The 286,970-nt window shown below is 38.0% G+C and overlaps 22 protein-coding genes and 2 long non-coding RNA genes across 37 annotated transcripts; 11 read left to right on the top strand and 13 right to left on the bottom strand.

The window, feature by feature from the left end:
* Positions 1–4,829: 4,829 nt before the first annotated feature.
* On the top strand, positions 4,830–6,657 carry LOC147866459 (putative fucosyltransferase 8). Its single transcript, XM_087316903.1, has one exon. It carries the CDS (start codon positions 4,962–4,964, stop codon positions 6,597–6,599), a length of 1,638 nt encoding a protein of 545 aa, XP_087173029.1. The 5' UTR covers positions 4,830–4,961; the 3' UTR covers positions 6,600–6,657.
* Positions 6,658–9,834: 3,177 nt separating this feature from the next.
* On the top strand, positions 9,835–16,354 carry FOLT1 (folate transporter 1). 2 transcript variants are annotated; one of them, XM_087316902.1, is made up of 12 exons: positions 9,835–9,995; positions 11,324–11,400; positions 11,486–11,562; positions 11,673–11,766; positions 13,236–13,332; positions 13,887–13,960; positions 14,368–14,423; positions 14,584–14,689; positions 14,768–14,788; positions 15,618–15,685; positions 15,796–16,168; positions 16,222–16,354. In XM_087316902.1, exons 1-11 carry the CDS (start codon positions 9,896–9,898, stop codon positions 15,911–15,913), a joined length of 888 nt encoding a protein of 295 aa, XP_087173028.1. In that variant the 5' UTR covers positions 9,835–9,895; the 3' UTR covers positions 15,914–16,168; positions 16,222–16,354. The 2 variants fall into 2 exon arrangements, with proteins under 2 accessions (XP_087173028.1, XP_087173027.1); XM_087316901.1 differs by lacking the exon at positions 14,368–14,423 and adding an exon at positions 14,424–14,534 and having other exon boundaries at positions 9,836–9,995; positions 14,618–14,689.
* Positions 16,355–17,293: 939 nt separating this feature from the next.
* On the bottom strand, positions 17,294–19,271 carry EDA35 (temperature sensing protein-like protein). Of its 2 annotated transcripts, none has more exons than XM_087316906.1 (2): positions 17,522–19,271; positions 17,294–17,357 (listed from the first exon to the last, which is right to left on the bottom strand). In XM_087316906.1, the coding sequence occupies exon 1, from the start codon at positions 19,162–19,164 to the stop codon at positions 17,773–17,775; it is 1,392 nt and encodes a 463-aa protein (XP_087173032.1). In that variant the 5' UTR covers positions 19,165–19,271; the 3' UTR covers positions 17,294–17,357; positions 17,522–17,772. The 2 variants fall into 2 exon arrangements, with proteins under 2 accessions (XP_087173032.1, XP_087173031.1); XM_087316905.1 differs by having other exon boundaries at positions 17,294–17,439.
* A 1,103-nt stretch (positions 19,272–20,374) lies between these two features.
* LOC147866462 (DHBP synthase RibB-like alpha/beta domain-containing protein) lies at positions 20,375–24,795 on the bottom strand. The gene is made up of 4 exons (XM_087316907.1): positions 24,413–24,795; positions 23,494–23,669; positions 20,767–21,058; positions 20,375–20,653 (listed from the first exon to the last, which is right to left on the bottom strand). The coding sequence occupies exons 1-4, from the start codon at positions 24,745–24,747 to the stop codon at positions 20,596–20,598; spliced, it is 861 nt and encodes a 286-aa protein (XP_087173033.1). The 5' UTR covers positions 24,748–24,795; the 3' UTR covers positions 20,375–20,595.
* Positions 24,796–42,169: 17,374 nt separating this feature from the next.
* On the top strand, positions 42,170–48,018 carry LOC147866463 (protein MEI2-like 5). Its single transcript, XM_087316908.1, has 13 exons — positions 42,170–42,319; positions 43,379–43,685; positions 43,773–44,191; positions 44,286–44,444; positions 44,525–44,641; positions 44,726–44,877; positions 45,098–45,189; positions 45,283–45,699; positions 45,805–46,450; positions 46,533–46,617; positions 46,699–46,767; positions 46,977–47,156; positions 47,233–48,018. Exons 2-13 carry the CDS (start codon positions 43,412–43,414, stop codon positions 47,353–47,355), a joined length of 2,733 nt encoding a protein of 910 aa, XP_087173034.1. The 5' UTR covers positions 42,170–42,319; positions 43,379–43,411; the 3' UTR covers positions 47,356–48,018.
* A 1,471-nt stretch (positions 48,019–49,489) lies between these two features.
* Positions 49,490–59,020, top strand: LOC147866464 (uncharacterized). Of its 2 annotated transcripts, XM_087316910.1 has the most exons (6): positions 49,490–50,256; positions 53,582–53,785; positions 55,493–55,678; positions 57,028–57,324; positions 57,415–58,066; positions 58,103–59,020. In XM_087316910.1, exons 1-6 carry the CDS (start codon positions 49,501–49,503, stop codon positions 58,270–58,272), a joined length of 2,265 nt encoding a protein of 754 aa, XP_087173036.1. In that variant the 5' UTR covers positions 49,490–49,500; the 3' UTR covers positions 58,273–59,020. The 2 variants fall into 2 exon arrangements, with proteins under 2 accessions (XP_087173036.1, XP_087173035.1); XM_087316909.1 differs by having other exon boundaries at positions 57,415–59,020.
* A 1,317-nt stretch (positions 59,021–60,337) lies between these two features.
* LOC147866465 (uncharacterized) lies at positions 60,338–69,764 on the top strand. Its single transcript, XM_087316911.1, has 7 exons — positions 60,338–61,818; positions 64,920–65,041; positions 66,892–66,951; positions 67,033–67,083; positions 67,716–67,786; positions 67,895–68,046; positions 68,116–69,764. Exons 1-7 carry the CDS (start codon positions 60,660–60,662, stop codon positions 69,687–69,689), a joined length of 3,189 nt encoding a protein of 1,062 aa, XP_087173037.1. The 5' UTR covers positions 60,338–60,659; the 3' UTR covers positions 69,690–69,764.
* A 1,886-nt stretch (positions 69,765–71,650) lies between these two features.
* Positions 71,651–79,833, bottom strand: LOC147866466 (uncharacterized). 3 transcript variants are annotated; one of them, XM_087316914.1, is made up of 14 exons: positions 79,709–79,833; positions 78,900–79,093; positions 77,873–78,080; positions 76,621–76,704; positions 75,370–75,495; positions 75,133–75,195; positions 74,566–74,676; positions 74,346–74,465; positions 74,056–74,157; positions 73,430–73,549; positions 73,221–73,310; positions 72,649–72,752; positions 72,374–72,530; positions 71,651–71,997 (listed from the first exon to the last, which is right to left on the bottom strand). In XM_087316914.1, exons 2-14 carry the CDS (start codon positions 79,070–79,072, stop codon positions 71,794–71,796), a joined length of 1,662 nt encoding a protein of 553 aa, XP_087173040.1. In that variant the 5' UTR covers positions 79,073–79,093; positions 79,709–79,833; the 3' UTR covers positions 71,651–71,793. The 3 variants fall into 3 exon arrangements, with proteins under 3 accessions (XP_087173040.1, XP_087173038.1, XP_087173039.1); XM_087316912.1 differs by having other exon boundaries at positions 78,888–79,093; positions 79,709–79,832; XM_087316913.1 differs by lacking the exon at positions 79,709–79,833 and adding an exon at positions 79,266–79,598 and having other exon boundaries at positions 78,888–79,093.
* A 16,378-nt stretch (positions 79,834–96,211) lies between these two features.
* Positions 96,212–97,651, bottom strand: LOC147866467 (uncharacterized). Its single transcript, XM_087316757.1, has 2 exons — positions 97,173–97,651; positions 96,212–96,472 (listed from the first exon to the last, which is right to left on the bottom strand). The coding sequence occupies exons 1-2, from the start codon at positions 97,470–97,472 to the stop codon at positions 96,212–96,214; spliced, it is 561 nt and encodes a 186-aa protein (XP_087172883.1). The 5' UTR covers positions 97,473–97,651.
* Positions 97,652–97,756: 105 nt separating this feature from the next.
* LOC147866468 (uncharacterized) lies at positions 97,757–98,737 on the bottom strand. Its single transcript, XR_015529581.1, has 3 exons — positions 98,523–98,737; positions 97,955–98,025; positions 97,757–97,871 (listed from the first exon to the last, which is right to left on the bottom strand). It is a non-coding gene; the product is annotated as an uncharacterized LOC147866468 (long non-coding RNA).
* Positions 98,738–99,315: 578 nt separating this feature from the next.
* On the top strand, positions 99,316–102,288 carry LOC147866469 (uncharacterized). Its single transcript, XM_087316915.1, has 7 exons — positions 99,316–100,138; positions 100,242–100,325; positions 100,647–100,745; positions 100,960–101,058; positions 101,315–101,413; positions 101,501–101,599; positions 101,699–102,288. The coding sequence occupies exons 1-7, from the start codon at positions 99,677–99,679 to the stop codon at positions 101,792–101,794; spliced, it is 1,038 nt and encodes a 345-aa protein (XP_087173041.1). The 5' UTR covers positions 99,316–99,676; the 3' UTR covers positions 101,795–102,288.
* Positions 102,289–104,922: 2,634 nt separating this feature from the next.
* On the top strand, positions 104,923–112,523 carry LOC147866470 (uncharacterized). The gene is made up of 3 exons (XM_087316758.1): positions 104,923–107,883; positions 109,227–109,271; positions 109,603–112,523. The coding sequence occupies exons 1-3, from the start codon at positions 104,923–104,925 to the stop codon at positions 112,189–112,191; spliced, it is 5,595 nt and encodes a 1,864-aa protein (XP_087172884.1). The 3' UTR covers positions 112,192–112,523.
* Positions 112,524–113,295: 772 nt separating this feature from the next.
* Positions 113,296–116,750, bottom strand: LOC147866471 (uncharacterized). 5 transcript variants are annotated; one of them, XM_087316918.1, is made up of 7 exons: positions 116,449–116,750; positions 116,157–116,257; positions 115,429–115,982; positions 114,719–114,812; positions 114,295–114,487; positions 114,104–114,198; positions 113,296–113,760 (listed from the first exon to the last, which is right to left on the bottom strand). In XM_087316918.1, the coding sequence occupies exons 1-7, from the start codon at positions 116,543–116,545 to the stop codon at positions 113,725–113,727; spliced, it is 1,170 nt and encodes a 389-aa protein (XP_087173044.1). In that variant the 5' UTR covers positions 116,546–116,750; the 3' UTR covers positions 113,296–113,724. The 5 variants fall into 5 exon arrangements, with proteins under 5 accessions (XP_087173044.1, XP_087173042.1, XP_087173043.1 ...); XM_087316916.1 differs by having other exon boundaries at positions 116,115–116,257; XM_087316917.1 differs by having other exon boundaries at positions 115,429–115,979; positions 116,115–116,257; positions 116,449–116,749.
* Positions 116,751–124,423: 7,673 nt separating this feature from the next.
* NHD1 (sodium:hydrogen antiporter 1) lies at positions 124,424–130,064 on the bottom strand. Its single transcript, XM_087316921.1, has 9 exons — positions 129,894–130,064; positions 129,694–129,822; positions 128,990–129,166; positions 128,323–128,429; positions 127,332–127,452; positions 127,193–127,254; positions 126,542–126,838; positions 126,163–126,457; positions 124,424–125,008 (listed from the first exon to the last, which is right to left on the bottom strand). Exons 1-9 carry the CDS (start codon positions 130,017–130,019, stop codon positions 124,916–124,918), a joined length of 1,407 nt encoding a protein of 468 aa, XP_087173047.1. The 5' UTR covers positions 130,020–130,064; the 3' UTR covers positions 124,424–124,915.
* Positions 130,065–136,604: 6,540 nt separating this feature from the next.
* LOC147866473 (zinc finger protein BRUTUS-like) lies at positions 136,605–147,399 on the bottom strand. Its single transcript, XM_087316922.1, has 13 exons — positions 146,667–147,399; positions 144,480–144,701; positions 142,588–142,782; positions 142,096–142,499; positions 141,580–141,814; positions 141,166–141,334; positions 139,102–140,698; positions 138,575–138,787; positions 138,359–138,496; positions 138,030–138,264; positions 137,884–137,943; positions 137,724–137,795; positions 136,605–137,641 (listed from the first exon to the last, which is right to left on the bottom strand). The coding sequence occupies exons 1-13, from the start codon at positions 146,952–146,954 to the stop codon at positions 137,540–137,542; spliced, it is 3,930 nt and encodes a 1,309-aa protein (XP_087173048.1). The 5' UTR covers positions 146,955–147,399; the 3' UTR covers positions 136,605–137,539.
* Positions 147,400–151,546: 4,147 nt separating this feature from the next.
* Positions 151,547–203,348, top strand: LOC147866474 (uncharacterized). The gene is made up of 3 exons (XR_015529495.1): positions 151,547–151,561; positions 202,606–202,746; positions 203,093–203,348. It is a non-coding gene; the product is annotated as an uncharacterized LOC147866474 (long non-coding RNA).
* Positions 156,593–162,899, bottom strand: LOC147866475 (tlg2p-like protein a). 2 transcript variants are annotated; one of them, XM_087316924.1, is made up of 8 exons: positions 162,009–162,899; positions 159,288–159,567; positions 159,113–159,202; positions 158,949–159,023; positions 158,209–158,289; positions 157,928–157,993; positions 157,770–157,850; positions 156,593–157,398 (listed from the first exon to the last, which is right to left on the bottom strand). In XM_087316924.1, the coding sequence occupies exons 1-8, from the start codon at positions 162,209–162,211 to the stop codon at positions 157,291–157,293; spliced, it is 984 nt and encodes a 327-aa protein (XP_087173050.1). In that variant the 5' UTR covers positions 162,212–162,899; the 3' UTR covers positions 156,593–157,290. The 2 variants fall into 2 exon arrangements, with proteins under 2 accessions (XP_087173050.1, XP_087173049.1); XM_087316923.1 differs by having other exon boundaries at positions 158,209–158,295; positions 162,009–162,898.
* Positions 181,497–188,880, top strand: LOC147866476 (cyclin-T1-3-like). Its single transcript, XM_087316926.1, has 6 exons — positions 181,497–181,741; positions 185,632–185,713; positions 186,891–187,025; positions 187,091–187,266; positions 187,348–187,499; positions 187,591–188,880. The coding sequence occupies exons 1-6, from the start codon at positions 181,524–181,526 to the stop codon at positions 188,268–188,270; spliced, it is 1,443 nt and encodes a 480-aa protein (XP_087173052.1). The 5' UTR covers positions 181,497–181,523; the 3' UTR covers positions 188,271–188,880.
* LOC147866477 (delta(3,5)-Delta(2,4)-dienoyl-CoA isomerase, peroxisomal-like) lies at positions 191,380–192,673 on the bottom strand. Its single transcript, XM_087316927.1, has 2 exons — positions 192,198–192,673; positions 191,380–191,856 (listed from the first exon to the last, which is right to left on the bottom strand). Exons 1-2 carry the CDS (start codon positions 192,635–192,637, stop codon positions 191,436–191,438), a joined length of 861 nt encoding a protein of 286 aa, XP_087173053.1. The 5' UTR covers positions 192,638–192,673; the 3' UTR covers positions 191,380–191,435.
* LOC147866478 (VAMP-like protein YKT61) lies at positions 195,161–198,209 on the top strand. Its single transcript, XM_087316928.1, has 6 exons — positions 195,161–195,607; positions 197,006–197,103; positions 197,414–197,518; positions 197,608–197,673; positions 197,758–197,844; positions 197,972–198,209. Exons 1-6 carry the CDS (start codon positions 195,409–195,411, stop codon positions 198,020–198,022), a joined length of 606 nt encoding a protein of 201 aa, XP_087173054.1. The 5' UTR covers positions 195,161–195,408; the 3' UTR covers positions 198,023–198,209.
* A 20,612-nt stretch (positions 203,349–223,960) lies between the features above and the next one.
* Positions 223,961–227,227, bottom strand: LOC147866479 (Sec14p-like phosphatidylinositol transfer family protein). Of its 2 annotated transcripts, XM_087316930.1 has the most exons (5): positions 226,907–227,227; positions 225,977–226,858; positions 225,053–225,177; positions 224,562–224,706; positions 223,961–224,362 (listed from the first exon to the last, which is right to left on the bottom strand). In XM_087316930.1, exons 1-5 carry the CDS (start codon positions 227,198–227,200, stop codon positions 224,105–224,107), a joined length of 1,704 nt encoding a protein of 567 aa, XP_087173056.1. In that variant the 5' UTR covers positions 227,201–227,227; the 3' UTR covers positions 223,961–224,104. The 2 variants fall into 2 exon arrangements, with proteins under 2 accessions (XP_087173056.1, XP_087173055.1); XM_087316929.1 differs by having other exon boundaries at positions 225,977–227,227.
* A 17,899-nt stretch (positions 227,228–245,126) lies between these two features.
* On the bottom strand, positions 245,127–248,643 carry LOC147866480 (pentatricopeptide repeat-containing protein At3g09650, chloroplastic-like). Its single transcript, XM_087316931.1, has one exon. It carries the CDS (start codon positions 248,571–248,573, stop codon positions 246,453–246,455), a length of 2,121 nt encoding a protein of 706 aa, XP_087173057.1. The 5' UTR covers positions 248,574–248,643; the 3' UTR covers positions 245,127–246,452.
* Positions 248,644–253,412: 4,769 nt separating this feature from the next.
* LOC147866481 (putative protein phosphatase 2C BIPP2C1) lies at positions 253,413–261,175 on the top strand. Its single transcript, XM_087316932.1, has 9 exons — positions 253,413–253,803; positions 254,058–254,347; positions 254,684–254,739; positions 259,714–259,783; positions 259,929–260,013; positions 260,257–260,420; positions 260,505–260,648; positions 260,724–260,852; positions 260,927–261,175. The coding sequence occupies exons 1-9, from the start codon at positions 253,428–253,430 to the stop codon at positions 261,077–261,079; spliced, it is 1,467 nt and encodes a 488-aa protein (XP_087173058.1). The 5' UTR covers positions 253,413–253,427; the 3' UTR covers positions 261,080–261,175.
* A 910-nt stretch (positions 261,176–262,085) lies between these two features.
* On the bottom strand, positions 262,086–276,358 carry LOC147866482 (putative protein phosphatase 2C 45). Of its 3 annotated transcripts, none has more exons than XM_087316933.1 (9): positions 276,256–276,358; positions 274,914–274,999; positions 264,722–264,849; positions 264,544–264,642; positions 264,275–264,433; positions 264,101–264,187; positions 263,929–264,020; positions 262,812–262,886; positions 262,086–262,708 (listed from the first exon to the last, which is right to left on the bottom strand). In XM_087316933.1, exons 1-9 carry the CDS (start codon positions 276,325–276,327, stop codon positions 262,565–262,567), a joined length of 942 nt encoding a protein of 313 aa, XP_087173059.1. In that variant the 5' UTR covers positions 276,328–276,358; the 3' UTR covers positions 262,086–262,564. The 3 variants fall into 3 exon arrangements, 2 of the variants coding, with proteins under 2 accessions (XP_087173059.1, XP_087173060.1); XM_087316934.1 differs by having other exon boundaries at positions 274,914–274,996; positions 276,256–276,353; XR_015529496.1 differs by having other exon boundaries at positions 262,634–262,708; positions 262,812–262,901.
* Between the last annotated feature and the right edge of the window lie 10,612 nt (positions 276,359–286,970).

Consider the following 286,970-nt stretch of genomic DNA (forward strand, 5'->3'; position numbering starts at 1 on the left):
TGCAACTTGTATTGCTTCTTTTGTCGTACTATGATTTTTCATGATCACTCCAACATGCATGCTATCCTCAAAAGTTGCGTCATGTATTAAAACCGTAGGTCCAATCGAAGCTTCAACCATTGCTTCATAACGTCTTGTATCTCCTGAGTAAACAAGCTTCCAACATGGTTCTACATTCCCTCCATTCTCATGGTTGGGTTGTGATTCTAAAACTACCCCATATGCATTAAGACAATGAACCACTTGTATGCTCAAACAACTTCAGAGACCTATAGCATTCCTTATGTAAGACTTTAGAGACATGCTAGCAAAATCCACATTGCTTCCATCGAAAAACTAGAATCAAGAAACATTTATTAAAGAAACATAATATTAAGGCAACAATTCCAAGAGGGATGATGAGGAGTAGTTTACAAAAGGGAATGATAGTTTGACCTCCACATTCAGCAAGTATGAACGGGAGAGGGCAATAGCACGTTTTCTTTATGCAAACCTAGAATATAATAAGCTCATATTTGAGAGAGGACTACAAAAGAAAGTGTCACATTCATACAATGTGGTCTTGCATCACATCCAAACCACAACAAAGGATCAACTCATTCAAGTGCAAAGAGGGGAAGAAGGTAACATCAAACCACTATAGGTAACTTCTAATCTCCAATCATGTATCCATCTCATTTGTAGAAGATGGGAATAATTCAAGCTACATTCAAAAGGTTGCACCGCCATAAATAAGAACTAAGTAGATAGAGGTAGATCACGATTCACAACCAATGTGTGGAGGTTCCCTCTAACATACACAATGATTTAGGAAGTGTTGAGATCAATTATGAAACACATCGGGATGTGGAACAAGCTACACAATTTACACTAGAGTATTTCTCATATATCTTGAGATTATTGTTTCATTATTTTTGAGGTTAATTGACCAATTTGTTGTTTCAACTTGCATGTAGAAGGTTGCATCTTTCTTGCTACTGTTGCGAATCTTCATTACTTTATGCATGTTGAGAGAGAGGCGATTACATGGACAATGAACCTTCTTTACATTTTATTGGAACACATATATGTTTCCTAGTACCTACAACCATATATAGATAAGTTTTGGATTGTAGACCCATTATGGATCCAATTGTATGTGCACAACATACTATTTTTCACATTCATTATCCATGCAATAATTTCAAGTGTTCCAATGTAAGAAGAAAAAATAAACGATGTCATTGAAGAATACGAATGACCGGGGTGCTTAGAAAGGCTAATGGTCTTCAAAGAGGTCTCATATCTCTACATCAAACATATGGGACATTATTTTCTAGATCCATACAATAAAGTTTTTGTTGTGTTAAATCTCACGCTCTCATCTTCTAACCTTTGTTGCGTTTTTGCTCATTGCTACGTTTACTCCTCCCTTATTGGCCAAATTCATACCTTTCTTATCACTCCTATGTCTACAATGTGTTTATTCTTAGACAAAACATTAAGAGGTTAGTTAGCGGTTTGCAAGTGTTACATTGGATAAATGCAATGCACAAACAAACAAAGGTGGGCCCAATGTGTTAAATTATATATTGTGCTAGCTTCATATTAATAAATTGTCATAACCTTTAAATTCACCAAAAATGGCATTATCATTGCTAGAATATAGGTTACTTTATCAATTCAAGAGATACAATTTTGTGTGAGCTTATTGCATTGTAGAAGAACACCCTAGATCAACCTCTCACACAAAGATTGAAGGCAATGATTGCATGCTAGGATCACAAGTGAGGGAGCAAATGACAACGAAGATAAGAATGTGGTGGTTGTATGCATTAGACTTCATCCATTGCTAATTGTCTTTTCTCTCCCTCTATGCTTAGTTAAAAGTGAGTATCGTCATCATCAATAATGTGGCTTTGACAACTTATCAGTTCACACAATCCGTATTTCTCAAGGCATGCTTCAAAGCACAAGGTTCATCCTTGTCAGAAATAAATAATGTGCTTCGTTGTCCATATCAATAGTGTCATCTTTTACTACGAAGGCCCTTGAGATTGGAAGACGCGATGACCAACATCCAATGTGCTCTCCTTCTTCCCCCATGAAAGTATGCTTCAGGCCCTACACCATCAAAAAAACCGATTGAATCACTCTCCTCAGACACTCATAAAAAACTGCTTCACCCTCCAACACCATCTTTATGAAAATTTGCTTCATTTTCAACATCAACCATCTGTCCATTTTCAGATTCCATCAAGCATCCTGACATATAGACAACAAACAATAAATATAATAAAGTATAATATTATATACACCCTCAAAAAATCGAATGAATCACTCTCCTCAAACACTCATAAAAAACTGCTTCACCCTCCAACACCATCTTTATAGAAAATCTACTTCATTTTCAATATCAACCATTTGTCCATTTTCAGATTCCATCGAGCATCCTGACATATAAACAACACACATATTAGTGTAAAAAAGTCCCTCGCCAACTCATGATACTATGCTTCAAACCCCACACCATCTACACTCATCCTTATCGCTCAAAAAGAATTTGCTTCTTACGTCCACGACAACCATCTCGCCATTTCGCTAATCGGCACCAAAATTTGGCTTGCCATGTCTTTGATTTCCGCCAACAGCATCACTTATCATGTCCAACTACACTGCTTCATAGTCCATTAAGTAAGTAACAAAACCTGCCGAAAAATATCAAACAATACATATTACTTTGAATAGAAATCTATAAATATCTCCCTATCACACCATAGGAACACTTCTTCCTCCCATAGCAACATCCTTTTCCAACAAAGAAAAGAATTATTATGTTTATCAACAAGTTTTGACGATGGTGTCGGGTAAAGAACCATAATTTCATGAGGGGATCCGGAGAGTAGTGTCATGTTTTTTGTATGTATAGGGCTTTGGTGGTCTATGACGAGAGATGGTTGAGGTGGACTTTGGTGGTAATCGGCTAGATGTTGGATGGGGAAAATAAAACAGATTCTTTGTTTGATAAGGATGTCATGAGGTTGGCGGGGGTTGAAGCATACTTCGCGATGGGAGAGTAGACGCATTTTCTTTTTTTTGTTTTATGAGTGTTGATGGTGTGGACTTGGAAGCTTTTTCTTGAGGGTCGACGACAATACATGTTTTGAAGCTTGGAGATTTTGAATGTTTTTAAGACACAACAACTCAGGCCAAATGTGTTGTTGTCATCAGAAGACATTGCTTGACTTCATACATTGGAATTAGTTGATAAAGTGATCACATTACAAGATTTATGAAGCTGGTTGATTTTGTTGGCAGTTTTGTTGTCCAAGGTTGAGGGCTAATGTGGAAAAAAGAAGTTCTAAAAAACTGGATACTCTGAGATGTTGTTTATATGTTGACTATGGTCTTCAATACTTTTGTCTGCAACATGAGTTTTTTAAAACCATGACAAGGGGCAAAGGAAGATGGTTCAGACGCTTCTAACTACAAATGTGGCCATTTGGAATGCAATCATGATAAAATGGACTTGTTTTTACATGTTGGAGATTGTTTTTTCCTTTACAGGTGGTCTCCTAGCTTGCCGTAACAAAGGCTTGTGGAAGTGTAGAAGCTATTGACAAGGGAAAAGCGGATATGGCTCTTGTGGACAGTGATATAATGGTATTGGGCAATGCTTCGATGGACATGTATGACAAATGTGGTGGGTTTGGAACAACCAAGGAAGTGTTGGAAAAGTTTGGTTTTCAAGATGTGAATAGCTTGGAATGCACTCATTATAACATATGTCCAGCATGGACAAGGCCACAAAGTACTCGATTCATTTGAACAAATGCAAAGCATGGGCATTTCTCTGATTTGGATAATGGTATGGCATCATTGTAATTTCTTTGCCTATAAAGATTGGCGAGGGGTTTTTTTCTTACTTATCTTACCTAGAAAGACCGCCTAGAGTCATTCGGCATGGCTTTACAATATTCGAAGTAATATTAGCCTATTTTGTACATGGCCTCTGGCCACTTTCATTTTAATACCAATGGAGGATATTTTTTTAGGAAAAAGAAAAAAGAAGAAGCACAAGGTTCATCTTTGGATTTGTATTTGTAACATCCCCTCAAACCTGACTTGGTTTGAGAGACAAAGAAACGAGGTTTTGCTTCTAGGAAAGTTCGTTCCGTAGAGGTTGGTGCATGAATACTATACATTATTGTATGCCTCTTGTCATACAATAAAAGACTAGTGAAGAACTAAAAGACTCTCGTCAGTGCTTAGGGTCCATGGGCCGAGCTATGATGATATGCTATTATTCACATCAACAATGATGTTTTTTACATACATGGAGGGGGGGGTAAGTTTTTATAGAGAACAAAAGAGTGTTTTGAGTTGTGGTGACATGTGAACCTTGTGCTAAAGCCTTTTCAATCTCCTTCCTCCTTTAAACTTTTTTTTTTTCTCTTCTTTATTAAACGTATGGAAAAGAAGATAGAGAGACAAGAGGCTTCTGGTTCTGAACTCACAGTCTCTCTCATAATTTGCCCATCTCCTCTCCATCCATCTATCTATTCAATCCTTCTCTGCTGCAAATTCCACAGAGAATCAGAAACCCCCAGGTAGAGGAGCTAGCTACTACAGTCCACAGTACAATGAGGAAGCACACCATAGCTAAGCCTAACTCCTCCTCGTCCAACCTCCTCCTCATGGCCTCCACCTGCTCTGTCTCTTTCCTCCTCTTGTTAGTTATGTTCGCCATTACCTTCTCATCTTTCCTCTCCATTGCCATCCTCCAACAACCCCACCTCGCTTTTATCCATCCTTCTTCTTCTTCTTCTTCTTCTTCTTCTTCTTCTTCATTTGAATATGAATCTGAATCGACACCCTCTCCTTTTCATGTCCTCCCCTCCTTCTTCCCTACCCTAACATTGGACTACCTCCATAGCATTCTCCGCACTAACATCGGCATCCCCCGGACCGATGCTCCTCCCATGGGTAATGCCAATGCCGCGGCCGCGGCCGCGGACCCTCGCTGCCTCAGTAGGTCTGAGCATGCCCAGTTCTTCCCTCCCCATCGCAGGGAAGCCACCATCACACGCGAATTCACTGCCGCTTTGCACAGGTACCAGAACTTGCACAAGGCATGCACTGTGGGCAAGAACCTCAGCTCCCTCTTCCTCTCTTCTTCTCCTTCCTCCTCCAACGAATCATCGGAGATGGGGAAGACTCCCGATCCTGGCGATGGTGGATCATGCCAATACCTGGTCTATCTAGAGAGCCGTATTCACCTGCCTGGTCTCGGCAACAGACTACTGTCCCTCGTGTCCGCATTCACCTACGCGCTTCTCACAGACCGAGTGCTCCTCATCGACACTAGGAAGAATCTGAACGATCACCTGTGCGAGCCTTTCGGGGAGTCTAGCTGGGCCCTACCGGAGACCTTCCCGTATGCAGAGATGGATGGGAGCCCCAGCTTAGCAGAGACGGACATCGATCTGTGGGATGATGCTGCGGCCGCCGGAGGCAATGCGTCGTGGCCACGGGCTCTGAACCTGAACCTGAATCACGTGAGGAGGCGGAAGGACGAGAGCTTCTTCTGCGAGGAGACGCAGAGAGCGATGGCGAGGGGGGCGAGGTGGGTGGGGTGGACCAGCAACCAGTACCACGTGACGGAGCTATTCTTCATGCCCATGTTCTTCCCGAAGCTCAATTCCATGTTCCCCATGGCGTCTGATGGAGGCGACAGGTCTTCGTCTTCGTCTTCTTCTTCGTCGCCTCCTGCAGATGGAGATGCAGATGCAGAGACGTCCGTCTTCACTGCGCTGGGCCGGACATTGCTTCTCCCGTCCAACCCCATATGGGCCATCGTGAAGCGCCATTACGTTGCTTACCTGGCCGATGCCCGTGCCCGCGTGGGCGTCCAGGTGAGGCTCCACGGCAACAAGAACCCCGCGATCTACGAGCCCTCGGCCTACGCACAGCTCGAGAAGTGCCTCGTCACCCACAATCTACTCCCCGACCTCCTCCCTACCTCACCCCAAGGAACCCCTACCAGTAGTCACAACGACAACGACACCACCGATGCCTATGCCTATGCCCCTGCGCCCGTCCACGTGGCCGTCCTCGTCGCCTCCCTTCAGGGCGCCTACTCCCGGGAGCTCGGATGGAGGTACGCCCAACACACCCCCTCGGACGGACGCTTCGTCCGCGTCCACACCGCGTCCGAGATGGTCCGCCAGTCCAACACCGACTCCGAGATCCGCATGGCCCTCGCCGAGATGTGGCTCCTCGGCTTCAGCGACGCGCTCGTGACGAGCTCCCACTCCACGTTCGGCTACGTGGCGCACGGCCTCGGAGCCGTGCGCCCGTACATTCTCGACTTCAAGAAGAATGCCTCCGCATCGGACTTGCATGCATGCCCCCCCGGCCAGTCCGTCGAGCCGTGTACACACTATCCCATGCGCCTTTGGTGCGTGAAGCCTAGCACCCTCACCACCGAACACACCACGTGGCTCGTTGCTCATGTTCGAACTTGCCAGGATCAACTCAATGGCTTGCAACTTGTCCACAAACATGACCCTTCGATGTCTCCGATGCTCTCGCTCTCGCCTTTATTTGGTCATCCGTGAATGTTGTCCATGTCAAAGTTGTGCAATTTGCTTTTTTAAAGGGACCTACCATTTTTTGTTAGATATTTCTATAGCATTTTTTACATACCCCTTTAGATATACAATACACAAGCTTGTGATCTACGACTTTTGAGTCGCGCATTTCTTGATGGTTGTGACACGAGCATTTTGGCCGACTCTCACACAATACACTCTCCTAACCAATTATTTATAAGGTACACAATTAGGGTGTAACACATCAAAAAATTGCGTATATTTCATCAAGTCACGATGGATATGAACCCGAAATAGTTTGGAAATGCATATATAGGTCCAACACATTCATTTGAAGTTATGTTCAAAATATAAGCGAAACTAATAGAATTTAATCTTATAACGATTAAAGTGATCATATCACTTCTTGCCCATGAAGGCAATTTACATGGTATTTATAGTTACAACTTAACAAGAATGGGGAAATAAGCAAGAGCGTTTATTTTCTATCTCACTTACTTGGACATCTATTTCTCGAACCTTCCTAAACAAGGTCACTTTCTAACCTAACTTGTGATGCTCAAATAAAGTAGCATATATATCAATTGTTTTACATATGTATTTGAGAGCATTATTGAAGCTTTGTGCAAAAGAAACAAAGTACTCGCAAAGGGCGAAAAATGGAAGAAAATACACATATCATTTTGTTGTTCTCCTAACATTTGAAATTTGAGTCAAACAAATGCAACATGTTACAAAACACAAAGTGATGCCTTTAACACAATTAGAATCTATGTTCAACCATGCCAAACGAAGCCTATGATTCTACAAAGATCACAAATAAATATCCCAAAAGTTTATTTTGAGATATCAAACGCATTACTTTAATATAGGCTTTCATGGGAAAGCCTTGACTTGGGCTTCAAATCAAAGCCATGAATGAGTGACCCCTTGATCTAGAAAAGACTTAAGAAGTTACAACCCCATTTTGAGAAGTACTAATTACGAGAATATGACGAGCCTATTGATTTACATACAATTCATTATGTTCACGGCCTATTTATGCAAGTCATTTCATCCTTTAGACTTTGATAAATGTATGTACTTCAATGCATGGTTCTATCTTATTGAAGAACGTTGCTACTTGGCACGACCATGAATTTATAGTTAAGAAATCACTTTAAGAGGTTAGTTTTGCGACTGGAATGACTAAGAAGTTACAATTCCACTACATAAACATGCCATTGATAAATGCAATTCAATGCACGAGCATTGACATGTTGTGCCCGTGACAAACCTTTAAATACGTTAAAAGGTAGTGTGGTTACTTGAAATCACCATTCCATATGAATTAATCCCATGAACTCTTCTTCGTGTTCATACTACATAGATATTCTTTTGTACAAACAACACATTTGAGATTATTGCATGATAGAAAAAGACAATTGGACATCAATATCTCACATGAAGATCGAAGCTAATGGCTACATGCGATGGAACAAATGACACGGAAGATAAGAATGTGGTGATTGTTCATTAGGCCCCAATCATCACTAGTTGTCTTTAGTGTGAGCTTCTCTCCCTCTATGTTTAAGGTGAGTATCCTAGTCATCAATAATGTGGTTTTCACAACTTATGGGTTCACATTGTTCCAAAGCAAAAGGTTCCTCTTGGGTTCTATATTCTAGAACACACCCCCTCAAAATTTACTAGAACATAAATGCTCTCCTCTTTCCGACTCTGCTATGAAGGCTTTAGACCAAGGCATCCAAAAAACAATAAACCTTGTAGGATCAAAGTTCTGAATGTAGCTTGCTTAGCTTTGATGTTAGGAACCCCCCACATTGTTGCACTCATTAAGTTAAAACATCGATTCTGTCTTATTATTGGGCTTGGGGAGTGCATGGAACACGTTCTTTCAACGTCCTTAATGATGGAGGATGAAATCCCCATCGAGTTATATTTCTCAATGGAGGATATTCAATGAATTCTCCATTTCCCTTGGAACGGAGTTGCTTTCAACCCCGATCTTATTCCTAATGTAGCCTCATTAGTATTAAGTAAATAAAATGGCAATGAAAGGTGATATCTTAAAGAGATTTTGGAGCATTTACATGAGACATGTTGTATTATTGCTCAAATTAGCAAGACAATTATGACTGAAATGCCCCATGATTTAATCATCAGAGCGCAATACCCCAAAGAACTTGATTGGGCAAACATGATCTATTCTCGAGTGTGCAAGTGGAAGGAATGACCACGCTCCTATTTGAACTTAACTTGGTTTTTGGCACGATATTTGTGGGCCAAGTTCCATGTAATACATCCCCTCAACCTTATGAATGTTATGAATAGTGTTTATTCAATGTTAATCAAGAATTACATTCAATAGACACTTTCCAAATTACTTGCTTCCTTGAGTGCAAATTCTTCCACTTAGTCCTTCCCTAACAACTTGAACAACCCACCAATAAAATGCCCTTTTCTAGGCATCCATATTGGCTTTAAAGACATGTTATAAGATTGTGAGCCCCATTTTCAAGCTCAATGTGTGTTAACACGTGAAGTCACATGAGAGCTCCAAGAACGAGAGTTCATACTCGATGAGCCCATATGCCTTACAAATTTTAAATGCGAAACATTCAAAACATGCACCCATCCATTAATCTTGCACAACTAAATCCACCCTACAAGTAGACCTAGCTCTCGTCCAAGCAACAAAATGATCCTTGACATGACAACCCAAAGACATAAACCATTGCGTATCGATGGAAATAATGTCATATTCTTTAGTTCAAACAACCCGATATGATTTAATATTTCCAATCTAAAATGTTGCTCATAAGCGCAAATGTAAATAAGAAACATGATCATGTTTGTAATTTGTGGATAACCACACTTTATTAGGTACTAATGGCTAATAGCCAAATGGACATGAATCCAACTTGCATAAAAGTTGCCCCAACATATGTGCTACCTTTTTTTTGGTTCTCATTCTCTCCCTATTACAAGGCACTATAGCCATTTTCCTATGTGTAGCTTTTTGTACTAATAAATCAAGATATACATGTTTTTGATTTAGAAATGATCTATTTACTTAAGGCTAACATATTTCTTCCTTTCATCTTTGGACTTGGTAGTGGCCCTTGAAAATGCGCAACCATAGTACGTATATATACCCGAATGCATTGGAAAACATTCGTTTCCATACGAATGCGTATGTTATCAAAACGTTATTACGTTTCTTTTTTTAACACAGAGACGATCAAAATGGCATAAGCCCCGACGAGACAGTGAAAAACAGAGAGAGAGCGAGGCCTCCTATGGCATGGCCTGTGGAGAATGCAGTCGCAGGAGCCATCGCTGGCCTTACAACTGTCGCGATCCTTCATCCTTTAGATGTTGTCAGAACTCGTTTTCAAGGTATTCCTCTTCTTCTTTCTTTCTGTCTCTGTCTCTGGCTCTTTCTCTCATCTAATCTTAGTCGTTTCGTTGTTTCTTCATTCCTTTGGTTCTCTCTCTCTCTCTCTCTCTTGTTTCGTTATTTTTCTTTTCACTCCAATTTTTTCTTTATTTATCTCTCTTAGTCCTTTTGTTTCTTTCTCTCAGTTTCTCTTTTCTTTCCTCTGCTGGTTTCAGTTTTTTTCTTTGCTAATTTTTCTCCCAGTTTTTTCTTTGGCTCTTTGTTTCTTGATCTGTGATTGTGCACCTTTTTCCTCTTAGCTGCAGACATTTTTTTTTTGGTATGCTAAGAAACGAATGGACAATTTTGAGATATCATCATCTCCACAGACGCTGATAAATTTGTAAGAGAATAAGTAGGTGCATCTTCGTTATTTTCAAGCAAAAATGACATCATTCACATCGAGTGCTAGAGTGGCACTACCTCTTACATAGGTGGACCATGTAATATTTCATGCTGAGATTCAGTTTTAATGAAAAATTTGACCTGATCTATACAAAGATCAAATCTTGTAAGCAACAGTGGAGATATATGCTGAAGAATTATCCAAAAAATCTCTCTGTTATTTTTAGACTTTCTCATGTAGACGAACTATTGTAGCCATCAAGTGTTCAGACACCCCTATTTGTTCAATCCTTTTCCAAATATTTATGAGAAACCATGCCAAAGCCCTCTTTAAATTTACAAAGCTACAATAAAGTGCATGGACTCGAAGCTGACTTTGTTTCGTGAGTACTGTGAGTGTGGCAAAACGATCTATGGTATTATGTTTTGGCCCAGAGCTCAAAAATATCTTATTTTTGTGTAATTTGCACTTTTCAATTGTCAACCTGAAGATAGAAAAGCCTGCTATTTCTGCAAAAGGTTTGTTGCACTCCCAAGCTCAATTGGGAGACAATGGTGCATTCCACGTATGCCCTCTCATAATGAATTGAGCTCAAGTTTTTTGATTTGATCCTCTTCCCTTCATAACAGATGCAAATATACTGACAACCATGAACAGGCTGATTGAACCAATCCTATTATCTATGCCATACGACTCGAATATGTTCGATCCTCATACAAACAGAAAATATAAGAATAAGAATTTGAATGCTATGATCATTGAAAGGCTTAAATGCCTCCACAATAATTGGCATGCCTCTTTAGAAAGAGTCTTTGGGAACTATAACAATGACAGCAGCAAAATCATTTTTGAGTTTGATGATTTTCATTCTCCGTGGTTTGGTAAAAAGAAAAAGTTGGAACTTCGATATTTTCTGAGTTCATGGATCTTTGATATATGTAGTGCATGATGGACGTGAATCTGTGGTGCCCAAATACCGGAGTACTGCAAATGCTCTGCTTTCTATTACAAGAACAGAGGTATCAGACTGCATAACTCATGGAAATAATATTGGTTTGTTTTGATCTACTTGTAATAAGTACAGCTCTTATAAAACCGTTTCAGGGTATAAGAGGACTCTATGCTGGTCTTTTTCCGGCTGTACTTGGTTCAAGCTTATCCTGGGGAATGTATTTCTTCATGTGAGTATTATTGTTCAGATGGGTTTAAAATCATCAAGAATTTCTAAACTAAAATACTGAAAAGTAGATTTATGAATTGATGGTACACTGAATGACAATTTTTTGGCCAGCTACAATGATGTAAAATTGCGAAATCAACAATGGAGTGGAAAAGAACTTGGGGCAGGATTACATTTGATATCGGCAGCAGAAGCTGGTGGCATTGTATGGGACCACCTCATATTTTATGCAATATTTTCATAAGTTTGTGGTGAGAACAGCCGTTAAAGGAATATGAAGTTAGTTTCTTTGAACTGGCCGTTTTGCTCATACTCCTTTTCGTGTTTATGCTTCTTTGTGGATTGTATTATTTTCTGATTGCATGTTTATTCTGAAATTAAAGTGTTTCAATTCAAACCATTTCTGGGTTCCTGACTTATGCCCAGGGTATTTTTCTTAAAAATGCAACCTGCACACAATACTTATAGTAAGGCTGTACTATGTTTCATACAAATTGCACGTGGTACTTATCGAGGATATATCCTCAGGAATATTTGACAAAGCAAATATAGTAATTTCTCATGGGATGCTCTATGGTATGGTTGCAAGTGATAACTTTGTAATTGAGGTAAATAAGAAAATTTAAAGGGATAGCATGGCTTTGCATGTAAAGCATCTATTTTGGCTTTGCATGTAAAACATCTACTTGATACAGAGTCGGCATTGCTTTGACCTTGAATGCAGCTTTTGGGACACCCCCCAAAAAGATATGAACACCGTAGGTAAAGGTAATGCCTCAAAAACATAACTAGGTCCATGAAGCCAGTCTTCTGTACTTCCAAAAAGAAAAATATTTATATAAATTAACACGAAAATCCGAAAATTCTGACTAGAGAACTAAAGTGCTCCTGGATTCAACCAATCAATGAATGATCACACTCATTGGCTCCACATGTTTGATATTTCTTAAATTTATTGTTCAAGATGCTCAAATGCAATCAACTATTCATTGTGGTTGATAGGTGTTTGATTTTCTTTTGAAGATTCTACAAACATTATCAGTCTTGGGGAACCTTCAGATATTCTCACAAAAGCACAAAAACATGGAAACCCTAATTTTGACCACTATGAGCATTGAGTAAGTCCCATAATATCCATGAATCCTCTGAGCATCACATTCAAAATAATATAAAGGAAACATGAAGATGTTTTTCCTATCTCCAGACTCTAGAGTTCTAGGTCAAGGATGTGTTCTATTAAAGGATCTTTAATTTAAAACTACATTTCTAAGTTTAAAAGGGCAAGGTGCTTCCGTGCATTTTAGTTGTCTCCAAAGGCTACTTGTTGAGAGGACAACAATTAGTTCTCTAGAGTTTTAGCTCTATTCTCAAAAACATTGCATGTAGTCATGTCTCTGGCATCTACAGAGGCAGTGTTACACCATCAATATTTGTGTTAAGAATTTTTTAAACATCGTGTAAAGTTTCATTTTTTTCATAACAACGAATTTTTTTATCTGATAACACTAGGAAGGCAGGCTTGTTGTAGGGTATTATAGAAAATTTGTGATTATTGTCACACTCTGTATTTGCGTACATGCAATGAGGGTTAATTTTTGCTACATGGCATAGATTTGTAAGTCTACATGATATTATTATATCACGTAGCTCTCAATTCATATTATTATCTTACAGGTTTGTCTTGTTTCAAATCCTGTGTGGCTGGTAAAAACTCGTTTGCAGCTTCAAAGTCCAGGCCATGGTTCACAAAAGCCATATACAGGATTTACAGGTATTCCATCTTACCTTTGATACAAGGATGTTAAAAAAAGGGGTGCTTCTTATGTGTTACTTCCTCTTGAATAGGTGATAGTCCACATTCATTTGAAAAGGTTACAGTACTATAGGCTATAGCTTGCTGTTCTAGAATTTTTACTTCTGTCCAAATCAAGGATGTCCATCCTTAGTCTAGACTGTAGATACAGAATGAATAAAAATGTAGACTTTGGTTTCGTTGTATTCCTATTAGGCACAAGAACATGTTGTAACAAGGATGTTTGTAAATTATGTCCTTTTATGTACAAGTCTATATGATAAGGCAGTAGGTATTGCCTGTTAAATGTTAGAGAAAATGGGCATTGTGAAATACAATAAACTTTGATGTGTGTTTGCATGTTTCTATGTTGCTGCTTGTTTTTTTAATTTCATAAATTTGCAATACAAAGAATTTCACCACTCTTTAGGAGTTCCATTATGGTGATAGTATGTTTAAGATGTGTCAAATGCAATGCGCATATTGTAATCTGACCATGATTGTATCTGAATAACACTGTTCGTTTTCCATAGATGCAGTGTTGAGAATTGTGAAAGATGAGGGTTGGCGGGCATTATATAAAGGACTTGGACCAAGCCTTTTACTTGTCAGTATGAGGCTTCTTGATATTTTTTTCTGTAACAATGGCATTTGATATCTATCGATAACAGTTTGCAAGATGCTAGAAAGGCTTGCTCCACTACAGCATTCCTTGTGTTAGCATTGTATTGAATTTATTTTCAGTTAATGGATTTAAATTCTATTCATTTCCAAAGGTTAGTGCAAAACCGCCATTGTCATTATGATTGTATGCACAAGCACAGGGTCATGGGGATTGCTGTGGAAAATAGAAAACCACTGCATGGATAGGTCATGTAGATGTGTCCTGAATGGATGGGTTGTCTGGGTCAAGGTAAGTGTGCATGGGTTTAATGTGATAGTGATGTTGGTGATCTGGAAATTTATGAGTAATTTCCTCAGATGAATGTTCATAAGTTTATATTTTGCTTGTAGATGCTGAATGTCTGTGTTTCTACAAGGTGGTGTATTAAAGGCTTTCAATATCTCAGGTATCTCATGGATCTCTTCAATTCATGGCTTACGAAGAGGGTCGAAAGTTTCTGAGCAAGCGTCGTTCTCCAAAGAACTTGAATATTAAAGATCATAATGACACTTACTTGGTAACTGAAAGTATACTCTTTCATAATGAGTATCTTTATATCCTTTTAGCAAAAATTTCACTGGCTGTAATTTTGCTCTCCAGCAACCAGTGGACTTTGCAGTCCTGGGCGGTCTCTCAAAAATTTTTGCCACTTCTATTACGTATCCTTATCAGGTTAAATGATATTCTTTGCCTGAACTTTTATTTTTTATTCGTTAGGTTAAGTTATGCTGAATCTGATACTTATTTCAGGTTATTCGAGCCCGAATTCAGGTATGCAGTGGTTCTTGTCAAGTGGTGGTTTATCTAGACTCATTTGATGGATTAGTCATGTAGAATAAATATGCATGCCAAATAATTTTTAAGGGCTATCTTGTTCAAATTAGTGCATGGACAATATCCATGATAATTACCCCAGTGCTAAAGAGGGTACTAAGGATACTTTAGCTTATTGGTGCCATGGTGCCCCAGGACTTGTATATAAATTAAGCGGATGAATTTAATCATTGGCTGAAACTTACAGAGATCCTTCTTCTTGATTTGGTGAGTGGGATAAACTTTCAAGCAAAAAACGGTAGCCTGGATCCACTTGTAATGTCAGTGATAGAAGGGAAGGAAGCTATTGGAGTTCGTGATTTTTATTTTGTTGTGGAAGTTTTGTTTTTTATTTAGATTTAGCTGCTTCTTTTGGGGGGGATTGATTATTGTCAAAATTGAGTTGGGAAGCAATCGAGGCTTTAGTGTTGAGAAGTGGGAGCATATAGCAACTGAGTAGTTTCTTGAGAAAGCATATGGCTCAAATATATTGTTTTTACGAATTGCTGCATGATAATCGTCCCCATTAGGTTCTTCAGATAATAAAGTTTGCCTTTTGTGTAGGAGTGGATCTTTTATTCTTTATGAAGGAAGAACTGTAATATTTTCTTTTTCTAGATGGAGTTTCATGATCTCAACCCTGACTCTCCTCTGACAAAAGTTTACAAATGTTATGAGTGCTGTCTGATTACATGATTTAAATGTTATACTTATATGCCAATGTCATGGTTTCTGTAATGCAACATCTATGTTTAAACAGAGATATGGTATTTGAATTTCTTTGCAGCAACGACCAGATTGCAAAGGCAGGTCAAAATATACAAACAGCTGGCATGCATTGAGAGAGACTTTGAGGTTGGCGTTTTAACCTAGTTTCTTCACTGATACTCACAAATTGTAACTTTACTTAGCTCGTCTTACAGCAGTGGATGTGAGATACTGTGTAAATTTGATGAATTGTGTAGGTTCGAGGGAATGCCTGGACTATACAAGGGTATTATCCCTAATTTCTTGAAGAATGTTCCAGCATCTTCCATAACATTTTTGGTGTACGAGGCGGTATTGAGAATATTGAGGTCATGAATGTTTGACATTTGATCTCGGCCCTTTCTTTGTAATCGAGGTTTACATGTATGCCAATACAAATGCCAGATGAAGTCCATGAAAGTTACTTGATAGGGTGGGTTCCGGTCATCAAAATTTATGCTAAGGTTTTATGGCCTCACTTCTGCCTATTTAAAGGTTCCTTTTGTAAATGATGGTGTGTTTACATTTATACAGAAAACTTACTCAGCTAACATAATGCAGAATTAGATTGTTTTGCCTTGTTGCTAAAAAGTTCTGTATAAATGTAAACACACCATCATTTACAAAAGGTTTCTGTATAAAAGTTAACTAGGTGGGATTTTCTCTACCGTCTAATGCAAGATCCAATGATGATTGGGGTTCTCTTCCTTTGAATGCCAGATCCCAACTATTGCAGTGCTCAATTTGTGAATTATAATTCATATTAATGTTTGTTTCCCAAGTTTTTTTTAAAGTTTGAATGTTTGCCTTACTATTCATTATTTTGAGCTCATGGTCAACTTTATTCAGTAGTGTTAATAAATGGAGGTCATTATGAAAGAATGTGTCAGAATCTCGTCAATATCAAATTAATGTGTCAATCGTGTTTATGCTCTTGTGATCTATATGTATCAAATCGTTTTTTTGCATCATCATATGTGTTATTACCTGTTGATGTGTACAAAGTAGACGTGAATTGAAACACAGCTCATTTTTTATTACATTAGACCAAGGTCCAAGTTGATGGGATAGATAGTGGTTGTAATGTCACTTAAGAACTCTTGTATTCATCCTTAACCATCTCTTGAAGCATAGATAAATTTTCTATAACCAAAATTTCTTTGCAAAACCTTTGCTCAATGGCGACGTTAATCCATTTCATATACTAATTATAACTCTATGGGATCACAAGGTTGATTCTTTGCATGAACTGATTGTAAAATGAACCTCCTTGAAGGTTTCTTCATTCTTTTGTCGGATGGAATTATGCTAAGCATTCTTTGTAAACTCTTAACCTTAAAGCATCTACAAAGAACATAAAAGTAGCAAAAGGTGATAAAGATATCAGATGATTTTCTTTTTTAACTTCTCCAGAAGGTGTCATGACAGGTTTCTGTTTCTTTGAAGTTGAACATATGAGCTAAGCATAAAGATGGAGTACTAGATGGTGTAATAAAAATTAAACAGGTGATGATTCTTTGCCAGTATGTTGAAAGACAGTATAAAAGTTCAAAGGCATGTAATACAATTGGAATTAAGAAACAAGAAAGTACACAGAGTTTTCCACTCGTCTTGGAGCTCCAAACAACCAAATTTCATGAAGTCTACAATTGACAAAAGGGAAAAAAAATAGGAGACATGAATCAATAAGAAAAACCCTTAATTCTGGGATCAACATGAAAAAGAATCTCTCTGTGCGTTGGAGCAAAATATACTACACAAGGGTTATGAATGGTCAGTACTTTAAATTACTCCAGATATTTGTGGAACTTTCTTCTCAAAGAACAAAAAATATACTGCACAAGGGTTAGGAATGGTCAGTACTTCAAATTACTCCAGATATTTGTGGAACTTTCTTCTCAAAGAGCACAAAATATACTACACAAGGGTTCGGAATGCTCTAACTCAAATTACTCCATATATTTGTGGAATTTCCTCTCAAAGAAAGCTTTGATAAGAAGTAATCGACTCAAATATAAGAGAAACTCATCGGAGTACATTTGTAGATGCCATCTTGGTGATTTCATAGACAATTCTATATGGGTCACATAGATTAGGAATGAAAAGTATTACATATGTAACCAAACCAAATTACATGGAACGTTTACTCATCACTCCCAACTCATGCAGAACATGTTTAAAAGAATGTAAACGATTCAGCCCCCTGCTGCAGAATCCCTATTCTGATGCTTAAGCTCTTCACCTGCTCTCTGTAAAAACTCATCCCATGCACTACCAGGTCCAGTCTCAACATAGTCATAAGGGACCCCACCACCCATCCTCAGATTGACTCGGACATGGCAATCACTTCTCACAATCCGAAAATCGGGTTTCAAGCCACAAGCATAAAGTTTGATATTTGATGATTTCTTTGAATGTGGGTCAGTATCAGAACCCACCAATTTCATGGTATGTGATCCGTTCTCAGAAGTAAATGATTTCTTCAATTTTGATTCGCTGCCAGAACACAATGATTTCATTGCATGTGATTCGACATTGGAACTTAACGATTTCCTCATCGTATCTGATGTGGTATCAGAACTCAACAAGTCCTTAATATCAGATTCAGTAGCAGGACTCGACACTTTCTTCATACGCAGTTTGGTATCAGAAGTCAATTCCTTCTTCATATTCAAGTCAGTATCAGAACTCGAGTTTACTTCTTCATAATCTCTGGACAAATCTGCTAACTCCAAAGATAATGTAGCATAGATCTCTTCAAGCTCATCCCATGTAAACAGCAAAGGAAGGGTAAACGCTCCCCACGGATTGAAATCTATGAGTTTCACATTTCCAGATCGAGTGATATAACAATCAAAAGTGTAATCTTCGAGCTCAAAGACCTCACTCAGATTCTCAACAAAAAACTCAAAAACTGACTTTTCAAGTTGCGTTTGAGACTCCACCAAAGAGGGATAAAATCCAGTAACTTCTCTCTGAGAGACGCCTACGAGAAGGCCATGGCGAACAAAGCCTCGGAACTCCATCTCTGGCCTCAAATCATACCATTTCCGAAGGGCAAGAAAGAACTGATAAGGTCTTTCTGAGGTCTTGTCATCACAAGAATCAAAAGCGTGGCAAAGATCATGAACAAGAGAATCTGAAGCTTTGAGAAGGAGACAAATCTCGCCAAAGTTCTTGCAGAGAAGAGAACCGGAAGAACCAATCCAGGCACTGTCTTTGGGGGCACTCCAATTGAGTTTAGGGAAGACTGATCCTCCGAGCTCAGCTATGGAAGCTTCGATCTTTGATTCGAGATCAGGGAAAGAAACTTCTTCTGGCTCTTCTGTTTCATCTTCTTCCTCACGCCATCTATGGTATCCTTCCTCTTCTTCTTCTTCTGAATCGAAATCAAGAGTCGGGCCTTTACTACTGCTGCTTCTTCGTGAAGGTAAAGCTTTGCTGTTTGCAGGGAGGAAGAATGTGTCTGCTTGAAGATAGGATACGAAGGTTTCCGGTAGAGGGTGAAGGGCTGTCTTCAGAGAAATGGAGGAGAAACGAGGATACCATTCCTGTATCTGGCAGAGCTCAAGCTCGCGAGATTTCATGGCTTCTTATTACTTCCTTCTTGACTCTGGTTTTCCTGAATAATCAAATTTGTGTTTCCATTTATTCATCTAAGAACCTCCTCCTCTTCTTCTTCTTCTTCTTCTTCTTCTTGGGGGCATGGATATAGAAACCCTAAACTTTTTCTTAAGGATGAAAGGAAACCCTAATGTCCTTAAGACTCTTATATAGACGGTGGGCAAGGCTATTCTTGTTCTCAGGTTTTATCCTAAAATAGATATACTCCGACCAGAAAGCTTGTTAACGAATTTTGTCGAGCATTCTCAATCCTCTCTCATTTTGTCGAGCATTCTCGGATCATCCTTCATTCCTTCATCATCATCATCTTCTTCTTCTTCTTCTTCATCTTAGTGAGATTAGTAGCATGTCACACAAAATTTCTTTGAGAAATAAGAGATGTACCATTTATAAAGCTTCTACGCCATCACCACACAAACTCAATGTTATAGCCATTTCGTGGTGTACAAATCTACATTTCCCACTTCAAGAGGTAGCAACTGACACTCTTACCATCCATAAGACCCGATTGCAGGTAAAATCGATAAGGATGCATAACCAAAAACTCGCTAGTAGAAGACTATGTTCATCTACCGAAATATGCATATGGGAAGATGATGCACACACAATAATACAGAACAAAACATGCATCAAATCAGGTGCCGCCCAACAAACCAAGAGTAATAATGTACCCACAATTGCACTCATCAAAGTTTGCAATGTAATTCCCAACTTGCTTAAAAGCCTCACAAACGGTAGTAGGTACATTAGATCCAAATCCCATCTAGTTTCAGATTGTATTTTATTAATGCATCAACACTGAATCAAGATTCCAAACATCCAATAGCTACATGTTGCATTCAAAAAAGTCCTGAATTCTCTTATGAGCTTAAAAATGACAAACCCATATGTGCGTATCTGGATATCCACATTAAAGTATCACACAACAGATCAAGTACAAGGCAACAAAAATACATTGTGAATTAGCTGATTACGAATTGTGCATTAGACGTTAATCATACATGTTCACACACTCTAAGCTTCTCATTCATAATTCATTAACCCAAAATCAACGAACAAATCATTCAACCACGAGTTGAGCTCAAGACCTCCAAATTAAGGTGGAAGAATCCAACCATTTCAACCAATCATATACCTTGACATAATTAATTAAGACAATCCATCACAGCCTGCTTGAAATGTTCATGAGAGACAGAACTCTTGAATGAGTAAAATCCCATATCATACGATAGATTTATGCTCAAAGATGTATTTTTTGCTACATGTTTTTTCATTGGAACACTTCCGCCTTTGAATTTGATACCATCTATTACTTCTCCTTTAGCTGGATATAGCTGAAGCAACTGAATTGGTTATAAGGGTTGAACAAGAATAATGATGACGCTGTTAAAGGTTCACTCCCGAGCAGAAAGACCATATTTCCCGAGGATTGCAAGAGTAGATTCCAACCCCCTGGGTCACAAAAAAGAAGATGAAAAGAACCAATGACCCCAATCTATATAAAAAGTTCATCATCAAAAGAGAAGATGCCTTTTTTCTATGAAACTATGCACATGCTAGTTTACCTTCCTGATCGAAGAACCTTAAAAGTTCCTGGAAGTGTAAGATCAACAACTGTTGAGCCTTCTCTTGTAGGGGGAAGTTCACCACCATCAAAAACAAAAGCACAATGTGGCCACAAAGCTGAAAATTCATCTATATGGATGGTACTCAATTGACCACTTAAATTTGCACTTGTTAAAGCAATAGCACCGCCAAACAATTCTACCACTTTGCGGATAAAAGAGCTGTCTGGAATGCGAATACCGATACTGCAAAGACCAGGATTTAGGCCTTTATTCAGAAGGCTATGTTCACCTACACAAGACAAATAAAGGTCATATATTGAAAGTTAAGAGATTAACTATTTAGTCTCTTTCTCTCTTTCATATTTGTATGGATAACTTGAATATGTGCATTTTTGTCATCATGATTTGGAGTCAAGACACTTTGTTGAACAAAAAACCTCATCAGCAGAACATCATCACAACTTTCTTCAGCACAATCACCCCTCCTTCCCAAGCTATTATTCAATCAAGGGCTACAAAGGCAAAGGTAGGATCTCAACCACGCATAGTTGTTAAAAACACGTATTCTACGTTTTAGAACTACCATTTTTTAAATTTTCATGTATTCTATGTATTCTAAAAATTTGACGCACTATACATATTCTACGTATTTCACAAGTATTTATCATTTCAAAACAGTTTAAATTTTTTTAAATTAAATTTATTTTTTTGAAAAGAAATAGTTTAAATTTAAGAAGTATTTAACGTATTTTACAAGTATTCTACACGTATTCTATGTATTTAACATATTTTATGTGTAAAATACGTATTCTAAGCATAGTTCTAGCCCTACTTCCCATTCGTGCCATACTCATACGTGAACATTTGTATCATACTCATACGTGAAATGGCTCCAAGTATGATTGAAATCCATTCATCTATATTTATTTTTATTATTCTTTTTATTTTTTAATATGAAAATTAAAAAATAAACAACATTTTTATAGACAAAGGTCAAGACCATAAATTCATTGAAAACTAAGAAAGTCGCATCCAAAGTTCCAAACATGAACTAAAATTTATCCAAACATAATTTGATGCTACAACTACAAGCAAATACAAGAGTTCATCATCATCATCATCACCATTAGAGTCTTTTATCCCTTCCATTACCATGAATTGACTTTTGAAAGAACAAAACCAAAAACTGAAGGTCTCCATTGCCAAGAAAGAAAGAAAAAACATGTTTACCCTCCCTCCGCATTTCCATGGTGGAATGAATACCCATGGAGACAATACAATTGCAACCAACATACGAAGTTGCAAAGTAGGTCCAAAATGGAGAACTAAAATCTATGCAGAATTGAAAGAAGAAGAAGAAGAGCAAATCAAAGACCTATGACAAAAGATTCTCAATGAAGAAGCTTTCTTCTGGCAGAGCTTCAATGGGGAACACAGACGACAGCAAGATGTCCTAAAACACACCCCAGGCTGAAAAAAAGACCAAAAATGGTGACGAACATCAACAAGAAGAACAAAAAAGAAACTGAGACATAATGTTCCATGAAGGTGGTGATCAATGCCAATTGCAATGGAGATTGTGAAGGTGACAACAGAGATAATAGTGAGAGGGACAACAAAAACTGGAATAGAAAACAAAGCTTAAATAGAGCAAACACGAGCAAGAAAAATGACACAGAGGGAGGAAACGAGAATCTGCAGAAAGGAAGATGGAGCAGAAGATGAACATGATGAAGAAGGAGACATGGTAGGTCCACGTGCAGAGATAGGAGGAGGAGGGCCGCAGGTGGGGATCGCACGCCCAGTTTGTTTCGTTGCTCGCGGGGCCTCCTTCTCAGTTTCTCAGTAGACTCTAAATAAATTTATTTATTTATTTAAAAGAAAGGAAAACGAATAGCGTATTATATGCAAACGTTCGTATACCTCTACCATATTGGACGTAGGCGAATATTAGGAACTATGATTCAAGTATTTTTAAAAAACGTTAGAATACTTAGCATATGTATTCTACACGTATTGTATGCTAAGTATTCTACGGCAATGCAACCACAGCACTTGCAAAGAGTTACAATGCATTTAGGCCCTGTCACCCTTGTTATCGATAAATCCACGTCATTATCACCTGACACTAAAGATGCTTTCCTTGCATCCGCGGCTTCTCCATCTTGAATTGACCCACATTGAAGATCTTTAGGACATAGATGTTTTCAATCCATCTAAGGTCACAACTGTTAAGTGCTTAGCTAAAAGGAATATCTGGTTCGTTAGGCAGTTTTAGTCATCTGATTGTATTTATTTTGGTTTATCTGTCTCCAAGATGGGACAATCAAGATGTAATCTTATGATCAGTCTCATGTCATAATTTCGTGCCTCCTAAAAGACATTAATACATACTGTTTTCTTTTTTTAAATCTTGGTGATATTATAACTCCCCATATTTATGTTTATACATTCTCTAAATATGGACCCAAATACTTGCTTCACAGCTCTAGAATTACTACTTTTCTTTTAGCCTTTAATATGACATTCATATCCTCAGCTTATATTGCCAGTTTGGTCTGATAGGTCATTTTGATGACACAGTAAATTTCTGATACAAAATAGAAATCAACTTCCTCCATAGAGTCAGAATACTAATTTCTTGAAGAATACTCACAACATACAAAAACGAAAATGGATGTTTTCTCGTATACACAGGAACCTACAGGATAGAATAGAACTGACCACGTTGTAAAACTGTGGTTACAGGACCTGGAAACAGAGCTTGCAGCAGACCTTCGGGAAGGTATGAAGTAACACTGTACTTCTCAAAATCCTCTGGATGTGCAAGGCAAACTGCTAATGGAACCTTGCTGTTTCTTCCTTTAATTGCATATATCTTTTCTACAGCTTGTGCAGAACTGTGGATAAAGAAACAAGAATGTTTTACACCCATTCCTTTCACAAAGTAGAGCAACAAATTGAGCTATGGATGTATATATATAGCAGTCAAGAATTTGGGTTTGCGAATTGAAGAAGAATATAAAGAGAACAAACTCAGATTGAAATGTATATACTTCTGTTCGAACTTTCTATTATGTCATGCATGTGTAACCCATTCCCAATTTTTTAAGGAAGTTTGCCCAGGTATTGCAGAGAAAACACATTCATGTAGGCAGAAAAGGTATATCAAGGCAACAAAACAAAAAAACTATCAAAACAACGAAAAACACAAAAGGTTTGTACCAAAATCAAGCAAAGCAAGACCACAAGGACATGCTCAATGTTTCTACTAAAATCGTGCTGAGAAAATTGAAAAAGAAATAGCTTAATCTTCGAAGTTGATCGAACTAAGATCAAGCCATGACCAAGAGCAAAATAATAGACAACAAAACATGGGTAGCAAAATCACGTCAACCACACAAAAAAAAAGATTTTGTACCAAAATCAAGCCGGCCAAACACATATACAGATAATCATTCGTTTACATCAATGAAAGCTTGAGACCTTAAATTGCGAAAAGAATTGGATGTTCAATAAGCAAACGAGTCCTGAGTAAGAATTCACCCTATAAAACTAAAGCACAAATAGTAAAATAAAATAAAATGGAAGATTCAGAGAGAGAGAGAGAGAGAGAGAGAGAGAGAGAGAGAGAGAAGTTTACCAAGCATCAGCTGCAAATCCATAGAGGGTATCAGTGGGTATGGCAATGACATGGCCTTCTCTCAGAGCACTTGCAGCGTAATGGGCATGTGTATCCAGAGAAGGTAGAACAATACCCATTGAGGAAGAAACACGTCTTTTTACCCCATCTTCTTCTTCTTCTTCACTTCTTGTGTATGTGAAAGACGGTGCACCCATCTTCTTCTTACTGCTGGTGTTATTACACTCCGCAGAAACCCTGTAGTAATTGGAGGAGAGGAGTGGAGATGGCAATCTGTTGAAGAAGAAGAAAGAAGGGTTGTGATGATTACATAGCCATGGCGGCCTCAGCAGCATTTGCTCTGCCCTTCCTCCTCTTCTTCTTCTTCTTCTTCTTCTTCTTCTTCTTTAGTGAAAAAAACTGAAGAAGTGGGGCTATCCAGAAATACCCCTCCCCCTGGCCTTGCGGGTTTAGGATAATATGAATTGTACCCCTACAAATTTGGGCACCGGCTCTAAGAGGAAGCTTCGAAAGTGTATATGTATATCAAAAACTGTACATTGTTTTCTGACAAAACTACATCAAATCAAATTGAACATATGTTTGAAACATTTAAAAAACAACAATATCATCAACAAAAATCGGATGATACCATCAAATAATACCACAATCCCCATTGCAAGGGATGTCTTAGAGTTATGTTGTAAAGTAAGCATGAGATAAGGATATAATAGATATTGAATAAGAAAGGAGAGAGAGAAGAAAGAAGGGTGTCAATCTACCCGACCACCCCCGATCGAAGGAATCGAGACGGACTCGAGCCTCGATCAACGTCCCATACCACCTTCGTGGCGTCGAGTCGTCCCAAATACTCGCTACGAGAGTTGACCCACCACAATGTCAGAGTCTCGACGTAGTCGATAATGTGTCAAATGAGGGTAGGTAAGCCTCATATTTATAGCCAGACCTAAGGCCCCCATGCAAGTTCACACTTGGCCTAAATGGACTATCTCAATCCCAATGATTAAAAGTAATCCTCCCCTTCTTTACACTCTCGTTTAAACCTCACACTTTATCCACGTGTATAGAATACTATGGTAAATTCTCACCACGGGATATTATATGGTCATGCTCGTAACAGGATGGGAGAGGTCGATTGGTGCGAGACATAGAGGGTATGACATTCGAGATATTACAATGTATAGCTTTCGCATATACGGATGTCGACCTTGTGGACACCCCAAGTGGTGATGAGATGATAAAGGATTGGGAGATTTCTCACTGGTCCTAACTTGACCCTTATGATTGTTGGGATTCGAGGATCCTTGATGACCCAAGTTTCGCAAAGTTAATTGGTATTAAGGTACAAATGGTTACAATGGACAACCTCATGATCGCAAAAGAATTTTAGAGCGAGCGGGATCCTTCAAGATGGGGATCTTGCTACCAAATGAAGTGAATTCTATAACTAATCGAATGAGGAAAGAAAGTGGTTGTTGGCCTTATGGCCTAAGCAAGGAGTGCGAGCGTATAGCCTTCAACGGTTGAATAGTTAGGTTAAATAGTATGGTACCTAAAGAATAGTATAAAAGAGAATAGTAGGGGAGGAGAAGAGAGAGAGAGAGAATTCAAATTTCAATTTATGTAAGAAAAGGTCTTTTGGCAAACATGTTTCACTCTATATGAGCTCATCAGTGCTAAAGACCATATACAAAAATGTGAGAGGCTTATATAAGGGAAGAGGAAAGAAGAGAGAAGGGGAGTGGTGGGGATGGATGAAAGGGAGAGAGGGGTTTTGAATGTGTATAAAGGAGGATGTAGGAGTTAGGGAGGTAGTGAATGTAGAAAGGGATAGCCTAATGAGTTTGATGGGAATGGATGATTTGGGGATCTAGTATATTTAGTTCTAATAGATAGATAGAAATAATAAGTGTGATGTTTTAATGGGGATTTGGGGATCTAATATATTTAGTTTTGACTAGATAATAATAGAGTGATTTAGACTTGGTCCAACATATAGAAGGCTTAGGGATGTCTCTTAGTTGGGGATCTAGGCTAAGGTCGGTGTGTAAGTGTTGTAAAAACGAGTGGATGCCTAATTTAGGGGTGTTTTTAGAGTACCTAAGCTTGAATATGGTAGGTGTAAGGGAAGATTTGTTTTTATGCTTATGGATGAGAGTATTCCTAAGGGAGAAATGATGTTTTTTAAAGACTTTAATGATGAAATGGGGCGGGTAACCTCGGCTAATGAGTCTAAGGAAGAAACGTTTTTTCATTTCTAGGTACCCTATAGGTGTGCTTTCTCTAACTAGGTAGCGTTCGAAATAAAATTTTGTTTATCATGTATGGGATGGTCTGAAGAGATGGGAAGATAGTGATAGAAATTTAATGTTTTTTGGAAACAATTGAAAGAGAACTTAGAGTTCTCTAGATTGATCCAAATATCCAAGAAAGGGAGCCTAGTGGGGAATGTATGGATCGTAAGTTTAATAGAGTTATTGATCATAAGGCTATAGAAACTGAGGTAGGCTAACATTTGGGGTTTCGTATCTGTCCAAACCCCGAAGGCATCATCTTTGTACCTAGTAAAATAGAAGAGATGGGGTGTGGTTTGTGAGTTTTCTAAGTGTGATAAGAAAATGCATACATAGACAACTGAGAAGTTGCTACCCATGGTTGTTCCTTTGATTTGTTGGTATACTTGATTATCGAAGGTCATGTAGTGATACTCTAGGGTTAGAGCGCTAAGGGTATAGATAAGATTAGTCTTTGCTAAGGAAAAATGGGGGGAGATGATATGGCGAAGTGCCTCGAGTCCTAACTTAGGGGGGATGCTAGGATAAAGAGATTCTACATCAAAAGGGATGATGAAACTATTAGGAGGGGGGGTTAGTTGTTCTAGTTTCTGAATGAGGGAGTGTGAATCTTTTAGGTATTGTTTTTGGAGTACTAGGATGGGTAAAAGTTGAAAATATAGCCATTTCGAGGTTTGCTCGAATATCGAGTTATTATAATAACAAATGGGTCTAAAGCCAATGGGTGTTTTATGGAGTTTTGGGAGAAAGTAAATATTAGATACTTTATATCCCTTTAGGGGTTTATGGGGTATGTAATTAGCTTCAATAAAGGTAAGTGTTCCTAGATTTTTTTGCACTATACTATTAAGGCGATACAAGAGTTCTTCTAATGGAAAATGAGTTACTTTTCTATAGGTGGTGGTATCCGAGAGGTGGTTTATAGCTTTTTCATAATATGTATCTTTGTCTAGAACACATACTCCCATGTTCTTATCAGCCAGAAGAATGATAATTTGCTTGTTATTCCTAAGGCTCTTAAGGGTTGTGCAAAGGTGAAGTGGTGTCCTAACGGGTTTGGGTTTAGGTTGTTGGAGTTTAGACAAAAGGAGGGTTTCATGTTTTTTAATAATATTTTCAAGAGGGGGATATTGAGATGGTGGATTCCAAACAGCGCGCCAGGTAGGGAGGGGGAAGGGTGCATGAGATGGCTGTCCAACACAGTCCCATACTCGTTACATACCCATCACAAAAGTTGCAACTGAGAGTTCAATGTCATGATTATGGATGACAATTTTGTGTCATTCATAAAAGTAGAAAAATTCATCTAATTGACAAAGGGGCCGATGGATTTATTGTAACATATAGAAATTCATACAATTCTAAGTGATTGTGAATGTCTCTACACTCTCCATAAACTTTGTGGCGATAGTATCATTAGAGGAGGTGCCATTGATTGTCGTTCAATTGTTGTGGGTGAATATGATGGATTTATTGCAACATTAAGGGAGGTGCCATTGATAGTGGGGCGGATGTATTTATTGCAACAATTGATTGTGAATGTCGCAGCACTCTCCATAAACAATGTGGTTGTTATATCATCAAATGAGGTGCAATTGACTCTCGTTGAGTTGTTGTGGGTGAATCTAATCATGGATACATTGGGAACAATGGTTCTTGCTACTATGCAACCCGCCTATAACCCATTTGACTTGCCCCCTAATCAGAAGAAAGAGTTCCTTATCTCCAATATCAACATTGCAATTAGTTAATAACTAAGGTAGCTTATCACTTTTTGTGATGAGAGAGAAACTTTTTCCCCAAGATGAAAGTGTGCATGTATACACTTGTGTAGGACAAAAAAAACTTTGTGTGTGGCTTAATTAAGTGTGCACGTTTTCCCCAAGATCAATGTGTTGATGTATATGTATATGTACATATATGTATATGCTCGCGTAGGACATAGGACCTCACGTTCTCGCCATGATTCAATGCATTGCTTTCACCTTCTCCATTGTGTACTTTGTGTCGAATATGTGCACACAATCTTTCTTTGGTTAATATGTGTGGCATTAAACATGGTAGTAGAGTTATATAACAATCATGCACTTATTATTTGATGATAATTGTGAAGAGTGAGACTAGAGTTGAGGCAACAACAATTGAACAAGGATTGTGAGTGCTCCACCAATGGTGAACCTCAATCGCTACGCTCATGATTAAACATTCAAACTTTGAAGATAGATAGTGGATACAACTTTGTTCTTGTTCAAAGCTAGACTACACCAAGTTCCTATATGACAAAACCATTTGATCCCAAATATGTTGTATCTTTGTGATAAGCAATAGTAACTTATTGTCCTCCACCATCCACTTAGAAGCGCTATTGAATCTCCAAGTTTTGGATTTTAGTTTCACTCTACAAAATTTTCTGGCCATTTTCCGCCTTTGTCATGTCATGAATAAATGTTAGTTTGGAATCAATTCTCCTTGTGGCAATTGCACATGAAATGTCTACGTCATGCCATTTTCATATTTCGAATTCCATTGTGGTTGAAGTAATCGTGACTATTAGGTTCTTCGGATTTGTTGCTCGAACTAACTCAATATTCATTCTAATCATGACCTTTAGGAGCTCATAGGTTTCCAATAATGGCATGTTTTTTGGTTATTCGCTTCATGGAGTATTCCTCCATATTTCCCCAACAATCACTTTTTCTTTGTTTTGTGATTGTCTTGATGTGATTAGCAAATGCTAGAGCATTGTTAACATTATTGTATATTTCCTTTGTTTTGTGTATTAGCAAGTGTTAGGTCGAGTTTCCTCATCTCAAGTTCAACCCATCATTTAGTCCTCAAATTACACATTGTTGACATTATTTATTGTGTATACGGTTATACCCTTTGTTTTGTGACCCATTGAAGTTGTTTGTTGCCCATGTTTCATATTGCTTCCCTTATTTTGTGATTCTCTCTTGATGACAACCAAACAAGCAATTGATTTCTTCATCAAATCAAAATAAATAATTGAAATATAAGCATGTGTAGTTAGATTGATTTCACAATTTCTCTTTGACTAAAATGTTGGACTCATATCCTCCCAAAGACATGCCTTCACATGTTTCCATTTCAAGCTTGTGTCCATTTATAGTATTGGAGAATGGATGTAGACTATCCACTTACATGTGAATCTTACTTATCCTACAAACATCTAGATGCATGCGCTCTTGCATTTTAGATGTTTATTGAGAGTTTCTTGCTCATCTAGTATTTCATTGACTTCTCACTTGTGTCCAATGTAAAGTGTTGAAATCCTTCAAAGAGCGCTTAGATTTTTTGGTAAGTTTTCTTTAGACCCTTGCTATCTCACTCAAGAACAAACCCTTAGCATTTTACTTTTTGGGTCTTGAAATGTCTTTAGCATACTTGGAATTAGACCAAGAATCGTCCAACTTTCCTGAAAGACCAAACTTTTGCTCATTGGGAGAGCTTTCTACTCCTAAAGCTTGTCATCGCAAAGACAATAAAATGCCTTCTAATTTATAGATTCGTTGGGATCAATCTTATATAAAAAACGTTGTTGTGCCTTCTCATCACTCACTTTTTGAATTCCCAACCAATAATTATTTTTCTTGATTTAGTTACATGAGCTTGGTTGTTATAAAATCTAGACCAAATAAAACACATGTTTTCTTCTATAATGCCATAGCTACTAGAAGACTTGGTAAGATTCCCTAAAAAATGAAAATTGGTTCAAATTGTCAATGTTGAAGTAAAAAACAATAATATTACCGAGGAATCTCTTTTATATACAAGCACAACATGAGTATGATAGTGGTTTCAAACATCTTCACTAAAAAGTCAATACTAGTGGTTTTTTTTTCCAAAAAAAAACTCCTTCCATTGGTTATAAAATTTTACATATGAGATTAATATATACAAATCCATGTAGGGACACGATAGGTCCATCTTATGTGGATGCCCACCGACTCAACAAAGGGGGAGGTTGACCATTGCTCGATGAAGGCTAGTCGTTGTCTTTCAACTCCATCGGAGTTGCCCTTGAGGCCATCATATTGGCTTTTTAGAGTGGCTACAACTTCACTCCATATCTCTTGCATTAACACTATTGGTTGCGCAGTTTGGTTGGAGAAGACCCATCTACACCGTTGTTTCCATAGAGTCAAAGAGTTATTGGGTTGACCAATTCCAACACAACTTGAGATTTGGCATTGATAGGAGTTGAGTGGACATTGTCGATGGTGGAGAAAAAAACCTCTTGTGATTTTATCACCAAAGCCATCCCCTCCTCCTGATGCCCGTATCTGTCAATTGGGACCTGCCATGATAGCCAACATATATTTCCCCACTTGATTAATCCTTGCACCTGGCATAATTGCAATCAGCGGCCAACCCCTTGCCATATTCGATGGGACTCTGGGCAGTTCCACAAAGCATGTCGGATTGATTCTATTGCATTTGGTCACGCTACACAATTAGGAGAGCTCGGGTTCCCACGCTGCCATGCCAACCGGTAGTGGCCTATGTATTAATAACCATTGGAAAGTGGTGATTCGTCGTGCATGTTGTTGTTTCCAGACTTTTTCCCAAAACTTGGTGATAATTGTGTGAGGAACATGATATGTGTGTCAGACCTTTGCCGCAACCGGCTCTCGGGCGGTTTGAGTAGCTAGAATATGGTGACCCAATGTAGTTGTGAATTGAAAGAAGGGGATGGTTTTGCTTCCTTGCCCCACGTAAGGATCATGCCATGTCCATTGCAAAGGGTCTCAACTAACCTTACGTAGCCATGTGTTGTGCCAATCTGGTTGTACTTTCATAGGATCAGGATCTACAATCCATTTATGCCCAGACTCGAATTGCCTTATTTTGTGTTGGTGTCTCATTGTCTTGCAATTTAGAGCTTGCGATCCTATCTAGTGTTTCCCTACCCCTTGGGATCAAAGAACCCTCCTCCTCGTAGCCTATCCATTTCTCTATTGTCGTCCTTTGATTAGCAGCTTCCCTAATCAGTAGAGCGTTAATGATTTCAAATCTCATAGCCCATCCGCCCCTAATTCCATGGAGTATGTTGGCTTGGTCTTGTATTGACAATGACATAAACCGTCTCCAACATTCTATACTTTTTCCTGGACCTTCTGCAATGTATCCCCATGACAACCCTTTACTTGATCCAATTAGTTGATTAGATTCATCTCTGATACATGGGTTCCATAGGATACGTTGACTGAGCCAAGCAGGTTCAAAGTTAGGTTGATTGCACTTGAGCCCTCGTCTAATGTCAAACCACACCTTCCACATGGATGCACTGAATCTATCCTCCAATTGGCGGGAGAAACTAGGTCTGAGCTCCATGTTTAGAATCCATCTAGTTTGGGGGTCCCAATTGACCCCTTTTTTTGGCTTTAAGTAAGGGAAACATAACCGCAACAACATTTTCCAGCAATCATTCCCTAGTTGGAGTCCTCGCACCACAATTTTGGCGAGTAGGGCTTTTGATTGTGAGAGGGAATCAATAAGACCCAATCCTCCTCTCAACTTAGGTGATGTGAGTATAGGCCACGCCACCTTGGCCCGAGTTGCCTAATCTTCCTTACCAAACCAAATGTAGTTGTGTACCAATCGTTGAATCCGATGTATACTTTCCTTGGAGATTGTCCAACATGATAGGTTGTACCACGTTGTTGCGAGTAATACCTGATATGCCACTATGATGCACCCCGCTAGCGAGAGTTTTTTCAAACTCCAATGTATCAAATTTTGTCAAATGGAGTGAATAACTAGTGCAATCATAGTCTCTGGGGGTATGTTGAACCCAATTTGGAAACCCAAATATTTGGTGCTCGCTCCTTGATTGTTCCACTTGAAAGCGGGATGGGGGTGCCACACAGGATGTGCTTCATGAGAAATCCGTATTGCATAGGATTTGTGTCAATTGATCATGGCATTGGATCTCTTGCAAAATATGTCTAAACCACTTTCTAGCTTTTGTAGATTTTCCAAGTTCCCTTGTAGGTAGACTGCAGTATCATCTGCAAATTCTATACCTAGGAGGCTTTGGTGAGAATGCGGCACACGAAGACCACGTAGATTTAGTTGTCGCGAGTCGAGAAAACTAGAGAGTGCTTCGGCATATAATAGAAATAAGGATGGAGCCAGTGGGCATCCCTGATATTTGGAAGAAGGGGCCCCTTTCACCTGCTAATGAAACACAACTGTTGGTGTTCCTATAAAGTCATGCAATGCCTTGGATCCATGATTCTTGAAAGCCAAGTTTCCCCATCACACTTTCTAGAAAGTTCTAGCATACCCTATCATATGCTTTCTCAAAATCTAGGAGCACCACAACTACCTTGTTGTTGGTACGCTTGGCAAGGGCTACTGCTTCCCAAAACGAGAAAAGGTTGTCTAGGATAATACCTTCTCGTGTGTCTTCCCCTGTGGCCAAATTATCTTCAGTAAGTAGTTGAAGTCACTACTAGCGTTGAGATACAATGTTTTGATGGTACTAAAATTTCTACTTATATAAAGTATTCCTAGTCTAAATATGCTCTCCACCTAGCCTTAATGCATGCCTTCCATTTGGCTTGTTGATACTTGACTTGCCAATAGCATGTATATTTACCAAATTACCACTAGGCTATCATGAAAAACGTGACATGTGGAAAGTTATAATAACTATTATGAATACAATTATAAGATGTTGATTAGAATAATATAAGGTGTGTATTGGGGAGGTGATTAACTTAAGTTCCTTACATGATATACTCTATTTTGCATGGGCATGATTGTTGATGATATTCATACACTAGGACATCGATCAGAAAAAAGGAACAATAGAATAGAGAAACTTGTTGTAGTATGAATTTGTGCAACATATGCAATGAAAAACGACCGAAGGATAAATATCACTTACTTCTTGCATCCTCATCATATAAGGTAATTTGTGAGAAGTACGATGAATTATTAGATGACATTATAATTTTGAAGTGTTAGAGTCAAATCACCACCAAGAAGGGACATTGTAAGAGTGTTTATTAATGTTGAGAAAATTAAAAGAGAAAATAATGGAGAAAGCGTACTACACCCGATCACCCCCTAGCAGATATCTAGTTCCCTCTTCAGCATCCTATACCACCAAGTTCAGACATGGATTGTAGTATTGTACCTTGGATTGGAAGAAGGAGGGGGAACACATGTATGACTCGAGAGCTTTGTGACATTTATAGAGTCTCTATGTAATATAATGACCCCCTTCATAAAGATAGTTAGCCTTCTTTTGTAGGCCCAAACCCTAGGCCTTACTGCTTTATTAGAAGTAGTCAAGTGATGAATTAACCCACACCTACTAACCTTAATGTCAGAGAATTATGGTTCATATGATTATGCTTGTAATAATGATCACATATATCCATGCATTATTTTTACATAGAGAGGGTTTTACTATAGAGTTGCAATCCCCTTATTAGAGAATCACTACAAGATGATCTTCTTATTTAGTTCCATAGTTCCAATTTGACCTCCTTATGGACAATTTCTTTTTTAATTTTGTATGATATCTCCCTATCTCTCTCTCCATTGTTAGACATACCCAACATATGATCTCCCTCACTCCCTATACATCCAGTATGATACAACAAAACTTCTTAAAGTCTACATTAGGTTGACATAGGATGCTCCCACTTAGGTTGACCTTTAACTTTCTTTCAATAAGTCTTGCTCTAAACTAGCACAATTTCAACTTCATTTTGTTGTTAGATCTCTCGGTGATGCGGCAATATGGAAACCCCCTACCACTCATTAGTGTGTAATCATCCTCTTTAGTGCCAACATCTTTGACTATTTCCATAGCCAAACCTTGATTTGTCTTCAACATGCCATTGTATAAGTGCATGCACAAATCCTCATGCATCCTTTCTTTTTCTCATTCATTGTGCTTATGCGAAGATAAGAAGGGAGACAAAGAGAGAGAGTAGTAAGAAACAAAACAATAATCATATAATTGATAAATATGTTATGCTTAATGGTGGAGTCATATTGTCAATTAATATTTATGAATCTATTTTGCAAGGATGCCCTTTGAGTCCTTTAATATTTGCTATATTATACATTCTCCTTTAATACATTTTAATCAATTGTTGTAGGATGGAGTATCAGCAAGACTTGCTTTACCACTAAAAATCATTGTGTTGGTCAAACATTAACAATGATCACATTATGTTCTTATGGACAAATTCAAATAATATTGGGAAAGCTATGGAAGTGTGGGATACATTTACTAATTTACTTTAGGGCTAAAATTAAATATGAGGAAGTCAATCATTATATCATGTATAAATAATAAATTAGAGGAGTTTAGATGGTTAGAGGCAATTGTAGTAGAGGTATGATTTGTCGTCATCTTGGTTATTTAATAATGATTAACGTGACTAACGGGAAACTTCTAAATTGGATTTGTTCCAAGATTGAAGATAAGCTCATGTATTGGAAGTCACAAATTTGGCCTTTTCATGCTAGATTGAAAGCAGTTCAATCGATAATGACTTTGATGGTTTCTTATTATTTATCTTTGTTGCCATGGTAAAGAATGCTACATATAAGATCACCACAATGATATGATGTGTGTTTTTGAAAATGAAGGATAAGTGGGAATTCCTAAGTTAGCATGGGACTCCAAATCAACTTAGTGGAATTTGCATGCTCATATGGTTCCATTCTTTCTCGATAAGTATGTTTGGAGAGGATCATCCATGAACAATAACAACAAATTTCTCTAAATGTACAATATCTAAAAGTATTGACCATTTGGTGGTTTTTTGGCAAAGCTCTTTGGAGTTTGGTTGATGAAATCTTCCTTAACAAAAAAAGAGTGTTTCAATTATTCAAAGAGAGAGGCATTAGCAACATCAAGATGGTTGGTGTGGAAGGCTAAGACTCCTTTGAGTTTGAAGTTAAACCATATGGCTATTTTAGATATAGTTATAGTGCAAGATGCCCAAATCCAAGCTTGGTGGAATCTTCACTTGAAAACCATTGGACATTTGAAGGAGTCTGTCAAAACAACATATATATTGGAAGATGATTGGTGGTTTACTTGTTGGAAATGCTTTGAGAAGGAGAATTTTTGTTGTTAGGATTTGTTTCTCTTGTACATTTGTGGTAGAACATATTTGGAATTGATTTATGTTGTGTCTAATGACAACATATTTTTGAAAGTTTATAAACGAAGTTGGTTTTCTTTGACTAGTGTTTCTAAGAGATATTTCCAATGGATCTCTATGGAAGTGTAGGAGTATTACCACTTCAATTTGAGTTTGAGTTTGATTATTTAAAATTTTGGGTTATGAGATAACGACTGGAATGAGTTTAAGTTTGGTGGACAATTTAGAATCTGTTAGCACATTTGAAGATTGAAAGGATGGTTATTTTGGCAGTTTTATTTGTTAGAAAAGTCAAGTATATTGAATGAAGAGGAATTGTGATTGCGTAACTTGGTTGGGCACCATATTTGTCATTTCTATTAACCCCTTGATAACAATGTTGGTAGGTATGATGAACTTTGGGGGTCATAATTTATGGTTCTCTATTTGTGTGGTAGTTTATTTCCATATTTAATACTTCTTTGAAAAAGAAAAAATTGTGACATTTGGTTTAGGCTTATTGTTACATAAATAAAATATTAAAACTATTGTTTTGTACGTGTAGTAAATCATCTAGCAAACAATTTCCAAAAACGATTGTAAAGTTGGTAAATTCTATATTTGTGTGTGTATCGAGAGAGGACTTGTGCGAGGTATAGAAGCCTCAAAGAGAGAGAAAGGTAGGCAAATGTTACTAGGGAAGGTGCTTAGGAGTCTTAAGTGTTATCATTCTCGTAATCTTTTGCACGCTGCATGTTCTCTAATGATAAAATAATTTGATGTGCTTTTTTATCCAAATGTGATGAATAAGAACTAATTGAAGGAACTACTTACAATGGGAAACACTACAAGAAATTTAGTATGAAGACAAACTAATGAAATTTCTTCAAACTTATTATTATTATTTTGGTTAATCTATGTTCGTTATTCAAAAAAAATGATTATCTCAACTACTTCATTAGTAGTGATAGGGCAAGGTAAACCCTTTCAAATGTCATAATACTAAATGATATAAACTTACCTCTCCTCGGGACAAATATTCCTATACATTCTAATACATATTTACGAAAATTGCCAAATCAATTTCCCTTTCGGCCTACCGAGTTGTTGTGATACCCCACGAAGTCCATCAAACGAGAACCCATTTCTCATGCTCCAGTTATACCACATCCCCTACGCCTAAGGTAGTGAAACACCACTTGATAGCATGGGGTGGTAGAATTGTCACACCATTATTGAGATCCTGTTAAAAAGGTGACAAATAACTCCATGTTAATGATGCCAATTTTGTGATTTAGCAATCCAAATGGCTTTAGAAATTGGGGATGTAATGAACTTACGTCTATCATCTTCCTTAACCAATGTACACAAAAAAACATTTTCCATTTGAAATATGTCTTCGTTTTAAAGCTATCACCAAAGGCAACCCATTGACTATCACAAGTCAAAGAAACACCTTTGCATGAAATGGAGAGATGAGAATGCCATCATGGATGTAAAACTCAACAACACCCTAGCATCTATTTCTCTCTCTGTCTCTCTGTCTCTATCTCTATATATTAACACACACACACACACACACACACACACACACACACACACGTATTATAATACATATTGCATGATAAAGTGATGATAAAGATTAAGCAAAAAAGGAGTATGATTGTATATTGTTCTCGTTTCATAGGCAAAGTCGTTAGGGATCAAATTTAATCTTACAGGCAACATAGTTCTCTCTTTCTTTCTCTCTCTCTCTCTAAAATGTAAACGTGAGAATTAAGCACGACACGTCAATGGATTTGAAGCACAACTCCTACTACTATATGCATAGAAAAATGGAAATTCAAACTTGGCTTGCTTGCTAGCATTATTTTGCTAAAAGAGGAATTGTATTATTTTCAGGGACATGATTTGTAAAGTGAGTTTAAAGCCTATATGTATTTCAAAGTAAAACTATAGTTATGGCTTTTTTTTAATAAATAAAAAAATAGGACATAGCCCTTTTACACATTGGCAATTGCCTTTGGAGGAAGAGTGTGTTGCCAAATGTCAGTTATGAGATAAGCATATCAAAGAATATGATGATGGGGTAGATCTACATCATTGTGAACAAGATGTTGACGAGAATGACTAGATGCTTTGCATAGGTGATTAGGCTATGCAACATCGAATATACTACTCTTGGCTCTGTTTCATATGAACATATTCTTTGAGCTTGTATATGAGATTCAATTTTGTTGTCACATTTCATCTCTCTTTAGTGCAATATGTAGTACAATCATCACCATGGTTTTGTAGTACATTATAAATGTTTTGCCTTCTTTAGCTCTAGGATCGGACAATGAATTAGGCTCCATCCAAATGGGAATATGTGAGAGCAAGATCTTTTTCCACATGGAATGCACAATTATTTGTATCAACAATCAATCACAAAAGCATCTCTCATAAGTAAATCAAATGAAAATAAAAAGGATCACGCTAATCGCGGAGTGAAAACTAAATGGCACGAGCAAGTGGGTACAATAATAGCATGCAAAAATGTTTATGAAATCGACTTACAATACCCATGTGTTGGAGTGACAATTACCCTAAGACATGGAAACTATGCTTGTCGCATCTCATCGAGCCCTTAGTCTCTTCATAGCAAGATGCAAGGCATGTAGAAAGCAATCAACATTTTGCTAGCCCTAATAATGTCTATGTTTGGCTTTCGGTCGCATGTGAAAAATGGAGAAATCGTGGGACATGTCAAGTCACTTTGCAAAGGTCAGACAAAAGAAACTCATCTTCTACAGATATGTAAAATGGACTTCTAGCCAAAAAAGCTCTTCTTCTACATGTAAAATGGCATTAGAAGTTAGAATGAGATCCTCGATAAGGCACTTTTGAAAATTTACCAGAATACCCCTACGATTAACATATGGCTAGAAAGAAGAAGAAGAAGAAAAAGAGCTCAATTAGTAGTAAAAGAAAAAACGAACAAAATTAATAACTGGATGGAGATTAATGGTATTCATATTTTCATACGTGGATTTTTTATTTTAAATTTTAGAAAAAAAAGCAAGTATGTATGTAATATTATAGTTGGCGGACGCGAGTGGAAATTAGAAAGCGATTTAATAAGGAATTCAAAATTAATAATTAATAAAAGAGTAAATAAAATAAAAAGATAAGGGGGAAAAAAAAGAAAAGAATTTTAAAAATTAGGCGACAACGACATCAAGGAACCAGAACAAGCAATAATAGTTGGAAAATGAATTAAATACGTAATTAATAAGCAAAAAACAATAATAAATAATGGGGATTTGAAAAAAAAAAACAATAAGAAAATCAAGGATAAGAAGATAAAGCAAAATAAAAACAAAAAACAGAAATTTACCTTTTCTTTTTCTTTTCTTTTTTCCTCCTAATTTTCGATTCTGTTTTTATTAAATAACAAATAAAATAAAATAAAATATCGAAGTCCTCCGGACGTGAAAGAGATAATTTAAATCGGGAAAAGAGATGGGGTGGGGGGATGACGTCCGGATTTTCTTTATTATTTGATTTTTCTCTCCATAATTTCCTCTCTCTAGAAAAAAGAAGAAAGGAAAAAGGAAAAAAGCGATCCAAAAAAGCTTCTCTTCATTTTTAATTTTTCTCTCTCCTTTCGGGATTGATGCGTTTTCCGTGGCGCCTTCACAGAAACAAGTCCCCTCTCTCTCTCTCTCTCTCTCTTCTTCTCTCTGTGTTTCTCTCTCTTCTTCTGTCTGTCTGTCTGTTCTTTTCGCCATAGCTGCTGCTCCTTCCTTCTTTCCTTCTTCTCCATCATCAGATCGCAGAGCCAGAAACTGCAGAATTCGAACTCCTCCTTCTGGAAATCGATCAGATTGCGGTCTCCTTCTTCTTGTTCAAGAAACTAGCAATACACCATGTAAGTTCCCCAATCCTCTCTCTCTCTCTCTCTCTATACTCTCTCTTCATTACATTGACCTTCTCCATTCCCCTTTATCTCTCTCTCTCTCTCTCTCTGTGATTTCCTGGCCATCCTTCCTCCTATCCATTCCACCCCCTCCCATCCATCCATTGATTGCCCTTCAATTCGTTCTTCTCTCTTTTCCCATTCCATTCCTGTTCGCCGCTGACATCGCCCCATCAATGGCATAGCTTTCTTGGATTTGAATCTCCTCCCCTTTAACTATGCTTTCTTTGTTCGCATCAATATATCTTCTGTTTATTTTGTCCGCTATACCGCCCGTTAATGCTTGATTAAAGATTTCTTGGATTCTACCTCCCCTTCCTTGCATCAAGGTTCTTCAATTTCATCTGTTTTGTCTGTTCGATCGCCATCTCATGCTTAATTTCTCGGAAAGTGACATTCTGATCCCAATATATATATTTTCTATCATTCTTTGTCTCTGTGATTGCTCAATCACGCTTAATAGCTATGATTGAATTCTTTATCTACTCACACCGTTTTCTTGAATTGCCGATCAATTTCCTTCCGTTTTTTGATCACCCATTAATGCGTATTTGCTTTTATTGAATTTACTTTGATATCCTTTTACTATTGTGTTTTAAGCTTCTCGCTCCGATGATTTTAATCATATCTCTTTAGTTAAAGTTTCTTGTTTCAACGATCAAAAAGGTAAAGTGCCTTTCTTAGTTCATCACATTGCCAGATTAGGCTTTTCTTAATCATTTACATCTCTTGACTAGGGGTTTCCAATCCATCGGATTGTCTGATTAGGATTCTTTTTAGTTCTTTACATTTGACTTGTGAGGACTTTCTTCATCCTTTGTATTCTTTTTGATCGTTTATGTTGAACCATTTAGGGTTCTCCGAATCCTCTACATTGCCTGGTTTGGGTTGCTAATACTGTAGATTGCCTCATTACGGTTCTTTTCAATTGTAGCTTCAACTAAATGCCTTTCTTCATAATTTAGATTGCCTGGTTAGGGTTTGTCAATCTTTTACATGGCTAAAAAGAGTGTTGTTTTAATCCTCTACATAGGCTGATTTTGGGGTTCTTTTCAATTGAATCTCGAGGTGCCTTTCTTTATTGTTTACATGGCCTGATTTTGGTTATTTTCAAGTGTAACCTAACTTTCCTGCTTTGGGATTCCTTTTTGTAATCTAACTTACCTGTTTTTTTTTTTAATAGTTACCTAAGCTATCAACATTTTCCCTTAAATATGATTACAAGGAAACCATAGGGATAGAGATAAAAATAGCGAAGGAAATTGACATCAGCAATGTGTCATATTATTATGCGCAAAAGCATTAGGAATCCTCAAAAAACTCAAATGTCATTACGAGCCGATGTAAGATCTTTAAATATTTCTTAACAACAATTAATCCCAACAGGACGTGACTTAAAACCTAGGATTCCTTCAACAAATGCAAAAATTGTTCCTTTATGTTGTTTCAATGGCCTGTTGAGGTTCTTTTTAATCCTTTGCATTCTCCAATTAGGATTTCTTAACTCTCTTCGTTGCTGACAGGGGTTTCTTTCCAAATTGTAACCCAACTTGCCTGTTTTGGGTAATTTATAACCTAATCTATCTGCTTTGGGTTATTTCAAATCGTAACCTAAATTTCGTGATTTTGGTTCTTTCGAAATGGTAATTTAACTTATCTGATTTGGGTTATCGTGGCATAACTTGCCCGATTTGGGTTCTTTTTAATCTTAACCTAACTGACCTGTTTTGGGTCATTTTCAATTCTAACTCGACTTGTCCGAGTGTCATTGTTTTCATTCCCAACTTAAATTCCTGAATTAGGTTTGTTTAATCACTTTTGTGGCCTGATTTAGGTTCTTTCTAATTGTAACTTAAAGTGCCTGATTTGGGCCCTTATCAATTTTATCTTAAATTGCATGGTTTGGTTTCTTCTTCTAGTGTAGCTTGAAGTGCCTGATTTTAGTTCTTTCTAATAGTAATTTAGATTGCCTGATTTTGGTTAGTTTCCATTGTAACTTATATTGCTTGACTGGATTCTTTCTAATTGTTGCTTTAATTGGTCGTAACTTAATTTTCCTGATTTGTTTTCTTTTCAACCGTAATTTAAAGTGTGTGATTTGGGCTATTTTCCAATTGTAACTTAAATCTCCTGATTTGGGTTCTTTCCAATTGTAATTTAAATGTAAGTGCCTTTCTTTACATTGGCAGTTTTTTTTCTATTTCAATTCTAACTTAAATCTAAGTGCCTTTCTCAATCCTTTATTTTTGGCCTGAAAAGGATTATTTTCAATCGAAACCCCTTGCTACAATCTTCTTGCCAGTTCAATGAAGCATTCATAGATTTCTATGTTTTTTGGTTGTGATTAACGGCAGAAATGTAAAGTATTTGGTTGATTTATTACTTCCTCAGGGGGTGAAAGACAGAAGATGTATATATGGAGAAAAATTATGTTTGGCAGAAGAAAGCACACAAACTCTATGATAGGGGGGTCGTCCTATATTTCTTCTGATATTGGCTATTTTCTTCTCAGGTTGGTTTTTCTCTTTCCTATGCAAGAAGTCCTAAAAATTCAGAGTATGTAATACATTCCCCATTAGCATATTGCCTTTTTATTTTTGTCTTTTTGATACCGATTTTATGTTAAATTTTAATGTTTTCAGATATCATTACGTTTATTTTTCACCACAAGAATAAACGCATAAAAATAAAAAACACTTGAATGATCATCATAGATTATGCACAATGATCGATTATGTCCACATTTTGCTGTTTTTGTGGTGTAGATTTGCATTAACTTGTAAGTTGAAGAGGCCATATTTTTAGCTCTAATAAAGAAGACCTGAAATAGTTTATCAGTTTCTTTATTGCCAGGTGATAGAATTTCTAAGTTCGTATGATACGGTGATTTTGAATCTTATCTTCTGATTGTACTTCTGGCAATGTGTTATCTGATCCGCAGCAGAGTATTGATGAGTACTTGATTTAGAGATCATGGATGAGGATTCTATCTCGCTGATTCAAATCTGAACATCCCCAAATGCCAATTTGTTTCTCTCTCTCTCTCTCTCTCTCTCTCTCTCTCTCTCTCTCTCTCTCCTCCCCCCTCTTAAATTTCATCCAGTAAGGTTCTCCTAGTTATAGCACACGAGTAATGGTCTTTTATTATGGATTATGAATGTTGAAAGAATTCCATTGGTACATTGTATAGCCACCAGAATGGGTTTGTGTGTTTCCAGGTTCTTCATTTTTGGAAAATTTGAGAATTATCAAAAGTTTCATTTTAATGTGCACACATCAATTTAATATATTTGCATAGATCATGGATTATGAATTGTGTTGAAAGAATTTTGTTAATGCTTCACAGAAATGGGTCGTGCCTAGAGTTTGTTGAGAAATTAAGAACTGTCAAAAGAACCATTCATTCTGACTATTTCTTTCTTTGGTTGTCTATGCTGGACCTTGAGCTTTATGCATAATATTGGGTGCCATTAACTAGGATAACTCCAACAAGCATGTTCAGTTTTGTTGTGTCTTGCTTCTTTGTGGAGTAGATATTCATTATTGTTACTTATGCTGTTTATGATTGCAGAAACTCGGATCTTCTTTACCCCTAGTGTCTACAATGTCAAATCCAGATCCCACTGTAGTAAAACCAGGTTTCCAAAATGGAAGCTCCAGTAGTGCAGCAACGTGGTTTGTTGGCCCAGAGAAGAAGTCAAGTCTCTCTTCCCTTGATTGGAGAAAACCAGGGGATACGATTCAAATGAATGGTGCTATTACAACCTTGCACGCAGGACAGCATGATTCATCTGCTGATGTGTTGAATTCTCTTCGCGAAAGACCTTGTGAATTGAATGGGTTTTCAAGCTCATTACCAGCACTTCTTCATGAAAAATGTGAGATTTAAATCTATAAAGGTACTTATTTGAGAATCTCATTTGTGTCTGTTGAATATTAACTATACGATGTCCAATCCGATGCAGTAAATCTTGCATCAAGGACTCACCAGTCAGATGATATACGAGTCAATCATGAGGCTGCAGAGGAGCCTCTTGATCAAAACATGGTGACAAGGGCCATTGGAGATATTTTGCCCAATGATGATGAGCTTCTGGCCGGGATTACAGCTGATTTCATGAATAATATGATAGAAGAGAATGAAGATGACTTATTCAGTAGTGGTGGTGGTCTCGAGATGGATGGTGAAACTCAAGAAGGATTTGGTATGTATATGTCTAGATTGGATGGATTTTATGGCGTAATGAACATTCATGGACCACCATCTAGTGGACCTGGTTCTGTAATCGGGGAACATCCTTATGGAGAACATCCATCAAGGACCCTTTTTGTCCGCAATATCAACAGTAATGTAGAGGATTCCGAGCTGCAAATCTTGTTCGAGGTATTGACCTTTCAACCTTTAACATTCTATATTATAGACAGTCCATTCACTGTTGAGTGTGAGAAATACAATGCTGATGAATTTGGTGACATAGCAATATGGCGACATTCGTACTCTTTATACGGCGTGTAAGCATCGTGGGTTTGTCATGATCTCTTACTATGACATCCGTGCTGCTCGTAGTGCCATGCGTGCACTGCAAAATAAACCATTGCGGCGTAGGAAACTTGATATTCATTTTTCTATCCCTAAGGTAAGAAGTGTTGAGTTTCCCTATACTGTGAGGTGAGCATTGGAGAAAGGGTAACCTTAGCAGGTTCTTGTCTGTGACAGGATAACCCATCCGATAAGGATGTCAATCAGGGGACCCTTGTGGTGTTTAATCTAGATGCATCTGTGTCGAATGATGACCTTCGCCAAATATTTGGTCAGTATGGAGAAGTAAAAGAGGTATGCTTATTTTTAGTTTTTCCTTTTGCATCTCCAATATAAGAGGGCAGTTTAAAGCTTACTTTGAGGTCTTGGAATCTACAGATCCGTGAAACTCCTCATAAGCGCCACCACAAGTTTATTGAATTTTATGATGTCAGAGCGGCAGAAGCAGCTTTAAGAGCATTGAACAAAAGTGATATTGCAGGGAAGAGAATAAAGTTAGAGCCAAGTCGTCCTGGTGGTGCAAGGAGAAGGTAGTTTCAGTTGAATTGAGTGAAGCATAGCATTGATATGTGTGATTTTGAAGGTCCTTCTATCTTACGGAACATTAAAAATCAATCAGTACAGTTGGATTTCAATCCTTACATGAACTTGTGATGAAAAACATCCTATCTAGCATCTTCATGTGCTGATTGTATAGACCCAGGATAATACCTATTTAGTGACATGCATTATTGAAATTCTTTTCCTCAGTTTGATGCAGCAACTTGGTCAGGACCCTGATCAAGAAGATATGAGGTTGTATCGACAGCAATCAAGTCCACCAGTTCCAAACTCTCCTCCAGGTCCATATAAAAAATATGATTACTCTGTGTAGGTTGAATTTATTCTCTCAGTTGAATTTAGTTTTTGAGAGTAATGGGCTGATATGTATACAGGCCATTTTTCTTCTTGGGGACATTTCGGAAGTCCTCTAGAGAGTGGCCCTGTCCGGTTTCCCCATCCTACACTTGGTTCGTCTGCACCCAATATAAACAAAAATTTGCCAAATCCTCGCGTTGGAACTATTGGGAGTCACTTGGGGCGCAATAGTCAGATTGATTCTGGCCTTGTTTCTCTTCAGTCAGATCTCAGGGTAAAAGGGGTACTGCCCCATCATCCTCACTCTTTGCCGGAATATAATAACGACATAACACCCTTTCACAATCCATCTTCATCTATTATGACTACTACAACAACAACTACTGCTACTACTAGCGTAAGAGGGGCACCTAGTGGACCTTCTGAGAATGAAAGCTCAACAAGGCTTCCGAGGACAAGCAGCAATCTTTCTTTATTTGAACATGCTCCTGGAGGTAATATTAGCGTTTCTTTATTGAAAATGAAGATACGTTATTGGTAGCCCATAGATTAGAAGAAGGCTATTAATGGGCTGGTTTTTTCCATTTATTCGAGGATAGGCCCGGGAATGTCAAGCAGCCAAGGAGTGATTTCTGGATCTATTGGAAGTGCTTCGTTGTCGGGACCACAATTTCTTTGGGGTAATTCTAGCTCTTTCCAGAACTCTTCACCAATGGTTTGGTCAAACTCTTCATCACTGGCAACCAATTTCAGTGGACAATCTCAACTTGGTGAATATTCAAGGATTAATCATCCAAATTATGTCAATAATTCTGGCTTGCATTCACAAAGGCATCATGTTGGATCGGCTCCCCCAGGAGATCCTTCATATCTTGAAAGGCAATTTTCTTATGTCCGTGAATCCCATGATGCCTCTTATTATGTTCCTGGTTCTGTAAGCTCTATGAATGTTCCAGGAATGATGAGCTTAGGGGGGTCTCACAATACAAATGGATTTTTTGAGGGTGGCAATTCTCCAAATATGGGAGCAATGTCACCTCATCATCGAAGTCCTATGTTTCCACCAACTGGTATGGTATTAAGCAGTCATTTTGATATGATTGGGGGTGATCGTGGACGCATTCGAAGGATTGAAAATGGCGTATCGCAAACTGACAATAAAAAACAATATCAGCTCGATATCGATCGCATTTTACGGGGTGACGACAATCGGACAACTCTTATGATAAAGAATATACCGAACAAGTAACTTGACCCATTTTATTGTATGTCTTGAGTGCATGTCTATAGAAGTAACTTGACAGATCTTTCTGACTGTCGAGACCAGGTACACTTCAAAGATGCTTTTATCTACCATTGACGAGAATCACAAAGGAATGTATGATTTTTTGTACCTACCTATTGATTTCAAGGTAAAACGTTATCCGGACACAACGATTATTTTGTAACATTTGTCTGTGCCAGCTAACACAAAGTTTTCTTTTATTCTTCAGAACAAGTGCAATGTGGGGTATGCCTTTATAAACATGACTTCACCTGAACACATTATTCCAATTTATCAGGTACAATAAATAGAAACAAATACTTGCCAAAGGAAAGTATCTATTACTGGGATTTATCTTTCCTTTATAGATTTTCAGCTGACAGATTTCTTAAAATTTCCGAAGATTTTCATTATGAGATGATACCAATAATACAGCTTTACTTATTTATCTTTATTTTTGTTGTTAATCTATCTGACTAATTTCTTTCTCATTTGTTGAATAAATAGTCTTTCAATGGGAAAAAATGGGAGAAGTTCAATAGTGAGAAGGTGGTGTCCTTAGCTTATGCACGCATACAAGGGAAAGCTGCATTGGTAGCACATTTTCAGAATTCAAGCCTGATGAATGAGGATAAACGATGCCGACCCATTCTTCTGAATTCAGATGGTCCAGAAACCAATGAGCAGGTAATTGTATGTATATATGCACTTCTTTGTATTTTGATCTCCCTTCCCAGGCATTGAAATATAAATTGCTTGATAGGAGGCAATGTATGAGGGAATCTGCATGCTGCCTTCGGTGGCTAGCAATCAATCTGAGGTCATGTCTAAGACTGATAGTCAAGATGGTGGTTCTAGCTCTACAACGAGTTCAAATTCTCCTTAGAGAAACTGGCTTTGGGTTTCTGGATCAGTAAATGTGCAAAAATGGCCTTTCTTTGTGTGAGACTTGGTATAATAAAAAAGAGAAGAAAATGACATCAATATGATACACAAAAAAGCCAGCCTTTTATTATGACAAGCATTTTGAGGTAACTATTCATCGAGAAAGATGAATGATTGAATGGTATATACAATCTACCCTTGTGTGTGTGGAGTGATATACTCGAGAAAGACGAAGAAAGTCGGCCTGTTTTTGACAAACCTTTTGATACTTTTAACACATTTTTTGATCGGCGTTGGAAGAGTTGGTCCAGTGGTTCAGGCTCTTGCCTTGTATGCCAACGGTTGGGAGCCTCATCAAATCCTACCCACGGTGATCGGGTTAAAGAAGAAGATAAATTGTGACCAAATATATATGGAAGGGATGCTGGTTTATGAGTGGAACAAACCAGCTTTTGTATGTAAAGAGGCTATCCATAGAGAGTTAAGCGTGGGAACTGATTTATTCATTTTATTGGTGTACAGTTGTGAGAAACTCTCTGTGACAGTTTTTGATGGTAACATTTTAAAGGAAAGCGTTATGTTGTATCATGTTTTTTGTCCGCTGGGAATTTGTTGTTTTTTTTATCAACTTATATTGTAATATTGTGAGCTCCTTTTAATTGCATTTTTTTTTTGTCTTTCAATTGTTCAATTAGAATCTTCAGCTAATTCTCATGTGATGATTACTTCCTTATGTATCAAGAAAATGATTGGAATGCACTTCTTTGATGACTGAATCGTACTATTGCTTTGCAAAGAGCTGACAATTGCTTTATCTCTATTATTCACTACTATTTTGCTGCCAAATGTGGACTTTTCTCAAAGTAATGATGGCAACCACCATATTTGAGGGTCCAGTTATTGTTATTATTTATAAATTGCAAGGTACAAGCTTGACCATCAAATCCTTTCCTTTGGATGAAATTACTTCATTATGCATATACTCAATCAATGGAAGCATAATATTCCTGCCCTTAATTCCATGCAGTTTTCTTTGTTCAACAACCATCATAGTGTTTGTGTATTGAAATCTAAGTATATTTCACTATAGATATTATCACCAAAAATCTAGTAGTAACCATGGTTTCATCTTGATTTCATGACATGTGCCATAAGAGACTATTGCTTTCCTTGAAGACGGAACCTTGAGTGACACTATCTATACATTGCCTTTATAGATTATGCATGAATGAGACTTCAAAAATCCTTGATAGGAGATGAATGATTGCATGTGGATTCACAAATGTACCTTTATTTGAACTTTTTTCATGTTGTTGACCATTGTTTTTCTTGAAAACAAAATTTCGACGATAAAACACATTGCCCTTGTACATCATGTATGAAACTTAAAAAATCCTTGCCTAGTATTCAAATATCACAAAAAGATTCACAAACATAACTTTATGTAAAATTTCTTCACATTGTCAATTCGAGAACATGCAACCATAGTTTCCTCTTGAAAATATTGCTTAACATATAATTTTCCATACTTCTAAAGTTCACATTAAATTTTTTTTTTTTTGAGATCAAGCACATCATAAAGGTATGGCTTTACAAATCATTTTCCACATTGCGAGGGCCTTAGAAGGGAATACTTAAAAAAACAAAAAGAAACATGTGGGAAACAACTCTCGAATGTCTTTATAATTTTCACATATTGGCGTTGCAATTTGAGGCTGATATCTCCGCGATACTTAAAAGGTAGGCCAAGGGCATATTAATCTATCTATGATCGTTTCTATGTGAAATGCTACCCCTACATGGTGCATCGTTCAGGAGATAGGACACAAACGTCTGTTTGCAAAACGCTACCTACTTGGAGTGATGCTGCAGGGTTGTAGGAGAACGCTCGGCTCAAACCTGAACTGACCCGTTAAACCGTTTTGAAATAGTTTGGGATCATCAAGCAGAACCGAACCGTTTTGGCGGTAAACCGGTCACCAAACCGGTTAAGGCTTAATCGGTTTGTCCAAACTGATTTCGGAGCCAGTTCGGTTCAAGTTCGAAAACTTGCAAACCGGTTTGGTTTGGACAAGAACAAACCGGTTAAGCCGAAACCGAACCTATACCGATTCCTAACTCTGTGTGTGTGTGTGTTTCTCTGTAAATGGTGATGGTGATGATGGCCGTGGTGGCGGCGACAAGCTCTGTGCCATCCCTCCACCACCAACTACTTCTGCACAGCTATGGCTTCTCCGGAAACCCTGCTTCACACCATCGATGCTCTCCTTCCCTGCTCAGCATTTCTTCCCAATATCACTCTGCGAGAACTGACGCCGCCATCACCACCACCAGCAGCAGCTCCAGCAGCTCCAGCACCACGGATCGTCTTCTTCTTCCCCCGAAGATCAAACGTTTCTCTCACTTATCTCCTCTTCTTCATCAGCTTATTTCAGTGAGTTCATTGTCATCATCATCTTCTTCTTCGTCAGATGAAGTCTATGTTTCTTCCATCTTGCAGCCGTTTCTTCACAGCTTGAGTGGTGAGGATTGGAACATTTTGGTGTCAGAAGTTGGACTGAAGAATTGGAGAAACTGCCTCGAAATTTTCCACATCTTTGTGGAAGAAGAGAGGAGGAAGAAGAAGAATCACAACAAAGAAGCAACCGATAAGGAAGGAAATGCGTCTATAATCTTGAAGATTTATACGTCTCTGATCAGAATTTTGTCCAAGAATGGAAGAAATGAGGAGATCAAGGCTATCTTGGAGACGATGAAGGAAGAAGAGATCACCATGGATGCTGCTTTTTATAATGCTTTGTTTAGGTCCTACTCCGAGAGAGGTCAAATGGCTGAAATATCACAGGGTTTTCTTCAGATGGAAGCATCAGGCATCAAACCTGATCGACATACCTATGAGATAGTATGCTGTATCACTCTTTTTTTGTCTGTATTTTTCACTATGGTTTTTTTAGCATCTTTTAAAGTTTTGTTTTCAGTGCTACAATATGGTGTAGTTGTTTTTCTTCCCAGTGAAAACCAGAGACTTATATTTCCCTTGAAAAAGTCTTGGATTGTGTATTACAAAAATATAGAGTTGTTTTCGAGGGAAAACTGGAATTTTGTGATTTTGCCCTAGGAAGATTTTGGATCATTTTATTAGAATATATAGACTACTGATATTGTGTAAACCATCTCATGGTTGTAACACTCTGTTGCTATTTTTTCTTGATAAAAACTAGAGATGTCTATTTTCTTATAAAGATTTCAAATTATATGGAAAAATACAAGGATATACAAACCATCTTAGTCTGTTAGGTGTTGCTCATTTTTTCTTAGTGAAATACATAGACTTATATATTTGTAGAAAGATTTCAAGCTATATGAGGAAAATGGTTATGGAGGACACAGATCACAAGATTACATTCCCTTTTGAAAATAATTGCTAACAAACAAACAACACAGCAAGTAGGAAATGAAAACATATCTCCAAAAACTCTTTTGAATCTCATAAGAAGGCTAAAACAAGTTTGAAATTCATGATGACAAAGGAACAAAGAATCCAATCATTATTCCAATCACATGAGAAAAAGCTTATATGAAGTCCATCTTCCTTGCAAACATTTGTTCGTAAGGCCTGATATAGATACTTAAGGTGAGCCTATTTCATCATCGTCATTGATGCATTTTCCTTACCCACTAATGACAAAGACAAGGAAGAAATAGATGAATGATTGAAAAGTTCTGCAATTAGATGAAGTGACTTCTTAAGGCTCATCGTCTCATTGATCTAGGTGATGGACAAGTTCAGCAATTAGATGAAGTGACTTCTTATGGCTCATTCTCTCATTGATCTAAGATACCCTGCTATCAAATCTCAATTATTAAACCATGAAGCGTAAGCATACCAATAAATAATAAAGTTAATTATTTCTTAATGAATAATAAAGCTAATATTATAGCATACGAAACTTTGGTCAGTTAAAGAATTAACTCCCCTAATATAAGACAAAGGTGTGGATTTTGTGAAGGTTGGCTGGACAAGCTGAACAAATGGTTCCATCCGTCACGTAGTGATAGAAGAGATACCTTAACTCTATCGCACTACAGAGTGCATGAGATTGATGTGATGCGAGGAGGTCTAGAGCTGCCCTATCACGCTGTGGAATGCACGAGATAGATGTGTATCCATATATGAAGGCCTGAGGAAAAATCCATCCTACAATGTGTTTAAAATGATTGCTTTATAGTGGGTCATTTTCGTACCAAGAGGTGTTGTGGGGCTGATACATTTTTTCCTTATCTAAATTTTAATGATATCAGTTCGGATAACTCTATTCTTTTCCACTTTGGACATGTTCAGGTTTAGAGAATCCATGCTATATTAGAATGGGAGTAGTGTGTTTATTTATGCCATGCAATTGGAACCATTTTTGCATTTCAGCATAGCAACAATGATTGCCTCCACTTTCAGCAAGCTGTTTTGATGACATAAGTGTGAGTCTTGAATACCGTTGCTTAGGGAGCCCCCAAATCTGTTGGTTACCAGTCACTGATCAGAATAATGTTTCATTCATTGTTGGGATTGCTACTATCATGGGGCATCAACGCTTTGCTTCTTATCATGCAGGCAACCATCGAGACTAAAGTTCTCTCCAAATCTGTCCAGTTATGTGCCCTATGAAGGCTTGGTTCTCAAATTAGAGAGGAAGATCATGTACAAATATAGTTATTAGACTTCTTCAACAGGTCATGTCAAAATATCTTAGAGCGAGCACAGCCAGCAACTTGTTAAGGAATATTTCTTGAAAAGTCAATTCATCTGGCGCATTCCAGATGCTGAAGATAAGTTATGTGTCATGAAGACATGTTACAATGTTGTGAAAAGAAAACATACAGAAGCTTGGAGAATGTACAATTGAGTGATTAAAATGTATTCTGTGCAGTCAAAGATATCTTACACCTGTAGCTTCCGAAGTTTTTTGAAAAGCTACAGGAAAAAGATGGCTTCAGCAACTTAAAATTGTCAAAAACAAAGAAGATCTTTGGACGGTAACACATAAATAAGAGGACAATGGTCTACAACAGCAAGAAATAGTTCATAGAGTGCACTGGTGGCATAGTCGCTACATAGGACAAAGACATTAAAATTGCAGTGAAAAAAGGATCAAGCTATTGCATGGCTTTGAAGAACACTGAATCACAGCATTATGCTATTCTAATGGTCCTTGACTTGATAAATAAGTTGTTGAGAGGAAAGTGTGAGAAAAGCTGTTAATAGCAGCAGCGGAAGAGTTAGAACAAAATAGACACAGCCAAGCTATGAGAAGGCTGTTAGACAGCAGTAGAAAAATGGTTACAAAGAGTAGAGACACAACCAAATAATAGAGCTTGTTTTTAAGTAGCAACCAAAGTAAAAAAAGGTTTACAAAAGAGGCTGGTATAGCCTATTTATACAAAATTGGGGAAAGTGGGTGAAATGGTTGTTTGGTAGTAAAGTGGCTCTTGTACTACCAAACAGGTACAAAAAACTAGGAATAAAAGAGAATATCTTGGAAAAAGTAGAAGAGAAAAAAAGGCATTTAAAGCATTACAAATTCTAGAGAGAGAAGGCATTAAAAGAGTTGCAGATTCTAGAGAGGGAAGAATCTGGGAAGGGAGAGAATATAGTACAAAGATAATAAAGATGAAAGAGAGTGCAGGGCTGGAGTTGCCACCCTCCAACAGAAAGAAGAGGATTGAAATATGACTCAAAACTGATTCATTTCCTGGGCAGAAATCAATGATTGGGCCTGAGATGTCTACCCATGCATCATATAATAAAATATTAGACTCTTTAATAGATAGATATGCTGCAAGGTTTCTTCATTAATGATGTTATTAGTTCCAAGAGGTTGATAGAATTGTTGTTCTTATCTATGTAGAAGACATATTGATAAGGATTGGACCTCTAGCTGTAACCAATAAGTCAAATACTGTTCTTCTAACAGAGTTGGTCAGTAGGGATCAAAATTTCAATCTAATTCAAAGTCTGCCTTCGAAAAAACAAAATTGTATGATGCAGGTGTTTACTACAAAACTGCCTGCTTATATTATGTATAATATAAAACTAGAGTATTACAAAAGGATGCTTCTATTATGAACTGAAAGTGACAATTGTAGAACAGAACATGTCATCAAATAACTTATTTGAACGTGTGTTTCTTTATCTGTTGGAATTTGTGCTCAAAGCTTTGTAGTTTTGACAGCTCATTTCAGCCTGCTTGCACGAAAAGTCTGTTGATATAGAGAAATCAGTCAAAATATTGGAGGACATGATCAGGAACGGTTTATCTGTTGGGGCAAACACTTTCAGAGACTTGATCAGTGGCTATTGGAAATTACAAAATCTTGAAGGAGCAGAAAATATTTTTGGGTTAATGCAAGCTGCAGGTCATCAACCAGAATTGAAGGTATGGTATCTTACACCTTTCAACACGAGCCTAATGTGATAATTGTTAAGTGCCAATTTTTTTCTCGGGTTACTGATGTTACATAGTTTATTACAGAAATTCAAACCAAACTGTATGCATAGAATTGACTATGAATTTCACAGAAATCTTGCATGGCAGGACACGATCATTTCACTTATGGATGCGACAGACCTCTTTGATTAAACTTCATTACTAATGCTAGGTTTGGCTGATTGTGACATTAGCAAAAATATATAATTCTTACTGAATCTGAGGCTTCATATGATTTTGCTCTTCTTGTATATCCACTTAGCAGTTGTTTGCATAGTTTAGTCGCAGGAGTCAAGATGAATAGAGATCCAGGGTTTTCCAATCAAACACTGGTACACCTATCAGCCAGCCACCATGGTCTAGAATATTCAAGTGCTAAGAATATTAACACAATAAACTTGGCCAATGGTACAGGGAAAACCATAGAACAATGTGAATTTCTGATCAGAAGTTGTCCAAGTCAAATTCTGTTGGACTTAATAGCAGAAATATCAAGATATCTTAGCCTCACATTAACAGAAGATTCTCAAAATGTAAGACCATACATTATTAAATTTCCAAGATTTATAAGACCATGTTGGGGGGAGGGGACCTACACTTACCCAGTTCTGGAAGGTTAAGGGACTGGGTGGTCGATACAAGCCAGCGTCTGAAGCTCTGGTTAACTGGCGTCAATAATTGAGTCGATGACCTAGTGGTGCATGAGTTGGTGATGGAAGCCCCACTAAACTGGTGTATGATCAAAAATATCTTTGCTTTCGTCTGGTCAGGTTACAATAACATTCATGGCATTCAATACTTGAATGGAAACAGCTTGTATATTGGAGTAACCTAGCTACTTAGTACACAAACTGGATTCACATCTCAATGACATGATAAAAATCCTCTTTTGTCTTGTTGACATTATCTTGGGAAAAAGTTAAATAAGGTAGGTTGAAAGAAAAAAAGAAAGAAAGAAAGAAATATATTAACATCTTTTAAGAGGCCAAATTCGCATGTAAGAGCAAACAAGAATTACATCTTAAGCACAACCCTGTAAAACAATAGAGAAAAGTAAAACAACGCTTGATCTCTCAGTTAGCCATATGAAAATACCTGTCCCCAACAACCTGTTGGGGCTTGATCCTCAAACACCAGAGTGAAGTTGTGGCTTTCAAAACATCAAATAAGGAAGGTGCACTATGACAAGAATTTCAGTCACAATGTTTATAATCAATAATAAAATAAAATCCAGCTCTATGATGATGTTTTTCACAGAAGGCAATAATCACCATGGTTTTTTATGACAAGGAACATAGACACTATAAATCATATGATCACAATGGCTTGTCACGTGCATGACAAGAAACATAACATTAAATCAATATTACTTAAACCACATATTTTTGGATAACAAGGTTTTGAAGGCTCGAATAGAAGTGAGGCTTTTAATATGATCTCTCCTTTACATATATATATATATATATATATATATCAAAGTTTGAAAACAAGGCAACCACCACCATGCTATAATGAAGCTTCCAAGAATGTCTCATGCAAGTTGCAGCACAATTCCTGATCAGTTTCCCTATCTTCCCCCTGAATCTAAAAGACAAAATAGATTATGGTGTAGAAGCTTAGTATTTTCTTTATTCTTAATTCTCATGACTCTTGCAGGTTGTAATTAAGTTGATGCAGCTCAATGGGCATAAAGGAAATCATAAACGGACTTCAGAACTTTTTAAATTGCTGAAAGAATCAGGTGTCAAGAAACTTGATGCAGCCTACATATATCTCCTTCATGCATATTGCAAAGCAGGTCTTCTAAAGCAGTCTCGCGAATCATTCAATAAGTATCAAACTGTATGAAACAATCTTCTATAATTCTACACACTTCTTTTATTTTGCACATGATTCAGTTGTCCAATAGAATGTGAATTATATTCATGACACCTTAATCGAACATGCTTTGACTGAACCACAACAGGTACCCTGCAATGTCCTGGGCATAACTATGAGGACACCCAAAATACTCTTTGTCCAATTTGAGAAAAGAACCATTATTAACATCGGCAAATTGACTAGACAGAGAATCACTGAAAAGTATTTGATGTCAGACATGGCCGCTATGTTATTTTTTTAAATTGAGCTCTTTGGTGATAAGAAGTGTCTGCCAGGGTTAGAATTAGCTAACGAGACAAGTGCTATGCAATGTTTTCCCTGTCCAATATGTTCCAGAAAAAAATTCTCTTTGCACATACTTTGAGTTTTTCTCCATAGCTCTTGAATCTCTTTAATCAGATTTGGTGGGGTCAATGTTTCTACATTTAAATAGTTTTGTTTACTAAATGATATTGAGATCCAAAAATCTCCATATTGTGAGTCACTCTTTTCATGTAATTTTGAATTGAAGTCACGTGGCTCGTAGTTGGCATGAAGGAGCTTGTAGTTAAGAGATATGTTGATGAAAGCATTTCCTCAGCCTCCGAAAAGGCACAATTGTAGATTAAGCAGTTGTCTCCTAGTTTGTTAGTGGGCCAAACTCTTCAGTTTTCTTGGTATAAGTTTGTTAGCCTATTGTGCTTGGTCAACCACCGGTATATGAGGAACCTACACATATTTTTCAGGTGTCCTTCACAGGTAACTGGAGGAGATTCTGCTTTCCACGGCATGTCTAGTTTATTAGACCCAACTATACATTTTGGAATCCCAATGTTTTGTGCTCATGAGGGGCGGAGGGCTCAAGAGTTTTTTCCAAAACATCGGTATAGTTTTGGAGACGTGAGACTGGAAGTCCTCCGATGAATTGCGCTAGCAAATAGGAAGGCTGGAAAATGATACATTATGATTTTTGTATTGTTTGTGATGAGTATAATCCCCAAGAATATTACACAATCGACATATATGACCAAAGGAGTGAAAACAATACAGATATGGTTGTTACTCTATTCATGATCTAGATGCTTGATAAAGTTAAAAGACTTCCATCCTGCATATTTTTCAAAAGGCCACTCTTTCTTTGTGTATATCTGAAAACGTGAACCAGAAACATTACACATATGGGTGGCTGCTACATGTCATCATATAGTAGTCTGCTACACGTCATCATATAGTAGTCCACCTAGATTCTACACATCAATCATGATGCCATCTCTGCTGAAAATATCGTTTGAATTTAAGCGGTAAAATAACTTAACAATTGTCTTCTTCAGGTAACAGGAAAAAAACCGTCGTTGGTAGCCTTCAACATGATAATTGATGCTTGTGGAAAACAAGGCTTACATGAAGAAGCTCTTCAGTATTATCTCCATCTATGTAATTGTGGCCTTCGTCCTAATGTGGTAAGTTACTGCTCCATCATTTCAACCATGGTAAAGGCAGGAAAATTCAAGAAAGCAGAAGAACTCTATAACAAGATGTTGGGAAAGTGTATAGAACCAAACCTCTATGTGTATGCAACTATGATTCATTGCTATACCAAATGCAAATCAATCGCACGTGGGCATGAGGTATCATTGCTTGTTTAAAATAAAATAATGCATGTATGCATTTTCGAATCCACATTATTCTGATAAATTTATTTCTCACTGCAATTACAGCTTTATCTCTTGATGAAAAAGTCTCAAATCCATATGACTGACACTGCTTATGGATCAATATTGGCTCTTTACATTGGATGTGAATGGTATGGACATGCAGCTGATGTTCTAAGAGAGCTAGAGACTCAAGGATTTAATCTAGATATTGCTTCCCATGGTCTCCTTATTCGCACTTTTGCGAAGGTAGACGATAAAATGAAACCTCTTCTACAAGCTGTTGAGGCCAGCAAATTTGCTGTCTGTAAAGTGCTTGCAAAACTTTCTCTTGGGGAAAGCCCTAATCATTCCCATCTAAGTCCCATACTATATGAAAAGGTCATTGGTTTCCTTGATGGGCGGAAAGATGAGGATGAAGCAAGAACTACTCTCATCCAACTCTACAATGCATTTTTAGACTACTTTTGGCAAAGAGGTCTTACAGGTACTTCCAAGATGCTGCTCGAGAAGGCAAGAAAAGTTTATGCATTAAACACTCGGCCTCGGAAACATTCCAAAGAATGGACCCTTGATGTGAGAGGCTTATCTGTGGGGGGTGCTATAGTGGCAGTAATTGACTGGTTGGTCAATGCAGAGGATAATGTAGCTGTGTCTATCAATAGTTCAGATCTAAGAGACTTGAATATGGTACTCATAACAGGAGGCACTGAGGAACCTCAATTTAGTACAAGTTTGAAGGCAACTGAGGAACCTCAATTTAGTACAAGTTTGAAGGCAACTTTGCTAGGTTTTCTGAAGAAACATGAATCTCCTTTCATTGAGTCTTCAGAGAATCCTAAGAAGATTCAAGCTGCTGCTGCAGATGTGGTGAAATGGGTTTCAAAAGGCACGTTTAAGGAAAAACTGGGCTTCATTGTCTAGTCACTAAACTTCATATGGCATGTTTTTTCCATTTTAGCCTTGAGCTTCTGAGGCAGAAGGGATCTTCAGTCTGCATAAGGATAGAAGTACTCCTGTTCTGACTTCTATTGCGGCATGAGTTCCCAGATCATAAGGCTGGTTCAATTGCAAGCATACAGGAATGGAGGCAAAGGAACCTTTTTGTATGAATTTGGAGTGCTAGGTTGATATTCAACTTTAGATGGTATGCCAATACCTAATCACTGTTGCTTCTACCATCCCTTTTGGTTTAAGCTTTGTTTACCTACTGGCATTGATCTCTAACAATCTGTAGTGTGATCTCTTATTTTTCATGCGTTTGAGAATAGAGTTCATTGATCTCCAACAATCATCATCGTGGCTTGGTTTCCTGCTGTGTTACTTCAGATACAAGGCAACTGGAGCTTCAATATGCGTAATCATAGGACTAATAATGTTCACTTCTATGGACTTCAGAGTTTCCATATTGAAGGTTGGTTCAAATGTGAAGCAGCTAGGAATGGAGAATAAACGCTTTTTATTACATGAATAAGCACAATGTTAAGTTCATTCAGAACATGATGTAAAATGAAGCAATCAAGCCGTATATCCTTTTACCATTCAAGCACACAAGATCTCATTGCACCATGAATGTTTAGAATGGTCTTCCAAAACATATAAAATATGTTGGTCCTTGTTGTTTTGATTGTACACTGATAATATGCCTTAAAGTTTTGCCTTTTCTAGGTTTGATATTTCTATTTTTGGTCAATGGTCTAATCCCTTTCTCTAATACAAGGTACTTTATTATAAACTCTAGCCCAATGACATATTACCAAAGGATGGTGGACATTTTGATGAGAGCCTTATAGAAGACCTTTTAAACATTATGCATAGGAATTCAGTTAAAAATGATCTAGAAATCAAAGGGAAATGTGGTTCCTCAATTTAGAGGTGGATATAGGGAATGGGTTCACTTGAGTCACAGAGATATATAGGGAAAATTTCCCGATATGTCTCTAAATGGTTTTAAAACCCCAATCCGTGTACGTAAATCTCATCAACGGCATTGCTTTATTAGATGACTCTACATGATATAGGGATTTAATGCATAGAGATTCATTTCCATGCATCAATTATCAAATCATTTGACCTACCCAAAGAAGTTTTCTTCTCCACCCAATGTCCTTTGAAACATTTTGTATTTAGTATGAAATGAGGTGAAACGCCCCAATAAAGGGCCACAAATCTATAGTGATTACCAAACATGGTTAAACACCCCTACAACATGATGTCCTATCACACCAAGTTGCCATCTCCCTCAACATTAACGAAAAACGATTCAAATGTCTACAACAATCTTGTATCACTAGATGAGCTCACCCCAAGCACTTTAAACATTGAGCAAAAAACTCAAGATGCATTAATTGTACATAGGGGTAAACAAGCGATCCTTTGAGAGTGCCAAAAGTTCATTCAAGAGTTTTCACTCATACAAACCTTTGACCACCAATCAAGTATTGTTGCCATGTTAGATCTACTTTCTATTCTTTTCATCCCCATGTTTTTGTGCTCGTACTTATCTTACGATAGTGTGGAACAACAATTTGCACATTTCTTTTGGGACTTTGCAAGGCCATATTTCTTGTATTTGAAGATCGTTTTTGTTGGCTCATATAGGCTCAATGGATGATGTCTCATTTTCCATGAGATAAACAAAGCGTGTCTAGCTCTCCAAGTTGCCAAGACGACAATTTACAAGTCATATTTTCTCAAGTCTCATGGATGAGTTTGGCCTCAAAAGAGATATTAATAGATATCATGGATATACAATCTCTAAGTTGGACGAGTTTGGCGTCATAAGAGACACCAATAGATGTTGTACAATCTCTTCCCCAGACACATGACTCTATCTATGTCTATCATGCATGTACATATGTCTATACATACATACATCCATTCAATCAATCTCAATGAATTCCATGTGAGAAAGCACAAATGAACAACACATAACATGCTGTTGTATCCCTAGTAGTATTGGTAACAAATCTATCAGAGACTGAAGAATGCAAAGCAAAGTTCGTTTCTCTCTCTCTCTCTGTCGCTTCCCAAAACCCTGATCGGATCGAACGAAATCGTGGCGTTCAAACAGAACCCGTTCCTCGCAAAACAGAGCTCTCGTCACAATACCTACAACTTCCATGGAAAACCCTAATTATCCTGACACAAAACGTCGTTCCGAAAAACCCTAACCCTAACCCCTCTGCCAGCATAGCAAATATATGAAAACCCCTAAAACAGCCACAAAACCTGGCTGAGAAAACCCTAACCCTACTCATTACAACCCATCTCTCAGAAAACGGAGGCCACCAGCACTAGCTACGAAATACATGGAAAACCCTAATATTGACCCGAAATCTGTCTCTCAAGACCTTAACCCCGATACAAGCAAAAAACCTGACCTTATTTCTAACCCTAACTCTGACCCTAACACAGAAGAAAATCTTTCCACAAGACATATGCCCCTTGATTCAGTCAAAACTGGGCAGATGCTTGCCATACCCTCAAAGAAGAAGAGTGAGTTTGAAAGAGAAATAGAGCTTTTTGAAGCTGCTGAAAGAGAACAAGAAGCACGGCTCCTTGCATCGCTTCAGAAACATCAAGAAGATAAAAAGACAAACAACCCTATTAACTCTTCTCAACCAGTTAATAATAATGTGGATAGAACAAAGGATTTAGAGGAAGGTTATGATTATTTTGGAGAACGCACCGATTCAGGTCGAATTCGAACACCAGTTACTAGACTCTCACAACAATCCAAGAGGAAGAGAGTAACTCGTGATGCTTTTTCAAATGAGACAAGTGGTAGTGATTATGAAGAAGAGGAAGAAGAAGACAATGATGATGACGACGACGACGACGATACACCAAGAAGAAGTAGTAAGAGAAAAGCTGGTGATTTTGTTGGATGGGCATCTAACGCGTTAGTTAACTTTCTACATGAAATTGGTGAGGATTCCAAAAAGAGATTATTGATAACAGCAGTCAACAAGATTGTATTGAACTATATACAAACCAATGAACTTGCCCATCCTCAACATCATGCTCAAGTAAGATGTGATGAGAAACTACATACCCTCTTTCAGAAGAAGAATGTTCGCAAATATGAGATTATGAAATTGTTAAGGGCCCATGTTGCTTCAAAGAAGAGGGTTGGTGCAAAGGTACCTAAGGCACCAAAGGCACCAAAGACAAGTGATGATGAAGATGAAGACGATGCAGAGCTGGATAATAGTGATGAAAGGCGACAAAAGCATAGGAAATCAAAGAAAAATATTGTCGATACTAGGGAATTGAAGCCAGATGCTAATGATTATGCCGCCATTGATGTCAAAAATATAAATTTGATATATCTGAAGAGGAGTTTACTAGACTATCTGCGTGAAGACCCCAATTTTGAGAGCAAAATTGTTGGGACATTTGTGAGAATACGGGTCCCAGCAATGACAAACAAGACTGAAGCGTGCTATCGGCTTGTTCAAGTTATAGGTAAGTCCTTATTGCATTTTCTAGTGTACTCAAACATCTAGTTGAGTCTCCAAAAGGATAGAGAGAATAAAATTTGTTAAGCTGTTATTCATCATTGTTGAGTTAAACTTTGCCAAAGTGCAATATTTAAGATTACAAACATTGCCAAAGTGCAATAGTTAGCAGACATACGATAATAGTGCCAACACATGATGTGAGACAGTAATAGATAAGCGAGGTTTGAAGAACACCTATGAAACCCTAGTTGATCAAGCCATTGTGGAAATTTTCATGATGAGCAGAAGTGTGCTATGAGAATTCTGCAATCTAAATATAGTATCAATCTGGATATTGAACACTTGAAACAATACTTCCTATATACTTTAAGCAGCTCTCTCCTATGTATGCAAAACTAAGGAATTGCATGTATTTGATGTTTCAACAGTTATTTTTTGACGCCAAGAGTTTTAGTCAGGCCTTATGTGTATTATTATTTGACCTTCATTTATTAATTCAAAAGTTTTGGAAAAAGAGTCAATCTCAGAAGAATCTACATTCTCTGCTACTAAATGAAAGTGTTCGCCTGCATTAGATTTGGAGATCTAAGTGCCACCATCTCTGATGTCAAAAAATGACTCTGAACTATTGGAAACATTGAAGCTGACTTTTTAAGTGTTTTTAAATGGTTTCTGAACGTTTTTATAAATTTTCTCATTGAGGGTAGTTTGCCTCCCATCATTCAATTTTCATGTGTCGATTCATTGCCACAAACAGCCTACTGGACTGTAAACTAAGTGTTTTTAAATAGTTTCTGCTCTTTTTATAGTTTTCTTCTCTCCTTGAGAGCTGTTTAGCTCCCATTATTCAATCTTTATGCATTGGTTCATTGCCACAAGCAGTTGAGTGGACTGGACAAATTTGAGACCATTTTATGCATGACGATAGCACTCTGTAAAAATTTGTTGGGAACTTCTGAAATGAAACGTAAACAGAACTGCATGCGTGCTGATAGATGCACAAGAAGCTTTTGAGGCGTGGTAGCGTATTTTCTATCACATGCCTATTATTTTGAAGAGGGTACATCTGCCCACTCTTTCTGTCAAGTAAGCATGATGATGAACCCAGGGTCCATGGGTAATGTGCACACTTTGGACAAAAGTCGAGAGAATGTACATATCACCATAGAATGATGCAGTTAGATTTTTTATGGTATGAAATCAAGTGGTAAATTTTATATACTGGACAAACAATATTATCAAGTGCATAAAAAGCTGCTATAATTTGAGAGCTCATGTTGTAAGGACTAGCTCATGCTAGAATTTTGGAGCCCTAACGTTTGGAAGATATTTGATGGCTCAATTTGGGAATTTTGCTAAGGACTCAAATGTCTCATGGAGATATCACAAACCTCTTGCTTGCTTCTTCTTCTTCTTCTAGGTCACAGAAATTACAGTTTTTTGTGTTTTTTGGTGGATCAGAAGTCAAGGTTTTTGATTTCTTTTAACAGAAAATACAGTTTTGGATTTGTTGTTTACAGATTCAAAAATTAGGGGATTTTGAAATATCCTAATAGTCTCTATGATTTTAAAATTAGAGTTTCAGCAGAAAGAAACTGGCCGGGTCACTTCTGGGTGTCTCCTTGAACTGTTGTTTTGTTGGTCTTGAGACCTTTTTGTGGTGATCTTTCATAATAATTGGAAGAATAAATACGTACCTACAGGGACACAAACTTTGGGGACAGTCATTCTATTGTGGTGTATCTCCTAGTTTCGTACTTCCTCTGAAGCATATATTCAATGATTATAGGTTGGATGAAAGCTAATTATTGGTAAAGATGTTAATCACCGCCCTCAATGTCTGTTCAGGCTGGTTCAAGTGGTTCCATCACCAGAATAATCATCTCCTCACATAAGGACGTAAGCCTTGACAAGTAATGCATGAATGTTTCCAAATTCAAGGATTTCATATCTACCTTTATATGCCATATGGAATGTAGTTTATTTTAAGACATGCAATGAAAAGCCAATGGTAACGTGTGCAATGTGCTGAAAAAAGGTAGCTTTTACAAGGGGTCTCAGAGAGAAGGCAACCTCTAAGAAGTAAAGGCAACAACTTCTGTTTGGACCAAATATTGGGTGCACAGAAAAGTATGTTCCTTTATGAAAAAGGGTTGATAGTTATTTCCATGCTCTTTCTCATTGGGAAGAGTATTAGTTTGGGACTGATTTTGCAGTGATTCTTGGAACTTGCGGATAATTTCAAGAATGCTGAAACTGTTGGCTATGATAAGTTGCCCAATGCGTTGATTTTGGATAGCTTGTGTCTATGCTTAAGTACAATTGGGTGGTAAATGGCCCATGAAATATGTACACATGCTTGTGACCTATATATATACTTATATATAGGATTTTCTACATATGCAGTGGTGTAACTCATGTTTGGCATCTAAAATGCATGCATAATGACATGTTAAAATTGTTGTAGATGAAGGAAGTGAGATGATTTTATGGAGTTAACTTGTTAAATGCATGCGTCTCAACCGACAGGGTAGTTTTCAAATTACATGCTATTATGCCATGGACTATGCTGTGATGGTTAGCTTTGGGGCATGCCAAGAAAAAGAAGGATGTGGCTTAATATGGATTTTTGAAAGTAATTAACTTGTTGCTCCATGTTCCTCCGTGGTCGACAATTAATTGTATTGGTATTGTGATTCATATGGAAAATGTATTGTGCTGTTCTATTAGAAGAGCTGAGCTTAACTTGAAATGTGTTTAGGAATGAGAACATCAACGTCAAGATGTTTCTTGTCTATTTTCAGTAAAACCCCAAATACTGCTGGGTCCTGCAGATAATTTTCCATGCTTTTGTATTTGAGCAACCCAATTTCAACATTCCTGAGCACGCACCTGTTCTAGCATATTTTTCTGCCATTCTCGTGGTTTCCTGCTTTTAGTTTCCTTGGCAAAGCCCTTCATGCTTAGGGTGTAAAACTATGTATCATACTCCTAAATTTGAGAATAGAGAGCTTTTATCAAAACTTTAGGTGGAAGTGGTTTTTATTGTTATGATGATCAGTTTGAAAACAATTATAATATCTTATGCTTTTTGCATGTTGTTAGGAATAAAGAATGTTCAAGGAACCCAGAATACTAAGGTGGGAGATATGATTTTAGAGATTCTAAATCTGCAAAAACGTGAAGAAGTCACTGTAGATGCTGTTTCAAGCCATGACTTCACCGAGGTAAGAACAGTATTCCACATGTTATTGTAAAGGTGCTTGCTAATGATAATTTACGTGGCCTTTGTTCTGCAACTCCAAAATGATGATTTAACTGTATTCTTGTTGATCATAGAAGGGATAAAATCTTGATAAGGTTCCCCATAGAAAACTTCAGAGCTTTTTGCTAGTTTCATTTGAGTAAAGAGGTTGTTGCATTGTATGCAACATTCTTGGTGACAATTCGGGAAGCTTGCGAGGTACCTTGGTAAAATCTGATCATCAGGGGTACAACGAATAAATGTGTGAATGGTTATTTGTTATGCTATTCCATTGCTATTGTTTGTAGAGAAACGCTGCTGCACATTCAGGAAATTAGATTGCTCTTTATCAAAGCATTTGACACCCTGTTGACCCCAACTATTGGTCACCCTTCCAGTATTTATTGTATTAGTAATTTATAGGAGACGATAAAATAAGATAGAGCTTCCAAAGCATTCTCCTTTAAGCACACAATCAAAGAGAGTAAATCAGCTAGGATTCCTTCAGATTTGAGCTGTCTATATCGATTTCTACATCAAAAGAGAGGTTTGTTGAATAAACACGTTTTTCTCACATTGCCTAGTGTCTGCACTTCAAAAGGATATCTTAGTCCTATTATCTAGCTGCTAACTTATAACTTTTAAGTGACTTTAATCGGGAACTAACTTAACTTTACTCTATAAGTCACAACATTACAATTTGTCACATGCTCTACACACATCCGAACTCCATGCCCACTAGATCGACCGCATGCTGATGTCGGGGCTTCCTAGCAAGGTTTTCTCAAGTCTATTAAAGATTGGCCCTCAACCTTCATACTGGCCATGCAACGTCATCTTGCGTGATTTCAACAGTTTGAAAATAAAGTCAAATAAATTAAAGAATTCTTAAATACTGCCATAAAAGAGAATGGATTAAAAATTGCTGAAACTAGGAGAGCTCATCCATACAAATCATGTCCTAATCAAGGGCGAGTAATATACAGGTGCAAAGTAGGAAAAATATGTGAATAAGCTTGCTATTACTAGTATTACTAGTAAATATGCTAGGCCAATAAAGAATGCATAGAGACACCAAAAGCCATCAACCTTGGTTAACTGTGATTCATTACTTAAGCTCCAAGTTTCTTGTCCTCTTGAAACTGTAGCATAAACCCTCTATACGTGCATCCGACTTCTTAGAATTTGAAGATAAAAAACACAACACCTCCATTATATCCCTTGACTGTGTTCATAGATGTAAGTGTAAGCGCCGACTTCTTAGAATTTGAAGATAAAAAACGCAACACCTCCATTATATCCCTTGACTGTGTTCATAGATGTAAGTGTAAGCATTTCCATAGTGATTACCCTTTGCATACTGGCTGTTCACTTTTCTGTGACTGGTTGGCTGCTTTAGAGCATAAAAGATTTTCTTGCAAGAAGATTAAGGCAAGGTGAAGTTATCTCAAAGCGGTAAAATAATCCTCCATGAAACAAAAGAAGCTATGAAGAACCAGAATTTTAACAAGGCATATTCAAATGTATTCTGTGGCATGGAAAAATATTTTGCATGTCTTTAGTGACATAGACCTATTTCGCTTTGACACATAGAACCTCTTATCTATTTGCATGGTCTATGCAGTTAATGTATATTAGAGGTATTATAGGACTCAATTGTTTTAGAGTATTATTGTGAATTTCATTTCAGGGATAATGAATTTTAGTAGGGATGTTTCCGAAGTTTTGAACAATCATTTCAGAGCTCTTTAGTTTAATGATAATTCTGTATTAGAAAATGTTTATGCATATGAAAACTGACATTTTCCTATTTTGATTAAATGAGTGAAACAGGAGGAGTGCCAGCGTTTACGGCAATGTGTAAAGTGTGGTCTTCTAAATGCAATGACAGTGGTCAGTTCCATTGTAGTTTCACTTGGAACATTCATTTGTACCAACATTTAAGGTTTGACCCACTGCATTTATGCATTTCAGGGTCAGCTCGAGGAAAAAGCTAGAGCTCTTCGAGAGGCCAAGGTGAAGGATGTAAGTAGCTCAAAAACTCTATTGTACAGGCACATCATGTGCCTTCCTTAAATGAGATTATGATGGAAAAATTACAAGTTTGTCATTATGAAATTTGACATTTAGTTTGCATCTCCCTTATCCACAAGTTTGAATTTTGTGATCCGACACTCAATTTGAATTTTTAAGCTACCCATCTGGATGGCAAGATTGACTAAATTCTGCACGTTGCTAAATTTCTATTTCCCTAGTATATCAAGAAATTATTATGAAATTAAATATAATTGGAAAGAGATCCAAGATTCCTTGCTCTATAACCTCTGCTCAATGAGCAAATTGTGCTATATCCTGTTTCTCTTGAATAGAATAAAACCTTTTAAACTATTATAATTTGAGCATATGTTAAAAAATTTGAATGGCTGGAAACAGATCCTATTATTAATTATGTTTTAAACATCTCATCTCACCCTGTGTCCCAGAACCTTGATTCAGTTGTATCTATCTATGTTCTTGTTATCATCATCATTCTATATGAATATGGAGATATTTTTCAAGTCTAGCTGTTCAACTGGTATTTTCATTTCAATGGCTATTCAAAACTAATTGGGGATATTTGCATTATATACCAAACTAATCATCTGTGTCATCAACAGTGGTTTGAAAACGAGCTTGTTAGGCTAAGTCATCTTCGAGACAGAGCAAGTGAGAAAGGTCGTAAAAAAGAATATCCTTTTATTTGGTGTCTTATAATTGGTAATTAGTATTGAATATCCTTTTATTAGAGGGTTCATCCCATCCAGCATAATTCTTAACTAATGTCTTCATCATGCACGCTTAGAGAGTGTGTTGAGAAGCTTCAAGTCTTGAGTAGCCCTGCACAAAGAGAAAGACAACTAAAGGCTCCTATCGATATCAATATAGATCCGCATATGGACCCTGAATATGAATCAGAAAATGCGGACGATTTATCAGCAAATAGCATAGGTATACAACTTCTTTTCCTTTCCTGTAAATTAATACAAGACATCTGTAACTCAACTTGTACTCGTGCAGGAAATCAAAGTGACTGGGATAACAGCATTATTCAAAAAGTAAGGGAAAAGACTGGCCCTGTGGAAACGTCTCAGAATGTTGGGAACAAGGGAAACTTGGCTGAAGCCAATCCTCTTTCAAGGATAAGTATAAGTGAGTGCAAATCAAATTCATTTAGAAATAGAGATAACTCTGGACAGCTCCAAAGATGGGTTCATGAGAGTAGTGTTGAGAGATGGGATAATGGTGCAATAAATACAGATCATTCAAGTACCAGTTGGAATCATCAGAAGAATTTCCCCAAAAAGGATGATATCTGGGGAGACAGTGTAGAGATTTACCACCAAAAGGACGAGAAATGGCAAGGCAATTCAGGGGGTTCTAAAAAGGTTGGCGTGGATGGTAACATAAATGAACAAAGTTATAGAATGGACATAAGAAATGATCACAAATTTGACGAGGATCAAGATGATGGCTGGAGAAAGAGAGGGAGATGTATAGAAGCTGAAGGACCTTCAGATACATACTATGTTGATAGCAAAAGCAACAATGAAGGAAACAAAAATTATGAAAGTTGGAGATGCAATTCAGATAGAATGGATGATGGATCCAATAATCTGGGCAAAAATGATTTTGAAAGAAACGGGTATGCTAGAAAAGATCACAAGTTTGATGAGTGGGGTGGAAACAGGGTAAGTGATGGCAGATGGGTCGGTAATTTCTCCCAAGAAACAAGTGACAATGGAGGTATAACTAGTAGAAATGACAATGTTCTGAGATCTAATTCAGGTGGAAATACTAATGGATGGCATAGTATGGGAGTTAGGAACAACATAGATGATATGGGAGGAAGGAACATAAATTATTTTGGCACAAAGCCAAACACTATCGGTTATATAGAGCAAAGTGATGGTTCAAATGGCCAGAATGGTGGTTTATCAAGAAGAGAATGGATTGATTCAAAATCTCCATATATCCATAGAGAAGCATATGATACGTTATCAGGGAGGGCAACACACTTGCAAGTTTATATGGGGGTTGATGAAAATGAAAAGATTTGGTATTATCATGATCCTACTAAAAAGGCCCAAGGCCCCTTTACAATGGTTCAGCTTCGACAATGGGAAAAGACAAAGCTTTTTCCTCAAGATTTACGTGTGTGGCGAACTACAGAGACCCCGCAGGATGGTATCTTATTGACAGATCTTCTACAATTGAAGCTGGGAAAAGAATTCCACCATGGATTTGTAGAGAACCATCGAGATTTCGGGAATGCTTCTAGTGGTTGGGATAGTGGCAAAATAGGTTCAAATTCACAAGGAAACTATTGGGCAGTTGAAAAACCCGACCGTGTACCACATGATGGCGGATCAAGGCAAGAAAGAGGTTGGGAATCAACACAAGGACTTCCTCGTTATGATGATGAGAGAGGAAACTTTGGTCGGGAAAGAGGTTCTATCGATTACCATCCTCATCGACCTGATCAGCAAGCTAATGGCTTCGGAAGGTTCCCAACTAGCAAGAAAGATTGCCCTTGTAGGTACTTTGAAAGGGGTATGTGTAGCAAAGGTCGAGATTGTGAATTCAAGCACTAATAGCAATGATGCTATGTATCAAAAGAAACTTGTAATGTTTGTGTTTCGTTAAAATCATTTTGTGTACACTGTCAATACATCTCATAATCACATCTTTCTTGTTGGGAATTTGATGACCAATATAGCTCCAAAGTAATCGTTTTATAGTACTGGATGTGGATTCAAATGTCAACCTTGTGCATATTTGATTAATTAGCAGCATTTAGCATAAAATTAAACCTACGTTAATATTTTGTCACTCCCTTAGGATTTTGTTTATGGAAAAGTTGGCCATACATCATTTGTATATGATATTAGATAAACTGAAATGTGAGTTGACCTGGTTTTAAGTGTTAGTTTGTAATTAGCCATACATTACTAGACGTGTTCCCCTCACAAACATGTCTCATGTACACATCTGATGAAGAGATAAGGGAAGAAGGTTTAGTGAGGAAAGAAAACAGTTAGATCTAACATTTGAATGGTAAAGAACACTATGACACCAGTGATTCCTGAATGGCTAACCAAATATTGACGTAAACTCATGCTAGAATTTAGGTCCGTGACACCATTCTTTCACTGGACAGTTGCTTCCATGGGATTTCATGGTGCTTGTGAATGAGCATTATTGCAGATAGAAGCTCCAGCATGTCTCAGGCTTCAATATGATGAATTTTTCATAGAAACTGTTATCCTCATTATGGTAAACTCATGATCGAGCCTTAAATGGTCATTTATCAGAGACTCGAAATAGTGCTGAAATGGTAGAATATTAGGTCCGCAATATAGACATTCTTGCAATAGACATTTGCTTTGATGGGATGTGTGGAGTGGTCATAGTGATTGAAGCTCCAACGTTTCTCGTGCTTTAATATAATGATCATTTCATAGAATCTCTTATCCTCATCTTTGAAATGATAATCTTTTTCACATAACCCTCATACTCATCAACATCATGATGTTTACATAGGAACTCTTATCCTGATAGAGTGGATGGTTTGATGGACTTTATTGACCTTGTTACTATTAGACTAACCACATGATCGCCCTTCACCAAAACAATTGCAAATCCTTTAATTTTGTAATATTAGAAATGTGTCATTATGAGTGGTGTGCTTAAATTGTTGTAGTAGCAATGAATCTCTTCAATACGTATTAGGAAACTTGTGTACTTCAAATTTTCATTGATGACGGTGATCAAAACCTCTCATAAGGTCCTTATTGTCTTCACAATATCTCACTAGAAACATTCAAGAATTAATGGTAGGTACATACATGAAGACGCTCAAAAAATATGGCAAATTCTAAATAAAAAGTCTAGGCATATGCATGATGATTGTCAAGCACGACCTAGTTACAAAGAGATGATATGGCAAATGCTTTAAAGATTCTTGGAAAATATGGCAAATTCTAATGATAAAAGTCTAGGCATATGCATGACAATTGTGAGACATGAATTAGATACAAAGAGAGAAGAGATGGTTTTTGAGAACATTGACTGCAATATAAGTAAAATAATAATTAAATCTCCAAGCAACAAGATATCGAAACATTCAAACATAAAGTATTCTAATGGTCAAGATGCTCCAATTGAAGGCAAGGCACCCTACATCATAAACTAATGATTTGGCAAGTTTTGACAACCTCCAAAGCATTCTATCATAATGGCGTCCCCTAAACTCATACATCTCTGGTCCGAGGACAAAGGCTTATTCTGAATTTTGTCAATGTAGGATTTGAGAACACCTAGGACACATTGCATGCAGTGCGACTAGTCACACATGCAATAATGGATTGGGTGTGATGGAACGAGCTAAAAGCAGCAGCAGGTCCAAATATGATAAGTTAGTCATAATCTCAGCCTAGCCATTTCTCACATTATTACTAATATAATTCCAATCTACAAATGGAGGAACATTCTTTTTCATCGAAATTAACATTAATGTAATAAGAATATTTCTCTCTCTACTTCATACAAGCAATTTGATAAACAACCTGGTTTTCTACTAATTTATAATCATGTATTACAGTATTAAAAATTTAAGAAAAACTAACAAAATAAATAAATGAAGAGAAATAATATATGTATATGGAATGAGGAAGTTTCCATCAAAAAGTATTTCTATTATTTCCCATTGTCATTGTACCATAACGAGCGTTTCACAGTACTCCTAGAAGCTTCTCCCAGCTTTGGTGCCCCAAATTCCAGAAACTCCCCAATTTCCTGGACAAGCCAGTCCAACTCCAGAATCTCTAATCCATAGCCAAATTTATGTTGTTTTTTACCCTCTGTTATTTGGCATGCACTAATAACTTGACCATTCCGCGACTGCAACCACAGTTTTCATGGTAGTAAGATTCACATTTCCTTCCTATAGTAAAATGAAAGCATGAAAACCATATGTCACAAGTTATAAAGAATGCATAACACATGCATGCTATGGCTTAGAAATCACAAAGAATGCATGGCACATGAAAATTATGGATTACAAAGAGTGCATAACATAATGCATACACATGAAAACTACGGGTTAGAAATTGCAAACGATCCATATGCATGAAATCAATGGGCTATAAATTACAATGGCACTACAGTTGGGATTGAAATGTTAAATAGACACTTTCAGTTTAATTGCAGAGAATATACACATAACCACACTGCAGTTGCAAAGAAACTCTGGATCTCTAAGAAAAAAGCAACTAACCCCCTCAACCGCTATCTTGATTGAATCAATATCTTCAGTTTTTCCCTCTATCCGTTGTTTAAAAAGATTTCCGAGTTCCCATTGGATAAAGAATTGAGACATGTTGATTTGAATGTCCACTGACACTGCAAAATTATAAAGAGACTCCTTGGCTAGCCTGGAAAACAACATCAACAATATACACAAAACATACTATGACATCAAAAGATATACACAATCTTGATTGTGAACATTTTAATCTAATTCCAATTTTGATACTCAGGATAAATCTATACCTTACTCCAACAACCCAGAAAGGAAGGGAGAATAAAGCAAAAAACAAAGGAGCTCCCCCAATAACAGCTGACCTTGTCCAAAACATCACAAATGCATTCCATGCCTGAAAAGCCATTGCTGTTATCATCTTCAAAAAAATAAAGTTTATATCACAACAAAACACGAAGTTTCATCTTATCATTTAAGTTATTTTGTCATGGACTAATGTAACACTAGAACCTTACGCAGCATTCATGCTGGCTTGCACAACAATTCTATTGAACTTCTAAAGACAGTTTTGTATATACCAACATTGAAATTTTTTATATGCATACTTCTTTCCCTGTGTGATTGACGGTTTGTACTTCCTACACTGAACTCCCAGATTTCGATAATTTGTGGTAGACAATGCATGTAAGGACAAACGATAATAATGCTGAAATCAAGATTTATTTTGAATGTAAACATAGATATTTTTTGACCTTGAAAATTACAGAAATTGCTTAAAACCAGCATGGAATGTAAATGCACCTAAGTTTTTCTTTAGTATCAGGAAGGCTAAAGTACTAGCTGGATATTTTTGAAGACATACCACTGCAAATGTTCCTGTCCCAAATGAGTCTGAAGTAAATCCAGGTGCAGGAATCTTGATGGTCAAGCTTAAATCAGTTCGGTTTAGAACCTATAAAAAGTGAAAACATAAAATGATCGTCAATGTTTTTCAAGCATATACTGAAGCTGAAAGTGTAAAACACAATAAGGCATATACATGAATAAGCTTTAGGGAAACATTCTCTTTACCACTCTTGTCCCTGATGGCTGCCTGATTCTTTGGTTTGGAGTTTTTCTTTCCATAACTTTCTTAGTTTTCATAGGATTAAGTAACCCATTTTTTAAAGCTTCGATCACTTCTGCTGCTGACTGCAAGATGTAGAATCTCACTTTCCAGAAAGTTTTTTATTTTCAATATGATCTAAGAGGGAACAAAAAGCTAAAACACAAGACCACTTGAAAATGCTACAAACAGACTACTAGGGCTCTTTTATATACAATTTCTCGTAGTAACACTTTGAAAAAGAATAAAATACGTTCATTCCATTCCAAATATGATCCATCGTATGTATTTAGTAGAACAAGCATAGTATAATTAAATTCCTTTGTCTATAACTCATACTAGCATTTTCATACAGCCTTTGGAATTGTGAATGCTCTTAATAATCACTAACTTTAGCCCTATTCATCATATCATCTCTTTAAAACTATGTTCTCTGATTACAAATTACAGAATGGATGTATGTGTGTCCATAGCTAATGTCTACATGTAGATAGTCCTATACGTACATTGCCATCATATGATGGAGAAAGAAATAAAAATATGTGCATATATACAGAAATACATCTTCTATAAAGAGTGAAAAAGAGTGTACTTGAAAGCGATCCTCCGGTGCAGGTTCTAGTAGCCTCTCTAGTACCGTCTTAAGTTTCTGACCAATTACTACAGAATCCTGAAAATCAATCTTCAAGCGTTTCTGCACATACAAGACAATATACAATTTCAGTATAAAACCTTGTGTGTCAGATGGAACCCTTTTGGCTGTTAGTATCAGTTTCAAAAATAGATTATATATCATTGCTTCACCGCCATAACTAGTTCAATTTGCAACCTTTTGCTACAGCTACAAATTTGCACATCTGTGTAGTGATAACATGTTTGGACCTGTGGAAATGATGAAGGCGGCCTCCCAGAAAGTAAAAATAAGATGGTGCATCCAAGTCCATATAAATCAGATTGTACAGTAGCTCGGTTCTGGAATTGTTCTGGAGCCATATAGCCATACTGCATTACCAAAGTGCAAATACACAAATTATATAACTAAGGCTCACAGACATGTTGTAATAAAGCTATGAAAAGTATTTTGCATGGAGAACATACATACTGTTCCAACAACTGTGCTTCCAATTAATGTGACAGCAGCAGCATCTTGAACTGCACCGAAGTCAACAAGCTTGACTTTTCCACTACTTTCATCCAAAATAATGTTCTCTGGCTGTATGTAATGTCTTTTTAGAACTGAATCAACAACTCAATTGCATATGTCATATTCAAATATATATAAATATATGCACGTGGCATAGCATATTCTTTACTCGCATGGAATATCAGAATAATAAATCTAAAGTTCCAAATATGCTGCGGTTTTTTAGTTGATTCATGGATAAGAATATTCTGTGGTTATCAATTTTAATGTGAATATTTAATTTAGAACACTGATCCGTGTATATTTTCTTGGCTATAAATTCATTCTCCACTAGCCTCTCTATACACTTCCATGCATCCTACAGCAGCTCCCATATAGCATTGCTCAGAACATGGAATTTTCTACTTAATTGACAGTGTTTAGCTTACATTAATAACATGTTTTTTGCTTTCTTTCATTTGGGCATTCATAGGCCCCTATCTTAAATTAAAATGTTCTTTATCAGCCAATAGTTATTTTATCAACCTTCACATCTCTGTGCACTACTGGTGGCCTCAAGCTTCCCAGATATTGCAAGATTCCCAAGATCTGTAACATAATAATAAGTTAATCGATTGAATATTGGCAATTCAAAATTTATTCAGATTTAAACTCTTCACATATTCATGTTTAGAACCAACCTAAACCTAATCATAAAGCAAATCATGAAGATGAGTAGGCTTCCTTTTCAGAAGTGAATAATCCTCTTTTAATAACACATACTTCAATTGCAATCCTTTCGATTTCTTTTTCAGTAGCTCGCCAACCACTTTCAATGAGCGATGCCAATGAACTTCCTTCTGCTACTTTTTGTGCAATGTAGAATGCTCGGTCTACATCACTATCAATCTGACAGAAAATAACGGTAAAATAATTATAATCAGCAATAGTAAATGAATTTAGAAACACAAAAACAGAGCTACCCTCCACCCAAAGACTAGACTAACGTATATATAACATAAACATTTTTAATACAGAAAAGTATAGCATATACACATGCATTTATACAACACACACATCTATCACTATTAGGAAATCAAACTCAATTTATAATGCAAAACCCATTCAGGGTTCAGCCAATTTTGCCTATATCTCCCAACTCGCTACAGATCCTTTATTAAGGGAGAAAAATACACAAGTGTTTATAACATTCACAACACACAACCCCAATAACACCCAAGAAATTGCTCTCAATTTTATCTCTAAAGCTTTGCTACGATTTTTCTTCTCTATGCTCACGCTCTATTTTTCTCTCTGCAAGTGAATATAATCGAATGGAGTTATATGGATGTGTGTGTGTGTGTGTGTGTGTGTGTGTGTGTATACTCCAAAATATCTGGTAAGTGGCCCAAAATTTTCACAGCCCATGTTTTTACATAGCCAAATTCAGAATGGTATTCTTTCCTTTTTCAAAACATATATAATATGAGAGACAGTTTTCTTTTGACCTTTGATGGTGCTTTTGGTATTTTGTGGCTGTGGCATTTCTATTCCCCACATAATATGAGAGAATTCCACATTCTCACTTCTCTCACTCTCCCTATATCTGTTTTATATAGCCCCTTTTGCTGCACTCACCCTCCTTGCTGATTGTTTGCCATGAAACCAGTGGATGTTGGTCTTTTGCACAATTAGTCTTTCACCTCATAATGAATCTTTCTCTCCATGATGTGGATAGCAATGGAGATTCATGAACCTGCTATACCTTGTCCTTATACTAACAATGTTTTTCACAATTATTCTTCTTCTTTTAAGATTCCCAATGTGTTATTCTACATAACTTCCAAGGTTTCTACCAGTTTTACTTCTTGTTTTGAGATTCCCATTGTGATATTCTACAGCCTTATGCCACACTTAGGCAACGTTTTACTGGAAAAAAGCCTGTATGAATAGCACTAAAACTGCCAATACATTCCAGGAATTATTAAGGAAGAATATGTGGTGTACATTGCAAGATGAGTATATATGTATCACCTCAAAACTATCAATATATTCAGGAATCCCAGGATGTTGTAATGATTTGAGAACACGGGCTTCTCTCTCAAAAAGATCGAGGTCCTGAAATCACACAATAGATGTTTGTGTTTATATTGATCACCAGAAGTCAATATAAATGAAATGCACTAAATTCCAGATAAATTGCTGGAGTTCTAGAGCTTTCTGCAAACCTGCAATAATTAAAGAGAGAGAGGATTTCTCCATGTTAATCATATAATCAGATATTTAATTTTTTTGAGATATTTTTTATATATGGTTTTTAACATTGTTGATTTTCTTACTCTCCACATGTATATTTGTATGAAGTAATATGTATTTTACATACAAAATCTACTTGCTTCAAGCCCTTTAAAGAAAACTCATCAAGAGATCATTTACTTTTCTTTAGGAGTACATGGATTTTTATGTTATCCACATCCAGACACGTGTGATTCCTGAGATAATTGATCACATGATGATGCAATATCATAGAAAATACATTGAAACAGCACACTAACAGGTATTCTGCAGCTTCAACATCTCACATTAATGGGTTTCTCCTTGCCTAATCAATCATATGTCCCTTACTGGGAATGTTGGATAGACAACTAAGTCTTTAATTTGGCTCCTGAAAATATCTCAACCATGTCCATGATATGACAATACACGCAGAAGTAGCAAGACTAGCATGGGGATAGCATGGTCAATTTGTGGTCACTAAAATAGACAGCCATGCTTCACATTGCAAAGAGAGTTGGAACTTCCTTTGTTTCATTAATAGTATGTCATCTTGATCTTTTAAAAAAACGTGTGTCAACAAATATGCAGCCAAAAACATGATGTGTTTTGTAACATCATGGTTTGACATCAGTCTGTCGTCTCGCTGACTGAACTGTCCTTAACAAGCTGCCCACAGATTCCAGCCATGATATTCTAATAATCTGCCATGACTTATGGATTTTGTCCATCTTATTCTATTTTTGTCCTGGGTAAATTAGCCCTTGCAAATAGTCATATCTCATGGTAAAATTTTATAATGACTGCTATGACGCTCCTAAAGTGGTTCATACAAAGTTTTGTAGGATTATGACTACTATGACGCTCCTAAAGTAGTTTAGCTAAATGATTAAAGAATGTCCCTTCCGCCAAAGAAAACCAAACAAATTTAAATAAAACATGTTTTACACACAATGTTTAGAGTTGGCAAAACTATTACTCAATAACTATGCTTAATTAATTACTTACCAACCTTCCAGCCTTTCATGCTCTGTAGTGACATAGCCTTCAATGCCACAACTTCTCCACCATTATTTATTGCTTTGTATGTTGTAGCAACACTACCTTGCCCAAGGATACCAATTATCTTGTAACTACCTGCAATAACATCTCCCTGGCTGTGGAAAACACCCAAAAGTGATTGTCGGTTACTGGGCAGCTTGGAACTTGTGCCTTCTTCCCTGTATGGAATCAAGCCAAGTAATAAAATTCAATTAAACACAAAAAACAAATGACTTATTCAATTTATTCACTTCGTCTACAATGTTTTGTCCATTGGTAAGCAATGAATAAGTTTAGGAAGGCAAACAAAAATTTAGAAATGAGTAAGAAGACAAATACAGTACATAAAGAAGATCATTGACTTGGCATCACACATTTTAAAACAAACTTTTTTCGCTCAATAATTATGTCAGTTGTTTAGACACAATTGAATTATTGGAATTAATTTTGAAAATTCCAAATCAATGTTGCATTAAAATATCTAAAAATTTCCCGAGGCTACAAGGCAAAGCCTGAAATAGTGCTCAAAATCAAGAAGTTTATCATGCCTATGATTTATTATCATCTGGCAGTGTTTGTTATTCTTTGATTCATGGCTGTCTGAAGAATAAGTAGTTTATTGTTTAGCTTTTTCTGCATAGCCCTTTACATTCTGTATTGATTTTGAAGTCATCAGACATTTTTGATCATCTACTTCAATAACATTCTGATCCTTATAGTACAAAAATCTAGTAAACCTTTCAAGTACCAGAATAAAAATCCTTACAACTTTCGCTATCCACCCTCTAACCAATGTAAAAAATCATAAAGTAATCCAATCAATCTCTTAATACTAGAAACTAATGGAATCAAATTGCAATATCACTACTTTCTCGATGTTTCCAAAAGAACTGGATCCACAAATGACAAACAGGAAATAAAAGGCTGCCTTGGTACTCATGTTATACCTTATTTGAGATATCTCAATAAAGGAAACGGAAACTTACATTTTCTTATACCTAATGATGACAAGAGATCTTAATCTTTGTTGTCGTTTGCAACACTGTTCATAATTTTGTGGGTGCCTGTATTCATTAGTAGATCTTGTATACGTAAAATACTCCATCATTTGCTGGTGACGCGTGTTCCATATTTTGTTATAGCCTTCGAGTTTCATTGGTGTCTGCAACATGCTTCTTACAAAGCTACAAAGCTGCATAACACAAATACAAATGCTTACAAATGTTCTTCTGTATACGTTAATAAGCCACAAGTAACATTCGCTAATCATCATCATTTTCAAACAATTTCAAATGCATTGCCTCTTAAACAGATAACATGAATAAAATAGCCACATGATGGGAATTGGAATTATTTTGTGATACCTTAGGTGAGGCATGCTTCAAATGATATTTTGTGATACTTCAGGGATTCGAGTGAGGCATTTTGTGGTAAACACTAGGGGTCACATTTTGATAATATTTTTGTATGAAATGTGTTTAAAGAACACGCTTGCATCTCTGTCTATAGATTGATTGCAAACCAAATCGAATAATCTAAAATAACTTTAAGAGCTAAAAAAACAATCAGAAGAATATATGTTCATGAAGATTGATTGGTACTCATCTACCCTACTCTTAGACACTTCCTTCTCTCTGAAGGAATATTAAAAAAAAAAAACCTAGTTTGCAAAACCTATATTTGGCATGCAGGGCAAGAAAACACTGTATTTGGTCTTGCTTAGCCTAAATTTAAAATAAATAATAAATTAGCAACAATTGTGATTAGAGTCCATTACTGAAATAAAATATAAATCGATCAAAAGTACCTTTAGAAGGCTTTGCAAAACCTTGTTATGGGTTCTACAGCAATAATCAAAAGTTATTTACAGACACAGAACTAAGAGAAACCGAGATAGATCAATCATTGGGCCATTGAAGAACTTTCCAAAATTATCACGTCTACCCCCTCGTTTATCTGTGGTTATAGGAAATTTACCCCCTCGTTTATCTGTGGTTATAGGAAATTTAGTAATACCCCTAGGATTTTTCAAGGTTCTATGTCCAATTTATCCCATGGGCATGCCAATAGTGTTAGTGCCTTGTGGGCATAGTACGTAAAATTCGTGTTCGTCTAGTATAACATTCGTACGTTGGAAAACGAATGCGAATGTTATCCCAACATTCTTATGTTTTTTTTTTTGTTTTTTCCCCATTTTTTAATGTTTTTTTTTTCCATTTTTAGGCTTATCTACCTCATAATAAATAGTTAATCCAAAAGTATGGTATTTATCATTCTTTGAGGGTGTTTTTCTTTTGTGAATGGTACGTATGGTTCGTAAAGTTGTGGGTAGATTATGTCTTATCCACGATATCAATATAGTGATTTCGTAAATGTCTGTTGATCATAACACCATGACACATTCATGACTAAGTGTAGTGTTCGGGACACATATCATGTATGCTTCATATAATTATAATTTATACTAACGTTTTTTCCAATATTTGTGAGGTAAACTATGGATATTAGTTTCATGCTTCTTGTGATTATATGATATATTAGCACCACAAGACCAAGGCTCGAAGAGGATGGACAAATTCAGGAAAGGTGTGAATGTAAGGGAGTAGAAGAGAAAGGTATGGATGTAAGTTTGTAGATGCACTTATGATATGAAGTGGCTAACAGTTTTTGGGTTTTACTTCACATCCAAGTTTCTCACTAGTAATGTAGAAACTAAAAAGTGGAGGAAGATGGATTGATGACATATCGTTCAATGGTCCTAATACCGAAGACGAGGCAAATAAACTTCTCAGTGGCAAAGGTATGGTCACCACCGCGTCATCATGGAGGACTAAACATAGAAACCCTATAAAAGGAGGGGCATTGGGATGGAAAGAAGAGGAAAGAACACATAGAGGATGAGGGCAACATAACCTAATGCAGTAAGGAAGTCATATTGTGGACCAATAGCTTGGCCCAAGGGCAAATATCTTATTTGTAGACATTGCCAACAAAAAGCATATGATGTTTCTCTAATGATTTATGGTATTTAGACAACCACTCACTAGCATTTTATCTCATATCGTGGTTCAATCAACCTAATTATGTATATGTGTGTATGATTCATCATCATAAGCGACATTATTTTTGCCAGTAAATACTACCATATTTTATTAGATAATGATCTTTGCACTTTTTATAAATTTGACACGACATAACACTAACAATTGATCGTCATCTACTTTGGTATGAAAAGTGGAAAACTCTTTACTTGAACATTATCTTTCTCCATATGGAAACAAGCCTTCATCATCCATACACAAGCACTTCATAAAAAGTGGGCCGATAATAACAAACATGTGTGGTTGCAAATGAAAGGTCATGGATCAATGCACTGTTTAACTATTCATGTAAATTAGGGATGGTTATTGACCTCCAATGCAACTAGTTTTGGAACTTGTTAACTTAGTTTAGTTGATGTTGCAATTTCATCAATAGTCTATAATCAAGGACTTCTCAATGTTTCCATCTCCAATTAGGCCTTGCCAAAAAAATATGGACAGGTTATGCCAAGTTATCGAGTACATAAGCATTTTGTGTTGTAATTTATGTCTTAGTTCCATCAAGAGCAACGTTGCAAGTGTGGTGTGTTGCAATTGTATGCCATGTATTGCAACTACATGCCAATCTTTTAACTACAATAGCAAAGAAAAATCCATTGTACACATGATTATTAGTCACAGACAATGCAATGCACTTTACTTTCTACCTCTACAAAGTTCACTTTCCTAGATCTCCCACATCGCAAAGAAACAACAAAAAAAAGTACATATTCCAATAATCAAGAAATTGTAGATAGGGTGTGGTTGCTAGCATGCCCTACCGCAACACATCAAAGCCTCAACAACAATGAACAAAACATCATGCATCCAACAACAATAGACACTCTCATATAACTTATGGTTAGGTAAGATACAAATATTTCCAATGAAGGAGATATCCAAAGATTTCGGACACACACATAAGACATGTGGAGGCTCCAAAATCTCCTTATCTCTTTGAGCAAAAATAGAGATTATCAACTTCATATAAGCCAGAGACAATGTGTTCCAAGTAACTTCCAACAATAGGAGATAGATGTGTCAGATCAAGACAACGTATTCCACAAACAATAACAAACCGTTACATAGAACGAGACATTATCGTGTTGCACCTCAATTCTCTAAATGACCAAGGGTAGATACAATACCAATGTTTGACATACCACATCCCAAACAAGACATTAAATGCGCCGAGAAGGCGGGCATATTGCAAGAATGATCTCTTCGATAATAAAAAGTTAATAAGAAGAGAAGGAACATAAGGGTGAACGAATACGAAGCAAGCAACGCAAAGTAAAACATTTGATAGCTGGCGAGAAAGCGGGTTTCATGAAGATGACAATTGTAAGAGTTCAGGTTTCATTAAGGTTGTTTTCCTGTGGACACCACCACGATGGTCATGCGCATGTCTGAACCCTCACCCATTATGTAGTGAATTAGGAGGCAAAGGTGAGGTTTTGTGACCCTCCCTATTCATTATGTAGTGAATTAGGAGGCGAAGTGAGATTTTTTTCATGACCCTCTCTCCATTATAAAGTGGATTAGCACACAAAGTGAGATTTTTTTGTGACCCTCTCCATTATCAAGTGCATTAGCACGCGAAGTGAGGTTTTGTGACTCTCTCCATTATCTAGTGAATTAGAACATGATGTGAGGTGTTGGGACCCTCTCCAAAAGTGTATGAAGTGAGGTTTTGTGTGTTCCCACCGGGTCGGTAAATTCGGGCGATCGATCGATCGATTTATTTCTACGCCATAATTTGTTCAAAGTCCCAATTGTTGAAGAGATCCCGGCGGACTGCGTGGCACCGGACGAGACGTGCCGGCGAGGAAGTAGCTCCACTCTCTGTGTTGCTTGAACTAGTTGAAGCAGAAACCCTAACCCTAGAAGTGGCGTAGGACGATGATGATGTTGATTTTGTTGTCGTTGTTGTTGTAGGGAGAGGAATTGTGGTAGTAGCAGAGGGTAGCGATGGTGATGGCGATGGCGATGGCGATGGTGACGGCTTAGATGGTGTCTGAGAAGGTTTCTTTGTATTCTTCCAACAACAGGAGATGGATGTTCCGGATTGATTCGAGAAGCTTCTGTTCAGCATCGCCATCTGAGCTGAAGAAGGAGAGGAGCACGGCATCTCACACGATACAAATCATAATATACACAGAGATCTTCCAGTTTCTATGGCGTGCTTACACAACACAGAAGCCTCTCTCTCTCTCTCTCTCTCTCTCTATCTCTCTCACGTAAAAGATTGTGAGCTCTGCTGCTGCACAAACACAAGAGAGAAGCAGAGTGAGAAGAAAAATCCTTCAATCAAAAGACAATAATTCTTCATCGGTCTTATTTCAAATGAATGCTTCTTCTTCTTCTTCTTCTTCTCCTTTTGCAGGAATTGTTTTGGTGTTGTTGAGACGGAAGTTTTGGGCCAAGTGCCCTCATCATCATCATGTCAACTCATGTTTCTTTAGAAAACACATATATTTCCTTTGTCCATAGCGGAAATGTCCGGAAAGCCCGTTTGGACGGCGGACGATTGTAAGGTTTTAGGGTTACGGTTTAGACATATATACATACATATATATACTATGAAGCATTTGGAAGAAGCAGTGTATATATATATATATATATATGTATATGTATATACTTCCAAATGCTTCATAGTTCCTCGTGTCTCACACTTTTCTATATCGAAACTTGGTAGAGAAGAACCCAATGTTTGATTGATCCTCACCATGGCCTATAGCCCCTCAATCGACAATAATAACAATAAAATGTCTACCTTTTCTTTCTATCGTACTAAAACTGTGATGGTCTCGTGGAATGGTATAAGACTAGCTTGACCGAAAGGCAACTCCTCCGACGACAATGTGCCCAAACAAAGCTTAATTGTGAAGCTCTTGGATCTATTTTCCTTTAAACCTATGCATACTTGATGGTACGCCATGGAGACCATCAAACACTAACCCATGGCTCATATTACAACTATACCATATAGCCCAATAAAGCAAACAAACATAACCTTACGTGACCGAGAGGGTAATGATATGGCTTGTGTGTTTGTCTTGGAAACGTAATATTACACAATACGCAAAACCTCAAGTGCGTTAAACTAGAACAAGTGATCGCTTCTATTTTGACTCGACCAAAATGCTATATATAAAGAGAATATATCCAAATATATAGTATTTGCATGGCCCAATAAGCAAAACTATGCATGTGATTGTTAAATCTATACTTAGTATGCAAACAACAAAGTTCTACAGTGACTTCTTGTTGTTGTCATTACATCTTAGTATAACTCTGCTACAATTGTAGTGTTTTTTGTTTCACTAGATGACGAAATGCATTGGAATTTTGCTGCAAGTGCCTGATTTTCATAGCCTTGCTAACACATATCCCAACCAACAATCGATGCAGCTTTTAGGTTTACCTAAGCAAATAAACTTTTCACGTGTCACTACACTATGCATGTTTATTAACAACTACCATTTTTTAATACATGAAGCATATAAGTGATAATTCAATAGCTTTAATAAGGTTACTCCCAATACATGGTTAGCCATAATATGTATATAAGCAATGTAACTACAATTCATCGAACAAGTCTAAAAGGCATATTAAGAGTATTCCAACATGTTGTTTAGTGATTGCACATGTCATGCATTTTGTGGAATTGAAGAGTAATGAACTTACCTTTCTCAACTCGAGGAAACTTGAATCCTTTCTAGGGCATGTGTAACACTTATATATCCAATCTCGATATCATTTGAAGTTTATCAAACAAGTCATGTTTCACCTCTAACACTCATGTATGTCCAAGATCCTTTTATGTCAGTGTTAAGCTTTATATTTTACCCCACCTACCATGATTTTGAACTTTTGAGAGAACATCGTGATGTATGATTATATGATGTTAATTTGGGTTTGATGTATGGTCACTTGTTTTTATTTTTGATGCTTTCAATAACAAGAATATGGCATTAAGAATCATAAACATATGCCACTATTAAACGTACCACCATAAATCTCAAGATACACTTGGCCTCATGGCTTTATTTGCTTTACCATGGTAAAATGATGTGTCAATGATATTATATGATGGCACATGTCTTTTTGATATTATGGTTTCAAAAAGTTCCCTTGCAATCTCAAGCCCCATTGTTGGTGAAGTATATATAGTCATTAGATCAAACAATTAGAAGTTTCAAAGAATGTTTATGCATGCATACATCTCTTCACGTACAACCACACTTAGTTATATTACAAATGACATGACTTCAATTTACATTTTTGTTTGCATGCACATTGATGTGTGTACATTCATCGCATATGTTAGGTTTACAATTAGTCTTCGACATTTCATCCTCTTGTGCTTCATCCTTTTATCACAACTATTGCACAAATCTCATTAGAGTATGGATTTAGCAATTTGTCGATGTTGCTCCTCTTACCAAGGATTACATCTCGTTATTTTATGCTTTCTTGAAGATGGTGTCCTACTCAACCATAGTTTTGATGGATGATATCACACATCCATTAGATCGTTAATTAGTTTATTGAGCATAATTGGATATGGCCTTCTATTTCATTTCACTAATCATCTTGAATTCTTAATTTCCATTTTTCTATCTACAATGTTTTTTTAACTCAACATATTGTTTGCGTGCTTACCCTTAATTTTTGTTAACATTATTACATTGCAATACATTCCACTAAATGTGGTGGAAATGGGTTGCATGATTCAAGAAGTGGTGTGATGTGTATTGGCATGTTCATGTCGATTCCTCGATGTTGATGAACAATCATTCTTGTTGCATTGATAGGGATTCAAATATAGAGAACTCTAGCCATAATCCTTCCTCCACTATACTCCACTTAATCAAGGCATGAGTCCCTCTCATATGCTCAATGCACATTGTGTGTTCATTTCAAAGAAATGAGATGAATATAATTACTAGGCCAACTAATTAGAAATTGTGCGAGACGGTGACATATTGACAAACACATTTATTTCCTTGGATAACTAGAAACAAGACCTCTCAAAGAGCTTGGCATTGTGTGACATTACAAAGCCCTTAATGTAGAATGAATAAAAGGTAGCCAAGTTGAAGCTCAAATAAGTGGTCATATGAATATATGTAGTTATGTTATAGGCATAACCTTACAGACCAATTATATAACTAATTTTAATGCATTAAGGGTAGGATGATTCGTAAACTGGTTGTCATAGGATTTGGGACAAACCCGTATGGACCTATGACATGTGAACACGTGATGGTTTGAGACATCTTGAGACACTATCAATACTTTATTGGTGAGGCTAAGGTCTCTTTTTTAGATCCATTATTCAATAACCAAGGTATACCATAAGATTATCTTTAGTGATATGGGACACCCATGGTGTTTTATGTTTGTCTCATGTCCATCGTTCAGGGTGGTCAATGTGGTTCCCTTAATCTCTTATTTTTGTCTCATTGTTAATTTGATCCGTTACATGGAATGTTTGGGGTGCTTCATATTAAGCTTCTCCTTTGTCCTAGTGGGAAGCCTTCATGTTTCCAACTTGACTTGTACTTTGTATAGGCTTGGCCCCTTGGGTCATGCATCCCTATGATGGGCTTTTGTTCATGTAGGCTTTGCATGCTTTTGACACTCCTCTTGGCAAAGCGTATTTTTCCTTTTTGCATAAAGGGCATACTATATAAAACTATGCAATGTTGAGGGTCTTGAGTTTTAGTGCTTCATAAACTTCATCTTATGTGTAGAGAAAATGCTTTCCAAAGTATATCATAAATTCGCTTGCTATTATAAAAGGGCTTTCCATGCCCTTTTTCAATATATGCCTCCAGTTAATATACTCTTAGATTGCCACTCTCTTTTATACATTCATTTGGCTCCTTGCTATATTGTCAAACATATATATTGTAGCGGGGTTTCAAAATCCCTTTTTCGCAACATTGATAATTTGGTTCACATTCTAATTCTGCCTCATACACCTTGATAACAAGTTCAATTGGTGGCATTATGTGTGACGCACATATGGAGGCAACATGTGCACATTAAGATTACATCATTTTCATAAACTTTGTCATATGAACGTTGTCGCGTTATTCCGTGCATGCGTGTAGAATAAGGCGGGACCACGGGGGTCTTGGACTAGGGAGTAGATGGGAAGACGGGCATGAGCAAAGTGGAAGAGATTAACACGGTAGAGAAAGAGACAAGATTTAAGAAGTTACGTATATTATGGCATGAAAGCCTCAATGCGATTACAACCACGGCCGCGTGGGCCGGACTCAAGACATAAGTAGAATGTAAACCCTAATAGGATAAGTAAAGAAAGAAATGAAGAAACCCTAAACCGAATAGATACTCTCGACCTAAGTGGTATACCTCATCTTACTCAAAATAGGCAACCCCTTTCAATGGTGCCCCTTCCTCTCCTTTTATAGCATAAGGAGAGGAAGCCGTTACAAAAGGGAGAGACTAAATATCCCCTTCATTCAATGGGGGATATTTTCTTGGATTCTTGGAGGAGGGATTGATGGGGCCCTAACTCCCACTCCTCACACATACTACTATGCCCCTTACTCACCTCATACTCCTATGTACCTCTCTCTCTCTCATGTGGATGTGCACACAAGTGCACATCACATTTATACTTTAGGAATCTTGTGGTGCATTTCTTACAATTTACATTTGTTCTTATTAATATTTTACAAAAAACATCATGTGTGTGTGCAACGTTGCACACCCCGGTTTTGCTCACTACGCTCGGTTTTCCCCCTATGGACAAAAATCTTCACAACAACGTATTATATAATCATTGTCATCGCATGTAAAGAGAATAACTTTAAGGACGTCATCTCTTTTCCCATCCACTTTCATTGTGACAAATAGTGAGCATGTAGTAAACCAACTTCCCCTCTCATATAAAGTGTTGATTATATAGTTGATAATAGATAGAGTGGCATTTAAATAAGAACTCTCTTATCGTTGCACCATCTTGCTTAACATAGTTTTATGGTATTTGGTGCATAATTCTCTATTTCTTTTCTGTAAATGTCTGTTTGTTATTCAAACAAGACGATAATACAACCCTTGCTATCTCCATTGCTTCATTAGTGGTGATATGGCAAGGTAAACCCTCTCAAGTGTTGTAATACTAAAGAACATAAATCTACCTCATCTTGGGACAACGTCCCCATACAAGAGAGTTGCAAAAATTGCCAAATCGACTTCTTTTTCATATTAATACAGAGTTGTTGTGGTACCCCACAAAGTCCATAAAACAAGAACCATTTCTCATGGTTCAGTTAAACCATATCCCCCAATACCTAAGGTAGTCAAACACGACATGATATGACGACATGGGTAGAGCTTTAGCACTATAAATAAAAACTCAAAAGGTGACAAAAAACTTCCTATTATTGGTGCCCAAATTTGTGATATAAACACCCAAATGACTTTAGCAACCCGGCATGTAAAGAACCTATGTCTGCCATCTCTTGTCAACCAATGTACAAAAAAAACATGTCCCATTCAAAATATGTCTTTGTTTTGAAGCCATCGCCAAATGCAACCCACCGATCATCGCATGCCAAAGAAACACCTTTGCACAAAATAGAATAGAAGACTACCATCTTGCATCTAAAACTCAACTCTACCACTTTACACGTTGAGTAATGTGCCATGTATCCAAAACCTGATTTGCTAATCAAGCTATATCTTCAACTAACTCATCATATACCACAAATATTAATATTCTAGTACAATTTGACCAATCTTTCCATGGTTTCTGAACCATCAACTCTAGATTTAATGTGCACCACAAATATCAATTTTCCAGTACAAAATGACAAATATTTCCATGGTTCCTCGAGCACCAACTTGGGAGTAGGCAATGCCAATATGGATTGACAAATATATCCATATTTGTTGGTTATATGAAACTTATTTCGGATTGTCCAAAAGGTCATCATTTTCCTACGTGAATCTAAGATAGCATGTTTCCCTGTTACCAAGCCCAACCTTATGATTCAATTGAAGTTTTGAACTGTGAGTTGAAACTTTCTTTTCCATCCCAATGTAATATCCTTGAGGCTACCAACACCTCTGCCAAAGAGTAATTATCTTTTCTCCACTCTTGGGGTTCCAATTAAACAATTTCAAACATCGCTCCCAAGAAAGTAGTAATTGTTTAACCAGAATAAATTCTAAACGCTTAAATGCACAAATACTATTAACAACATGCCACCACGGTCCATGAGGCTATAATTCTCATTTTTCCCATGGCATGTACCAACCTTTTCCACAAAATGACAATTTATTTCTGCCCAAGGTTGAGTACGTATGCATTGCACATAACTCTAACTCTCTCTCTCTCTCTCTCTCTCATACACTTAAGACACTCACAACTATCCATTTCCTTCACATCTATCCATTTCCAATGTTAAGGACTATCTATATCGTTCTCTAAATCTTTACATGGTATTAGAGCACGAGGGTTTTGCATTGACATAGCCTCTCCATTTACCTCGTGTGTTATTTATCCATTACCTTGTACTAGCTCATATGCATCAACTAGTCAACCATTGTTATAAGAGTGCAAGTATGTAGCCCATGCGTGAGAGCTCAACCATATTTGTGCATTGTGAATATCAACGGAAAATGAGGAGAGAAAAAACCATCACCAACAAGATTAATGATGTAATTGGGCTCTTTATGAGTGAGAAACTTGATCGAACCAACTTTGGACAAGAGAGAAGGGCGATTCTCCATTCTTCATGACAACATGGTGAAAATTGTAATTTTTGTCAAAGGGCAAAAAGACACACATGAAATATAACACAAATGGGTTAACCATAAAACTTCCAAAAGTTGAGTTTGTGAGTAGACTCATGAACTTCAAAGGAAATGCGGTGAGTTTGTGTGAAGCATGCCGCTTTGGGAAGAAACACTAACATTTGTTTCGTAAGGATCAAAATGTGAATACTCGAAGTACATGTTGTATATAGCACAAACCCATCACAACAAATTGCATTGATACTAAAGGCCAAGCATGGGACCATTTAAGGATCAAAATGTGAGCTATGAAAGTTACTCGTGAGTCTCTGTTGGCGTTTCTCTCTCTCTCATGTATCCAGAGGCATATGGGAAGTCGATGAGATACCATGCCATGCATCCATGGGTCGTCTTTCTTATATGGAGGTATATGGATGCCATGTCATGAATCCATGTGTTGTCTTACGTATCTGGAGGCATATGGGAAGTTGATGAGATGCCATGCCATGCATCCACAGGTTGTATTATGTATCCGGAGGCATATGAATGCCATGTCATGGATCCATGCGGTTGTCTTACGTATTTGGTGGCATATGGGAAGTTGTTGAGATGCCATGCCATGCCATGTATCCATGGGGTGTCTTACGTATCTGGAGAAGAGGCATATGGGAAGTGGATGACATGACATGTCATGCCATGCCATGCATGGGGTTGGGCCATGCTCGTGTTTATTCTGCATCAAATCATAAAGAGGGTTGGCGAGGGAATCGCGGCCATAGACGGTGCAAGTCGCTAGGCTGATGGTGCGTGCGACTGCACTGTCCGATTTGGATAAGAAAGAACGTGCAAAAAAAAAGTTGTTAGAGGTCGCTCAACTCTGACCATTGCAAGTCGCCCAACCTTGACCTTTGCAGGTCGCCCAACCATGTGGTCACCCAACTGTTGCGGGTCGCCCAACCAAATGTATCATTTCAACCAAAATCTTCAAATAAGCTTGATCACTACCCTTAAAACTTACAATAACATATCAAACAATCACAAAATCCAACCTTAAATTATTCAAAATCGACGATCTTCACCATACTTAACATAAAACAAATAATCATCTTAAAACATAAAAGTTAAAAGTTAAAAAACTTAAAACTTAAAACAGAGATCAATTTATAACATACTTGAAACATGAATCAAAATATGACATACTTGAAACATAAATCTACATACGACATATTTGAAACATAAAACATAAATCAGCATATGACATACTTGAAAAATAAATCAACATATGACATCCTTTGAACATAAATCCACTTTAAACATCGTAAACTCAAATCAAAATAATATGACATACTTGAAACAGGAAACTTAAAACATAAATCCACATATGACATATTGAAATGGGAAACTTAAAACATAAATCAACATACGACATACTCCCAAATGCACTCATAAATCAACATAAATCCACTTTAAACATTGTAAACCCAAATGCACCGGTCCACAAAACCACTCAACCTATGTTTATGGCTCATCCGGAGAAGATGGCAAGATGCGGCCACAATTCTTGCAACAATCAACATTTGAGTTCCTTGATCTAAAGGTCAAGGCATCGCAATGCAAGCATCGAATCTTCTCTGTCGCACATATTGGCAACCGCCTCCTAGTTCGACTTGCGCCTCTTTGCATTTTTCCGGTGTGTGCCTTGGAAGTGTTTGGGGAGCTGCGAATAAGATCTTGTGAAATGTTGACTGATCCTTCCCTTTTTGCACCAATTCCTTGCTTACGCCTTATAGATCCACGGTCTTCTTCATTGGTTGGTTTCGGTGAACCTGCACGATACACCACCGTCTGACTCATTTCTTCAATGGACTCCATACATGCCAAAATTGTTGCACGGTCGAGAGATCGTAACCCTTGCCTAAGACATTGAATAGCTCCCTCAACCGTTTGTAATTTCGACTCCCATTCCTCCATTTGTGATGTTATAGGGTTTGTCTCCTCGATTGGTTCTACCTTTGTCTCCACTTCCGTCTCTATGAAATGGTCATTGCGCATATGGGTTGCATGATCTATAAAAGGTAATGACCCACATAGATGTGGCATGTGCCTCTCAAGAATCATCCTGATGCCGAGTATATGCTTACATTTACGCGTAGGGTCTTGGCAATCACAATATGAGCATTGGAGTGATACATTATATGATACATTCGGTTTTGTCAAGCTGAATATTTTAAACCAATATCAGGGCTTGTCCACAATATGCATTGTCTCATCATTAGTTTCATGCCTCTCTAGTATCCTCTTGGCCTCTTTAAGTCTTGTTGTTTGATCCCTACAATTTGCACGGGGTGCAAATCTACCACTCTCACATATTTATTGTTGTTGCTTGTACCATTCAATAACAGTGCCCCCGTCGCAAGTGCCAATTTGACTGTCCCCGATTAAAACATGCACAAGATCGGTAATTGATCGGTTTATCCTCCCTCTCAAGGCAATATATTTGATAAACTACCAATGTCTCTCCACAATATTGGTAGTGTCAGCATGTTCGTAGTTGAACATTCTACCAAATTTGGGCCACAGTTTCTCCACACACATTTCAAGCCACACCATCCTCCTTCTATATATTGCCAAACACATGGCTTTTTTTGCATATTCTACCTTTAACTCCTCACATTGGGCACTGAATGTGGATTCCGTAATGCATTGCATGAGTTGGCAATTCCGATTATAAAGATGTTTTCTCTCAGTTGCACTTACCTTTGGCAACAAGTTGTCCAACCATGCTTTTTTTGCGTGGAACTAACACAACAAAAGTCGACAATGTGTTTGTGACCTTTGCCCATTTGTAACAATCCAAGATAATCGGTCTGTTGCAACCACATTACTTATGGCATTATATGATGTCCAACTTTTATCGATGACTATCGCATTTGGCCTCACATTGGGCATCTGTGCGAATATGACTCTCAAGCAAGTTTCTAAAGCTACTTGCTCATGGTTAGACCCCTTATCAGAACTACATATCATGTACCATAATGGGATACCAACTCCCATGGCATTTGGGGCCACAACTGCATATGATGGCAAGCCAAATTGGTTTGTTTTAAACGTGGAGTCAATTGCCCAAGAGTTGTTTATTGACAATCGCTCACACATCTCTAACATCCATTCATCTTGGAGCACTAAGATGAATGGTTGCCTTGCGGGAGATCCATATTCACCAAGCAAGTAAGGTTGGACATGAGCGACCTTCCCAAGATCTCGGAGGGCATAGGCATCTTGTATCATCAAAGACCGATCAACTGTTGACATGGGACTCCCAAATTTTAACTTGTTGGCCATGTTATGGACCTCCTTTGGTATCATAAAGAACCTATAACTCACAAGGTCTAATGGACTAGCCTTGGACTTATGATATGCTTCCTTATGCATGCTCATCCATGCCACATGTCGTGCGCATCCAACATCAAAAAGGTAATCTCTGCAACAACTTATAACATTTGGGTGTGCCGCAAATAGTACACATCTGGTCTACTTCCCGGTACATGACCCGTATGAGGTCCATATATTGAAAGGGTCATTGTCCCATGGTCAACCTCGTCATTCCTTCGAGCGTTCACATGAAAAGTACACCCACATCGGGATGAATGCTTTCTACATTGAGTGCACCGATATTGCTTCTTGGCCACACCGGATCGGTGACAATTATACCTAGTCACACGTGCACTCCTTGTGCCCCCTGTCCGGAAGCGTGCGTGATACCTTAATTGAACATCTATGAGTGTATCATCAACCTTATGGGCCTCTATCTTGATCACTTCTGTGGGTCTAGACTTTTTATATTTCACGACACTTGTCCCCTCCATGTCAGATGGAGTTAACCTCAACACAACTTGACAACCACATCGATCAACCACTGCTTTCACATACGCACTAGGGATCCCATGGTCACGAAGGTCATTGGACCAAAGTCTCTTTAACTCTGTTAGAGTACCTGTCAAAGAACGGTGCGATGCGCCACAATGTGACGCCATTACTATCTCCCTCCATTTCTCTACGTTCGTAACCTGAAGATGAGGTGATGCCTTAAGGTGTATTGCGTTCTCATTTCTAAGCATTAGACGAGTCTTCATGCGCCTCCATGCATGTAAATTAAGAGGTGCACCCCTTGCGATCGCGCTTAATGTTTCAAATGTTACCTTAACTTGACCCGATAAATCTTTAAGCATTAAATTGTACGTACCTCTTGTGAATGCAAAATACCTCGCCAATCAATACATGAAGGGATCAACCTCCTCCGCCTCTTCTTCAGATGAAGTCGACTCACAGTCTTCGGATGCAGACGAGTCCAAGTCTTCGTCGATGGTTGCGGAGTATGGTGATGCATAACCATCCTCAGAATCATACAAGGACGTGAAGAAATCTAGTTCCTTTGGATTCATCTTGACAACTTCTAATTCTTGTAGTGATTAATCAGAGGTAATTAAGACAGAGAATGTGATTAATTGAATCTGATTAAGACAGAGAATGTGATTATGGGGTGATTATAAGAATCTAATTAAGCTAGAGAATGTGATTAATTGAATTTGATGTTAAGAGGTAATTAATTGGAGATGGAATCAACTTTGATTAAAATGAAGGTTTAGGGATTTAATAGGTTGGGCGACTTGGCTTATGGTTGGGTGACTATATTAAAAGAGGTTGGGCGACCTGGATTATGATCGCGAGCTGTTTTTTAAAACGGTTGGGTGACCTGGTTTATAACAGAGAATGATTTTTAACAGGTTTGGGTGACCTTCTTTATTACCATCGATATGTTTTACGAGGGTTGGGTGACTTGTTAAATATAGGTTGGGTGACCTGCTTATAATGTTTTCCATATTTAAACAGGTTGGGCGACTTGGATTATGAGAGAATGATTTTTAAGATGTTTGGGTGACCTAGGTTATGAGAGAATTATTTTTAAGAGGTTTGGGCAACCAGGTTTATTACCATCGATGTTTTTTTACAATGGTTGGGTGACCTACTTATATTGTTTTCCATATTTAAACAGGTTGGGTGACCTGGTTTATTACCATCGATGTTTTTTACAAGGGTTGGGCGACCTGCTTATAATATTTTCCATATTTAAACAGGTTGGGCGACTTGGTTTATTACCATCGATGTTTTTTACAAGGGTTGGGCGACCTGAACACTTGAGATTGGAACGTGGATATATTTGAAAATAGCTTTTTCGAATCAACAGAGTCCACAATTCAAAGAAAATACACCATATCTTTGAAATCATTTGACTCAACTCACTAGACACAAATCAGAGAAAATACACCATACGCATGAAATCAACAAATCAACTTGAGATCACAACTTGAGATTGGTTTAAAACAACAAATCAACTTGAGATTACAACTTGAGATTGGTTTAAAACAACAAATCAACTTTAGATCACAACTTGAGATTGGTTTAAAATAGAAAATCAACTTGACATAAACTTGTAAACAACTTTTCCATTAATAAGTACTCGCGATATACAATGAGTCGATACTCACTGTACAAAATTTGTGTGTATTCCAAAATATAGTCACAACATCCGCTCTATAACAAAATCTGTGCTGAAAATAGCAGACACAAAATTTACAATATGGGGCCACCGGTTGCAGGTGCAAATCCTAGTACCCTTCGTGCCCACTCGTCCACATGAATCCGAAGTGAATCCACTTCGCGTTTAGTGAACCACATCTCTATGCCCTGTCACCAAATATGTATAAGAACACATCTATACACAATCCAAATGAATAAGGCATTGCAATTACACTTACAAAAGTCGGAGATATCCATCCTTGTAAGAACTCCTCCACCAGCATCTGGATAGTCTTCATCACGTAAAAGCCACAATCCCAATAATTTGGCTGAGTTGGGATGTGCAATACGTGATGTCGACCCTTGGACACAATGGTGTGGTCTAACAGTTCAAATGAAATGGTTCGAATCGCCAACCTTGCCAGTCACCGCGTTGTTTAATGGATCGCAGAAGACTACTTTGCTGGTAAGCTTAGAAACTTTTTGTTGCATCTTTGTCCACAACACCCAATGGCCGTCAAGCATGATCAGAATGAAGATAAAATCACATTTAGCCACCTTCCTAAGGATGGCTTGCCCCTTCGTCGTCTGCTGGTGTAGCTGCACCCATAGTGGGTCAACAATGGTGAAGCATTTTGTCACCTCGGGTGGAAATGAATACTCCATAAACAATGTGAATAAGTTCATCATCCAGGTCGATGCCATTTCTCTATCCTTGCACATGGTCTCAAGATCTAACTCAGTAACGTCAACGGCCATATCGAGATGTTGGCAGGTCAGCTGATACTTGAATGCATAGAAATATGTAGTTTGAGTAGGTATATCACACTCAATGTCAGTTAGTAGGATACTAATTTATATTTCACATAAAACTACCTGGAAAAGTGTTTGTTCGGTGTTTGGATCCACAATCTGATGCCCTTTCCGTGCTGAATTTGAACTGTGGCCACATCCGATGCAACGTCATTTGAATCTAATGTTAAGGGGAGAACATCAGTGTTTGATTCAATCTCCTTCCGTCGGACTGGCATCTTCCGCCGTCTCCGTCTTAGTGGAGTGGACACACCACCCTCAAATGGGTTTAGAGCCTCACCCACATCTATGGACACACCCTCTTCGGTGGATATCCCCGCCTTTTTACATTGTTTCACCACAATAAGGCAGATGTTATTATCTAAATTTTGTCAATAAACCCTCCAATACATATTGTCAAGATTCGAACTCTTGACATGACCATGTTATAATCGAGTGTTATGTGTTAACCACACACATCTAGCATATAATCATGTATATACTTCCTCATTGTAGGTTTTAGCTAGCATCATGTGCATAATTTCTCCCTTGTATTATTAACACTTGGCACATGCATGCGTACCTACTACCTACATGCTCTATTGTATCACATGCGTGCAACAGGTATGCATGCTACTTAGTATAAATAGTTGAGTTCACCTTGAAGGAATTCAAGGTGAACAACACCAGTCATTGACACATCAATACAATATTCTCGTTTCGCCTCATCTTGTAGACTCCTTGATCTACATCTTTGTCTTCATTCTCTTATGTTGTTCCTAGCTTCTTAAGTTCCTCGTAGCCTTATCATCCATGTTTCTGTCTGAGTCCGCAATTGGTGTTTCATTCCATCTTGTCTCCTTCTTCATCTCTATCTTCATGCTCTTGTGTCATTTCGTTGCTCCCAACTTCTTGAGTTTCTAGCCTCTTCACTTCTAGTTCGTAGTCCACACTCTTAGCCCGATCATCCATGCGTCATTCGAGTCCGCGGTTGGTATGTCCGTGACATATATCTCAAATGAAATCCGCGCTCATACTTACATAAGAATCCAAACCGGATGCAATCTTCGTCTTCAACATCTCCAAACGCACATCCTTTTTGGAGTCGTATATGGCCATCTCGTGGTCCATAAATCGCGCCACGAACTCTGCCTTTGTGTCAAGACGGAGTTCAACGGGAATAGAGTTGTACCTCGAAATAACCCTAACCTTCAACTTCCGGATGTATGGTTGCCGATTTCTATAGTACATGATTTCGGGGTCCATGAATCTTTTGAATGATCTCTGACGGTCATAGCTATTAAAGCATGCCCCCGGAGTACCCTCCTCCTCTATACGCATCCCTCGTGGTAGGACTATGTCAATTCCATGTTCCCTACGTAAATGTGATTCCAAGTCACATTTTTTGCGACACCACCTTGGCGAGAGGTGGCAATACTCAGTATAGATACAAGCACGGGCCTTGTTCCCATTTGCATCTCTTCCAACCTTATACAACAAGTCTAGGCTAGGAGCATCTGTTGTTTTTGTATGTGTTACATATTTAAGATTGACATAAAGATTGACATATTACAACGACACCAAATCCACATACCATTTGGAGGAGCATCTTTGTCGAATGTTGCCATGGCATGTATCGGCTCGATTTGAGGCAGATGAACCCCTAATGTCTCATCCCTTCTCTCCCCACCCTTAGACATGTTGGCTAACGAACTTCTCCAATGTCTTCTAACGAAAACCCTTTAACAAATCAAGAGTCAACATACATGCATGCAACATTACACCGCATTACTAGTATTAGGGGAGATTGGTTCGTGACATACCTTTCTTGAGTTGGATATATGTCACCGTTATCGGAATCCCACCAATCTTTGTACTTGGACCTAGAAGCCATCTACCACCATTCAAGTAATCAAACATTTTCTGAATTTAATACTCAAACACACACAATATTAAGATTAATCAAGCATATCATTAAACTGTAAACCATTCACATTCTAATATCAAGCATTGAAATCATAATTTCAACCGTAAACCAATATAGCTATTAAGGTCACATATCAATAAATTGTATACTTTAAGGTCACATATCACACAATATTAACTTTAATCTAGCAAAGCATTAAACCGATAAACATTCTAATAGCAAGCATTAAAATCATCAAAAACATGTTCTAAACAGTTTCTAAACCCTAAACATTGTCCCTATCATTCTAAAATCAAGTCATACTATCACATTAAAATCATAATATCAACCAAAACCTTCTCCCAAACCCTAATTCCTTAACATGAAAAAAAATTCCTCAACTATTCCAAACCCTAATCCCTCAACTATTCCTACCACATGTAAATAAAATCAGAAAATGTGATGTTATAGGGTTTAGTACATACCTGGGAATAGTAGGGGATGAGATTGATTGCCGAGTATGTCGATTGCAGGCCACCTGAAGATACTTTTCCTTCCCGGCAAAAAAACCCTGTCAATCTCGTTTGAAAAAATGAGAGATAAAGACAGGTTCCAGGGTTTTATAGTCATCGGTTGGGCGACCTGCTTCGATGAGGTCGATGGTTGGGCGACCAACATAATATAAACTTACCTGCGGTTGGACGACTTGCTTCACCGGTTGGGGACCTACTTAAACCGGTCACCCAACCGTTTTAAAAATATAACTTAGTTGGGTGACCACAATCAAATCAGTTGGGAGACCAAACTTAAAATGGCAGGTTGGGCGACCACATTAAACCGGTTGGGAGACCACATATGTTAAACAGGTTGGGCAACCACAATATCTAGGTTGGACGACCAGGATAGGTAGGTTGGGCCGATTGAGAACTCAGACACCTTTTTTTTTCACGCATTCTTTCTTATCCAAATCTGACAGTGCAGATCGCACACACCTTCCTTTGAGCGACCTGCACCGTCTGTGACCATGATTCCCTCGGCAGCCCTCTTTATGATTTGTGTCATAATAGACACATCGGGTTGGGCCATGGATTGGCATGCCAAACCCTTGCCATGGCAATCAACTTTTTGGCATGAATCTCAATCCAATTGGAATGGAATGATAAAAGAATGAGTGTGATGATTTTTTAAAACAAAAAAAAACACACCTAAACTGGAAGAAGAAGAAAAAGATAAGAGACTTAGAGTCTTTTCCCCTTCCCCTGCTGCTGCTGGTTATTTGCTCTTAATCTCTGTCTGATCTTTTTGCATCATCATCATCATCATCATCATGGTCATCTTCCTAAGTAAGCTCTCCTTCTCTTCCAAGAGAGAACAGAGAATACAAGAAATGCAGAGAGAAACATTGGGTTGAGCGCAGTATGGTTTCTTATTGAGAGCTTTACCGATTGATTCTTATCTAGGGATCATCGTATGTTTGTATATATATATGTATATATATATATATATGGATGGATGGATGGATGTAATTTATTTCATGCGAATACACTTGGAGAAACACTTATTCTCTGATTCCTAGACCCAGCTCTCCATTTTGGAGGAAAAGGGAAAAGAGAAAGTGGGTTTGCTTCTTTTGGGATTGATGTGGTCAGTATTGCTCCCATTCAGTTTGCAAGCCTCTACCCCTGCCAATATACGTCCTGGTGTCTCGGTTCGTGCTTTTAAGGATAAGACCCATGGGAAATGGGTGTTTGAAAAGGACATATTTGATAGCAATGTTCACAGAGGAGGAAGAAATGATGATGAAATCAACCTCTGTGAAGATAAGGATGAAGAGATTGGATTGATACCAAACGAATGGATTTCTTTACAAGTTGGTCTTCATAAGACAAAAGCAGAGAGAAAGAAAGAACTCCAGCTTCAACAGTTAGAGGAAACTAAGCGCAAGTCGCTAGAATTGCGTCAGAAAAAGGAACAGCTTGAAACAAAATTTGCTTCATATAATGCAAGTGATGAATATATACCTTCAGTAAACATTCCAAAAGTGCTACAAGAATCAACTGGTGGAAAGGAAAAATCTATACCTCTTGAGGGAAAAAGAAGGGTATATCATAACTACTGTTATTCTAATTACACAAGGGCTCTCTCTAAAGTTCAGTAATATGAGTGTTGTATGGAGTTCTCATTATATAATTTGATTTCTGTAGAAAGAATCGGACTTTCATCTGTTCAATGATGAGGAAAAAGTTCGTTTGAACCATACCGTGACTGATTGGACACAAATTCAATGTGTAAGTTACTCTTTTATAACTTTCTTGTCCTTTAGTTTGTAGTTTTCAACAATAATGTATGTATAAATTTTTTTTCTTCCAGTCTAGATTGTAAGTAAATATGTGTTATGCAATGCTATACATAGCATTTCTGAGTTCTGCTCTTTTTTTTATTTGCAAATTTTTGTGTGCGTATGTATCAAAGCTGATTAAAATGTATCACTGTACTAAGATTTTGAATCGTTAAAGTTGTTCATTGTAGATAAGAAATTTAGAATGAAGCAAGGTTTATAACACTTTTACTAGGACTTTGAGATGATTCTGATCTAAATAATTGAATAGGGGAAATGGCCTGTGCTGCATGTACTTGTTTCCTCAGGACAATTTCTTCTCTTGGACGAGTTCCTCAGATCAAAGATTGATGTGAATTCTACAGATGAGGTGATTTTTTGTCATTTGTTCTACTAATTTGATGGTAAATTCGTAATTCCTTGACTTTTTGGATATTTACCAAATGCCCCTTTGTAGTACATAAGTGACTACTACGGATGGGTATGGCTGGAAGCTTATGCATGTAATATCTAAAAGCCGTTAGGGGTATTTTGGTGTTTTTCCTTAAAAGTATTCCATTCGTGAAATGGATAAAAACGTGCAGGATGGATATACTGCCATACAAAGAGCAGTGCTCTCCAGGAAGGAGACTGCTGTGAGCCAACTACTTCGAGCAGGCGCAAATATAAATGTCTATGATAAGGTTTACTTTTTTATTTCTTAAAGTAGAATAACAAACAATGATTGATAGAATGATGTATGTATATTGTGCATCAAAAATGGAATTCACAATCTAACAATGTAATATATACATTATACATTCAAGGATAGAATGTACAATGCAACAAATTGATGTATGTTGGTAATTTGAAGATAAACTATCACTAAATAATGTGATATATTTTGTGAATTCAAAAATAGGAATTGAAAAAAAAAAAAAAACTTTGATTTGACAACAGGATGGTGCCAGCTTGTTGCATTTCAGTGCTCAGACAGGTTCTTTAAACTTAGTGAGATTATTTGTTAAACATGGGTTGGATGTTAATCACTGCGATGAGGTATTTTTGTCATTTGAATTCACGTTCTTTCAGGTGTGATGGCTACATTTGATGCATTTTTTTACCCTTAAGTTTGTTCATGTATAGTTTGGCTGGACCCCACTCCATATTGCAACACTGATTAGTAGGGAAGACATAGTTAGACATTTGCTTATCAGTGGAGCTGATAAAAATTTGAGAACAAAGGTATGTATATGCAACCACATAACCCGGAGCACTTTAACCCTAAATACTTAAACATGAAAACCTAATTGCTAAATCCCTAATCTGCATTTTTTGTTCCAGGATGGGCAGATGCCGCTCGACATTTGCCTTACATTAGGGAAGGGATTTCACACGTATGCTGTCGCTAAGAGCCTGAAGCTACTTCCGAAAGGTTGATGAAAAATGAGAACAGAGGAAGCTGTTGATTGAGTTTTAACTTTCCACCATACAGTTTTCTGATCATTGCGATGTTGAATCCAACCATTGAGATTCATATAAATAGCAGCCACGTACAAAATGAATGAAATGATGACATATTATGCCACAAATCATGCCAAAAGCAGTATAAGAAGAGATGCTAATATATACTGTTTCAAATTATCATTTGGGCAGTGTGAGATTCATATAAGTAACAAACAAATCAACCTGCAATAGAAACAGCCATTGATGGAGATATAGGTTATGGTTGCATGCTGTAAGAAGAGAGAACACATCTAGCAGAAAACCCTAGGATTTTATGTTCCATGAAATTTTGGGGAGAGTGAATAAGGTTGTGATTCTTGTATGTAATTGATGTCAACATATTTACTCCATTAGAAAGGAGAAGCAACTATGGATGGTTCCCTCTCTTTGAAATTGGCCAATATAGCGAATTCAATTAATTTCCCTCATATTTTGAACGGATAAGTATATTATTGTAAGGATGTTATCAGTTTGCAAAGTTTTGAAGGATTTTGCCATAATTCAAATAATGTTCAAAGGTTCTATTTCGTGGTAGTTTGCAAATGGGTGATACAATCCAATATTATAGCTAAACAGTCGGAGAGCTGTGTTAATTGCTTATAGCACTAAAGTGGAATTGTCATCCAATTTTACCTATAATTGTAATGTTGGGACCAATGTATTTCCTTAACAAATAGGGTCCAATTGACTAGTCTGCCAATCCTCTTTGAGCTTTGTCTATATGATTTTTGCATGTCCTATTTTATACTATGTGCTCTTTTGAATTGAAACATCTAGTAAATTGTTAAAGAAACCTTAACAATAGCGGGAAAGATAGGGCTTTTCAACCCTTGAGCATGGTTTATAAGTTGGAATGAGACCTGCATTGCAAACTTTTAGGTATCTTGGGTTTAGTGATGCATTGTAGACAAAGATTTCATATCCACACTAAGTATGATCACTAGAGGAAGATGGAAACAATGTAGTATTTACATATCTTGTTACATATAAGGTGATTAATTGTAGATCTATGTTGGCTCCATGATCATCATGAATGTGATCTAATAAAGCAAGACATGATAGTGGCCATATTTATACCATTAATATAAGGCCATGGATGGCTTGAGCTAATAGGCACATCTCTCATGCAATAATGTAAGGTGGTGCACATGTGAATCATAGTCGCATTCATTGTGGGCAATCATATGATTGTGCACACATGAATGAACAAGCCTATCTCAGCCCGATTTTATGATGGGTTTATGTCTAGACCATAGCCATTCACACATATTTAGATAACATAGGTAGATGGGCCCCATGAATGTAAGGTTACCTAGTATGAACCAAATACCTAGTTCGTTGTATACTAATTACCCCTAGATTTATATTCAAACCATAATCTCTCAAAAGTGGTCAACCAACAATCATATACTTGAGCTAATTTCAGCTTAATCCGCTTCAATAGCATGCAGAGAACAATTCACATTAGAGATTCATTAATGAGGAAAACACAAGAATACCACTAGCTTGTCCTGCATTTACTTGAATACTCCAAATTCTAAACAATTACTAGAGTTTTTTTTTTTTCGGGTAATTTACTAGAGTATCTCTATTTGAACACATCCAAAAAATCAGGGGGGGTATCGATAATGGTTTAATCCTCAGATTTTCAATTGTGGTGATTGGAACTCAAAATCACATCGGAACAACATATATAACACACACACAGGACAAATTGTTCACATCTAATACCGACACCGACAAAAGAAGAACAGAGGGCTCATTGATGAAAGGGGTAGCGTTTTAATGGTTGTGTGCTCAAATTCTATCACACCAGTATTGGGTTCCTTACTTCACAGGACAACTTATATGGACCCTTTCCTTCTCTCCAGTTCTGGCGTCTGATGGTGTTTCCAAGCTCGTTGATTCAAATCCTTCCATTCTTTAGAAATCATTATGTTTTCCAGAAGTGCCGATGGATTACCTCAATCTCAGTTCTTCTGCGATTCCTTACAGATATGGAACAACACCAAACACAAGGTAAGCATGTATACATCTATAGATCTATCTCTCTATATATTTTACGCACAAACATTATATGTATGTCTTTGTCCATGTGTGTGTATATGTATTTATGTGTATACGCACATATGCGTATATATATGTTTAAGATACTTATTCATATACACACATACATTTGTATATACGTAAATATAATGCATGATGATGATTGATCTAGAGTAAGATGAAACTTATAATGTCGAGTATGAACCTTAATATAAAAGCATTCTGTGCTATTTACTACATGGGTAAAGGAATATGTATTATCAAATTAATGCCTTGGAAAAAGCATTATGAAGAGGTCAATTCATCCCAGATATTAGAGAATATATCAAATTATTTTTCTCACAGGGAAATCATGAGTAACCTTTTGTGTGTTAAGTAAGAAATGCGTGGCAAAAGCATTACAATGATATATCATTTGAATTATGATAGATAACAAAACTAGGGAGAACAAAGCATCAAACAGATGATAAGTAACATGTATGTATCATCCATATATGTGTGTGTACAAATATGTGTATGTATTTGTATTTTATGTATATATAGATATAGATATGTACATCATAGCATATGACATCTCTTGTTTCTTGAAGCATTGAATCATCTGTTTAATACAGAGACGTAGGAATTTGGTGAAGTATCATGTAACATTCAGAATCAAACAGATTGAGGTTCCATTATGGAGGGATAATGGCCATAGTCTGGATCCCAGGATAACAAGTTTTGGGTTGAAATTTGGAGTATTTTGTGATGCATTTTGTCAGTTCAAGGGTGAGGATAAACCCATTGTAAGTCATATACATAATCTCCTTCAAGGTCATGGCAAAGAGGGGGATAAGATCTTGGTAACTAATGACCATAATGCTCTTCAAGATCGTGGCAAGGGTGAGAATAAATTCATGGTAACGCAGGGGAATAATCTTATCCGAAATCATGGTTCAGATGATATTCAAGATCATGGCAAAGGAGAGGGTAAATTCATGATTACTTATGGGGATAATCATCGTCAAAATCATGGCATGGATGAGGAGAAGAACATAATAAGTAATGGTAATAATTTTGATCATGGCAAGCATGAGGATACGCCCAATGGGCTTTACTCTCTTCAAGTTCGTTGCAAGGAAGAGGATAATAAGACTAAAGTAACGCGTGGGCATAATCTCTGCCAAAGTCATCGCAAGTCTCTTATGACCTCGATCAAGTATTGCGGAAAGAGAAAAGACCTAGAGGAGGCCAAAATGCTACATTTAGAGGCTCTTCATAGGAAATTATTCCCAAAAGATGTATATATAAGTACTGCCATACTTAGTTTGTACATAAAATGTGGTGCCCTTGGAGAAGCTCAGAAGGTCTTTGATGAGCTCGCAATCAAGGATGTGGTATCGTGGAGTGCACTTATCTCTGGATATGTTCAACATGGATTCTATGATAAAGCTTTGAAATGTTTTCAACAAATGCAAGATGAGCACATCTCACCGAATGAGGTCACCTTTATTTGTATTTTAAAAGCTTGTGGGGGCACTGGATCTATAGAAATGGGCAAAAGAATACATGACGAGGTTAAGAAGTTAGGTTTATTGGAAAAGGATGCATTGCTTGGTACGACTTTGGTGGATATGTATGCAAAATGTGGTCTTCTTGGAAAGGCAAGAGAAGTATTTGAAGAACTTCCTAACCGAGATGTCATAGCTTGGACCGCACTTATTACTGGATATGCCCAACAAGGCCTTGGTACTGAATCTTTGAAATGTTTCATACAGATGAGAGATGAAGGTATCACTCCCAATGCCGTCACTTTCACAGCCATTTTGCAAGCTTGTGCTAGCTTAGGATCTCTCGAGATGGGTAAAGAAATACACATGGAGGTGAAGAAAATGGGTTTATTGGGAAAGGAAACTGCTTTTAGTACAACATTAATGGGCTTATATGCGGATAGTGGTGCGCTTGGAAAAGCACAAGAAGTATTCGATGAACTTATTGGACGCGATGTTGTAGCTTGGAACACGCTTATAGCTGGGTACGCACATAATGGACTAGGCCACGAAGCTCTGAAATGCTTTTCAAGAATGCAAGATGAGGGTGTATTGCCTAATGCAATCACATTTACGTGTACTCTGAAAGGTTGTAGTACTATAAGGTGCCTTAGGATGGGAGAAGAAATACATGCTGAGCTTCGAGATGGGCGGTTGTTGGAGAAGGATATTTTGCTTGGGAATGCATTGATTGACATGTATGCCAAGTGTGGTGTGGTAGAAAAAGCACAGAAAGTCTTTGAAGAACTTCCCGAACGAAATGTAGTCTCTTGGAGTGCACTTATTTGTGGATATGCTCAAAAGGGTCTTACTAATGAAGCCCTAAAATGCTTTCGGAAAATGGAAGATGAGGGCTTTTCACCGGATGTAGCTACTTTTGTCTACATCTTGAAAGCTTGTATGAGTATGGAATCACTTGAGTTGGGAGAAGCGATACATGCCGAGGTCAAGAAAAAAGAGATATCGGGAAAGGATGAAATGCTGGGTAATACTTTGGTCAAAATGTATGCCAAGTGCGGTGCACTACGAAAAGCAAAGGAAGTATTCAAAGAGCTTCAAGTACCAGATGTTGAGTCATGGAATGCTCTCATGTTTGGGTATACCCAAAATGATCTCAATGGTGAAGCCATGAAATCCTTCTGGTGGATGCTGGAGAATGGTATTTCCCCAAATTCACTTACCTTCATTTGTGTTTTGAAAGCTTGTGGCCGCCTAGGGTGGCTTAAAATAGGAAAGGAGATCCATTCCATGATCAATAGGTGTTCATTTGAAAAGGATGTAGGGTTTGGAAATACATTAATGGATATGTATATTAAGTGTGGTGATTTGCAAAAAGCTCAAGAAGTATTTGAAGAAGAGCTTCTGATAAGAGATGTGGTATCATGCAATGCACTTATAGCTGGGTACACCCAGAGGGGCCTCGGCCATAAAGCCTTGGAGTGCTTCAAAAGGATGCAGGATGCAGGTATATGCCCAAATTCAGTCACATTTATTTGCATTTTGAAAACATGCGGATCCTTAGGATTGGTAGAAATAGGAGAAGAAATATATGCTGAGGTCCAAAAGCAAGGGCTGTTTGAGAAAGATATTATGCTCACCACATCATTTGTGGAGATGTATATGAAGTGTGGTTTAGTAGGAAAAGCACACAAAGTGTTTGAAGAGCTTCCCATACAAGATGTTGTAGCTTGCAATGCATTAATGGCAGGGTATGCTCAATGTGGACTCCATGATCAGGTTATGAGCCACTTTGTGTGGATGCGAGAGAAGGGTATAGACCCAGATGGAGCTACTTTTACTTGCATTTTGAGAACTTGTGCAAGCCTAGGGACTCTTAACATTGGAGAAGAAATGCATACCGAGATTTGCAACAAAAGGCTATTGGATAAAGATAGTGTGCTTGGCAATACATTAGTAGACATGTATAGCAAATGTGGAATGCTCGAGAAGGCACTCCAAGTATTCCAAGAGCTTCCGGAACGTGATATAATAGCTTGGAGCACACTGGTATCTGGATGTGCTCAAATGGGTCATATTGAAAGGATTTTGGTCTTGTTCGGCAAAATGATGGCTGAAGGTGTTGCTCCGAATCATGTTATTTTCCTTGGGCTTTTGGTGGCATGTAGTCATCAGGGTCTAGTAGAGGAAGGGCAAAGAATCTTCAATGAAATGATGGGTATTTATTGTCTTGCTCCCAATATACAACACTACACTTGCATGGTTGATCTTTTCAGCAGAGCGGGGCATTTTAATAAAGCGATAATTCTGCTTGAAATGGTACCTGCGTCTGATCAGCGTGCGCCTTTGCTCTCTATTCTGGGTGCATGTCAGAAATGGGTGAACTTGGACATCGGGAGATGGGCCTTTTTGCAATCGCAAAAACTGAGTGAAGATTGCCCTACAGCATACATGTGCATGGGAAATATTTATGCAGCCTCTGATACAAGTTAATAGTGAGCTTTTACTGAAGAGGGAAAAAAGAAGCATGGAACACGAGCTCAAATCAGATTTTGGACCAACATTTCAGCTTTGGAATTTGAGCTTCCTCTCCTATCATCTTGCATCCACTAAATTGCCACCATGTCAGTTCCATGCTTTCTTACCTTGAGGACATGGATGAAGTAAACCACATTTGATGAATTCGACCACTCATTAAGGAAGGGAGAAAATGAAACAACCTGGTTCATAACAAGGAAACGAGACCGCTGGAAAATGAGACGTCAATCATGAAAACAATTGATTGTTCCTACTTCACTATGTCAGGATTGGCGCATAAAACAGATTGAACAAAACCAGAATTACATCTCTGCACATCACCTAAGATCAAGGATATGCAACAGAGTGTGTTTTATAATGGGCATGCAAGTTCCCAACATGCGAAACATCGTTCGGACGTAGTATGAGGTCTAAACAAGATCGTCATTGCTTGTGATCCTGATTAGGTGAACCTACACGTTGGTTCAAGTCAATCATTACAGCTAAATTTCCATGTGCACTAGCTTAAAAACTAAATCCCAGCACCAGTTCCAATGTTGTTGGAGTAAAAACCAATCAATCCTACAGTACAATTTGGCAAACATATTACAGAAGCTATTTAAGGCAAGTGATCAAACTTGTAGATTTATGGTCCATGATCAAGCCTGCGAGAATGCATACTTGCACCTACCTCTTGACCTAATTTTCTCCAAAAGGATATATTCTTATCCATTGTTATTGCATGAAAACCAGATAAGAATATCACCCATTGTATACATCCACTAACGTCGTAAGACTAAACTCAAAACTTTATAGACAGCTTTAGAGAAGTCTTAAACTTGGAATCAAGAAATAAAATATGAACATTACTCTTTGTAAACATACATAAAGAGTATTCCTCATCAAGGGAGCTTTTACACAACGTAACTTAAAAATTCGAATTCTCTTTGATGTTCATCATTACAATCAAGCGCAAACAATGGGGTCTTACATGTCATGTACACGTGAACACCAATACAAAACCGCAAAAGACATTGAATAAATCTCATCGTCCAACCATATAGTCTACTATGTGTCAATTAACAAAAATTTACGATCAAGAATGGGGTAAAAAAAAAGGATCCCAACACAATACCTCTTACTGATTTGTTGAGTGAGTATTTTTTCGGCTTTTCTAGAATTATGGTGAGCTTTTTTATTTTTCCAAAAGCCCAAAAAAAATGTTTAAACAAGAAAAACGTGAGCACTAATGTAGTTGTGAATCGTGATATATGTATGTATGTCAGTGCAGATTATGATCAAATCTCCAATTGCAGGTTTGTGGAAAATTGAATGGGCAACTTGTGGGCAGTGTGGAGCAGGTAAGGGGAGGGGAGGAGAAACCCATGAACCATAATGAAAAGCAGGGGTAATTGGGGCAGTAGGATGGGGTGAATTCTCTCGTCGTTTGATCTTTTGTTCTACTGTACAAAGTGAAAATATAAGAGAGTAGCTCTTAGGAGATAAGTGATCGTCGGAAAGGAGAACGAAAAGAAGCATAGGGCCTGATGTAGTGAGAGCAATCCAATTGGTTATATGGGCTTCTTCTTCTTCATCATCATTCCATCCGGACTCCCCATCTTAGGAGACCCATGGAAACTTCAAGTGCAAGTTGATCGGATCTCTGATGTATGGTCAGATGAAGACGGATAGATAGATAAGACTGTTTCTCCCATGTTGCAGGTCCAGCAAGCAGATCTATGGCCGTCCGATACAACAGACAAGTTTCAAGCTCAGAGTATTATTCTCGAATTAATACAAACTTGTGCTAAACGTAAAGATCTATCCAGAGCAAGAAAGATTCATGCTGATCTTATCCAAACGGAGATACTTCCACATGATATTTTGCTCTGTAATGCCTTACTTGGTCTCTATGTTAAATGTGGACATATAGACGAAATAGAGGTTTTGTTTAGTAAGACTCCTTTAAGGAATATTGTCTCATGGAATTCATTGATAGGAGGATATGCTCGGAATGGTCACTATAAGAAATCTTCGCAGTGTTTGAAACAAATGCAAGATGAGGGTTTCTGCCCAAATGTGGTCACTTTTATTTGTGCTTTGAAAGCTTGTGATTCGACTCAAAGGGTGGAAGAAATACATGTGGAGGTTAGCAAACAAGGGTTATTAGAGAAAAGCATACATCTTGGCAATGCATTGATTGATAGCTATGCAAAATGCGGTGTGATTAGAAAAGCAAAGAAAGTATTTGATGAGCTTCTGTTACGGGATGTAGTCACCTGGAACACTTTGATTACTGGCTATGCTCAACATGGACATGCTCACGAAGCCTTGGATGGATTCATACAAATGAGAGATGAGGGTTTCTCGCCCGACGCCATCACCTTTGTTTCTACTTTGAAAGCTTGCGGTAAAATTGGCTGTTTGGAGATGGGTAAAGAAATACATGCTATGATCAACAACAGTGAGGGATTGTTAGAGAAAAATGTCATCCTAGCGAATGCATTAGTGGACATGTATGCAAAGTGCAATATGCTGGAAAAAGCACAAGAAGTCTTTGATAAGCTTTGTACTAGAGATGTTACATCTTGGAATGCATTAATTAGTGGACATCTCGAACATGGGCTTAGTGAGGGAGCATTGAAGTGCTTCATGAAGATGCAAGATGAAGGCATTCCCCCAAATGCAATCACCTTCGTTTGTGCCCTCAATGCTTGTGGTACTGTATGTTGTCTAAGAATGGGGGAAGAAATTTATGCAAAGGTGTTTAAGTTAGGTTTATTGAATGAAAATATCGTTGTTGGTAATGCATTGGTGGATATGTATGTGAAGTGTAGCATGCTCAAGAAAGCACAAGAAGTGTTTGATTTTCTTCTGGGTAGAAATATTTCATCTTGGAATACGTTGATCACTGGATATGCCCAACATGGATTGATTGACGAAGCTGTAAGCTGCTTTAAGCAAATGCAAGGTGAAGGTATCTCTCCAGACACAATCACTTTTATATGCATTTTGCAAGCATTTAGCATAATGGGGTCTCTGGAGTTGGGAAAAGAAGAAATCATTATCAAGATCCACAAGAAGTGGCTGTTGGAAAAGGATGGTGTGCTTGGCACAGCGATGATAGACATGTATACAAAGTGTCACATGATGAATAAAGCACGAGAAATATTTGATGAGCTTCCAGTGAAAAATGTTGCATCTTGGAGTGCATTGATTGCTGGATATGCAGAGAATGGGCTGGGGAAAGAAGCTTTGGATTGCTTCATGCAAATGAAAAAGGAAGGTCTGTCTCCAGATGCTGTGACCTTTGTCTGCATATTGAAAGCTTGTTGCAACATTGAATCTGTAGAGATTGGACAACAGATACATAATGAAGTTGAAAAGCAAGGGTTTTTGGAAGAAAATGTTGTACTAGGAAATGCAATTATCGACATGTATTCAAAATGCAACATGCTAGAGAAAGCACAACAAGTATTTGATGCGCTCCCAAAACACGATATCACATCTTGGAATATACTGATCACAGGATATGTTCATCATGGCCTCAATGAGGAAGCTATAGAGTGTTTCCTATGTATGCAAGATGAGGGTCTCTCTCCAGATGTAATCACTTTTCTTTGTATTGTGAAAGCTTGTAGCAACATAGGATCTCTTGAGATGGGAGAAGAGTTATATGCCAAGCTCAGAAAACAAGGCATGGCAGGAAAAGATATAGTTCTCAGGACAGCATTGGTGGATATGTATAGTAATTGTGGTGTGCTTGGAAGAGCACATGAAATATTTGACGATACTCCAATCCGAAACATTTCATTATGGACTGCATTAATGTCTGGATATGCCCAAGTAGGGAAGGTAGAAAGAGTATTTAGCTTATTCAATACAATGATCAAAGAAGAAGTTTCGCCAGATATGGTTTCGTTCCTTGTTCTTCTTAACGCATGCTCTCATGTAGGTCTAGTAGAAGCAGGGACAATTGCCTTTAATGCTATGAGCACATTTTACTTTATTACTCCAACCATGGAGCATTATACTTGTATGGTTGATCTTTTTGCTCGTGCTGGACATTTTGACAAAGCTGTCAGTGTAATTGAGAATGGAGCATGTTCTCATCATGTACCATGTTGGCTTTCTTTGTTGGCCGCTTGTTGCAAATGGGAAATCTCAGAACTTGGAAGGATGGTGTTTGAACAATTGGTATGTTTGGATGATAGGTGTTCTGCTGCATATGTTTGCATGAGGAATATATCTATTGCTTCTGCCATGTATGTGGAAGGGTAGCAGAGAATTCTATTACGAAAACAATTCCGATACGGTGGCAAAGAATCTTGCAACATCTCATGCAGATGTATCCAACCTTTAGGAAATCAATACGGTGATGAGTAAAGGCACTCTCAATGGGAGCAGTTAACTCCTCCCAATAGCGAAGCTTACCTCATTTGTCCTATTGGTGGACCATAATTCCTACATTTCTTGGCCACATCTTGCATTCACAATAGCAGAATTCAACCTTGAGTCAAAAGGTTACCAATAAAAGAAAACTGAGGCACATGTATATACAAATATTTGTTCTCTGTAATAAAAAAGCATTCCAAGTGCATGTGTATATATATACACATGAATTCTTCCAAATATGTATATTTAGCTAGTTGCCTTTGGTCAAAAGGTAATTAGTAAAACAAACTGAGGCACATGTCTATACAAATATTTATTCGCTGTAATAAAAACCCATTCCAAATGCGTGTGGTATATAATACACAATATATACATGAATTCTTCCAAATATGTATATTAAGCTTTAATGGCATAAGGTTGTTTAGGTTCAATATCCTGAGGTCAATTCATCTCGATAATTTTCTGCATTCTAGAGGTGTATTTGACATAAGGCGGTGTAGGTTCAATATCCTGGGGTCAATTCATCTCATCAATTGTATGCATTCTATATTAGCATATACTCGCCAGCAACCCTGCCGAATTGGTTTATATAGGATATTCTCTGTTGTGTAAGAAAAAACAGTTTCTGTCCAAATCTAGCATTGACCTAACATATACATTCTCTCTTGCGCACAAAAAGGCAGGCCAAATCATTCAAATTGTGAACACTCATGAATTCTTATTGTAAACGCTTTCTATTATAGAAATACTGAATGTTCACATTAATAATGCTTAGTTGTCAACTACAAACATGAGAAAGAATATGATTCTTACCAGAAGTTTTATCCTAAAAGAATAAAACATTTTTTATGTTGAGGGGCATGCATTTTGGGTTTCTTCTATTGAAGCTGATATTCTCAAAAAAAAGAAAAAAATGTAGCTAAAGAGAAATACCCAAGGATTGAAAATACATGCATACGCATATACACATATGAATGCACTACAAGAGCCGAGTAAAACTGAAGTTTCTATGCATTCCAAAGGGCAACTTAATTCTGTAAGTCCAAGCTTGTTGTGACCTTACATTGAGATTCAAAAAATAAAAGGCTTAATAGTAGTCTTTAAATAAATATCAGTGTTTCTTCTAATAACATTCATTCGACATTTTGGCAGCATCTCATGGACAAAAAAATGCCCTATTTTAAAACGACCATCTATCTCAATGGAAAACCATGTATTTGACAAGATATGGTCTTCTTTCTGTGTATGTGAAATTACAACAGGCATCTCAAATGGAAAGTGAATCGCTAAAGGATGATATCATTGCTATCATCACTTTACAGACTTCTAAGTCAGTTAAGATAGGAAGCACATCCTTCACAGTGCATCATCAAGTGAGAAAGTCATTCTTCTGATAATCCGAATAAGCTGAATCCCCATTCATGTACGCTTTTTATTGTTACATGCATGATTCGCCTGCACATTATACCGATTTTGTAAAGCATATCATGAGGGCATCCTCATCATGAACCTCTCTCGCTTCAAAAGAAACTTGTAGTAATTCTATTGACTTTCAGAGAATATCATGATGAACCTCTCCCTTAGAATGGAAATTGCAATATTGACACTTATCTCATAGACTGTAAATTTTTCTACCATACTGTTATCAAATATAATTCTTCAGAAATTTTTAGGCCTTTACTTAACAAGGTTTCTATCTAGCTAAAGGATCAGTTTTCTCTAAACTTTTGAACAATAATGGTGCAGAAGGTCTGTTTTATTTTGGGAACATTGTTTATTAGTTTTTTCAAGTCATTACCTCTATTCCAGCTTTTTCTTGTTGGGAAGATAAATCAGCGACAGATTCTGTGTACATATAAAGAATCAATACTATATAGCCCCTTCTTTTCTTTACTATACTAGAAAAAATCGCACCAAGCTGTAAATTGTAGGATATAAATACAGAGAACAGACAAAATCCTTTAGACTTGACGCTATCATCTCTCTCACCTTGTCTATGATGTGATAAATCACTTGCAAGAGTATTGTTAGCATCACATGCACTAGGCTTATTCATGCTTTTCTCTCCATCTCTATCCTGCATCAATGATGGTGAGCCGTTCTTAGTAGACTTTGATCTGGGATTATATGTTGTAGACCAAGATCTCCCACTAGAACCAGCAAGATCCATAATTGCTTCCAACTTTGCATGTACAGAAATCACAGAAGTAAAATTGCATAAAGCTTAGATACAATCAATATCTTTTGATTCAAAACGAAAGTAGTTAGACATGGGGTATATGGATGTAATATATAGAAGGGATGGCTACCATCTTATGAGTTTTTTCCATTCTCTCTTAATTTCCCCCAATTTAGTTGTAATTAGTTTCATGCAATTGCTTTTTATTCGCGATTTCCATCCTAGCACAAATACCTTGTCGGAAGGCACATCTTCGAAAACATGTGCTTGGCCTCCATAGAAAATGGTAAGTTGCTTACTGGTTGGTGTTCTAGGAGTAACAGGCTGACTGCATTGAAAAAACAAGGAACTTTAGTATACCGAGCTCAAATGCCAGAAGAAATGCTGCTGAGTATCTCATTATTTCCACCAAAATACTCCCGAGTTTTCACTATTTTCCGAAATATACTCTTGATCAACTCCGCAAAAGAGTAAAATTATATGAACTAATCGGGCAGTAACATGATTATTTCATCCCCATTCCTTTTCTTGAGTATATATCTGCTTTTGAGAGCAACTATATGATCAATTCATCACCTGTTTGTCTCTTTCATATGGTTTATAAAAGTTATTATTGGGAAGCAATGAAAACCCTTGGGGTATTTTGTTCAGGAAAATGATTGAAAATTCAGGAGCATTAGATTCAGCACAACAACAAAAAATCTCTGGTGGGATATTGGGTTCAGGAGATAACAAAAAGAACTCAGGAGCATCAACTTGAGGAACTAACAAAAGAAACTCAGGTGCGTTTGTGATTTGGGGATGAAAAAAGAAGAAGCTCAGGAGCATTTGATTCATTGAAGGAACAGAAAAAACCCAGGAGCTTTAATTATGGGAAGAAACAAAAAAATTCAGAATGAAAGATAGATAGTTAGAGAGAGGAGGGGAGGGGAGGAGAAACCAACCTTGAGACAATTGATGGATCTGGAAGGAGAGTTTGAGAGAGTGATTTTGATCGTGCCAAATGTGGAGTAATCTGTAGAGGAGTGATATGACTGGCATGCAGACGTGGTGCCATAGCGGGCGCCAATGAGCATCCTCCTCGGAGACCACCAGTCCTTGATCCCTCGTCAGAAGGAGTACACGACAATGAAACTGGAAGAGACGTAGGATGAATCGCAGTCTCTCTCCCATTGCCACTACCCATTAACATGGTGACCTCCTCCATTGCTTGGGTTGTGTTGTTACTCACATTTCCTGGTTTCCTAATCCTCTCATTGCCCGCAGATACTGCGTATCCCCCCGGATTAGGCATCACCATGGTCGGCCTTGTCAAATTGGTGTTCGAAATGTGTGGATTAAGAACGTTCGAAGAGTTTGCTGGAGGTTGAATCAACATCGGAGTCCCTGCTTTCGCACCTTGGATCATTGGCTTCACGTTTTCCTGATGGATATGATGATGATGATGATGATGATGATGGGCATCTTTCTCTTCCAGACTTTCGATCTGAGACACCTTCTGATTAACAATCATCACAACATAAGCCTATATTACGAATGTAATGGTAGAAATGGTGATCATCTTTGGTTTTCTGGAACAGGAAATCCTCATAGAGAAGGAATTGTCATGTCTTTTAAACCAAATCCATACCTTTGATGATGATGATGATGAGAGGAAGGGAGTAGAATTTACTCTTTGTTGCAAATGCTGTTGATGTTGCTGTACATAATCTTTCTCGCTCTGTTTCTGTATATTATCTCTCTCAGCGGCTACTAACTCCTTCCTTTTTCTCCCTTTCCAAATTTCAACGACAAGAATCGATCAGAAAGCATGGGAAATGGGTGGCAAATTTTGAAGGGATGTATATATATATATATATATATTTTTTTTTTTATTTTTTTTATTTTTTTTTTTGTGGCACAAATGTTAACACAACAGTGCCCTTCATATGCTTAATATGGCCTCCTCAAACATTAGGCTTTACCTCTTTGGCCAGAAAGAATACCAAGGAAATCATGGAACACGGGTTGCTGTTGCTGCTCCTCTCCAGCCATGGAAACTGTCATGATAGAGACATTCATCTCCTCTTCATCTGTTTAATTCCCTGAGAAAATGTAAACTTGATGAAGAGGGCGATGATGATGGTCGACAGAGGATCAGCACAAATAAGGGTTTTTTTGCTTTCGAGCAGAATCAAGGAGGAGGAGGAAAGGAGTGTAGGGGAACTGAAGATTAGTTACTATCTTTATGAAAAATGCAGGTTTTGTTGCACAGTAGTGATGGTGGTGATGATGGCGGTAACGGTAAATAATATTTGAAGGTAGAAGAAGAAGCAGGCAGAAATAGAAAAGCGAAAGGAGCAAGGAGAAGCTATGAATGAAGTAGAAATTTTTGAACTGAAAAAAGAAAGAACTAGGAGAGGCGATGGCGATGGCGATGGTTAGCAGAGAAAGGAGAGGAAAAAGGCGAACAAAAATGTCAGGATGAAAGCAGAAGCAGAAACAGAGCACAGAGAGAGAGAGAGAGAGAGAGAGAGAGAGAGAGATCCGACGTGGCAACGGGCGACCGACACGTGTCAGGAGACAGAGCCCCGCATGCGATGTCGCCGTCGGTCTGGCCGGGGGGCCGCCACGTCGGACCGGCCGTACACCTTCCCGCGCAAAAAACTGGGCTCTCTATTTCTTTGTATGTTTCTTTGGTTTTGTTTTTTTTTTTTTTTTTTAATTAATTATGTGGTGAGGGCCAAAATGCGGGGCCGTCGCATCGCCGGCTATACGTATATTTATACGTACATACGTATACATATACACACAATACACATACACATATAGAGACACTTACAGCATATTTATATATACATATATTATTATATATATATAGACTATAGTATATACACACATATATATACACCATAGTACGTAATATACTCGAATGAATTGGCCAACATTCTTTTTCATACGAATGCGCACACGAATGCACATGTTATAAAAAACATTCTTATGTTCCCCCCCCCCCCCCCCCCCCCCCCCCCAAAACCCACTTTTTACCTTAAAATATAATTTGCCTTATAATAAATAATAATGAATACACAAGTATGCATTTACCATATACTTTCAGGGTGTTTACCATACTCGAATGATTGAAACATTCTCGAGTACGAATGGACGTATGGTTTATAGTACATACTATGTAAATCATACAAATGTATATACACACTAAGTGATATATACATGTATATATAGAATATAGAATATATATATATATATATATATAAAGTCCATCTTCCGCCGGCAGTAGCGCGCATCACAACCGTCCATCTCAGTCTCCTCCTCCACTAACAAACCAAAATCTACATTCATTTACGGGAGAACATTTGAATAAATAAGAATTACTCATTTAACAATGAAATCAATTTGTTTTTGTTTTTTTTGTTTTTTTTTTTTAAAGAAAACGGACCACAACTCGCAGCGCCAGCTATGCGGCAGTTTTTTTTTTTTGTTCTGTTTTTTCTTTTCTTCTTTTTTTTGTTAATATTTTTTTGGGGGGAGGAATTTTGAGCCTGTCCGCCGGCAACCACGTCAGCAGGGGACCCGTTAACGCCTCCACGTCAGCATACGTGACCTGTCGTCTACTATACACGTCAGCGGCGGGGGGCCCTTCCTGCACGGAAGGCGAACCGAGTGACGTGAACCCTTCAGCCCATCTGGACCGTCGGATCGCGCGAAAACCACGGCGCATCGGGATGATCCCAGCCGTCGCCTCTCGCGCGAATCTTTCGGGACTCGCGAACAAAAAAAGCTTCCACTAAAACGCTTTTCCTTTTTTTCAATTTTTTTTTAAGAAGAAAAATAAAAAAAGTATATAAAACTATTAAATAAAAGAAAAAAAGGCGGGATATTTTATATTCTCTTCGTTTTTATTTTTTTCAACTTTTATTTCGTTGTGATCTCTTCGTAATTGTTTAGTTTTTTTTCTCCTTATCTCTGTCCAAAATATATATATTTGTTTTCGACTTCCAAAGTTTATTTTCGAAGAAAAGTAATAATAATAATAATAGCCCAATCAAATTTGTATCACTAGCCACTACAATTTCCATGGTCTCTGCCTGCAAAATGATAAAAACTCCAAGTCTTGTTAGTTGGGGGTGCACAGGGTGTCATATTTCTTTGGGGCTTCCAAATGTGTTCACACTCGATCAATCAGAGACTTCCTCTTCGCAGACTAAAAGCGTTTCCGACTCGTGTTGCTTTCAAAAAACTTCCTCACGCACCTTCCCTCGATCATCTCTATCTTCTATCTTCACGAATTTCTTCCCTCTCGTGCCTTTCAACTTTTCCATGTCCTCTCAAAATGGCATGCCCAATTGCGACATGAGAACCTACAAGTGGACGCCTGCTCCACCCAACACGAGAATGAATGGGGTGGGGTGGGTGGCATTGGTAAAGGAAAAAGATTATTGTGTTTTTTTGAATATGCGAAACTTCTTATTTGTCCTACACATTTCCTTCTCCGCTCTTCTTCCACATGTAGTGTGTAATGAATGTTGGTTTGGCCCCATCCAACTTCATTTGCTCATTGTAAAGCACTATCACCTTGTTTGCTCCATCTCTCAAGATGCGTGTTTATAAGGATCTAAATTTACAAGAACCAACACCTTCCTATAGCTTCCAATGTTGCAACAATGGTCCTATAATTGTGAGATAATCTTGAACTTCCCTATGAGTGATGATGGGCAACTCCATTGTCGTGAATATATAGATGAGAATGGTCAATAATAGTGTAAAATCCACAAACATGAACACTTGTATCAATAATCACATACATAAATAAGTGATGGAAACAACATAATGCCTCGTGCCAAGCTATGTATGAATAGGAAAGCGTAAAGATATGATTAACCACCTATTTATCAATCGCGAGAAGGAGATTTTTGTACGTGTTCCAATTGTACTTATACAACCTTTTACATCGAGGTTGGGTTCTGTCATGCAAGTTTTGCTTAAGCATCTTTAAATGTGTCTCACAACACTCACATATATAAAAGGGCTACTTCAAGACCTCACACAATTTGCACATTATATTATTTCAATTGTTACTTTCAAAGCATTAGAAGAAACTGCATTTCATAATGAACACATGGAAAACTGCTTCAACAATTTCCAACATTTGTGCCATCATCATTCTTGTGTGTGTTCATAATTCTATTCCTAACAACTAGTTCTCATGATTCAATTTGCTCGTTATGCACAATAGAAAGTAAAACACAAAATTACAATTTTACAATTTTGCTCGTCATGCCTCTCGAGGATACCCTTATCTATTTTTACTACATGAAATGTTGAATCTAGAAACATGCGTAAAAAAGCATGTGCCAATGTATGATTACACTAGTTATACGAATAAATTGTATGAAATTGTAAGCCATGTATATCTATGTAGCTTCATAGGCCAACAACTCTTTCAAATGTAAGTGGCAAGTGGCTAGAGCATGCTCACTTTTTAAACCTTCCCACACATGGGGTAAGAGGTGGTTTAATATATAAAAGAAGTTGGATGGAATGGGGTTTTCAAATTGTATAGCAATTATTATATGGAGTGTGGTTATTGGCATTTGGCACCATGTGTGAGTCTAGTCGTAGACTACCTAAAGCTCTAGTTTAATGACACTCTTTCACATGTCTACTCGTATGACCTTATGGAGCTCAATCATAAGATGCCCGTGCAGAGCACATGTGATTAATTACCTTGATATGAGTTGGTTAATTAAGTCAGCAATCTAACTACTTTGTTCTTCCAAACGAGATTTATAGTTACAAGTTACAACCATGGAGCATGTATAATACATTGTTTTGTCGTTACACTCATTCCTTAAAAAAAATGAGTGATGACATATGAGAGGCTTTTTTAATCAAATACACATTAGGTGTTTTGTGTGTAGTTTCATTTCAAACATTGGAATCTCTAACCATTTTCTCATTAAAGATTAGCAAGAAGTCTAACTCTTTAAAATGTAAATGTCTCAATCTTCAAGAATTATAAGATCACAAAAATCCTTGATATCTCTCCATCCACAATCTTTTAAACACATTTGTGAAGTATTATCGTGGGGCATGTTGAGAAGTTACCAAGTTAAGTGAGATGTGGAAATTGTTGACATATGTTGATATTAGCTAGTCTGATTTATCATTTATCCATATCGAGGGAACTAGCAAATGTGGGCATTCCTACAAGCAAAATATTGAGAATATTTTGCTTCGTATGAACTGAGAGTTAGGTGGTTTTTGAGTGCAACGCACACAAACACACATTGCTAACATAAAATCTTAAATGAAACATACAACAATTGGGACATCATATGTACGCATAAGTATTTCTAATCACAAACAAGAAATGGAACATCAATGCACAACCACGGGTGTTTCTAGCAAAGTAATGTATTGACCACCCAATCATAGTCTATGAAACCCAAGTTTCCATCTACATATTGAAGATGATATTTCATATGCGTTTCTTTGGGAATGCATTGGGAACCTCTCAAAAGAAACAACGGGGTGATTTAGATTGCCAAACACATGGTTTGAATTTTTGCAATGTCTATGGTAGATCATGAACGATATTAAAGAAGTTGTTTTAAATACATTTCATAACCTCTATATTGTTAATATGATTTTATAACCATGTTGATGGATGTTATCGTTAAATATGAATTTTCGAGCCTTTGTGGATGGTTGTATTCCTAATAGGATTGTGACGGGAACTCATTGAAGCCATTTATGGTTGGAACCTAACATTTAAACCTTTTTGATATTATGGATTCCTATTGAGAATGTCAATTATTACAATACAGAATGTATACAAGAGTATGGTATGATTTGTATGTAGGGTGGTCATTACTTTCAAGAAACATAGGAGAAATATTGTTTGGTGGTGATGTCAAAGTGGGTAAAATTATAGTATTGTTTCATGATGTGGTACACTACATATTGAAGCCATATTTTTAATCTACAAGAAAAGCATAAAGTGAATAAAGTCGAAGCATAAAAATCTCGACAATATTCAACACACATACACACTTCATTCAAGAGAAACTCTAGGTTGACGCCCTTAATCCAAAAGTTGAGATGTTTTCATATGCATACAATAAACATTGCTAAAATATGGAAAGCTTTAGGATATATTGGAACAATGTTGCATTTTGTAATCAATAAAAAGAATGTCATTGAACTTATTGGTTGAAATGCATAAGAATATTCTTTTCATTGTCATGAATCGTCAAGCATGATGACGTTTTACGATGCAAAGTTTTACAATACTTTTGTTTCATATACAACCCTGATTTAATACCATGCCAAATGTTGTGTGTGGATGAATACAACAGAGATGCAAGCATTTTTTCAAAAGTCCATTGGTTTAAATCATATTGCACATTAACCTAAGCCTGATAGATAAAATATTAGAAAACATTCCAATGATGTTGGCCAACGTGTAGGTTTTGGAAGCTTTTTATAGACTCTAGCTACAATTTCTTTACTCCAAAAGATATATATGCATACCAAACAACAAAATAGTCCTTTGGGAATTCCATCGATTAAAAACAAAATCGAGTCTCAGCGTGGTCCAAGATATTAAGAATTTCAAAATATTTCGAACTCAATCAAAAGTATGTAGATTTTAGAAACCTTTTGCATATCACCAAGTACTATTTCTTACCTCAAAAGAAATATATAAGGAACAAATTCCAAAATGTGAAAAGAATATGAAAATGTCTCGAATATGTTAACCAAATTTGGAATGTTGAGTTAGGGATAAGTAACATTGATGATTAGATTTCTAAATTCCGATTTTTAGGAGTTGAAACAATGTCACTAATATGATCCAAACCACAAGGAAATATAAATCAAACCCATATGAAGATTAAAATGGCTTCCATCCAGTGACCGGGTGTTGTAACTATGTATAGATATAGTACAAATTACTAGGTTATAGGAGTTGTGTTGGATACTTTTGTTGAAAATGAGGTGGGGATTATGTCCACTTTGGTGAGAAGGCTAGAGTGAGGGTTGCTATATTTTTGGTGGTCTATGATATAATTGTTTGCTAACTAATGCGAAGTAGTGTTTTTTTGGAAAAAAATAAAATGGCATGGACTTATAAAGAATCACCATCTTATCACCTACTACACATAATTTTATCACTTATACATCACTCTATATTAAGGACTCTTTATTAAGGGAGACATGTTGGCCTTTTGGCCATTTCACACTTGTGGAAACAACTCTAAGATGAAGCAAAGAAGATGGCTACCATGCTCTTATTACTAAGGATGAGTGTTGCACTAGAGAGGGAAATGAAGCCATGCCAAAAGTCAATCCCTTAACTCCCTTAGGATTTGCTTCACAATATTAGAAGAGCAAGATAGGATTCTAGGGCATCAACTTGATGAGATTGGGAGTAAACTCGTCCATGCATATCACATGACCATCATTGTGGCAAACCAAAAGGGTTTGGGCTTTCCAATTGCATTGAACAACAATTTGCCCACCTTGCATGACTGATGACACTATTGTTAATGTTCAATGCTTTGAAGACATGTTGTCAGGTCATATCATTACATATGCAAGCCGAACCGTTCTCATAGGAATGACACATGGCGACAATCTGAAGCAACACTAGTTCAACTACATTCACAATATTATGATTAGTTGACAACATACATGCATGTTCACTACAGATGACGTTAATATCGTAGAAAAGATGTTGGCAAAAAGAGTTGAGCACAATTGCATAGATTTATCAATCATTGACTAGTTTAGATAAACTCGTGGACTAGAGAAATAGGGGGAAGGAGTTGTTAGTTGTAGATAGAGACAATTGTGGCTGATTAGTAAGGGTATTATTGAGTGGAATCTTATTTAATGTGTGCACAATTTGGGGTGGGGGTGGGGGGGCCTTGGAGAAATTAGGAGAATTACCCTATGTAATATATTTTCACTAATTTCCTAGTATTCATTGTGAGATTGTTCCTCATTATACTATTTGATGTGACAATTGCATCACTGATCCAACAACCATAGCTAGTAGAAATGTACTTGAGAGCACAAAACAATAAGGTCAAGTATACTATTGATTTTTTTGTACAGTTTGGGACAACCTTGTGTAATGCAATGATGTATTGACAAGTTACATGGGGTTGTACTAATAGCACAAGAGAAGGCATTCATTCAACATAAATAAATAGACTTGATGATGCTATTCATGGGCAAAGGAACTTATAAGCTACAACTTAAGGAAGCAACTTACAATAGCAATGAGAAGCACAAGTAATTAAGGAAGAAGACATCAACAAACTACATAACAATAGGGGTAAGAGTTCATGGTAATCTCTTTCTATACCCAATAGGAATTAAAGCTTTGAAGCTATGGCCACCATCAGCTTATGTATGATATAATCCCTTATTCGAAACATATAGTTGCATCTAAAGTCTACATCTTTTGCAGAGAACTAATGACATGCAAATACTCTAAGGAGCATTTTCACCACTACAATAAATCCAACCATACCATACATTTCAACATAGAGCACATCATGTTTAGCAATTTTCATAATCCTATGGTTTACTTTGATCCTCCACCATGTACTCTACATCATGATAACTGGGTTAGAATGATGCGTGGATACTCGTCATTACAATAAGGATGTTATAAGGTTTTACAGTAACAGCCTATATATTATATAAACTAGAAGGTGAATCACCTCACTACAACTAGTCATTTAATCAAACATTGAAAATTTTACTAGGGATTCCTTCCTGTCAAATCTTAAAAGAAAGCATATGTACAATATTCTATACATACATATACCGCAAAGATCCACGTTTACACAAAAACCTACCACAACCAAGGATTACGTTTGAATTTGCTATTTTTTAATGAAGTAGAATATAATTGGTGGAGTATAGTAAAATAAAATATTATTAACCATTCTTCATTTACGAAAATTTGGCATTCTGTACGCCAATTTAATGGAGTTAACCATGTATAAACTGTCTTATATTATGTTTTTACCGTCTTTTAAGTTTTCACCCATTATTTTATATTTGCTTTGTTGTGTCTGTCCAAAAAGGGGAACCTACTGGTGCCATCAATGCTCCATCAGCTACTTGTCTAAAGAGCTCTCCATAGAATTTAGCAACTGCTGCAACATCTCTTATCTCCTTACAACTATTATCAGAAGGCTCATCTTCAGAGTCTTTACCATGAACTCTGGCATTTCCCATCTTAGCAAATGTAGCTAATGGTCGTGAATCAAATTATTATATAAAAAATTACATGTTCTTGAAATTCTCAATTGAGCAAGAACAGCTATATTTTAACCATAGTCTGGTATCACATAAAATACAAGATTATACCCACAAACCACAGCTGAAAAAAATCATATATCGATATTAATGTTATGCTCCTGGTAGAAACGGAAGGTGCACCTGAGAGGCTGCTATATATGTTACAACACCTGCAACATAACCTGCAAAAGCAAAGCCACTTACCTGCGAAATGATATGTTCATTAGTATTAACAAAAACCTTCAATGAATAGAAGCATATATTGAATATAGCTGTGGGCATCTACATATCTTCTTTGACCATCAATGTATATGAGCAAGCATACAATGCTGGTAGAAAATGAGAACTGAGACAAAATACCACAATGTCTAAGCTACATGTACCAATACTATTATCCAACAAAAACTAACAATGACACAGCCTCCACTGACGGGAGGTATGAAGTACAATATTAGAGAAAGCCAGCCATCCTGTGAACGCCCATTATCCTAGGCTATTATATTTGACCAGACCATGTGCAGGACTATCCAATATTGCATGTATTGCTCCCATCTAGAGATAAACTAAGATGAAAAGAGTGAAATGATCAGAGAATATATCATGAAGTTATAAAAAGAACAGACTTGGATACATCATTGGCCTTCAGGTCACAGTTGTTATAAAGATGGGTCACTATCAGTGCCACTTCTTACACCTACCACCAAACGCAATTCGCAAACACAATTTCAGTGTGATAGGACAAACTAAGGTCTCTTTGTGACTCTTCGACCTGGAGGATGGCTACAACACCCTTTTCATTTGCGCACTTCAAAATAATGGGATATGAAAGTCAAAGATATTTCGGGTTATCCTAGCTAGAGTTCATGCGACTTGATAAATGATAGGAGAAAAACGTGTCCTAGACCATGACCCTTACACCCTTTTTATCATCAAATGAAGGGCATCATCAGTCAACATAGGAGCCCATTTCCTCGCTTCTAATATATCTCTATCTAGGACCTGCTTATGATATGTTGAAGAGAAACCATTTCCAGCTTCCTTGAGTAGATATTGGTCCTTAACATAGGAGTCCATTTCCTCGCTTCTAATATATCTCTATCTAGGACATGCTTATGATATGTTGACGAGAAACCATTTCCAGCTTCCTTGAGTAGATATTGGTCCTCAACTTCACTATTGTAAACATCCAAATACAGTAGGTGGCATTTAAGTAATCTCCTCATTTCACATGCCTCACAATTTTATATATATAATGCAGAGAATAGATTGTGGCCCAAAAATGTCTGAAATGAGATTGTAAAACCATCAAAATATTTCTAACGAGACTTATATGTAAATTCTTGATGAAATTTTCATACCTTCTTCATATACCAAAAGAAATCGGCTCTTTCCATGCCCATAAATGCGACTCCAGCAGCAGACCCAATGATTAGAATGGAACCACCAGTACCAGCACAATAAGCTATCAGTTGCCAAAGTCTAGAATCCATTGGCCAGTCAGACAAGTTATACATTCCCATAGAGGCTGCTACCAAAGGAACATTGTCTATAACTGCAGAAGCAACACCGATGGCACTAGCAATTAGCTCTACACTTGGTATGTGTGTATCCAGATAGGTTGCTAGTTCTCGAAGGACTCCCCCAGCTTGTAAACTGCTCATAAGAATTGCATTTTCAGAACATCTTCATATTAGAATGATAGAAGTCTAGTAAACAATGCAGCCAGGAAAAACAAACCTTCCCACTGAAAGGAGAATTCCAAGGAAAAACAGAACACCCTGTGTGTCTATTCTAGAAAGAGCCTGGGGAACTTTCAGTTTTTGTCTTTCAGAGTCACCATAATGGATTGCATCGGTTAGTAACCAGAGAACACCAAGGCCAAGAAGCATTCCAAGGTATGGAGGAAGACCAGTTAGAGCTTTGAAAACTGGGACAAACAGCAACGCCCCAACACCAACACCAAAGACAAGCTGGCCTCTGGGTGCCATTTGCTCTGTTGACAACATGGGCTTCAGTTCTTTCCCGTTCACATCACTGCACAGCTATCAATTATCAAGAATATTATAAATGAAAAGGAAAACCTCCAAAATATCTCAAAGTTTTTCTTTGACGTTTTTGTTATTTCATGCTGTTAGTCACCCCCCCCCCCCCCCCCTTCCCCCATGAGAGAAAAAAGGGATGAATTGAGCATATAATTCCTCAAATAACACATACTAAGTGACTTCATAACTGCTCAAATACCATACATGATTGCTCAGGAGGAGGTTGCCAAGCCCATTTAGGGAAATAATGAAACCTCACAAGTATTTGGGGAGATAAAGAAAAACTCAAGGTGCTTTGGAGTTTTTTCCTAGATAAAACCCTTGTGGAACCATCTAAGCTACTTGCCTGCTGAGGGAAATCAATGCCAATGGAACAATCAACGACACAGCTGATGGTAAAAATAAGTCCTGCCATACAAACATATAATATATGAGAAGGAATTCTCTACATCTATTTGTATGCTCAAATTCTCATGCCCAGGAACCTGGATAGTTCTGACAGTGGAAATTTGTCCATGAATCCATAACATTGTGGTTGTTACATCTCCTATAGGAGTCCATGCACCACCAGCATTTGCTGCAATAACTACTACTGCTCCAAACAATCTATACATGACAAGTTTTCATTATTAGAATAACTCCAAGTGCATTTTCCAAAGAGCTCATCCAAAATTAATTCTATAAGTCATGTTTAACAAAATTTTGTGAAAGACGCCTCAAGAGAGTCCCCTTCACATGTAAAAAAATTCACTATGGACTAGCTTAACCCATTAATCCCCATCATACATGACACGCGTCAGAGAGGTGGGAAGGAATACTTCCTACAGAGAATGAAGAGTTTGGTAGCTCAAGCTAAGCTTTATAAAATGACAGCCTTTGTTTCTCTCACAGAAAATATTTTCCTGGTAAAATTCTGAACCAAACCTCCTACGGAGAGCAAAGAGTTTGGCAGCTTAGCAAAATTTGGAAACCAAACCTCGTTTAGCAAAATTCATTGTACCATAGCTAGAAAAGGTATACATATGTTATTAATGAGAGGATTCCGTTGCATGATCAGTATGAAGGAAAAAAACTGCAAACCAGCTAAACCCAGCATATACATGTTAAGAGAGATAAATTTCCTTAAAAAAATCTAAAATCTGAATGCTTCAGTTTACTCTCAAAGTTTACTCAAAAGCTTTGATGTCTCTCAGAACCAAATTGCCATCACGCACTAAATCACCACTATTTACAGGCATAAAATAAAATACAATTTAATATATTAAAAAGATAAGAAATATCCACATACAATCATCTAAATCTTTGAAAGATGTTGCTATTGCATAGAGCAAGTTAGGGATAGAACTTTGGACATAAATGAAGTTAGTTGTGAAAATTAAAATCCGTTTTGATATGTTCAAAAGATAGCCAATATCACACAATCACATCTATGAAAATAAAGAGATAGCAGATACAGTAATGCAAATTTGTGAAAACCTTCTCAAATCTCGATCAGGGACAAGTTTGCGAAGAAGTGACACCATCACAATCGTTGAGGTCAGATTGTCAAGTATTGAACTTAAAAAGAAGGTCACAATCCCTATCTGCAGAATATTGTTTCTTATTCAGTACATATTCAGACGGCATTCAAATGAAAACAGATAGTTGAAACTTTTGATTACAGATTAATATAAAACTTCTGCACTTTAAGAAGATATAAAATATTTTCTCCAGTCATTGTGACATCTTTCTGATTATAGCTCTAAATATTAACCTAAATTTTTAAGTGACTACTCACAGCAAGCTAATGGGCTTTCTTTGAGATTATCGGAAGGTAGTATAATATACAACTGATCTGGGTAGTGCAACAAGGATGCATGCTGGAGATCTGATGTGCATGTCACATGAACCAAAAATAACAATGTGACATTACTCTGTAAGTAATGAAGGAAATACTTCAACTATCTAGGTTGGATGCTTCTACAGACACAAAATGTCAGCCATTTCCCAGGTCATTGAATGAGATCATTTGACTTCAAATTTTTATGATCCCCAAAAAGTGCAACATTTATGTAATTTTAACAAAAAACCAATATTTCTGACATATATAAAAGGATCCTAAAATAAATAGTTAGGGAGATAGATAGAAAACTAATTAGCATACCGCCCATAACAGAGTTCGAGGCTTTCGAGTTGTAATTGAGTTGGTAATGAGCTTAAAGCCTTGGTGTGCATCAATGATCTCTACTATCGTCATTGCACCTAGCAGGAAAAAAACAATTTCACTCACTTCTGCAGATGACTCTGTCAGCTGAGCAATGGTCTCATCGGGACTTGCAGCCTGCACAGATAAATTAAATATTAACTTCTTTTTAATTGGTGTTTAAGGTACAAACAAGTCTTCCCTACTGAAAGCATGGATATAGACTGGTGTTAAACCTTCTTCCCTTGTATGTTTTCCTTTCTATTTTTCCTTTTTTTCTTCTTCTTCTTCTTCTCCCATATCTCTCACCCACCAGCCATGTTGGCTTCACATGGGTGTAAAATTAATGAAAAATATTTTGCCTTTGCGGTTTTGAAGCAGTTTAAGCCAATTTTGATGTTTGAAAAGTTATCAGAAGGCTTCCTTTGATTGCAATATTTACCTCACAAACAATGCATGCCACAGATTGGCCATATAAGATGAAATTGCCAAAAAGAATTTAAACAGACAGATTAGAGGAGCGGATTTGCAAATTTAACATGTTTCTCTTTTGACATAATCTAATCTAATTTAGTGAATACGCTACTCTAAGTGTGATGTCTGAAAGTGATTGTGTATTTGTAGATATACTGATGTACAACACACACACGCAGAGGAAGAAATACCCCAGTACTCCGAATGACCCACAAAGTTACAGCCATTAAAAGCCCAACTCCGCTCTTATTAAATGCCAGAGATTCTTCAAAAATAACTCCGGCATAGCCCAATATGAAGACTATTATCATAGCCAAATCCTGCATTAAGTAGAAGCGTCATAATCGTACTAGATAAGAATCTGTAAGAAACAAATACAACGAAGCAATACCTGGTTCTCTGCCACCCATGAATGGTTAATTATTGCAGCTCCAGCAAGAACACCTGTACTTATAGCAATAAATTTGAGCAAATCTGTTTTGGGCTTATAGTTTGATTCATATTCAAATGAACTCATCTCATCCACAGAGCATAAGGGATCACAGACATCTGAAGTAAGATCCTGCAAGCAATAACCCCATAATAAAAAATAAAGTACTTTCTCTATAAAGTACAGTTCATTCCAGAAAGAATTTGACCCTAGATTGAAGTTTTGTTAACATGCATAATCTCGTAAGGCCTACCCCTTCGGTAAACTATTATTAAGACCATTGTCAAGCCATTAAGGGTTTACCATAAGCAGAACTATCTCAAACCAGCAAAAGAATATGGCCATCTTATTGAGAAGAAAGCATGTGCTCCACTTTCCTAACAAGTTAGAACCTTTGTGAGAAATGCAGGGTTGCATATGTTAGCGCAGGGAAACATTGTTTATTTGTAATAATTTCTAAAATAGAATTTCCCCCTCTGCCTTCTTCCCTCTTGCGTTTCCCAATTTCTGACAAAAGTACACTCGGATCCTCCATAATACTTCATTATGTTACAACTTTAAAGTTATTATTATGTTTAAATACATAATATGCAAATTATGTTGTTTAATATCATAAATTAATATGTGGATTAACTATGTCATAGTTATGCACATTTTACATTCTACAAATTAACTTATGTTTTCCAGTTACTCAATAGTGCAACAGCTAAAGACATTTTTTTTTGGAAATATTTCATTGGCAGGGCGGGCACCAGATTTTACTACTCCAATCTATGCTTTTGAATTAATTTTTCTATGTTAATAGAGGTTTGTTGAAGTGCTTAATGAGGAAAGGAGAACAAATTGGATGATGTACCCTTCAATCCATTAATAGCAGTTACGGGATGAGTTATGAATCTTCTATTGATTCTCTAATCTATGCAAGAACAGACTTAATAACAGATACAGGACAACTTACAAGTCTTACAATGTTTTCTAATCTATCTACGATTCATTTGAGACAGCAATAGGCACTGTTAGGCCAATTGATGTGCAAAGTTAATTTGAGCAGTTATAAAATGTTGGTAGTGTTGATTTCCTCTACTGCCCAAAGTAAGACGAAGCTATTTAGTTTCCAAACATAAAGCCAGTTGAGCAAAATTTATGCCCATGCCATAACTACTGCATGGAAGGTATTTGTGACTGAGGGTCTGCTTCAAACACTCTTATCAATGTTACAAGTGATACTCTCAACTATTGTAAACCGTTTCAGTATCAAGGGGATCATGAGACAATAAACCATTTGATAATCCGCCAAACTATGAGCTGGTGTATATGTTTACCAGCTCAGTAATTCCAGTTAAAATTTTCCTAGGTACGATTAACTACTGCATGGAAGGTATTTGTGACTGAGGGTCTGCTTCAAACACTCTTATCAATGTTACAAGTGATACTCTCAACTATTGTAAACCGTTTCAGTATCAAGGGGATCATGAGACAATAAACCATTTGATAATCCGCCAAACTATGAGCTGGTGTATATGTTTACCAGCTCAGTAATTCCAGTTAAAATTTTCCTAGGTACGATTAACTACTGCATGGAAGGTATTTGTGACTGAGGGTCTGCTTCAAACACTCTTATCAATGTTACAAGTGATACTCTCAACTATTGTAAACCGTTTCAGTATCAAGGGGATCATGAGACAATAAACCATTTGATAATCCGCCAAACTATGAGCTGGTGTATATGTTTACCAGCTCAGTAATTCCAGTTAAAATTTTCCTAGGTACGATTAGCCACCTTTCAAAACATCTAGGTAAACCATAAATTCAATCAGTCAAGTAGCTGAAGTTCTGTACCCAGGTGGCAGTGTTTCTGAATCAGCAACAAACTTATTAAGTGACTAGTTAATTCAAGAACTAGATAATAACCACTAGAAATAGTGTTGTCACAAGGAAGTCTTACATAAATTCTCTTTTATGGCATTTTTCTGTTTTTACTTTCTTCTCAAAACTCTTGAATCAGTTCCCTATGCCAGACGAGTGACGGATGACTGGTCCCCTCAGTGCGTGGTTGGTCATGTGTGGAGATGTGGGTGTCTAATTGAAAATTGTGCCCCATAAAGTCGTTTAAAAGTTATAAGTGAACGAGCTAAGACTTTCTCTAAGAGGCAACATTTTACACCATTAGATACTTTCTTATTCAAACAAACCTCTTTTTTAATGTAAAATTTAATTCAATTTCAGATAGAGAATTATTTAGAGTGCGGGAATCATAGTTGATTTTGTCTCTTTGTTCGTTATGTGATCAGTGCAATATACATTGGAAGCTCTACATACGAGTTTCAGTTGTTGAAATAGGATTAAACTGCTGGCTGTGTTTCTAGGGGTTTGTTGTATATATAAGGTTATTTGAGGTAATATTTTTCCACAAATTTCTGTAAAAAATAAAAATATGAAACTTCAGCATTGGAGAGGACAAGAAATTGGAGAGATTTTCTGTACCAGTAAGAGCATAAACATAGTGATTGATTTCAAGAATATTTCAGAGAACGCGCCCAAACACAGCAATTTGCATAAAGAAAGGACATTTATCATCTATACTAGTAAATTATGCATGTGGCATCTGACTCAAACCAGACATATTTAATACTGTTAACAAAATATCACAAAGGTATAGGGGTCAAACAGAGATTTTATACAGTTTTGTAAAAGAGACCAAACACTGTTTCTTTTGGCATAAAAGAAATAGTAGAATATTTTCAGATATTATTAACAACGCACGCATGCAGGATATAGACTCAAATTAAAAAAGAAACTATGTTTCAAACAAATGGATTGCAATCAAAATTTTCGATAGAAGGACAGAAGATGCTTTAGAAGAAACAAAGCGTATACTTTTTAATAAAAGGATTTTCGTTTTGGAAATCAGAAGGCTGATTTTGTCTCAGAACTTACAGATCCTATACTTCTGAGAAAAGAATTCCAAAATCAAAGTTTTGGATAGAGAAGTAAAATGATTTGCCTCAGGACATAAATAGTTTACACTTTTAACAATAGGAATTTGAGATCGAATTTTTTAATAGAAAGACAGGCGGTGTTTCAGAATGTACAGGTTCCAAACAAAAATACGGATTTGCTTCACAAATGCAGAACTTACAGTTTCAACAAAAGGAATGTAAGAACAGGAAATACAAGAGAATTGAGCAAGTTTTGAAACTGAAAGAGAGAGTGAAAACTAGCCTCAGGAAGGTTAGCGGAAGGAGGATCATCCCTCTCTGTTGAAGAAGAAGCTCGAACGACGAGAGGATGGAAGAAGAAACGGGAGCTTGAAGAAGAAGAATTGCTTCCATGGCGAAAAAATGGAGAATTCTTTGACAGTGACGAGATTCCTCCTCTACTTATGCGAGTGCTGATGCGGATCGAATCCGTTCTGGAAAAGGAGGAGGAAGAGATGATGAGGCGAGAAGGATGATACTGATCTCTGCTACAGATACAGCGCGGTACAGAAGAAGAAGAAGATGGAGACGGTGATGGTGATGGTGATGGAGATGGAAGCTTCAATATCTGCTGAAGACATGGTTGTGCCATCGCCATAGCCAGCCACCTGTTCGCGAGCGCCTCGCTGTCGCTGTCGCTCTGTGTCAGGCAAATATCATCATTACCAATTTGGTGTTGGAGGGGGAGAGGAGAGTAGGAGGAGTTTAAAACTAAAGAGGAAAAACCTCAGCCTTTCCTTTCCTTCCCAGAACTAAATGTGTGTGTGGACTGAGAGATGTACGTATTTATTAATCTATATGTATGTACTATGTATGTATATAACAATGAGTTTCCTAGTAGTCTATACATACATACGTGTATATATATATATAATAGAGAGTGTCCTGTGGACACACATTCATTCTCTTCGCCTCTCGAGACGCCCACACCCACCACACTCGCAAACCGCAATAGAGGAGGAATTAGAATTAGAATTGGAATTTTTATCATCCATAAAGAGGCCAATTTTGACCTATGGGACCAGAGTATACATGTGTTCTTGATATACGTCTCCTTCCTAAGAAGGGGTATTCATATGTTGAAGCACAAAGTCTCTATGTGTTAATAAAGCATACACATATGAGCTCAACCTTCTAGGTGGTGTCTTAAGTATGGATCTTAAGTTATCACTCCCTCTTAGTATGTCAACATATTTTGAACGAATTGCACTATATGTGGAGCATGTGAAGAGCAAGTGACATTCATCCTCTACCATGCCTTCATTGCATACTTTACATGACTTCAAATTCGTTACATTTTGATTCCATGATGCCACTTCTATACCTAACTTGTGAGATCGAGTGTGAAGTAGTGTAAGGGCTCTGTGAGCATTGCTACTCATATTGGTAATGAGATAAGGTTGGATACGATCAATATACATTCTTGCTTTATATTGAGACCAACATTCAGGGTTGACATTTGCAATGTAGTATTCTAGCTTTGTCCCCTTAGCATCCTCTCACTTCATCCTTAATGATTCCACCAACCTTTTCCTCAATCATTACATATTGCATAGCATTGCCTGAAAGCTCTAAAAGATCATCCACACACCCCATCTTCTAAACCATTTCTTTATGTCAACAACCCAACCAGATGAGAGAATCTTACTTTTATGATTCTTTTTTAGCTTACATCCAACATCCCAAGAAAGATGTGGTAATCGATGATTCAACATATTCTTGACTTTTGTAATGTATTTATATACTCTTTGGAGTGCCAATAGTTCTATGGGTCGAACACCCGTTTCCAAGAGCATAACCTGGTAAGAGGTAGTGCATTTAACTCCTAATTGCCTCCTTAAAAACATCTTTTGAATTTTCTCAATCTCGTTCCATGCATTAAGAGAGATGGTGCCACCCCATACTTCTACTTCATAAAGCAATACTTGAGTTACCATGGCATTGAACAACATTAATTTTACTTCCCATCCACAAGTATCACTTTGGTTGCATTGGTTCTCCAAAAGGTAATATGATTTCCAACCGGCTTGGAGTCTAGAATCAAAGCATGCACTCCATTTATTTGTGGCAGGTACATCAATACCAAGATATTTAAAGCTTTGAACAATTTGTATAGGGGGGGGGGGGGGGGGAGAGAGAGAGAGAGAGAACACAAATAACAACATTTCCTTAACGAGTGTCAGAGTTGATGAGCACAAAAGAGTTTATTGTTCGTCGGTAGATGAAAGAGCAATGCCGAGCAGAAGTACAACAGAGGCGTAAGTGGAGGTCACAAAGCCTATTGCCTGTCAAAATGCTACAACTGTTGCTACACCATGTGACGTTGCTCGGTGTTGACAAAACAAGCCTTGATAGGCTTCATACCTATCACTACCCTTTTCCCTTCTTTCACACAAACTTACCCCCACCCCTAAGAGCTTTATGTCACACCCTTTGGAGGGGAGAACTTTATGTTCCAAAAATACCCTCTAAATTTAAGATATACCCAAAAAAGTCCTAAAATCTACCCCCTTTTCCGCTCATATACATAAAGATGTAACTTATCCAATCAGGCAAAAAAAAGACTCGTGTGATCTAGGGATAGATGTATGTAGATCGCATATCTAGCCATCAAAAAGCACTATCATGAAGTGTGGATATTGATGCAAATCACACATCCTAGCAAAAAAAAGGAAACATATATGTAGTGATTACATCTTATAAAAACATCCCATATATGGATAGGGGTATACATATATTTTATGAGCAATGGTGCTCTAGTGTGAGCTATGGATAGGTATATCTTGAAATAAAAAACAAATCTTGTAACTTATCATGAGATTGGTTATGCACATAACAATAAGCCATACACATGTGAGCTCAACCTTCCAGGTGATCCATTCAATGTGAAACTCAAATCATCACCCCCTCTTAATACATTATCATGGCTCTCACAAATTGCATTATATATGTATTATGGAGGTTGTAAAAAGGAGGTGATACTCATCCTCTACCAACCCTTCCTTGCATACCTTACAAGCCTTTATATTTTATGCATTTTCATGATACAATGCAACTTTGACACCTAGCTTGTGCAATCAAGTGCAAAAAAGTGTTAGGCTCTACAAGAGTTAACGCTTGTGTTAGTAATGAGATAAGGTTCAATCCAATCAATAGGCCTTCTTCCCTTATATTGAGCCTGACATTCAAGGTTGATGTTTGCAATGTAATATTCTAATTTTGATCTCCTTCATGTTAATGCCACCTCACTGCATACATTGATCCCATACAATTATTGCCCTACATGCTACTTTAACTAACTTGATGTTCTTTAATGATGATTAAATCTCTTTACTCACACCCTAGATGAACTATAGCATTCTTCTCTTGAAATGGAATTGCAAAGAAGCAATTGTCATAGAACTGCGAGGGGAGTTAGCAAGCTACCTATTATTATACATCTAGCCCTTTCTCATCTCTCTACCTAGAAATTTTATTCAAAATTATATTATTTAGTTGCTGTTATTATTTTCTAACCTCCTAACAAGTAATAATCCTCTGATTTGAGTTCTTTTGACACTGCTAGTCAAAACTTCATTCACATCTCCCCTAATCTTAATCAAATTTATGTGTTTATAGTGACCATGTTTCACAATAACTTTACCATCAGTAAAATCAAAAGGATCATCCTACTTACTCAACTACTACTGCAATCTGTACCAAAGTACATTGAATGAATTGATGATTAAACTTTTTAAAAAACAAAATGTTGTTTTGTAGGAGATACAAGGCATATATGGATGTTTTCCTTTTGTTTGCTGATATGGCTGATGGCAACATTACATACAAAGTTGAGGGGATGGAATTACACAATGGACAACATCTTCAAGGGGGGCGAAGTTAGAATATTCTAGAGGTAATGAGGTTAATCATATACTCCGACACACTCATATACATCAGCACAACCATATATGCTTTTAGATATAGATAATTTGGATTTTGGAGAAAAAATCGCTATGTACCTTGATGATGGCTCAAACTTTTTTGAGAAGAAATAAACTCTTGAAAGACTTCAATCAAACTAAAAAAATATTGAAGACAATGCTTTGCCCTCCCCATACTGCTATAATTCCCAATTCGAATTCACTGATCAGTTTCTCTACAACAGAACCATAACGTTTTACTATTGAAGATTGATCTTCACTTGATGATTTACCAACTAGCACTAAGTGCGACATTTCCACATAATTCATGAATAAACATTTCTTCTGCTTTCACATTGCAATCTTCCAATTCTCACGTGTACACTGAGCTTTTTTCCTCATCGCTTTCATCCATGGAAGACACTATTTGCAAAAAGATAATTCTGCATCATGCCCGACATGAGTGACATTTACACCCTCTTGATTTTTTCGAGAACACTGTACATCGACTCCTCTCTGCTCATATTAAAATATTTTTCAGTTGTTTATCCCAACCACACGTTATTCCAACGCATCAAGATGTGTAGACATTCCTATTTTCACTTGAATTTCAGCATCTATGATGAAGGAAAAATGGTAGAACCAGGTTTCACATCCATATCTCAGTAATCTTCAAACTGTCATCTGGTGTAAGAGTGAAATTTCATACTAATATTCACCGCAAACCTCAAAGTGCTCTCGTATTATATGAACCACAATTTTTGCATTTGTGATACAGCCAGTGAAATGGAGCAGAGCTCTTTAGTTCACAATCATGACAAAGTATCTCCTGCATCAGAAAATCATAGATCAATACTTCTGAAGATGTATAATATATATTGCTTAGAAAATATTCAACTCTGAGAAATTACTTGCTCTCTGTTTCTATACTCTTCAGGAAGTTGTTCAGAAGCTAACAGAGCATCAAGCATACCAAAATAAGCCTGGAATACATTCTCATTAGAGCATCAATGAATACATGTAGAACAAGAACTTCGTTTAAGAAACAAAAACAAACTATCTAATACTTACATCCATTGCACCTAGAGATTTGCTGCATATGGGACATGTATAATGGCTATAAGTATACGCCTGAAATATCAAAATTAGTATGAAGCATATTTCTACTAAACTTGGTAATTTGTATTGATGGTAGTTTTTTGACATTGATTTTTTACCCGATAACAATCAGAGTGCATAAAGTGCCCACAAGAGAGAGCCTTCACAGGAGTATGTGATGTGAAAAGAAAATCATGACAAATAGGGCAATTTGATTCTAGACCCTTTTCCCGGCATTTATGACTCCTTAAAGAAGTAGACATGCATGCGTTGCAAGTCATACAATGGAAGAAATCAATCCCAAGACCTTTACCAACCCTGCACAAATTGCAAGATGGGCAATGGTAGATCTCCCTGCAAAGATTTGAGGTATTTCAACAATAAAATTACTGCAAAAAACAGAATTAAGTCAAAAATAAACTGAAATGTTTTATATGATATGAATCACCTTGAATCATCAAAGAGTTTGCATATACTGCAGTAGTACTTCCCCATGCAAAATCCGTCACACGATGGAGTAGAACAGTACTGCGCAATGGGTTGTATCTTCATGCATTTCATGCACATCATCTCCTTTGTTGCTTGTCTGGTATTAAGGGATTAGGAATAATAAGCCACTCTGTAGTAACAAGATCTTAAAACACTTTTTTTCCATTGAAATCACCTGTCCATAGTATGGTCGCTAACTTTATCGTGGCAAAGTTGGCAAGCAAAAAGGAGTCCACAGCAGGATGCACGTACTTTGCAATTGCGCTTGTAATGCTCACATCCAAAGACCTGGTTGCTTTCATCCGTATAAGAAGGACACTGATCCTCCTCAACATCCAAGGATCTTTGAATACCTTGAGAAGCCTGTTGCTGGGCCACAATCCAGCGACTGGAACACTATTGATGTTAGAAATCCAGCAATGAAAATCGGAAAGTAAAATTACAGCAACTGTAAACATTAGATGTTAGAAAGTATAGCTCTTGGAAAAAACATCAAAATACCAATAAACTTTTTTGGTATTTACCTGAATATTAAATTATCAAAAAATACCAGTATACTTAATTTACCACCACATAGGCCCATTTCGCTTATGTTTAACAACTTAGGATCCTCCAGCACATAGAGAAGAATTCAGGGCATATTTAGATGTTTTTTACCTGATGATAATTGGGAAAAAAATAAAAATAATTATAGAATTATACCTAGTCAATAAATTTTGCATGAGATAGTCTTTACGCCTTGGATCAAGAGATGTGTCCCTTGAGACCCTTCGGACAGCAGCTTCAAGCTCCTTCTCATTCATTCTGAAGATATCCTGCCAGCCTGGTTTGAACTCTGTAGAACCTGACTCAATTTTCCCTTGATCACAAACAGAACTCTCCAAATCTCTAATAGCAGAAGTCTGACAAGAAACATTTGTGTCGTCATGATGCTTAACTCGGGTATCCTGACGTGGTAGATCACAACCCTTAGTTTCCATACGACCATTTGTTCCAGATGACTGTGCTATGCATTCCTCACTATTATGTGTGCCTTTTGAGAGGTAATCTGCAACCAGCTGTAAGCTTTCAGGAGTCCCCGATTCAGGTACTTCATTATCTAAAAGAGGAGAACCAGGTGAGCCTGCAGGTGTTCCTTTCCACCATGCGCGTAACCATTTATCAAACATGGTGTTCCTAGTCACCTGTAGCCAAGTATCCATCATACTACTTTGTTCTTCCTCAGACAGGGCTGTGGTCACCCAAGGAAGCATAGCTTGCAATACTTCAGCACCTGTGGTTCCTATGATCTGGCCGACGATCTTCTCCTGTTCTTCAACAGTGAAATGTAAGGAAAACAAAGGCCATAACTCGATTTCTTCTCTTGATACGTGCTGATCTAGAGTGACATGCACAGATTTGCACATGCCCTGCAACTTTGCTGCAAGACCTTGCCTGTAAAGGATGTCCTCTTCATACAGTTTTATAATGTTTTCTTCACATCCATGGACACTGCTAGAGCCTTCTGATTTTTCTTGAATATGGGATAGCTCAGAGAGCAAGCTGTAGATTTCTTTAAACAGCTCTTCTTCATGTTTGTGATCTATGGTATAGGAGTGACTTACATTGTGAAGGGCCTCTCTTGCTTCTAGAGCAGGAAAGACAATGTCATCTTCTGCATTGCTGTGAGCAAGATACAAACCCCATAAAAGTCTGAACCTGCCATTGAACTGTCTTAAAAATTCAGCATTACAGCCAACTAGCTTCGCTGATTCATCATCGAGGTATTCAAGATCTTTCCGGATTGCTTTATGGAACTGAAAGATTGTATCAATAGGTTTCGACATTGATCCTTCTTCGGGATTTCTAAGATTGTTTCCCAAACCAAATAATCCTGAATCAAGGTAACCTCTGTGAAGGGATTTCGACCATGACGTCTTCATGGATCTTCTTCTAGATCCTGACGCAAAGACAGAACCACTAGTGCCTACTCCCAAAGCAGGTACACAACAACGAGCAGGTTGACTAGTTTCTTTTGGTTGATTACTCTTTAAAGTTGATAAGATTGCTTCAGGCATTACCTCAGTGCTACTGTACACTAGAAATTTTGTCACTACAGATTCTGGATTAGCATTGGCATTTTTTCCTTGGTTATTGGATGGTTGGGAGGACTTTTGTTCTTCCTGAGATAATTCCCCAGAAAAATAGTGTTTATTAAAGGAGAAACAACTCACACCACCAGAAACTATGGAACTATGATATCGCCCCTTACAAGCCCATCCCAAGAGCAATGTTACCAAAGCTGCATCGCTTTCCGGTGCTGCAAACCCCATTACCAACAAAAGAGATTAACAATCGTAAAAGTTCAGAAAATGCTAAAGAGAAAACAAGCACAGTTGATAGGTCATTTTACTCTTCAATCAGCAACATCCACGCTAGTTCCTACCAGCATCTTCTTTTAGAAAAAACAGTGACAGACACTAAGGACATCAATATGAGGCACTGTTGAACCTTCACACTTCTAATGTTGTTTCCTGAACCGGCCATGCATATGAACCAAGGGGATAGATTCTGACTTGATGAATGTTTTGCCATAAAAGGATTTGAGAAATGTCTCCTCAAATCATAGTTCAGTCAAGATCCTTCTCTAAAAATGAATTCCATGTGCATATGACAGATTAAACAAATAAATTCCTCCTTCCCATTTTCTATGTTGATTGCCAAGTATGCAACTTTATACTGTGATTATTGATCAATGAAATAGAGAGAAAGAGGCAGAGAAAGAACCTGCTAAACATATATTTTGAATCAGATTGTCAACTTCATCCTTATTAAGTGCATTTATAAGCCAGGGAAGGACCTTCTCCAGTTGTTTCAAAGGCATAACACGGAGACATTGATACACCAAACCTTGTTGCTCTTTGATACTTAAGTTGTTTTTTGCAAGAAGCAACACCTAACACAAATGACAATACTGTCAATGCCTGCCACTGAGAGGTCTTATTTCAGGTCAAAAAACAGCTTGCATCATAAAAAAAGAGAGGATGACAACACTATCTATCCAAAAAACAGTTTGGTCAGACCATTACTACTTTCTAGCATTTTTACAATTGATTAGAAAGTGAGAGCTCAGGGCTTTCCACACGCTTCAGTAAAAAAGCCATAGTGGTTACACTTAAGTTACAAGCCACACAGCCTTACCTCTTCTGATTCATCTATTAAACTCTGGCTGATATTCTTGCAAACCAGTTTTGTATGTTCATGGAGAGTGTTGAGCATCTCAACTGTCAGGGATACTTTTCTCATTTGCAAACTCTCAAGTAAATGGCGTATATCATCAAAATGCCGCTCTTCTTCAGCATGTTTAGAGGTGAAACACATATGATATTTTGTTTTTTGTCGTATTGTTGGGAGTAAAACCTTTTCAACAGCAACACTGTGAAAACATTCAAAATCATTAACGCATGCTTTGCTGTTGCAGGATTTGTTCTTTAAATAGGTAAATATTAAAAGGTATTAACAAGATGCATATGCTATCTTGATTATGAAATACAGCTTAACAATTATTCTCAATGGACACATCAATACTTGGACTACATACACCTCTGTAACAGCAATGAAATAATATTGAGCCACAAAGAGCAATGAATAGCTGATATCACCAAAAACCAACTAAGATTAGAGGAATAGATGTGAAAATAAATTTAGCGCATTTACCTGCGGAAAGTGCAAGCTTCCACCAAGATATGGAAGCAATCACAGAATCCCGAAAAATCTGTACCCATCGTTGATCGTAGTTTTTTGGCTTCATCTATTAGACGGGTGAGTTCTTTCTTGATAGCAGTGTGCCAATATAAAACTGTATCAACAGGAAAGTAGCTCTTCATTTGTACTTCTACTTCACCATGACTGTCGAAACCAAGGCAGTCCACTTTCCGCTTAGAAGGTAAGATATTATTCCCTTCCACAATACCAGGCTTACAATGAAAGTTGCCTTCATTTGCCTTTCTTATAACGATAGGTTTAGCAACATTTCTACATGTGTCCACGTTCATGACAGAATCTTCAGGAGCAATGTCTTGTAACATTGCATGCGGTCCTCTGAGCCATGCAAATATAACCTGGACAAACACAAACTAACATCCATAAGCTCAACAAAATAACAGCTTTCATTGCCTAAATTTTTCTAAAAGGTAAGAAAACCCGTACCTTTTGAAGTAGTTCTTCCTTTGGGATGATTTTCTGCATGCAAGCAATCATTTCTTGGTGTTCCTCCTGTGAAAGGTACGATACCAGCCAAGGAAGAAAGATCTCCATGAGATTCACAGGAATGCTGCACATAAATTGCCATACAAGTCCTGCTTGCTCCTCAAAACTGAAATGCTGTATCAACAATGGATACACCTACAACCATGAAATTCAAGAAACGCTGACATAAATCCAGAAATACTTCAACTAAAACTTGAGCAGCGACAAACACTAAATAAGCTCAAAATCCATAATAGCATAGCTGGAAACTTGAAAGAAAATCTACTTTAGTGGAGTTTCATTATAACATAAATGCTTGCATAAACACAAATAATATATATGTATATGGAAAGAACAATATATTAACATCTATTAGAAAGAAGATAAGATATAATAATGTATTTTAATAAGCTCAAATGGCCTATAGAACCAACAAAATTGCATCCAAATGAAATCGGATATCATATCTGGTAACAATGGAAAATAAAAGGAAAAAGGAAACTCTATCTACGGTAAACGGAATGCAGTTAATCAAACAGGGGTAATATGAATTGAGTGACATGTCAATAGTACGAAAACTACCCATACACAGGAAGGGAACGCATTTCACAAGATTTCGCATGGATCTCACTAGATTGACATGAATATCCTTCATAGATTATAGTGTTCAGATCTGTGCAATAGAGATCTTTGAGAACAATCAAGCCAGATGACTAGCCAACGACATTCCTCACAAGATCTCCCATGGGTCTCTCTAGATCGACATCAATATCCTACATACTTTACAGTGTGAAGATCCACGCATTAGAGGTCGTCGAGAACAATCAAGCCAGATGACTGGCCAACTAGGTTCCCTTAGAGGGATGCTTTAGAGATGCCGCCAAGGTATGGTGTTGAAAATGCCCTTGCATCTACGAAGACAGTGAAAATGCCCTTGACTCTCATAGAAGGCTGATCAGCTACAATAGATTAATGTGCATAGTGTGGTGTGAAAGACATGTGCTTGCACACTATACATTAAAGAACTTGTAGACAGAGTCATCCTGTAAACCATGTCTCTGTAGCAACAACCATCAAACTAATATCAATCCCCATCCTCCATGAAATGCCAAAGGCAATCTCTCAGAAAAATCAATCCTCTTTAATGGGATGTCTAATTATGCCTTGCCTCTACAAACGAAATGCTCCTCATTCTCTGCCTCTCCAATGAAAATCAAACATATCCTCATGTACAGGCCATAGCAGCAAGGTTGCCGAATGAACCAATCTGCTTGAATTTCATAAATTGGTCTAGATTAGGTTCTAGAGAGTATTGGTAGAAGAGAGAAACAATTTTAGAAATATTGCAGAAGCTTTTCATACATTTGAAGAACTGTGTGATATCGTTTTTTGTATGTGTTTGGCTATTTGATGTAACTTGACATATACTTGAAATCAAAGCCATCACTTGCAGAATAGACCTCAGACTTTCGAAGTAAATTATCTGTACTTAGAAATGGTAACTAAAAAAGGCGATGGATAAATGTTCATAGGCATATACATGAAAACAGATCCTGTCGACTATTTATCACCCTGTCTAAAGTAGGCACTGTGTATGCCATTAGAAAATAAATAATATTAGATACCTGGAAGCAGAAGATCTGATGCTAGAAAGACAACTTAATAAATGTCCAGACAAAGGTCTTATTTGTTTAAGTGCAATGAATCCCTGTTCTAGATGTATACGTTCAGAATATACAAAACCTTATGAGGTTATGATGGGAACTTCATTCTAGTCTATATTCTGAAATATACTGATATTGATAATATATTAAGAAACTGGTAAAATATACATTAAGAAGGGCATGGTTTACCTGCTGCTCTTCCTTTGAGAGATGTTGACAGAGAGTAGTTTGAATAGCCTCTGTGCAGCAAATAAGTTGTCGCCGCAATTTGGTTGTTATATTTGATTTCTCCTTCAGTGCAAGATTAAGTAACTCTAGCATCTGATCAAAAAGATCACTCTCCTCCTTGTGCTCTAGTGAATAAGTCTTTGCTACATTTTTCACTCGACTGTCAAGAGCTGGAAATATAACCTGTTTAACAGCACTCCATTCAATCCATGCAAAATATTAGAACATAAAAACTACACTAGTCATTTCAGTCCCATTCTGTAATTTTCTGGTAGCTTACATTATAGCAGCAGAATAGTAAATTTGAGAGAAATTGGATTAATATTAGCTCAAAAAATGCTCCAATGACTTTCTACCTGAACTCAATGGGTGTTACCATCTTTAATATCCTCTCTCATTCTCAAATTTCTCTCTTACAATCAGGGTTTGTGCTTCTTCCACATCTTAACAGTTTCAGGGTGTGCTTATTTGAAGTTTAACTTTTTTACTATTGATATTTAAAATACATTACAGACAACTTTATGTATATTGTCCTTTCTTATGCAGATACGCAAATAAGTGATCAAATCAGCATTGTCCAATATCCACAACCCACACACAACAAAAGGAGCATCAGATCCGAGGGCACAAGATACGTCTCTTACAACACTAATCAACAACAAGGTAAAAATAATACATGAGATTTTACTCAGTCTATATGGGATGGTAAGGATAGAAGATAAAGAGCTAGAGATGCAAGAGCTTAAAAATCAAGAATTACAACATTTAATGTAAATATAACACATCCAACTACCAAGCTCAAGATGTTATAATCTCCAAATTTCTTGAAACGAGACTTGCCTATAGTCTTATCTTTTTTTTTCTTGATGAGTATGAACACCCAGAAGATAATATGAATGAAACATTAATGTATGCAAAAGGTAAGTCTATAATGCATACTGCTATTAGAATGAGAATATATAGGATTGTTTGCATATAGAGAAAATGGCACCAGAGAATGAGAAGCTTGAATTTCTCTAATCTAAAATAAGACATTCTCAAAGGCTTCAAAATTTTATTCATAGGAAGCCACTGCAAGAAACAAGCGAAGCTTGCAATCCACAAGTTCATTACATATGATTTTTCAAGTTTGTGAGAGCATCCAAATTATCATGGATGGAAGAAAAAAGACAAATCAGATATGCTTGTCTCTAATTGCAACATTGGAAAAGATGAATGGTTCATGTACAACTATACATTAGACATCTTGTTTTTGGTTGCAAATGCTAACATATCAAAGCCACAAAACAATCAAAGTGTTTGCAAGAGGCTAAGATCATTCCATTGTTCCATTCTGTGACCCATGCATGATAATAACATATCCTAACAAAGGAATGATAGATAATCAACATGCGAATTTGTAGTATAATAATAGGGAAGACTTGAAATAAAGAATCTCTTGATACAAAAGAAACCGTCTATGGGAAAGATGCTCATGATTGATATGATAAAAATATCGGTTCACAACATCAGAAAACTACACATGACATACCCAAATTATACAGGGCTCACAGATCCTAAAGTAGACAAAGAATACTTGCAAACTGTGCATCTCTCAGATCTAGCAATGGCTAGCATTGAATATGGTGTCATTAGAAATTCAAAGCTTCCTTAAACTCTGAACAACCTTAAGGTCAGAGCTACCATGGTCTAAACACAGAAGATTGTATGATCTGGTTATACAAGACGCAAAATAACAATAGATGAACACCCCAACGAGTTCAGTAGAATGCATTGTAAAATATGATAGAGGAGAAGTTGCATAGATAGTGTTTGAATATTACCAACACTTCAAGCTGTTGATAGCATCAATACATGGAATCAAATGCGAGAAAAATGTGTGTTAAAAGGCTTACTTCATGTTAGCAATGAAAAAAGCATTAAAAGAGCATAAAATATATTAGAAACTCGACTGTTTTTTCCAGAATTATGAAATTCCTACACTCACCATATGAGCAATTTACATATGGCTAATTTACATATGTTGGACTAATATATAACTATTATATCTCAAAGCATAATCTAATACCAATCTCTAACCATATTATAATGCAAAGTCTAATCTGAGAACAATCTCAAATAACATTTAAAAGAAAACGACCAACATACCTCATCCTCAGCATTACTGTGTTGTGTGTACACAAACCGCAAGAATTCGTATCGATCATGAAGGACTAGGAACTCTTCTTCTCCTCCATTTTCCACAGCAAGCGCATCAGCATAGAGTCTCTCTAACTCTGCTTTGATTGCCTTGTGGAAGAAAAGGAACTCTAGGATCGGAAAATTCCTTGCAGCTTTAGATGAAGTTGATGTAGTAGTAGTCATAGATGTAGATGTTGCTTCTTGAACGAACAATGTACCCAGACGAGGATAATCCACTTCTACTGAACCTTCCATAGTGCTCGATTTCAACACAACGACCAAACCCTCTAGAGAGAGAGAAAGTTGAGAGTTTTCCTGATATATCTACAATGATGTTTGTGCATAAAAGAGATGTGGTTATCCTCTTTCACTGGTGTTTCTGATGCACATAACTGATCATATTTGCGCATAAAATACATGAAACATATCCGATTGACTAATGTTTCTGATCCTTTCGATGCTATTTGCACCTAAAAGAGAAGTAATTTCTTCCTCTATTTTACTAACGTGAATTCTTTTTCTCTTTTGGTCCCTGGCAGTGGATATGACTTTCTTTCTTTCACTATATCAACAAAGCAGCTTCGACATAGAGATCAAAACCATAGAAAAAAATAAGAGCTTTCTCCGCTGATATCTGCACATGGAAGAGAGAAAGTCAATCATGTTTTACTAATATATAATTCTCTCTCCTTTACTCTGTTTTACTCACAAGAACAAGAAGACCTTTTTCTTCTTCTTCTTCGAATGCTGCTACTTCTTCAGGTGTTGTAATATACGCTGTTCAATCCGACTGTACCTCTTTCTCTTTCTCTTTCTCCTGCGTGTGCCTATAAGCTTTTGTAATCTATCCGACTGTATTACTCTCTCTCTCTCTCTCTCTCTGTGTGTCTGTGTATGTGCGTGTGTCCGTGCGTGCGATAGAATCTGTGTCTGTATGTATAAGAAAGGGGGGGGGATGGAAAAAGCCTGTGTGTGTGTGTGTTATGTTGGGCTCACACATCTGGGCACGAGGCGACCTCAGTCTGTCGCATGGCCTGGGACAGCCTCTCTCTCTCCTCCCCTGCTCTCTCTGTCTCTGTCTCTCTCTCTCTCTCCTCCCCTGCTCTCTCTGTCTCTCTCTTTCTCTCACCTCCCCTGTTCTCTCTCTCTCTCTTCCTTTTCCTTTCTTGTTTTCGTCGTTCTTTATCCATCCCCTCGGTGCTCACTCATCCTTTCCTTTCCCCCATCTCACCCCAGCCTTCACGAATTATGAATCAAAGGAGGAGGAGGATTATCATGATCATGATGAATGGTAATGACTGATGATGATCATGATGAACGATGATGATGATGATGATGATGATGATGAATGATGATGATGATAAATGATGATAAATGATGATAAATGATCATCATCATCATGAGCTTGATGTACTTGACCATTGCGCGTTAGTGTTACCACCTGCCCAACCGTCCGTCAATTTCTAGCTCCTCACCTACATGCCAGATGCATCACTTCGCCCCGTTTCATCATGATTCCCGCTCGAAATATGTGCACAACCTTGTTGCTTTGCTTGACATCAGGGGGGGGCACGTAATCTTCTTGACCACATATGCAGATATTGTCGCTTCGACATTGGGGCTGCATTAACCCACGTCGCCTCGCAAACCCTCACACCCACCCACATAATTTGCTCGAGATGGGTTTGACCCGAGGGTGGGAAATACACATGTGCCCCCCCCTACATTATTTTCTCGAGTACCAGAAATGTTACCCCGCTTGTTAGGGGTAATTTTGTGTACTTCTATGCAATCAATAATTGCATCAAGACCGATGTGTTGCTTGAAAGGTTGATCGATACTCCCTAATCATTTGCAAATTACACTATTCACCATTTATAATAAGTATAGTGTTAATAAATGTATTCAACTTCGTCACTAGTGTTTTTGTAATAATTACGAATTGTAATTTGTGTTCCTTAAAATTATTAAGCATTGGTGGCATTAGTGTTACTCGTGATCATTGACATCATCATTAATAATAATATTATTATTATTATGACAAGTAGCATGGGGGTAGTGTTAATCATAATATGTAACGTTGCGGTTAGTGTGCTAATTAACATTTACCTTGGTATTAATTACAAAGATAAATTTTCCTTGATCACCTATATTTCCCTTTCCCCTTATGTAATTAAGTGCAGCCTAGTAAATTTTAATTAATTAACCCCCAATTAAAGATGCATCCTACAAAAAGCGTCCTACTAATGCTTATTGCTCCTTGTGCACATCAATTGGTTGAAAATCAAGCATCATGTTATGTTCCAAGTCAAATTCACTCATGCTATTTGATTACAAGCACGATCACATTGTCAAAAAATGCATACGATGATGTGCTCTATGGTGTTAAAGTTGTTTGATAGTACACAATGGCTTGAAACATATGAACACATCGAAATTCATGTATTTACAATGTGTGTTGGGTCGACATCACTTGAGTAACATGTTAGACAACAAACATATTTATAAGATTAGAGAACTTCATCACTAATTATGTAGAACAATAAATATGACATTTCGTGACTCTATGTCAAATCACATGTTGCCTACACTTCCTATCGAATTAAAGAATATGTTGTAGAACACTGTTTGTTGTTGTTGTGTGGAAACAAGTGATCTTCATAATAGTCGCGGCGATTATGATCAAGATACTCTAATGCAAACATTCATGACCCAATATATGTGTTAGATAGTAGACCCCTCTATGCATATATGGGAGTTGAACAACTATAGTCCAACCATTTTGTTGGTTATTCAAGACAATCCTAACACCTACTAGCTTGACATTGTGATGGGTTTGTGCTTAATGCTTGCCCATTTTAACACAACTTCCACCCAATTAATGCATAAACAAGCTTGAATTGTATTTCTTCCACTGATTTCATAAGCATCATTGATCATTTTAAATTGTATTATTTTTATTACAACCTTCACTAGACAAATGTTTTTGTACAAATGATTGTTTTATGAGACATATGTATTCGTTCATATATTACTTACATTACAATGCATGCATTCGGAAGTTTTTGAAATGATACCCATGTACCCTTTTGTAAAACTATATCACAATAATGCATGCAACATTTATGTGGTGCATTGTATGCCACCTAACAAAGAAATCTATGAACATAAAGACGACAATCATTCTTCTCGTTAACAATTCCAAACTCCTTAAGAAACAAAGAGAAAGCTAGTGCTTACTAATGGAAAATGTGAATAGATGGTGTCTCCATATATTTCAATGTATTTAAGTTATGATTCCTATAAGTACAAATTGGATCAAAGGGGAACGATTGTTCCAAACCGTCGTCTAAATAGAAATAGGAAAATCGCAATAATACTTCTACAAACCTTGGTTGCTAATATGTTATCACAAGCTTTAATGGTGTGGTAATCCATAAAAGAATGTTTTTTGTTTCTTGATAATATTAAAAGAAGTTGAGGCTAATAACAAATCACTAATGTTATGCTAAATGACTATTGTCCTTACATGGAAACCACAAAAGACAAATATATTTATCAATATCAAGTGGATGAATATTGTCGCAACACAATATAATTTAATTGAACAAAACGTGGAAAGGAAGTCCAAGTAACTACATGGTCTACTTATCTGACAACATCGACAAGAGATATTGATTAGACAAATATTCTGGAATAATGGCGAGGACAAAACCAGAATTGTTGTTAACCTTCCTTGTATATGATAACTCTAAACTCTACAAAGATTAACAAGGTAGTTGTGTGTTTCTCAAATAAATAAGATCTTATTTGGCTATAACCCCAAACTCAAGTTCATAAGGTCGCAAAAAAGGTAACGCGAATACTAAATGTGAAGGAGATGTAAATAATTTATGAATATTTGAGATTTGGGTTGTATAAATAACTTATCCATTTCACATTACTCCAAGCTACAACTATTTCTTGCTCAACAATTTTAATAGAATTACAAGACCACCACTCTTAAAAAGAAAGGAACAATCTTATACTAAAAGTTTGTAAATCTCTCTCATCTCCTAGTGCACTCGCATTTCAACGACAATTAATATATACATACATTAAATATACTTCATTGATCATTCAGTTAAAAATAAAACAATATGTTAACTCTCATTCTTGGATCCTTATTTAAAGTAAGTTTGATGATTTGTCATGAAATTTGTAGGTGATGCTCTTGGAAGATAGAATAATAGGATAAAGTCATCCTTGATGGAATCAATGGCAAATCAAGATGGAAAGTATAAGTTTTTCTATTCAGCTAAGATTATATAGAATTGCAAGTTCATATCTACAAGGAAGTATGAGGTGATATGTCATTATAAAAAATAGTAGACTTACGAAAATTACATATAACTCTAGAGTCCAAGTCAATGTCGACATTCGCCATGAAATCAAGAAGTTTGATAATATTACTTGTGAAGAATCATAATTTTGCAAACCAATATAGCAACAAAGCTCTGATCGTGATAACATTTGTTATTGTGCAATCTGCTAGTGACGAGAAAGTTCCACGCCATAGTACTATATTTGAGGAATTATCTATGATTGCATGAACGTCGATGTCCATCCTTACACGTGATGCGCCCACAAAACCGGAAAATATGGATCTAAGATTCATAAGTGTTTTCTCGTGACAATTCATTTATTGTATTTTCTCGTACATAGTTTCTTTGGCTTTGAATGGTATTGTTTCAAATTATTAGAGACAATGTTCAATTTCCTTATTATTTTCTTTAAATTTATTGAATTCCTTCTTCATTTTGACTATTCTACTAGTAGTTGCTCCACTACATCACTCTCTATCTCAAGTTTGTGTGTGCATTGTCTTCTTTAGAGTACAACATTATCTTCAAACTCTTCTTCTCCTTTTGAAGCATGACAAATCGAACATGTGACACCAATCCATTTATCGAGAGTAATAACCATTACGTGCCATCTATGTATGACCTTCTTAACATAATCCTACTATAGTAGAACCAATAGAAGTTAGTATGGAGTTTCTACCATATGTAGAGATTGGACAAATAGTGAGTTTAAGACACACATGTTAGTTATACAACCAAGTTACCAACCATGAGATAATAGGATAGAGCAAATGTATTACCATCCATAATAATGCCAATTTGACCTATTGGTTCAAATTAACGTATCATATTGTATGTGACTCCTTCCTAAGAAGTGGTTATTACTCTTTAATAAAAAAAATCTCAATGTGAAAAAATGCATGCACATATGTGTTCATCCTTCTTGGTGGACATTTGAATATGTCATTTGCATTATCATGCCCCTCTAACAAGTCTTCATATTTTTTGCAAATTACCTTATAGGTTGAGCATGTGATAAGTAAATAATATTCACCCCCTGATAGGTTTTCGTTGCATACGTTACATATCTTTATATTTGAGAAATGATGGTATGATGGTACCTCAACACCTAAATTGCGTGATCGAGTTTGATGAAGTGTTAAGGCTCTCGGAGAGCCAAGCCTCATGGGGGTAGTGAGATGAGATTCTTGGTGGACATTCGAGTGTCATGTACATAATCATGCCCTTCTAACAAGTCATCATATTTCTCACAAATTACCTTATAGGTTGAGCACGTGATAAGCCAATGATATTCACCCTCCCCTAGGTTTTCACTACATACCTTACATTATCTTATTTGAGTGATGATGGCATGATGCTACCTCAACACCTAATTTGTACGAGTGACTTTGAAGAAGTATTAAGGCTCTCAAAGAGCCAAGGCTCGTGAGGGTAGTGAGGTGACATTGGATATATTCTAACATGTTTACATTGAATTGGGGTCAATATTGGGGGTTACCATATGCATTGTAATATTCCAAATTTGACACTTTAATTGTAACCTCAAATAATTTAACCTCGATGATCACGTACTTCATAGCATCACATGAGAGCTACAATAGATCCTTTACTCCCCATCTCTTTAATCGTTAAACAATGTGAAACACCCAACCATATGTGTTTGCTCTTATTAGTTGATTTACCTTGCATCCCATGTTCTAAGATTATTTTGGTAGTCTATGATCAAGCATTATTCATGACTTTTGTGATATATTTGTATACTCTTTGCATGGTTAGTACCTCTATGGGTTGAGTACCTGTTTCCAATAACATGATAGGATAGGATGTTGGAGATTTTAACCCCCGATTGTCTAAATAAAAATGATTTTTAGGATTTTATCTATTTAATTCCATGCACTAAGCGAGATAGTGTCACCCCACACTTCCATGCTATAAAGCAACACCACTCAAGACTACTATAACATTGAACAACATCAATTTCATTTCCCATCCTCAAGTATCACTCTGGTTGCATTCATTCTCAACCATATAATAACTATTCTATCATGTTTTAAGCCTAGACCCATAACCGACATTCCACCTATTTGTTGTTGGGACATTAATACCAAGATATTTGAAAATTTGCACCACTTGTATTCGTTCTCCCTTATATGTAAAAGTGGGCTAGTGTCTATCACCTTCATTGCTATCATTTTTGTTTTGTTAACATTAATAATTAGTCCAATACTTCAATTAAGTGTTTCATATCATTCGAATTATCGACCATAAAACAATATCATAGGCATATAAGAACATGAAAATAAGCTCATGCGTGAGTTTTGGGTCATCCAACATTTTTGCTTTTGCAACCTTGTTTACTATTTCTTCAAGTGAAAAGAGTTCCAAAGAGAGTGGGGCCCCTTGCTTGATCCCCATGTTTCTCAAAAAGGACTTTGAGAAAGCACTACCCATATATAATGTTAGGGCTTTCTCATATTTATTTTTTGTGAGCTTAAATATTTCGAGATGAGCCACGCCTTCTTCATCAAATTGACATATGAAACCAAAAACATTATATTTCACATAATACATGTGAAAGTGTAGGGACTCTTGATGTTCAATAACTTTACCAATGAATGTTCTGATTGAGAGTGCACGTTGTGATTGGGAGAGAAATTCATGCAAGGATTAGGTTTGGTTGGAGATGAAAGTGGAAAGCATAATCAAATATGATCAAAGGCAAAGCATTGTACCAAAGTGTGATACCCAAACTCCCGAACTTGTTTCAAGCAAAGTGAGTATAGTCGTCGACCACTTGTGGCCCAATGCCCCATTTCACATTGCAATGTTTATGAGCTAAGTTGCACAAAAGCAATGGTTTAGATGATAAGCATTGGGATGGGCTCTAACATGTATGGATGTGTTCGAATATGGTTTTGTAATTAGGTGCAACATCTATAGTATTCAACAACCATTTGGATGTAGTTCCATCAAAGTCTATGTGAGGGACTCTTTTGAACCTTTAGAGAGAGAGAGAGAGAGAGAAAGAAAAAGAGAACCGAGATGGACATAGCTCAGTTGGTAAGGTCGCCCAATGGAGACCAGGTGTTCATGGTTTCAACCCCTACATTCCATAGTGGCATCTAGTGAAATAAGAGATATCATGGAGTAGTAAAGAGGTGAGAAAATTGGGTTTCGAACCCAAGATGTAGTGCTAGTAGTGTAAACAACTTACCACTAGGGTAAGCTAATTACAACAAAAAAGAAAGGGTTATTGTTAGAGTTGCACAATGGAGACCACAAGTGGTCATAGGTTCAACCCCTACATTCCACAATGGCATCTAGTGAAATAAGAGATACCTATGGAATAATAGAGAGGTGAGAAAATTGTGTTTCGACCCCAAGATGTTGTGTTAGTAGTGTAATGACTTACCACTAGGGTAAGCTAGCTAATTACAATGAGATCGAGATCTATCTATATATCTATCTATCTTTGCCCAGATGGATAAATTAAGAAAAAAATATAGGTTGTGATAGAGAGGCATGGAAGTTGAGCATTGAACCCAAGGCTTGGGATTGATGCTACAATATAAACCATTGGACCAAAATGTAGAGAGAGAATGAGAGATTATATGCGAATGTGTTAATTTAATTATCAATGATTAATATGGCAATGCAAATACAAAACTCCCAAGAACATCTAGGGCCATATACCGATATTGGAACCTAAAGAAGCATACATATTCAATAAATTGAATCACAATGTAAATACCTAGCCTTCAAGCTTACATTAAACTTGGTATTACAAGTGAAAAACAAGTTATCACTAGAATTGGAAGTAAAATATGATTGGCATAGGTAGATATATGGCGGAATTACATAAAAACTAGACCACCCTTGATCTCACTATTCTTCCTTGAATTTGGAGATGACTTTTGATGGTAGACATGGAATGGAGTAAACGCATACATTAGAATGTTGAAAAGCACACTTATGCAACATATGTGGATGCTAGCTCATGTAGGGATTGTTTCTTGTTAAGTATTCCATTTTTTTGATGGGCTTGGGAAATGTCCCTCTACCTATGTAAGGAGGGGGGCAACAATACTATATTGTTTTTACATACAAATAATTTAACTATATGATTTACTAGAGAGTGTGTTATAGCTCAATTGATAAGGTTGTTTGATGAAGAAAAGAAGATTATGCATTCTACCCCTACATTCCACAATGGCATCTAGTAAATCAATGAAAAAAATGCATGATGTAATATAGGGACGTGTAAAAATCAAACCTTAACCCTAAGGCCTTGTGTTGGTAGTATAACAATTTACCATTAGAGAAGAGAGAGAATTAATCTCTAATTATGATAGAGGGAGAAATGAGATAATGAATACATGCCACCCAAATGATTTAGATTGCATCATAAATCCAACAAACTTCAAGTAGTTATACATATCCAAATCATTTTTAGGTTTTCGGGAGCTTGCATATATATATATATTTAAATCTATGGTACTTCAAAGTGTTTACTTTGAATCCAATTCGCTTACGAGGATTTAACTACATAAATCTAATTTATAACAATAAACTTAATAAAGAAACCTTTACTCTCGAATACAACTACAATAATTAAATGTCCATTGCAAGGACCATATCATGCAATCAGGTTAATGGCTATGAGAATAGCATCTTCACATGAATTGGAAGTGAACGCCTAATCAAATAGCAAAAAATAATGCATGTGAAATAGAAAAAAAAGCTAGGAACAATAGGATTACCAAACTTCAGGTTATTTTTAACTACATTCATCTTTATTTGTGAAGCTTATCGAAGGGTTGATAAGAAATCATCAGCTTGGTCTTTTTAAGTTCTTGAACACGCATTGCAAATTTCATAGGTTGGCACATTAAACACTCATTATACCACCATAATTTGGATTAAGTTTGTCATACCATCAATAATTCTTTGGCTTAGCATATATAGGTTTTAACACATGAAAGTAGATGAGATGTGACTACAATTATTTCCAAAACATAGGAATAAACAAAGCAACTTCAGTCATTTACTTCTAGGCTTGCACATAATGACCTAGAATGAATTGAGATGAGCCAACCACTCATTTCTGAAACATAAGAATGGACAAAGTGATACGTTAGTTTACATATAGGCTTCTCGCACATACCTCCAATGAAAAGTACTTTCCTGTCAAAGAGTATGTAAACCAAGTTCATATATTTGGAATCCATAGCTACTAATGCTATACAACTCAATCAATAAACATATACTTTATCCCTGTTGATAGTCTTTCAGTAAACATCACATCATACTTACCAGAAAATATATAATTTATTAATTTTGATACTATTTCACTAAGTATTGTATCATACTTGCGAAACCAGGAAATATATGCTTTATTAATTTTGATACTATTTCACTAAGTATTATATCATACTTACCAGGAAATATACACTTTTACATTAAGCGCTGTGTACTTGCCAACAAAATCTCCATTATATTGCATTCTTATTTGTTACAAAAAAAACAAAGGAAAAAATGCATCAAATCAATTTAGGGTTTTCCAAATTACAAACTCCCTTAGATTATTAATCCTTCTTAACAATGTTTGTAGTTTGGTTATCAAAGCACCAAACCTGATTTGTATATATAAACTCAATTTGGATATTACATAATGTAAGGAGACTACACAAAAGTCTATCGATGTACCTGGAAAAGATAATTGATCCAATGCTGTAGTAGAAAACTAAAAAAGAGTCCATCTACCACTCACTTTCATGTACACCAAACTTGAAGCTTCTACAACAAAGAATTTGAACACTCTCGATGACTTTTGAGAGAATACCAGGTAAGTTGTGTTTTAAAAATACGATTCCGTTTCTACATAATATAATCTCATGTGTGGATAGTTTCCCCCAGGATGTTTTATGAGCTACTTTGTAGTAAGAAGAGTGCTTTGCCTTTATTACGAGACAAATTCACACATTGGTCTTTTTTTCTTATCAATCTAACGTTTGGACAGGTTTGTAGTGATGAGTTAGGTGGAACAAGGGAGCACTTGAAGTCACCTCCACTTTTATCCGGAACATCCCTTCTCATTTCATAGAGAAAGTGCCAAAAATAATAATCATGTGCTTATTTTAGAAGCAGATTTGAGGATCTCTTCTCTGTAACACCTTCTTGGCCTCAACAAAAACCAGAATAAGCTCTGAATAAAAATACATGAGTAATCAAAAGAGAATCGACTTCATAATGAGTAGAAAGATCATGAAGATACAAAGGCAGATGAGAATCATCACACATAGCACCATGCCCCCTTGCTTTTGGGTTCTTTCCGCCTGTATAGACCCACACAAATTTTATACGTTAATTTATACAAAGTTTTTTTAAGTTTAGTCCTTCAATGAACTATTAATCATCTCAATATATTGGATGCAAATTACTACAAAGTCTCAGTTTCAACCCTACACAGTCTACAATATTTGGATGTAAGTTACTGCCAATGACTTTTAAGTTTGATCTATTAAATGGCCTCAATTGAGGATAGTAATTAATGAGGACTTGAAGTTTTGATGCTACATGATCTATTAGTATAATCAATTTTTTGATGTTAATTAATTTGAGGCTTTTTAGTTTAGAATCCTATATGATTGAAAATAATAGACTCTTTGTAGCTTAGAGCTTTTAAAAATGGAAAACAATTTTTTACCCTTTCCAATTGCTTCACTCCTTGTTCAACTGATGATGCAACATTTTGTATATTGTAGTCTATACGATCAACGATTGTTCCCTAGAAGTAGCACCAAAAATACAATAAGATAATTCATTTTAGAGAAATTGTATTCAGCAAAAACATAAATTTACTACCTGGTCTATCACCAACACAGATAAGTCTTTCATAATCTGTGCTAAATCATTCACTGACTCCACTATCTGTCTCACAAAATAAAAGATGCAACAAAACATCAATATTATAATTCAGTGTCATACATACCATTGGGTGTTGAAGAGAGATCACAGTTTTGAGAGGGACGTAACTTTTTAACATAAAAAAATGATATGCATGCAACATTGTCTGACTATGAGAAATAACGAACTAATAAGAGACACAGAGAGAGACTTGTACACGATGGCAAAATGTAAGGTACCTGAATGATTTCCTTTTCTCGTTCAGCTGCTTGAGTATCCAGCCTTTTCACTTGGGACAAGTGTTGCCTGCTCTCAAACCTCTGTTCCTATATCATCACAAAGATGTCAAAATACAACCCAGAAACTGAAAGATCTATCATATTGGTAAGGAAAAAATTTATGCTTATTTTTGTAAAAAGAGCATTTGAATCCTACCTGTATTCTATAGTGTATGAAAGTAAGATATTTAAAACACAAAACAGAAACTGAAGCTAAAATTTTATCGCCTATGCAATCATAAAGTAGTTCCCATCTCATGCCAACTTTTCTCTTATCAGTTGCAATGAGGATTTTAACATTATTCTGTAACAATATTGTAATTTGTAATCATTTAACATCAAACGAAAAAATTACAACAAATTAGAAATATCTCCATGAGAAGATAACAGATATTAGATAGTTCTGGGCAGTATATGATTGATGCTTCCAGTTTCCAGCAGCAATCTGTTGTTGTGTGCAAGTATTTATTATGCAATCACGATATTCTAACCAAGTTTTGTTCTCTTACACTAGAAAAGTAACACCAGGAGCTCTGAAGCATCATATGCCTTTAGGATATTCTCCTATTCCAACACGGATTGGTACCATTTTTACTATAGGCAGTTAAATTCTTGTGCAATTATTAAGCTTGTCACACTAATAAAATATGCTCTTCTAACAGTATACCTATTATATGCCAGAGAATCAAGTGGAATCATACCAAATCGTCATTGTCATCAATGAGGATAGATCTATGACCGTTCAAATCTACACCCAGGTCAGCTCCTGATGGAGTCTGCAAAGAAACCTCTGATTCAAAGATCACATACCCAACATATAAATACAACGGACTAGTAGACAACCAAAAATAGAGCAAGGATATACATCTTGTTGTTGTCGCAATCTTTCCAAGTACCCCTTCTGTTGTTTCCGAAACTCCATGGACAAAGATTGGAGATTAGTTGCTAAAGACCTCTGTTAGTAAACAAACTTGTAGATGTAAGGAATAAGAATATTTACGAAAGAAAAAGAAAAAGGCAGACAAGGGTCTGATCCTCACCTGAACATTTTTCCTTAGGTTTGCATCTTCACCAGTGTCAGACCCAACAGATAACCGCTGAAGATTTTTTTCGCACTTCTTCAACTGAGTTGTGATTTCTCGGGTCAGTGATTCTATCATCTGCTGCTCCCCCTTGTTGTCACCAAAGATGGGCCTTAATGCCTTTGCATGGGCCTTCACCAACTCGTTCATTCTCGTGCGGGCTCTTTGCATGTCATCTGATATCTCTTCTGAGATGTCCACCCATGCAGGTGGCAAACCCACTGTGACAGCTCCTGCCCTACACCGATTGTATTTTTCAAAAACATAAAATAAGATATGGTATATGATCTAACAAAACTCTTGATCATGTGCTAAAAGCTCCAGTTGCATTCCCATTAAAGCATATTGGAATGCATATTCCATGTTCAATGCATATACTGTTATCTTTTTGCCGTGTCTTGAGGATAGTGGAAACATGTGTTTGGTTTGGTATAAGAATTATGATTCACAAGCCAATGACTACTCAAAATGTTCAAATACAGCTCATCTATCAAAGAATTCAGTGTTTCCCTGTTTTTAAGCAGCGAAATTTAGAGCCACATTCCACTATAATTTATTGGATTTAAATAATTCTACTAAATCATTAGACACTCTTTAAAAAAAATCATGTCTCCACAAGTCTTGATGTTGAGATGCCAGCTGTGAAACTTGCTTACCCTAGGGCCTTAACACACAAATGTTTACCGTAATGCAGATCTCTAAGGAATCACTTGGAAACAGTTGTAACTGCTTCCTTTGTCGTTCAAATCTTGCAGCTCCTGATGACTCCATAGGTCTTCAACAATTTAGCTTCTTTCACTGCACCTCGACCACCTGGACAAGCCAGACAGGACTATTTTATCCTTTTCTAACTGTCAATTGTCCTCACTTCGTCCACCTTCCAGTAGAGAAAACTGAACCTTATTGCAATCACAGCGACTTTGAGTGCATTTCTGTTAAATAGACACTCCCCTTTTCCTCCTTTTATGTGTCAATAATCCAAACACTACACATTTTGTTTCTTTTAAATGTTGATCATCTGAACTCCAAACAGAACACCTAACCTGTTTTGAGCTTCTTTGAGTGCATTTCTGTCGAGTAGATAGCTCCCTTTTCCTCCTTTTACATGTCAATAATCCAAACACTACACATTTTGTTTCTTTTAAATTTTGATCATCTGAACTCCAAACAGAACACCTAACCTGAACTTTTATACACGTGCCTCAGTGCTTTGGTGTTGAACCATTATTTATATCTCCCCTTCAATCAATCCAATGGGTTAACTCATTGTGTGAGTCTGAGTCAGCTTGTGTTGGAGTCCTCCCTTACAGATTGCCAAGTCTCACTCAGCCATCTACAAGACATGCTAATCCTAAGGAGCATTTTCAAAGTCAGATGTGACATCATCTCTCTTCAATCAGATCTGGCTTTCATTCTATTGAGCCATGAAAAGCCAAAACTTATTGAGTCTCCAGCTCCCAATGAACTCATCAAAGTAGGGCCAAAAACTTGCATTCATAATCAATGGACTCTTCTCGAAATTGACTCATAGGCTGTAGATGTCCCTGCTTTGGGCTTGTTTTAATAATTGACTCATAGGCTGTAGATGTCCTTGCTTCAGGCTTGTTTTAGAAATTGGCTAGCTGGCTATTGTAACAACTAACTCCTGCGAGCGTAAATTCTCTAGTACTCATACACCAACCATGTGTATGAAGAGAAGGATCCCAAAGCAATCAAGCCTAGGTTGTTTATCATATGTTGATACCTACATTGTTGCTTTCAAGGTGCTCCCCTTGTGAGCATTCAGAAGTATGGGTTTTTCAGAAAAAAGAGAACTGTGTCTGAGTTTTCATCACTGTGACAACTCCTATTAAATTGCAACCCAATTCCTATCAGCCTCAAACACACTAATGTGACAAGCTATATTTAAAGAGAAATTCCCTAGATGAGGAAATTACAATCTTCTAGCATAGACAAATGTATAATTGACCATTATAGTGTTTACAATATTGACATTTTTAAAATGTTACGGGACTTGGTACAGGCAACCTCAATTTGACTCACTGACCACAGAAGATCAAATCATCTATGAAGCATCATGATCCTCTCAGATAAAAATATAGACCTTTTGAGTCTTATACCAATTCCTCTACATCAATCACAGCACTCCTTGTGTGACAAACTTGTGAGAGCAGAATTCTGTTGATGAGAAAATTAAAATATTCTAATGAACACAGATATGGACAGTTAATGTATATGCAACATTGAACATTCAAATGTTGGCAGTTCAGTAAAACTGGTTGAATCTTGATTTGGATCTCAATGATCATAAAGGACATATAATGCATGAAGATCCTCTAAACATAGAGAGTGATGGAGAGTATAGATCTACTGCATCTCAACACAATTCAAACATACAGAGAGAGAGAGAGAGAGAGTATACATTGATTGAATCTTCTCGATTCCTAGCCTCCAAACATTACGTGAGTGTAGTCACAGTGTTTATCAACAATTAACATATTTGCAAGATCGAAAAATTCTACCATTCTTAGATTGGTGATCACATATTATCTAAAAGGCATGAAAATCATCAAATTGAGTAAGGAAGAGGGAAAGACTATAAAATTACAGAGAAATAGCAAAATAAACAATAGTGGTGAAGAGAGAGAGGGGGGGGAGAAAAAGGTATAGAACTCATACTGAGGATTGTCCATGTCCACCCCACTAACAATGCTATAGCCCGTCTTCTGGTTCATGAAAGGAGCAGTGGCAAGTTCAATGACGGGTCCTGATGAAGAAGGCATAACTGATGATGATAATGATGGTGGATCAGATGAGAGTCGAACTTGGCGTAATGCATCTCTATACTTTCTGAAAACTGCAGTTCGATTCCTAGACGCCATTCTTTTCTTAGAGCAAAAGAATCTCTTTATTTATTTGAAATTGAGCAACGATCAAGGACCTGATTTATCTTCCTTGTTTGAGCATAAAAAATAACAGTAACCCTAATCCTAACCCTATTTCTGCTTCAGCATCAGTTCCTTTATTGTTATAAAAAAACCAACCCTTTTCCTTTCTTGTTATTAAAATACTAGCTCTAATTCTTCTTCAGGATCAATTCCTGAGATCAATTCAAAAAACCAAATCCGAACTCTAACCAAGCTCTGCCTCGGTAACAATTGCCTAAAATCCACCCAAAATCCTAACCCTCAGTCTGCTTCAGCATGAGTCCTGCGATCGATCCGAAACCCTAACCCTACTTCTACCTCAGAATCTATTCCTATGATCGAGCTTTAATTCCTTTGCGGATCTGATTGTTTTTTTCTGCTTCAGCAACACTAGTCCAGAACCTCTTACCCTATTTCTGCTTCTGTTTCTGCGTCTACGTAAAAAATTAGAGTCTTAATTTCGCTCCATGAGATCCAAACCGATCACTAAACTTAATCCTGCTCCTTCATTTATTTCTGAGATCGATCCCCCCCAAAACAAAGGAAAAGAAGAAGAAGAAAAAACTAAAACTAACCCTAATTCTGCAGCGGCATCAATCGCCTGAGATCCGGCTATGGTGCCAGATCTCGTATTAAAGTCTGTCGAGAAGCAGGGGACTTGGGGGGAGGGACTGGCTTTGGAGCTTATGTGTTCCATTTGTCCGGTTTCACACTGGCCAGGACAAATTCATCCCGCCTAGGGAGGGCTTCTCCTGACAAAACAAAAATTTACTCTCACGATTCGACCCGACAAACGGTCGTGGGTATTCATCCGAGAATGATGACGATTTCCGGATGTACAGTGAGAGCCGAGTGAGGTTTTCGTCTTTGCTCCCTCGCAGAGCTTTTTCTTCCCCGTGAAGAAAAACCCAAAGGATTATGAAATTTTGCATGCCATAGTTGTTGTTTTTACCCTGATTGTAGTTTAGTGTTTGGGATTTCTGAGAAAAGGAACCATATGGTTCTATGTTTAACACACGGATAATAATAACTGGCTATGTTGGAGAGGTTCATGTTTCTGGTCAAGTTCACATGACCATGATTGAAGTTTTTTGAACTACAAACTAGCAAGTGGATTCCCATCAAACTTGCGGACTAGTCACGAAGAAGCCAACATTAATCCTACCGCTTGATGTGAAAAAAGTTTCATCCCACGAGGAAACTATCGAGGCATCATGAAGTGAATGTAATGTACCCCATCTTCCAAGCCATCTCTTCAACATTTGAACTTTTTTACTTGCTTCACTTGCAATTCTATGGGGTCAATGTGGGGGTTAAATTCTAATCCCAATCATGTACTCGACATCCCTCTATCTTCGTGATCTCAATGGTAAATTATGTGGCTTGCATGAGTACAACCATGCATATATTATGTTTGTATCTTGCTGAGAGAGAGAGAGAGTGTGTGTGTGTGTGTGTGTGTGTGTGTGTGTGTGTGTGTAAGATTTGTTTATGTATGTATAGATTATTGTCCATTCTTCCAATCATAAACACTCTCATATGAACTTTGATTTGGAAAAAAACTATAGACAAATTTGAAGTTTGTAATGACAACAAAGACATACGTAAATGTGTAGATTATTGTCAATTGTTCCATCTTCCGATCATAAACGCTCTCATATGAATTTTGATTTGGAAAAAAAAAGTTAGAATTGAAGTTTGCAATGGCAACACATACATACTTAAAAACTAACTTTACAAGTTGTTGTGATAATTGACATGAGTTCATTGTCTTCATACAATATACAACTATCAATATAGTTCGTTGTTTCTTTGTGGTATCCACTTTTCAAACTATTGTGATAGTCATGACAAGTTCTTCATCTCCATTGGTGTCATGGTCGATAAGAGAGTTTTGAAGAAAATGTAGATGTATCATGTTAAAGGAACGAGTAACAAACTAAGTTGATAATGCCCAGTGAGTTGAAGGGGAACACTCAAAATAAATTAGAAACTTTTATGAAGAGTGATGCTTCTAATATTGAAAAGTGACTAGTAATTGAATATAGAGCTAAAAATAAGAAAGTCAAAGTTATAAAGTTGTTGAGAAGTGTTTTTACCCTAATTTTTATGTAAGTGGTGGTGCAAGTGTCCTAATTTTTATGTAGCAATATTCGAGAGAATCATTTCATAAAATGAAACAGGCACAAAGAGTTCGATCTTGACCACCAAGTGATCACCTGCAATAATAGGAAAATCACCTTCGTGGGGGTGCTTGTCACCTTGACATTGACATTGACCGCAAACTTGACAACAACAAAACCTAATGAAAGGTCAAAAAATATATTTAAAGTTTATTGTCGACTTCTTTCGATTAAAATTACGATTCTACAAGTGAAGCCAATTATACAAAGATTAATGTGTGAGACCTAAAGGACCATATGCACGAATTGTAACATAAAGCAACTACGAGTTGGTTGCAAAGTAATGGAGCATACTTCATGAAACTTCATGAACCATGCCTTGAAGGACGTTTTAGCTATAAAAACTTTATGCTATGATGGATGTGAGGAAAATAAATATTGTAGACTTGGAGTACAATTGAGGTATTGTATGTTTATTTACATGAAGAATATTGTTGTTCTTGGTTCATTTTATGGTGGGGCAAAATAGTGTGGACAAAGAATGCAAATGCTAGGTTGAATGATTTAATTAAAAGATTGTCAAAGCAAACAAACAAAAGGATAAATTTGTCAAACCTTCTTGCCTTTTTCAATAACAAGTCATGTTGTCCTACACACACAATCAATGAAGTTCCAAAACATTTTGATGCAAGAGTGCTCAATCTTGGTTGAGGTGGAACCGAAGTTTTCATCCACATGTTTTGTTATATGACAAATCATAGAGTAGTCAAGCAAATTAATAATAGCCCCAAATGTAAGAGCATGATCAATATTGACAAATTACAATACATGATATAGAAATCTTGTAAATAATGTGAGGATCGTGACCAGCCACAACCGGTTACTCGTACATATATTTGGGTGCAAAGAATCGACAATGACAATGCACAGACAGAGAACAAAAAATACTAGAAAAAGAGAACACAGAGACACCAGATGTTTAACGTGGAAAACCCGAAAGGGAAAAACCACATGGAGTTCACAAACTCCAAAACAGAATCACTATGAGGGAGGAGTACAACGAGAAGCTCGAGGCAACAACCTCAAGCTCTCCTTCATCTGAAAGACGACTGTAGAGTTGCTCACTCGTTAACTCACACACACACTCCCTCTCTCTTACTCTCAGTTGCTGAGACAACTACATTGTAACTATACAAGAATAATGATTCACTGTAACTACCAAAAAAGTTGCCCTAGTTGTATTTATACATATACAACTTTCTGGCTATTTACATACATAGCCCACAAGGGGCACATTTAGACTATTTACATATATAGTCTCCCGTTTTTTATTTCGACCAAGGTCGAAATACTTATTGACTCCATCCAATTTGGTTCATTCTCTTCCCATCCAGAGGGACATGTTTCCCAACAAATAAGACCATTACAAAATGATTTTCAAACATAAGAGACAATGTTGGTATGGTGCCAATTGAATTGTGGCTCTTTTGACAGTCAAAGCTTCAAATGTGGTAACTTTGGCCCCTTTTGTGGCAAAATGCCAATGCAGACTAGTAGTTGAGGTCCTTAATACTCCTCCAAATGATATTACATTGCCAAATAATGTAGTTCAAAAAAGACTACATTAGAAAAATAACTATGAATTAATATTATGGCAAGGTGAAACATGTATTGGTTAAAAGGAGAAAAATGTAATCAAGGAATGAATACCTACCTTTGAGCCTCGAGGGAAACCTACTCATTTGCCAAACCTTCAAAATAGTTTCAACATGAGGATATCACGTGTTGCACTGAGGTAAGTGGAGGATTTTATATTGTCATGCTCCTTGTAGTGAGGGATACGTTGGAACTCGTGGTGATCTCAAAATAGGCATTTAGAAATTATTGATGTTCAAATTCATCAAGTATGATGCATGAAGTTGAGTAATGGAACACGTTCTAGTTATTGTTAGGTATTGTGTCCCTCTTGATGGGAGAAGTCGATGACCAAATTCTGGTCGGTCGGTTGATTTGGGGGTCGACTAGTCGGATTGACCAGATGGTTGACCTATATATATGTATGTATGTATGTTTGTATATGTTTATTGGTCAACCGACTGGTTGGTTTGACCATCTGACCCATAGGTCAACCATTTGAAACCAGATCTGAAAGTGAGCACGCAAGCAATATAGAGTTGAGATAGTGTGAACTGTGTGAGAGACAACATGTAGAGACATAGTGAAGGAAGTGTCGAGATAGCGTGAGTGAAGAAGACGAAGTGAAGATAGAGTAGTAGCGAGAATGTTGAGTGTTTAACAGAAATTGTGTGAGCAAGACAGAGAGAAGAGAGAGAGAGAGAGAGAGAGAGAGAGAGAGAGAGAGAGAGAGAGAGAAGGGGCAGACATTGTTTTGTGGAACTTGCCCAAACAATAGAAGTGATATTAGACAACAATTTGTGGTACCATATACCTGCGCAGGCTCTGTCGTCCTATGCACCATTGTTCTATTGTTAGCTTTGTCTCCTCTCTAGTGTTTGATATAATATTTCTTTGAGTTTTTCCCTTAGCAAGCTAGGGAGTCTTGTAATCTTGAGTTCTATATTGTTGACTAATAGTGGAAATTTTACTGCTTCGTGGTTTTCCTTGGTTTTAGGGTTTCCACGTAAATCGTGTGTATCTGATTTGTGTCTTAGATTAATTTTATGATTATGTTTAATTGTAAACATAACAAATTCGTATCACAACATTAGGTTCTAGATGGAAGGAAGTGTGACTGGTTTTCCAGGAATGATACTCCTAAACTCTCACAACTATTCTGACTCGACGATCAAGATGGAGGATCTTCTGATAGTTAGGGATTTATATGAGCCCATAGATAGGAAGGATATACCAACGGAGGTAAATAGAATATGAGTGGAAAACCCTAAATAGAATGGTTGTGGAAACCATCAAACAATGTGTAGACGTGAACATCCTTCAACATGTAGCAAACAATACAAATGCCCACGACTTGTGGCATAAGCTCTCTAACTTGTATGAAAGGAAAAAGGCTCTTAATAAAGCTTCCTTGATGAGAAAGTTGGTGAGGCTAAAGTACACAAATGGTGATAGCGTTGTGGTGCACATCAGTACTTTCATGAGGTTAGTAAACCAGTTAGCATAATTGAAGTTCCCATTAGATGATGCGATGCAAGCCTTGTTACTATTGTGTACCCTACTGGACAGTTGGGAGAACCTAGTAGTGTCACTTAGTGCTTCTTGCCAAGAAGAGAACTTGTCTTTACAAGTAGTAAAGACAAGCATTTTGAACGAAGAGACAAGAAGAAAAGGTCAGAGTGTCTTGTCTCAATCGGAAGCAAATGTGGCAAAAAACATTGGTAGAGGAAGAAGTAAACATAGGAGGAGTCTACAAAATCGAGACAAGTCTCATGCCAGGTCAAAGTCTAGAGGAAGACTCACATGTTGCTATTGTGGGAAAACTGGTCATTTCCAAAAGAATTGTCGACGCCTTAAGAAGGACAAAGGCATTGTTGATGATGTTGAACCCAAAAAAAATTATGATGAGAAAAACACCTCAGCCATCACAGCCAGTGAGGAGGAACTACTATTCATTTCCAAACAAGCTAGGGTCAATCTTGTAAATGATGAGTGCTCTTGGGTAGTTGATTCTGGCGCATCGTTTCACCTAACTGTGACAAGAGAATGTTTCTCATCTTACTCATTTGGTGACTATGGCTATGTAAAGATGGGAAATGATGGAGCATGCGAGATAGTTGGTATTGGAAGTGTGTGCTTGCTAACATCAATTGGTTGTAGCCTTGTAGGTTAATATTGAAGGATGTGCGACATGTGTCGGATGTCACACTGAACCTAATATCAACCAGAAGACTTGACAACGAAGGCTATAGTGGTAGTTTTTAGAATGGTATTTGGAAGGTTTTCAAGAGAATTTTGATAGTGGCCCGAGCACAAAAATTGGGTACATTATATGTAATGCATGCAAAGTTGTGTAGATATGAGGCCAATGTGGTAGCTGACTCAGATGGTGAGTTATGGCATAAAAAGCTTGGCCACAACAGGGTTGCTTTTCACTCTAGGCTACTGAAAAGAAGAGAATGTGCACTAGAGTTGGTCCACACAGATGTATGCTTCATAGATGCTCAATCACATAGGGGTGGACAATATTTTGTGACATTTATTGATGACTATAGCAGAAAGTTGTGGGCTTTCGTGCTGAAGTCTAAAGACCATGTGTTGTTAGTCTTTAAAGCGTTTCATGCAAGGGCTGAAAGAGAATCTGGACAGAAGTTGAAAGATGTCCAAACAGATAACGATGGTGAGTCTAAAGGACAATTTTAGTTGTACCATAAGACTCACGACATAAAACTTGAGTATACATTGTCGAAGACTCGCGAGTTGAATGGTCTCGTAGAGAGGATGAATCAAACTATAATGGAAAGGGTAAGAAGCATGTTGTCACATGAAAAACTTCTAAGATCGTATTGGGCTGAGGCTATGTTGACAAACGGTTTATCTTATAAACAGGTGGACAGGTAGAATGTGTCTTACCAGCACTTGAGGGTTTTTAGATGCTTGGTGTATATGCATGTTACAAAGGACCAGAGTTCAAAGATGGACAACAAGTCTAAATTGTGCATATTTCTGGGGCTGACATACAACAACCAATCGATGAGGTTGAGTTTGAGTCGGTCGTCTCACATCAACATGCTGATGCACATTAATCTGAACTGGATGAAGAATCAACAAACACAATTGGACATGATCCGGTTGTTGGAGGAAGAAGATACTCACTTAGACAAAGGAAAACATCCTCTCGGTACCCAACTAGCCAATATGTCATATTGACCGATGAGTATAAACTCGAATGCTATGAAGAAACTATGGCAGATGAATACAAGGAGAAGTGGTATAGTGCCATGCAAGATGAGATGGACTCCTTGCACGAAAATTACACCTACGATCTAGTGGAGCTACCGAATGGAAAGCAAGCTCTAAGAAACAAGTGGCTTTTCAAACTGAAGATTGGAGAAGATGGCAACTCACCTAGATATAAGGCATGAATTGTGGTGAAGGGATTTCAACATAAAAAAGGTGTTGATTTTGATGAAATATTTGCACCAGTCGTAAAAATGACATCCATCCGGACTATATTGAGTATAATTGCCAGCTGCTAGTATGAATCTGGAAATAGAACAGTTGGATGTAAAAACAACATTCTTGCATGGGGATTTAGAAGAAGAAATTTATATGAAGAAACCAAAGGGTTTTGTGATGAAAGGAAAAGAGAAACTGGTATGTAGACTAAGAAATAGAACAATTGGATGTAAAAACAACATTCTTGCATGGGGATTTAGAAGAAGAAATTTATATGAAGAAACCAAAGGGTTTTGTGATGAAAGGAAAAGAGAAACTGGTATGTAGACTAAGAAAGAGCTTGTATGGTCTGAAACAAGCTCCACCTTCATGTTGGAACATGGATTCCATAAAACACAAGCTAATCATTGTGTTTTTGTCAAGAGGTATGGTGAAGGTGATTTTCTGATTCTCTTACTTTATGTATATGACATGTTGGTTGTCAAACAAGATGCTAAAAAGATTACGAGCCTAAAGAAAGCTCCAAGTAAATCGTTTTCTATGAAGGATTTAGGTCCAGCTAAACAAATATTGGGGATGCACATAGTTCAGGACAGGACTAAAAATATGATATGGTTGTTGTCGAATACAAGTGTATAATGGACGTATTCACACTATCCTTTTGTATAGCTCAAGTTTGGGCCATTTGTGTAATTAGCATAAAGGGTAGTTGCCCTAAGTTTGTCACTATATAAAGTGACCTTGTAACCTTTTTGTAAGGTTGGTTGTATTATTGTTTCTATTGAATAGAAAGTCTTTTGTGCCTCTCTCTCTCTCTCTCTCTCTCTCTCTCTCTCTCTCTCTCTGTGCACGATCTTGGAAACTGCCATATGCAGGTACTCAACTCGAATCGAATGCTATTTGATCTTCCGCATCGACACGGCCTTGTCTTCAACATTTGGTATCAGAGCCTGCACAGTATTCGGTTCCTCAACCTGCTGTCGGCCGTCGTCTCAGCCTGCACAGCATTCGGTTTCCTGCGTCATTCGAAGAAGAGAGAAGAAGAAGAAAAACGAGGCTTGCATCTCATCGCGTTAGATCATCTTCGCTTGGAGTAAGCCAGCCGGTTGTACTCTGTTTCTTGTGATCGTAACCGCTCGAGGTGAAATCCCCTTGTGCAACATTGACACGATCGTGCTCCACTCGGTTAAACGGCATCCGAAGAGGTCATCAAACGCTGCTCGCCGCTCATTGTAACCGCTCGGTGCAGATCGTTCTCAAGACAACAACCCCAATTCGTGCTTCATCCGGCTGATCGACATTCGGGAGGATCAGTTGGATCCGTCTCTCTCGTCGCTGCAGTCACCCGAAGCAGAATCGGTCCAGACAATCGGTTTCAATAATCGGTATTTGGCATATATATTCGGAAGCGAACCGGGCTCACTCCGACTCGGCAACATTCGGGAAGACCAGTCGGTTCTGTCCCTCAAGTTACCGGAGTCAATTCGAGCAAGTTCAACAATACATATATCCGAAGCCGAACCGACTCGGGTTCAAATCCGACTAGAACGATATCGGGTGAGCCAACCGGCTGCACTCCAACAAGGTTCGTAGTCAACTCCGAACCGAGCTTCGTCAACCGAAACCAAATTTGATGGCATCAACATCTGGCTCGTCAGAAATGAGTCTACGAAAGTTCGATGGATCGAACTTCAACTTCTGGAAGGAGCAAATGCAGGACTATCTCATAGTCAAGGGGCAAATCGATCCCATCGAAAATGAAGAACCTCCAGAAGGATACAAACCAATTGAGTGGCAGAAGCTGGACAGAATCGTCCGCGCCACGATTCGGATGCACCTATCGGAATCGGTATACTTTACGGTGCAATCGTGTACGACAACATTCGAACTGTGGAAAACACTGTCGGACACCTACGAAAAGAAGGTCGCTGCAACGAAGATGTTTCTAATCCGGCACCTCTACAACTTGCGAATGAAAGAATCAGATTCGGTTCAAGCACATCTCAATGAGTACGAAAGCATAAGCTCCCAAATCTCATCTCAGGGGACGGCAATCGAGGATGAACTCAGAGCAATGATACTCATGAGCAGCCTTCCCTCATCATGGGAAACTTTCGTCACAACTGTGTGCAACGCGTCAACCACGGCTGTTAAATACTCCGAAGTCGCGAGCGCAATCCTGACCGAAGCAGCTCGGAGAAAGTCTTTCGCCATTTTTTTTAAGATTGCTTAAAGTGTGCGGCACTTCATCGAGGGTTGTTTGGGGTGGACTCAAGTTTAGATCTTATTTGTATGTCTAAACATAAGTAGTGATATAGTTTTAGAAGAATAGAAAAGTGAGGGCGTGGGTGGGGGTTAGGGGAGTGTAGCTTGTTGAAATTATCAAAAGTATTTAAACCTAATCAAAGTTTTTAGAATATATTAAAGATCATTGGGATAACTTAAGTTATTAGACAACAATAACGTACTATTAAAACACCAATATAGAGTATTATTAAAACGGAACCACACGCTTAGATGAACGAGAGTTGTTTAAACACACGCTTAAGCAAACACTTAAAAGAAAGATTATTATAAAAAATAAGAATAAAAATAAAAATAGAAAAGAGAGATTGAGATTAAAAAATGATTATGGTTAAGAAGGGATTATGATTAAGGGGGAAGGGGTTGCTAAACAAAGTACTTAAACGAATGTTTAAACAAATATTTAGATAAGAAAACACTTGGGCAGACACTTAACGCAAGGTTAGGATTAAAAGAGAAGGGAGGGATTATGGTTAAAGAAAAGGGGTCATGGTTGAGAAGAGAATGATTATGATTAAGAGAGGAGAGTACTTAAACAAATGTTTAAACAAAAAGTTAAACCTAAAAATGATTGAACAAGTACTTAAAAAAAAGGGGTTAAACAAGTACGTAATAAAAATGTTTATTAAACAAGTACTTAATAGAAAATGATTAAATAAATGCTTAAAAACTTAAGACAAAAAAAAAATTTGATAAAAAAGTGATTAAACAAGTACTTAATAAAAATTTATTAAATAAGTACTTAAGAACTTAAGACAAAAAATTAGATAAGAGCAACACATAGAAGGAAAGAAAGTTTTACTATCATAAGGCAACGATCGGCAAATGCATTTCGCCTCGATGGAGGCTCTTCAGTGCCCGATGTACAAATGATGAAAACTAAGCCTACTAGGTTGCTCTTTTTATAGGGAGAGGGAGGAGAGTCCTTTGTATGTGGGACATACAAAAGTGTGTACAAAGGGAAGGTAAAAGAGTGTACACAAGACTTTAGGTGGGGGTTAAGAGGGGTGAGAGTACATAAAACATTAGGTGGGGGGAAAGGATGCGTGTACTAGGTGGTTTCTTAGTTTTTTACCATTTAGCCAACACGTGAGAGGGGGTGTAAGGGAACTGTATTGTGGTTGTCCTAGAAGGGGTTTAAGTTTGTTTCTCACGAGCGCTCCGATTTGGAGTTTTTTGATACAAGGGGAGTATCGAAGCTTTAAAACAATGGGTGGAGGTTTTTTGTTGTTGGGTTGGTTAGAGAGTAGTTGGTTTCGTATGGAGTAGGGGACGGTCGAAAAACACTTGAGTAGGAACTTCGATGGGTAGCCCCTAGCTCTTAGGCGGTCGTAGAACTTTTTGCGTAGTTCCATGTAGCCATTTTCCGAGCTCTCCCGAATAGCATACCGTTTTAGTTCGCCCGTGATGAAGCCCTTTTTGTGTGCTATGGGGTGCGAGGATTTCCACGGGAGGTACATGTAGGCATTGAGAGGTTTTTGGTGGCATGTGGTGTCGAGGATGCCGAATTCTTTAAAGTATGGGCCTTTGAAGAAGACGACGTCCAAGATGGTGATCTCTTTAGGGGAGGTTGTTGATTCAATACGGATGTGTTGTTGTAGAGGCACGCCGTATTGGTGTAAGAAGGTGTGAAGTGTATCGGGGGAACCTTCCCAAACTCCTATGGCATCATCAATGTAGCGTTTGTAGTAGAGTAGTTGCGGTGTTTGGAAAGCTAGGTTGTCGTCCTCTAGCTGCGAAAGAAACAAGCAAGCGTAAACAACCGCAAAATTACTACCCATCGCGGTGCCTTTAATTTGTAACCAAAAAGCATTATTAAAGGAGAGAAAATTGTTTCTAAGTATTAGTTCGGCAACACTCATAATGATTTTGGTTTTGTGTGGTGGGAAATGATGTGAAATAGATTTTTTAAAAACCAATAGACCTTCCGTGGTAGGTATACTGGGATATAGTGACACTACGTCAAAAGAAAACAACGTGCAAGTTTTGGGGAAGGTGTGGTGTGCTAGGTCCTTAACAAGTGTTAAGGAGTCTTTGAGGTGTTGTTTTTTAGACAATAAGACAGGATGTAGTAGATGGTGTAGCCATTTAGAGGCTCTTTCGAAAACATAATTGTTGTAGGCGCAAATAGGGCGTCCTACAACAATGGGCTTGTGGATTTTGGGGATGATGTAGAAACGACATATCCTGAAACCATGTTTGGGTTTCTGAAGGAGGAATCTAATTTCCTCATTGGAGAGGTGGGGGGAAGCTTTCAGACATAGGTGTTCAAGTCGACTGTGGAGAGTTTCTAGGGGGACGTCTTTGACGGGGGTGTAAGTGTTTTTGTCGTTGAGCTGTCTAAGGCATTCGTTAAGGTACCAATCCTTAGAGAGAATGCACGTGCCTAGATTTTTATCCGCGGGTTTAATAACTATGTCTTGATTTTTTTTGAGATTGTGTAGTGCAGTTCTAAAGTTCCTATGAGGGCGAGGTTGGATGGTGGGTGGGGAGGGGAGGGCAGAGGTGATAGATGTGATGGTTTGTGTGATTTCTGGCACGGCTGGGGGATTCCAACTGGGGTTCGGTATTCTAAATGGAGAGATAATGTTAGTAGAGTTTCTAAAGAAATATTTGAGGCGGTAAGTTCTATCCAAGGATACAACGGCATCTATCAATTGTTGTTTTCTAATAGGTTGGGGTGGGGGAATAAAGTCTAGACCTAAGCTTAGAAGTTTGAGTTGGGGTGGAGGAAGGTGGAAAGAGGAAAGGTTGTGCAATGAGTGATTAGTGATCCTATTCTCGAGCTGGGAGGGTGTTTGCCTTCCCAGTAAAATGTGGAGGTAGGTTAACGGTTGAAGAAGCGGGAGCCAATGTAATTTTCTAAGTCTACCCCTACGTATTTTCTTGGTAGAGGATTTAGTTTCGGTCCCGTGGTGCGTGTGTTGGGTGCGCCTTGCGGGACTGGGGGCCGGGGATGAGGAGTAGGTCGTTTGACTGTGGGCCGGGGGTAAGGCGTGGGTCGTGAAATTGGGGGTCGAGGGACTGGGGGTTGAAGGACTGGGGGTCGAGGAACTGAGGGTCGAGGATAGGACCGTGTGGTGGGTTTGAAGGTCTCGAAGTGAGACATTGATTGTTTCATGGGTGGGGGTAGGGAGGTAGGTGGTGGTACATTCATCGGGACAAATATAGGGTACGTGGGGGGTATGGGATGTGTGGGTGGTACGGGATAAGCATAGCTTTGTCCATAACTTGGGATAAAGGACTGGGTCCTTAAGAAGGAGGTGGGGGCAGTGGGGGATGAATTTGATAATTTGTGTGTCCTTGTGCCCCCGTTTTTTGTCGGGGGCATAGCCGTGTTTTTTGGATGTGTGTTGGGGTTTTCCTTATTAATTTTCTCTAGGAACGGTTTAAGGTAATTGTCTACTTGATTCTTGATCTTTTTTAGCCCATCATCTATTAGAGTATTTATTGTTTTTTCTTTGCCCATCGTCATGGATTTCGAGGCCGGCATTACGCAGCAAGGCCGGCATTACGCATCTATCTAGAGCCGGATACATCCCTAAACTCTCCTTCTCCGACCATCAATTCTGCGAACATTGCCAGTATGGCAAACAAGCAGCCGCATCACACCCGACATCAGCACCAAGAGAAACGAGACCTCTCGATTTGGTCCACTCGGACGTCTGTGGCCCAATGCCGCATCAGTCTCTCGGCGGTGCCTCTTACTTCGTCAGTTTTATTGACGATTCGACTCGAAAGGTGTGGGCTTATCCAATTCGCACCAAAGATCGTGTCTTCTCGATCTTCTCCGATTGGCTCGCTATGGTAGAAAATCAAACCGACCGAAAACTGAAATGCTTTCGGACCGACAATGGGGGAGAGTTCAAATCAGAAGAATTCGTCAAATTCTGCCGACAACGCGGCATCCGACGTGAATTTACGGCACCACACAGTCCGGAGCAAAACGGGATTGCAGAACGAATGAATCGGACAATCCAAGAACGGATAGTTTCCATGCTCCAACACTCCGGACTGTCGGATGGCTTCTGGGCAGAGGCTCTACTCACGGCAGTACACATAATCAATATGTCGCCAAGCAGACCTCTAGGACTTCAAATTCCTCAGGAACTATGGATCGGCAGTAAGCCGAATTACGACAAGCTGAGGATCTTCGGATGCGAGGCGTACGCCCTTATTCCGAAAGATGATCGCCGAAAACTTGCACCTCGGTTCAGGAAATGCATTTTCCTTGGATATGGATCAGACGGCGAAATGGGATACCGACTCTGGGACCCCGAACGCAGACAAATCGTTCGAAGTTCGGACGTTGTGTTCAACGAGTCGGCTATGAATCCATCAGTCAAAACACCGATCGAAGTCCGAAGGGTAACATTTTCCGATGTGCCGACCCTTCAAGAAGGCCCCGCTCTTAACACACGGTCAGCTTCACGGGTAGCTGAACCTTACACTACCGACTCGGACAACTCCGACTCGGCACAGCAGGATAATTCGCTTTCGGACCATCCGACCTCGATACCCGATACGACCAGTCCAATCATACCTCGACGATCCGAGAGACTGTCGCAACCTCCGGAGAGGTATTCTCCTGGAATTTTCTTCACCGACGCCGGCGAACCGACGTCTTACGAAGAAGCATCGACATCTGTCGATTCAGCCACCTGGCATCTGGCGATGGAGTCGGAAATGCACTCCATTCGGGCAAACAAGACTTGGGATCTGGTCGAATTACCTAAGAATCGACGTGCTCTTCCTTGCAAGTGGGTTTATCGACTAAAAGAGACGTCTGATTCGACCACCCCAAAGTACAAGGCCAGATTAGTTGCGAAGGGCTTCCGACAAGAATATGGCGTCGACTTCGACGAGATTTTTTCACCAGTGGTGAAAATGACAACCCTTCGTTTTCTACTCGGCGTAGTGGCAGCCGACAACTTGGAGCTGATTCAGCTAGATGTCAAAACAGCCTTCCTCCATGGTGATCTTGAAGAGGAAATTTATATGGAGCAGCCAAAAGGCTTCGTGGCAACTGGCCAAGAACATCTAGTCTGCCGACTCAGGAAGAGTCTATACGGCCTCAAACAGGCACCGCGACAATGGTACAAGAAGTTCGACGACTTCATCCAATCGATCGGCTTCTCAAAAAGCGATGAGGACCATTGCCTTTTTACCAACACAGCTCAAGATGGATCACCCATCTTCCTCATCATTTACGTGGACGACATGCTAATTTCTGGACGCCACGCGGGCGAACTTGCCGATCTCATTCGGCAACTGCGGTTGAAGTTTGCCATGAAGGACCTCGGTCCGGCACGACACATACTCGGCATGAAGATTAGTCGGCATCGCGACAAACGACATCTTTTTTTGTCTCAGACCGACTATATCGGACGTGTCTTGGAACGCTTCAACATGCAATCAGCCAAATCTGCTTCAACCCCGCTCCCCATGAATCTTCGGCTCTCTCAGCGAGACTGCCCGACATCCGGTCCGGAGGGGGAAGATATGAAGTCGGTACCGTATGCACCGGCAGTCGGCTCCCTTATGTACCTGATGGTCGCGACACGGCCTGATATCTCTCATGCCGTAGGAGTCGTTAGCAGATTTATGCACAATCCTGGCCGATCGCATTGGAACGCAGTCAAGCATGTGTTCAAATATCTGGCTGGCACAAAAGACCACGGCATTCTTTTCGGACCGAACTCAACCTCAGGCGTAGTCGGTTACACCGACTCGGACTTCGCCGGCTGTATAGACAGTCGGAAATCAACAACCGGATACTGCTTCAAATTCGGCAATGGAGCAATTTCGTGGAAGTCGAAACTTCAGGAGTGCACAACGACCTCAACGACCGAAGCAGAATATGTAGCTGCGTCCGACGCTGCAAAAGAAGCTTTGTGGCTCGGCCGGCTGGCGCACACGTTTCGGCAAGTCGACCATGACTCGGCTCCAGTTGTCTATAGCGACAGTCAAGGTGCTGTTGCCTTGTCGAGAAATCCGGTTCACCACAACGCCTCCAAACATATCGACGTTCGATATCACTTCGTTCGGGACTGCGTCATTTCAGGGAAAATCGGTCTAGAGAAAATATCCACAACCGACAATGTCGCAGATGGAATGACCAAGTGTCTTTCGGCAGACCGCTTTCGGTCTCTTCGGCATCAGATGGGCGTAACGACAAACCAGTCCGGTTAGAGCCGGACACAGCGCAGGATGGTTTCGGACAACCGACATCAGTTCCTTAATGATCGGCTTCAACTCTTCCGACCCGACCAGTCCGGTCTTCTGCCTTCGGACACTGCCGACTCGAACAAAACTGATATGTCCGAGAACCTAGGTTTATACCTGTAATCTTAGACAACCCATGTATACGCCCATTACGGGGGAGTGTCGAATACAAGTGTATAATGGACGTATTCACACTATCCTTTTGTATAGCTCAAGTTTGGGCCATTTGTGTAATTAGCATAAAGGGTAGTTGCCCTAAGTTTGTCACTATATAAAGTGACCTTGTAACCTTTTTGTAAGGTTGGTTGTATTATTGTTTCTATTGAATAGAAAGTCTTTTGTGCCTCTCTCTCTCTCTCTCTCTCTCTCTCTCTCTCTCTCTCTCTCTCTCTCTCTCTCTCTCTCTGTGCACGATCTTGGAAACTGCCATATGCAGGTACTCAACTCGAATCGAATGCTATTTGATCTTCCGCATCGACACGGCCTTGTCTTCAACAGTTGTCACAAGAGAAATATGTGACAAAAGTATTGCAAAGATTTAATACGTTGGATGCAAAACCTGTTGGATTTGCATTGTTGACAAATTGTAAGCTAAATGCTAGTCAAAGTCCGAAAAGTGAGAAGGATAAGGCTAAGATGAGAAGGGTGTCGTATGCCTCGGTCGTTGGAAGCCTAATGTATGGTATGGTATGTACTAGGCCGGACATTGTGTTAGTTGTTGGAACAGTAAGTCGTTACATGAGTAACCCTAGAAGGGAGCATTAGACAGTTGTAAAGTGGATACTCAGATATTTGAAAGGCACTTCAAGTGTATGCCTTAGGTATGGCTCTGGGAAACCTATGCTCGAAGGTTTCACATATTCTAACATGTCGAGGGATGTAGATTCCAACCGATCCACATCAGGATATGTGATAACTTATGCAGGGGGAACTGTATCATGGCAATCAAGATTGCAAAAGGTTGTGGGCCTGTCAACCACAGAGGCCGAGTATATGGCTACAATGGAGGCCAGGAAAGAATTAAATTGGATGAAGAATTTTCTCAGTGAACTAGGAATGAAGCAAGAAAGATTCCTACTTCACCGTGATAACCAAAGTGCCATACATTTAGCCAAGAATGTTGCCTACCACTCTCGTACCAAGCACATACAGAGGAGGTACCATTGGTTGCGAGAGAAAGTGGATGAAAATGGCTTTACTCTAGTGAAGATCCATACTGAGGAAAATGGATTAGATATGCGTACGAAGGTTTTACCTATGGAAAAACTCAATGCTTGCTTACTGAAGACAAGTCTGGCCAACTCTACCTTACATGAGTGAAGGGGGAGTTTGTAAAGAATTAGATACAATTTTGTGTAACAGAAGGGTTGTGTGTGTGTGAGAGAGAGAGAGAGAGAGAGAGAGAGAGAGAGAGAGAGAGAAACACAGAAAATTGTATTAACAAGGGAATACAATAACCAACAGTTACAAAGAGAAGGAGAAGGTGGTTATGTAGTCACCTTCTCTCTATGTTCTCTCACTAAAACCACCATTTGGAAAGAGATGGAGACTTAACTACCTACTAAATATGTTTCATAGGACAAGTAACTTCTATGACACTTAGTTTATAATACAAGGGGGTGGGGTGTTCACACACTTGGGCATTCCTAAGGTGTGTTCCCACACTAGGAAAGTTGAGTTTGATTCTCAACAGGGATCGATTGAATTGAGGATCAACCAAATTGAAGGTCATTGAGGGTCGATTGGTAGGATTGACCAGATGGTTGACCTATGGGTTTGACGGCCAAACCAACCAATAAACATATATATATGTGTGTGTGTGTGTGTGTGTGTGAGAGAGTATGTATGTATGTATGTATATGTATATGTCTATGTATATATGTATATGTATAGGGCAATAGGATTATCACCTTATGTATGTGAGAGCAAAGCTGAAAGTGAGCATGCAAGCGATAGAGAGCTGGGATAGCGCAAGTGAAGAAGACAAAGTGAAGAGAGAGCAACAGTGAGACAGAGAGAAGAGAGAAAGAAAGAAAGGGGCAGCCATTGTTTTGTGGAATTTGCCCAAACCCTATAAGTGGTTTCAGACAACAATCTGTGGTACCATATACGTGAGCAGGCATTGTCATCCTATGCACCATTGTTCTATAGTAAGCTTTGTTTCCTCTCTAGTGTTTGATATGTTATTTCTTTGAGTCTTTCCCTTAGCAAGCAAGGGATTGGAGCTCCTAATTATATTGCAAATCTCTCTGAATTATTACCCTTTGGGCCATAATTAAGCATGCCAATTGATTTGTGTAATTAAACTTAATTAATGGATTAATTAACGCAAAGTAATTAGTAGTAAATCGTAATCACTAAAGAGAAAGAGAATATAAAAAAAGCTCTCTCTCAAACTGATCTCTGTCTGTCTACCTGTCTCTCTGTCTCTGTCTCTGTCTCTGTCTCTGTCTGTCGCTCAATTCTGCTCTTCTTCTTCGATCGATCGATCGATCGATCGAATCGTCGAGCGGTCGTGACGTCGCCTGTTCGATCCTCCGAAGCTTTCCTTCTGAGAATCGGATGTTTTCCTGCAGGAAACTAGAAGTAGCTGGACGCTTTTACCCCCTCAGTAACTGAAAGCTTCTATGCAGAAAGCTCGAAACTTTTATTCAGGAGATTTGCAGCGTTTCTTACAGAAAATTCGAAGCTTTTCTTCAGGAAATTGCAATATTTCCTCATTAGGTTCCAAGTATTGATCCTTCCCTCCTTCTGTTTCTTTCTTCCTTTCTTTCTCTGTCTTCAATCTGCCTTTCTGATTCCGTTCCTCTTAAAGCTCTTCTAGTCTAAGGAATCGTCTCAGCTTCGATATCCATCCTCCTACAGTCGTTGTCTCTTGCTGAAAAATCGAGACTTTTGTCAGAAATTGCAGGTATATTTGATCTATCCCTTCCCCTTTTCAAGAGATTGATATAATCTGATTTGTTTTGACTGGTCTATAACAGTTAACTTCTCCACTTGTTTCCTCTGTATTTTTTCTATATCTCAGTTTCCCTTCTTGATTCCATTCCCTTAAAAACTCTGACCACTTTCATCCGTTTCTATACCGCTTTGGTGCGTTTATCAGCTTCGATCTTTCATTCGGCTTCAAGCATTGTTTCTTTCCTGTCTGGAAGTCAACCTTTTAGCCAGAAACTTCAGTTATTGATCTTATTGATTCTCTTTAACTTTTTCTGTTCAGTTTCTCACTATGTATCCATATATTTCCTTTTGTTTCTCTCCCACGATTCTCCTTTCCTGGCGTTCGTTCCCATTATTAAACTTTGTCTCTGTTTCGTCTATTTCAGACAATTTTTTTCCGAGTCTTTCTTTCTTTACCTTTCCCTCAACGTTTCACTTCTGTGCTGTTTCTCGTTTTCCTTCCTCAATCTTTTCTTCACTTCTTTCTCCTTTCATCCTTCCCGCTAAAATATTACTCAAATTTATCTGTTTCCCCCCCCCTTCAGACCGTTTCCAGAAGATTGAAGGCGTGTGTTAAGACGATGACAGATCTTCTGGAAGATGGATCAACTGGTGGTGAATCATGGCAAGGTAAAGCTTTCGAGGAACCCGAACACTCTTGCTGTGAATGGTACTTCGCAAGAGAATACATCGAAAGCTCATCGCCTTCTCGTCAGGATGGCATTGATGCCGCGAAGGAGGCATACCTTCGCAAGTCATATTGTACCTTTCTCCAAGACCTGGGAATGCGCCTCAAAGTGTATGCCTCTTTCTTGTTGAAACTTTTATACAGTACAGTTGTGGAAAGGAGCTTTCTGTTTTCTTTCTTTTTGAATCTTTATATATTATTGTGGTGTAGAGAACTTTCTCCTTTCTTGTCTTGTTTAATCGTTATAGTTCTGGAATGACCTTTGTATGGTCTATATAGATGGATTATGGTTTAGAATTGAGATGATTCTATGTACTGGCCTACTGAGTTAGCACATCCTTTCTAGTGCTCCCAAAACTGTATATACCCAGGTAAATCTGGCCTCGGCAGTATCCCTCATAGAAAATTTGAGCCCAATAAAAACTAATCCAAGGTAGGTCAAAGACTAATATACTCCACTATGGCCTGTCATATGTGAAAACGGGTGCGGGTGCTGATTTCTGATATATTGTGATGTAGTTAAACACCATACCCAAGGTTAACTGATTGGTCACTCTCACATGCATAAGCATGCAATGCATCGAGATGTCTTTGCGTGCCATTGGCAGAAGAGGATGCAATGAAAATAAATATCATTATGTACATTTCAGCTGCTAAACGTATGGAGAATGGAGGGGAATTTAAAATAGAGATTCCTCAGCTGAGATAAAGAATTTTAGGAGTTTCCTAGAGATGGAAATATCATTCTTATTGGTGGCTATTGATGCATTGACTTCTCAAATATCAGACTTCACACATATTATAGAGTATTTTTTTGCTCTCCACATTTGCATGCAAATAATTCAACTAGAATGATGTCTCTTGTGCTTGCAGACTAAAAAATGTCATCGTAAAGTGGTACTAGGGTGATTTCCCATCAAGTGCTAACCTTGAGTATGCAGATGTAAAGCAGCAAACTATGAGATATATGTGTGCGGGTGCGCATGTGAGGCCCTGCCTGCATATTCATATCCACTTATAGTGTGCATTCACAGCTTTATATACTACCTAAAATTTCTTTTGCAATTTTCTCTATACAATGTAGCTATTCCACTCGATCTTCTAGTGGCATTTGCAATGTATGGATGAGGTCGTCAAGACATAAGACTCCCAATACCATTTGAAGTCTGTTGCCTATACATTCGGAAGTCTCAGTTTACATGTCAATGCCCCATGCCCTTATTTCTGAAGGTATCCTCAAAGTATCCTGCATCGGTTTCAAGGTATTCCTTCTTATCGTAAAGGCTCATAGGCCATGGCCTGTCATGGAAGCCTTCTCTCTGTTATAATCAGTTTTTTGTCTCGATAGATTGCCTGCCTTTCCTCATTCCTTACATCAAGCATGTAAGGCATCTGCTCTTTACCTTGAGCCCCTTCTGCTGGTGTAATATCCTCATCATACCATGTTTTTTCTTCTTTTAGGGCCTTTCTCTTAGAAAAGCTCATTTTTACATGTCCTCCAAACTGTAAGATGACATCTTTCTCAACTCTCTATACTGACATAATGGGGATTTCTGAGGCCCTTAATTCTGATCCCAATGTCTTTGCATCCTTGTGGGGTCACATTTTTCTGCCACCCACTACCTCTCAAACGAAGGCACCTGGTTTCCTTTTTACTCTTCTTCTAATAATGCATCCATCTCTTACTCGTTTGTGCTCTACAGCTACTTCTAACCAAGGTGCAGTTGGTTTATTCTTTTGTACAATCTCGCATGACATTCATTGTAGTTATTTCAACACAATTTGATTGCATTTAAGCTTGTGAGACTTCAACCGTATCCTATTGATCTTCACTATAGATTGATTGATTTTAGCTCTTAAGGTTTCTTGTACTTCTCTCTTGGGGAGGCTGCACACATTAGTTCTTTTCTTTTCTGATCCCCTTTCCATTGCCTTTCTTCTTTCAAGTCATGCTATATATCAAAGCCCATGCGATCAATCTTTCTATCAATAATTTCTCTTAGTGCATATCTTTACTTTGTTTGAATCTAATTCTAAATGCATTTTTGATACCTTTTGTGCTCTTTGAGCAAGCGTAGGGATATTAGGCTATCAGAGATTAATGCCACAAAGATCATGGCCATGGAGATTAATGCATAGGAAAGAAGTTTGTTCGTAGATATGAGAGTGTTGTGCTTTTCCAGAAAGAACTACAGTGTAGGATCAAAGCAACCTTAAAAAGATTCAAACCCTTGGTATGTTTCTTTGTATGCAATTCAACCGCAAAGAGTAGCCCATCTTACTGTATACATCTTTCGACTATGTGGAGTTAGATATACTGTAGATGCATGGGAGATAGGACAAAATGCTGGGCAGGCTTCTCTTGAATCACCACGAGAGGATATCATACTTTATTCTACATTAGTCTGCATTCTTCTTAGGGGAGGTATCAATGATGAAACCTTTATTGTGACATGCGACATGGAGCACTCCAAGTTATCAACACAAGGTCTCTAGAGATTCAGGGACAGATAAGGCATGATATCAATCTCATCTCTTTGAACTTGCTAGCCGACATCACCATTCTTGGTGTCTACTATCTATAAAGGAATGGCTCCATAACTTGACTTGGGAGGCTTGATTTACTTCAAGTCAGTTGGAAAAGTTAATATATGTTGGACAACCAATGCAATCAAAGTGATAATCATGGATGAGAAGTGAAACTAATGTTACCTAATGCCACAGTAACTCAAGCCTTGCATTATAGAGTAGAAGTGTAGGGAGGTATTGTCCCCCTTAATGCATGCAACGAGATTGAAAAGATTGAAAAGATGTTTTTAAGGAGACAATTGCGAATTAATTCCACCACCTCTTACTAGGGTATGTTCTTTGAAACATGTGTTCGATCAATAGAGATATTGGCATTATTATGAGTAACAATATATATATTCAAAAGTTAAGAATATGCCAAATCATAGATTACCACTTGTTGCTTGGAATGCTGGATGTAAACTATGAAAGAATCACAATAGCAAAATTCTCTCCTCTCGTTGGGTAGGTGACATAAAAAAGTGGTTCAAAAGATGGGGTGCGGAAGATCTCTTAGAGCTTGTAAGTGGTGTTATGCAATTTATAGTTATCAAGAAAAGGTTAATGAAACCGATAAAGAAGAAGTGGGAAGATGCTGAAAGGACAAAATTAGAATATCACACTGCAAACATCAGTCCTGAATGTTGGGTTCATATATAAGGTAGGAACGCCTTACTAACATGAGTATAAACTCTCATAGAGCCCTCACACTCCTTAGCATTCAATCCCACAAGCTAAATTGCGTTATAACATCAAAATGCGTGAAATATAAAGCATGTAAGATATGCAAGGAAAGGCTAGTAGAGGATAAATATCACTTGCTTTTAACATGGTCAACATATAGAGTAATTTGTAAAAACTATGACAATATATTAGGAGGTGGTGATGAATTGAGTGGCACACCAAAGAGAAGACCTAAAAGGTTGAGCTCATATATGGATGCCTTATTTACACATTGAGACTTAATGCTTTGAAGTATGAATATCAAGGGAACTTGTATACTCAGATCCCATGGGTTAATATTGGCCTCTCTATTGACGCCAAAAGATATCCATCTATCTCAAATGCAAAATAAGCTTTTATTCCTGCTTCCAAGTGGGAAGTTGCGCATTTATTCCATCTACAATTGGCGTGATAGAAAGGACGATATATTAACATCTACTAGAGGCCAAAATTGGTAGAATGATTATTATCTTAATGCATGATGTGCAATGATTATTGTTATATATACATATATATGTATACGATTGGAGTGAAAGAAAGGAAGATATATTAACATCTACTAGAAACCAAAATTGGTAGAATTATTATTATCTTAATGCATGATGTGCAATGATTATTGCTATATATACATATGGAGAGAGAGAGAGAGAGAGAGAGAGAGAGAGAGAGAGAGAGAGAGAGAGAGAGAGTTAGATCGAGATCAAATTCAGGCCACAAGTGACAATAGCTACAGCGATAATGTTTTGTCATCGGTTTTTTCTACGGAAATCACATGCCAAGAATGACAGATATGTAAGTTCATGTTCCTAAAGCTTTAATCTTCATTTTTTTGTTTTTTTATAATTAAAGATGTCATGACAATATGATTTCCCTATGTAATAAATATGCATCTTGAATGGCTCTTTTATGGTTAAAAGTGTGTTTGAAGCATTCTTTTTACTAGACAGGGGATTTAGTAGATTTATTGGGAAATGGAACAGATTGATGGATTTGTTCATTCCCATTTTCAGTAAGTCATGGTATTCATAATTACCATTGAAGCAAGTTAGTAACTCAAAATGTATCCTTTTTATCAATCAAAACAGTTGGTTATTGAGGACACCATTGATTCAGATTTTTTAACATCGAAATGTCCATGATAATATTTACACAGATGGAATTTATAATAATGGGAAAATTCTGGTGCCATTCAGTTATTAGGTATAAGTTATAATGGTTTGAAATAAATAGGAATGCACACTATTCAATTTTCATTATTGCCACTGCATGACCAAGGTGATTTTAGTTGGTAGGAAACACAAAATGAATATGCGTAGGGAAACTAAAGTAATGAACTATTGCTAATTGAAATACTGATACCACTATTACTGTGATGAAAACTAAAACTCTAAATTGCATTTGGACATCACTTTCTTTACGTTGTTTTATTCTCATCAAGACTGTAGATTGTAGGAGTACAATTAACTTATAACTCAGCATCATTCAAATTTTGAATTTTACAAATATCTGAACAAAGTATTTTGTCATCCATGTTCTGAGCTGGCTACATTGAGGAGATAAGTAAGGCATGTTAGCCTTTTTTTCTATGGATGACTATTCTTCTCATTCTTTGATTGCAATGTCCTTAGGTCTCAACACAACCCATTCTGGTACCTAAAGCTGGTGCTCTTCTATTTTGCAAACCATATTTTTTACCAATATTATATATTAACAACTTAACAAACTTGACTCCATTTAGAAAGTGTCTTCGTGGGATGCCAACAATGACCATCATGAGAATGGCCGTTGGACAGAAGTCATTATTTTCATATACTGGGCTCAGGGACTACCCTTGTATTGGGGTTTAATAAGTTGAAATGTATGAAACGTTAATGGAACATGATATTTAGAGATTCGTAAACTATTGCTGTTAGAAAAAACTCATCGATCACTATTGCATTGGGTCTCAAGTGGAAGTAGTTGCCTGCAGGTGATTGCAACTGTTTGTATGTTCTTGGCTGGAAAAGTTGAAGAGACTCCAAAACTGCTTCAAAATGTAATCTGTGTTGCATATGAAATAAGACACAGAAAAGACCCAGCAGCAGTTCAACGAATTAAGATGAAGGTGAGTAGAGAAAGCAATTTTGTTCTTTTTTGGCCATCATGAAGACATCTATTATCTTTTACCAGGAAGTTCTGGAGCAAGAGAAAGAGCTTGCACTTTTAGCAGAATATCTTGTTCTTTCCACTTTGGAGTTTGATCTAAATATCCATCATCCGTATAAACCTCTTGTTGCTGCTATTAAGAAGTTCAAAGTTGCCCAACATGCCCTTGCTCAAGTTGCTTGGAATTTTATTAATGATGGGTATGGTTTAATATTGTACAGTCAACATTTCAACGCTTTTATTTGCTAGGACAGCAGTCAACTCAGCTATGAATATTTCAGGTTGCGCACGTCACTTTGCTTACAATTTAAAGCTCATCAGATTGCTGCGGGGGCGATCTTTCTTGCTGCGAAGTTTTTAAAAGTGAAACTACCTTCCATTGGTAAAAAACCTTGGTGGCAAGAGTTTGATGTTACTCCTAGACAGCTAGAAGGTGAAGACAATGGTTTACATGATATATTCCAGTATTATGCGTTCTGTGTAAGGCTTTTTAGAAAATGTTGGGTTTCCTTTATTTCTTACAGATGTAAGCAACCAAATGCTTGAATTATATGAACAAAATAGGGAGATTCCTGCTACTCGCCCTGCTGGCTCTATGAATCATGATAAAAAGGCTGTAAATGCTCTACCACCTGGTACACCACAGGTTGTGGAGAAGAGATCAACTGTTGATGTGAAGCCAAAAACAGCGGTAGAGTCAAGCCAGCGGCCATATAACCAGGGAGAAGCTAAGGCATCTTCTGCTGAGTTGGAGCAAGTAAATATAGAAAAGCTCAAAACTGCAGTAGAGAAGAGAAGAAAGCTAAAAGCAGAAGGTGGAGGAGTGACCAAGTCCAAACTAGAGCTGACTGATGAAGAGGAACTGCTTGAAAGGGAGATGGAAAATGGGCGCAAAGATGGTTATCCAGAGAATGCTTCTCATGGACATGTACATAAGAATACAGATCACTATGCTCATTTTTCTAACACAGAAGGTGGTGGATCGTTAAATGTCGTTTCTTATACAGACATGGATGAAGATTTAGAAATTGATCATGTTGAAAGCTCTTCAGAGAATAAGTCACGACATTCACATGTGAAGGATTATCATCACACATCTCGAACTCAACGAATGGATAAACTTGATTATCACCATCGGCGCCCAAAATGCAGAGACATGCAGGAAAGAGAACATAAAAGGTCTCGTCATGAGCAAGTCAATTAATTGTGTTGTTGCATTATAATACAAATCGAGTTATGCTGGATTTCATAGCATATGCAACATACTACACTGCAAAGCCACAAATGAGGACGATAGAATTTCTTATGCAATCACCAGGGAACAGTTTTTGGGGATAGTATATATGATAATATTGGGTCTCTCTATTAGCTATCAGACAGTGCTGTAATAAGGTTTTGGGGGGTATAAGTAGGTGAACCTAATCTTGTATCATGAGTTATTTTGGAGAGATCTGTTCAAAAGCCACTGAAAGTGCGTTAATAACTTGTCCTTTATGGTCTCATGCCTTAAGGGTGGAACTGCATGGATCATATTCGTATAGAATAGTGAGGACACTCCAATCGAAATATTGGATGAGTACATGTGGTAATGGTGATGATGAGTCTTATTTTTCATACCAAGTATTCTGAGCCTATAAAAGATTTCTTCTGACCTTTGTGCTGTTACAATTCTGGCAATCACTTACACACATTGGTTGAATGGGAATGAGAAATTTCCAAGTAGCTTTGTGTAACATGTAAGTTCAACAATTATGTAAAAAACATTTTGAAACTGTAAAGATGCTCGTTGGATAGAAATATATTTTCATTTGTTTGTCTTTGGTATTTTGGGTTATGGATGGTTGATTTGCTAAGAAATGATAAAATATGCCTGCTCTTGTTCTAGCCCTATATTTAAGGCTGGCTGGTTCCCCCATGCCTTTCATATGATCTTGGAAAATGGAGATGTAAGCATTATTGAAAATTGGCTTTGATATATCTGTTGCATTGCAAATGTGAGATGTGCCAAATTGAACGAAATGTTGATGTGCCCTTTCAAACGCGTGTTACAACTTTTCTTTCTAGTTTTTGTGCACAACAAGACACTCTTCACACATGTATATAGAGATCCATATAGACATTGAAGCTTTGATTAATTACAATATAGCTCAAATTCACATAATGTCATTTCAAGAACACAAGTTCACACAAGGTGACAAAGTGCATCTTAGTTTGTAGGTACTTAATGTGCATATTGTTTAGTATTATAGTTATAAATGTGGGTCTTATTTTTTGTGCTTGCTCTACATCCTAATCATGGTATGTGACCATTTAGTTTGACATCACAATACCATCTTTCTCTCTTTCTCAAGATCATAGAGACTATAAGCCGTTAACTTGATGTTGTATCTTACAAAGATGCCCTTCTTGGTATTCGCGTCTAATTGTTTCCTATGCTTATTAAGTACATGCACACAATGATATGTAAAATTGGACCTTCACAAATGAGTTTGCATGAGTAAGTAATAATGAAGACAATAGTGAGCAAGATCAATAAAGAGATGTTTGCTTCCAAAAGTTGTGCCTTCTTTATAAGACAATGCACCCAATAATATGTACAACTGAACCTTCATAGATGAGTTTGCATGACTAATTAATAATGAAGACAATAGAAAACAAGATCAATATAGAGAATTTGTTCCCTTCCAAAAGTTGTGCCTTCTTTTCTATAGTGCGAATCATTAGTGCACTTCATTTTGAAAAAAATTGGTTCAAAAGGTCTTGATGTTACAAGCATGACCATAACTTATCCCATGGTAAGTTGTACCATTGGATTCTACACATGAGAATAACATGTTAGGGTTAATCGAGAGGGTAAAGAAGGGAGGATTACTTTTAATCTTAGGAATTGAGACAACCCATAAGGGCCAAATGTAAACTTGCTTGTGGGCCTTAGGTTTAGCTATAAATACAAGGCCTAGCTACCCTCATTTAGGAGATAATCCGACTACGTCAAGATTGTGATCTTATGGTGAAAAGATACTAGTAGCAAGCGCACCAAAACCAACTATGACTCAATGTTATGGCACTAATATGGGACATGGATCAAGGCTCGAGTCCGTCTCGATCCATTCGCTCAAGGGTGGCCGGGTAGATTGACACCCTTCTTTCTTTCTATTTTTCTTTACTATCAATCATTTATTCCTTATTTCATGCTTACATTAGAAATAATCTCTAACACTTCAAGAAGTTAATAAGAATGCCTTGTCAATGTTGAAATTACCAACGTGTCATTTAGAATGTAAAGAAAAGAAAATTTACAACATGTATTGCATCGCACCTCAATAAAACATTGTATCCTATTTAGACATGCATCATCCCACGTTCATAGAGAAAAGAAAGTGAATAGCTCAAAAACTTCACAGTTTATAGGGAAGCATTCTCGAGGGATATCGATGGTGATTGAAAGTGAGACCAAACGGCAGTTTAAAAATATATACATATATATAAAAGAACATCATACATCTGCAATGAAAGCAACCCATGGATATTATATTCATTCTGGGTAAAATCATGGATGACGATTTCCAAAGAAAAACTTAGACACATTGTATGGCATTGCAAAAGAATACAACACTTAAAAGGCTGAATGGAAAGCCATATGTTGATTAACTGCAGCACCCCATAGACAAAGGGGTTCTATGTTACAAATGGATATACTGCGAATCAAGCATGTCTCAAATTGACAATACGATCCCCAATCTCAAATTTGTAATGCATAAAATTCATTTACTAGCTTATTTACTACTTTCGGTAAATCGGCCTTCCTTTCTCTTTCTAGAAAATAGAAAAATATTTGCATGTTCTAGTTATTCCTGCATAGAGCTCTCCATAACAAAACATACTCTCATTCCATCTTTCACTCTCTTGAAAATAGAAATATGTTTACATGTTCTAGTTACTCCTGCACTGTTCTTTTCTCCATACACAAATTCTACTCAAATTCTTCATTACTACTTACTCAAATTCTATCTTCAACTCTCTCTAGAAAATAGTTCGCATATTCTAGTTTTCTTGCATAGTGGTCTCTGTATACAAATTCAACATTAACTTCTTCACTAATTATTCTAATTCCATCTTGCATTCTCTCTAGTAGGCGTTAATATCTTTAGAGCCATGATTCATGAATCATATTTCATAGGTAGTGCATCACATCTGGTTTGTAATACAAATATGGTGGTACTCATGGGTTACTTATTCAGATTAATTATAATACATATACCTTACATCTTAAACAAAGAAAAAAAAACTTGTAACCTCAAGAATGCAGGAAATTTCTGTAATTTGAATGATTTATATTTCAGATTATTTATAAAGATTGCATAAATACCTACAGCTTGGAGAAGCTAGGCTTCCTTTTCTGCATTGATGCATCCATGGCTTTCTTCAAGTCATTTGAGTCAAGCATGGCTGAGTTCCAAGTAGCAACATAGTCAAGTCCATCATGAATACTTAAATCCCGTGATTTAATTAGTACTTTCTTGATTCCAACAACAGTTAAAGGCGACTTGGATGCAATGTTTCCTGCGAGGGAAATCACGTATTCTTCCATGGCTTCTTTTGAGGTGAAGACATTGTTAACAAGACCTATACTCTTCGCCTCTATCGCTGAAACTTTGCGCCCTGTGAGAGCTAATTCCATGGTGTTTCCATAGCCAACAATGAAAGGCAACCTTTGAAGTGTTCCAAGGTCAGCAACTATGGCTAGGTCTACTTCCTTCACAGAAAAATATGCGTCCATGCTACAGTACCTGACGTCAACAAGCATATATAAAGAAGATAAAGGTCCCATTTCTAACTTTTTACTTTACAAGAAATAATAGACCAGCTTGTTGAAGGGAATATTTTCCCTCATAAAACCATTGAGGTTTTCGTCAAGCCAAACAAGTTATGACCCCAGTTTTGACTTAAAAACAGGATATCTTCTTCAACAGAAAGGTCTAGTTTTTCTTCACCAATGAGGAACATTTAGTTTTCCCTTCGAGATTAGAAATAATTAGCATTTATTCAACATAGAGATTTAGTTTTTTCTGCAACACGATAATTAGGGTTTCTTTGACGGAAAGAAGAAATGATTCCATAAATATCTCACCTGAGGTCACAAGCAGCGATCAAATCAACACCAGCTCCAATACAAGCTCCATGAATGGCTGCAATCACAGGTTTTCTGCAAGACTCTATGGAAGAAAAAGATTCCTGCAAATTCTTAATGAAACGCAGATTTTTCTCTCTATACGTCGCACCACCCCTAAGATCAACTTGATCTTTTCCTTTTTCTTTTTCTCCATAGCCAGGGTTTTGCTGGGAAAGGAGGAGGGACAGGTCGATTCCTGCGCAGAAGTTCTTACCCGAAGCACTGAGAATGATAACACGGACATCTGTGCAAGAGTCGAGGTAAGAGATGGCGAGAGGTAGTTCTGAGAAGAGGGATGGATCGAATGCGTTGGAGCGAAGGGGACGATGGAGAGATAGCTTGGCGACGCCTTGGTCTGGTCCTTCGAGCTTCAAGCTGCGCCATTGCTGCTGCTCCATCGCCTTCGTCCTCTTCGTTTCTTCGCTTTCTTTCTTTCTTCTTCATTGGCAATAGAAGAAAATCTCAGAGTTTTGCTTTTTTGTTATTTCTCAGAATGCCCTTTGGTTTTCATTATTTCCCTCAGATGCCCTTCTCCTACTCCACACACACAAATACATGCAAATATATATATATAATGACACACATGAGAGGGGGATGAAAACACACACAAATACAAGCAAATTTCAAATAGATATATAATGACACACATGATAGGGGGATGAAAAATGCACTTTGTCCACCCTTCATTTCTCTCGAGGCAATGGGGCTCATGGCATGTTTGGAGGATGTGTTGAATGAATGCCTTCACATCTCATGCATAAGCACGAGCGCAACACCATATTACATGATCGAAACGTAGTTTTGCTTTCATAGTTCTCGATTATGGAAATGTCGGGTGGTTGTCGTACGAGGACATCTCTATACATGTTTTTGATTTGGCACTATATTCAAATCATGTGTCACCCTTGCCAACCAGTTTCTTAATATGAACTTAAGTGGCTGGTATGAACTTCCATAACATCAAAAAACTCACCTATGTGACTCGTATATCTGTCTCGAGGAGGAGTGTACGTTTACTTCCTCTTATGACGATGATACATGTCCTGTGTGTGGCCCCGCTTCTTCCAATGCACACAGAAGAGGTTTGGTTTCTTTGAGTCGTTGTCAAGAGCCTCATTGGATTGCTTATGTTTCACAATGAGCATGACATTCAACCTTTTGGCAAACTCGGGTTTATTGTGGGCTTTCTTAGTTGCATTGAAATAAAATATGATATTTTAGATCACCTTTGAGGGAAATACCTTGATGGCAATTATTTCTCAAAATACTAGATGAAAGCCGGAACTGGTTTAGAGCTATTACTAGCATCCTACCCTCGAAAATGACTTTCACATTGCAAACGATTTGCTCTGCCATAGTGGAAAGGTTTGTGTTCAAGATTTACCAAACGTGAAATATAAAATTCTTCATGAATGTCATGATGCATTGTCTTCTAGTCATCCTGGAATGCAATGCATAGTCATTCTCATCTCGACTACCTTTTTTTGGCCTAAGATGTATTTGACAATCTATTCACCTTTCTTTTACTTTAATCCGGTCTACTAATTAGTAATAGACTCTCTAACATGAGTGGTTTGCATGTATGCAAAAACTCGCATTGAAAACTCTCCATTTGAGATAGACCATTTTCTAGGCATCGATGGTTCTCTTTAATGAAGAGTATGTCTTCTTTAACCTCAACCTCTTCCGTTATTTGCGCACGTGTGTAGAGTGTTTCATTGTAGTTCCAATTTGCAATGTATAATTGTGAATGTGTTGCTTCAAAGCAACACATTTGATAGCGTTGTTATTGATAAAGACGAGACATTGTTGTAAAGAACCTTTTTGCCTTGCCTTTTATTGTTTTTGTAGTTGACCCGCACCTTTGTCAAGTTGTATTAGAGAGAGAGAGAGAGAGAGAATTAGAATTAGAATTAGAATTTTTATCGTCCATAAAGAGGCCAATTTTGACGAGAGAGAGAGAGAGAGAGAGAGAGAGAGAGAGAGAGAGAGAGAGAGAGCCTAGGGTACATTGCTCGGTTACATATATTAGAGTGACTTCAAATGTTGGACATAAGATGATAATCTCATATTCTATCCCATGTGGAAGTGCTTATCGAAAGGGCGATGGGTTATACCTTGGTAAAGACGTTATCTAGACATTGACACATTTCAGATGGGGGGACATGCTTTTCTTATGGTGGCGAGGATACAAAGCACATATTCCCTGTATGCTCAAAAGCCGCGAAACTTGATTGGGTTGTTAAACATCACCCAATTCTGGGCATCACCTATCTGGGAAAGCCTTGTCAAGCTAATCATGGGTTTCTGATCGGGGTGGTAAGAGAGAGGCAAGGGGGGGGGGGGGGGGGAGATATTGGCGGGGATGGGAGCCATTATGGACACTCACTGGGTTTGGGGCAGTTATGGCGGTGGAGCCCATGTGATGCAATCTAGGGCCCCCCATTCTCCCTTCTCCAATGTGTGTTTTGTTAGTGTTGTCATTATTGCTATTATTTATGACAGTGATATATGTATCATAATGTATGTATACGTATGTATGTATGTATGTATGCATATGTATCATGTATGTATGTATATGTATCATGTATGTATGTATATGTATCATGTATGTATGTATGTATGTATGAATGAAGCTCTCTCCTAGGATCCATCATCACACTTTTTTATTTCTCTCCTTTTTTTCTTTTTGCCTTCTATGTTCTCTCTCTTTCATTCTTCTTCGGTCTCGTTGCGTTTTCTGCTCTGCTCTGCCCTGCCCTGCCCTGCCCTGCCCTACTGCCATTCCACCTGTCGAAAAATCAAAGGGAAGAAAGAAGAAGTTTTAGAAAAGAGAATAGAGATCCATTCTGCAGCAGAAGATTTTGGGGAAGGACGAGGCGAGGAAGACGGAAACGGAGGGATTTTTCTGAAGAAAAAGAGGAAGATAGGTCCTTTTTCTACAAGATCAAAGGAAATCCTTTGTGACGAAGGATTAAACGAATCGAATATCCGTTCTGCAGAAGAGAAAGGCGAAATCTTTTCTGAAGAATAAGAAAGAGGACAGATACTTTCTGCTGAAGAAGGGGAAAAAAACATCGACAAACAGTTTTAACTTTGAAAGAGAGATATCTGAAAAAGGAAAAAGTAAATAAAGGAACACGAAGAAGAAAAAGATCTATCTTAAGGGATGAAGATCACTTCCATTTTGGTCTTGAAATGCTCAGGTATCGATGCAGGATCTGAGCCAAAAATCCTTGCAAACGCGTCTGATGTCAGTCATTTTGGTTACTTCCAACGTTCAAGCGCAAAGGAATTCATAGTTTTTGTTGCTCGCACCATAGCCAAACGAACCCCGCCGGGCCAACGCCAATCTGTACAACAAGAAGGTGTTTTTTCCTACTTCTTCTCTTTTGCATATCATGTGTTACTTTATTTCGATTCCTGGGGAGAGATCCAATGTTATGTCAATTAGAGGTAAGTTGTATATGCTAGATTACTAGGGTTTGGGGGTGACCAATGTGGTGTAAACGACTATATTTAATATCCTAATATAGCCATGAGCTTAGAAGAAGCTAGAGCTATGTCACCACTAATTACCAATCTAGGGTAAGAAAAGGTCCATAAAAAACCAGGATGATCATGTTTTGAATAACACTTTAGCTAATAAAGAAAAAGTCCATAAAAAACCAGGATGATCATGTTGTGAATAGCACTTTAGCTAATAAAGAAAAAGTCCATAAAAAACCAGGGTGATCATGTTATGAATAGCACTTTAGCTAATGAAGAAAAGGACCATAAAAAACTAGGGTTCCTATTATTTCTGTAGACGATTATGATGGGGTTATTGGCCGAGGATTGCCTTATTATTCAGAGTTGATTCTTCTAGTGTAAGTACTTGATAATACCCAAATTACAGCCAGGAGCTCATGGTCCTAATCCATTGTTGAATGGCATATACTTTTTTGGTGGTTCTTATAGAAGATTCATGTGAAATGACATATTCTTAGTCACTGAGTTGATGGCATGATTAAGCTCATGCATAATTTTTTCTTGCACAAAAATTTTCACATTCAATTTGTGTGGAAATGGATCTCACCACACTGTGTAAGAAAGTTGTTGACCTTTGTAAGTACCTTATCCAGGCATTAATGAGACTTGATTTCCTAGAACATTCTAGTTATGGTTAATCTACTTTTATCTTAATTTTAATACTTCATCTACTTAAAAGATGCTTATGAAATAAGTTATACATTCTTCTCTTTAGTGTGTATGGGATTGGCTCTTTTTGTGAACATTTTGTTGCCCATCATTCTCTCGCATTGCATTTTTAAGCTGTGCACAGTTGCTGGGACAGTAATGTCAATTCTTGTTTCTCTGTTTTGTTTCTCAATTTCATTAGGACATGTGCATTTGATTGCGGTTGCTTGACATTGTAATGTTTGTTTAGTCAAATATGGCTGTCAATTTTAATTATTATGAATAATGATATTATGCACATTTAATCACATGCATAATGATGAACCGAGTTTCTGTAACTTCTGCGGAGAGTGATGGGCATGCTTAACCACATTTCCAGCAGTAAGTAAGAGAAAGGCTGTCCACAAAATTATCTACACATCAATGAATATTTATATTGAGAAACTTTGTTTATAATTCTCTTTCCATCTATTAATTTGTAACTTGTAATATTTTCGAAGTCATACATAAATTATTCTTCCATAATTTCAATTCCAGTTATGACATCTAATGAATAAATGATTGGTGCTTTGTTCCCTTTCTTACAGAGTATATGGTGCATGCGTACAATCGGAATGGACTTTGTGGCATTACATTTGTAGATGCACAATATCCTATGAGGAGTGCCTTTTCAGTAGTGAGCAAGGTATTATATATTTGAAGATGATGATAATAGGAAGGTAGAAGATGATGTTTAATGCTATATGACTTTGTACATTTAATTTAAAACTCATCAATGCTACATAGAAAGCAGCAAGAGTTAACTTATTGTAATCATGGGAGTGATAAGATTGGTCCTATGAGAAAAGAACTGAACTAAGCATTGGCTCAATTATTGGAATGCTGTTAACATCATGTTTCAGTTCTTTGATGGACAACAATTACAAGTTAAGGAGAGAATAGTAAGTTGTCTTAACGATGTCATCGAATGGCAGTGAGAGATCGACTTCTTGCAGGTTCTTGATGAATATGAGCGAGTATTTGGAAATTCATGGCAAAGTATACAGTCTGATAATACTGATGTATGGCCATACCTTGATGAAGCCTTGGCAAAATTTCAGGTTTGTCGTGTTTAAACCTTATGATTGCCATGTAAGGTGGTGAACTTTCTTTGGTATCCTCTAATTTCAATTTTTTTGGGCTCCTGCAGGACCCTAGTGAAGCTGACAAACTGTTTAAGATACAGAAGGAATTGGATGAAACAAAGCATATCTTGGTAAAATTTATTGTGAAGAAACTTTGGGAGGAGAGAGAGAAGCAGTAAACTTGTTTATTGAAAATTATGTTTTGTGTTTTGCAGCACAAAACTATTGACAGTGTTCTTGAAAGAGGAGAGAAATTAGATTCTCTTGTAGAAAAGAGCTCTGACCTTAGTATGGCATCACAGGTGTGGATTATGTTTTTTTATTCTTTTAATTATCTAATGAACACTTCTAGTATGTATTTAATATAATGTGTTTTTTCTTCTTTCTAATTTTCTTCAATCTAATAAGAGGTTTTTTGTGGACCTGCAGCTGTTCTATAAACAAGCCAAGAAAGCCAACCAGTGTTGCAGCATACTCTGAAAATGGAAATGCGCTTCTAAATGCTATTTTTTAATGAAAATGGAAAGGTCGAATGACAGGCTACTTTGAAACTATGTATTGTAACCTGCAATGTAAGTTTCTCCTCTTTTAATATTGCTTCAACTTACTATGTGTGTGTCGGATGGAAATTTTGGCAAATAACATGCATTATAAGTCTGAAATTAAATAAATCAACTGACCTATGCACAAAGTAATGTTGATTTATTGTGCTTGTGTTTGCACCTTTATTAGTGAATTTATCCAATTTTGATGGATTTTAAAACTTGCATCTCATTTCAAGTTATAGGTCGTAAAATGAAAAGTACTTGTTTGCTAGATTGTACTTGTTGATGAGGAACACTTCTTGGAAAAGATGCGTATCTTGGAAATAATAGTACGATACGGATACTTCTACGTGAAACAAGATTAGAATATAACATTGTTTGTTATGCCTTGTTCTTGATGTTATCGGATTGAATTGTGGGCTGTTTTTAGTGAATAACTTCTGGCATATTAAGCAAATATCACAAGAAGAGGTGATGGTATTTACTTGCGTGATGTTGTCTATCTAGATCAATGTGGAGCTGGCTGAATAGAAAGTGTGTAATGCATGATGAAACATGCTTGCATGAAATGTTGATAATGAAGGTGTCAGAAATATGAATTACTTGACCATTTTTTAGTTATCTTGGAATGCACAAATCGAGCAATGGATGATTTCTGATCCTTACCGTGACTGCAGTCGCTTATATTGAATCCTTTCATTGACATGATAAATCTTGCATATTTCATGGAAAGTTGGGTCTCATTATTAAGTTTCTATTGAATGTTGCCTTTCCCATGTCTTTGGGCTATGGAGAACGACGTCATTAATAGTTGGGATATCATTAATAGTTGAACAGCTTGTCTTTTGCCAAAGGAATAACAAATTTGACTTCAACACATGTCAGTCTATTGTCCACCCTTTGCAGAACGACAATAAAAAATGTTAGGATTCAATCACAAATGATAATTTTAAGCCTTTTTTTGAGCAATGTGAAGGTGATTTTTTGATATTATTTCAAGAGTTGTTGAGCTCTTGTAAGATGCCTAATTCATGTATTATGCTAAGGAATCAGAGCAAGAAATTGTGGGTGGGTATATGATTTGTAAGTTCCTCATTTATTGCTCAACTTATGTCTTGTATGGATTTTGGTGCATGTTGGGGTTAGATGTGGCGCAACATGTCTCGCTAAATGGTGGCACGACCAAGGAAGGATAGTCTGAAAAGGATATCCATTGAGCCCCTTATTGTTTGCAATTGTTATTCACTTGTTTTAGTTACAGAATATCAGGAAATTGGACTGTTGCTCATGTTAGTGAACAATTGATAGTTCTATTTCTGACAGATTATTAGTTATTCATTTCTGAAATCTTTAGGTAATAGATATATAGTTAAAGCCCTGGAAACATGTATAGTGGAAATACACCTAGTCAAGATTGGATGACATGACAATGTTTGTTCCATGTAGCTTACCCTATTGATGTTGATCTCATTATCTCAAAATGATATACTAGAAGTTGCATGCGTGGCCATTTGTTATTTGTTTGAAGTGGTTCACGTAATAATGATCCCACCGCGTCATTATTTTTTCCTTTGTTACCATGGACAAAGAGATCACTTGATTGATTAGGTTGTCCATTAAAATGCATATTATGGAAGAAAGAATCAAGATTAGACATGAATGGATTTCATGGAGGAATATATGTACACAAAAGTAGCTAGTTGCAACAACCATATAGAATTTGAAAGGTCTTTGGTTGCTCAGAGCTTAAACTTCTTATAAGGTATGTGCATATGAACTCAACTACATGTACTTGCAAACACACTACTTGGGACATATATGTGTTAGATCCTACCATTTACTAAATGTATAGGAGATGCGATTACATTCAATGAAGTGGATGCCCTAGATATCCCATTGTATACCATTGCAAATAATTTTCTACAAACAATTCCTTGTTCGTGTGAGCTAACTCTCATGATATTGTGTTCATCCTCTAAAATGTTGATGAGCTAACACCTAATCGCTATTATAAAATTGATGTCTCTATTATCTACAAAGTTATAAATGAAGGATATGGATGAACTTCACAACCTCCTTGCCATCAAGATTATTAGCACACCTCATAAAATCTTGTTCTCTCGAAGACATGTTCAACTTATTGTTCAAATTTGGGAAAGCAGATTATATGTAGATCACAACCTCATTTGATCACAACTTTAAGATGCAAGAAAACTTTTGTTTCATTATTTCATAAATTGGCATAGTATATGAAGTTGTCCATCTCCAATATACATGAGGACATTTTGATTCTCCAAAGTTGTTAGAATCTCCATTACATTGGAAGTCTAGTTTGATAAAGACGACAAGAGGATGATTTGATGCTCTCTAATCATCATAGCCATGGTTCAAAGCTGATTGTATTTTAGTCAAGATCCAAAGTGGATAAGTTCGGATGGAGCATTTATATGGTGTGTTGGTGTTGGGAGGGCATTGCACATATACCTTGTGCCTTAGGAAGGAACAAAATAGAACCACTAGGTGGTAGTAGTAACTTGGATACTTTGGTGGTAGTACATCATGACAAATGACAAGAAAATGGCACACTCATATTGGACAAAAGTAGTAATTGCAATGATTTAAGTCATGAATCGGGGTTAATGTAGATGTGACTCCCCACGAGTGCTTTTATGGATGGAAGCCATACCTCTCACATTGACTTTTTTTTGGGTGCATTGGATATGCACATGTCTTAAACGAAGTATGATCCAAGGTTGATCCCTAATTTTGAAGAGGTTATTTTTTAGGGCTACTCACTTCAACAATTGAGGTATAAGTGCTACACACCTTCTACGTGGTAAAGTTTTTGTAAGTTGCAATATCTGATTTGATGAATTGACATCATAATATGCCATGAAGTTGTCTAATTTGTGGTGACCTAGTACACATAGTGTTGACTATAGAATGTTGGAGGTGATATTGAAAACTTTACAGTTGATCACCACAACCATCATGATGATCATGCTAGGGTTTTGGAGGTAGAAAAGGAGATAGTAGTAGAAACAAGTGAGCATCATCATCAAAGACTAAATAATAATATTATTAATGAGATTTGTAGTGATTAGAATGTTACATAGATAGATTTCATTATTGTCACAAAAGGAGACCAAAAATAACATTTTCACAAAAGAAATGGATCTTGTCCAAGGTGCAATTTGTTTTTCATTGAGGGGGCTTCATCAAATAGCATATAGCACCCTAAATCTGAAGCAAAAGTCAACATTGACAAATTAAATGTACTATCAAATTCATTGTCAAAATGTAGTCATTTCAAAACCAATTGAGCGAGGGAGATGTCCTTGTCAATGTCGATTAGGAAAACACCACCAATTACAATTGTTATGAATGGGAAGCTGATTGCTCAAGCTTAATCCATATTCTCCATAGAGCTCAATGTGAAACCCAGGCAAACAAGAATAAGAAATGACCTAAGGCAGCGTGATAGAACTCAAAGAACTAAAAGAGTTTTTCAATTGAAGCTACTAGATTAGGAACCATTTACTTAGAAGACAATGTCTATGTTTACAACAAGGGACAAGTCCACATATCACATGAAGATGGAATTGCATAAGCTTGTCCATACCACAACATAGAAGCTAGAGTGGAAGACAAATGTGCAAGAACCAAGGTATATATCACGAAACAAATGCCTTAAAAAGAGGGGGAAAAAAATTGCACCCCATTTGACCTTGTTGTTTCTACAAAACCATGCAAGTCTAGTTAGACAGTATGTAAAGCCCAATTATAGGAAGAAGTCATGAGAACTCATGAAAAATTAACATGTCAACAATATTCTTTGTGGGCTTTAACACCTCTTTAGCCTAGTCTAATATTGCATTTTAGGTTTTCCCTCCAACGAATCTCTTTATGTTTGTTACATGTCATGTGAAATTGACAAGCTCAAACATGCCCTATTCTTTGAATGTGTGTTTTAATATGACATGTTTGTTAAGATTTCTTAGTGGGTTTAAAATATGAATTTTTTTGTAGAGCGTGTAACATATGATCGACGTCCATCCATGAAGTCTTGAACCTCTTTTTGTGTAGCGAGGAACATCTAGTTGGTGTCTGCCTATCCACCGTGAAGTCTTGAACTACTACTCAAAGGCCAAGTATTATTTAAAAGAAAGAGAGATGTAATTATTTCATGTGCACCCATTTAAAGCAAGTTGTGGTGTGTGTTTAATTTTTAAGATGGAGAGTTTCTAAGGTTGGTATATATAGCCCTCAAATTTCTTTTTTCTTGAGTTGTCATAATGCTTTGTTTTTTTTTTTGGGGGGGGGGGGGGGGGGGGAGGGGAGGGTATAGGTGATATGTTGACACAATGATAGTGAATGCTAGGGAAGACCCATCAATTTTGCTTCTTTTTACTTAAACCCACTTTATTTTGCTTGTTGTGTATAAAAGGAACAAATGGGAGGAGAGTAATTGTGTGTGTGTGTGAGTAGAGAGAGAGAGAGAGAGAGAGAGAGAGAGAGAGAGAGAAAGAGCGCTAAATCATGAGCATAAGAAGTGTAGTACTAGAGGGTGCAAGGAGGAGGAGGAGACGACATTCGAGCTCCCATGGCACTCGATCTCCTTCCATTCGAGTACATGAGAATGCACCCTATCATCATAAGGTGATGAATATGCATTTTTTCTTATCAATGTTTCCCCTCCATTCATTCAAATCATATATGTACCTGAATTCAATCGTTTCAATACACATGCCGGAAATTAATCTTTCTCATTTACGCCGAAAAAACATGTGGTAATTACCACTAAATTCATGGATAATTATAATTGTCATGTCATTTCCATACATAGTGTTACTATTATCTAGATATATGTTTATAATGGTAGTATAGTTGGGGACAAATAACAAGGTATATATTGGATGTGAATGGCTCTTAAGAAAGACATATGTTGCAACAAACAAAGGAGGGCTAACTAGCTTTTTGGATCAACAATATGGAGATACACCAGGAATATACAGGTATGGTGATTCCTATTGATGATAGCTTGCGACAACGAGTTATGGCGGCAAGGCATCGTTTGGACGAGAAATTGCTTGGATTATCGTCATCAGTTAGAAGGCCAAGGCATGGATTCAATATAATTTCACAACTGTTTTTCATTTAGCCTCCATAGGCCTATGGCTCTTCATCACTCCAAGCTAGTGGCTACTATACTATTATAGCTTATACATAGTAGCTATTTGGTGTTAATGAAGTGTGACCATTGGCTACAATGGGCCATCTCCAAACCACTTAAGCACATTTACTAGTTAACTAATTAGTCAATCTCTCCTCCACGATATATTATTATGCAACTTCAATAGTAACAACAATGTTAACTTGAGTTTTCATGAAAATGGGGCAAACATTGATGAAATTTTGGAATCAAGTATTTTTAAGGGAACACAACTCCATGTAACTATGTATGTTTTAGTTTCGAATTCAAATGATGTTTCCCATAAATCAACATAATTATGCATATTTTCTTATAATATCTTATTATTTCATATATGAAAAGGAGACTCGACCAATTAATAAAGAAACATTTCTCGAACACCCGTATCAATAGTGCACCAAGATAGCATACTCCTCTTCATCACAAACAAGAAGCAAATGAGCATGGGTTCGCAAACATGACAATGAGCATGGTTATGAGGAAAGAGTCCTTGTGGTTGGTGTTTCCAACGATGAGTGCCCTGTTTGCTTGGACGGCTTCTTGTCTGGAGAAATTGTGATGTATCTTCCATGTGATCACTATTTCCACAAGGCTTGCCTCATCCCTTCGCTCGAATTAGGCCATGGTCATTGCCCTTTCTGTAGGGGAAACTTCACACATGCTCGATAAAAGGGATAATAAAGATATTGTGCATAGTACTTATAGAAAATCGTGATTGTACCATGTGGATACATGAATTTTTCATTTGACCATTTCCATATTAATATCTCATGGGTCAACTTGTAATCATATATAAGTGTTGGTCAAGTACACTAAGAAATCAATCATGGAGACCTATTTATGGCAACGATGTACTACATGTTCTTACATTAAGCATGACACAACTCTTTACACATTCTTTCTACTTTAGCAATATTAAACTAAAGAATGTTGTGCTCAAGAGTTTGGCATTCTAATTTCTCATCAAATATTGAGACAAGTGTACGCCCTATTAGAGGACATTTAGTAAATATCCTCACAAAAGTCTCAACTACTCTCTCTCTCTCTCTCTCTCTCTCTTTGAATGCTACCATCGTCACACATTTTTCATTTTGTACACATTTCTATCGACAATGATATACTCCTATCAATGTACTTTGTCCACATGATGCACAAACACATGAATCTCAACCATGACATATATATTGATAACATGCCCTAGTAAGAGCAAAGACATATCCCTTTACAATCAATACACCTTTATTTTAAGTTTGTGACTTGTTGATGCCTTAATGTAAAAAAAACAAATACATGTAAGTATCATGTGGGTAGGTACATTTTCATGTTGTTGTAAGTGCATGCAGATTGTATTCATGAGGCACTAGTGTTAATGGAAGATCATAAGAAAAAGAGTTTGCATGATGGTAGCTAGATGAAATTTCATATTTAATTAGTATTTGTGGAAATGTTTTCCATAAACTTGCATTCCCTCATTTTCCTTTACTTCAAATTCGTTTCACATCTTTATCTTGAAAGAAATAACACATGGAATTGTAGATCATTTTTAATTTGAATGGAAGCAACGAAACCTACACTTTGTCGACATCAAATAATAGTTCAATATTCATAGTACATACTGATTGTAACCCCCCCCCCCCCCCCCCCCACCCAAAAAAAAATGGATCTAAAGCCTTTTCTTCAAGAAGTTCATGGATCTCTTGATCCCAAAAGCTTCATTCCAACAAGTAGTGTAGGAGATTATACAAAAATATAATGATACTTAGGGATGCAAACCTTGCACTATCAGTGTTCCACGAATAATCAAAACCTCTTTTGATATGATATGATATGATAATAATAGACATCGCTTACGAGTTAGACTAAGCCACAATAATTCATACTTTTTTAAAATCCCGTTTTTGTAAAATCTTTGATCAAGAGGATGATGTAAACATTAAACTATTGTTTTTTTGTTATTATATATTGATCTCCAATGTTTATCTTGAACAAAGTATGTTTTATTGCTAATTATTCTTGTCGTCACAAGATAAAAATCATACACATATTATCATGCGCATTTAAGACAAAAACTTGTAGCTTTGAAAACTACATACAATTTCATGTGTGTAGGAACAAAAATAAGCAATTTGAGATCAAAGGAACTTGGGCTTGCATTAGTGGATGAAGATCATAAATTGCCCTATCCTTGAAATGTTTTTTTCGCAGCTAGGCACATATGTTGTGCATTTGTAACCTACATACAATTTTATGCCAACTAGTGCAAAAGCAAACTAATTCAAAAACAAGATCATTGGGCTTAACATTACTTTCTAGAGTTGTGTTTTTGAAGAGTCATTATGCAGATCGCAACATCCTAAGAATACTTGTTTATCTAACGAAGGTATAAGGATTATTGTAGATCAAGAATGGGGCCCTCCACCCACCCAACAAGGTGGGTAAGAAAGAAAGAGTAAGAAGAGATGTATAGATAAGTAGATTTCCTCTTAACATTCATAGAAATTGATTGTGGTGTGTGTGTGTGTGTGGGCATGAGAGAGAGAGAGAGAGAGAGAGAGAGAGAGAGAGAGAGAGAGAGTGCATGCATAAGTTACATAAAATGGTTATGGAGGAAGATTTGCTTGGACTAATAAGGTTGTTATCAAGGAAGCCATGATTTTCAAGGTCTCGCCAATGACCATATCATGTTTTTGGCACCTAATCGGGAAAATATTAGTAAGACACGAGATGTGGGGGAATTGTTTTCAAATGCTTCAAGATTGCGAATATGCATAAATCTATCCTCATTACATGTATAGAATTAGAATTTTTATCATCCATAAAGATGACAAATTTGACCTATGGGACGAGAGTATACATGTGTTCTTAATATGTGTCTCCTTCCTAAGAAGGGGTATTCATACATTGAAGCACAATGTCTCTATGTGTGAGTAAAGCATACACATATTAGCTCAACCTTCTAGGTATGTCACTTAAGTTATCACTCCTCTTAGTATGTTAGCATATCTTGAACAAATTGCACTATATGTGGAGCATGTGAAGAGCAAGTGACATTCATCCTCTACTATGCCTTCATTGCATGCTTTACATGACTTCAAATTCGTTACATTTTGATACCATGATGCGACTTCAATACCTAACTTGTGTGATCGAGTGTGAAGTAGTGTAAGGGCTCTACGTGTTGAAGACAAGGCCGTCAATGCGGAAGATCAAGTAGCATTCGATTGGGGTTGAGTACCTGCGTATGACAGTTTCTCAGATCGTGCACAGAGATAGAGAGAGAGAGAGAGAGAGGAGGCACAAAAGACTCTTTCTATTCAATAGAAACAATAATACAACCAACCTTACAAAAAGGTTACTAGGTCACTTTATATAGTGGCAAACTTAGGGCAACTACCATTTATGCTAATTGCACGAATGGCCCAAACTTGAGCTATACAAAGGGATAGTGTGAATACGTCCATTATACACTTGTATTCGACACTCCCCCGTAATGGGCGTATACATGGGTTATCTAAGATTACAGGTATAAACCTAGGTTCTCGGACATATCAGTTTTGTTCGAGTCGGCAGGGTCCGAAGGCAGAAGGCCGGACTGGTCGGGTCGGAAGAGTTGAAGCCGATCATTAAGGAACTGATGTCGGTTGTCTGAAACCATCCTGCGCTGTGTCTGGCTCTAACCGGACTGGTTTGTCGTTACGCCCATCTGATGCCGAAGGGACCGAAAGCGGTCTGCCGAAAGACACTTGGTCATTCCATCTGCGACATTGTTGGTTGTGGATATTTTCTCTAGACCGATTTTCCCTGAAATGACGCAGTCCCGAACGAAGTGATATCGAACGTCGATATGTTTGGAGGCGTTGTGGTGAACCGGATTTTTCGACAAGGCAACAGCACCTTGACTGTCGCTATAAACAACTGGGGCCGAGTCATGGTCGACTTGTCGAAACGTGTGCGCCAGCCGGCCGAGCCACAAAGCTTCTTTTGCAGCGTCGAACGCAGCTACATATTCTGCTTCGGTCGTTGAGGTCGCTGTGCACTCCTGAAGTTTCGACTTCCACGAAATTGCTCCATTGCCGAATTTGAAGCAGTATCCAGTTGTTGATTTCCGACTGTCTATACAGCTGGCGAAGTCCGAGTCGGTGTAACCGACTACACCTGAGGTTGAGTTCGGACCGAAAAGAATGTCGTGGTCTTTTGTGCCAGCCAGATATTTGAACACATGCTTGACTGCGTTCCAATGCGATCGGCCAGGATTGTGCATAAATCTGCTAACGACTCCTACGACATGAGAAATATCAGGCCGTGTCGCGACCATCAGGTACATAAGGGAGCCGACTGCCGGTGCATACGGTACCGACTTCATATCTTCCCCCTCCGGACCGGATGTCGGGCAGTCTCGCTGAGAGAGCCGAAGATTCATGGGGAGCGGGGTTGAAGCAGATTTGGCTGATTGCATGTTGAAGCGTTCCAAGACACGTCTGATATAGTCGGTCTGAGACAAAAAAAGATGTCGTTTATCGCGATGCCGACTAATCTTCATGCCAAGTATGTGTCGTGCCGGACCGAGGTCCTTCATGGCAAACTTCAACCGCAATTGCCGAATGAGATCGGCAAGTTCGCCCGCGTGGCGTCCAGAAATTAGCATGTCGTCCACGTAAATGATGAGGAAGATGGGTGATCCATCTTGAGCTGTGTTGGTAAAAAGACAATGGTCCTCATCGCTTTTTGAGAAGCCGATCGATTGGATGAAGTCGTCGAACTTCTTGTACCATTGTCGCGGTGCCTGTTTGAGGCCGTATAGACTCTTCCTGAGTCGGCAGACTAGATGTTCTTGGCCAGTTGCCACGAAGCCTTTTGGCTGCTCCATATAAATTTCCTCTTCAAGATCACCATGGAGGAAGGCTGTTTTGACATCTAGCTGAATCAGCTCCAAGTTGTCGGCTGCCACTACGTCGAGTAGAAAACGAAGGGTTGTCATTTTCACCACTGGTGAAAAAATCTCGTCGAAGTCGACGCCATATTCTTGTCGGAAGCCCTTCGCAACTAATCTGGCCTTGTACTTTGGGGTGGTCGAATCAGACGTCTCTTTTAGTCGGTAAACCCACTTGCAAGGAAGAGCACGTCGATTCTTAGGTAATTCGACCAGATCCCAAGTCTTGTTTGCCCGAATGGAGTGCATTTCCGACTCCATCGCCAGATGCCAGGTGGCTGAATCGACAGATGTCGATGCTTCTTCGTAAGACGTCGGTTCGCCGGCGTCGGTGAAGAAAATTCCAGGAGAATACCTCTCCGGAGGTTGCGACAGTCTCTCGGATCGTCGAGGTATGATTGGACTGGTCGTATCGGGTATCGAGGTCGGATGGTCCGAAAGCGAATTATTCTGCTGTGCCGAGTCAGAGTTGTCCGAGTCGGTAGTGTAAGGTTCAGCTACCCGTGAAGCTGACCGTGTGTTAAGAGCGGGGCCTTCTTGAAGGGTCGGCACATCGGAAAATGTTACCCTTCGGACTTCGATCGGTGTTTCGACTGATGGATTCATAGCCGACTCGTTGAACACAACGTCCGAACTTCGAACGATTTGTCTGCGTTCGGGGTCCCAGAGTCGGTATCCCATTTCGCCGTCTGATCCATATCCAAGGAAAATGCATTTCCTGGACCGAGGTGCAAGTTTTCGGCGATCATCTTTCGGAATAAGGGCGTACGCCTCGCATCCGAAGATCCTCAGCTTGTCGTAATTCGGCTTACTGCCGATCCATAGTTCCTGAGGAATTTGAAGTCCTAGAGGTCTGCTTGGCGACATATTGATTATGTGTACTGCCGTGAGTAGAGCCTCTGCCCAGAAGCCATCCGACAGTCCGGAGTGTTGGAGCATGGAAACTATCCGTTCTTGGATTGTCCGATTCATGCGTTCTGCAATCCCGTTTTGCTCCGGACTGTGTGGTGCCGTAAATTCACGTCGGATGCCGCGTTGTCGGCAGAATTTGACGAATTCTTCTGATTTGAACTCTCCCCCATTGTCGGTCCGAAAGCATTTCAGTTTTCGGTCAGTTTGATTTTCTACCATAGCGAGCCAATCGGAGAAGATCGAGAAGACACGATCTTTGGTGTGAATTGGATAAGCCCACACCTTTCGAGTCGAATCGTCAATAAAACTGACGAAGTAAGAGGCACCGCCGAGAGACTGATGCGGCATTGGGCCACAGATGTCCGAGTGGACTAAATCGAGAGGTCTCGTTTCTCTTGGTGCTGATGTCGGGTGTGATGCGGCTGCTTGTTTGCCATACTGGCAATGTTCGCAGAATTGATGGTCCGAGAAGGAGAGTTTAGGGATGTATCCGGCTCTAGATAGGTGCGTAATGCCGGCCTTGCTGAGGTGTCCTAATCTTCTGTGCCATAGTGATGACACAGGAATATCCACCAAAAACAGGTTACCCTCTCTGAGCGTAACATGTAACGGATACAGTGAGTGTATCTTGGGTCCTCTAGCAAGCAGGAGGTTCCCCCTGTGGAGTGTCCACCCTCCCGAAGAAAAACCGGCACGAATGCCGTCTTCATCTAGTTGTCCGACTGAGATCAATGGCCTTGAGAGCTCGGGTACATGTCGGACATTGTGAAGTACAAGTGTAGAGCCACCTGCAAGGTTGAGCTCTACTGTGCCGATTCCAATGATGTCACAGTGTTGCGAGTTGCCGACTCGAACTGAGTCGGAGTGACGGATCGTATATTGCCGAAATTGGGATCGATGAGGAGTCACGTGAAATGACGCGCCCGAATCTAAGAGCCATGTGCTCGATTCTTCAGTCGTGAACAGAACTTCTGATCCGACTGGATTTTCGATTGATAGTATATTCGGGTCGTTTGGTAGCACATCAGCTGAGAAGCTGACGTAATTGATCTCCTCATGCCGGCCACTCTTCTTGTCTGATTTCTGAGACTTGTCGTTCTTGTTCTTGAGTGCGCGGCAGTCGGCTTTGATATGTCCGGGTTTCTTGCAATAGTTGCAGATTCGATTATCCCGTGACTGGCTCCGTCTTCGCTGATTGTTCGGCTGCCGTGAGGAATCTCTTCCTCGTATGTTCGATCGGTCTGTCGAACCTTGTACTACATAAGCGTCTTCTGTTGAGTCTTTGGCGAAAGATTTTCTCCGAGCTGCTTCGGTCAGGATTGCGCTCGTGACTTCGGAGTATTTAACAGCCGTGGTTGACGCGTTGCACACGGTTGTGACGAAAGTTTCCCATGATGAGGGAAGGCTGCTCATGAGTATCATTGCTCTGAGTTCATCCTCGATTGCCGTCCCCTGAGATGAGATTTGGGAGCTTATGCTTTCGTACTCATTGAGATGTGCTTGAACCGAATCTGATTCTTTCATCCGCAAGTTGTAGAGGTGCCGGATCAGAAACATCTTCGTTGCAGCGACCTTCTTTTCGTAGGTGTCCGACAGTGTTTTCCACAGTTCGAATGCTGTCGTACACAATTGCACCGTAAAGTATACCGATTCCGATAGGTGCATCCGAATCGTGGCGCGGACGATTCTGTCCAGCTTCTGCCACTCAATTGGTTTGTATCCTTCTGGAGGTGCTTCATTTTCGATGGGATCGATTTGCCCCTTGACTATGAGATAGTCCTGCATTTGCTCCTTCCAGTAGTTGAAGTTCGATCCATCGAACTTTCGTAGACTCATTTCTGACGAGCCAAATGTTGATGTCATGACTCTGCCCTAAGTCGGCTACGAACTTTGGTGAAGTGCAGCGGTTTGGCCCACTCAGTGTCGTTCTAGCCGAAGTTGGACACAAGTGATGTTGATTACGGAGAATCGGGGATTTGGTTCGGATTGACTACCGACAACTGTCTTAGTCGAGTTGAACCTAGATTTAACGATCCGACAGTACTTCAAGCCGATTCGGTTTCGGTTGACTGCAACGGTGAGAGCAATGGAACCGACTGGTCCTTCCGATTATTGTCCAATCAAATGAAACACGAACTGGGGTTGTTCTTGAAGTCGTCGTTGTGCAGGAAGCCCACCTCAAGCAGTTACGATCAAGGAAGTAGAGTACAGCCGATTGGCTTACTCCGAGTGATGATCTAACGCAGCGAGATTCAAGCTTGTGTTTGCCTACTTTCTTCTCTGTTTCTTCGAATGACGCAAGAAACTGAATGCTTTGCAGACTAGGATGAAGCGAAGAACCGAATGCTGTGCAGGCTGAGACGACGGCCGACAGCGGGTTGAGGAACCTTGCTCTGATACCAAATGTTGAAGACAAGGCCGTCAATGCGGAAGATCAAGTAGCATTCGATTGGGGTTGAGTACCTGCGTATGACAGTTTCTCAGATCGTGCACAGAGATAGAGAGAGAGAGAGAGAGAGAGGAGGCACAAAAGACTCTTTCTATTCAATAGAAACAATAATACAACCAACCTTACAAAAAGGTTACTAGGTCACTTTATATAGTGGCAAACTTAGGGCAACTACCATTTATGCTAATTGCACAAATGGCCCAAACTTGAGCTATACAAAGGGATAGTGTGAATACGTCCATTATACACTTGTATTCGACACTACGAGCATTACTACTCATATTGCTAATGAGTTAAGGTTGGATACGATCAATAAGCATTCTTGCTTTATATAGAGACCAACATTCACGGTTGACATTTGCAATGTAGTATTCTAGCTTCGTCCTTTTAGCATCTTCCCACTTCATCCTTAACGATTCCACCAACCTTTCCTCAATCGTTACATATTGCATAACATTGCCCGAAAGCTCTAAAAGATCATCCAAACGAGAGAGAGAGAGAGAGAGAGAGAGAGAGAGAGAGAGAGAGAGAGAGAGAGAGAGAAATATTAATGTCTTCTAAGACCAAGTTTGTCCCATGAGACAATTGGTTACAACAAATGGGATGTGTACCCAATTTTCGAAAATAAAAGAAGCTAAACATAGATAAAAGAGTTTTAGTATGGTACAAAAGATGATATGGTGTAACATATTCTATAAAGGAAATGACTATGTGCTAGGACTAGTTTCATTTCCATCCTTAATGATTCCACCAACCTTTCCTCAATCATTACACAATGCATAGCATTGCCCGAAAGCTCTAAAAGATCATCCACACCCCATCTTCTAAACCATTTCCTTATGTCAAAAATCCAACCATATGAGAGAATCTTACTTTTATGATTCTTTTGTAGCTTACATCCAACATTTCAAGCAATATGTGGTAATCAATGATTTGGCATATTCTTGACTTTTGTAATGTATTTATATACTGTTTGGAGTGCCAATATTTCTATGGGTGAAACACCTGTTTCCAAGAGCATAACTTGGTAAGAGGTAGTGCATTTAACTCCTAATTGCCTCCTTAAAAACATCTTTTGAATTTTCTCAATCTCATTCCATGCATTAAGAGCGATGGTGTCACCCCATACTTCTACTCCTAATTGCCTCCTGAGTCCTTAAAACATCTTTTGAATTTTCTCAATCTCATTCCATGCATTAAGAGAGATGGTGTCACCCCATACTTCTCATCATTTTTGTTTTCTCCACATTCACTGCTAGTCCACTACTATGGCAAAATTCTTCTAATACCCCAAGTAAATGTTGCGTACTATCAACATCATATGAGAAGAGTTCCACATCATCTGCATATAGAAGCAATAAGATAACATGTTACATCAATTTGGGGGCATTCAATCCTTCTTCTCTTGCAACCTTATTCACCACTTCTTCTAATTTATCAATACATAAGCCAAAGAGTGTGGGTGAACAATATGTGTAAGGGTTGGGTGATTAGGAAGGATTGTACATGGTATGATTTGTTGCCACCTTGGATATCCAATTGGGATGGAAGTTTCTCGTGTGAAAGTCATTGAGTGGGTACCCAAAAGGTTAGAGGATGAGTTTATGTATTGATTGTCTCAATTTTGGCCTTTTCATGTATGGCTTAAGGTGGTCTAATTGATTATGGTTCCTATGGTGTCCCACCATCTTCCTTTGCTACCATGGTTGAAGAAAGCTCTTGAAATGGTGTCACACTCAATGCAGAAGTTGTTATAGAAAAGAAAATGGAAAAGTGCCTTGTTGTGGTTGGCATGGGATCATGTTTGTACTCTGATGCACCTTGGTGGGGCATCAATATTGAATTTATATGAGCATATGGTGGCTCGTTGATTTACGTTTGAGGGCGTACAACATTGGACAAAAAAGGCAACATACTTTATAGAGAAGACAATCCACTTAAGTTTGGAAACATAGTGGTTACAAGTAATTGGTGGAATGTCATTAATTCTAAAAGAGATGTCAAATGTGTAGGGTCTCTCAAATTTGTTGACATCTTGACAAAGTATGTTGGATTTTGTGTAATGGCATCCTCCACAAGAAAGGGGATATGCCAATTCATTACTAATGGAGGTTTTGGCGACATCAAGGTTGTTGTGGTGGGAAGGTAAACAACTTCTTAACCTTCAAGTTCATCGGATAGTTAGATTGGGTTTGGTAACAGTCAAGGATGGCATGTTGGTGTTACAAAGAATATTAATAGCCTTTCAAACAACAAGATCAACATTTTGTATTCCAAAAGGTTATACCTTTATTTGGGACAAGTTGCAAATATTTGTATGAGCCAATTCTTAATTTAGATGTGGGATCTCAAGAGCTTGATTGGAGGTTTGTTGGTGTTGAGAGTCGAACTCAACTTCTCATAGTAATAGGTTTTACACTAGCTCATGGACATACCATGCTAATTTTGTAAATAGTAGAAATGGGCACTTACCCTAGCTTAGTTGGTATTTAAACCAACCACTTGTAACTTAGTTACTGTTGGAAGTATTTTGGTTAATGTAATATACAATCTTTATCTTTGTCTTAAGCTCTCTCTCTCTCCCTCTCTGTTTTGCCTTACGTGCATACACACACACACACACACACACACTCACTCACTCACTCAATTATCTTCCGTTGCATTACACCACCAGCTCCATTTATTTACATTTGGAAATAGGAGATTGACTATGATCTCAACAAACGATGTTTATCACAAGTTGATTGACAAACATAAGTGGATGGAACAAAAGGGTTATAACGATATGGGATTTTTGTAAGCCCATTACCTAGTAGTTTCTTCTAATCACGGCAATGGGCTTGGTTTAGTTTCGGCTCGGCTCGGTTTCTTGGCCTTGAAACCTAACCAAACCATTTATTCATAATAAAAACCGAACCAAACTGCTTAGAATTTATGAAGCCATTTAAACCGAATTGTTTAGAGCCAAACCATTTAAAAAGTGGAGAACCATTTATGAAAAAATTATCAAAAAGAAAATGGAAAAGTGCCTTGTTGTGGCTTTATAAAATTGTTTAGAGCCAAACTATTTAAACAAACCATTTACGAAAAATTTAAAACCAAACCAAACCATTTTTTACAGATATTGATAATCATACTTACTATAAATTTGTGTGAGAAAATTATCATAAATTTGGTCATCATACTTATCATAAATTTTATCATCATAAATGAAAAGGGGACTCAGCATATAATGCATATAAAATTTAATAAGTTAAAACTAGGGTTTAAAATTAAACGTTGAAAGTTACCCCTATAGGGAAATTTAGGAGTCTTTTTTAACCTATAAACCTTTAAACCGAAATCGAAAAACCGCGAAACCATGAAATTGAAAACCCAACTGAAACCAAACCAAAAATGTTTATTTATCTTTGAACCAATAAATCATTAAGCCACGATTTAATTGTTCAATTCGGTTCGAGCCGAAACCGGGCCCATTGCTATCGATTGATGCTACAAACTAAGGCATTCATTTGGAGAGTTATAGTTGAAGCCTTACCATTGGGGGATGCATTAAAAAAAACATCGTTAAATGAACGTGTTCCTTTTGTTCGATTGAATTGGAACAGTCATCAATCTCTTTCATGCATGATGGCTAGGATGGTTTGGAAGTGCATCAATTTAGTGTGGATGTCTCTAACTAGAGTAAGTCTATGTTCCTTTAGTTGGGTCTTTGCACACAAGGAGAACAATGAACTGATGTCTCATTTCCAAATTATTTTTGAGTATTTGAGGTATTGGGGACTATGGTTCAATTGGAATATATGTAATGCCTTCACATTTTATTTGAAGGTTGGGGTGAGAAAATATGTTGTAAAGCTAAATGGATTTCTTTTGTAGCAATTGACAGTGCTAAAGAAGTCATAAAATCTCAACCGTGAAGAGACAGAACTCAGCAAGGTTATATATCATTATATTCACCATTTGAATTGGTGTGTAGGGTGGCATTGAGTTTGTAGTTGTAGTGGTATTTAGCTCCTTAGAAGGGTTCTATACTTTTTAGTTAGTAATGGTGATGTTTTTTCTTTCGTAATGAAAGCCATTATTTACAAAAAGAAATGTGCGTGTATACATACATTGTGACATAGCTTTCTTTATGTGATAAAATTTCGTGAAGGCAAAATATTTGTTGCACCTAATTGGGTTTACTATTTGGGAATCCCATTTTGTACAAATTAGGGAATTATTTTTTCTTTATAACATACCATTGGGGTTTCTATCGTTGTTAATTCCAAATGAATATATGAAAAAAGAATCTTCTTTGTGGATTGGAGAGGGTAGTCTGATCTGAGTACATAGGTTGAATAGGGAAGTAATGTGTTGATTGTGGAAGGTTCTCATAGTAAAAACCAATATGAGCGCAATTGTCACATGTGCAAGACAAATTAAGCAAGAAGTTAAACCAATGGAGCAGGTCTAAACTATCCTTTGCTGGTAGGGTTCTTATTGCGAACCAGGTGATGTTCACCACCATGTGGCACTCAGTCTCGTGTTGGATTATGGACCCTTCAGGCTTGCGCGCGGTTAAGGCTGCCATCAGGGGATTTATATGGTCAGGTAAGGACATCCTCATGGTTGGCGCCAGATTGTCATGGCATTGGTTAATACAACCGCGGGCCAAAGGGGGGCTTGGCCTCATAGACACCTTAATCAGAGCCGAGCATTGCTAGCCAAAATGGTGGTTCACTGCCTCCTGCCAGGTAAGGAGTGTTGGAAGGTTCTACTTTGCAATAGGTTGCAGGCAGGGACTCCCAAGTATGGTAGGCCTTGGCCCGACTCCTTGAATTGGTGTTGCACGAGCGGCGTCCCACCCAAGATGGCTTGTCTTCCAGAGGAGAGGGTCACAAACTCCATCTTGCGGCCATGGTGTCACATACGACATCATTTGGTCAAGCACACGCCGGAGACACTAATCGAGTGGTCTAGACAACCATTATTTTGGAACCCTCTGGTGCGAACAAGTGACGACATGATGTTAGGCCAGCTTAAGGGCCTAGCATTGGGAAAGCTTGCGCAAACAGGGCTTCACTCTTTAGATGATTGGAGACGCACGGTGGCTTTAAGAGGAGCCCAGGAGGTCTCATTCCCTCCCCTCGAGGGAGCCATGAAAATGCGGAGATTGCTAGTTGAGGCTGTTGATAGGGTTCTAATGGGGGAGATGCTTGGTTCGGTCTCTTTGATGAGGCTGCAAGGGTTAAGGCGCTGAAGGGCATGAGCGGATCGGGAAGAGATAGGATTTTTGGGGAGAGTCAGAGTAGGGGCTCTTGGCACCCTATCCGCGTGGTGGCACAGGTTGGTAACATCTGGAAGACAGACCCGGATGTTGCTAAGGTGGAACCCCCTTGGAAGTTATGGATATATGGTTGTCGTCCCCTCGTCGAACTAGAATGGGACCCAAGGGATTTCAGGTGGAAACATGATGGCAGATTTCGTCATTTCTTCGAGTACAACACTAAACTAGGTTGGATTTTTCAACTGCAGCTAGACGGCCCCTTACGCAACGGCTGGCGTACATTGGGCATCCTTGATGAGGTGCTCATTACCTTTTGGAAGGGTCTCTAGCGTCTCCACTTGTCGAAAAAGATAAAGTTTTTTTGGTGGCAAATCAGTCATAATGTGGTTCCCGTTGGCGAATGGCTAGGTAAACGTGGCGGCCCGTTAGGCTGCCCACTTTGCCATTCACCTATTGAGACTCTGAGGCATTGTCTGTGGGATTGCCCTCACGCTCAAAAGGTATGGGATAGAGTGACTCGCCTCCTTGCGGCATGTGAAGTGGAAGGAACAACATCGTGGAGTGTTGCGGTAGGGCTTGATCACTCTCTTGATAGGTGGACGGACGCCTTCAATGTGGATAGTTGGTGCAACGTATGCATGAGAGGAAAAATCGCCAAGATTCGATTTGAGAGAGGCTTACAGTCTGCATCCCCTAGGTTCCCAGACATTTGGATGCTTATCGCAGGCTTCACCCTGTGGTATGTATGGAAAGCGTGTTGCCTAAAGGTCTTCCAGGATCTGGTGCAGCCCCCGGAGGAAGTGATCACGAACATATGGTTTGCGTTTATTAGCTGCCTACGAGAGCAATTGGACGAGGTTTGCAACCATTCCTCTGAAGTGGGTACTACTCGTTTGTGCTTTTGGCTGAAATGGCGGAACACGCCTATGGTGACACAAGGAGGAAGTGGCCCGAGGTGGAACTACCAGCCCCCACGTTGGCTGTTTCCGGCTCACTTACCACCCTCCCTTTGTTGTCGACCCCAGGAGTTGTCTCGTACTAGCCATCACTGCAGGGCACCGTTTTAGCTATAGGTACTTACACTAAGTAGTTAGTCCAAAAGGCGATGTAACTAGTCTCAATTTCTTGAACTGGATCGGAGGGAGATTCCCCAATCTGTGTTTAAGCCTCCTTGTACAGTCTCTTTGTAATAATCCTACCTAACTAATGGGAACATAGCTTCATTTTGGGAAAAAAATAAAAATATGGAACCTCTTGATTGGGGTTCCCTTTGTCATATTATAAATAATCTACTACTTGTAGGCAAATTTTAAATGAATCTAAGGAATGTGTAGAAGAGGAAATGGGTATTAATACTAAATCAATGTTGAGATATTTTTATGTGTTTTATGATCGTGTCATTATTTTGTTCTTTATCAAAAAATGTTGCAAATAATAGTCAGCAACAGTTTAGTTTGAACCGAACCGAACCGTGAAACTGTGGCTTAATGGTTTAAATGGTTCAGTTCAAGTTCAAGTTTATTTAATGGTTCGGTTTCAATAGTTAGAAACCGTGGTTTAAACAGTTTAACGGGGTTTTTTTACAACAATCTTTTCATTTTTAAGCCTTATTCTCACATTTTAGGAAAATCTTTAAAATTTTGAAAAATTAAAAATTAAAATAATGAAATATTTTAAATTTTTAAAATTTAAAATTTGAATTTTGACCAAAACCGAAATCAAACCACGGTTTTAACGGTTTGGATTTTTTAAACGGTTTCATGGTTCGGTTCAACTTTCAAAAAATTTAAACGGTTCGGTTTTGACACTCTCGAACCAAACCAAACCGTTGCCGATTGTTAGTTGCAAACGTAAATTGGGGGATAGGTTCATGTATCATGGCCATTTCTTGTGAGACTTAAGAAAACCATGATATTATAGCACTTACCATAACTCCCTTGGACCAAGAAAACATTGCAATCAATTATACAACCTCTTCGATTTATGTTGCGATAGAAAGATAAGATGAGAATTATGTTGATTTCTTGGACCATTTGGCAACTCCCAACAATTAGTTGGTATTGTGGTATTGTATTTGGATGTGCCTTTGATTGCTTGTCGATTCTCTTTATTCAGAGACATCAGTTTCTAAAATCATCTATGGGCGTGTATGTTTCAATGTTACATTAAGACAAAATTATCAATGTATGTGAGAACTAAGAATAAGACATGATTGTGGCTATTGCTCTTTATGCGCACAACAATTGGGTCACATCATATTTTGAGTAGGCGACACTACTAGTCAAGATCTTTATTATGTATTCTGTCAAATTATAGATTTTATTTGGCAAAAGTTGTGAAGCATATTATTATTTCAAGGATCTTTTACCTATTTGACATATTCACAACTTTGGTTGAACTCACGCTTGAATATCATTCACTAGTTGGCTTTCATGTAAATCAGAAAAGCACCGGAATATATGCAAGTTTGATGTAGGTTTAGAGTTGGCATTCACAATTGTAATTGGAATCAAAGGTTTTTATTTAGAGGGTGATAGTCAGGGGTCTACCTTTAGGTTCAACTCCAAGAGTCGAAGCTTGGGAACAATTACATGCTTCATTTATACTAATACAACTTAGTTGGATGATAGTTTTGAAATTTCAATGTGGGAATCCTATTGTTCATAAATTTGAAAATACACAAATTACATTTGAAAACTTTTATATTGATGTAACTTAATGCTTATATAGTGGGTCTTTGCACAACATATGCAAATTTTTTACCCAAATGATGAGATGAAGATCATTGGGATTGCGGCATAACCTTGCCAAATAAGTTGTTCTTTGGCGGAAAAGTTGTTTCTAAAGCATTAAATGCCTCTTAAGTAGCATACATATCTATGGTGTGTGGAAACATGATCTTGACTCTTGCATATTAGTGTGTAATTACAATGAACACAAATTAATAGATACATACTTGTTTTTTACTTGTTATAATATGACTAGGTTGCATACTAATGAATAGATACATACTTGTTTTTTACTGAGCAATTATTTATTAAATTTAGACATATCAAATGTTTATCATGTAATTTAATTAATGTAGAGACCAAGTGTGTAATAATTTTAATTTAACTTAAGATGTCTTCGAGGCGTCCTCGATTGTATGGCGTGGATACATGTCTTTATGTGTTGATATATGACATGTTCTTCGCGATTGGAGAGTGATGTCCCTCCAGTCCCTCTATTAAGTTCATCATAACGAGGCAACCCCTTGGTATTCAGTAGTGACCCTTGGAAGGGCAACACTCTAAGGTATGAATTGTGTTGGCCCTTATGAGGAAACGTAATTCAATCCATGCTTAGTGTTCATCCACGTGAGATCAAACAAAGGGAAACCACCCTTTTATATACATTGTTGAGTACATGTAAGCAAGTGTGAGCATGATATATAGTTTGCTGTCTCAAAATAAAGATATGATATTTTCCCCTAAAATGGCTGTCCAACTAAAATTAGAGGATCTCAAATAGACTATGTAATCCAAGTACACGTTCTACATATTCTTACAACCAAACAATTTGCAAGTTGTTCCTGACAACATTATAATGCATTAGCTTTATCCTAATTAGGTTCCTAAAAGTAAGTAGCATAGTAATTAGATTAGGTTGTCATAGTTACTTTTGTTAAACAAGCTTTAATAGCTTTCACCCTTATATTATTATGTTGATCTTAACCTTAACAAAGGAGATATGGTGTACAAATATGTGTAGTTCTTTTATATACACATCAAATTGCCTATGATGTGAGTACAATGGAGTCAGTTGGTATACTCGTTTATCCAACACAACTTTTGTATTTCTTATGATTTTATAATACCAAGGCGTATCTCTTTAGGGAGGGGCGGGAGGGAATGACGATATGCAAATAAATCACAACTCCAGTTCAAATGGATGAGATTAGATAATCACATCCCATTAAGTACATATGTGATGCAAGTGATCACATATTCCACTTAAAGAGTTAATTTTAATGGATTTCTATTCAAAATATGTATATGCTCTTTTGCACTTGTGCTATATTTCAAAATGTTTGTGTTAGATGTTATTTGATCACAAACACACCATGGGTTAGAAGAAAGTGATTCTTTAAGTAGTCAATTCAAAATTCAGCCACAAAACTCTAGTTGAATCCCTTCTAATTGTGGGTAGCTCGAGGCAAAATCAAGCCATCATGTATGTAGTATGTACATCTTCACATTTATAAACCGGAAGGTCAATTACATGAAGCGATTTATAGCTTTACATCCTAAAAGTACTCTTTCATCCATCGCCTATGAAATATATAAGCACTCTTGTGACTTATCACATCAACCGCAATCCATTTCAAATTTGATGTTATGAGAAATTGTTTGATGTTGAGATTTTCCGGTTAGTGATCATGTTGGATCTTGAGCCTCTTCACTTAGGGGTCTCATATGTTCTTCATGATATTGTATTTATTAATTGGGTACCCATATTACAACAATCAAAAGGGAGAGAGATGCACAGGAGTCTAGAAGTTAAAGTCAATAAGAATTACATTCTCTTTTCTCTGACAATGCTTAAGAGATTATAAGTCAATCCCCTTGTCAAATTTACCCCTAGGAATGAATCATTGAATCATGCCTTGTGGGGACACATTGGCTAAAGGGAAATTAAATGCTAAGGAAGCAAAATTGTAGTGCTACCTCACTTGCATCAATGCAATGTGTTGGAGACAAGCCAAGGATTTCTCAAAATTAGATGTGGAATTGTTGTCCTCTACACTCCAATAATCATACTAGTGGTATCGCAATTGGAGCATGGAATGGTCAACACATCACCTTCTACACACTCCACTCCATCTAGTAGCATAATGACAATATGAAGCATAAGCTACAATGGCATGAAAGTTATCTTATGCAAGTTGCATGAATCAAATGGGTACTACCATTAGCATTAGCATTGCACACATTTTTTTTAATGCTTTGTTTATTGTCCCATTACATATTGCATCACCAAATCCCTTTCTTCCTTGACAAACGGTCAAGAGTGTAGGTTTTGTTTTTTAATGAGAAAAAAATAAGCACAAATAAAAGTGTCTCATTCTCATTACCTATTTTTTGTGTGGGATGACCGTTGAAAAAACTTTCAAAAACACTAGTCAAATTTTAAAAAACCAAGATATCACTAAATGATGGAAATTTAGATCCACCAATGTTATTACATTACTTTTAGAAAGCAATTTTATCTACAGGAAGAAGACAAAACAAGACAGAAAGTTTGAAGGGGTTGATGTATTACATTTCTCTTTACTTTCATCCTTTCATCATGTCAAGAAGAATATGATGTAAAGCAACTTTGGAGACTCAATCATGAACACACTTGGAACAACCTCTCTCTATCTAGAGACAATCAATCTTCTCTCTCAATTGTTCTTCTAGAACAATCTTTACTCTCTCTTGAGCACAAATGTTCCTAGAACAATGTCCTACCTCACACATGTGCTTTCATTCTCCCCCTCTTATCTCTATCCCTCTTTTGAAGAACTAACTCTAGCATAATGTCATGTGTGCATGAACGATTTCTTCTTCTTGAACATGATTGTTTTGACGAATATGACGCCATCGATTAGCGCAAGTACTAGTTCAAGTGAGAGTTCTCATATTGCGTAATGCAACTCCCTTGCATGATTCATTTCATTCAATGGCTCTATGGGGGACATGCCAAAAGATTGAGAAGAGTTGGAAAAGGACCTCCAAGGAGATTCGAGAAATATAACAGAAATTTGTTCTAGACGTGGAAATATGGAAAAAAACTCCTCCCCAAACCATTATTTCCATGCCTATCTCTATCCCGCTACACTATTAATAGCAAACCATCCATTAAATGTGGCATTTCGTTTCTTATTGACAAACCAAAGATATCTCTATCTCATTACTCTACTTGTAGCAAACCATTCATTAAATGTGGCATTTCCTTTATTACTATTTATAGATCAAAGTTATCTCTTCCCGGAGAGAAACAAACCTTCTATCACCCGCCAATTCTCTACAACAAACTTCACTCACTTTCTTATTCAATTGCAACATTCAGTAGTACAAAAAAACAAAAAACAAAATACTCCACACAAAACCTTGCATGTGAAACTCATTCACTTTTGAACCAACTCTCTCAATTGCGACGTTTAGCCAAGTAAAAAAATAAAAATAGCCCACTACTCAACCCCACATTATCATGAAAAGAGGTTATCACTTTCGGCCCCATATATATATTATCATTCATGACAGACCCCGAATGATGAAAAGGAAACTCTCTCCATGTATATATGTCAATAGTGCAAACAATTGATTTCTTCACATAAGCCCAAAATAATATCTCCAAGGAAGCTGTCACCTAGCATGCGGGTGCGCCCACACACACCATAGCTGTCACTCACTGGCACCACCTCACAAATTTCCCCGTTCCATAATCACAAAAGAATCCCCCTACCAAAGTTCCTCCAAACATGTTCTTTCAAACAATACAAAAAAAAGTGTGTACATCATTCATTGTAGGACAGCCCCAAAAAAGGTGAAAAGGAGCTTTTTGAGAAACCCAAACTGTAAAAACAATAAATAATCAATTTCAAAAACTAAGACCAACCAGCACAAGCAAGCTTGAGAACAAGAAACCCAATCACACCCAATCATAATAAATCAATTGCACAAGCAATAATGAAGAAAAATACATAATAATAATAATAATAATAATAATAATAATCAAATTGCATAAGCAAGAGCAAAAAGAAAAAATTACATTGGATGACAATCCATGGTAGAGTTTCTCTCTCCACTAACCTACATATGCCTATTACTACATGTATATATACTTTCTCGAATAGGCAGAACAGTAATGGATCTGAAAGTATACACGCTTTCCACACGGGCAAAGGGCAAGGCAAAGCAATGGTGGATTCTTTCAACCCCAAACAAAATATGACAATATGCATCATGTGAAAGATGAAAAATGGGCTCATGATCATGAATATGACTGTTTTTTTTACATACAATGCTGCTGCTGATGGTGGTGGTGGTGGTGGTGGTGGTGGTGTGGTGATGATACATTGAAAAGTTATTTACTGCATTGGGTGAAGATTTTCAAGCAAACAAATGTTATAGGTAAAAATTAGACGACAATAAATAATCAAATCAAATCAATCAATGGACCCAAAAAATCAATCCCTAACTTCTTTCTTCAACACTCTCAGAAGGCTTCATCTTTCTTGACAATAATGTGCCTATACACCGCGAGCTTCTTTCTTCGGCTGTTGTTATCAATGGTGAGGACGACTTTGCCAGGTTCGGTTGCTTTGAAGGAATTCCTTATCGGTTCTTCAGAAGACAACACTTTCTTCGTCTTTTGGATTATAACAGTGTAGCCGTCTTCCTGGCTCGGGACGAATTCCTCGCCATAGACCACCTCCCATCCCACAACCGATACATCCCACACTACTGTGCCATACTGTATTCAAGAAAGGTAAGAAGAAAAAAGAAAGACAAATCTCGTTATTATCGATCCTTCATGATGCAAATGAATATACATAATGCAAAGTAAACCCAACCTAAACCCTAATAAGCTTGGATAGCATAACATTCACAGCAAGTGAAAGACTTAGTTTAGTTACTTGAATAAGAATCATGAGGATTATACTACATCTTACCTCTTCCACAGGGAACTCTATTGTTTGCTTCTCGCCCACTTTCACCGTGATTTCCTTCACTGGAGCATCCGCACCAGCGAATTCAGTGTCGTTTGGGCGGCTCAAGCCACCATACTTAATGGGCACATTCTCTGGGGAGATATACCTACAATTCATCACACAAGAGAAAAAAAAAATTGTTTTCTTTACCTATAATATGTACTCTTCTCAAACCAATATTAAAAATGTCCTTTTTTCCATTGTTCTAACAGTCTGCATTTATGCTTTGCTTCTTTTCCATTGATCTAAATTGGATAATCGACTCAATATCAACTTTGAGAAAGAGATCTAAAGTGCATTACAGCTATAAACAGGGCTTTTTTGTTCTATTTCAGAACTAACACATCGATATTTTGAATTGTATCTTCTGCTATGATTTACAAAGAGAAATAAATCTTAGAAAGCCATAGCTCAAAAAAAGTGATGAAGATTTAAGGTGACAAGAGCTTTACTTGAACAAGGTTTCAGTCGCTTTATCTGGTCTGGCAACAACGTATTTGCTCTTAGTCCTTGAGGTTATAAACTTGCCATGAAGGGAGATCAGAGCTCCAAAATACCAAGGCACATTAATGAAAATCTGAATCCAGAAAAAGAAAAGAAACAGAACTAAATCAGATCAGCTGAAAAAAAAAATACGAAGAGATAACTGAAATGTGTCACAATTAGTTTCAAACTTGTGGAAGAAAGTTTCTAAACGTGATAAGAAGTTGTGAATCATATAGAAACAGTGTGCTAATCTTATGCCAATTAGATGCTAAACCACACGGTAATGACATGCCGAATTGGATGTGAATTGTGTACTCTTCCCACATCTAAAGAAAACAGTGTGCTAATCTTATACGAATTAGATGCTAAACCACACGCTAATGACATGCCAAACTGGATATGAACTGTGTGTTTCCCACATCTAAGGAAAACAGTGTGTGCTAATTCTATGCCAATTAGATGCTAAACCACACACTAATGACATGCCGAATTGGACGTGAATTGTGTGCTGCCCACATCTAAAGAAAACAGTGTGTGCTAATCTTATGCCAAGTAGATGCTAAACCACACGCTAATGACATGCCAAATTGGATGTGAATCGTGTGCTTCCCACATCTAAAGAAAAAGGAATGGATCATCCTCGTCAATCGGTCAATTAATTCTCGATTGCATGTCAGTAACATACCAAGTAAATGCTAACAAAAAAATGGTTCTACACATCATAAGGAACCTGGGCTGGATTATCATCATCATCATCAATTCTCAATTTTTCAACCAACCAAATTAATCTAGAAGCTTCAGATTAAATCAAAATTTCCAATTTTCCATCAAAGAACATAAGCGCCCCAAAAACAAACAAAAACAACGGCTAGAATCGAATCTGGACTGACCTGTTTAGCAACCAGTTCAGGGTAGTTGTCCTGGAGGATGGCAAAGGCGCGCTTGGTGATATGGCGGCGCTTGACAAAGCCGGGAGAGCCATGGAGGTCGAGAACCTGCAGGATGGAATGGGCACCGCCCGGGCGGAAATCGAGCGAGCCAATGCCCTCTTCCACAACCCCAATTCTCCACCTCAAGAATCGCCTGAACCGAGCCTCATCCCCAAACGTCTTCTGATACAGCTCCTTATCTTGGAACACGCCATAGCTGTTGTAGCACACAGGGTGCCCCTCCCTGTCGAATCCATGCATATATGCCACTGAATCAAAGATCGCGTCTTCTTCCTCTTCTTTCTCCGCTTCTTCTCCTCCTTTCTCCGCTTCTTCTCCTTTCTTCTTCTTCTTCTCTTCTTCTTCTTCGTCTCCTTCTCCTCCTTCCTTGAAGAACTCCCTTCTCCATGCTAAGGTACCTTTTAGCATCTCCATAGCTTCGCTCACCTTGAAATCCCTTGCCCTCAGGAACTTGAGCAAAACCACATCTGTCCTCTCGTCCCCTTTGGTGTGTAGTAAAGGTACTCCCCATAGATCTAGATCTTCCAGAGACGGTGAACCATCGTCGATATCTTCTTCTCCATCCCCAACTCCTCCTTCTTTCTCTGTCGCAATCGATATGTCTTCCTCCGGTTTTAAACTGGTTTCTTCTTTTAAATCTTTGTCTGTGTTTTCTTCTGTGTTCAATGCTTCTGTTGGTGCGGCTTCTTCGTTTTCTTTCACGTCTTCTTTGGTTATGTCTAAGGTTTCTTCTTTGTCAGGAGAAACAATTTCTTTTTTCTCTACTTCTTCCTCTTTCTTCTCTTCCTCTTTCTTCTCTTCCTCTTTCTTCTCTTCTTCTTTCTTCTCTTCCTCTTTCTTCTCTTCCTCCTCTTTCTTCTCTTCCTCTACTACTTTCACAGGTGCCTTAGGAGGAACAAGGAAGGAATTTGAGGCTATGGCTTCTTGTATCTTAGCCTTCAATTCAATCAGAGCTTTCTTCTCCGAGTCTTTCAGATCTCTCACATAGTAGCTCTCTTCGACAAAAGAAGGAGAAGCATCGATCTTCTTCTCTTCAATTGCGACGGTATCAATCTTCTTCTCTTCTTCACCTCCTTCGCTTCCCGGATGGGAATCCTTCTCAACAAGAGGCTCTGCAGGCACAGAAGCTATGTCAGCGCTCGTGTTCTCTGTTTCTTCGCCCATAGTTAGGGATAAGGTAAGGGTGTTCTGGAGAATACGGAGAGATGAAAGAGTGAGAGAGTGAGTGAGAGAGAGAGAGAGAGAGAGAGAGAGAGAAGGGATTGCTAAGAGGTGAACGAAATGAGAGAAATCGATTTAGGGTTGGTGTCAGGATGATGGATGGTTAGATTTAGTTTTAGTTTTAGAATTAGGGTTAGGGTTAGGGTTAGGGTTAGGGTTTGGTGTCAGGAACAGAGAGGGAGAGTGAGAGTGAAGAAGGTTTGTTATAAAGTGAGTGAGAAGAGACGTATTTATTTTTTGTTTATTTATTCATTTATCTATTTATTTATTTATTTACTTTGTGTTTTTTCCAACGGTGTATTCAGTAATATAATATGAAAGAAAATCCACTCCCCCTAAAATTAGGGAAGGAGATAATTAATTAATGAAATAAATAAATATGTAGATATAGATATTTACCATCATAGAGAGAGGGAAATAAGCGTTGCCTATAATTAGAGAGAGATGGCCTTAATTAAGAGAGAGAGAGAGAGAGAGAGAGAGAGAGAGAGAAATGTGCCATCGCTCTAATTAGCGTTGCATACTTCTCTATATCTATCTACCTATCTCTATAATTAGTGAGGGAATGGCATTCTAAGAGAGAGAGGGTTGGTAAGGTTGCCCAATGGAAATCAAGAGGTCATGGGTTCAACTCCTACGATCCACAATAGCATCTAGTGAATTAAGAAATATGTATGGAGTAATAGAGAGGTGAGGAATTTGGGTTTTGAACCCAAGATGTAGTGCTATTAGTGTAACGACTTACTACTAGGGTAAGCTAATTACAAGAGAGAGAGGCCCTTCACAAGGAAACATGAAGATTTATATGGGAACATCTCACCTAGTGGAACCAATCCAATCCACGAATAGAGTATGAGAGAGAAACGTGATTGTTCCTTTGCATCACGATGACATCTAGTAAAGCACATATTGAGATACGATTCAAGAGAGAGAGAAGAAGAGAGAATTGCACGAATCAAGCTTAATGTGCTTCTAGATTTGATCTTGTTTTGCCAATCCTTATTTGTTGTTTGCCTATCCATCCATATTGGACTTTTGCTTCAAATTTGGTAGCAGAGGAACAACGGAAAGGTTGGTCATTAGATATCAATAAGTTTATACAATTGATTGAAGGTAGAGCTTGCCTAGTGGTTAAGGTGTCATTTACATGGTAAATTACCCAATGTGCACAATTATGGCATAGAGTATTGGATCTCTGACTCACACCAAAAGGCTAGTATAATTGGAGTATGAGAAATTGTTTCTTGATCAAAGGTTTACATGGTGCACAACAGGTTCATATAGATTGAAAAGGGATTTATTTTTGCCATTCGCCAACAAAGATCTATGGGCACCTTTCTTTACGCCGAAAGAGTTGCCTTTTCTCAGTTAAGAGTGTGTACTTCTTCACCATTATTTTCAAACTGTATTAGTATTGCAGCCATAGCATTAAGGACTGATGTTAAAAGCCAAATTTAGTGTATTTAAGGGTATGATAAATGGGAAATTGGTCGTTCTAGGACTTGGGACACATGGAAATGTGTGGCAATCTCAGAGTCTAAACAATTCCACTACGTAAAGGGTAATACCAACCCACTTCTACACAACATCTTAGAAACACTATTAGAACTTTGTTTAAGAGGCAATACTCTCATATATCTGGATATGTTGAATGTTTGACTTCCAAGGAATAATAGGTCATATTCAATCTTGTGGGATGTTCATGGGGTTTGGTTTTCTTCTTTAGTCATTTGCTCATTCATGAGTGGTTGGTGTGTTCATGCAATCTTTGTCCATTTTTTCTCTAATCTCTCAATTGATTGCTTAACATTGGCATTGAACATATTAGGAAGGAGCAAGTGTAGTTCATATTCAATCTTGTGGGATGTTCATGGGGTTTGGTTTTCTTCTTTTTTGTCATTTGCTCCTTCATGAGTGGTTGGTGTGTTCATGCAATCTTTGTCCATTTTTTCTCTAATCTCTCAATTGATTGCTTAACATTGGTATTGAACATATTAGTAAGGAGTAAGTGCAGTTCATATTTGTTTTGTTTTAGTATCCAAATTTTTGAGATAGAGAGTGTGTGTATTAATTTTAGATTCTGAGTTTTTGAGGTTCAACACTTGTAATTGAGGGGTTTCAAGGTCATGAATGTATCATTTGTTGGTTTTAGTTTAGGGTCCATAATCCCTATAACTCAAATTTTCACAATGTGTAAACTCTATTGTATGTTTTACATAGGAGCTATGTGTCACTAAGAATCCACATCCAATAAATAGACATCACTAGTGCATGTGGCACTTTCTCCCTTGCCCAACAAAGCATGCCTACACTAAACTTTGGCCACTCATTAGCTGGCCATAATTTACAATAACCCAGAAACTTTGTTAATATCAAAGTGTATTATAAGTTTATTGTCATACACCATGTGTTCATGCAAGACTTTAGGACCGTTTTCCTTAAACATTAACAATATTTGTGTTTTCGATGTCTTATTTTCAATAAGTTCCTTGAACGTTGGCTCATATCAAATGACCGATTCCTTGATATCTCGCTTTAGGAACTGTTAGCAAAACAAATGTGGCAAAGACTTAATTATTCTTAAGTTGTTGTCAAGGACACGTGATTAACTTGCCTTCAGTGGTAGGGCCATGACAATTAAAACTATGGTAAACTGAGCTGCAAAGTGTAGCCATTGAATCCGTTCAACATTCCATGTTTTGTTATATACTTGTTGTCGTGTAGGAACATCATTCATCGTTGTCTGAAAGTAAAGTTATATGTGTATCATAATGTTGAGTTGTAAAGTAGTGTTCACCCATATTTGGATTAGTTGTATCATTATATTTGGGAAGAATCAAGTTAGTCTCTCAAAGCTATTGACTTTTCCCTTTCAACGATTTTGTGGGAATTGCATGTTATTAGTATTTTTGGTTTCGTGCAACAATTTGGTGCTCAAGAGTTATTTAGAATCTTTTCCTTTTCTTCCATGAGTAAATATGCACTAGGCTAGGGCTTATAATATGAGTTGCTTGAACTCACAAAAGTTGTATGACAAGCCTTTTTCCAAGCAAAATTTAATCACGGAAAGTGTCGAGAGCTTTTGCACAATGTTGAGCAAAGGGCTGCAAGAAGGTCAATGAACTGATATGTAGAGGATCATTTTGTCATTTATGTTTATTTTCGACGTAACCTTACACAAAAATAAAAAAATTACAACATGCAAACATCTATGTGTCACTTTATTGAAAAAAATGTGTTTGATTAGTATTTAAATTTAGTGGGATTAAAAGTAAAATTGAAGTACAGAAGTGAGTGGAAATATATTAGATGTTGTTAAACTCTATATAAGGGAATGTTCCATGCTACGCATTGGCTTGCAATCAAATTATCACAAAGTTAGTTCATGTCCCATCATTAATTTGAGCAAGATCTATTACAAGAGGTACATCCAAACAACAATTAAAATACATAAAACTTATTGACGTGACATTCATTCTTGTCACATTTTGAATTCAAGCTACCAATTTGAAGAGTAATTGTACAAGGTACAAGCGAAACAAATGGCGTTATGAGGTTGTTTCTCGAACGACATTCATGGAACAAAGATCATTAATTTGTACTAGGTTATATATTACGTGATCCCTAAATCCAACAAATCTTTGCAAGATCGTGTATTCCAGTAGCTAACTTATTACACATGCTCATTGTATAGTTAAGATGACAGTACTTTTTCCAAGGGAATCGTTTCCCAAAGAAATGAAATCAATAACTCGTGGATGGTTTGATTTATGTAATAACATGCATTGGACTATCAAAATATATTATTGCTTCACATAGAGAAGGGTATAAAGAAATAGGTGAATTATAGGGTGTTATGCTTACAAATATAAGTGTCTTATGCTTACAAATGTAAGGCTTTTGGTTCAATTAAGAGTTGTTTTCATTTTCTTTGGCCCACCATATGGAAATTTTTGTTTATGATTTTTCAAAAGACAAATATCATCACTCTATGGGGTGATCTACTAATAGACGTTTGGCTTTGGTTTTACTAATGTTGTTATAGTTATCAAATGGCCCTCAGTTCAACTAATGTTGTTCTCATATTCAAATGGTGTGCAATAGTGTCTTTATTTGGGGTGCTCTATTCATAGACGCAATGTAACCTTGTTTGCCACATGATCTTTAATCATGGAATGAGCACACTTCATTCTCAATAAAAAGAGGACTAGCAATACAACATTTTGATTTCTCCATATCTATATTTCTCTCGTCAGACAATTATTAGCTCATGTTGTACGACTTTATCTAGTTTAGTATATGACAATATTTGCATTTAGAAACAAAATTCATGTTTAGTTCATGATTACCTTGCGTCTACCTATCGGGACCCAAAGTCAAGTTGGGTTGTCTCATGAGTCATAACGGTTGCATGGGGGTTGAAGGTGAAACATGGCGTGTTGGATTTGTTGGCCATGGACGTCATGCTGAGTCAACCAACCTTGTTTCTTCAACTTTTGTGGCATTAAAATATCCATTATTGTTTAAATGTTGCTTGCTTTAGTATAATTATTGGGGGTGGGGACTATGATCACTTTGGTGAGAAGGCCAGCGTGAGTTTTGCTGAAATTTGTTGGTCTTTGACGTACTTTGTTTGCTAACTAATGCAAAATAGTGTTTTTTTTGGATTTTTTTATATTAGGAATAATTTATTACAATCTTGTTTATTTGTTATGTTTTTTTATATTCTATGTTCATTGCTAAAGTTTACAATGTTTTGGTTTCCATAGTTCTGTTCATTTTGATAAGATATAACTCTTCCATATTTTGGTCTTATCTAGGATTTTGAGACTTTTTTTGGAGAGCACACTTGATATTCGAATCATTATTTTTTCCAATTTTTTTGAAAACTTAAATCTACGCCTCAAAACCCAACAAACAAGAGGACACACATTTAGCCAACAAATTCCCAAACTTACATATGATAGCATAAAAAGAAGATATTGTCATTATGTAATAAAGTGTATGAATGGATACAACTTTCTTGACGTGTGTGTGTTGATTGATGAATTGATGCCTTGTCCACCTTGTACAAGGTTCCAACCTAATTTATACCACTCAATTCACTTAATTGATTGGAGTAGAACGTTGCAATTTTCGTAGCTTGCTCGTTGCATTGTAATTTTATGTTCAAGCTTGCAAGTGCCTTGATAAAATGCATTTACACAAATAATCACCATTAAGTAGGCTAAGGCAAGAATCAAAACTCAATGCAATCGAGAGAAACGTTACCAATCGAACTCTATGGCTAATAAACAAACATTACAAAAAGTCAACACATGAAGCTACAAGGTAAAGGGACACCATGTCATTTAATGTCGTCTACCTTGTTTATTTAAAGATTCCACATCTCATGAGCTACTTTCCTATGTCATGGATATCGTTAATAACAAGATATATTACACACAAGAATCTCACACATTAAATTTTCTAATGGACATTCATTGATGAGAATTTGATGTGGTGGTTCTTTCATCATCTAGATAACTCGTGTATGTGATCTTGGTATGCATGTTTAATCTATATAATTATGTGATTGGACATTATGATCCAATTAGTGTCACAAAGGAAGGGGTGAAGGAGCAATCGACGAGGTGGGTTGTGGAACTAAGGATAAGGTTTACAAAGTGAACGAATAGGTGCAAGACCAATATTTGATCTGTCAAATAGATACTACTATTGAGTCCAACACAAATCGTCCTTTTTTCATTTGGACGTGATTATTCTCTAATGACAATCCAAATAGTTTGGCTTCCATTGTTCCCAAGGAGAGGATACTATTTTTGCCTTTGACCACATTATTTGAGATATACGAAGCATATGTGTGTGCTCATAAGGGTTTGTTCCTCTTAACACCCTCAACTCTTCATTCATTTGTGTGATGTGATAGGAATAGAGGTGTAAGTTTGTGGGCTTGGTTTTTAGCTCAACATAAGTTGCCCATCCCTTCATGTTAATGTGCTCGCAATAAAATTTTGACTTATCTCTTCCATCGACACTTGCCCATTTGCTCCATAGTCATTTTTGAAAAAGTTGAAACCAAATCCATTAGCTTGCTTAACCACACATGACTCCATCTTCTAATGTGTGAACCATTTCCAACTAGATGAGGGAAATATGCTTTTGTGATCTTGTTTTTTGTGTTTTTGTGCTTGTTTCATTTGCCATTGTTCCTAATCTATCTTGCATATTCATAATTTTTGCAAATATACGTCATGATTGGCAGCATAACTTGATATCCCAGGGGTATCTAATCTTTCACAAAAATGATATGGCGTAGTTGATCGTAGTTCTAGGAATTGACAACAAACACAATTTTGGAACTTTAAAAAAAAAAAAAAAAACTCCTTCCATTAGTTATAAAATTTTATAGCTATGCATGTTATATACAAACCCCAGAAGGAACTTCAATAGTTCCATCTTATTTGGAGGCCCATTGACTCAAGAAAGGGAGAGGATGACCATTGCTGGATGAAGGCTAATCGTTGTCTTTCGGCTCCATCAGATCCGCTTGTGATGCCATCGTATTGGATCTTTAGCGTGGCTAGAACTCCACCCCATATCTCCTACAATAACGGTTTCAATGGTTCGGTTTGGTTCAGGTTTAGGTTTTTTAAAACGGTTCGATTCGGTTTTAACAACCAGAAACCGCGGTTTAAACGGTTTAACAGTTTTTATTTTTTATTTTTTTAAAAAAATGTAAAAATTGTTTTTAAACAATCTTATCATTTTTAGACCTTATTCTCACATTTTAGGAACATCTTAAAATTTTAAAAAATTTTAAAAAATGAAATATTATCAATTTTAAAAAAATAAAAAATAAAAATTTGGCCTATGCTAAAAACTGAAACTGAACCACGAAACCACGGTTTTTACGGTTTAATGGTTAGATAATTGTTTGACGGTTCAATTTAACGGTTTTGTGGTTCGGTTTGGTTCAGGTTTTAAAAAAAAATAACGGTTCGGTTTGGTCCCTCTCGAACCGAACCGTTGTTGATTGTTAGATTTAACAAACAACGAAACATATAAATATACTTTATTAAGATAAATGGAAGTGACATAATAAGTCTACATTTTCATAATGAAGATTTCATTACATATGACCGTTTGAGAATAATGTACTCGAACATTGTCATGGACACACCACTGTATCATGACAAACATATACATATTGAACTCAAATTTGAGTATCACAACCAAACCATGTCTTATGTGTTTATACTTATTCATGTTTAAGTGTTATATTGTAAGAACAAACAATTATGTCCAAGCGAAGAATAACTTAATAACCTACTAGATTTAGAGTTGAGGTCAAATATAGGTGAAACATCTACATCATCTTGCATCACAACTTCCTTTCCAACTAGGTTCTAAGTTGTAATAGGCGATTTGCAAGATAAAAAATATATGTTTGGTAAGTGTACTTATGAGACATGTTTTATTTTAGAAGCATATGACCATGTGGGTGGTTGTTATTTAAATAAATAAATAATGCGCCGTTTAAATTAGATCAAGTGCTATGCAATATACACTAGCAAATTAAGAGCTTCCAACGTACATGGGATTTGTGGACCACTATCCCATGAGAACATAATCACCTTAATATGGATTGCAAATGCACTTAAAAATTCGTATTTTTCACAAAATTTATATCACATAAACATACGTACATGCATTTTTTTGTAACCTATAGGAACCAAAGCAAAAGTGTTGATAAAGATACATTTAAAAAAAAACATTTTTTGTCGACCTAGCATGAAAAAAACACTACACAAGCTTCGAGATAGTAAGTTGTAACCATACCTACCACAAAATTGTTTACCTTGATATTGTGAATGCATTTTGTCTTAACCTTTTAAAAGGATGTCATTTTCAATACAAGGAGGTTCAACGAGTTTAATTATGTTGCCACTTTTACTATGATATGTTGTTGCAGTAATATGTTTCGAGAAGGGTAGACAGATGGTGTGGATCCATACGCAAGGTATTGGCACCATATTTCCTTTCATAACTATCCTATGGAAAATATATTTTCTAGTTCAAGTTGAATTGCAAAGTGAAGGAGGCTATTTTCAAAGTTGTTAGTATGTTACCACACATTAGTATAATATGCACGAATCAATTTTAAAACTCTTTAAAACATTTAGTCCAACTTCTCTTAGTTTTTCCTTATCTATCATGTTGAAATAACATAATGCTACAGTTTTGTTTCCATGTTATACAATGGCAGTATGTAGTACCCAAATGGTTGTTCCCCCCTCCCATTAGTTGAATGAGTGGTGTGAAAGAGATGTCACATGGGATAGTGAATGTAGGTGATGTGTATGAAAGGATGGCTAGAGACACGTGTGAAAGTGTAAGATAAATAAGTGAGATTTCTTATATAGGATAGGATAGTCTAGGCAAGGCCTACCCGAGAAAGGGATTGAGTTTGTGTATATTTTAACTAATGGAGTATATTCTTGTTTGGAAAAAAAAACACATAGGTCCATAAACTTATTCACATTCCGAATAGATTCATGTTGAATTCTGGCAAACTACAACTAAACAAATGCACATGTAAATTTTCCTTAATCCAAAGCATGTGTGCTTCTTTGTTTGTTCCTATTGAAATTTTGGTTTTTGCTACCACACGGTAAGAGTTTAATTTAAAAATAGGGTGGTATGTAAATAAGACGTTGTTTGGATATATTCAACATATCCTTTGAGAAAGAAAAAGATGGGAAGGAAATTTGTGTTGTTTATTAATGAATTATATACAAGAAATAGCCAAATTTGAAGACCAACTCCTAGTTATGCATTGGGCCTACCAAGTTTCAAATTGTATATGATAACTCAACCCACTTGTTACCCCAGAGACATCTCAATGGGCATTAATGGTGTGAAAGGCCATAATTCTCAAGAGGGGCGTATCCTTTTGTTGATTAATTCATGGAGTTATAAAGTTTTTTAATAGCCCTACTATTCATGTATATAGAAATATCTCATGTATTTTATCTCCATGTTTACATGCATGTACTTCACAAGTGCATGAATCAGAAAATTGAACCCCAAAGAAATGTTCTGTAGCTGTAGCATGTAGACTCTTTACCATATAGAGTAGCATTGAGGTAAGAAAAGGGAAAAATAAATACAACCCCCTCCCCCCAAGGTTTAGATATTTCTCAAGTACAACAATGAAAACATGTGTTGTCGAACTTTGGGATGCATATGTAACGGTAGAGCCGAATATTATATGAGATTTTGAAAATGGCACGGTGGTGTTAAGATTACCGTTGAATATGAAATTGACCTATGCTTGTCAAACTAGATAAAGCTAGAGACCACTTGCTGGAACATAAAATTTTAGTCAAATGAATGTGGAAATTTATGAGTATGATGGTTAACACACTAAAAGTCTCTACATTGGAACAAACACAAAAGGGGACATAACTTTCGTAGTGTACATTCTTCCAAACCTTTGAAAATAAATTTTCTTCTTGCTTTTGATGATTTGAAGAATAATGTAGTGTCTAATACATACAACCACATGCATACATTTTCTATGAAAAATTGTGATTTCAAACCCCAAAGTTTAGTGACGCCTATTTTTGCATGGCCAATTTTGATTTTCAAGGATGCCAATTTCCCAAAATTGTGTACACAAGCAAAGATTTGCATCATCTTAATGCTTGTCCCTAATTACATTTCCATTTTGTTAGCCTAATCATGATCAAAGCAAACTACATTTGATCATTTATTGTGCCTCTCTCTCTCTCTCTCATAAACAACATCCTCTTCATGGCGGCAACAATACAAATTTTGCCATATTAGTTATTGCATTGTACTTAAAACTTCGATACAAGACAAATTTATACCAACATTGATTATGAAAAGTCAAGGGTTCATGATGGAGTGCTTGTTCAAGTTTATTAACCAATATCTTTTACGTCATTAAATTACTTTTTGATGTAGCATGATTTAAATCAACATAATCATTCACATGCTCATCAACGAGTACTACTTATTCCAACAACTACAACATGTGAATTTATCTGAATGAAAATGCCTTGTAGTATTGTCTTCATGGGATGTTCAACCAAAGCACTTACCACTAATTCGATGCTTCTTACCATTATATCATTCTTGTCATTGTCCCAAGAACTATAGTGCATGCACATGATTGTATGGTTAGCTACCAACCACATAAGGGATGGTTGCCCCCTTATTATGTCCTTAGGAATTGGATTTGGGGCTCCCTTAACTTGTTTGTTGGGAATCCATTGGCAATGTATATATGCTTAGATTCCAAGTGTTTTATTACAACATCTATTGTTTTACAAAGAAAATAAAACTTCAATCGTATATACAGAACAAATTTAATCATATACTTATTTCAACTTAATGTGCATGAGCATTTCGTCCATACACTATCTCTGTATGCACTTCATTTGTTTCCAGTCCATTAATGTTAACAAATTTGTGTTTGAACACATTGTTATTTTGGCGTCTTTTGTTCCACTCAAATAAATTATAAGACCGACGTCACTATTTCCACCATATTTTGTTCTCAAGTTAAGCATGCATACTCCAAATATTGCACAAATAAAAGAGATAGCTCCAATTAATTTTATCCACCCATCCAAGACACTACATTAGTCCTTTAGTAACACCTACATGTTCTTAGTACAATCCAACATGCATTAATATTATCAAAATTGTACTAAAACAGAACATGAAGTTACGAAAAAGGTAAAGGTACAATGCAAGCCCACTTGATGCTAACATCATACTAGGCCCCATAAATACAGTTGAGCCATAAGACAAAAACATAGTTTTCTTCTTGTACCAATTGTCTTGTACTAAAACCAACATGGAAAACTGATAAACCAAAAACTCTTTTAGACAACAATCATGATTCCCTCTCTCCCACCTCGTCTCTCTCTATCTCTCTTTGTCTCTCTATGATGATCCATGTTTCTATTAAGTTTGTTCACGACTTGAGTATTGTTTTTTGCAACATTGGATTATTCATTCAAGTGAGATAATAGTTCCCTCCCTTCATATAGCATAAGGAATAGAAATATGCGGGTCACTTATGTTTGTAAAGGTTTACTCTAACACATATCAAATAAATACGTATGTTTCTTTACTAGGGAAAATTACATAATTTTATATTTAGGGAAAAAGTATATGTAGTTCATGCTCATTGTTCACAACCATAGAATATATATAAAAAGGGAAAGGCGCCCCCCCCACCTCCCAATTGATCTCAAGTACATCATTATTAATTATCCTTAGGCATTAATTATTATATGTTGTTAATGAAAGTCTTATCATTTCCCTCATTGCTTTGTGTTGCTCCTTTATCTCCCCATGTGTTCATCTCGTATCATGTGTCTAGGAGTTGGCTAGCAATGGGCCCGGTTTCGGCTCAAACCGAACAAAACCATTAAACCATGGTTTAACGGTTTATAAGTTCCAAGTAATTAAATGGTTTGGTTTGGTTTAAATGATTAATAAATAGTTCGGTTTGGTTTTGGAACTGGGGTTTATCGGTTTATAGGTTTAAGTGGTTTGGTTTAAAGGTTTATAGGTTTTTGGGCTAACATTTTTAATGGTTTTTATTGATTTAATTCACTTAACTTAAATGTTTCTTTAATTCAATGGTTTAATTAACGTTTTTTATTGATTTAATTCACTTAACTTAAATGTTTATTTAATCTAATGGCTTAATTAATGCTTAATTAATTAATGAAACATAAATTCTTATTTAATTTAGTGTATTTTTATTTATTTAATTTTAAATTAGTTTGGCTTAAATGTGGTTAGGTTTAAACTTTTTATTAAATGACTCAATTTGGTTTTAACTTAACGGTTTTGGTTTAGATAGTTTGGTTTACCTTTTCGTAAATGGTTTGGTTTAATGACTTGAAAGTTCATAAATGAGGTCAAAGAAACCGAACCCGAACTGGGCTCATTGCTAGAGTTGGCCACAACTTGATTCATACCTAAACCAAGTTAAGCAATTTTTAAACGGTTTTCTGGCTCATTTGAGCCTCCTTAACCCGTTTGAGCTTGGTTTGGCAAGGTTCAAGCCAAACCTAACTATTTAGAGCCGAACTGGTTCCTAATTTTAATGCTAATGGAGGATATTTTTATGGGAAAAAACCCAATTACTAAACTGGTAAAGTCTTAAACAGTTTGGGCAACCCGATCATTAAATTGGTCTAGTGTTAACTGGTTAAGCCTTAACCAGTTTAGGAACCGATTTGTTCAAATTTGAAAACTCTCAAAGCGGTTAAGGCTTAACGGGTTTGGTTTGTACAAGGCCAATCCGGTTAAGCCAAAACTGAACCGTTGTTGATTCCTACTTGTGTCTTCCAACTTCGCTTATCATAATTCACTTGATTGGCTTCCTCTTGGACCAAATTCGGTCTCATCGAACAATTTTGGTCTTAGAAGATGTTAATACATCTTTCTTTCTTTCTTGTTGGAATCTACTCTCCTTTTCATCCCTTTGTCCCATCTTTAGCTCTACTTCTCATTCTCTTGCGCATGTCACTGAAACTCCAACTCATTCCGATTGCCCACTCATATATGATCTATTGACTCCCATCTTCTTCTCATCCCCTTACTTGCACATCATCTAATCTAATCTTTTTATCTTCTACATATGTATTATGCCCTTGGTTGCATTTTCACATATTCTCTTGTCTGATGTTCCTACAACTATGACAAAAACATTCTAAATATGTGTTGGGGTTGAACGAGACTTGATCAATTCTTAGACATTCGGGTTACATCTTGCACAAAACCACAACAATCCCCAGAATGTTATTCTCATCCCCTCACATCTCTCTCAACACATGCATACTAATTATATACTTTATGCGTGTGAACCAATTTTCACCATGACACCGTGTAAAGCTTTAAAAACCTTAGTCTTGAAGTCCCTTCAAATCATAGATGGAATGAATGTGTTGCCCATTGCGTAGATGTAGGAAAGAGAGCATATTATGCATTTGAAAATGCATGCAATCGTGAAGAAATCAAGTATTGAGTCCTCAAGAAATTTCATCGACACTTTGGTGACATAGGTGTTTCTCTATGGGGTAGACTAACATTCCCAAGTCCCCTGGGAAAGCATTTTCTCACAAAGTTTCTCCAAGTCAAGAAACAAACGCCATACACTCTCCTTCTAGAGACATGATCACTTCCTATTGAGAATGTGGTCATGGAAAGGGTTTTTGAATGCATGCTTAAGATTCAAAAGCCCTTGACATTGACTTCTTATAATGTCATGGGAAACAAACAAAAAGATCTAAAAGACACCTAAAAGAAAAAATGTGTGTTCTAATTGGATGCAAGATATGGAAAAATAGTTTGGAAGATGAAACACAACACATTTGCTTCATGATGCATCAATAGGTTCTTTTGTGAGTGAAGTCTCTTTGGAACGTGAATGTATCATGACTTAAGAAAAATGTGGAGACTGACGCTTCCTACATGATACTACATATGTTGCACCCAACTACAAAACCATATTCTTCACCAAACGTGGAAACCATACACATCATGTTAGTCTAGCCCATTCAATCCAAATTATTGCTTTCACGCTACTTAGCTCACGCTCATACAATTTGAGTCAAGGTGTTGGGCCACAAGTGATGAGAGTAGTCAATTATGCATACTTTGCCCTAAACAAGTTTGGGAGTGTGAGTATCACAATTTGATATAATGTTGATCACATTTGACTTTAATATTTACACATCTTCACCAAACGCAATCATTGCAAAAATTTCTCTCACAATCACAATGTGCATTGTAGATTGCATGTGCTAACTTATCAAAAAGAATTTGCATGAGTACAAAAGGCTTATCCAAAGAAGGGAAGAATATTGGAAGTTACTCAATGAATTCTCCAAATGCAAGAGAAAGCGCATGCATATGCTAAATTTTGGGGAAATCTAAAGGGGAAACATGTTGAGAGCTATGGTGACTTAACTCTTCTTGACTTGTCTATTTATTGTAAGAATTTATATGAGTATCGCTTGCCAGAAAGATGATGTGTTATGTATGGTTCTCTTTCACATATGTCTCCCTTCTTTACAATTGAAGATATATGCATAAGACTTCAATGTATAAAGGTTGAAATGCTCAAATGAACGAGAAAGGAAGCACATGCATGGATAAGCGATATGTTTAATCATGCATTGCAACATGGAATGCTATATGATTGGAATACAAATTGGATTAAACCTTCACATAAAGGTGGAGATGTAAATTATAACGTAAACAACTATCGAGCCATCATGGTTGGCTCATTAATGACAAAACTATTTGGATATATAATGGAATTAAAGATAAGTGCATGGTCTGAAAAAAATGGTAAGAGAGCTTATTGACAAGTTGGCTTTTAAAACCATTATAGCATCATTGATCACCTTGTCACCCTTTGAGTATTAATGGAGGAAAGTCGCCTTGGAGGTAAAGGTTTATATTGTTGTTTCGTAGACTTCAAGAAATCTTTTGATATGATACCTCGTGAGCATCTTTGGAGGTGAATGGAAGAACTCAAGGTGTCAAGTGAATATATGCTTGCAATATCCGAATATATGAGAAGGTTGTATGTTGTGTGCGTATGAGTGATAAACTTTCAGATTTTTTCAATAACACTATTAGTGTTAAACAAGGTTGCCCACTCTCACCAACTCTATTTCGTCTATGTATTGATGAATTGGAAGAAATGGTTGCCAAGTTTGTAAAGGAAGAATGTGTTGAAGAAGTTGCAATTAGAAATGTTGTCATTATGCTATATGTGGATGATGTAGTGCTTTTTGCAAATACTTTAGGAGATGCGCAAAAGCTTGTAAAGGCATTGGAAACATTTTGCATGCATATTATTAAGTGTCAATAGCTCTAAAACAAAGATTATGCTTGTGAAGAGCCAAAAAAAAGATAAGCCATGCATTATGTACAATAAAGAGCCACTTGAATGTGTGGAAAGCTTCAAATATCTTGACCTTGAAGTTCCTTCAAATAATAGATGGAATTAATGTGTTACACGCCGCTTAGAGGCGGGAAAGCGAGCATATTATGCATTTGAGAACACATGCAACCATGGAGATATTAAGTGTTGGGTCCTCAAGAAATACTTTTTCGACACTTTGGTGTCACCAGTGCTTCTCTATGGGGTGGAAGTATGAGGTGGTGGCATCCCTAAATCTACTTGGAAATGGTTTGAAAATGTCCAAAAACATTTTCTTACAAAGTTTCTACAAGTTGAGAGACAAACGCCATACATCCTCCCCCTCCTCCTCGAGATGGGATTACTTCCCATTAAGATCGTGGCAATGGAAAGGGTTATTGAATACATGCTTAAGGTCAAAAAAGTCTCTCACATCGACTTCCTAGAATTGCATGGGAATAACAATCGGCAACAGTTCGGTTCCGTTCAAGAGGGTCCAAACCGAACCGTTTAAATTTGTTGAAACCTGAACTGAACGGAACCACGAAACCTTTAAACAAATTTCAAACCATTAAACCATTAAACCGTAAAAACCACGGTTTTGTGGTTTAGTTTCGGTTTTCAGCATAAGTCAAAAAATTTATTTTTTAAAATTTATAATATTTCATTTTTTAAAATTTTTAAAATTTTTAAGATGTTCCTAAAATGTGAGAATAAGGTTAAAAATGAAAAGATTGTTTAAAAACAAATTTTAAAATTTTTATAAATTTGTTTTTAAAAAAATAATTAATAAAAAACCGTTAAACCGTTTAAGGTTTCTGGTTGTTAAAACCGAACCAAATTGTTTTAAAAAACCTAAACCTGAACCAAACCGAACCGTTGAAACCGTTAAGCTGCGGTTTCGCAGTTCGGTTAAGTTCAAACCGAACTGAACTGTTGTTGATTGTTACATGGGAAGCAAGCAAAAAGATCCAAAAGACACATAAAAGCCATTTTTTGTGTTCCAATTGGATGTAAGATATGAAAAAGTGGTTCAGTAGATGGGATGCAACAGATTTGCTTCATGATGCATCACAGTTAGATTCCTCTATAAATGAGGACTTTTGGCAACGCCAATGTATCATGACATGAGAAAAATGTGGAGGCTCAAGCTTCACATGCGATACTACACATGTTGCACCTAACTACAAAACTATATTCTTCGCGAAATGGGGAAACAATACACATCCATACATGTTAGAGCCCATCCCGTTGTCTACCATTCGAATCATTGCTTCTATGAGACTTACCTCACATGCATTGCGATGTGAGGCGGGACATTGGGGCATAAGTGATGAGAGTGGTCAACTATGCACACTTTGCCCTAAACAAGTTCAAGAGTTTGAGTATCATATTTGACCTCTGAAGACGATAATATAATCTCTCTCTCTCTCTCTCTCTCTCTCTCTCTCTCTCTCTCTCTCTCACACACACACACACACACACACACACACACACACACACACAAATGAGCTACCTTATCTGAACAAGGCACATGGATCATACATACCATCACCAAATTAGGTCACCAATACAACCAACCTCGCATATCGTTTATCCAAACCATTTGCTAAACCTACATATACTAATTATCTACTTCCTATTTGTAAACCATTTCCACAATCATTGAACCACATGGGAAGTTAATCCTTTGTTGCACGTGCATGTGAAATGTTGATACCCTACCTTAACAAGTCTCTTCCAATTATTTTTCACATCTTCAATGAGGAAGATGTTCATGACACAATCCTCAACCTCATTTCCATATATATTAGCTTTTTTATAGGAAGGTCAAATGATGAACCTTTTTTCCTTTTGTACTCTAATGGATTGGTCAATGTATAAGGGTGTGTGGTATGAGTCTGGGGACAATGGGCCAAATTTGAAAGTATTGCCTATGGATGCATTACATTGTTTTATCCATACATAGTTGACTACAATTCCTCCTCCATAAGGTCTAAGATACGCCAAAACATTTGACTTCAAAAACACATGTACGGGTACACTGTACCATTGAGAATCTTCATGTTTATATAATTAAGCATAAGCATGAGAAGTCTATCACAATTTGACACAATACAATCTCTTAGAGTCATGTATCGAATATGACACCATTATATCATTATCAACTTCCACATTTTGCTAAGTTCCAAACATTAAAATCCCCCACAACCAACAATTTTCCAATCTTGTTATATGTAAAGAATGTTAACACACTCATCAGAAAAAGAATCATCATCATTACGTAGCTCATACAAGTTATAGAAGTTGAACCCTCTATGAGGAATTTAACAACGTCAAATAAAGTTTATCTTTACACATTGTTGCTTCAACCCACATATAATTTTTGTATTCGTCATACTTACATACTCATGAGTCATATTTATGTTTCCATGCCATCCTAGTAAATTTGTGCCTCTCCTTTGTGCTCAATATTTTTTATAGTGGAGGGCCGTATAGATTTTACAATGTAGCCATCAATGTTAGGTATACACTTGGTTTCATGTTCCCAAGTTTTATTGTTAAGTTTGAAATCAATTATGCCTATATACACTTGGTTTCATGTTCCCAAGTTTTATTCTTAAATTTGAAGTCAATAATGCCTATATACACAATCTCAACTCAATCCGCTTGTTTGGGTGAGGCAATCAAATACCCTAGCCTCTGATTGATTCTTTGTATATCGTCACGCTTTTTTCAATTACCTATGAAAGAACTTGAATAGCATCCTCATCATGGACTTCACCAAGTCACCATATTTTATTTCCTTTGAAATTTCCAATTTTAGTTGGAACATTTGCAGGAACAACACGCAAGATCTAATAATGCCTAATGCCAAAAAATGGAATATGTAAATATCCTCTTCATTAAAGTGGAATGTCATAAGGAGAATCTTCATCAAATACTCACATATAGTGATCAAACAAGCTGCATTGTCAAACCCATCTAAGAATCACATGAGTAGTTCAAAGTGAGCCACCCATGAGCCAATACCCAAACAAAATTTCAATCCTAGGCAAGTGAGAGCACTAAAGGTTTGTCATTCTTGGTATTAGAGTTGGACTTTGGTATTTGTGACCTTTGGTATTTAATCTCACAGGATCATTGTGGTTGTCCATCAGTTTGATTCATAGCATAACACTCCACAACCTTGTCTCAATACACGTTTATGAAGAATTTTCAAAGTCAACATACTAGACCATGGGATACGCTTTTGCTAAGAGGTGAACAAGCCTTAATAACACACTAAGAGAGCCACCTATAAGAGAAACTTGAGCCATACTTTTCTTACTCATTGGTTGGGTAGTGTAACCATCTTGTAACCACTAGTTTATAATAACCACCCATTATCCTAGGTCTTCGCAAGTTCATATCTGGTATACCTCCATAGTCAGCTCAACTTGTTACAATGTCGTGATATAAATTTGAGCATCTCTATCCATATAATGCTCACATCTGCTTAGTGCTACCTAATAAGTAGCCCATAGCCATTTGAAAAGCTTCAACCTCTTCACCCAAGCTTGTTTAGATCCAATGTTGGACCTAGATTCAATATATAGCTTTTGGCAACACGATCTTCTACGCATTCTTCAACAAAGCATTTTGATATTCAATTAAAACCCAATGAGCAATATATTTTGTTTGGTGGGGTTAATAAATGGTGGGGAAGGAAGTTCTTGTTGGAAGGTATAAGAATTAGTATCCTAGAATTCCTTCCCATCTCCTCTTGCCCAAGAACCATAATATACAAAGGAGCAAAAAGATAAAAAGGGAACTTCAGGGTGTAGAATGCGTGTATCCTAATCATTCATAGCAAAAATGACTTTAGAAGAAAACATGTAAGAGCATAAAAAATCCTTCATATCACACCGAGTCTCAGAGGCTTCCTCTTACATGCACAAAGACTAGAAAACTCCAAAAGAAAAGAGTTAATGTATGACACCTTGTTCAGCTAATTGTACAGAGATTTCATCAGCCACCCGATTCAAGACAAGGATCTCAGCATGAAGCTTTCATAAAACTTCCTCGGAAAAATGTGAGGAAGAAACATGAGTAGTACAGAAGTCTATTCTTGATGAAACCGAGCATGCATCCATAGTGTGTTGTTTTTCTTATTAGGTAATTACAAGAACTGATGCATTGGATGGAGGTAGATTCATTATCAAACTAAGTTGGTAGTCCAACCCAGCTCTTGAATGCATCTACCTGTTTCCTCCGTTCCTGTGACATGTCAACCCTTCGTTGCGAACGATGCTTACTTGTATACAAGTCTTTGTGTAGTTGCCAATACATGTTTCTATATTTTTCTTTGTCTGCCCAGAATTTCCGCTCTTCCATTTTAGCAATTACATCCAATGCATTCTTGAAATAGCCGTATTTAACGAAAATGGTGAGAAAGCCGTTGAGCAATTCCTCAGTGAGTTGTAAAGGTGTGGATCCATCTTTTGGAGCAAGATTTTCTTTTATTTCTGCCCAAAGCAACAGTATTTCGTTTGTCTTACTGCCCACAAGAATATATCCACTGAGCAAGAAGACATATGTATGTGCATTTGCATCGAATCCTAATTGTTTCATCATTTTCACAGCTGCCTTTGCGTCGAACATCAGTTTTCCTTTACAAAATGTCTGAATCGTCCGATTCCAATGGTGCTGTTCCATCTCCACAGGGGCTGGGTCACATGCTGCTGTATTCAACAGTTTGAACATCATGTACGGCTTATTATGCTTCTCGAAAAAGGACAAAAGCTTATCCAGGATTGACTCCAGAGGGGAAACCCCCACGCGTTTCATTTCTCGGAAGATGCGTTGTGCACTGTCATAGTCTCCTAGGAGGCAGTACGCGTCTATGACACACTCATACAGCCCAACACCCAGAATATGCCCTACTCTACGTGCATCGTGCAGCACAGCTTCAGCCTTCAGTGGCTGGGGTAGCTTACAGTATGCTTCCACGAGCTTGGCATACGACACACTATCAGCTGGTGTGCTCTCCACAGCCAGCGCTTCGAGCACATAATTTGTTTCATCTCTGAGTCCAAGCTTCAGCACACCCTCAATGGCTAACCAACAAGGAATGTACTCATAGTTTTCCGCACAATAGAGCTTTGAAAGAAACTTGGCTGCATCTGTAAACCGATTCTTCTGCAAGAAGCCCTTCAATAAGAGGGTATATGTGTCGGCACAGGGAGGCTCCAAATCTCCTTTCCATTCTCGGATGGAATTGTGAATATCATCTTCGCTTCTTCTTTCAACTGAATCTCCTCTCGTGTGATGATTACTTTTCGCAGACCAGGAAAGGACCACGTCTGCAGCTATATCTATCTCCCCTAGGTTGATGCAGGATTTGAGCAAGCTATTGAGTGTGGCTCGATCTGGGACCTTCTGTGCTGCCTTCATTCGAACCAGCACTTTGCTCAGATGTTCAATCTGACCTCCCTTTTCATATGCCTTCATCAACAAGCAGAAACATGCATTGTTGGGTGAGAGGGAAAAGCGGACCATTTTTGTGAGTACTTCCTCTGCCTTCTGTGCATCCCCGAGCTTTGCACATGCTCTCAAGGCAATAATACATGCCTCCATATCCGGCTTCACCAATGCATCCCGGCTATAACTCATCGACGCATGCTTCTGAGTTGAAACTGTAATACAATGCCGGCATATCTCAAAGAAGACCTTCACTGCGTAGATCGCACCGCGCGTGTTGTGGACCCACAATTCCAAGAGTGACTTCCAAAACTCTAAGGGAGGGTAGTGGTGCTTCTGCTGCAGCATGAGGCGGAACGCATGTGCAGAGAGCTCGAACATGGCGGCCTTGGCATAGGCCATGGAGAGAGCAGCGAGTGCGCTCCCATCCAGGCACCCTAGTTTGTCATCCCGATTGAGGCGCGAGAGCAGTTTGTGGGCGCGGAGGAGGCACAAGGCATCACCAGAAGCCGATAAGAGAGAGAGGGCTCTGGCTATCACATTCTTCTCTTCTTGGCCAGTACCAGTGCAATTGGCAGTGGCCGAGTAGAGATCAACCCCAGCCTTCTTCAGCTTTTGCAGAGAACGCCATGTTTCCTCCGGGTCTTTCTCTTCCACCGATTTTACCAGTCGCTGGGTGAGGAACTTGGGGTCCATCATGAACAGGGGCTTATTAGACTCGTCGCCCATGTGATCCTCTGCTGCCACACATTCTGCACTCAAAGAAAACGGAGCAGGAGCAGGAGCAGAGACGGGGTGGAGATGAAAGGCGGTGGTGAGGGGCCTCCTGGCGATTAGCAGGGCCTTCCTGCCAACGACGATCATCGTCGTCGTATGCAGATTCCTTCCTTCCTCTGCAGAAAATGGAGGAAAACCCCCTCCTTTAACACCCTGCTCTAGCCATGGCCATGGCCCATCTGGAGGAAAAACCCCTCTGTAAAACCCTCTGCTAGCCATGGACTCGGCAACGGCTCGGCTCAAGACTAGCGGTTCGGTTTAGTTCGGTTTAGGCTTGAGTTTCCTTAGCCGGCTCGAGGTCGTTTTGGGATGGCTCACCGGTTACCAAGCCGGTTTAGACTTAATCGGCTTAGCTAAATCGGTTCCTAAACCGGTTTGGTGGTTAAACCTAAACTGAACCGTTGTCGACCCTGGCCCATGGGCATAGCCTATCTATCCCCGTCCGTGTGTCCGCCTGCCCAACTCGAGGATCCTTCCGATCAAGCAAAGGATCATGGAATGCCATGTCTCGATCCCCGTGACTTCAACATGTTCATGCTACGTTTCTCCTATACGTTTACTGCTTTTGTTCAACTTGTCGTTGTGCACCAACCAAAGGACTCGAACATGTGACCATTTGGATCAAACCAACGACCTTAACCATGGGCTCTTATTTACGTTGTCACTGGTTTGTAAATGTGTGTGGGGTCCTCGATCTTGTTATTGTCTCGAATCTTCTCATCGTGTGGTGATCTTGATGCATCTGTGTTGGTTCTACTCAACATACATGCATCTCGGCTCCTTGATATACAAATAAATAGAGGGGGCTCTTTGAAGGGGAGAGACATGGAAGGCATGTTCCGCTTTTTATTTGTATTTTTTGTTTCGCTTACCGTGATAACTATTTATTGTTGACAACTTGACATCATCTCTTTTTCTCCCCCTTGACATTAGTGATATCTTTGATTGGGGTAGATCAACAATACACAATTCGAGCCTAATAAATATTTCCAATCGTTGAAATGTCTTATCTCTCGATATTTGCTTATGACATCCTTGAGTTAATCTTATGGATTATCCCATCTATTGTATTAACTTATCAACCACTCTTTATTGGCCATTGTGTAAAGGTTTATTGGTGCATCTTTCATATCAATAAAACACATTCATTTGTACATTATGTATTGGGTTGTGTAGGTGTCTTGCTAGTTTTCACACCTTCATTGCGACATGTCTTTATTGATTATGATTGTTGTGAATGGATTCAATTAGAGACACTAGAGTAGTGAATGGAATCATCACTTGTGCCCCAACGCCTCGTCTCACATCGCAATGCATGTGAGCTAAGTCGCATGGAATCAATGGTTTGAATGGCAAATAACGGGATGGGCTCTAACATGTATCGATGTGTACGGTTTCCCTGTTCCACAAAGAATATGGTTTTGTAGTTATATGCAACATGTGTAGTATAATGTGTGAAGTGTGAGCCTCCACGTTTGTCCCATGTCATGATACATTGGCATTGCCAAAAGTCCTCGTTTATAGAGGAATGTAATTGTGATGCATCATGAAGCAAATCTGTTGCATCCCATCTGCTGAACCACTTTTTCATATCTTACATCCAATTGAAACACAAAAAATTGCTTTTATGTGTCTTTTGGATCTTTTTGCTTGCTTCCCATGAAATTCTAGGAAGTTGATGTGAGAAACTTTTTTGAACCTTAAGCATGTATTCAACAACCCTTTCAATGGTCATGATCTCAATGGGAAGCGATCCCATCTCAAGGAGGATGAGGGTGTAGGGCTTTTGTTTCTTAACTTGTAGAAACTTTATAAGAAAATGTTTAGGCGATTTCTTCACACATTCTTCCTTTACAAACTTGGTAACCATTTCTTCTAATTCATCAATGCATAGACCAAATATTGTTGGTGAGAGTGGGCACCTTGGCTTAACGCCAATAGTGTTATTGAAATTTTTTGAAAGTCTATCTCTCATATGCACGCAACATATAACCTTCTCATATATTCACTTAACACCTCAAGTTCTTTCATTTGCCTCCAAATATGCTCACGAGGTACCATATCAAAAGCTTTGTCAAAATCTACAAAGCAACAATATAAACCTTTACCTCTAAGGTGGCTTTTCTCCATTAATACTCAAAGGGTAACAAATGATTAATGGTGCTATGGTGTTTTCGAAAGCCAGCTTGTCCATAAGTTCTCTTACCATTTTTTTCAGCCCATACACTTATCTTTGATCCCACTATACATCCAAATAGTTTCGCCATTAATGAGCCAACCATGATGGTTTGATTGTTGTTTACATCTCCACTTTTATGTAAAGGTCTGATCTAATTTGTAGTCCAATCATACGACATACCATGTTGCAATGCATGATTAAACATATCGTTTATCTATACATGTGTTTCCTTTCCCGTCCATTTGAGCATTTCAGCCTTTATACATTGAAGATCGCTTGCCTTTTGAGAGGCCAAATTCTTAAGTCCTATGCATATATCTTCAATTGTAAAAAAGGGAGACATATGTGAAAGAGAATCATAACACATCATTTTTCCGGCAAGAGATAACTCATATAAATTCTTACAATGCATAAACAAGTCGTGAAGAGTTAAGTCACCATAACTCTCAACACGTGTCCCCTTTAGATTTCCCCAAAATTTAGCACATGCACGTGCTTTCTCTTGCGTGTGGAGAATTTGTTGAGTAACTTCCGATATTCTTCTCTTTCTTTGAATAAGCCTTTTATACTCGTGCAAATGCTTTTGGTGATTTTCTTTATCCTTAACTACATCCAAAACCATAAGGCACTTTCAAGCTTCACGACATTCGTTATCAAACCATTATTTCTGAAATTTCTTGGTGCATTTCCAAGATGTGCGTTTAGTTGAAAAACATTTGTTTGTACAATAGAGAATGACTTTCTTAAAAGCTTCCCATTTACATTCTAATGTGGCACCATGTTTTATATTGTTGTCATTTGTAACATATCCTCAACCATCTTAAAATACATGGGCGATCGCTTAAGGTTCATGGTCAAGCGTGGTTGTTTATTATCTTCAATGGTCTTCTCACAATCAAACCTATGCATACATTTGAGATCAATACATAAAGCCCTGTGATCGGATTTTGGTGTCCATTCACCAAGTGAGAATTTATGTATACAATCCAAAATACATTCGGAAAGTAGCAGTATGATCCACCGCTTTGTATCATCCATCATTGTGCATACAATAGGCCTTTCTCCAGAGCGAGTAACACCATGTTTCCCAACTCGGTGTGCCCCATATACATTCACATCCGACATCCCATAATGCATGCTAAAATATTCACCAATGGTCTTTCTGAGGGATGCGGGTGTTTCCATACTCTCGTCTTTAATCCCACATATGACAATGTTCTTTGATCGTCGTTCACGTTCTTTCAAATCTCAAACATCTATGCTTTCTATATTTTTCTCTTGATTCATCACATACATATTAGGTGAGTTTGATACCACATCCCCACCACATACATTGGCCCATGACTTCATTGTACATATATTTTTCATCTCACTTACATCCCGCCTCATTGTGTCCAATTTTTCTTCTTTTAATGTTTCCTTTAACTCAATATTGTTAAGGTGCTCATTAATTTCAAAAAAATATTTCTTACATTCGTGAATCTTATCTTCATGTTTTGCAACCACTTTCTTAAGACTTTCATTCTCAATGACAACAATTTGGAGCTTAACATTCTCTTTCATTAATGTGCTAATCTCTTCACCTTGCTTGTTTATGGTTTCTTGAAGAGAAATCAAGTGACTCATAAGCATTTTGTCTATAATTTGCATTGGAATCAAGAATGTGTAGGTTGGAGAGAGAGAGAGAGAGAGAATGTGTATGTTGGTAGCATAAGATGTACAAGGAGGTTCAATGTGTCTTCGGTAAGAAACTTTATTGAAGCGAGTGAGTGGCCACATCCTACTACATGTATGCCGGTAGCATAAGATGTATGAGGAGGTTCAACGTGGCTTCTTTGGTAAGAAGAAGCTTCATTGAAGCGAGCAAGTGACCACAAACTACTACATGCATACAAAGATATATCTACACTATACATACATATATACATACTAACCTAATTATACTCCCTACATATATGTACACTACACATACATATGTACATCCTAACCTAATTATACTCCCTACATATGTATATGTACACTATACACACATATGTATGAGGAGGTTCAACGTGGCTTCTTTGGTAAGAAGAAGCTTCATCGAAGCGAGCAAGTGACCACATACTACTACATGCATACAGAGATATATCTACACTATACATACATATATACATACTAACCTAATTATACTCCCTACATATATGTACACTACACATACATATGTACATCCTAACCTAATTATACTCCCTACATATGTATATGTACACTATACACACATATGTACATACTAACCTAATTATACTCCCTACATATACATATGTACAGTACACATACATATGTACATCCTAACCTAATTATACTCCCTACATATGTATATGTACACTATACACACATGTACATACTAACCTAACTATACTCCTTACATATATGTACACTATACACACATACGTACATACTAACCGAATTATACTCCCTACATATACATATGTACATTACACATACGTATGTACATCCTAACCTAATTATACTCCCTACATATGTATATGTACATACTAACCTAATTATACTCCCTACATATACATACATATGTACACTATACATATGTATGTATGTACATACTAACCTAGGAAGGATAGAAAGAGAGAAGGCATTTTGTCTGTCTCTTCTTCTTCTGACTGTATTCGTCTCTTCTGCTACTGTCTCTCGTCTGTATATGTATGTATGTACATATCATCAAATCATCTCTATCTGTACAGATCATCTCTGTTCGAAGGAGAGGAGCGATGGCGCTCATCATGAGCAGCAGCAGCAGTAGCGGCGGCGCTCGAGCTGCAGCCCTTGGAAGCAGCCTCCTCCTCTCCTCCTCCTCCTCCACTAACCTCTCCCTCCTCCTCCTCCAGCTTCTCCATCGCCGCCGATGCTCCTGCTCCCCCCTTCGCCCCACCCGCCATGGCCTCTTCCTCCTCCCCAGACACCATTTCCTTCTCCCTCCCCCCGGAAAGATCTCTCGCACTCCATCTGCACCACCAGCATACAGCACTCTCGGGGCGTTGCATTCTGCCACACCTCTTCCCCGTCCACCTCCTGCATCCTCAACCTCATCCTCATCCTCATCGTCCATCACGACACCTCAGGAGTCTGTGCTCCTCTCATCTAAAGGTCTGTCTCTCTCTCTCGTTCATCTGAGCTTAAACATCTGTGCTCCCTCCATGCTTGGTCAGGCTGCTGGAAGAATTCTCTATCTCTTACCTGCATGCTCAATATGGTAGAATGTTGAAGTATTCGAATCTGTTTGATCATGTCGTGTATATATCCATCCTTGTGCATACATAATAATTAACTCCGTCCAGCAGTTCTGCCCACTGTCCATCTTTACTGCAAAATTGGCATTTTTGTCCCCTTGCTGTATGCAGAATATGCAAATGGCGATATTTTGTTCACGTTTGGTGATCCCCCCAAGCAGAGCTCACCAGAAGATTTGGAAGAATCATTTGAGGAAACTGAAGAGACTGCAGATGTACACGATGATATTAAAGTAGAAGATGAGGGAGTGCAGGATGTCAGACCTGATGAAGATGAAGGCCTGCAAGGTGCCGTGACAGATATAAATGTTGAAAAACCAACATCCATTAAGAATGCAAGGTCGGAATTCCAAACAGATTCCTCATCGCCTGAGGATGGTGCATCAGGACCTGAAAACGAGGTTCTAATTCTCTGAACTTTTTGCCACAATTAAATGTCAGAATATGCTCATTGTTCGTTTGTTGATTATGGAAGTAAAGTGTCTCAAATATCTATAAAGTGTTTGTGTGATGAGAGTCTTGCTTGAATCACTCAACGTGTGTTCTTTGAGTCTGTTCCTTGATACTACTGCATAAATTGTAACGTCTTTAAAGATGAATGAAGTGTACTTTATGCAGCCAGTAGACATCTGTATCAAGTATCTACCTTGATTATCATCAAAACATGTACCCTTGATTACCGTGCTCTCAGCAGCCGCATTGACTAATGTATCTTTATTTATTGTCACCAATTCAAGGAGGAGACAAATCATACATTTACGAGTGAGCTTGAGTCAGAGAAGTCATCGGAAAGGTACATTCCTTACTGTTGGGGTTCGTCTTGAAGTCTACACTTCTTCTTTATTTTAAAGTCTTATGCAGTGAAATCATTTGATAACTCATAGATTATGAATAGAAGGAGATCGTTACAGTTAGAAACATAATTGAATAACTTTTGTGACCTAGGATTCAAAGAGATTTTAGAGAGCAATAATCTTTGGAAACTTATGAAGAAATCTACTGACATCTATTCACTCAAAAGTATGAGAGGAAAATTAGAGAGGAGTCTTTGACCAGAACAAATATGATTTCAAATGATGATAAAAGGTAAGAAAAACCAGGGTGGTAGTTTCTCATTGATGGAACATGTCTATGTGGATAAGGTACGGAGGAGATTAGAGAGGGATATATGTTGCAATTTGCTCCTTTCTACCTGCCTATTTGAGGTTTGTACCTCTTGGAGAATCACCATTTTGGCCATGGTATAAAGATATAATGAGATTTTCTAGTACAGGGATATTGTACCAGCAGGGAACTCCAATGCTCCAATGCAAGAACTAGGAAAGATCAAACTACAGAATTTAATAGGAGGGGAGCCATGTATGGAGAAATTCTAGCTGCACAAGTTTGCTTAAAGTGACATGTACAAAATTAAGTGAAAGTTATGTAATGAGTCAAACATATTCTTGTGCTCAGTGGTGCTCATGACTTAATAATATCCACTGGTTTGGCTAGATAGCCAATAAGATGTTTTAACATTCTGGAACTGCAAGGATGGAGCAAACACATATCTTACCTGATAGGTTCTCTATCCCTTGTTCCTGAAATATCTCGGTAGTAGGTTTCACTTCACTTAAGAGTTAACTGATATATTCGTCGCAAGCCAATGATATTTTACTCTCATGGAACTCATTTGGCTATCTTGACAAAATTATAGAAGGGGTTGAAGAAATATTCTGCACAGAAATGTATGCTTTCCACTTACTACCACGAATCACCTCTCCCCCATGGGTTGATCTACACAAAATAGCAGTTGTGATTATAAGTGTTGTGATTCAATAACATGCTTGCATTGTTAGTGGCTTTAAGGATGATAGGTATGCACGCACTTTGATGATGCATGCCATTACTCAAGTTATGCTTACAACATGAAGTATGTTGGGGATATGAACATGTGTCGACAAATGTTGTGAATCGTGATATAAAGACACAATTGTAGTGTCAAGTGGCTTTTGGGAATGTACATAGAAACATGCAAGAGCTGTCTTCCAATGTGTAGTAACAAGAAGAAAATATTTCAGCCAAACTTGAAGTAGTTATGTGTAATATATTTCTAGGATGTAATTGATTCTTGCTATCATATCCCTTTCTTTTTCTTTGCTTATACATTCAAATATTCTTCGATATGCCATCTCGCCAATAATTTCTGGGTATCTTGGACCCAACCGAATGAAATAAATTTAATTTTCTAGTTTTTCTGTAGCAAGTATTGAGCTTCCCATGTGGCATTTGTCATTTTCAAATTTTCATGTAGACTCGTCGAAGGGCACATGGGAACCTTAGTTCCATAAAGTAGGGTTTCACCAGACATTCATTGAATTCTATTGCACTAGTCTCCCTTTTTCAAGTGGCATATGTTATAGGCATAATCTAACAAAACTGATTCATTCTATAGCTAATTTTAATTTGTTATGGGTAGGATAATCGGGAAACCTATTATCCTATGAACTGTGACAAACCCATAAGGACCTATGACAGGAACAACCGGTGGTTTGGGAACCTTAGTTGTTGGCTATATGGAGGTACCCCCATCATTATAGCATCTTGATGCTGTCGAGACTTTGTTGGTGAGGCCAGGTTCTCTTCTTTGGATCTGTTTTTCAACAACCACGTTATAACATAAGGTAATATTTGGTGGTATGGGACACCTATGATATTTTATGTTTGTCTCATGTGCTTTGCTCGGGGATGGTCGGTGTGGTTGAGCACCCTTAATCCATTTTGCTTATTCTTATGCTCATCATTAGTTCAATCCATAATAGAACGGGCTGTCAAATTTTAGTATTGGGTTATGCTGGCTTTCATTCTCCTCTTCCAGTTAGACACCTGATCTAAGTAAGTGTGTTGAGTATGTATATCAACTCCAAGGTATTTTTGAAATTGCGAACTGCTTCAATTGTCTCCTACTCACAATACTCTACTGACAATGCTTACCACCATGTCTTTGGTCTTAGTCATGTTACAAAAGGACAACATTGTCTCCATAAATCAGATTCAACACTGTGGAATGTCCTATGGCTGGTTTTTCTTCATTTTCTCGCAAGGCTTCTTGGATAAATTCTTCTAGCTGGTCAATGCATTTTGATTGAATAGAGTAGGTGATAGAGGGCATCCTTGTGTCACTTTAATGGTGCTCATGAACTTTGTAGACAAGCCTTTATCTGTTGATGACAAAGGTGGTGAGATCGTGGTCCATGCATGGGCTGGGGCATATGTTCTCTGAAAATTGCTATTTCCCAATCTATTGTGGCCCATTTGAGTATCCCTTGATTGACGTGTAGTGTCCATGAAAGGCAAAGTTTGTTCCATAGAACAAAAAGAAAAGATAATGTTGAGCCAAAATCAATCTAGAAAGGAAGAAATATATATTAACGTATATTAAAGGGAAAAATCAGCCTATGAGACAAATCATGATTACAACTTTGGGTGAATTCATGTCACCCATACTAAAACAAAAAATAAAGCTCAAGATTTCCCAAAGATCCACGAATAATCTTAATGCATGGGGATATGACTTTGGGATTGTTTATGGAGTCATACCAATGATTTTGGAGCATATTTCCTGGACTGTGTATAGTAAGGAAAACTGTTGATGGCAGTGGTATGGAGTACAATAAGGAAGGGGAGGCGAGGGCATCAGGGGCCATGGTTGGATCTTGATGATTGTCTTTGTTGGACATGTTTACAATAAGTATTTGCTAACTCACAGATAAAGTGGATGCTTTTGCATATGGGCAAGGTTGGTGATAAGGGAGAAGGTGATTACAATGGTTTGTTGTGGGCAAGGGTTATGGGAAGATAAGGGTGGTTGGCAATGGTGTACCAAATGGGCTGGGTGGGATGATGAAAGTTTGATGGTTCGGGTGGTTGCCCTTTGTAAGGCCACTAGAATCTGGTCATGAGTTCATGCCAATGTAGATAACTATGTTGTGATACGCTAGGTCTAACAAATGTTTTCCATATCCTGTGTTTTCTGGTCCTGAGTCAGCTGAGTGAGCTCTTGCATGTTCTGAATCCTCTGACTATATCGACTGGATCATCTTTCAGTCTGCCGAGCCACAGGTATCACACTGTCTATTTTGCATCATGGCATTAAGCTCTCCCCTGAGGGATACTTCTCCTAGACTGGAGTACCGCATAATGCTCTCAGGTAGGAGACAGTAGGGTGATTAAATTTCTGTCTCTATGGGTCCCGTGGGTCCCATGGTTATCATTTATGGGTGTCTATGGGTCCCTTGGTTGTCATCATTTATGTCTGAATATTTTGATCCCTTGGAAGGGAAGTAACATAGCACAATGAGTAAGATGTGTGTCTCTGAGAGCCTGAGTTGACACATTTATCCAGCCTCTGCATCCTGTTCTACTACTTGCATGTGTGGATGTAAGGCTTGTCAGAAGACAAGTGTGATTTTGCCCAACCCTTGTGATGTAATTTGTGTAGTGGTTTGCCAGTATGTGGATTCCCATTGGCAGTCCTCCACTTGAGGTATACCTTTTGTTAGGCTTTGTTGTGCTCATGTAATGAGGAGAATATCTGGTCCCGCCGTGAACTCTTCCGTTAATCCCAGGTGTATCCAAAGCGCTCCATTGCAGGCTACACATTCCTATTCGATAGGCCTTTCTGTTGATACCAATGCAACCATCCTGGTTGACAGCCTTCCATTGAATGTCTTTTAAGAGGTCAAAATGGCCTATAAGACCCAACAAGAAATTATGCATATTTAATAACTACAAACCAGAAAAATATAATTACATAAAAACAGGAATGCGGCAGGTACACCACTAACCTTGTTTTTGAAAGAACTGTTGAGACAGAAGTTTCATGCTTAGAGGAAAACATGAAGAAAGGTTGGATATACAGAGAAATTGACCTGATTTGTGTTTCATTTTATCTCAATGGTCGGCCATCATTTATAGTTTTTTTGGGCCATCAAACCTATCCACAGCTTTAAAATTCCAGTTGGTACCTACACCTAATGGTTCATAAAACAAATTTTGTTGAGCAGATAGGTGTAATTTAAACACCACTTAAAATTCCTTGGGTTAATTTATCGATACATATAAGATTCTCTAGCTAGATAGATTTCTTTCTTTGAAATATCTCCAGCATGGGGCAATGGAGAGATCTCCAAAGCAAGGTAGGCACTTGCAACAGTAGGAGGTAATGTCCTTTATACGTCGATGGAAAGGGTTTGTTTATCGATACATATAATTTCACTGTTTTGATCTTCCATGTTTCTGCCTCTCTGGTTGAGTAAACAGCAAAGAGCATGTTGTTGGTGATGGCTCCATCGTCATTAAGATTCCTTAAAAGCTAGTATAATCTTGTAGGGATTGCTGAAAGTCATCTGTAATATCCTCATATGCGAGGCATTCCAAATGAATGTGTTCTGTTTCTGGTATGTTGAAGTGTCATAAGTTCACATTCTCGTTTACTGCTCTACATTTAGCCAAGCCCTGTTTTCTAGTTTCAATGCATGTGCTCATATCAGTATGATGGCACATTCCATGCTCTTAGGCATGAATGTCAGAGAGGTCTTTCTTTAATCGAATGCAACCCTCATCACTAACATTCTATGCTTATTAGATTTGGTAAATTCTGTTCTCTTTCCGAAGTGAATATTAGTTCCTCCAAATGAAGGCTTTTTTCTTTCTTGATCTTGTGTGCTTTCTGTATTGGCCCCCCACATATGAGAGTATGCTAATATGAGCAGCTTGACAAAAACAGTGTTTGTGAGAAGCCGAAGCAAATATTGAAGCTACGTTCTGGTGGAGCAATACGACCACATCCAGACAAGGTGTGATGCTTTCCTTTCATGGAATTGGTTCATTTATGTGGTAAGAATTGTATAGGCAATTTAAATTTATGATTTATTATATTTTGTTCCGGTAGAAAACTAACCAGTCTCATATCCATGATTTATCACACATGATGCTCGGCAGGTTTCTACTGGTGGTGAAGATGCATATGTCATTGAAGGAATGTGGGCAGGAGTAGCAGATGGTGTTGGGGGATGGGCTTTAAGTGGTGAGTTTTGCATCAGTTATTTTACAACTTTGAAACTGTTTTTAGTACCAGAATGAGCAATCATGGGTGGAACTGTGACTGAACATAACCACGTCTTTTGCACAAGTCAAGGTTAGCACATTGATTTGTATCAAGTTCATCAGGGTGATATGACCACCTTAGAGTGATCAAGAAATGCTTGTATCACTAATTTTATCATTTAGATTGTACCAAAATCTGATTTCCGAAGTTGCTGGGTTGCAGGTGTCGACTCTGGCATATATTCACGAGAACTGATGGCGAATTGTAGACATTTTGTAAGCCTGGAGAATGGAATCCCAAATCCCAAATCTATTATCATCAAGAGTGTTGCAAAAACTAAAGCTGTAGGGACATGCACAGCAGTACTTGCTGCTTTGCATGACCAGGTATTAATATCTCCGACATGAATGGATATTGGATAATGGTACGCCTCTAGAGGATTTTACATTGAACTCTGACTGCTGTGGCAGACTCTGTATGTTGCAAATGTAGGGGATTCTGGCTTCATTGTTGTAAGGAATGGTGACATAATTGCGAAGTCGATGCCAATGCAGAGAGGTTTCAATTTCCCTTATCAGATAGGCAGTGATGGTGATGACCCTTCAATTGCAGAGGTGAGGAACTCAAATTTGAATAAAAAGACAATATAACTGATGAGTAAATGACGAAATGCTGCTGTGCTCTTGCAGACATTTGAAGTTCCTGTAGCATCCGGAGATGTGTTGATTTTGGCAACAGATGGGGTCTATGATAATCTCTATGAAAGGGAGATTGTGGACGTTGTTGTTTCTGGACACAGCAAAGGCATTGAACCAAATGTAAGTTCTTGTTTATTTATGTGAGTGAATTGAGATGTATGCATTATAGTGAATAGTGAACTGTTTTTTGACAGATTGTGGCGACATGGCTTGTAAAACTAGCTCATCAAGCAGGCCTGAACAGTGCAGGTAGAAGCCCTTTTAGCGATGCAGCTCAGGCAGCTGGTTATGCCTGTGAGGGTGGGAAACTAGATGATGCCACTGTTGTTGTGGCTTACATCGAATAAAAGTGCCTCTTTAAATTATATGATTAATGAAAATAGGATTTTGTACTATAACTGGAGATACACTGACTTTTGCATGATTAAAATATTATTTGTTTTCTTGGCTTCTATATGATGATCTCTCTCCTCAAGGACGCTAATTTATTGTTCACTAACTAGAATCCTATTAGATGGCTTTTTCCATTCGAATATTCTGGAACTAATTTATTGTTCACTAACTAGAATCCTATTAGATGGCTTTTTCCATTCGAATATTCTGGAACTGGGACCGTTACCGATGCTCCCTTTCTTCTACACCTGCTTGCACTGGAGCTTTTACCTAGTGGACAATAAATTTGTGCCCTTGAGAAGCCTAATTGCAGGATCATGGTGGAGTTAACTCCATGCATGGATGCTCCAATACACCTCATGAACTGCCCCCTCCGAATTCAATAGAAATTTAAAATGAAGAAACAACCGTCTACACTTTATTAAAGTTTGTGAAGTCTAGGTTTTCCGAGTATATTAACATTTTCTAGCTGAGTCAAAGTGTTAATAGGTGAGGAGTTTATCCAAATAGGAAATATTCTTTTAATATGAGACTGTCTCCATTTAGGAAACAGTGCTTTTGCATCCATTTACTACACTATGCATGCAATTGCTTTCAATACTACACTACGAGATGCATTGAGGCATTTCATGAATCAAGACAATGACCTGCATGTATGGTCAAGTCATTTTCCTAAATGGTGAATATCATCCAATCCCTTCCAACTTGGATTCTTAAGAATATTATAGGTTACTCCTGTGTATGGTTTTAAAATATTATTAAAATTCACAAAATGCTTGTAATCTAACAATTGCCACCAAGAAAAAGTAACCTTCTCTTAGATAATCAACCAACATAAACTGTATTTGTCTTCATTGCTGGCAGCAGACTAATGGAAAGAAAAGCACATGATGCGTGATGCGTAAACAAGAAAATTGTGGCGTATTTTTGACATATCAAGAAAGATAGATTCATTATGGCTGTCATCATTTCACATCATTTGATTGAATCAACTGAAAGTACAATAACATTTATTTGAGCTACAAGCACATCTTTCACATTTCTATTATACTTTGGATGAACCAAATATACTCTCGTAAGAGAACTAAGAGACCATGTGGTAATTACTTAAAAATTGATATAATTTTTCTTGTTGGGTCAACGAATTTGTTGGTTGCATTTTTTGGTGAATGATATATATATTTAATAGAAAGCCTATATAACAAATTTGAGGTTTCCTTAAACCTATTGCTTTCCATCATACGTGGATTTACATCCCAAAAAGGTTGGAAGCACACCAGCGTTGCGGTTTGTATTTTGCCTGATTTGTATATACAAAGATTCGATAACTTTGTGGGCACAATCTTCTCCACTATCGAGAAAATCAATTAGCTTAAAAAAATCAAGAGACCAAGAAAAAAATAAAGCCATATCCACATGTATATTTGAACTTGCAATCCTTAGCTTGGTTTTTTTGGCTTTTTATGAAAACGCAATACGATGCAAGTAATGTTGTCAGTACTTCCTTTACGCAAAGCTTCCTCGGTCAGCTTCTTTGCTGCATCTTGAGCATCAGGTATGGACCGAATCAATGAAACGGCATTCTGATGATATGTACAAGGTATTCCCAAAAATTTCCACAAAAAATCATTACTTTATAATTCAAAGGAAAATATTACGCAATAAATAAGCAAAAATGATATTCACCTGGTTTGTAATAACATCCCATAACCCATCACTAGCAATAATCAGAAACTCATGGTTATCATCAATAACTTCCTCCTACACAAGCATCCACTGCATACATAAGCTAGGGGTTACCAAAAGAACCTTCAGGCCATCCTAGAGAGATTGCTCAGATACGTCCCATTTTTTAATCATGAATGGTAAATACCACGCATCAAGAACAAAGACTGTAAGAATGTACCTTCAAAGATAAAACCTATAGCTACATGCCATTATAACCATACATAGAGAGTTAGTCCTACAAGTGCATCTTCCTTATGCATTTGCATACTTTTTTACTCTAGTCATGAATCATTTGGCCATCAGCACTCGGTCATAGGTCGAAATGGCCTAAATGACTGCACTCCAGAATGGGAATAAATGATGAATGCATACTGGTTAGACAATTATGCCAATATTCCCAAAAAATCAGAAAGTGAATGACAGCCATCACATGTGGTTGTACAGATTTTGGATTGCCAAAAACCCACTCAAGTAGATGCATGATTCCCTCAACCAAAGGCCACACCCTGGATAGTGGAGACCCCACATGCGTTATGCAACTGGGCAAGATAAACATATGGCCACAAGTCTCCTCAGTTGTAATATGAAAGAAGCAGGAACCAAATGAAATGTTGTCTCCTGAAATGCCAGCAAAAAGTAGGAGCCTATCACCAAGATAAACCATGAAAATGCTGATTTGAAGGGAGTTTTATTAAGCTGGTCATCAATATCTCTTTCTTTGTAATCCTTTCTCTGTGATCAAGATAAGAAATAAGTCATATATTGGTAAGGATCCCTTTCCTCTCTTCTTTCTTTTCCATTTTCTCTGCAAAAATTTATCTAGTATCACATTTCGCCTTAAATGTGACATAATTAAGCTCAATAGTCATGACAGGTGGCCACTTTTTTACTTTATGTTCCATTGTCTGAGTTCCCTCAGCCCTATAATCATTGCAGGGCCTAACTGAAATATGTCCTATATTTGACTATGAATTTTATATTACTAGTTGTAGTAGTGACCAAACATGTTGGTTCATTCCAAGGCTCAAATGTATCCTTGTTTTGCTGTGAATGTGCACAGCAGTATGTTTGTTACCTGAAATTCAGGGATTGCAACTACAAATCTCTTCAATAATCGATCACCAAAGGCTCGTGACACAGCAAGGATGCCACCTACCCTCCAAGTGCCTGAGAAAAATCTGGGGTTACATCTTATTAAAGGGCAATATATAGAGACTGAAAACATTATATTCATAGAGAACACTAACCGGCCCAAATTACAGCTCCTCCTGCATTCTTGATCCTTCGCCGTTCATCCTCGCGATTAGGTTTGTGATCAATGGATAAGGGAATAGCTGCAATCGTGTTGATACATAATCATTAATAATATTGAGAATCAAAACAATTCCTAAACAGAGAACTATTAGAGATTTTGACCTCACCTTTCCCAGCTCTGGAAATAACTGCCCTTGAGTCACCAACGTTGGCAATAAGTAAACGATCACCCACTAATATGGCAGTTGTTGCTGTTGATCCAGCATCTTTGTATTGACCCGTTTCAACTCTAAGATACTCTGAATCTAACTGTTGATAAGTTTCAACTGCAAGGTAACATACCGGGATCACTCCATCAGCAAATGCACAAGAAAGAAAGAGAGTTTCTTACTTTTAAGATGAGACATAAAATCCCACAAGAGCTTTGTGTAAATACCTATTGCGCTCCTTATGTCACTTGTAAACTTGGGATGCATGATCAAACTTTTAAAAAGGTTCTTTTGAAGATAATCTGCAACTCCAGAACCACCATGACCTACATAAAGCAAAAACTAAATAATATACAATTGATACTGAAAAGATAAACAATGACTTACAAATCTTTGCATGTATACCATCAAACACTCCAAATAATCCAAGAGTAGTATCATCAACCACAGTAAATTGAGCTTCATAGAAGTCCTCCATAGTATCTCTCTTTCCTTGTATGCTTGAAATGCCATAGCTACAATTTGCATGTTCACTATGAAAACCAAAACAGAACCAATTGCAAATTGCTTAGTAGTACCAAACAATATGACTTGACTACATGCACGTTTTGACATGCCTAACAATTCATGTGATCTATGCGAAAAGCATGATATCTGAAAATGATCGTCGGAGAATAGGGCTTCTTGGATAGATTGAACAAGTAGACTAGTGTATCCCTACCTATTGCTGACAAGGGTCAACAAGTGTATACATGAGATGTAGTATAAAGTTGCATCAATCCTTCTACTGAGCTTCTAAATCTGCAATAAATTGTAAGCGCAGAGTTTTTGTAGATACATTTCAGAAGTGGTGAGTAGATGTGTGCGAACTTTATAGAAGAATTAAAAAAATCTTGTCCTCCATAATGTTGTTAGCAAGAGAGCATTCACTTAAGAGAAGGCTAAGCCTTTCACACGTATATTGCTTGTCTTCTTATTCTTTATTTCCTGTCCCCTATCCAAGTTCTTTGATCACTTCCCTTATTTGACTTCCCTCTGAACAAAACCAAAAACACCAATTTCAGTCCCATTTCTGTCAGAAATGTATGCAATGTGCCCTATATGTGTCTCATTTACTTCACATGCTATAAACAAGAGAGCATTTGCTTAGAGAAGACTAAGCATTTGACACAGGTTATTGCTTGTCTTCTTATTCTTCATTTACTGTCCCCTATTGAAGTTACTTGATCATTTCCGTTATTTGACGTCCCTCCGAACAAAACTGAAAAAACCAATTTCCATCTCATTTCTGTCACTTACATCTGAAATGTGTCCCATATGTGGCTCTCATATGCTTCGCATTCCACTTCTCAGGGTGGAACTAACCAGGTTGTGGGTGGTACCTATCACTCTGTAACTGGCTGTTCATCCTCTCTTGTTTAGGAGATCAGACCTCCACAGGTACATCCTATCAAAAAAAAGACTCCCCATTGCTTTGGAAAAATACAGATGAAGAGCGCTAGCAACAAACTGGGATTTGCAGAGAGCTTTCAGAAACAGTTTGCATCAACTTTCCCCTAGTAATGGCGGTGCGGACTTGTGAGAGGGGTTTTAGAATTCTCTCCAGCACTTAATGAGGGTACCAGAACTTCACTGATTGACGAGCTAAAACAGCAAATGCCCACTCAATCCTATGCACAAGGCCTAAAGCAAGGGAATCTGCAATCGAACATGTATTTTCCAGATGCAAGTCCTGAAGCTCAAATTGGTTAGCAACCAACAAGAAAGACCAGAAGGACCTACAAACTTTGTCGTACATGGAATTCTGAAAAAGAGACAAGAACAGATTTGCCAAAAGTAACTTCGTTTTTTGTGGGGAAAAGCTCAGGACAACAGGCATCAGTCAAGGCACAGAGTGGTAAAGACACTATATTTCAATCGAGCCATTGTGTGCAATTGGTTGAAGGCCGGTCACTATATTAGGCAACAGTTTAGTCTAAACCTAAGGCACATATCGGAAAGGATAGAATTCCTGCAAAACAAGCTTATGAAATAGGGAAGCGCAATGCCCATAAGGTTTATATAAGTTACAACTTGCATTGACAGAGGTTTCCCATGGAAGAAAAGCACAAGGAAAAAATGAGGTAATCCCACAAGCGACATATGTTCTTCAAGACACACGAGAGAACAATGCAGGTTCGTCTGTCATAAATTGAGGGTTATGTAACCTCTCTATATCGATGGCAAGCATGAAAATAAGAGTCAAGAAGGGCCAACCCCTCTGGAAATCTATGTCTGCCCATTAATAAATATGCTAATGAAGAGAAAATGTTGGTCATTGGAGACACGGATGCAAGGATAGAACACACGCAAACATAAATCATGGATTTTTCCCCAGATTCATATGCCAGACATGCTTGCACAGAAATAAATCACATATGGAAATGGTGTTCATGTGGCTGCACTACAGGTGCACAAGAATCAGCCATAATAAGTAAGAGGAGCTCTTGGATCTTGGTGCCCTCAATGGAGCAGACACTCTGGAACCTTGAACAATTAGACATGCCATAGAAAAAGCAAGGATCTAAGTATTAAACGAACAATTGGACATGTGGTACAGAAAACAAAACAGCTAGTATCATCACATATGAATTAATAGATCTCCAAATTTAAACCGCATGCCTATACACGTGAGGATAAAATTGTCATGACATGCAAAAGCCAAACCAATGCATGCCTCAAATTGGCAATATAATATGAAAGGGAAAAAAAGAGTACTTATTCGGATACTCACTTTAAAGGGTGGGTATCTAGAGCTATAAATCATTGAAAAATGCGTGCAATAGACATCTTAGTTACAAAACCATCTAACTCCATTAGACAACAGTATTGAACAAACAACATCGGCCATTGTATTGACCTGCTGGAGGTGTTGGTTCCAGAAGGCTTGTGAGACACGCAGAAAAATCAGCCACATTCATACTGATTGACTGCAAAAGTTTACCCAAGAAGCCTTCGGAGCATGTGAGGAAAAACCAGCAATTGTGCATCATCTTATAGTATTGTTTCTAATCCATACCTTTTGGCATAGTCTAAGATGAGATTGCATAAGCTTTTAGGTATGGTACATACTTCCTGTGATGCCCTCCATTGCCTCTTGTTTTATTTTGTGTGTCTGTGTCAATACAACACATTGTTTCTTAAAACTATGAGAGGAAGAAGGCAGTAGAGTTTGAAGCTCTTCAAAAATTCTACATATACGCATTGAAAGTCAAGAACATGCCTCAAAATCATCTCCCCAAGGTTGCATGAGCAATTGGATGCTTACAAAAGAAAAATTAGAAAAGTAAAAATTCTTTTCTTCACTTGGATCCAACATTACAAAATGTGTGTAAAATGGCACAATGAAGAATATTTGAACATGCACATAAGCAAAAAAGATTAAATTAGGAGAACATGATCCAATATTTTACTCAGGCACATTGGAAACTCGCCACACAAAATTGAGAACATCAAACGTACATCGAAGTTTGTGTATTATTGCAGCCACATGAAGACTTAATATTCCTAATATACTTAATACTTAATCCCCAAGCTCACATCCAGACACTCATGCCCAAGAAGGCAAGATGGCCCATCACATTGATCCGCATGAGCTCTCACACACATTGAAAATGGAAACCAGGGGTTGGCTGAATCATGCTGCATCAACATACGAAAAACATAGGAAAGTGTCCTTTGGAATGTCTTACATATGAATATAAGGTTGTACTAGTTTTTATGATCTCCCAACGAGGATGTAACCATCACCAAGTATGCTCTTTACTCATGGGAGATCAAAATCATGAAATTTGGTACACAGTTTAGTTTTACATTTCAACTTTGTAGCAATTGTTCTATCAATTCTAAAATCCCAAATCTATGCAGCTGGATAGAGTGCTTTGTACAATTGTTGGTTCCATAAGTCATGTTGGCACCCCATGAACATGAATATTGTGTCAGTGATTTTGGATCAAAAGTAGAGAACATCCAAATGACAAAGTGAATGCCACTAACAACATAGAAATTGGAGAATGAGGCATAAAGAAATTTAAGAATCAAGTTCTTGGAGAGTTGGGATATGGCTTATACCAGAATAATAATTCGGGGAAAGCCATAAATGTAATTTGAAGATAAATATTTACAGAGAAGACAAGCCACAATCAAAAGAAAAATAGAGATAGGTGTTCTTTCGACTCTTGTTGCATTATTTTCTGGAGTAGAAGCAGCTCTATTCGGGGGTGAAGGGGGGGACATGCATTCTACAGTGGAGGATGAAGAAAATGACTCATCACAAGTTTGCTTAGGAGGTTGGATGAGGTTACAACATGGCGACAAAGTGAAGGTGCCATTGTCTGTTGACGGGAAGTCCGAGTTGAGTGGTGGAGGTCTCATTGTCTTCCTATCTTCCTATCTTGTTTTCTTTGGCTTTTCTTGAAGTTGTGGAGAAGACTAGGCCTCGAGACCGCTTTTCGCAATATTTTTTTATTATAAAAACTAAACTTATTATTATTTGATTTTGGGTAGTTTGGTTCTCATACCGATGCAATCACTATCTTGCCCTTTGCGCTCTAACAAATTTATCCTCATGATCATCATCTCTGAAGATACTAATACAAGAAACTCTCTATATATAAATTAAGGCAAAGGCTCCTCCCTTGGGCATACCTAGGAGGTTTATATACATGCTTTTCCTCTAAATCTCTGATTGGTTAGTGCCTCTTTAAGGAACATACCATAGGCAGAGGAGTCCACCTTTGTTTATTATTACAAGGGGATCTAAGGAAGGCGTTGGGGAATGAGTGTTAGATATAATCAATGATCAGTCCCAAGTTGTAAATCTATCCCCATATGTGCTCTTAGAGTGCACATTTTGTGATAGTGCCCCAAATGAGGAGCGGCTAGTGTGCAACTCGACCACATGGGTCGATAAGGTGTTAATCTAGGAAACCGTAGATGCGTAGGACACAATGTATTTAGGAAAGAGAGAAATAGGTAATAGGATTGGCTAATCAAGTCAACTAGAATATTTTGTGGGCAAGTTACGATGTACTTAGGCTTGAAGTATGCGTCATTGACTTCAAGATAAGTACTATCTAGCACTAGCCTGTACCTAGGGAGTTGGTCATATTAAATGACAAGTCAATTGACCGAAAAGGAATATCTCCACTACTATCAACTGACTTGCACATTTAATGTTATACTTAGACCAAACATAGAAAGCAATCCACTTTCTTTTCACAGTGGTTGGCTTGATTATCAGTCCCCACTAATTTTGTAGTGAGCTGGTCCATATCCTATCTAAGCCCTAAGGTGTGAGTGCATGGGAAAACTACCATTGTGAGCTACTCTCATATGTAATAGAAGTTTTGTTTTCATATATCCCATCTCTGTAGTTGTAACTCTATATACCTATTTAATCGATTCTCACTATTTCTAACATGGTATCAGAGCTGAGAGGTTGATCTAGATTAGGTATATACAGGCAGTTGCTGTTTGGCAGCACAGAGAAATAGAGAGAGAGAGAGAAAGAGAGAGAGAGTATCAATGGCCTTGTCCACGAATGTTGCAGCTGCTCCACTAAGCATTCGCCCACCTCCATTGTCTAATGGAAAGCTAGATGGAACCAACTACACTCTATGGAAGTTCAAAATGTCTGCCATTTTGGACTCCTACGAGTTGTTGGAGACAATCATGGAACCCACAGGAGGAGACCCTGAGCCCATGACGACCTTTGCCCTGCACACCCTACCACATCAATCCCTCCAAATGCTGATCTACTTCGAGCCTGGAAGAGAAGGAATGTTGATGCGTTGTGTACCATAGTCACTGGTGTATGTGACTCTGTACTAACATTAGTGCAACATACAACCAAGGCACATGAAGCTTGGAGCATATTGGCCAGCCAATATGAGACCAGAAACTATACAAGGATACAAAACCTTGAAAATCAGCTTGCTGCAAAGAAGCTTGCCGATGGAGAGAAAGTAGAATCCTTTGTAAAAAGGATTAAGGATCTTCAAGATCAGCTGGCGGCTGTTGGAGTAGTCATCTCTCAAGAGGATATGGCTCATCGGTGCATTCGAGTACTTCCTTTCAAGTATGATGGCATTGTGACAGCATTGAACACTCAGGTTCGACCCACTCCTTTAAAATTTGATGAACAAAGTGTGATGCTGCTTGAAGAGGAGCTTCGGTTGAAGACAAGAGAAGGAAGGGAAGATTCGGCATTTGTCTCTAGGACTAAGGGTAAAGGGGCATCCAATTCAAACAATGCGAATAGGATACCAAAGAAAAAGTTAAATGGATCGTGTTTCTATTGTGACAAGAAGGGTCACACAATCAAGGATTGTCGGAAGAAGATGGCGGACGAGAAGAATGGTTCTAGTAAGACCACCTCTTGGAGAGAGCCCGAGTCCGCCAACAACGTCGTAGATGAGCTTGAGTTATGGGTCGCAACTGAAGAAGTGTGTTCTTCGGTTGACACCCATGTTGTCGACGACTCTTGGATTCTCGATAGTGGAGCGTCCCGACATATGACCAGTAATCGTGACTAGTATAGCTCTTGGACACCTCTACAAGAGCCCAGCAATGTTGTGGTCGGGAACAATGCTCGATGTCTAGCCAAAGGAACCGGAACCATCTCCCTCAAATCAACGACCGGCGGGACAAAGCATCTCTCTCAAGTGTTGTACGTGCCAGATCTCAAGAAGAATCTATTGTCCATTTCTGTACTGACCAACAAGGATCTTGATGTTCGATTCAAGAAGTCGGGTGCAGAAATAACAGATTCTGTTGGCAAGGTTGTAGGAATAGGGGTAAGGTGCAACAATCTCTATGAGCTGAGCGCACTTACCATTTCTACTGACCACAGCACAAGTACTAACACAAAGCAATGGCATGAGAGATTTGGGCATCTCAATGTTGCTGTGTTGAAGGAGATGAAGAAGTCGAATATGGTAGTTGGGTTGCCAACCCTATCTGACTTAAGTCATGTTTGTGATGCTTGTATGATGGGCAAGCATCAAAGATCAGCTATTCCAAAAGAGAGTCAAAATCGGACAAAGACTCCTCTACAGCTAATACACATCGACCTCTCTGGAAAAATGGTGACTCCTGCAATGGGTGGATCTCTCTACTATATGCTGCTAGTCGACGACTTCAGTAGAAAGATGTGGGTTTACTTCCTTCGGGAGAAGGCTGAAGCTTTTAAAATCTTCAAAAGATGGCATAAGTTTGTTGAGCGAGAGTCCGGAAAGTTAGTGAAGGAGTTACGCTCTGATCGAGGTGGAGAATTCTTATCAATAGAATTCTGTGAGTATTGCAAAGAGCATGGAATTAAGCGCCAACTTACAACTGCCTACACCTCACAACAAAATGGTGTTGTCGAACGTTGAAACCGAACAGTTGTCGAGATGGCTAGGTGTATGTTGAAGGCACAAGCGCTGCCTGACCCATTCTGGGCTGAAGCAGTGAATACAGCAGTTTACATCCTCAATCAGAGCTACACAAAGGCACTTCAAGGGAAAACACCCCAGGAAGCTTATTCAGGCAAGAAACCTTCAATGTTGCACTTCAGAACCTTTGGGTGTATGTGCTATGCACATGTTCCAGATGTGAGCAGAAAGAAGTTGGATGCTAAAAGCAAGAACTGTATCTTTCTCGGATATAGTGAAGAGTCAAAGGCCTATCGACTCTACGATCCAGAGGCAAGAAAGATATTGACAAGCCACGATGTGGTGTTTGATGAAGAACAACCACAGCTAGCTGAGAACAGCGATTCTCAAGTTATCTCATCAACTGAAAAGGTATTTTACCCAATCCCGACCCATTGTCCAGAAAAGGAAGCTGAACCATCTGATGGTAATGGCTCACTAGTTCAGCCTATGCCAGTCCCACATGTAAAGAAAATACCTAAGTGGGCTCAACAACTCTTCAATGACCGTACTCCTAAAGTTGAGTTTCCTGAAACTTCAACTGATGGATTTCGAAGATCAAGAAGAATACAGGAGCAAGGGAGAACCTCTGACCACATTGTCAACATGGCTCTGATGGACATCATCGGCTCAGTGAGTGAGCCGACCTCGGTGGAGGAAGCCATGGCCAACCCGAAGTGGAAAGAGGCGATGATATCAGAATATGATAGCATCATGAAAAATGACACGTGGGAGTTGGTAGAGAGGCCAACAAAGAAGAAGGTGATAGGCACGAAGTGGGTGTGGAAAGTAAAGTATAAAGCTGATGGTTCTTTGGAGAAATTCAAGGCCAGGCTAGTAGCCCAAGGATACTCCCAAATTGAAGGGTTCGATGTACAAGAAACATTTGCCCCGACAGCTCGCATGACAACAATTTGAATGGTCATAGCGTTGGCCGATTTACCAAATGGATGTCAAATCGGCATTTCTGAATGGGCATCTCAAGGAGGTATACGTGATGCAACCACCGGGGTTTGAGATGCCGAATTCAGAAAACAAAGTATGCAAGCTGAAGAAGGCGTTGTATGGTCTAAAGCAAGCACCAAGAGCTTGGAACAAGAGGATAGACAGCTTCTTACGATCAATCGACTTTAAGCAATGTGCTTCGAATGCTAGTATGTATGTCAAAATGAAGGACGGGAAACAAGTCATCATCATCATTTACGTGGATGACCTAGTTCTTACTGGTGACCACCATGACGAGTGCATTGGCCAAACACAAGAGTGTTTGAAAACTGAGTTTGAAATGACAGACTTGGAGATTCTACACTACTTCCTTGGAATTGAGGTTTGGCAAACTTCAGTTGGCATCTTCATGTCACAAAGAAAGTATGCAACAGAGATCTTGAAGACCTTTGGGATGATGGACAGCAAGTCGAAGTCAACTCCAATGGAGTCAAACTGCGAACTATCCCAAGAAGACCCATCACCAATGGCTGACATAAGGAAGTATAGACAGCTAGTAGGAAGTCTAATTTTCCTATGCAACACTAGACCGGATATTTGTTTTGCAGTCAGTGTGGTGAGTTGATTCAGCAACAAGCCAAAGGAGACTCGTTGGAAAGCTGCTCTTCGTGTATTAAAGTACATTGTGGGTACTTTAAATTACGGAATCTTCTACAAGCCAACAATTGACGAACTTAGTGGGTATTGCGACTCTAACTGGGCTGGAGATAGTGATTCCAGAAAATCAGTTTCTGGATATTGTTTTTCAATAGGTTCTGGAGCTGTTTCATGGAGTAATAAAAAACAACCAACAATGGCACTATCTTCAACGGAAGCAGAATACAAAGCAGCATGCATAGCGGCATGCGAGGTAGTTTGGCTAAGAAGAATCCTTACGGATGTGGCATTTCCAATAAGGACGGCAACGGTATTGAGGTGTGACCATCAGAGTTGCATGGCCATTGCCAAGAACCCCGTATTTCATGCACATACTAAACACATAGAGATTCAATATCACTATGTGCGGGAGCTAATAAATGATGAGACTGTGGAGCTTGAGTATTGTCCGACATCAGAAAATGCTGCGGATATCTTCACAAAGGCACTTGGAGCAGAACAGTTACAACAACACCTTCGACGACTAGGAGTTGGCCCAATTCCAAGTGAACTCAATGGGTTGATCATTGAGGGGGCGTGTTAGATATAATCAATGATCAGCCCCAAGTTGTAAATCTATCCCCATATGTGCTCTTAGAGTGCACATTTTGTGATAGCGCCCCAAATGAGGAGCGGCTAGAGTGCAACTCGACCATATGGGTCGATAAGGTGTTAATCTAGGAAACCGTAGATGCGTAGGACACAATGTATTTAGGAAAGAGAGAAATAGGTAATAGGATTGGCTAATCAAGTCAACTAGAATATTTTGTGGGCAAGTTACGATGTACTTAGGCTTGAAGTATGCGTCATTGACTTCAAGATAAGTACTATCTAGCACTAGCCTGTACCTAGGGAGTTGGTCATATTAAATGACAAGTCAATTGACCGAAAAGGAATATCTCCACTACTATCAACTGACTTGCACATTTAATGTTATACTTAGACCAAACATAGAAAGCAATCCACTTTCTTTTCACAGTGGTTGGCTTGATTATCAGTCCCTGCTAATTTTGTAGTGAGCTGGTCCATATCCTATCTAAGCCATAAGGTGTGAGTGCATGGGAAAACTACCATTGTGAGCTACTCTCATATGTAATAGAAGTTTTGTTTTCATATATCCCATCTCTGTAGTTGTAACTCTATATACCTATCTAATCGATTCTCAATATTTCTAACAATGGGCACAGCTGATTATCCATGGCTTCTAATTATTAGTTCATCTAAAGGCATAAACATTCTTCTTATTTGCATCATAAGTATTTCCAATTCTCTTTATCTCCCATTTCAATGCTATTTTCCATTAGCCAAGCACCAGAATTGTCATCCCTTCTCATTCAACATCCTCCTTAAATATGATGATTCTTAAGGAATTGTCAAATAGCATCAATTCAGCAGGATGAGCAAACAATCTCAGTTACAAGAAACGTCCATTAACTATTAAACTATTTACTTGAACTTCATTCGCAAACAGATAGACTACATAAGTAAGAGAAGGAGTTTACCTCTTGATTCCAGCATCAGAGATGTCTGTATGTGGCGGATCAAAATTGGTACCAAAATAGCTCATATTTTCTAGCAGCTTCAGCTTCTTTGTTACATAGTTAATCACAACAACAAGAAGACAGGAAGATATCACAATAAGCTTCTGCAACGCAACAAAAGAGAACATGATCTATTTCTCACAGGAAACAGACATGGATTCTGAAACAAACTTTTTTTTCTGAACAAAATGCAAATGGAAAATAAACACTGATATCACCATCACAAGCAGCTTCAAAGAAACAAAATCTACAAAGTTGAATACAGCATTCCTTCCTTCAAAAGAAACAGCCATGAATTACGTTTAACTTTCTGAAGCAAACAGCAATTGCTTCTGTTTAACACTTTACCTTAAAAGAACAAAACGAAATTTTTCTCTATGGAAATATAAATGCAAAAGAAACACTCATATCAACATCATAAGCTGACATAAAGAAAAAATGGCTACAAAAACACTGCATTTGATTCTTCATACAAAACAGAGATGGATTCTGTTTAAAATTACCTAGAATTACAGAATCAGCCTTCTTTTTTTAATAAAAGAAAGCAGATGGGAAAGAAAACTAAATAATCATGCATGCTTCAAAGAAGAAATAGAAGAGATGCAAATAGAAAAGAAAAGCTGATAAGAAATGAACCCTACGGAAGATACTACAAAAGCTATAAAGAAATACTGCATTTCATTGCTTAAAAGATCAGAAAAAAACACGGATTCTGTTCTGTACTCTTACGAGTGATAATATTCTTCATTAAGCTCCTAATCATTCATAAAACTCGCTATTTCCCGAGTCAAGAGCTTAAATATACAAGAGGAAGAGAGTTATTTGAATATTTGAATGCTTAAAATATATCAGAAGAACTGCAGAAACAGCAGGATATTCTTATGAAATGAATGGGAAAGAAAGAGAGAACAAAACATAAATTTGACTGAATATACATGGATAGCATGAACTTACCTTGAGATGGGAGCAGATCAAGAGACGCAGAAGAAGAAGAAAAAGATACCATTTAACAAAGTAGTGCAAAAAATCTATAATAAAAACTGCAGAAAAGTCATGAAATTCTGAAAAAGAATTGAAAATGGACAAACATTATAAGCAGGAATTGGAGAGAATATACAGTGATGACACAACAACAAACTTGAGAAGAATTCGGAGGAGGAAGAGAAATATCATTAGAAATTCACGAGAAAAGGTGGCTGTAAGAAGAGGTGCAGAAACTCAGTGATACTCCGGAGGAGAGATGCCTCCAAACGGAAGATAGAAGTTGAGATTATACATACAGAGACGAGAAAAAAGATCTTACCGTGATATCGTGGAAGAAGAAGAAGGAAATGGCGATGGCGAAGGAGGCAGAGACGAGAAATCGAAGGAACATGAGAGGAACGGATTGGGGGGAGGTGAGGAAGCTAAAACAAACAGAAGAAGAAGAAGAAGAAGAAGAAGAACTGCAGCAGTGGAGAGAGAGAGAGAGAGAGAGAGAGAGAGAGAGGAATTCTTCAAAAGCTGATCGTCCGTCGGATCGTGCGTGCACCAGGAGAATCGACGGCCCAGATTATCTCCTTTTTCAAATCTAAGGAAACCAAAAAACAACAAAATATATACAAAGCTCCACCTTGAAGTGGATGGGCCCACGATTCGCTCGGGCTGACGTGGCATAGGCGCGGGCTGACGTGGCGGCCTCTCGAGCGCGGGCAAGAGGTGCGGTGGCGCTGATGTGGCAGTCGCTATGCTCGTTTCTTTCTTCCTCTCCCCGTGGGGGAACGGGCGGGCGGAAAATTCCGTGTTTCTTTTGATGTGCCATGAGATCGGCACGGGCACAAAAGGACGGAGGAAACATGCATATCATCGGGTTTTTTTCCAGCATTTAGGGTTTAGGTTTTAATCCGATCGAACTGCCACATGATTGAGAATCCATGCTACTGCAACGTTGGGATTTTTACGTGGACTCTGGAACAACAACATTGACATGCTTGTCAACGTCTCTCTATTTGTTGTCGATGATAAGAGCAATGGTGTTGACATGCCAACCTTTCCTGACCAAGGGAAAAAAAAACAAAACAATTGCATTGTAATTCATGGTAATGTATGGCATGAGATAAACGTAGATATATTACGAGTTTTTTTTATTACGACCAAAAAGCTCTACTTTGATGTTCGCAATGCATGGTTTTAAGTGGTTGAACGACCGGTGTGTTTTGATGTGCTAAGCTCTAAACAAAATAACCAGATGAAAATCCACATTCACGTGGGTAAAATAATCATATAATTGGTTGGGTGTATGGGCATGTTCTTTTGTGGCCTTTATGATGTGGAAAGCTTTAGGCCCACATGGCGATCCATGTTGATGTGGTAGAGCTATGGTCACAGGAAATCACGAAAGGTTGTGTGGATGGATGAGCACCACTACTACTATGGCAAATATGTTGATGTGGCACAAGATCACTAGTTGCAGAAAAAACTAGAAAATTGGGAAGGTGGATAGAAAAGCATCACTTAAGATTTGATAAGCTTTAGACATCGAAGCACTCATATGAATTTTCAAGTTTACGTGGCAAAAATAGTCACAACAAAAACTAGGAAAGGTTCTTTGTGGGTGAACAAGCACCATTGATATTCTAGCGAAGATGTTAATTAGCATTAACTCATTGGTCACAATAAATGCGTGAAAGGTGGACAATAGGGAACCACTTCTTATGTTTGAGTTGTGTGTTGTTTTCTTCCTTCATACGACACTTATCTTTTAACAAAGTTATATCTTTATCCAAAAATCTCTCTTCTAAGTTCAAATCAACGTCTACTCAATCATATGCAACATGAGTAGAAACAAGAGTAAATTGTTCCTAAGCAAGAAAATCTTAACCTCGGCTCTTTAATATATCAAGAAATGTATTTAAAAGGTCTTCTTACTTCATGCATGAGTTTATTAAACAAAGGTGAAAAATATGGCAGGGCCAAACACGATCCAATTAAATACATTCAATCATCATTCACTTGATATAATGTATTCAAATACCTTAAAGTAGAGCTTAAGACTAGGATGATTTACTTTGGGTAATTGTTCATATGGATCAAGGGGTGGGCGTGCTGAAGGGAGGCGGGAGGAGTGTCAAGAGTCTATTACTAATCAATAGACCGAAATAATGTAAAATAAGGTAAATATATTGGATAGAAGAACCCATTCCACCCGATCACCCGTGAGCTATGATCAAGACATAGCCAACCTACCAACGACATCCTATACCGACGGATATTAGGATGACTAATACCTTGGAAGAGATAACAAGAGGAGGAGGAAGGGAGAGAAGGAGATAGAGAGCATTGTAACCCATTGCAAAATGAGTTATTCATGTCTTCTTAATTTTTAAGTTTGCACAGAATGGAGAGATTGTGGTTTTAGTTTAATCATTTGTTTCATTTGCGGGTCAAAGAGGCAAGAGATGTGATTGATGTTCAATTTTTTATATATTTTGGGATTTTGTAGTGCACGATGATTATTATGTATGCGGCCCAAGTATGGTTTATTTGGCACACAATGATAAGGTTTATAACATTGATACAAGTTCATACCTATACAATTTGAAGAACAACCATGGGTTGATTGGTGTTTATGGGGTTAGACTTGATTTTTACATATGACTACTGACCTCTTTTACCATTGTTCCATCGAATCTCTTCTATGGCTACCATCTAAGGTTTAGGAATAATGGAAGGTAAATAACTCTACCTATGGATGGTGACAAATCTTGAAGCTTAGTGGGCATTCTAAATTGTCACTTATAACTAAGGTTTCATTTGGAGAATATTGATTGGGGGCTTAACTTTACGATTATCACTGAAGCGATGTGGACTAGCAACATGCAATTGATTATTTTGCATTGTTGAAGTAGAATATGATAGTTATTGTTTCATATAATGTTTTAGTTGCTCATCAAATTTGGGGTTACATGTCTCAAATTTCTCAAGTTTTGTCACGTTGTTATTTGATGTGAAAACTATGAGCGTTCTCATATAAATTCACACATCTCAATCCAAGATCAAAGATCATTTTTGGATTTTTGAGGTATTTGGGATTGAATCATCATTGAGATTTGCACAATGTTATTGTATTCGATGATAGAGTTTGAATTAGGGCATATGTACGAAAGTTGAAGGGAGTATTGATGTGGCCATTTCTTTATTGGAGCAAGTAAAAAACCTTTCCTCGGTGGACTATTCATCTTGCATATTGGCACCACTCAATTGTTGTACCATTGTATTGATTTTTCCACACACATTTATTAATATAATCCTATGTTTTCACCAAAAAATAAGATAGAGAATAAGAGATACCTAAGCTCAAGCTTATATCTTCCTCTAAAAATTCAAGAAGATTTAGAACAGGCTTGAAAATGTCTAATATAGTTTTATATTACCCTTGGGCACTTGCACACATACATCACTATTTGATCCATTCCTTGGTTGACTTCTTTGTTTCCTCTTTTTTGTTGCTTCGTTGCGTGAGCACCACCATTCCTCAAAGTGGCAAGTACTTAACATCCTCATGGATGTCAATGATCATTGAGACAATTTGTCATCTCTTCTTAAAACCTCTTGCTTTTGAAATATTACACCTGAATCACCCTTCATAGCATCATATTCTCCTTTTAGTGTATGCACCAAAGTAGCCAAATCTCCTTGACTACATACACAACTAGCAATGGGCGCGGTTCGGTTTCGGTTTCCTGGCCTTGAAACCAAACAAAACTAAACCAAACCATTTATTTATATTAAAAACCAAACCAAATTGTTTTAATTTTATGAAGCCATTTAAACCGAACTGTTTAGAGCCAAACCGTTTATGAAACATTTAGAACCAAACCAAATTTATAAACCTTTAAACCTTCCAAACTTTTAAACCTTTAAACCTTTAAACCAAACCACATAAGCTGAAACCGCTAAACTGTGAAATTCAAAACCAAACCAAACCAAAACCGATAAGCCGCTAAACCATGAAATTCATAATTGAACCAAACCGAAACCAAACCAGATCATAATATTTGAAACCAAACCAAACGGTTTATTCATCTTTGAACTAATAAACCGTTAATCCATGGCTTAACGGTTCGGTTCGGTTTGAACCGAAACCATGCCCATTGCTATACACAACATTCCATTGAATTTGCTGAAATATCCTTCGACATTTAGTAGTCTACAAAACCCATAAGACTATTGAACGAATCATCTCCCAAACCACCCCATTTTATACTGAATTAATAGGCATACATGGCGACAATTCCTCAACGTATCCTCTTGTATACAATGCAAAGTTAACCTTTTTTTGTCATAATCTTGTAGCTCACCCTTGATATCAACCCACATCATTCACTCCCATTTATATACTCTAGCAGCCATATACCTCGTGCAAGAGAGGTGAAAACATTTTCCAAACCAATTTAGCGGCCATACATGATGAGAATAGGTGATGAAGAGACTCTATCTCTAATCCACAAAAATCACACATCTTATCCACATCCTTACAATACATCCAAACCCAAACAGGAACCATATAATGAACAAGATTACTAGAATACATCGAAGGTTAACGTTGAATCAAAATGGTTCATCAATAACTAGTGAACCTACTTATGTAGCACGATCGGACATATGCATATGCATTCTTGGCACCTCACATATATGCATGATCACCATGACTTAGCATTCATGCAAATATTTGCAAGGTGATGACATTTGAGAATAAAGTAGATTATTTATAGGTATGTAAAAGGATAAGTTATTGGTTGAAGCTTTGATATATACAATGGACGTCATGGGTTGAAGTCCATATATGACATTTTTATGATGAGTCATGAGAATAGTATATACACTTATCATATTTAATATATATGTTCATAACACTATCCCCTTTCGGTAACAATTAATTCCACTAGTCACAATGCATGAACTAAGACTTGGTTTATTTGGATATCGATGATGAAATTCAACTATAACTTTTGTTTTATTAGTGAGATTCCTGGTCTCGAAAAGTAGCTTTGTCTATGTGTTGAGAACCATTGGTGCATTCATGAGACTAAATGGCATAATTGTATAGTTAAAATGACCATATGTGTGAAATGTGCTCTTCCATTCATCGTCCTATGAATCCCAACTAGATTATAAGGTCCTTGAAGATTGAGATTATGAAACATTTGTCACCACTCAAGTACTCAAAAAAAAGTTGAGATTAGAGGTAAGGAATATTTGTTTCGACTTATGAGTTTGTCTAAGCCTCAGAAATCTACAACGAAGTGAAGTGACCCATCTTTATTCTTAGTAAAAAGGATTTGTGAACCAACACGAGACATGATTTTCAAAATGAATCCAATTGTCAAATTCTCGTCTATGTATTCTTGAAGAAACTTGTGCTCTGATGGCACTAGATTATTGAAGTGGTTCCCATAGTGTGTATTTGCTTGGTTGAACTTTGAAGATCAATTGGGAAATCATGAGGTTTGATGTTTTAGGATCATATTAGCCTTGTCCTTATCAAAGACATATTTGAATTCTTGATATGTGGTTGGAAATGGGATTTTTGGTTTTTGTAAATTGGAATAACATTGATGCTTTTAAGCTCTTTAGTGTCTAATCAACACTTGTATATTTTTCTTTATTCTTTGTGGGTTTTCACCTCACTTTGGGGTTTTCACTAGTAATAAAAGTGTTAAAAAAAACAAAATTTGGAATAACATTGTTACAACCGAAAATATAAACGTTTCTTCTTTTTGTCCCATTTTCAAGTAACCTTTGTAGATAGATTGCTGAGATCTGAACTTGAGATTGGAAAAACATGGAAGCTCACGAATTTGTTTTGGACAACACTTGCACAATCCTCAACTCTAATAACTCGTGCACCAATGCCACATCTCACATTGTAGTAAGTGTGTGAGGTAAGGCATATGGAAGACAATGGAATGGGCTATAACATTTAAGGATTATGTTTTTGTATTCAACAAAGACTATGATTTTGTCTTAGGTGCAACATATATATTATAATGTGTGAAGCATGAGCCTCCATACTTTTCCCATGTTGTGATACGTTGGTGGTGCAAAAAAGCCTTATTCACAGAGGAATATATTGATGCATCATGACACAAGTGTATTGCATTCTATCTTCCAAACTAAATTTCTAGATCGTGCATCTAACATGAACACAAAAATTTGCTTGTATGTCTTTTTTGGACCTTTTTGTTTGCTTCCCATGTGATTCTTGGAAGTCAATGTGATGGGCTTTTTTGAAGCTTATGCATGTATTCAAAACCCCCTTCCATAACCATTATCTCACTTGGAAGGAATCTCATCTCAAAAAGTAAGAGGCTATATGACATGTGTTTATTGACTTGGAGAAACTTTGTAAGAAAAATCTAGGTATTTATTGAGGACCCAAATTTTAATTTCTCCACCATTTCATGTGTTCTTGATTGCATAATATGAGCTCTTTCATTCTTCTAAGCATAGAGTAGCACATTCATTTCATCCATGATCTGAGGTAACTCCAAGGGCAAAGTATTTAAGTCTATCCATATTTTAAGTGGTTCATTATTATATATAATGTATGGATTATCCTTATTTTGGTTATTCACAAGTATAATCTTCATGTTAGAGATATCAATACTCAACTTTGTTTCCATGCAAAATGTTGGGATAACTAGTTCCTCCGGAGGGGATGGATCTAAGAGCCAAATCGAATGTAGATCCAAATTGGATGTCAATCGGCTGAGAGCTGAATGACGATTAGGTTGTAGTTGATTAGAGGCCACATCTGTAAATAGCCCATAGGGTGTATGAGTATAAATACACCTAGGGCAAATCATTATAAAATGTTGTAATCATTGTATGTACAGTTAGTGTGAGAGTGTTGTAACCATCTATAAGACGAAGTCGAGCTCAAGGTCGTTGCCTTAGAGTCTCTTGTACTCTCATCCATATAGTGATTCTGTTTGGAGTCTATGGGCTCTCGTGGTTTTTCCCATTCAGGGTCTTCCACGTTAATAATTGGTGTCTCTGTGTCGGTGTTTTCTTCTGTCTTCGTTGCTTTAGGTTATTGTCTCTTAGTCTTGCTTGAAATTGGTTGTGGGTGGTAACATATTCATCACAAAATTCTTCAAATGTCCTCATAAGCTTTTGTGCATCTCCTAAAGCATTTGCAAAAAGCACCACATCATCTGCATAAAATAAATGCACGATGACAACATTCTTGCAGAAAGTAGCGTGCGGAAGTAGGTATGAAGACGGAACAGAAGGAAGAAAACTCAGGTTTAATGGAGAGCTTGAGCTTACGCAGTATATGCGGGAGAGACAGAGAGAGTGAGAGAGAACACAAGAACTATATTCAACAACAAACAAAATCTCGATTCACTACTCTATACATACGTGTGTTCCATGAACACTTTTATACAAGTCCTCGAAGGACTGACTGAAGTACTGACCGTACTTCAATGCTCTTTAAGAGCTCCTACACTAACTCCCAAATATATTCCTCACGGAATATCTTTCCTAACGGCCTCCCGGTTTACGCACTCGGCCTAACCGATCGGTCCCAACCGATCCGGTCCTCGGCTTCTTCAGCTGATCCGGCTGATGTTGAGCTTGTCTCTCAACACTCCCCCTCAAGCTCAACTCGAGGCTCTTTGGGATCCTAGGGCTCACAGCTCCGGTTCCTCCTGGCTTCACGCCTCGCTCGCGCTCCTCGACTTGTTCGACTCCGCGCGCTTCGACCCTTCGGTCGGCTTGTCTGCTCATGCGGCCCTTATCAGCTCTTCTGCTGTTGCGGTGTTGACGCTTCTTCTACTGCCTTTTCTTCCGCTTGGGCCTCGGTTGATTCAGCGTATCTGAATCAAACATCCGAACCGACTCGGCTACCTCCGATCGGTTTTCGCTCTCGTCCGAGTTGGCTGTCTCCAACTCGTCTTCGGTCTTCTCGCCCTTTATGGCGTCATCTCCCCCATGCGTGGTTGGCTTCGGCTCTCTCCTTCGGCTGCTCCCCTTCTGTCCACTTCCGAACTTTTCCGCGGGTCCGCCCTCGGCTTCTTCAGCCGATCCGAAGTCGAACTTGACAACCGAGTCAACACCCGAGTCAACCGACTCGGTGTCACGGTCTCCGCTCCTTTCCTGCTGCTTTGCTTGGTCGTTCGGGACTGTTCTCCCCCTCAAGTTCGGCACGTCAAGGTGACGCAATCCGAGCGCACCTGAGAATTGCCGCAACTTGTCCAGACCAAGAGGCTTAGTGAAGATGTCGGCAGTCTGCCGATCCGTCGGCACGTACTGAAGTTTGACTTCACCGGAAAGGACACGCTCACGGACGAAATGGTAATGCACCTCAATGTGCTTGGTCCGTGCGTGGAAAACGGGGTTTTTCGTGAGCTGGATGCTGCTGAGGTTGTCGCAGTGGATCGTCGTCGGATCTGAGACCTCCTCTTGCAGGTCCGTAAGTAGCCGCTTCAACCATATGGCTTCGCATGTCGCGACAGCCGCTCCTCGGTACTCAGCTTCGGTGCTCGACAGTGCAACTGTCGGCTGCTTCTTACTGCTCCACGCGATCGCGGCACTCCCGAGGGAGAATGCGTATCCGGACGTGGATCGGCGGCGTTGCCAGCCCAATTAGCATCGGTGTAGCCGACTAACTGCGCGGCTGCACCGGTCCAATATAGCAGTCCTCGGTCCTTAGTGCCACTTACGTATCGCAGTACACGTTGCGCACACTGAAGGTGCTCCTCGGTAGGTCTCGCCATGAACTGACTGATCACCCCGACTGGATAATTGAGGTTGGGTCGAGTGATGGTCAAGTATATGAGGCTTCCGACAATTTGTCGGAACCTCGTTTGGTCGCATACCTTTCCCGTATCAGGACGAAGCTTGACGGTTCTGTCCAGAGGAGTTGAGACGGACTTACAGTCGGCCATCCCGAGTTTGAAGAGCATACCCAGCACGTAATGACGTTGGCTGATCAATATGCCTTCGGGGGTACGGATCACTTCGATCCCGAGGAAGTAATGAAGGTCCCCCAGATCCTTCATGTCGAACGATGCCGCAAGCTGGAGCTTCACGCGGTCGATTTCACCTAGGTCGACGCCGGTGATGACCAAGTCATCAACATATAATAAAATACTAACCGGTCCGAGTCGACCTTTCCGGATGAACAGGGAAGAGTCCGATTTTGTTGTGATGAAGCCCATCCGACGCAGTTGTTGCGTGATCTTCGCGTTCCAGGCACGCGGGGCTTGCTTCAGTCCATAAAGGGACTTCTTCAGTCGGCATACTGCCGAGGAGTTCGTTCCGGAGTGAAATCCGGGGGGCTGTACCATGTACACCTGTTCCTCAAGGTCACCTTGCAGGAACGCATTCTTTACATCCATCTGATGTAAGTGCCACCCCTTCGCCACAGCTACTGCGAGCAAAACACGGACGATCGTCATTTTCGCGACCGGCGCAAACGTCTCATCGTAGTCGATGCTGTGTTTCTGTGCGTAGCCCTTTGCCACTAGTCAAGCCTTGTACTGGTTGACCGAGCCATCGGTGTTGTACTTGACCTTGTACACCCACCTACACCCAATCGGTTTTACCCCCTTCGGTGCGTCAACCAGGTCCCAGGTCTCGTTCTCCGCCAATGCGTGCATCTCTTCTGTTGGGAGACAGGTCCCTCCGGATGGGAAGGGAGAAGAACAGTGTCGATGAACAAACTCGGCCGAGGCCGAAACCGTATGAGGTGTACCCGGCTACGGAGAGTCGGATGATACAGACCCGGTGAAGACCGGATGAGGAGTACCCGGCTACAGAGAGCCGGATGATATAGACCTGGTGAAGACCGGATGAGGAGTACCCGGCTACGGAGAGCCGGATGATATAGACCCGGTGAAGACCGGATGAGGAGTACCCGGCTACGGAGAGCCGGATGATACAGACCCGGTGAAGACCGGATGAGGAGTACCCGGTTACGGAGAACCGGATGGTACAGACCCGGTGAGAACCGGATGAAGAGACATATTCGTAAATATGTTTTTGAGAGTCCATCGAGGCTATATTTGTAAATAGACGAAAAGTCATATTAGTATAAATATGACTTAGGGCAAACTTTTATATAGTTGTAGTTGTCATTCTTGTTGGAATAGATAGAGAGAGCGCGTAACTGTGTACAGAGAGAGAGAGAGAGAAAGAGGTTGTTGCCTCTGTTGTAACCGCTGCCTGTGGCGAAGATATGTGAGCACGAGGTCGTTGCCTCAGTGAGCTCACTGTTGTACATTCTTACATAGTGACAGTTTGCAGCCTGTGGGCTGCCATGGTTTTTTCCCCAAGTTTGGGGTTTTCCACGTAAACCTCCTGTGTATCTTCCTCTTCTTTGTGTCGTGTTTTATTTCCCGTTTTTCTGTGTATCATTCTAAGCTCGGTTGTGGCCGAGCGTTGTGCATAAGGAGCCTTGAGTTCCCGTCATCTTCCTCCATCGTGGCACGCCAATTCACATCTTTAGCCGCTTCTGCGTAGCTCTCCGGCTCACGCACTTCCGCTACACGGGTCATGTACGCATAATGATGCGCCATGTACTCGTTGTATCCGAACCGCAAAACAGGATTCTTCTGGCGGGTAGATCGGCGTAATCTCACATTAGCCGATGTCGAGGCCTTCTCGGTCGACGCGGTCTTCACCTTTAAAGACCCGTCACCGGTTCCCTCGGAGTCGGACTTGCGTCGGTCTGACTCGTTCCTATCTGTGCCGAAATCCGACACCTTCTTCTTCCCCTTTCTCTTTGCGCGTAAGCCGTCTCCTCGGCTTCCTGCGCGGGGAATGCACGGCCGAGTCTCCACTACTCGCCGGCTCTTCATCGGACTGGTCGTACCGACTCAGCCGTCCAATCGGTCCACTTAACCGAAGTGAAATCAGACTCTCTTCGCGGGTCTCGATTTCGGGCTCATCCAAAGGCACCTCGGCCTCGCTGACCTCATCGTCAGAACTCGGATTGGAGTCGGGGTTCGGAGTCGGGGGCTGGTACCA

This window comes from Azolla caroliniana, unplaced genomic scaffold (genome assembly GCF_043228905.1).
Source record: "Azolla caroliniana isolate FFs.n. ecotype wild unplaced genomic scaffold, voAzoCaro1.0.p SCAF_3, whole genome shotgun sequence".
Classification (NCBI taxonomy): Eukaryota; Viridiplantae; Streptophyta; class Polypodiopsida; order Salviniales; family Salviniaceae; genus Azolla; species Azolla caroliniana.

What these genes read in the sequence shown, in the direction of transcription:
- LOC147866469 (XM_087316915.1), top strand. Translation starts at nt 99,677, where the DNA reads ATGTGGTCAGTATTGCTCCCATTCAGTTTGCAAGCCTCTACCCCTGCC. An exon ending in ATGTGAATTCTACAGATGAG is followed by an intron (nt 100,746 to 100,959) that starts GTGATTTTTTGT and finishes AAAAACGTGCAG; the next exon opens with GATGGATATACTGCCATACA. An exon ending in ATAAAAATTTGAGAACAAAG is followed by an intron (nt 101,600 to 101,698) that starts GTATGTATATGC and finishes TTTTTGTTCCAG; the next exon opens with GATGGGCAGATGCCGCTCGA.
- LOC147866475 (XM_087316923.1), bottom strand. Translation starts at nt 162,211, where the DNA reads ATGGCGTCTAGGAATCGAACTGCAGTTTTCAGAAAGTATAGAGATGCA. An exon ending in TTGATGACAATGACGATTTG is followed by an intron (nt 158,296 to 158,948) that starts GTATGATTCCAC and finishes GTGATGATATAG; the next exon opens with GAACAGAGGTTTGAGAGCAG. An exon ending in GAGAAAAGGAAATCATTCAG is followed by an intron (nt 157,994 to 158,208) that starts GTACCTTACATT and finishes TTTGTGAGACAG; the next exon opens with ATAGTGGAGTCAGTGAATGA.
- LOC147866481 (XM_087316932.1), top strand. Translation starts at nt 253,428, where the DNA reads ATGGCGCTCATCATGAGCAGCAGCAGCAGTAGCGGCGGCGCTCGAGCT. An exon ending in TGTGCTCCTCTCATCTAAAG is followed by an intron (nt 253,804 to 254,057) that starts GTCTGTCTCTCT and finishes TGCTGTATGCAG; the next exon opens with AATATGCAAATGGCGATATT. An exon ending in TCAGAGAAGTCATCGGAAAG is followed by an intron (nt 254,740 to 259,713) that starts GTACATTCCTTA and finishes TGACAAAAACAG; the next exon opens with TGTTTGTGAGAAGCCGAAGC.
- LOC147866459 (XM_087316903.1), top strand. Translation starts at nt 4,962, where the DNA reads ATGGGTAATGCCAATGCCGCGGCCGCGGCCGCGGACCCTCGCTGCCTC.
- LOC147866464 (XM_087316909.1), top strand. Translation starts at nt 49,501, where the DNA reads ATGGTGATGGTGATGATGGCCGTGGTGGCGGCGACAAGCTCTGTGCCA. An exon ending in ATCGACATACCTATGAGATA is followed by an intron (nt 50,257 to 53,581) that starts GTATGCTGTATC and finishes TAGTTTTGACAG; the next exon opens with CTCATTTCAGCCTGCTTGCA. An exon ending in GTCATCAACCAGAATTGAAG is followed by an intron (nt 53,786 to 55,492) that starts GTATGGTATCTT and finishes TGACTCTTGCAG; the next exon opens with GTTGTAATTAAGTTGATGCA.
- LOC147866478 (XM_087316928.1), top strand. Translation starts at nt 195,409, where the DNA reads ATGAAGATCACTTCCATTTTGGTCTTGAAATGCTCAGGTATCGATGCA. An exon ending in AAGCCTTGGCAAAATTTCAG is followed by an intron (nt 197,519 to 197,607) that starts GTTTGTCGTGTT and finishes GGGCTCCTGCAG; the next exon opens with GACCCTAGTGAAGCTGACAA. An exon ending in ATGAAACAAAGCATATCTTG is followed by an intron (nt 197,674 to 197,757) that starts GTAAAATTTATT and finishes TGTGTTTTGCAG; the next exon opens with CACAAAACTATTGACAGTGT.
- LOC147866462 (XM_087316907.1), bottom strand. Translation starts at nt 24,747, where the DNA reads ATGCTGCTGAGGCCGCCATGGCTATGTAATCATCACAACCCTTCTTTC. An exon ending in GGATTTGCAGCTGATGCTTG is followed by an intron (nt 23,670 to 24,412) that starts GTAAACTTCTCT and finishes CTTTATCCACAG; the next exon opens with TTCTGCACAAGCTGTAGAAA. An exon ending in AAGGTTCTTCGATCAGGAAG is followed by an intron (nt 20,654 to 20,766) that starts GTAAACTAGCAT and finishes TTTGTGACCCAG; the next exon opens with GGGGTTGGAATCTACTCTTG.
- LOC147866480 (XM_087316931.1), bottom strand. Translation starts at nt 248,573, where the DNA reads ATGATCGTCGTTGGCAGGAAGGCCCTGCTAATCGCCAGGAGGCCCCTC.
- LOC147866479 (XM_087316929.1), bottom strand. Translation starts at nt 227,200, where the DNA reads ATGGGCGAAGAAACAGAGAACACGAGCGCTGACATAGCTTCTGTGCCT. An exon ending in CTGAACTGGTTGCTAAACAG is followed by an intron (nt 225,178 to 225,976) that starts GTCAGTCCAGAT and finishes TTCTGGATTCAG; the next exon opens with ATTTTCATTAATGTGCCTTG. An exon ending in GCGACTGAAACCTTGTTCAA is followed by an intron (nt 224,707 to 225,052) that starts GTAAAGCTCTTG and finishes GATGAATTGTAG; the next exon opens with GTATATCTCCCCAGAGAATG.
- LOC147866465 (XM_087316911.1), top strand. Translation starts at nt 60,660, where the DNA reads ATGGAAAACCCTAATATTGACCCGAAATCTGTCTCTCAAGACCTTAAC. An exon ending in TCGGCTTGTTCAAGTTATAG is followed by an intron (nt 61,819 to 64,919) that starts GTAAGTCCTTAT and finishes GCATGTTGTTAG; the next exon opens with GAATAAAGAATGTTCAAGGA. An exon ending in TTCTAAATGCAATGACAGTG is followed by an intron (nt 66,952 to 67,032) that starts GTCAGTTCCATT and finishes TATGCATTTCAG; the next exon opens with GGTCAGCTCGAGGAAAAAGC.
- FOLT1 (XM_087316901.1), top strand. Translation starts at nt 9,896, where the DNA reads ATGGCATGGCCTGTGGAGAATGCAGTCGCAGGAGCCATCGCTGGCCTT. An exon ending in TTTCTATTACAAGAACAGAG is followed by an intron (nt 11,401 to 11,485) that starts GTATCAGACTGC and finishes AAACCGTTTCAG; the next exon opens with GGTATAAGAGGACTCTATGC. An exon ending in CTATTACGTATCCTTATCAG is followed by an intron (nt 14,690 to 14,767) that starts GTTAAATGATAT and finishes TACTTATTTCAG; the next exon opens with GTTATTCGAGCCCGAATTCA.
- EDA35 (XM_087316906.1), bottom strand. Translation starts at nt 19,164, where the DNA reads ATGAAATCTCGCGAGCTTGAGCTCTGCCAGATACAGGAATGGTATCCT.
- LOC147866477 (XM_087316927.1), bottom strand. Translation starts at nt 192,637, where the DNA reads ATGGAGCAGCAGCAATGGCGCAGCTTGAAGCTCGAAGGACCAGACCAA. An exon ending in ATCGCTGCTTGTGACCTCAG is followed by an intron (nt 191,857 to 192,197) that starts GTGAGATATTTA and finishes TGTTGACGTCAG; the next exon opens with GTACTGTAGCATGGACGCAT.
- LOC147866470 (XM_087316758.1), top strand. Translation starts at nt 104,923, where the DNA reads ATGGATGAGGAGAAGAACATAATAAGTAATGGTAATAATTTTGATCAT. An exon ending in ATGCAGCCTCTGATACAAGT is followed by an intron (nt 107,884 to 109,226) that starts TAATAGTGAGCT and finishes CTCCAATTGCAG; the next exon opens with GTTTGTGGAAAATTGAATGG. An exon ending in TTGTGGGCAGTGTGGAGCAG is followed by an intron (nt 109,272 to 109,602) that starts GTAAGGGGAGGG and finishes GAAGACGGATAG; the next exon opens with ATAGATAAGACTGTTTCTCC.
- LOC147866466 (XM_087316912.1), bottom strand. Translation starts at nt 79,072, where the DNA reads ATGTTGCAGACACCAATGAAACTCGAAGGCTATAACAAAATATGGAAC. An exon ending in TCGAAAGGATTGCAATTGAA is followed by an intron (nt 75,196 to 75,369) that starts GTATGTGTTATT and finishes ATTATGTTACAG; the next exon opens with ATCTTGGGAATCTTGCAATA. An exon ending in TTCTGGGTTGTTGGAGTAAG is followed by an intron (nt 72,531 to 72,648) that starts GTATAGATTTAT and finishes GTTGTTTTCCAG; the next exon opens with GCTAGCCAAGGAGTCTCTTT.
- LOC147866473 (XM_087316922.1), bottom strand. Translation starts at nt 146,954, where the DNA reads ATGGAAGGTTCAGTAGAAGTGGATTATCCTCGTCTGGGTACATTGTTC. An exon ending in ACAGTAATGCTGAGGATGAG is followed by an intron (nt 144,702 to 146,666) that starts GTATGTTGGTCG and finishes GCTGTTAAACAG; the next exon opens with GTTATATTTCCAGCTCTTGA. An exon ending in AAACTCTTTGATGATTCAAG is followed by an intron (nt 138,265 to 138,358) that starts GTGATTCATATC and finishes AAATCTTTGCAG; the next exon opens with GGAGATCTACCATTGCCCAT.
- NHD1 (XM_087316921.1), bottom strand. Translation starts at nt 130,019, where the DNA reads ATGAGTTCATTTGAATATGAATCAAACTATAAGCCCAAAACAGATTTG. An exon ending in GGGTCATTCGGAGTACTGGG is followed by an intron (nt 129,167 to 129,693) that starts GTATTTCTTCCT and finishes TTATCTGTGCAG; the next exon opens with GCTGCAAGTCCCGATGAGAC. An exon ending in TCTTTTGGTATATGAAGAAG is followed by an intron (nt 125,009 to 126,162) that starts GTATGAAAATTT and finishes ATCATTTCGCAG; the next exon opens with GTAAGTGGCTTTGCTTTTGC.
- LOC147866463 (XM_087316908.1), top strand. Translation starts at nt 43,412, where the DNA reads ATGTCAAATCCAGATCCCACTGTAGTAAAACCAGGTTTCCAAAATGGA. An exon ending in TTCATTTTTCTATCCCTAAG is followed by an intron (nt 44,445 to 44,524) that starts GTAAGAAGTGTT and finishes TGTCTGTGACAG; the next exon opens with GATAACCCATCCGATAAGGA. An exon ending in ATAAAGAATATACCGAACAA is followed by an intron (nt 46,451 to 46,532) that starts GTAACTTGACCC and finishes TGTCGAGACCAG; the next exon opens with GTACACTTCAAAGATGCTTT.
- LOC147866482 (XM_087316933.1), bottom strand. Translation starts at nt 276,327, where the DNA reads ATGTTCCTTCGATTTCTCGTCTCTGCCTCCTTCGCCATCGCCATTTCC. An exon ending in ATTATTTGGAGTGTTTGATG is followed by an intron (nt 264,643 to 264,721) that starts GTATACATGCAA and finishes TGCTTTATGTAG; the next exon opens with GTCATGGTGGTTCTGGAGTT. An exon ending in TATTTCCAGAGCTGGGAAAG is followed by an intron (nt 264,188 to 264,274) that starts GTGAGGTCAAAA and finishes ACACGATTGCAG; the next exon opens with CTATTCCCTTATCCATTGAT.
- LOC147866467 (XM_087316757.1), bottom strand. Translation starts at nt 97,472, where the DNA reads ATGCGTATAGAGGAGGAGGGTACTCCGGGGGCATGCTTTAATAGCTAT. An exon ending in CATCCGGTTTGGATTCTTAT is followed by an intron (nt 96,473 to 97,172) that starts GTAAGTATGAGC and finishes CAATGTAAAAAG; the next exon opens with GCGGGGATATCCACCGAAGA.
- LOC147866471 (XM_087316916.1), bottom strand. Translation starts at nt 116,545, where the DNA reads ATGAATGTCTCTATCATGACAGTTTCCATGGCTGGAGAGGAGCAGCAA. An exon ending in CATCATCATCATCATCAAAG is followed by an intron (nt 115,983 to 116,114) that starts GTATGGATTTGG and finishes ATTGTTAATCAG; the next exon opens with AAGGTGTCTCAGATCGAAAG. An exon ending in GATCCATCAATTGTCTCAAG is followed by an intron (nt 114,813 to 115,428) that starts GTTGGTTTCTCC and finishes TTTTCAATGCAG; the next exon opens with TCAGCCTGTTACTCCTAGAA.
- LOC147866476 (XM_087316926.1), top strand. Translation starts at nt 181,524, where the DNA reads ATGACAGATCTTCTGGAAGATGGATCAACTGGTGGTGAATCATGGCAA. An exon ending in ATGCCAAGAATGACAGATAT is followed by an intron (nt 185,714 to 186,890) that starts GTAAGTTCATGT and finishes AGTTGCCTGCAG; the next exon opens with GTGATTGCAACTGTTTGTAT. An exon ending in TACTCCTAGACAGCTAGAAG is followed by an intron (nt 187,500 to 187,590) that starts GTGAAGACAATG and finishes TATTTCTTACAG; the next exon opens with ATGTAAGCAACCAAATGCTT.